The sequence below is a fragment of the Dama dama genome, chromosome 4 (assembly GCF_033118175.1).
Source record: "Dama dama isolate Ldn47 chromosome 4, ASM3311817v1, whole genome shotgun sequence".
Classification (NCBI taxonomy): Eukaryota; Metazoa; Chordata; class Mammalia; order Artiodactyla; family Cervidae; genus Dama; species Dama dama.
In genome coordinates, this window is record NC_083684.1 from 71176059 (window position 1) to 71396159 (window position 220101).

General features: G+C 46.1%; 7 protein-coding genes, 1 long non-coding RNA gene and 2 pseudogenes across 11 annotated transcripts; 7 read left to right on the forward strand and 3 right to left on the reverse strand.

Annotated features, from left to right (window-relative positions):
• Window positions 1–19628: 19628 nt before the first annotated feature.
• Window positions 19629–27204, forward strand: USP29 (ubiquitin specific peptidase 29). Its single transcript, XM_061140663.1, is given in 13 exon segments — window positions 19629–19895; window positions 19897–19969; window positions 20205–20303; window positions 20418–20521; window positions 20523–20853; window positions 20856–21623; window positions 21626–21695; window positions 23164–23243; window positions 23246–23470; window positions 23473–23705; window positions 25686–25740; window positions 26776–27130; window positions 27132–27204. Coding segments are annotated over 13 exon segments (2733 nt in total).
• Window positions 21747–22804, forward strand: LOC133054954 (heterogeneous nuclear ribonucleoprotein A1-like; annotated as a pseudogene).
• Window positions 27205–32764: 5560 nt separating the features above from the next.
• Window positions 32765–54213, reverse strand: ZIM3 (zinc finger imprinted 3). The gene is made up of 5 exons (XM_061140664.1): window positions 54202–54213; window positions 38351–38407; window positions 36246–36390; window positions 35576–35680; window positions 32765–34014 (listed from the first exon to the last, which is right to left on the reverse strand). Exons 1-5 carry the CDS (start codon window positions 54211–54213, stop codon window positions 32765–32767), a joined length of 1569 nt encoding a protein of 522 aa, XP_060996647.1.
• Window positions 54214–54561: 348 nt separating this feature from the next.
• DUXA (double homeobox A) lies at window positions 54562–72052 on the reverse strand. Its single transcript, XM_061140665.1, has 5 exons — window positions 71923–72052; window positions 58999–59156; window positions 56267–56376; window positions 55547–55685; window positions 54562–54660 (listed from the first exon to the last, which is right to left on the reverse strand). Exons 1-5 carry the CDS (start codon window positions 72050–72052, stop codon window positions 54562–54564), a joined length of 636 nt encoding a protein of 211 aa, XP_060996648.1.
• LOC133054941 (zinc finger protein 264-like) lies at window positions 71717–94875 on the forward strand. Of its 4 annotated transcripts, none has more exons than XM_061140379.1 (6): window positions 71717–71816; window positions 73321–73466; window positions 73782–73908; window positions 80855–80950; window positions 85860–85997; window positions 86663–94875. In XM_061140379.1, exons 2-6 carry the CDS (start codon window positions 73431–73433, stop codon window positions 88288–88290), a joined length of 2025 nt encoding a protein of 674 aa, XP_060996362.1. In that variant the 5' UTR covers window positions 71717–71816; window positions 73321–73430; the 3' UTR covers window positions 88291–94875. The 4 variants fall into 4 exon arrangements, with proteins under 4 accessions (XP_060996362.1, XP_060996363.1, XP_060996361.1 ...); XM_061140378.1 differs by having other exon boundaries at window positions 71741–71816; window positions 73280–73466; XM_061140380.1 differs by lacking the exon at window positions 73321–73466 and having other exon boundaries at window positions 71728–72077.
• A 9731-nt stretch (window positions 94876–104606) lies between these two features.
• Window positions 104607–108211, forward strand: AURKC (aurora kinase C). Its single transcript, XM_061140407.1, has 7 exons — window positions 104607–104715; window positions 104836–104875; window positions 105130–105321; window positions 105715–105853; window positions 106433–106581; window positions 107688–107862; window positions 108033–108211. The coding sequence occupies exons 1-7, from the start codon at window positions 104667–104669 to the stop codon at window positions 108201–108203; spliced, it is 915 nt and encodes a 304-aa protein (XP_060996390.1). The 5' UTR covers window positions 104607–104666; the 3' UTR covers window positions 108204–108211.
• A 2597-nt stretch (window positions 108212–110808) lies between these two features.
• Window positions 110809–150964, forward strand: LOC133055250 (zinc finger protein 805-like). The gene is given in 10 exon segments (XM_061140666.1): window positions 110809–111085; window positions 113894–114020; window positions 118164–118259; window positions 124782–126408; window positions 135476–135600; window positions 135683–135784; window positions 137291–137442; window positions 137915–138041; window positions 143567–143662; window positions 146530–150964. Coding segments are annotated over 10 exon segments (3747 nt in total). The 5' UTR covers window positions 110809–111052; the 3' UTR covers window positions 147792–150964.
• A 4517-nt stretch (window positions 150965–155481) lies between these two features.
• LOC133054964 (uncharacterized) lies at window positions 155482–161288 on the forward strand. Its single transcript, XR_009692548.1, has 4 exons — window positions 155482–155931; window positions 156721–156847; window positions 157687–157808; window positions 158426–161288. It is a non-coding gene; the product is annotated as an uncharacterized LOC133054964 (long non-coding RNA).
• Window positions 161289–163918: 2630 nt separating this feature from the next.
• Window positions 163919–171686, forward strand: ZNF304 (zinc finger protein 304). Its single transcript, XM_061140408.1, has 3 exons — window positions 163919–165052; window positions 166860–166986; window positions 168807–171686. Exons 1-3 carry the CDS (start codon window positions 164264–164266, stop codon window positions 170633–170635), a joined length of 2745 nt encoding a protein of 914 aa, XP_060996391.1. The 5' UTR covers window positions 163919–164263; the 3' UTR covers window positions 170636–171686.
• Window positions 171687–180176: 8490 nt separating this feature from the next.
• On the reverse strand, window positions 180177–182809 carry LOC133052278 (zinc finger protein 548-like; annotated as a pseudogene).
• Between the last annotated feature and the right edge of the window lie 37292 nt (window positions 182810–220101).

Genomic DNA, 220101 nt, shown 5'->3' on the forward strand with positions numbered 1-220101 from the left:
ACATTCAGAAAACTAAGATCATGGCATCTGGTCCCATCACCTCATGGGAAATAGATGGGGAAACAGTGGGAACATTGTCAGACTTTATTTGGGGGGCTCCAAAATCACTGCAGATGGTGACTGCAGCCATGAAATTAAAAGATGCTTACTCCTTGGAAGGAAAGTTATGACCAACCTAGATAGCATATTAAAAAGCAGAGACATTACTTTGCCAACAAAGGTCCATCTAATCAAGGCTATGGTTTTTCCAGTGGTCATGTAGGGATGTGAGAGTTGGACTGTGAAGAAAGCTGAGCGCCAAAGAATTGATGCTTTTGAACTGTGGTGTTGGAGAAGACTCTTGAGAGTCCCTTGGACTGCAAGGAGATCCAACCAGTCCATCCTAAAGGAGATGAGTCCTGGGTGTTCATTGGAAGGACTGATGCTGAAGCTGAAACTCCAATACTTTGGCCACCTCATGCGAAGAGCTGACTCATTGGAAAAGACCCTGATGCTGGGAGGGATTGGGGGCAGGAGGAGAAGGGGACGACAGAGGATGAGATGGCTGGAAGGCATCACCGACTCGATGGGCATGAGTCTGAGTAAACTCCAGGAGTTGGTGATGGACAGGGGGGCCTGGCGTGCTGCGATTCATGGGGTCACAGAGAGTCGGACACGACTGAGCGACTGAACTGAACTGAAGCCTTTAATGTTCATGCAGTTTGTGAGAGGACAATAACTATATTTCTGAGCACACATAATGCCTCCTTGGATTATTTGTTGTATTTGAATTTATTAGTTTGTCTTTATGCGTGTGATTTTGTCCGCGAATTCCTGTGGCAGTTGCTACATGTTACCACTAGGTGGTGATCGACGACAAGAAATAAGGCCTTTTGCGGCGTCTCCAGCGAAACCGCTGTTCTCTATTTGACCACGAGGTGGTGCTGGACGGTAGGAAATAAAGCCCTTAGGTTTGTCTTCAAGAAGCTTTCTCTCTCCTTCAGGTGTCTGTTGTCAGGGTTAAATTAAGAAGCCCCACAAGCGAGACACTTCAGCGTCACCATCACACTTCTCCATATTATCCGACTCTTCACAGTTTTTCTTGAAATAGGCACACTTTGTTCATGTTCTCATTTTATTTTAATTATAGTTGATTTGTTACAACCTTGTGTTAATTTCTGCTATATAGCAAAGTGATTGAGATACACACATATACATTCTTTTTAAAAGTGTTCATTTCCATTGTGGTTTATCACAGGGTTTTGAACAAAATCTGTGCTTTCCAGTAGGATCCTATTAATCCATTCTAGATGTAAAAGCTTACACCTGCTGACCCCAAACTCCCTCTCATTTCTCCCCCAACCCCTTCCCCCTTGGCAACCACAAGCCTGTGTTCTATGTCCGTGATTCCGTTTGGTAGATAGGTTCGTTTGTGTCATATTTTATTTATTTTTTTAAATTTTTATTAGTTGGAGGCTAATTACTTTACAACATTGTAATGGTTTTTGCCATACATTGACATGAATCAGCCATGGATTGACTGTGTCATATTTTAGATTCCACATGTAAGTGATCTTACATGGTGTTTGTCCTCTTTCTGACTTACCTGGTACGATCACCTCTAGTTGCCTTAAAAACAAATTTTGAAAAGTACATCCATTTCAATAGAAAACTGCAGCAGCTGTGATAAAGACAAGATGATAGCAAGAGAGGAAAAAGAGAGAGAGGGAAAAGTGTGGGGGAGGAGTCTCTAGTTAGAACACTAACCCTATCAGAGCGCCACCCTTGTCATCTCCCTCACGCTTAATTCCCTCCATCAAAGCCTCAGCTCCAAAGACAATCACCTGGCAGCTAGAGTTTCAACATTTAGGAGGAGTGGAAAATGACGCAGTTGAGTCCCCAGCCTTTACCGACATCTGTGACTCTTGATTTGTTTATTTATCTCTAATTGGAGGATGGTTGTTTACCGTGTTGCATCAGTGTGCGCGGTCCAACGAGGTGAACCAGTGACACGTGTACAAACAGCCCCTAGCCCTCAGCCGCCCCGCCAGGGCATCAGGAGCACCGGGTTGAGCCCCCCGGGCTGTGTAACCACTTCCCACTGGCATCTGTTCCTCACGTGGTAACGTGCATGTTCATGCTACTCTCTCGACTCTCCCCTGCTGCCTCAGACGGTAGAGAATCTGCCTGCAATGCGGGACACCCAGGTTCGACCCCTGGGTCAGGATAGATCCCCGGGAGAAGGGAAGGACAACCCACCCCAGTGTTCTTGCCTGGAGAGTCCCATGGACAGAGGAGCCTGGCTGCTACTCACAAAGAATCAAAGACAACAGAGTAACTATCTTTCTCTCAATTCATGTGACTACTGATTTTTGTTATTCTTAAAGATTTCTCTCTCTCTCTTTTTTTTTCCAGAAAAGAACCCTAGATACTCCAATGGAAGACTTGACAATGAATATAAACAGAGTTCTCAGAAGAACTACAAAAGGGAGGGGCGGGGATTCTCCAGCGGTTCAGAGGTCAAGACTCTGCTCTCCCAGCACAAGGATGAATCCCATCCCTGGTCAGGGAACTGAGATCCCACAAGCTGCAAAGCGTGACCCAAGAAAGGAAAAGAGAAAAAAAAGCTGTGGAGACAGAGAGAGTGATAGGACAAAGATGCGGGTGAAGAGAAAATGAAGAACGCATCAACTTTGGAAGTTCTGTTGACATTCATGTGTAAACATGACAGGTGAAAATCTTGTGGATAATTCACTGAGCCTGAACATTAATTTTACATGTAAACACTAGGCACTGTTGCTTGTTGCCTGTTTTAATTTATGCTGAAACTCCTAAGCAGCTGATGACCAGGATGTAACGGAATATTGTTTTAGCTCAGATTTTGCCAAGTGGGGAACATCAGCGCCAAAATCACAGTACCCCCAAGCAACGCCATTCAGGCCATCTGAGTGTCAGTAGATATAGCAAGTGGGTTGTGTGTTAAGATGAACCAACGGGTGTGCAGATAATTTGACTACTTCTGTTTTATTGTTGTTCAGTCGCTAAGTCATGTCCAACCCTTTGCGACCCCGTGGACTGCAGCACGCGAGGTGTCTCTGTTCTCCACTATCTCCCTCGTTTCTTCAGATTCATGTCCACTGAGTCGGTGATGCCATCCAACCGTCTCACCCTCTGTCGCCTCCTTCTCCTTCTGCCCTCAAACTTTCCCAGCATCAGGGTCTCTTCCGATGCATCGGCTCTTCCCATCAGGTGGCCAAAGTATTGGAGCTTGTGTTGGACAAGCTCTCCAAATCAGAGATCCTGGCTTAGAAGGTCTAGGAGCATTACCTTGAGAAGTTCCTGCTCTAAACCGTCTAAATTTCTGCTTCTTCATTAAGAGAAACTTATTTCTGTCCCTTTCACTGATTGTCTCCTTTTGTGCTGAGTCACTCAGTCCTGTCCGAAGCTTTCTGACCCCAGGGCGCCTCTGTCCGTGGAATTTTCCAGGCAAGAATGCATGAATGGATGGCCATGCATTCCTCCAAAGGATCTTCCCAAACCCAGGGATGGATCCAGGTCTCCCACATTACAGGCGGATTTTTTTTTAATCATCCGAGCCACTGGGAAGCCCAGGAATAAGGGGTGGGAGGCCTAGCCCTTCTCCAGGGGAACTTCCTGACACAGGAATCGAACGTGGGGTCTCTGGCATCGCAGGCGGATTCTTTACCAGCTGAGCCAGCAGGGAAGCTTCATTGTCCACGGAAGTATTTAAATCATGAAAACATGTAGTCAGTCAAGAGGGGGACGATGTGGGGGGAAAGAAAGAATGGGACATTTGCATATTGCTAAGCCTTTAATAAACTGTGGAAAATTCTGAAAGAGATGGGAATACCAGACCACCTGACCTGCCTCTTGAGAAAGCTGTATGCAGGTCAGGAAGCAACAGTTAGAACTGGACATGGAGCAACAGACTGGTTCCAAATAGGAAAAGGAGTACATCAAGGCTGTATATTGTCACCCTGCTTATTTAACTTATATGCAGAGTACATCATGAGAAACGCTGGGCTGGAGGAAGCACAAGCTGGAATCAAGATTGCTGGGAGAAATATCAATAACCTCAGATATGCAGATGACACCACCCTTATGGCAGAAAGTGAAGAGGAACTAAAAAGCCTCTTGATATAAGTGAAAGAGGAGAGTGAGAAAGTTGGCTTAAAGCTCAACATTCAGAAAACTAAGATCATGGCATCTGGTCCCATCACCTCATGGGAACTAGATGGGGAGACAGTGGAAACAGTGTCAGACTTTATTTGTGGGGGCTCCAAAATCACTGCAGATGGTGATTGCAACCATGAAATTAAAAGGCGCTTACTCCTTGGAAGGAAAGTTATGACCAACCTAGACAGCATATTAAAAAGCAGAGACATTACTTTGCCAACAAAGGTCCGTCTGGTCAAGGCTCTGGTTTTTCCAGTGGTCATGTAGGGATGTGAGAGTTGGACTGTGAAGAAAGCTGAGCACTGAAGAATTGATGCTTTTGAACTGTGGTGTTGGAGAAGACTCTTGAGAGTCCCTTGGACTGCAAGGAGATCCAACCAGTCCATCCTAAAGCAGATCAGTCCTGGGTGTTCATTGGAAGGACTGATGCTGAAGCTGAAACTCCAATACTTTGGCCACCTCATGCAAAGAGCTGACTCATTGGAAAAGACCCTGATGCTGGGAGGGATTGGGGGCAGGAGGAGAAGGGGACGACAGAGGATGAGATGGCTGGAAGGCATCACCGACTCGATGGGCATGAGTCTGAGTAAACTCCGGGAGTTGGTGATGGACAGGGGGGCCTGGCGTGCTGCGATTCATGGGGTCACAGAGAGTCGGACACGACTGAGCGACTGAACTGAACTGAAGCCTTTAATGTTCATGCAGTTTGTGAGAGGACAATAACTATATTTCTGAGCACACATAATGCCTCCTTGGATTATTTGTTGTATTTGAATTTATTAGTTTGTCTTTATGCGTGTGATTTTGTCCGCGAATTCCTGTGGCAGTTGCTACATGTTACCACTAGGTGGTGATCGACGACAAGAAATAAGGCCTTTTGCGGCGTCTCCAGCGAAACCGCTGTTCTCTATTTGACCACGAGGTGGTGCTGGACGGTAGGAAATAAAGCCCTTAGGTTTGTCTTCAAGAAGCTTTCTCTCTCCTTCAGGTGTCTGTTGTCAGGGTTAAATTAAGAAGCCCCACAAGCGAGACACTTCAGCGTCACCATCACACTTCTCCATATTATCCGACTCTTCACAGTTTTTCTCGAAATAGGCACACTTTGTTCATGTTCTCATTTTATTTTAATTATAGTTGATTTGTTACAACCTTGTGTTAATTTCTGCTATATAGCAAAGTGATTGAGATACACACATATACATTCTTTTTAAAAGTGTTCATTTCCATTGTGGTTTATCACAGGGTTTTGAACAAAATCTGTGCTTTCCAGTAGGATCCTATTAATCCATTCTAGATGTAAAAGCTTACACCTGCTGACCCCAAACTCCCTCTCATTTCTCCCCCAACCCCTTCCCCCTTGGCAACCACAAGCCTGTGTTCTATGTCCGTGATTCCGTTTGGTAGATAGGTTCGTTTGTGTCATATTTTATTTATTTTTTTTAATTTTCATTAGTTGGAGGCTAATTACTTTACAACATTGTAATGGTTTTTGCCATACATTGACATGAATCAGCCATGGATTGACTGTGTCATATTTTAGATTCCACATGTAAGTGATCTTACATGGTGTTTGTCCTCTTTCTGACTTACCTGGTACGATCACCTCTAGTTGCCTTAAAAACAAATTTTGAAAAGTACATCCATTTCAATAGAAAACTGCAGCAGCTGTGATAAAGACAAGATGATAGCAAGAGAGGAAAAAGAGAGAGAGGGAAAAGTGTGGGGGAGGAGTCTCTAGTTAGAACACTAACCCTATCAGAGCGCCACCCTTGTCATCTCCCTCACGCTTAATTCCCTCCATCAAAGCCTCAGCTCCAAAGACAATCACCTGGCAGCTAGAGTTTCAACATTTAGGAGGAGTGGAAAATGACGCAGTTGAGTCCCCAGCCTTTACCGACATCTGTGACTCTTGATTTGTTTATTTATCTCTAATTGGAGGATGGTTGTTTACCGTGTTGCATCAGTGTGCGCGGTCCAACGAGGTGAACCAGTGACACGTGTACAAACAGCCCCTAGCCCTCAGCCGCCCCGCCAGGGCATCATGAGCACGGGGTTGAGCCCCCCGGGCTGTGTAACCACTTCCCACTGGCATCTGTTCCTCACGTGGTAACGTGCATGTTCATGCTACTCTCTCGACTCTCCCCTGCTGCCTCAGACGGTAGAGAATCTGCCTGCAATGCGGGACACCCAGGTTCGACCCCTGGGTCAGGATAGATCCCCGGGAGAAGGGAAGGACAACCCACCCCAGTGTTCTTGCCTGGAGAGTCCTATGGACAGAGGAGCCTGGCTGCTACTCACAAAGAATCAAAGACAACAGAGTAACTATCTTTCTCTCAATTCATGTGACTACTGATTTTTGTTATTCTTAAAGATTTCTCTCTCTCTCTCTTTTTTTTTTTCCAGAAAAGAATACTCCAATGGAAGACTTGACAATGAATATAAACAGAGTTCTCAGAAGAACTACAAAAGGGAGGGGCGGGGATTCTCCAGCGGTTCAGAGGTCAAGACTCTGCTCTCCCAGCACAAGGATGAATCCCATCCCTGGTCAGGGAACTGAGATCCCACAAGCTGCAAAGCATGACCCAGGGAAGGAAAAGAGAAAAAAATGCTGTGGAGACAGAGAGAGTGATGGGATAAAGATGTGGGTGAAGAGAAAATGAAGAACACATCAACTTTGGAAGTTCTGTTGGACATTGATGTAGGCAAACATGACAGGTGAAAATCTTGTGGATAATTCACTGAGCCTGAACATTAATTTTACATGTAAACACTAGGCACTGTTGCTTGTTGCCTGTTTTAATTTATGCTGAAACTCCTAAGCAGCGTGATGACCAGGATGTAAGGGAATGTTGTTTTAGCTCAGATTTTGCCAAGTGGGGAACATCAGCGCCAAAATCACAGTACCCCCAAGCAATGCCATTCAGGCCATCTGAGTGTCAGTAGATATAGCAAGTGGGTTGTGTGTTAAGATGAACCAACGGGTGTGCAGATAATTTGGCTACTTGTGTTTTATTGTTGTTCAGTCGCTAAGTCGTGTCCAACCCTTTGCGACCCCATGAGCTGCAGCACGCGAGGTGTCTCTGTTCTCCACTATCTCCCTCGTTTCTTCAGATTCATGTCCACTGAGTCGGTGATGCCATCCAACCGTCTCACCCTCTGTCGCCTCCTTCTCCTTCTGCCCTCAAACTTTCCCAGCATCAGGGTCTCTTCCGATGCATCGGCTCTTCCCATCAGGTGGCCAAAGTATTGGAGCTTGTGTTGGACAAGCTCTCCAAATCAGAGATCCTGGCTTAGAAGGTCTAGGAGCATTACCTTGAGAAGTTCCTGCTCTAAACCGTCTAAATTTCTGCTTCTTCATTAAGAGAAACTTATTTCTGTCCCTTTCACTGATTGTCTCCTTTTGTGCTGAGTCACTCAGTCCTGTCCGAAGCTTTCTGACCCCAGGGCGCCTCTGTCCGTGGAATTTTCCAGGCAAGAATGCATGAATGGATGGCCATGCATTCCTCCAAAGGATCTTCCCAAACCCAGGGATGGATCCAGGTCTCCCACATTACAGGCGGATTTTTTTTTTTAACCATCCGAGCCACCGGGGAAGCCCAGGAATACTGGGGTGGGAGGCCTAGCCCTTCTCCAGGGGAACTTCCTGACTCAGGAATCGAACCCGGGGTCTCTTGCATCGCAGGCGGATTTTTTACCAGCTGAGCCAGCAGGGAAGCTTCATTGTCCACGGAAGTATTTAAATCATGAAAACATGTAGTCAGTCAAGAGGGGGACATTTGGGGGGGAAGAAAGAATGGGACATTTGCATATTGCTAAGCCTTTAATAAACTGTGGAAAATTCTGAAAGAGATGGGAATACCAGACCACCTGACCTGCCTCTTGAGAAAGCTGTATGCAAGTCAGGAAGCGTTAGAACTGGACATGGAACAACAGACTGGTTCCAAACAGGAAAAGGAGTGCATCAAGGCTGTATATTGTCACCCTGCTTATTTAACTTATATGTAGAGTACATCATGAGAAACGCTGGGCTGGAGGAAGCACAAGCTGGAATCAAGATTGCTGGGAGAAATATCAATAACCTCAGATATGCAGATGACACCACTCTTATGGCAGAAAGTGAAGAGTAACTAAAAATCCTCTTGATGAAAGGGAAAGAGGAGAGTGAAAAAGTTGGCTTAAAGCTCAACATTCAGAAAACTAAGATCATGGCATCTGGGCCCATCACCTCATGAGAACTAGATGGGGAGACAGTGGAAACAGTGTCAGACTTTATTTGTGGGGGCTCCAAAATCACTGCAGATGGTGATTGCAACCATGAAATTAAAAGGCGCTTACTCCTTGGAAGGAAAGTTATGACCAACCTAGACAGCATATTAAAAAGCAGAGACATTACTTTGCCAACAAAGGTCCGTCTGGTCAAGGCTCTGGTTTTTCCAGTGGTCATGTAGGGATGTGAGAGTTGGACTGTGAAGAAAGCTGAGCACTGAAGAATTGATGCTTTTGAACTGTGGTGTTGGAGAAGACTCTTGAGAGTCCCTTGGACTGCAAGGAGATCCAACCAGTCCATCCTAAAGCAGATCAGTCCTGGGTGTTCATTGGAAGGACTGATGCTGAAGCTGAAACTCCAGTGCTTTGGCCACCTCATGCAAAGAGCTGACTCATTGGAAAAGACCCTGATGCTGGGAGGGATTGGGGGCAGGAGGAGAAGGGGACGACAGAGGATGAGATGGCTGGAAGGCATCACCGACTCGATGGGCATGAGTCTGAGTAAACTCCGGGAGTTGGTGATGGACAGGGAGGCTTGGTGTGCTGTGATTCATGGGGTCACAGAGAGTCGGACACGACTGAGCGACTGAACTGAACTGAAGCCTTTAATGTTCATGCAGTTTGTGAGAGGACAATAACTATATTTCTGAGCACACATAATGCCTCCTTGGATTATTTGTTGTATTTGAATTTATTAGTTTGTCTTTATGCGTGTGATTTTGTCCGCGAATTCCTGTGGCAGTTGCTACATGTTACCACTAGGTGGTGATCGACGACAAGAAATAAGGCCTTTTGCGGCGTCTCCAGCGAAACCGCTGTTCTCTATTTGACCACGAGGTGGTGCTGGACGGTAGGAAATAAAGCCCTTAGGTTTGTCTTCAAGAAGCTGTCTCTCTCCTTCAGGTGTCTGTTGTCAGGGTTAAATTAAGAAGCCCCACAAGCGAGACACTTCAGCGTCACCATCACACTTCTCCATATTATCCCACTCTTCACAGTTTTTCTCGAAATAGGCACACTTTGTTCATGTTCTCATTTTATTTTAATTATAGTTGATTTGTTACAACCTTGTGTTAATTTCTGCTATATAGCAAAGTGATTGAGATACACACATATACATTCTTTTTAAAAGTGTTCCTTTCCATTGTGGTTTATCACAGGGTTTTGAACAAAATCTGTGCTTTCCAGTAGGATCCTGTTAATCCATTCTAGATGTAAAAGCTTACACCTGCTGACCCCAAACTCCCTCTCATTTCTCCCCCAACTCCCTTCCCCTTGGCAACCACAAGCCTGTGTTCTATGTCCGTGATTCCGTTTGGTAGATAGGTTCGTTTGTGTCATATTTTATTTATTTTTTTAAATTTTTATTAGTTGGAGGCTAATTACTTTACAATATTGTAATGGTTTTTGCCATACATTGACATGAATCAGCCATGGATTGACTGTGTCATATTTTAGATTCCACATGTAAGTGATCTTACATGGTGTTTGTCCTCTTTCTGACTTACCTGGTACGATCACCTCTAGTTGCCTTAAAAACAAATTTTGAAAAGTACATCCATTTCAATAGAAAACTGCAGCAGCTGTGATAAAGACAAGATGATAGCAAGAGAGGAAAAAGAGAGAGAGGGAAAAGTGTGGGGGAGGAGTCTCTAGTTAGACCACTAACCCTATCAGAGCGCCACCCTTGTCATCTCCCTCACGCTTAATTCCCTCCATCAAAGCCTCAGCTCCAAAGACAATCACCTGGCAGCTAGAGTTTCAACATTTAGGAGGAGTGGAAAATGACGCAGTTGAGTCCCCAGCCTTTACCGACATCTGTGACTCTTGATTTGTTTATTTATCTCTAATTGGAGGATGGTTGTTTACCGTGTTGCATCAGTGTGCGCGGTCCAACGAGGTGAACCAGTGACACGTGTACAAACAGCCCCTCGCCCTCAGCCGCCCCGCCAGGGCATCATGAGCACGGGGTTGAGCCCCCCGGGCTGTGTAACCACTTCCCACTGGCATCTGTTCCTCACGTGGTAACGTGCATGTTCATGCTACTCTCTCGACTCTCCCCTGCTGCCTCAGACGGTAGAGAATCTGCCTGCAATGCGGGACACCCAGGTTCGACCCCTGGGTCAGGATAGATCCCCGGGAGAAGGGAAGGACAACCCACCCCAGTGTTCTTGCCTGGAGAGTCCTATGGACAGAGGAGCCTGGCTGCTACTCACAAAGAATCAAAGACAACAGAGTAACTATCTTTCTCTCAATTCATGTGACTACTGATTTTTGTTATTCTTAAAGATTTCTCTCTCTCTCTCTTTTTTTTTTTCCAGAAAAGAATACTCCAATGGAAGACTTGACAATGAATATAAACAGAGTTCTCAGAAGAACTACAAAAGGGAGGGGCGGGGATTCTCCAGCGGTTCAGAGGTCAAGACTCTGCTCTCCCAGCACAAGGATGAATCCCATCCCTGGTCAGGGAACTGAGATCCCACAAGCTGCAAAGCATGACCCAGGGAAGGAAAAGAGAAAAAAATGCTGTGGAGACAGAGAGAGTGATGGGATAAAGATGTGGGTGAAGAGAAAATGAAGAACACATCAACTTTGGAAGTTCTGTTGGACATTGATGTAGGCAAACATGACAGGTGAAAATCTTGTGGATAATTCACTGAGCCTGAACATTAATTTTACATGTAAACACTAGGCACTGTTGCTTGTTGCCTGTTTTAATTTATGCTGAAACTCCTAAGCAGCGTGATGACCAGGATGTAAGGGAATGTTGTTTTAGCTCAGATTTTGCCAAGTGGGGAACATCAGCGCCAAAATCACAGTACCCCCAAGCAATGCCATTCAGGCCATCTGAGTGTCAGTAGATATAGCAAGTGGGTTGTGTGTTAAGATGAACCAACGGGTGTGCAGATAATTTGGCTACTTGTGTTTTATTGTTGTTCAGTCGCTAAGTCGTGTCCAACCCTTTGCGACCCCATGGGCTGCAGCACGCGAGGTGTCTCTGTTCTCCACTATCTCCCTCGTTTCTTCAGATTCATGTCCACTGAGTCGGTGATGCCATCCAACCGTCTCACCCTCTGTCGCCTCCTTCTCCTTCTGCCCTCAAACTTTCCCAGCATCAGGGTCTCTTCCGATGCATCGGCTCTTCCCATCAGGTGGCCAAAGTATTGGAGCTTGTGTTGGACAAGCTCTCCAAATCAGAGATCCTGGCTTAGAAGGTCTAGGAGCATTACCTTGAGAAGTTCCTGCTCTAAACCGTCTAAATTTCTTCTTCTTCTTTAAGAAGAAATTTTTTCTGTCCCTTTCACTGATTGTCTCCTTTTGTGCTGAGTCACTCAGTCCTGTCCGAAGCTTTCTGACCCCAGGGCGCCTCTCTCAGGGGAATTTTCCAGGCAAGAATGCTGGAATGGATGGCCATGCATTCCTCCAAAGGATCTTCCCAAACCCAGGGATCAAACCCAGGTCTCCCACATTACAGGCGGATTTTTTTTTTTAACCATCCGAGCCACCGGGGAAGCCCAGGAATACTGGGGTGGGAGGCCTAGCCCTTCTCCAGGGGAACTTCCTGACTCAGGAATCGAACCCGGGGTCTCTTGCATCGCAGGCGGATTTTTTACCAGCTGAGCCAGCAGGGAAGCTTCATTGTCCACGGAAGTATTTAAATCATGAAAACATGTAGTCAGTCAAGAGGGGGACATTTGGGGGGGAAGAAAGAATGGGACATTTGCATATTGCTAAGCCTTTAATAAACTGTGGAAAATTCTGAAAGAGATGGGAATACCAGACCACCTGACCTGCCTCTTGAGAAAGCTGTGTGCAGGTCAGGAAGCAACAGTTAGAACTGGACATGGAACAACAGACTGGTTCCAAACAGGAAAAGGAGTGCATCAAGGCTGTATATTGTCACCCTGCTTATTTAACTTATATGCAGAGTACATCATGAGAAACGCTGGGCTGGAGGAAGCACAAGCTGGAATCAAGATTGCTGGGAGAAATATCAATAACCTCAGATATGCAGATGACACCACTCTTATGGCAGAAAGTGAAGAGTAACTAAAAATCCTCTTGATGAAAGGGAAAGAGGAGAGTGAAAAAGTTGGCTTAAAGCTCAACATTCAGAAAACTAAGATCATGGCATCTGGGCCCATCACCTCATGGGAACTAGATGGGGAAACAGTGGAAACAGTGTCAGACTTTATTTGTGGGGGGCTCCAAAATCACTGCAGATGGTGATTGCAACCATGAAATTAAAAGGCGCTTACTCCTTGGAAGGAAAGTTATGACCAACCTAGACAGCATATTAAAAAGCAGAGACATTACTTTGCCAACAAAGGTCCGTCTGGTCAAGGCTCTGGTTTTTCCAGTGGTCATGTAGAGATGTGAGAGTTGGACTGTGAAGAAAGCTGAGCACTGAAGAATTGATGCTTTTGAACTGTGGTGTTGGAGAAGACTCTTGAGAGTCCCTTGGACTGCAAGGAGATCCAACCAGTCCATCCTAAAGCAGATCAGTCCTGGGTGTTCATTGGAAGGACTGATGCTGAAGCTGAAACGCCAATACTTTGGCCACCTCATGCGAAGAGCTGACTTGATTGGAAAAGACCCTGATGCTAGGAAGGATTGGGGGCAGGAGGAGAAGGGGACGACAGAGGATGAGATGGCTGGAAGGCATCACCGACTCGATGGGCATGAGTCTGAGTAAACTCCAGGAGTTGGTGATGGACAGGGAGGCTTGGTGTGCTGTGATTCATGGGGTCACAGAGAGTCGGACACGACTGAGCGACTGAACTGAACTGAAGCCTTTAATGTTCATGCAGTTTGTGAGAGGACAATAACTATATTTCTGAGCACACATAATGCCTCCTTGGATTATTTGTTGTATTTGAATTTATTAGTTTGTCTTTATGCGTGTGATTTTGTCCGCGAATTCCTGTGGCAGTTGCTACATGTTACCACTAGGTGGTGATCGACGACAAGAAATAAGGCCTTTTGCGGCGTCTCCAGCGAAACCGCTGTTCTCTATTTGACCACGAGGTGGTGCTGGACGGTAGGAAATAAAGCCCTTAGGTTTGTCTTCAAGAAGCTGTCTCTCTCCTTCAGGTGTCTGTTGTCAGGGTTAAATTAAGAAGCCCCACAAGCGAGACACTTCAGCGTCACCATCACACTTCTCCATATTATCCCACTCTTCACAGTTTTTCTCGAAATAGGCACACTTTGTTCATGTTCTCATTTTATTTTAATTATAGTTGATTTGTTACAACCTTGTGTTAATTTCTGCTATATAGCAAAGTGATTGAGATACACACATATACATTCTTTTTAAAAGTATTCCTTTCCATTGTGGTTTATCACAGGGTTTTGAACAAAATCTGTGCTTTCCAGTAGGATCCTGTTAATCCATTCTAGATGTAAAAGCTTACACCTGCTGACCCCAAACTCCCTCTCATTTCTCCCCCAACCCCTTCCCCCTTGGCAACCACAAGCCTGTGTTCTATGTCCGTGATTCCGTTTGGTAGATAGGTTCGTTTGTGTCATATTTTATTTATTTTTTTTAATTTTCATTAGTTGGAGGCTAATTACTTTACAACATTGTAATGGTTTTTGCCATACATTGACATGAATCAGCCATGGATTGACTGTGTCATATTTTAGACTCCACATGTAAGTGATCTTACATGGTGTTTGTCCTCTTTCTGACTTACCTGGTACGATCACCTCTAGTTGCCTTAAAAACAAATTTTGAAAAGTACATCCATTTCAATAGAAAACTGCAGCAGCTGTGATAAAGACAAGATGATAGCAAGAGAGGAAAAAGAGAGAGAGGGAAAAGTGTGGGGGAGGAGTCTCTAGTTAGAACACTAACCCTATCAGAGCGCCACCCTTGTCATCTCCCTCACGCTTAATTCCCTCCATCAAAGCCTCAGCTCCAAAGACAATCACCTGGCAGCTAGAGTTTCAACATTTAGGAGGAGTGGAAAATGACGCAGTTGAGTCCCCAGCCTTTACCGACATCTGTGACTCTTGATTTGTTTATTTATCTCTAATTGGAGGATGGTTGTTTACCGTGTTGCATCAGTGTGCGCGGTCCAACGAGGTGAACCAGTGACACGTGTACAAACAGCCCCTCGCCCTCAGCCGCCCCGCCAGGGCAACAGGGAGCACGGGGTTGAGCGCCATGACCCTTGGCTTGTGGGATCTTAGCTTCCCAAGTGGGGACTGAGCTTGGGCCCCAGTTGAAAGTTTTGAGTCCTAACCACCAGACCAGCAGGGAATTCCCTAGCATTAGCTAGGAGTCTCATCTCAGTGTGGTTCACAGAGACGTGTAAAATAAAACACCTGTTATAAAAAGTGAGCCCTGGGTTTGATAAAGTCAAGAAGAACTTAGCCAGGAGAAAGAAAACTGTGACTTTCAAATGGACATTTTGGAAGATGCAGGGAGCTATGAGACTGAAGTCAGTGGTTAAGGAGGGAAAAGGAACTAATGAATTTGCAAGATATTATGATGAAGGGAAGGAGAAGAAAAGGAGGTGTCTAAGGAGAAGAATTCTTTCTCTTTTTTTTTAATTAATTTTATTGGTGTATAGCTGCTTTATGACGTTGTGTTAGTTTCTGTTGTTCGGTTGGTAAGTCATGACTCTTTGCAACCCCATGGACTACAACACTCCAGGCCTCCCTGTCCATCACCAACTCCCAGAGTTTGCTCAGACTCATGTGCATTGAGTCGGTGACGCCATCCAACCATCTCTCATTCTCTGTCGTCCCCTTCTCTTCTTGCCTTCAAGAAGAGATGCTTTCCCAGCTTCAGGGTCTTTTCCAGTGAGTCAGTTCTTCGAATCAGGTGGCCAAAGTATTGGACCTTCAGCTTCAGCATCACCCCTTCCAACGATTATTCAGAGTTGACTTTCTTTAGGATGGACTGGTTTGATCTCCTTGCAGTCCAAGGGACTCTCAAGAATCTTCTCTAGCACACTTCAAAAGCTTGTACACACCTCTTCTTACTGAACGTGAAATTGTGTGAAATGCTTAGTTTCCTGATTACTAGGCTATGATGTGCCTCTTTTACAAAATGTGACCTCCCCGGTTGGATTCCTGGGTTGGGAAGATCCTCTGCAGAAAGGATAGTCTACCCACTCCAGAATTCTTGGGCTTCCCTTGCGGCTCAGCTGATAAAGAATCCTCCTGAAATGCGGGAGTCCTGGGTTTGATCCCTGGTTGGGAAAATCCCCCGGAGAAGGGAAAGGCTACCCACTCCAGTATTCTGGCCTGGAGACAGTCCATGGGGTCACAAAGAGCCGGACACGACTGAGCGACTTTCGCCGAGGGAGAGGAGTTTGCTGTCTCATCCCCGAGGTATCTCCAGCACCTGGAACAGTGCGTGCTGCGTGGTGAGCAGCCAACAGCTGTTTTCCCAACGGAGGAATGAAAGTTTCTGGCTAAGACGGGTTGGGTGAAAGCCAGAGTTCATAGAAAATTTACAACTATACTTTAAAACTGTAAAGGTGATGGGATTACATGCAATGTATTTATGTACGTGTCTATTCATCTTAATTGTTTTTTTTTTTAATTTTTATAGCGTCAGGGCATTTGGGATCTTTGTCCCTGACCAGGGATTGAATTTGCATCCCCTGCATTGGCAGCACAGAGCCTTCACCACTGGACCACCAGGGAAGTCCCTTAAGTTTAATTTTTATAAATAACATTTATCACATACAACTTAAAAATCTCTAGTCAGAATAAGCTTTAAAAAAAAAAAACCAGAATAAGCATTTAAACCAGAGTTGCTATCCATTATCTTCTCTGACAGAATTCACATCTGTAAGGCCAAAATTATTTGAATAATAACACTAAGATATTTTATGCCCTTTCAACATTCATTCAACTAACCTAATCTGAGTGATTAGGGAGGGGTGCACTTGGAATGCTTTTGAGAGTGGATTAATTTACAGGATTGTCAAGGGAGGTGAGTTTAAAACCTGTTATCTTTTTCTCATAACAACCCTAAGTAATCATTGCCCAGGTGTGACGAGGACAGCTCTCCAGACTGACTCATGTTTCTTCAGGATGAAGCATGAATGGGCAAAGGCCAATTTTTATGTTGGTTTCATTGGAGTTCTGATGCTTGTTTTCTAAAATTGAAATATCAGAGGGGAGTCGCCATTCCTGACGGCCTGAAAAGAAATGAGCAAATGAGTGGGGAAAAGAAGGAAAATTAAGAGAGTTTTCTTTTTAAGTTTCTGAAATCTCTCTGTTTCTGTTTTAAGATGTATGTCTCTTCATGTCTCTATTTCTCTCTCTGAATTTTGATAATTGTCTGGTACAAGAGTTGACCATCTTACTCCATTCCCTTCCTCTGTATAGACATTTTAATTTATTTATTTGGCCTGCGCTGGGTCTCCATCGCTGCCTGGGCCTTCTCTAGTTGCAGCGAGCGGGGCTGCTCTCCCTTGCAGGGCAGGCGCTCCTCTGGTGCGGAGCCCGGCTCTGCACGTGGGCTCAGAAGTTGCAACACGCAGGCCCTAGAGCTCGGGCTCGGTAGTGGTGACGCACGGGGGTCGTTGCGCTGCCATATGGTGGAATCTTCCCCGACCGGGGATCGAACCGGGGCCCCTGTATTGCCAGGTGGATTCTTTAGCACTGAACCACCAGGGAAGCTTTCTCTCTTTCTGTTTTGAGATGTATGGCTCTCTGTCTCTCTCTCTCTCTCTCTCTCTCTCTCTCTCTCTCTCTCTGAATTTTGCTAATTATCTTGTACACCAGCTCATCACCTTGCCCATTCCCCTCCTCTGTGTATATTTGACATGGCCAGTTGCATGCCCAGAATTTATTCTTCTCCAAACCAATTCTTCCTAATGTGGCATTTATTGCTCAGTCATGTCTGACTCTTTGCAACCCCATGGACTATACAGTCCCTGGAATTCTCCAGGCCAGAATCCTGGAGTGGGCAGACTTTCCTGCTTCCAGGGTATCTTCCCAACCCAGGGATCAAACCCAAGTCACCCGCATTGTGGGCGGATTCTTTACCAGCTGAGCCACAAGGGAAGCCCCAAGAACACTGGAAGGGGTAGCCTGCCTCTTCTCCAGCGGATCTTCCCGACCCAGGAATTGAACCAGGGTCTCCCACATTGCAGAAGGATTCTTCACCAACTGAGCTATCAGGGAAGCCATTCTTCCTGATAAAATTGTCCCAATTTTCCTTGTAACAACCCTTCTGCCCTCCGGTCCTCCTATTACAATGAATGCTGATTTATCCCCAGTTGCAGGGTAATAATAATTGTTTTAGGATTGACCAGCCCTTGACACAGTGAAATATCAGGTAGTAACTGGTTAAATATCATATCACTGTATCTGTAACTGAAAGTGGGTTCTGGCTGCTCAAAACTCGAAGGCCAGTAAAGAGGCCAGGTTGATGGAAAGGAAAGTTTGCTTTATTTTGGATGCTGGCAACTGGCGGACGGGTTGAACTCCCTCTGCCCACCCCCACCCCACCCTCACTGACAATCAGGGGCCAAGAGCATTTATAGACAGAGGGAGAAACAGCAGAAACAGTCAGACTATGCAGAAACAGCACAGTCAGCTCTGACAGTCACCTTGAAACTGGTCATTGGTGGTCTGACCAGCATTGTCTTCATTGCTTTAGGTACAGTTCATCTTCAGTTCCATGGTTCGTTCCCATTTCTTTGAGGCCAGTTCTCAGAATTGTGGCAGCTTGTCGCAAAGAGTCGGACACAACTGAGTGACTGAACTGAACTGAACTGATGTTGTGGCTACAGTCTGGTCATCATGTAGTTAATTTCTTCCATTCAGTGGGGGTTCCAGTCTCTACAAGACAGCTCACAGGATATGGCTCAGAATATTGTCTATAGCCCTGGAGAAGGAACTAAAGGTCCTTGACTCTGCTTATTGACTAAACTATTACTATTTGATCTCCTTTGACTGTTTTCCTTTGCTTCTGCATTTTCTCACTTCTCTGATTAAACTTATTCTTTGGCTAAAATTTTTCCACAGCCTAAAGGCAGGCTGAGGACATGGGAGGCAAGAACCATAGGGTCCTCCTCCACTTCATATGAAGAATAAATAAAAACCCAAATGGGAGAACGCTGGTAAACCGATTTGCCCAATAATCAGTAATGCTTAGAACAAAGACATCACTAAGGTAAGAAAATGTTGGCATGTAAAAGAGAAAAGTCGGGGACAGGACTGTGAAGTCATTGAACGAAGAGGCTAGATTTTTATTCCAGTAAAGTACAGAACTGCCCCTTACAAATGGTGAGTTGTATAGATCCGCAAATAACCACTCTAAGGACATGTTTAGAGACCCGATCCTAAGCCTCCTCTTCTCCCTGGCTATAAAACTCAGGTTTAACTGGTTAGTTGACTTCATTCTGCATGACCATGATATGATAAATAAAATTAAATACCACAGAAAAAGAAACTCAGAACCAGATATAGAAATTCCCCTTGACTTACCTAAATTCAGCAGCATGACTGGGTAACATTAGTTATCCCCCTTTTAAGCCATCCTTCATCACCCACCCCTCCTAACAGTCCCCTAAAAGAGCTTATATTCTTTTCTTTTTAGCGTTCTTTTTTCTTTTTAAATTTCTTATTTGTTTATCTTTGCCTGCCCTGGGTCTTCATTGCCGTGTGCAGGCTTCTCATTGTGGTGGCTTCTAGAGCACGGACTCAGTTGCTCCACAGCACGTGAGATCTTCCAAGATGGGGGATCGAACCTGTGTCCCCTGCACTGGCAGGCAGATTCTTATCCACTGCACAGCCAGGAAAATCCAAGAGCTTGTATTCTGAATCTAGGTCTTCTGGAGAACTACCAGGCTTCCATGCCAACTTGCACAGTCACGTCCAACTCGCTGTGGCTCCTCTGTCCTTGGGATTTCCCAGGCAAGAATACTGGAGTGGGTTGCCATGTCCTCCAGGGGATCTTCCCGACCCAGGGACTGAACCCACATCTCCGGCATCTCCTGCACTTCAGGCGGGTTCTTAACCACTGAGCCATCAGGGAACTGCCATAGCTTTAGCAGGTAAGTAGCCCCCCAAAGTGTCTTTTACCTAAGCCTAAGGAGAACACAGAATGAATATTATTACATAGGGTTTTCCACTACCGATAATACATTCTAGATTAAAGTATATGTGTGTCCTTTTTTTCTTCAGGTTACATAAGTTTTCCTTGCAAAGATGGGATGAGTCCTCTAAAGATACATGGCTTTGTTCGCATTTGGAGCAAGACTGGGGTAACTAAAGAGGGAGAAGCTCTTGTGGAAACAGTGGAAGGAGAGAAGGAAATCAGCCTGGCAGTCATCTCCAACTCTGAAGGATTTATCTGGGTTCTTCAACTCAGCAACAGTATTACAAGTGTGGGCCTTACACATCGTGGAGAGAGACAAAGCTGTCTGCATGTAGCTCTGCAAGACAACAGCTGGTTGTTCACTGACCAATTGTCCTAACGGGGATGCTGAACAGTCGAAGGCCTTCCTGGACGTGGTCTGTCAAAGCAAACCCCAGCCACCCAGGAAACACAATCGTGATTGGGGTGTTTTTGGTGGGAGGAACACACAGAAGGAAACGGACAAAACTCCATCTCACCAAGTCCGTGACAAGCCCCGTGATGGACCCTTTAATGCAGAAAAAGCAAATGAAACTCTCTCCCCTCTGAAGATGACTGTTCAAGTCAGCAACACTTGCCAGAACAGGACTCTTAGAAAATCAAGGAACAAAGAGGGAAAAAATGCTATCACCTGCTCGAGAGATGAATGAAGGGTCCCTGAAAAAAAGTAACCCTTAACCTAACAAGAAATTGAAGACAGATTCCTTTGAGTATACAGAAAGTAACAAGGATGAACCGTTGCATTCAGAAGGTCAAGAAAAACTTAGAAATTCTACATGTGGCTCTACATGCAAGACCATCTCTACTGAAAATGCCAATCTAGCTCAGACTGTTGTTTCAATACAGGCTCTCTCTTGCAAAACAGGTTTGGAGTTTCCATCAGAAGAAATGTATAGCCATGACGACCTAAGATGGAACGACCTTGACACTCACCCAAAACAATTCTGGCAAGGGTTCCCCAACCTGGGGAACGAACACCTGTTACATGAATGCAATTTTACAGTCGCTGTTTGTGATTCCCTCATTTGCTGACGATTTACTCATGAAGGGCATATCGTGGAAGAAAATTTCCTTTGATGCTTTTATTAGGTGCCTGACCCAGCTACTTGCTTTAAAAGATATTTGTAACATGGAGGGCAAGAAAGAGCTACTTGTCAATATTAAAATTGCTATTTCAGCTGTTGCAGAGACCTTCTCCGGCGACGTGCAGAATGATGCTTAAGAGTTTTTAGGGTACTGTTTAGAGCAGCTGAAAAAAGACATAGAAAAATTAAACATTGCTTTGAAGACTGAGAGGGAAACCGGGATGGAAATTCATCTTCGCAGATGCATACGGATAACGCTGCCTGCCAGACATTTGTTTGTCCCATTGTGGCTAACTTTGAGTTTGAATTGCAGCACTCCATTATCTGTAAAGCCTGTGGACAGGTCATTCTCAAGACGGAGCCAAGTCATTATCTTTCTATCAACCCTCCCCAAGAAACAAAACTACAACCGTCCTCTATTCAGAATTCTTTTGATCTTTTCTTTAGGGCAGAAGACCTCGAGTACAACTGTAACGAATGCACCCACGAGACGTCTGTTGCAATGCACAAATTCAGTAAGCTTCCCAGACTGCTCATCATCCATCTGAAACACTATAGCTTTAACGATGCTTGGTTGCTGGTGAAGGATAACCAACCGGTTGCTATTCCTAAATTTTTAAGCTCATCTTCTCATTGCAGTGAGAGCACCAAGTTACCTTTTCCTACTGCCAGTCCCAGGGACTCCAAAATGCTAGAAGTCTCTCCAGAGATGGTTTCTGAGATCCTCGCCCCATCGTCACCTTCAGAGAAGTTGATCTCAGAATCCAGCGATTCCTTGGCAAAGAATGCTGAACCACTAACATTCCAGAAGATCGTTGAAGGGTCAAACCAAGAACAGCAGCAGAGAGACCTGGAAAACGGTCCTAAACAGAATATAACAGCTTCAGAAAAGGCAGAAAAGGAGCTGCCAGCAGCTGACTCAGGGATGGATCAAGAACACACATGTCTCATGATCTGTGAAGATGCAAGTGAACTTACCAGCAGCCCACATCAAGTCTTGGAGAGGCTCAGCTCCAAGAGGTGCCTGAAGATACGGACCTTAAGAAATCTGACTGCCCGTGGACACCGCTGAGAAAGCATCGTTTAAGACTTCCCTGCCTCCACTGCCGTCATGTCTAAATCAGAGTCTCCCAAAGAGCCCGAACAGCTGCGGAAGCTCTTCATCGGAGGATTGAGCTTTGAAACAACCGATGAGAGTCTGAGGAGCCATTCTGAGCGATGGGGAATGCTCCCAGACTGTGTGGTAATGAGGGATCCAAACACCAAGCGCTCCAGAGGCCTCGGGTTTGTCACACACGCCACGGCGGAGGAGGCGGATGCGGCCATGAATGCAAGGTGGACGGAAGAGTTGTGGAACCAAAGAGGGCCGTGTCAAGAGAAGATTCTCAAAGACCTGGTGCCCATTTAACGGTGAAAAAGATTTTTGTTGGTGGCATTAAAGAAAACACTGAAGAATATCACCTGAGAGATTATTTTGAACAGTATGGAAAAATTGAAGTAATTGAAATCATGACTGACCGAGGCAGTGGCAAAAAGAGAGGCTTTGCTTTTGTAACCTTTGATGACCATGACTCTGTAGACAAGATTGTCATCAGAAATACCACACTGTGAACGGCCACAACTGTGAAGTGAGAAAAGCCCTGTCTAAGCAAGAGGTGGCTAGAGCTTCACCCAGCCAGAGAGGTCAAAGTGGTTCTGGAAACTTTGGTGGCGGTCGTGGAGGTGGTTTTGGTGGGAATGACAACTTCGGTCGTGGAGGAAACTTCAGTGGTCGAGGTGGCTTTGGTGGCAGCCGTGATGGTGGCGGATACGGTGGCAGTGGGGATGGATAGAATGGATTTGGTGATGACGGAAGCAATTGTGGAGGTGGCGGAAGCTACAGTGATTTTGGCAATTACAGCAATCAGTCTTCAAATTCTGGACCCATGAAAGGAGGAAACTTCGGAGGCAGAAGTTCTGGCCCCCAGTCTACGGCCAAACCACCCTGAACGCGCCCGATCTCGTCTGATCTTGGAAGCTAAGCAGGGTCGGGCCTGGTTAGTACTTGGATGGGAGAAGTTCTGGCCCCTAGGGTGGTGAAGGCCAATACTTTGCCAAACCCCAAAACCAGGGTAGCTATGGTGGTTCCAGCAGCAGCAGTAGCTATGGCAGTGGCAGAAGGTTTTAATTACTGCCCGGAAACAAAGCTTAGCAGGAGGGGAGAGCCAGAGAAGCGACAGGGAAGCTACAGGTTACAACAGATTTGTGAACTCAGCCAAGCACAGTGGTGGCAGGGTCCAGCTGCTACAAAGAAGACATGTTTTAGACAATACTCATGTGTATGTGTACATCGAGGACTGCTCTTGTGACTAATTGTATAACAGGTTATTTTAGTTTCTGTTCTGTGGAAAGTGTAAAGCATTCCAACAAAGGGTTTTACTGTAGATTTTTTTTTTTTTGCACGCATGCTGTTGATTGCTAAATGTAATAGTCTGATCATGATGCTGAATAAATGTCTTTTTAAAAAAAAGAGAAATCTGAGACAAGCAACGCATTCTTAGAGCTAGATGTGGGCAGTGTCATGGAGTCCATTGAAGAGTTTTATAAGGCTCATGAAAACAGGATTCCAGATCTCAAGGCATGGCTGAACAACTGCAGCAGCATGATTGGAAAAGAATCATCGAGGAATTCTCCCAACAGGAATCACCTCCAGGCGTTAGGGAGCTGGGTGCCCAGGAATACACAGAAAAGGACTTCCAGGATTGTCAGAAAGATGATAACAGGGACTCCCTCACTGCTTTGGGTGATACGAACCCTGGAATTTTAGACAGGGAGGACACAGAAACTGAAGCCCAAGGGTGAAAGGAAACACCGAGCGGCTCATCCGTGTCATCAGCCATCCCAGGAGCCCCCCAGATTCAGGCCAGCACATCAGCGATGTTTATGACTTTCAGAAGCAGGCCTGGTTCACATACCATGACCTAGTAGTATCAGAAATCCAAGAGTCCGTGGTGCAGGAGGCCAGGCCTCACACTGGGTATATCTTCTTTTGTATGCACGATGAGGTCTTTCAGGCGCTGTTGAGAAAGGCAAGGACCTCTCACTTAGAGTGGAGATGGGGGAGATCCCTCAGGAGGAATAAGAAAAAGATGACTCTGGACTTCCCTGGTGTCTCAGTGCATAAGAATCTGCCTGCCAGTGCAGGGGACGCAAGTTTGATTCCTGGTCCAGAAGATCCCACGTGCTGCAGAGCATCCAAGCCCGTGGGTCACAACTGTTGAGCCTATGTTCTGGAGCCTGTGAGCCGCACCTGCTGACGCTCAAGCATCTAGTGGTCACGCTCCACAGCTGGAGAAGCCACTGCAATGAGATGGCTGCGCACCGCAGCTAGAGAGGAGCCCCTGCTCACTGCAACGAGAGAAAGCCTGCTCACAGCACCGAAGACCCAGAGCAACCAAAGAGTAAAAATAAACAAAAATTTTAAAAAGAAAGAAGGTTAAACTTTAAAAAAATAAGAAAGAAAGAGATGACTCTTACACAAATCTGCTTGCCTGCTTCACCCAGCCCCTCTTCCTCCTTGGAAGGAAGATTCTGAGCTCTATCCAGAGATGAGAAGACAAGGAGCTTGAGAGTAAAGTTCAAACAGAAACTCTTCTTATGGGAAATAACCATGCAAACTCTGCAGCAAACCCCAAAGCTCAAACTGAGATGGGTTGTCCTAGCCTGTGAGATTGGAAAATCGCTTTTCATGTTAATGGGGTCGTTTCCAAAATGTTGGTCCTGCAGTGGCAGCAGTAGCCGGAGGCTGGTTAGAAATGAACCATCCTTGCCGGGGGTCCAGCCTCGGCAGGATCCAGGGGGCACCCTCAGGATGAACGGCGTCGGCGAGAGAGAGAGAGAGAGAGAGAGAGAGAAGACACGTGAGACCAGCCTTGATAGGGCCAAGTCTGCGAGGGAGAGAGAGAGACAGAGAGAGAGAGAGAGAGAGAAATGACCAGACGGGGGTGCAGAGAGTCTGGCAGAGTCTGGCAATGCTTTATTTTTTACCATAGCTTTTATACCCTAAGTTAGTACATTTCTAAGGGGAAGATTTAACATTATGTCAGCTTGTCCTTCACGAAACCAGGGTGTTTTCTGCATACTTCTTTGTTTATGAGGGTCTTGTACATTATCTTCTGGCCTTGGGGCCTATTAACATTTTATGCAGGTCAGGTGAATGTAAACCTATTTTCCGTTTCTCTGGTGACCTTAACTGAAAGGTAGCAGTCTCATAGGGCAACAGTACAGAGTAGAAGTATAACCTTGTTAACACAAAAATTAATCCTTCTGCAGAAGTTGTCAGTTGCGTTTATCTAAGGAGTTTACCCCAGACTGACTCTGCGACTTTGGTGAGGCAGCTTCTGCCTAGCACTCTTGGCTGACAATTAACAACCATCTCATTGTTACCACACTAGGGCTAAGTTCTTATTTCTCTAGATCTTTAACTATATTAACAATGGTTTCTATAACACAACCTTAGCACATTAAAGGCAAAAATACAGCAAGCAAAAACACAGCAAGCAAATCACAACCCAATAACCACCTATAGAATAATTTTTCTTATGTTTTCTAATAGGACTCCTTTACCCCTTAAAAAGGCTCTATATCTATTAGGGCTTTTATATAATCAGGTTCTTTATGCTATTTTATGATTAGGATATTATAAGCAATCATGCATATTAGTACCAAGCGCATAAATGCATTTGGCTAACAAACTACCAGCAAAGGAGTTTAAACTAAAACACTCCTTTCACCCTGAATAATCTCATAAAATACCACCACCTGGGAAACTTATTGATTAAAGTTCTAAATTGATTCTTATTTGGGAAGAGATCGGGGAAGGCCTTCCTGCCTGTGTCACAGAAATTAGGGAGTAGTCTATTGACGCAGGCATCGGAAAGACAGATATCATCTTTAAGGTGAGAGCCGGGGGCAGCTTTTAGAAATCCCTGAAAACCTGATCTGCCTTGCCTGTCGGGTTTTCTCCTCGTGACCTTGTCATGGGTAGGGTCTCGTGTGTTGGCTCCCAGCACATCCTGGATCCCGTTTCAGACCAGCTGAATCAGAAACTGGGGGCGCGACTCGGTAATTGATGGAGATCTGGTGTTCCAGAAAATATAAGAGCCGCTGCTTTATTGTGAAGAGTATCATCGCATGTTTCACTAGTATATATATGAGTTGTTTGTTTTATGTAAAGGATTTTTTTTGTTTTATGTAAAGGATTTTAATTGTGTGTTTTCAAGTTCCTCACATGAATGCATACCTTTCCATTGTAAATGTGTTAAAACCCCAACCAATACATGTACCATTGACTGGGCTTCACAAAGTTTTGTGACTGATTATTGGTAAAATTTGCTATTTTACAATACAATCAACTTTATTTTTACATTCTTGCAGGAATTGCAGGGAAATAATTAATGGGAAATTGAGTATATTAAAAAATTATGAGTTTGATTTTGAAAATTCAAAAGCATCTTAAAATGCTGCTGAAGTTATTAATATGAATAAGACTATAAATATTCATACATGTATAATGTAATCTAGTAGCCAAGGCTTAAACAGTCTTACAGTACTGAGTGTCAGTAGGTCATAGGAGTAAGGGTGTGAAAGTAGAGAGGCTTTTGTGAGTACAAAGAGAGAAAGTTCTGGTGAGGAAAAAAATAACTTATCCTGGTGGGAAATTCCCTGGGGTTCCAGTGGTTAGGACCTGGGGCTTTAACTGCCAGGGGCCCAGGTTCAATCCCTGGTCGGGGAACTAAGACAAAAAAAAAAAAAAAAAAATGGGAAAAAAATCCTGGTGATGTATAAAATACGCGACAAGTTTATACAGTTAGCTGCAAGAAAGAGGAGGTGGGGGAAAGCAAACAGAACTATGCACAAGGTTTTTTTAAAGTATTATTTTTAGCATTTAAGGGGGAACGACAGAAAGTATTGTATAAAAAAGAAAAAAATTTTTAATTAAAAAAAAGAATTAGGTGGGCGGGGCAACTGGGCGGGAGAGGCGGGGCCAAGTGGGAGGGGCGGGGCGGGCCACCGCGGCCCGGCCTTAAAGGCGCCGCGGCCCGCGGGGCGGTGCTCGCACCCGGGATCGCCCTCGGCTGCCGCGTGGTCGCATCCTAGAGACCACGGTGGGCTCCCCGCGCTCCCCGCTGCTCCTGCTGGCCGCCCTGATCGTCGCCCTGGCCCTGGCCGTGAGCCCCGCGGCCGCGCAGGGCCCTGGAGAGCGTCGCCTGCTGGGCGGCCTGGCGGAGGCGGGCGTCAACGAGGAGGGCGTGCAGGGGGCGCTGTCCCTTGCGGTCAGCGAGCTCAACAAGCGGAGCAGCGACGCTTACCAGAGCCGCGCCGGCAAGCAGCTCGTGTCGGGGACGGACTACTTCTCGGACGTGGAGCTTGGCCGGACTACACGTACCAAGTCCCAGGCCAGCTTAGACAGCTGTCCCTTCCATGGCCAGCCGCACCTGAAGAGGGGGAAAGCTGTGCTCGTTCCAGGCTGACGTCGTCCCGTGGATGAACACCGTCAAGCTGCTGAAGTTTAGCTGCCAGGATTAATAGGGGGCTGCGTGTCAGACAGGCCGCTGACCGCCTCTCACTCACGCCCCTGCAGAGCGCCCACACCTGCGGTGGGTGACTGCCTCCTGGCCGTGCCTGCCCCTTGCCAAGACACGAAATCAGAGCCCCCCGGCAGATCAGACAAAGCCCAAGGAGCGCGGGCGGCAAGGGGCAGGCAAGTTTTGTGAATGGAAATGGAGGGCTCAAGTCACATTCTGCTTTCCAAATCGTAACAAGTACAGATGAGTTAAAAAGAAAAAATAAAGCAGTAACTCTAAAACCCATTGCATTTACAGATGCCACAAGAGGGAAGGCCATCAGTTCCAAGGTCAAAGTCTCCCTCACACCGGGATAGCACCACTGACCAGTGAAGCCAGAGGTGGAGTCACACACGCTGATTTACATAAACCAACCTTGACGGCAGTGAGTTTAAAGAAAACTCCTGGGCTTCGTGGATACCAGAGATCTGCAACATCCAATGATTCCCTGGATGCTTGATTTTCATTTAGCCCCTTTATATATATAATGTCATTTCCTCTCTCAGGTCCTCACCCATGACTTCACAAGGCCTCCTAGCTTCCCTCCCAGATCTTCCCTCCACACCCACATCCTCTGCTCCTTTGCCTCCAGTTATCTTTGCCTTCTTGTGCTTTTCTTGTCTTCTCCCCCAGGGCACTGTCAAATGTAAAGAAAGCTCAATATCCAAAAAAGAAAGTCGTGGTAAGCTATCATCTTTTATTTATTTTACGTGTTGATTTACAGTGTTGGGTTCATTTCTGCTCTAGAGCGAAGTGATTCACTTATACATATATGCAGTCTTTTTCATATTCTTCTCCATTATGGTTTATCCCAGGATGTTGAATATAGTTTCCTGGGCTCTGCAGTAGGACATTGTTGTTTGTCCATCCTATACACAGTCGTTCGCATCTGCTAATCTGAGGCTCCCCGTCTACCCCTCTCCCACCCCTCAGCCCCCATGGCAACCACAAGTCTGCTCTCTGTGCTGTGAGTCTGGTTTTGTTTCATAGATAGGTTCGTTTGTGTCATAAGTTTAGGTTACACAAGTAAGTGATACATGATATTTTCTTTCTCTGTCTGACTCATTTCACTTTGTGTGATAATCTCTATCCGGATCTCTGCAAATGGCATTATTTCACTCTTTTTTATGGCTGAGTAAACTCCGGGAGTTGGCAATGGACAGGGAAGCCTGGTGTGCTGCAGGCCTCTCTTTGCTGGGGTCGCAAAGAGTCGGACACGACTGAGCAACTGAACTGCACTGAACTGAATATTCCATAGTATAAATATGCCACATCTTTATCCATTTATCTGGTGATGCACACTTAGGTTGCTTCCATGTCTTGGCTATTGTAAATAGTGCTGTTGTGAACACAGGGGTGCATGTCTCTCTTCAAATTATCGTTTTGTCTGACTATGTGCCCAGGAGTGGGATTGCTGGATCATGTGGCAGCTCTATGTTTAATTTTTTGAGGAATCTCCATACTGTTTTCTATAGTGGCTGTGCCAATTTACATTCCCACGAACAGTGTAGGAGGGTTTCCTTTTCTCCACACTCTTTTCAGTGTTTGCTATTTGTAGATTTTTTTTTTGGATGGGGCAGGTGGGATATTAGTTCCCCAACCAGGGATCGAACTTGTGCCCCCTGCTGTGGAAGCTGGACCACCAGGGACGTCCCCACGGCAAGAACTGTAAATGCAGGTACAAAGCTTATTATTAGAGGCATAGCTCGGCAACACGTGGGAGGGCACAGAGAGACGTTCTGTGTAGCTGAGGCAGAACCAAGGCAGAGAGGCACACCCAGAGACAGGACGTGGTGTTCTGGACAGGAGGCGTGCAGTCAGAGGCGGTTAAGTCGTTTACATAGGACAGGTTTTCGGGTCTTTGTTTACCTTTAGCCGACGATCTGACTTTCCCACACTTGACCTACCCTGGGACCCTCCCCTGGGGCGCACACGCACCCCTCGGCTGAAACGAATCTCAAAGTGCAGGCTTCTGGGAGAAGCAAGACCCATTACTCAACATTGTGTGTGTTCAGCCACTAAGTCCTGAGTCTTTGTGACCTCATGGGCTGCGGCACGCCAGGCCTCCCTGTCCTTCACTATCTCCCAGAGTTTGCTCAAACCCATGTCCATCAAGTTGGTGATGCCATCCAACCATCTCACCCTCTGTCGTCCCCTTCTCCTCCTGCCCTCAATCTTTCCCAGCATCAGGGTCTTTTCTAGAGTTGGTTCTTCGCCCCAGGTGACCAAAGACTCATTATGGCCTGGCATCATCCTCTGATTTTTTGACCCCATGAAGGCTTTTGCACATGTGTGGTGCTGGAGAAGACTCGTGAGAGACCCTTAGACAACAAGGAGATCAAACCATTCAGTCCTAAAGAAAATCATTGGAAGGGCTGATGCTGAAGCTGAAGCTCCAATACTTTGACCACCTGATGTGAAGAGCCAACTTGTTAGAAAAGACCCTCATGCTGGGAAAGATTGAAGGCACAAGGAGAAGGGGGTGGCAGAGGATGAGATGGTTGGATGGCATCACCGATTCAATGGACATGAATTTGGGTAAACTCCGGGAGATAGTGAAGGACAGGGGAGCCTGGTATGCTGCAGCCCATGGGGTTAGAGAGTCAGATACAACTTAGCAACTGAACAACATTGTCTCCCTTGCCCCAAGGATGAGAGGTGAGTGATCTCTTAATGTTTTTACAGGGTTTACTCCAAGTCTTGTGGCCAAAAAAAATGCCTTGATGTCTGGTAATTTACCCTATTCCCACTGCTGGTTTTTATACTTGAGGTGGAGATCTCGAAAGGGAGACAGGAGAATGTAGTCCTGGAACCCTGCTGGCCTCTTGCTTCAGGAAATGTAAACAGGGGGCTGCTAATGAATGCAAGGCCCCAGGAGGTGTGAGCAGTTGTAAATGCCTAGCCTGGGGCCACCCCCTGCCTCAGAAGCACTCCAGTCACTGTCCATAACTGTTTCCCTTGATAATATTTTCTTACTCAATTTATTGTCTAATCCAAATTTCACCTTATTCTTATCTCTTCCCCCTACTGTGACATCTGTCATGTTCTGTTGGTATTTAAATGTTTGTTTCCAGGTTATAAGCTATAAAGACAAGATAGTAGCTGAACCTGAAATCATTTAGGGAGGAAAGGAATGACTCAGAAGACTGACTTCCCCAAGGGAGAGAGGGTGGGTGCGTTCCCATTTAGATGAGGGATGGTTGTGTTATGTGAAGCAGGAAGATGTTTCTGCTGTCCTGTGGAATTCAACTTCCTGAAGACCTCCATCTCCATGGGTGGACTGTCCATGACAGAGAGTGAATCTAACTAACACCCATTTTAATCCTCTTCTAGCTTACCTTCGGAGAAGGAAATGGCAACCCACTCCAGTATTCTTGCCTGGAGAATCCCATGGACAGAGGAGCCTGGCAGGCTATAGTCCATGGGGTCACAAAGAGTCAGACACGACTAGGCGACTAAACCACCACCACCAGCTTACCTTCCTGCGTTGCAAAGCCTGGTTAGCTAAAAATGTTATTTTCCAGGCTCCCTTGCTTTTGCTAAGCAGACACGTGTGAGACTTGGAGTAAGATACTGCATGGCAGTGAGCAGCAAAAATGCATGCGGACTTCCCTGGTGGTTTGGAGGCAAAGACTCCACACTCCCAATGCAGGGGGCCTGGGTTCGACCCCTGGACAGGGAACTAGATCCCACATGCCGCAACCAAACCACAAACAGAGAAATACTAAAAAAAAAAATACATGCAACCCATGGACAGACTGGTTCCAGGTATCGACTGAAAAAGATGTCCAAGTAAGAGCTATGAGTTGAGTTTTATTGGAGGCAAAATGAGGACTATGGCTCAGGAGATAGCACCTCAGATAGCTTTGAGAGACTGCTCCAAAGAGGCAGCGGGGGAAGGTCGATATGTGAGATTTTGGTGAAGGGGGGAGTTCAGCGCAATCAAGCACTTACTTTACAAAACATTTTCTGCTACTCAAGAGGAGCTGATGTCACCATGAAGGGATTTAGTGATTTTCTAGATACAAGGAGATGCAAGGACTGGGATCATGAAATCAGTTTCTGAAAATATCTATTTAAAGACCAGTGCCATCAATTTCTCAGACACACACAGTGTCTCCCTCTCCACCCTGACCTCCGTTCTCAAGCACATAATTCAGTCTCTGCAGAGACAGATGCCAAATGCCCTCGGGGAGAACCAGTTTGTAGTTGAGACAGGAAACTAGGTGCTCACAGTGGGTGGAGTCAGCCATTCTGGGGTTTTTCCTCCTGCTCACCAAGAGAGATGAATTATCTCCCCTTTCTCTTGGAAAACAAAGTGAAGTGGGGATGGGGAGGAGGTCAGAGATTTTCATGGTGTGAAACATCTATTTGTTCCTCTTTCTTTTCCAACTTTGAAGACTTACCAGGTACTTTCAGTATATTTCTCCTGGGTTGCTAAATGTATTGACTTAACAGATCATGTTCCCAAATAAAAAGCCCCAAATAAATAAATACTAGTATATACTAATACAAATAAATAAATACTAATACTAATATAATCCATCCAGGGCATTTTAGTGATGCAACTATGTTGTTCCATTTTATGTTTATTGTCCCCAATTAGTATTTATATCTTTTAAAAATACATGGGACTTCCCTGAAAGTCCAGTGGTTAAGACTTCACACTCCCAATATAGGGGGCATGAGTTCGCTCCCTGGTGGGGGAACTAAGATCCCACATGCCCCATAGGGCAGCCGAAATAAGTTCAATTAAAAATAAAATTTAAAAAAGACTTCACCTTCCAATGCAGGGTGCATGGGTTCGATCCCCAGTCAGGGAGCTAAGATTCCCCCATGCCTATTGGCCAAAAAAACAAAACATAAAATAGAGACAATACTGTAACAAATTCAATAAAGATTTTAAAAAACGGTCCATGATGAAAAATCTTTAGGGCTTCCCTGATGGTCCAGTGGTTAAGAATCCACCTTGCAATGCAAGGGACACCGGTTCGATCCCAGGTCTGGGAAGACCCTACATGCCTCAGGGCAGCTAAGCCTGTGTACCACAATGCTGATCCTTCACACCTAGAGCCTGTGCTCCAAAACCAGGGAAGCTGCTGCGATCAGGAGCCCCTGCTTACCGCAACTGGAGAAAGCCCAGGTGCAGCATCGAGACCCACCACAGCCAAAAGTAAATAAATACATCTTTTAAAAAATATTTTTTTAAAAAATAAAGAGATGTATTACAAATAATAATAAATAAATAAAATTTTAAAATGGATACCACAGATTGTATTCACTAGAACAAAACTCCATGAGCATTTTTGTCAATTTGGTTTATTGCTACATCGTCAATGTTTAAAAGAATCCCTGATATACAAAGGGTACTTAATATTTGCTGAACAAATAAACAAAATCAATCCTCAAAGGATACACTGCACCCCCAGGCTGCCCTCTGACAGAGTGTTCTTACTGATCATTCAGTGGGAACTCCTGGAGGACTATTCTAGGCTAGCCTCTAAGGGGAGCATTGCCCTATTTTAATGTGCAGGAGGTATGTATCTGTTGTGAATTCTTCTCTGGTGTTTGATAAGATATGACGTGTCAAGGAAGACTTTTCCACATTCAGAACACTCTTGAGGTTTCTGTCCAGTATGGATTTTTGTATGCAGGCGGAGGCCTAACTTCCGGCTAAAGAATTTTCCGCATTCCTGACATTGGTAGGGTGTCTCTTCGCTATGAATTCTCTGATGGCTGTGAAGATTTGACTTCTGGAAGAAAGCTTTCCCACATCTATCACATTCGTAGCATTTTTCTCCAGTATGGATCTTTCTGTGTTGAATAAGATTTTTCTGCTGGATGAAGGTATTACCACACAGCTCACAGGCGTAGGCTCTCTCCTTAGAGTGGATTTTCTCATGGTCAATGGCATTGGATTTCTGGGCAAAAGCCTTTCCACATACGTTGCATTTATAGGGCTTCTCTCCTGTGTGTGTTCTCTGGTGTTTGACGAGATCTGACTTGTAGATGAATGCTTTTGCACAGTTGTTGCAGCTGTAGGGCTTTTGTCCGGTGTGAATTTTTTTATGTTGAAGGAGGGTTGAGCCCTGTTTAAAGGACTTCCCACATTTATCACATTCATAGGCTTTCTCTTCATTGTGAATTTTCTTATGATTAATGCAGGCGGATTTCCAGGAAAAGCCTTTCCCACATGTTTGACACTCAAAGGGTTTCCCTTCAGTATGAGTTTTCTGGTGTTGGACAAGGTTGGGCTTTTGCTTGTAGACTTTCCCACATTCATCACATTCATAGGATTTTTCTCCTGTATTAGTGTTCTGATGTTCATCAGTCCTCCTCTTCTTGCTGAATGCCCGTCTACGTGTATTATGTCCAAAGGATTCCTTAACGGCTTGTGTCCTTAGGGGACTCTGGAGGTATGATTTTGAACTGAGTGACTTTCGATGGGCATTCCACAAAAATTGGTTTTCTTTCAGCTTAGATGGATCATTGCCAATTCTTCTTTTGTATATACTGTACGTATTATTTCTTACATAGCTTTTCCGTGTGTCTAAACTATGTTTCAAATGTTTTCCGCATGAGTCACCTTCACAGAGTCTGGCCCTTGAAGGAATACTGTCTGCGCCCAGCAGGCAGATTTCTTTAGGCTTGTCACATTCAAGGTCTTCGTGCTCAGTCAATGTCTCCTGGTTGACAGATGCAACTTCAGTCTTGAGGCTCCACTGTATGTCCTGGAATCTCCCACTCTGCTCTTCAATGGCCCAGTCTTTTTCTAAAACGGAATACAAAGAAATGGACTTCCCTGGTGGTACAGTGGGTAAGAATACTCCTGCCAATGCAGGGAGCTCGTGTTTGGTTCCTGGTCTGGGAAGATTCCACATGCCACAGGGCAACTAAGCCCGCGGGTGTGCCCAGCTACCGAAACCCGCCTGCTCTAGAGCCCAAGCTCTGCAACAAGAGAAGCCACCGAATCGAGAGGCCAGAGGACCGTGACTAGGGAGCAGCCCCTGCTGGTTGCAACCAGAGAAACGCCTGTGCAGCTACGAAGAACCAGCACAGCCAGAAATAAATAAATCACATAATTCAAAAAAAAAGAATACAAAGAAATGCTCTTTGTGAATCCCCCCACTCACATGATTGAATGAGATGTTGTAAATTCTCTATTGAAGAGATCATTCTGGTTTCAGGTGTAAAGTCTGTGGGAAGCTAACTTAATTGAAACTTTATGGAGGAACACTGAAGGAGTAGGTATAACCTCAGGTGATACTGATCAAGAATGATCAAAAACAGGACTTACTATGACAACTGACCACAACTGAATGCCTGCCGACTGCTTACAGAAGGTAAAGTGCTGTGTAACAACCGTATCTTTAGTTTCAGATAAACAGAGCTTAAGCTCCATGACAGACTTATACTCAAAGTTACCTGTAATACATGCATTCTGGTTAGTTTTTTCCTAAATAAACACGTGTGTGCTTAGCCGCTCAGTCATGTCTGACTCTGTGCAACCCCGTGGACCGTAGCCTGCCAGGCTTCTCTGTCCATGGGGATTCTCCAGCAAGAATACTGAAGTGGGTTCCCATACCCTTCTCCTGGGGATCTTCCCCACCAGGGATGGAACCCAGGTCTCCTGCATTGCAGGCAGATTCTTTACTGTCTGAGCCACCAGGAAGGTCCATCTGTATATATACAGATTTCTTATCTAGATTCTTTTCCTATGTAAGTCAAGCAGCTGAATTTTGGATCCAACTTTTTCAGTTCTTTTGCTGTGAAGCACATTATTGGGAAAATTCATGAAATTTGAATGACATTTATAGACGAATACTAGCAATACACTCAGTGCTGAGTACCCAGGGTCAACCCCTGTGATCACGCCTTTGTAAGAGAATGCCCTTGTGTCAAAGAAAACACTTGAGTGCAGGGAGCTTCACAGTTGAACCCACAGGGAGCAGAGGAGAGCCCAAAGAGGGGAGAAACAGAGTTTACTTGTAAAGGAAAATTCAGGTTAAAATTAAGGAACGTAGCTGTGTGGAGAGAAATACCTGGAGATTCTCTCATTCAAAAAAAAAAGTCAGTAGCTTCCCCATGACTTTGGTCCACTCAGGCTAAAGGACTTAGTGATTTTTCTAAAAGGTGGGGTGGGATGGGGTGGGGTGGAGTGGGGTGGGGTGGGGGGAATTCCCTGGCCATCCTGTGGTTAGGAATCGGTGCAGGGAGAACAGGTTCAGACTCTGAACAGGGAACTAAGATCCCACAAGGGGCGCGGTGCGGCCAAAATAAAAAGGATGACTTCCATCCATGTGCCCTTAGCCCTGCCTCTCCTGGTTAGGTACCTGCTGGACCACAGCTCCTCAGCAACACCTGCGTTTCCACCGTCCACGGCTCCTCACCGTTTTCCAACCGCAAGATCACTTCTGGTTTGGCGGCTTCCTCTCCTCCTGTTCAGGGAAAATGGAGTTTGATGTTGGTGAGTGTGTGTTTGTGGGAATGTGGTGTGCGTTTGCGTGTGTTTCCATGAGTGTGTTTGTGTGAATGCCGTGTGTCTGAGGGTGTTCCTACGTGTTGGAATGTGTATGTGTGAGTGTGTTGGTGTGAGTGTGGGTGTTGTGGTTCAAGCTTTGGTTGAGGCAATGATGGGGAAGATACAGCTAGGAGTGCCCAGGGGCTGTCAATCCAAATGAAATTTTTTAATGCTTTTTTTTTTTTCCTTTGGAAGATGAAGTTTTCCCAAAAATCAGGGCCAGAACTGGGGTGGAGGGAGAGGCCCCCACCCACAAAACTGAAAGAGGCCCTCACTCATCCTCATGGTACTTACACAACCTGAGATGGAGGGTTCCTTAAATTTAGCCCACATGCACCTCACATGCCCTAGTCTCTGTCCTGCCATGAACATATCCAAAGCGAATAGCATCTAACAGCCAAAACTGGTAAGCTACTCGGGTCGAGTGCCACGAGGTTCAGGCTTCAGGCGTTTAGTGACGCTCCCCAAGGAGCCATGCTCACCCATGGAGACCAGGTTCCTGAAGTTCTCCAAGGTCACATCCTTGTACAGGTCCCTCTGCTCAGGACTCAGTCGCTGCCACTCCTCCTGTGTGAAGGCCACGGCGACATCCTCAAAGGTCACGCCTCCCTGTAACACGCTCCTGACCTGCAGAAAGATACCCCCAGATCCACAGGAATTTATTCCCACTGAGCCAAGATGGAATTGTGCATGTTATTCGCTGAGTGTTACGTGTGCTCAGTCACTAAGCTGTGTCCGACTCTTCACAACCCCGTGGACTGTAGCCTGCCGGGTTCCTCTGTCCATAGGGTTTCCCAGGCAAGAATGCTGGAGTGCTGCAATGCAATTATCCCCTCAATAAAAAAACAGACTGAAAAAGAAAATGCTGGAGTGGGTTGCCATTTCTTTCTCCACAGGATCTTCTGAACCCAGGGATTGAACCCGTGGCTCCTATATTAATAGATGGATTCTTTAACACAGAGCCATGTGGGAAGCCTCTCTCTGACTGCTGTGTCTGGGAGAAAATTAACTGTACCTGAAATATCTTACCAACGAGCCATAACCTCAGGGTTACGATTCTACAAACCCTAATCCAGTTCCATCAATTTTACTTTCTAAACCTCTCTCAGATATTTGGTGGTCTCCATTTTCCCCACTGTTCACTGATCCACAATATCTTTTTTTTTTAAGATAATTATGATTTATTACATGTTAAGCTCTTTGCCTTTTTTTTGGCTGTGCCACAAGGCATATAGGATCTTAGTTCACCAATAAGAGATCGAACCTGTGCCCTCTGCAGTGGAAGCTCAGGGTCTTAACCACTGGGCCACCAGAGAAGTACCTATGATCTTTCCCCCCATTCCACCCCGCTAGGTTGTCACAGAGCACAGGGCAAATTCCCACCAGCGATCTATTTTCCATATGGTAAAATGGGTATATATTTCAATGCTACTCTCTCAGTTCATCCCACCCTCTCCTCTCCCGTCTGTATCCACAAGTCTCTTCTCTATGTCTGTGTCTCTATTCCTGCTCTGCAAATAGGTTCATCTGTACCGTCTTTCTAGATTCCATGTATGTGCATTTATATACAGAATTTGTTCTTCTCTTTCTGACTCACTTCACTCTGTGTAACAGGCTCTAGGCTCATCTGCCTCACTGGAACCAACTCAAATCCGTTCCTTTATTTAGAACATAGCACTGGCATCCTAACTCTAGGAGGAAAAGGGGATGACCGAGAATGAGACAGTTGGATGACATCACCGAGTCAATGAACATAAGTTTGAGCAAATTCCGGGAGACAGTGAAGAACAGGGAAGCCTGGCGTGCTGTAGTTCATGGGGCCCCAATGATTGGACATGATTTGATGACTAAAAAACAACACCCTTACTCTTTCACTTCTTCTAAACTCATGCCTTCCAATCTGTTTTTCACAGGGCGTGGAAATTGGATTGTGACACGCCCCAGCTTAGCGGCTTTCCTCGGTTTGGGAAAAGGGCAAAAAGTGAAAGTGAAAGTCGCTCAGTCCTGTCTGACTCTTTGTGACCCCATGGACTATAACAGTCCATGGAATTCTCTAGGCCAGAATACTGGAGTAGGTAGCCTTTCCCTTCTGCAGGGCATCTTCCAAACCCAGGGATCGAACCCAGGTGTGCTGTATTACAGGTGGATTCTTTACCAGCTGAGCCACCAGGAAAGCCCAAGAATAGTGGAGTGGGTAGTCTATCCCTTCTCTAGCGGATCTTCCCGACCCAGGGTCTCCTGCATTGCAGGTGGATTCTTTACCAACTGAGCTACTAGGGGGAAAGGGCACCCCTCCTTTAGACATGCGAGAAATAAGATACTGTCTCCCAGATCAGTAAGCGAAGGATGTCACAGTCATCAGCGATTAAGGGAAGTTGCTGAGACCCGAGGGAATTCAGGATGTGAAAACAGGATGCTGGCCCCAGATAACTGTGGAGCCTATCAAAGGAAGGGAGGGAGAGGGGATGGAGGAGGGAAGGAAAAACTGCCAAAGAGGTTAGCAGAGGTTAATTCTGAGGAATGGGAATATAGATGACATGTTTGCTTGCTTGCGATGATGATTTGGACTTAAAAAAAACAAACTCACCTGGATGTTGCTCATTTCCTGTTCTTTTTGAGCCATGACAGTCTCGGGAAGGAAGAGCTGAGGGAAAACAGAAGAGAGCCATGAAAAAGCAGAATGTCCGGAGCTGCCCAGTCCTCCAGCACAAGCAGCACTGCCTGGACCCTTCAGCAAAGCCCTCGCTTGTCCCCGGACGGTCCCTGTCGGGCAGGGGCCGACCCCACTGGGTGGCATAAACCCATAGAATTCCCTTGACCTCTCACAGTTTACACATCTCCTGGATCCTGTGATTCTACTAGTAATCCTTTGCCTTCAAGTAAATAACTATGGGGGCTTCCCCGGTCACTCAGCGGTAAAGAATCTGCCTGCAATGCAGGTCTCGCAGGAGATGCATTTTTGATCCCTGGGTCAGGAAGATCCCCTGGAGGGGGGCATGGCAACCCACTCCAGTATTCTTTTTTTTTTTTTTTTTTTTAGTGCAGTGCAGTTTATTACACCGGCGGGCCCAAGGCAGAGTCTCCTCTTAGCCAAGGGCCCCGACCAGCATTTGTGAAAATCTTTTATACCCCATGTGTACGTGTCCAAACCCACCACCCCAAATCCCTTGAGGCTTACAAAGGAAGGGTAAATACAATCACAATAACCCCATCATTCACGTGTTATGTGTTCAAACAGTTAATAATCAATAAGCCCGCGGTTACATTCCACCACTCCAGTATTCTTGCCTGAATAACCCCCTGAACAAAGGAGGCTGGCGTGCATGGGGTCGCAGAGCCGGATAGGACAGAAGAGACTTAATCTGGCACAAATAACTATGAGAGTGCACAAAAAGGATCAAGGAGAAGACGTCTCACCATCGGCTTATTTTTCTCATCAAACGAGTGGAAGCAACTTACAGGTGCGGTAATCAGAGCTTTCTCTCTTTCTTTATTAATTGTGTTGATTTATGTATTTTTGGCTGTGCCGGGTCTTCCTTGCTTTTCCTCTAGTTGCAGCGAGCGGGGGCTGCTCTCTAGCTGTGAGCCAGCTGCTCCTTGTGGAGGCTTCTCTTCTTGCGGAGCCGGGGCTCCAGGGCTCGAGGACTTCAGTGGTTGCGGCTCCCGGCCCTCCCGCACAGGCTCTGCAGTTGTGGTGCTCAGCTGGAGGGAGGGAGGTGTGGAGCTTCGTTGCTCCTGGCTTGGGGGATCTTCCCCCAAGCATCAGGGATCGAACCCTTGTCTCCCGCATTGGCGGACGGATTCTTGACCCCTAAGCCATCAGGCAAGCCCGGGTGCTGCAATCAAAGGTTTCTTACAGATCCGAGGGTGCAGGCTCTAGTGTGTACAGGGGGAGTCGTCAGGTCAGCCGCCTGCAGACCCTCCGGGAGCCCGCCTTCATGCCTCTTACCCATCAAGAGTTTTCAAAGGCACCGTTGTCTCTGAGTCCGTTCAGCCTGATTTGCAATGGCCCATAAACTTGCCAGGTGGGTCAGGGGTAAAGAACCCACCTGCCAATGCAGGAGACTTGGGTTCGATCCCTGGGTGGGGAAGATCCCCTGGAGGAGGAAATGGGAACCCACGCCAGTCTTCTTGCCGGAGAAATCCCACGGACAGAGGAGCCTGGCGGGCTACAGTCCATGGGGTCGCAAAGACTAGGACACGGCTAAGCGGCGGAGCACAAGAGTAAACTTGCCAAGTGGGTGTAGGAAGGACAGTCAGCTTTCTCAGAACCCAGCCTCAGATGCAAAACAGAACAAGCAAAGGTCCTGAGAGGGCGTCTTCCTGGATTTTCTGCCTCATCAGAGAAGGCAGGCTCCCCCTATTTCCTCCAACTGCTCTGGAGTCTTCCAAACCCGAAACAGGGTTCCCTCTCACAGGCAAGCAAGGCAGGAAACAGGCCATGTCACCCGGAAGAGGGTCCCTTCCCCAGGGGGGCAGAACCCAGGCAGGAGAAGCCTGGGGCGAGCAGTGGACGCCCTTTGTCCTTGGTCGTGTCAATTTCTGAAGACATCTGCTCTTTTCTCTTTCCAATAACAGCTACTTTTTCTTCCTCTCTTTTATTTGATGTTCTTTCTCAAGCTTTTATCAAGCATGGTAGAAAGGCTTTCATGTACATATACATAAATAGTATGTAAAATATAATATATATATTTTAGAAAACATAGGCATGTTTGCCTAGCTAAAATATTTAGGACATTTTGACTCCACTTGTTTGACTCAGTATGAATGGAATGCTAGAGTTCTAATTTTAAAAACATAGATACACAACAAGCAACAAAGGTGTCCTGTATACCACAGGGAATGATAGTCAATATCTTGTAATAAACTATAATGGAAAATAATCTGAAAGATACGTGTGCATATATAACTGAATCACCTTGATGTGCACCTGAAACATTGTAAGTCAACTATGCCTCAATAAAATAAACATATTAATTCTAAAAATAATAAATAACTGCTTTTTCTTCTATTTTTTTTTTTGCTGCCCCAGGTGGCTTGTGGGATCTTTGTTCCCCAACCCAGGATCCAACCTGTGCCCGCTGCAGTGGAAATGTGGAGTCCTAACCACTGAACCACCAGAGAAGTCCCTTCCACTGAATCACCAGAGAAGTCCCTTATTTGCACTTAATTGAAGTATGAAAGAAAGTGAAGTCGCTCAGTCGTGTCCAACTCTTTGAGACCCCGTGGACTGTAGCCTACCAGGCTCCTCTCTCCATGGGATTCTCCAGGCAAGAATACTGGAGTGGGTTGCCTTTTCCTTCTCCAGGGGATCTTCCCGACCCAGGGATCGAAGCCGGGTCTACCCACATTGCAGGCAGACGCTTTAACCTCTGAGCCACCAGGGAATAAGTTACAGGTGTATAATATGTATGTGCTAAGTTGCTTCAGTGGTGTCCGACTCTTTGCGACCCCGTGGACTGTAGCCCGCCAGGCTCCCCTGTCCCTGGGATTCTCCAGGCGAGAAGACTGGAGTGGGTAGCTGTGTCCTTCTCCAGGGGATCTTCCTGACCCAGGGATCGAACCCACGTCTCTTATGTCTCCTGCATTGGCATCAGTGCCGCCTGGGAAGCCACACTGGTGTACAATATAACGAGTCATGATTTTAAAGGTTATACTCTATGTGTAGTTATTACAAAATATTGGCTATGTTCTCCATGTTGTAAAGCCTATCCTTGCAGCTTATTTCACGCCTAGCAGTTCGTCCTCTTCATCTTGCCCCTCCTTGCTTCCCTCTCCCCACAGTTAATCACTAGTGTATTCTCTGTATCTATGAGTCTGCTTCTTTTTCATTACATTTACTAGTTTGTTGTATTTCTTAGATTCTGCATATAACTGATATTGTACAGTATTTGCCTTTCTTTGTGAAGACGTCTCAGTTTCATCTTTCATTTTTCTCTGCATTTTAAAAAGAAAGTATTCACTATGGAAAACAGTGTGGAGATTTCTTAAAAAACTGGAAATAGAACTGCCATATGACCCAGCAATCCCACTTCTGGGCATATACACTGAGGAAACCAGATCTGAAAGAGACACGTGCACCCCAATGTTCATCACAGCACTGTTTATAATAGCCAGGACATGGAAGCAACCTAGATGCCCATCAGCAGACGAATGGATAAGGAAGCTGTGGTACATATACACCATGGAATATTACTCAGCCGTTAAAAAGAATTCATTTGAGTCAGTTCTAATGAGATGGATGAAACTGAAGCCCATTATACAGTGTGAAGCCAGAAAGATAAAGACCATTACAGCATACTAACACATATATATGGAATTTAGAAAGATGGTAACGATAACCCTACATGCAAAACAGAAAAAGAGACACAGAAATACAGAACAGACTTTTGAACTCTGTGGGAGAAGGCGAGGGTGGGATGTTTCGAGAGAACAGCATGTGTATTATCTATAGTGAAACAGATCACCGGCCCAGGTGGGATGCATGAGACAAGTGCTCGGGCCTGGTGCACTGGGAAGACCCAGAGGAATCGGGTGGAGAGGGAGGTGGGAGGGGGGATCGGGATGGGGAATACGTGTAAATCTATTGCTGATTCATGTCAATGTGTGACAAAACCCACTGAAATGTTGTGAAGTAATTAGCCTCCAACTAATAAAAAATAAATAAATAAAAATAAAAATAAAAAAAATAAAAAATAAAATAAATAATAAAATAAAATGGAGATTACAACAGCTAAAAAATAAAATAAAATACATTGTAATACCACAAAAAAAAGAGAGAAAAAAATATATAAAAAGAAAGTGTTACATTACAGGGAATTTCCCAACTAGGGATTAAACCTGGGTCTGTGGCAGTGAAAGTGCAGCATCCTAACCATTGGACGACCAGGGAATTCCCTCCGGTTTATTTATTTTTAAAAATTTTTAATATCTCTAAAGTATGGTTCAAAGGCTTTTTTTGCAACTTCACTTTTTCTTACGAGTTACTGATTTACCCATCTTTTCTGAGTTGCTACCAGTGAACATTTCCCTACTTTCACAGATTATGGAGTCATTTGTTCAACTTCTGCTCAATGGATATTTTTTATCACAAGTAATAATTGCCTTCTGACATCTTTTTCAGTTTTTCTAACGCTTGTGTTTCCTTATTGCTCCCTTTTTAGGTAACTTCGCTCTCTTGAAGGACAATTAGTAGAAATAGTATATTGGTTATAAGGATTAGAGAAACAAGTAAGAGGAAAAGGATATTTTTTTTTGAAAAGGATATTTTTTAAGAATATAGTTTCTATACAATTTGTAGTTTCAAAATTAAACATTGACGTGTTCCTCTTTTTGAAACTAAAAAATGTATAAAATCCCTAGTGTATGTGCTTTTAAAAATTCTTTCATAGTGGGCAAAAGTCATACAAGATATTAAAAAAATTGCTAAAAGACTGTTCTAAAGTAGCTGTGAATATGTTATTTCAAAATGTATAAAGAAATAAAACCCTACATTCTCATTCATTCATTCTTTAAACAGAAACAAAAAAGGAGACAAATTCATAATTTGAGGATACAGAGAGTAGATGTTACCTATTCGTATAAACAAGGACTTCTCAACCTCAGCACCATTGTCATTTGGACCAGATGTTTACAGCAGTTTTATTCATAATTGAAAAACTTGGAAGCAACCAAGATGTCCTTCAGTAAATAAACTGATATATTCAGACAATGGCATATTATTCAGAGCAAAAAAGAAATAAGCCATCATCATAGAAAGACATGTGGAGGAAAATTAAATGCATATTCCTAAGTAAAGAAGCCAGTCTGAAAAAGCTACATACTGCGTGATTCCGACTATATGACATTCTGGAACAAGGGAAATTATGAGGACAGTAAGATTAGTTTCGGAACTTCCCTGGTGGCCCAGTGATTGGCACTCCCAGTGCTGGGGACCTGGGTTTAATCCCTGGTCAGAGAACTAAGATCCCATATGCTGCAACTAAGAGTTCTCCCGTGCCTTGATTAAAGATTCAGCGGAACCTGAGACCTGACTGAGCCAAATAAATAAAGATTCGTTGCCAGGGGGCCGGGGAAAGGGAGAGAGAAACAGGCAGAGCAGGAGAGCATGAAGGGTCTTTAGGGCAGTGAAAAATCCTCTGAATGATACGGTGTTAAGGGTTATTACATGTGTGTTCAAACCCGAAGAATGTTCAATACCAAGAGAGAACCCTTAAAAATAGGTAACAAGGGAGAAAAAACCCAAACAAACAAAAAGAGTGAACCCTTAGGAAAACCATGGACTGTTGATAATGATTGGTTAATATATGTTGAGGGGGGAGGGCCTATACAAGGGATAGGTAGGAAGCATATGGGAAATTTCTGTGCTTTCCTCTCAATTGTATCGTAAAACTAAAACTGCTCTAAAAAAATTAAATCATGGGGAATTCCCTGGCGGCCTCTGCGACGTCTGCAGGAGTGCAGGTTGGATCTCTGGTTGGAGGACCGTCTCCCCGGTGGCTCAGATGGTAAAGTGTCTCCCTGCAGTGTGGGAGACCTGGGTTCAATCCCTGGGTTGGGAAGATTCCCCTGGAGAAGGAAATGGCAACCCACTCCAGTACTCTTGCCTAGAGAATTCCTTGGATGGAGGAGCCTGGTGGGTTATAGTCCATGGGGTCGCAAAGAGTCGGACGCGACTTCACTTTCTTTGGCTTTGGAGGACTAAGATCCCACATGCCCCCTTGCCAAAAAAAAAAACAAACAAATTTATCTAAAAAAAAAAAAACATCAAGGACTTTCTTTGGCTTTGGAGGACTAAGATCCCACATGCCCCCTTGCCAAAAAAAAAAACAAACAAATTTATCTAAAAAAAAAAAAACATCAAGGACTTCCTGGCAGTTCAAAGGTTAAGACTCCATACTCCCAGTGCAGGGGTTGAGGATTCAGTCCGGTCAGGGAACTAAGATCCCACATGACGTGCATGGCGCAGCCAGACCAAAAAAAAAAAAAGAGAAACAAAAGACCCTCTACCCCCCAGAAATTTAAAAACAAAATTATCAAAAACAATCTTGGGGGCTTCGCTGGTGACTGAGTGGTAAAGAATCTGCCTGCCAATGCAGGAGACACAGGTTCGATCCCTGGGTTGGGAGGATCCCCTGGAGAAGGAAATGAAAACCCACTCCAGTGTTCTTGCTTAGAGAATCCCAGGGACAGAGGAGCCTGGCAGGCTACAGTCCAGAGGGTCAAAAAGAGACCCAACTGAGCGACTAAAGAAGATGAAGGTAATACGTACGATATGACATTGGCATATAAAACAGAGCTGAACTGGGGAAAAAAGGAACAGAAGCTCAGCTGCACTGTTGCAATGAGCCCGTGCCCAGACCGTGGGGCCAGGATGGGTTCTTGTGCTAGAGATGGGTTCTCCGCTAGAGAACAAGACACGCAAGCTGAGCACAGAAAACAGTGAAGTCAGAACCGAACCATGGCCGTGGTGCTGAGGATTCAAAGCCACTGAAAGTAGTGGGGACGTCCTGGGAGCACCATTTTCTAACACGAAAATTCAGAACTCCAACGTACAAATGTAAAACGCTTGACTTTCAAGGAAGGGGAAAGAACAGCCTACCTCCAGCGAAGTCTGGTATGAACTCTCCAGGTTGATTCCCAGCGCCTGTGCTCCTTTCTTCTCCTTGGGTGGACTGGAAATGAAAAGATGTGTGTATTTAAAAGCTAAATGAGCCATCAAATAAAAGTAATCAGCCCCACCCTTCTCGTCTCAAGATCCTAATCTAGTCAGGAAACAAAGACCATCTGGTCAGAAACAGCAAGCCCCACCTATTCTAATCCTATCAGACATCTTCAGCTACAATTTCCATAAAACCTCACAAATAAATGTTGTGAAAGGCAGTAGGGGCTGACAGAGGATGAGGTGGTTGGATGGCATCCCCCACTCAATGGACTTCAGTTTGAGCAAGCTCCGGGAGACGGTAAAGGACTGGGGAGGCTGGTGTGCTGCAGCCCATGGGGTCGCAAAGAGTCGGACATGACTTAGTGACTGAACAACAAAACTTCTTTTTAAAAAACAGGCCAGTGTATTTCCAATGGAAATTTTAAAAATCCCATGCAAGTGAAATCTTTCATCCTAAAGTGAAAAGATAAAAACATCAATATTTATCCACATGACTGAAATTCCCATGAAATAAATTAAACAAGAACATTTTACTTATTAGTTTATTCTTTGAGCTCCCCAACATTGGTTTTCAATGTTTAAAAAAAAAAGTTGAATATTTTTGGATTAAACTATCAGAAAGTTCGATATAAAAATAAAAGTTAATAATGCCTTTTTTATCTTCGTAAGTTTGTTTCTGGTTGCAAACAGCTAGCAAACTGAAAATGGTTTACTTCAATTGCTTTCATCAGCTGACTACACTGGCATGGAATCGGGCTCACAGGGGAAGAAGTCCCGCTGCCTTAAGGGGGTGCGCCAATGCCTGCATGCTCATTCTCATCTTCTGCGATCCCATGAGTGTGGCCTGCCAGGCTCCTCTGTCCGTGGGATTCTGCAGGCCAGAATACGGGCGTGGGTCATTTCCTCCCCCAGGGGACCTTCCCCGACTAGAGATCTAGAGATCGAGCTTGCCTCTCCGGCACTGGGCAGGGGGATTCTTCGCCCCTGAGCCGCCTGGGAAGCCCCATGTGCTCCGACATCAAGGGCTCTTCAGCCGTCCTGATACGGCCACAAGGAGACCACTGTGCCAGGCAGGGCCTAGCCTCAGCTGGGTCTTGAATTAAAATGCTTGTTTCATGATCCCCTGCCTAGACATGGCAACGTTCCAAAATGGATTGTTCAAATGAATTCTGAAAGATTACGGCAGACTCCATGAGGTAGGCTGCAAGAGACTTGGTTTTCTCCCACACATATCTGAAGATGGATATTTTTTAAAATATCTGCATGCTCCATCGTGTCCAACTCTTTGTGGCCCCATGGACTGTAGCCAGCCAGGCTCCTCTGACATTGGGATTTCCCAGGCAAGAATGCCATGCCCTCCTCCAGGAGATCTTCCCGATTCTTGGATTGAACCTGCCTCTCCTGTGTCTCCTATATTGGCAGGCAGGCTCTTTACCACTAACGCCACCTGGGAAACCGTCTTTTAAATGACCTGACTGGAAAGGGGAGGGATGAAAATGCAAAACACAAGGGATTTTCAGTACAATTGTATTCACAGCAAATGTGCTTCTCTGCTGGAGGATGTGGATAAGCGGGGAAGGGTGTTCGTGGGCTGGGGATGGGGGGTGGGGCAGGGGGCATATGAGAACTCAGTAACCTTCCTCTCAATTCTGCAGTGAACCTAAAACCTTTCTATAAAAAATATCTTTTTGAAAAATGATATCAAAATCAAAATCTTTTTGATTCTACCAGTCAGCCCCTAGTGGGGAGAGTGGTAAAATGAAAAGGATTTTGGGGAAATTCCCGGTGGTCCACACACTCGGTGATTTCACTGTGGGGGCTAGTTCAACCCCTGGTTGGGAAACTAAGGTCCTACAAGCCTCATAGTGAGGCCAAAAGTGACAGTGGTTCCACTGTGTCTGACTCTCTGCAACCCGTGGACTATGGCTGCCAGGGTCCTCTGTCCGTGGGATCCTCCAGGCAAGGATACTGGAGTGGGTTGCTATTCCCTTCTCCAGGGAATCTTCCCAACCCAGGAATCGAACCCAAGTCTCCTGCACTGCAGGCAGCTTCTTTCCCGTCTGAACCATCAGGGAAGCCCAAAACTCAAGAAAAAAATGAAAGGAATGTTTTACATCACTCTTTCCCCCCCCCCCCCCCAACAGTGGCAAAGGCCAGAATTTCTATGAGAAAGTTGCTTTATTATCCTTCAAAAGTGTTAGGACTCAGATTTATTGTCTGTGTTAATGGAGAGGGTTTCTTAAGATGGTTTTGACTCACAGTCTTAGAGAATGAACTTATGGTTGCTGGTTAGGTAAGGAAAGGTAGGAGCTAGAGATAGCGTGTCTAGGATGGACATGCACACACTGCTATATTCAACACGGATAACGAACAAGGACCTATGGTAGCACAGGGACCTCTGCTCAGGGTTCTGTGGCAGCCGGGATGGGAGGGGAGTCTGGGGGAGAGTGGGTGCATGTGTATGTATGACTGAGTCCCTTCACTCTTCACCTGAAACCATCACAATACTGTTAATTGGCTATACTTCAATACAATTTAAAAAAATTTTTAAGATGTTTTTGGAGAAGGAAATGGCAACTCACTCCAGTATTTCTTGCCTGGGAAGTCCCATGAACAAAGAAACCTGGCGGGCTACAGTCCATGAGGTTGCAAAGAGTCAGAGAGGATTGAGCACATGCTTGTCATGTCATGTCACTGTTACAAACACTGTTTTATTATTTTTTGACAACTTAATTTTTAATGACCTATAAGCTGAATATAATGGTGGGATATAATGGTTATATATATACATACACACACACACACATGCATATATTTAATTCCTTTCCCAAAGAAAGCTTGTTTAGTTCCCAACCCAGATCCTCAGATTCCTTGATGAACAGAAACGGATCAGAGGCGAGATGAGAAATTCAGGCAAGCCTTTTCTGGGACTCTCACTGCAGCACAATGGAGCAAGGACAAATGACAGGTGCCCTGGCTCCTTCTGGAGGACAGCGGGCTGGTTCCTTAAACGGGGGGGAGGGTGGGCGAGGATACAGAGGTCGTAGGCCACCAGAGAGGTAGCCCGGGCAGTCTGCACACCCTCTGGTATTGCCATGTGTTGGGATCGTGTGACGCACCCAGCTTTTGCTCCAGGCATCCCAGAATCAGCAGTTGGTTTGTGGCCTTTTTGTATCTTACTGCATAACCGTGTTGAGTACACACGAATGTTAGATCTTTTGAATCTCTTGCTGGAGGAGGCCTTTGTCCAGTTGCAGGCGCTCCAGTGGCTGGTCCCAGGTCTCAGCCTCTCAGATTCAAAGATAAATGGTGGTAGAGCCCATAGGGGTATTCCTGTCTGGAGTCTCGAAGTCTTATTTGACAATATCACTGTTAATCTCCAGAGAGTCACAACAAGAGTTTCAGAGTGGTGTAGATGGTCAAAAAGTTGATAGAATTGGGTTTATCCGCAGCACATGAGAACATCACAAGTTGGTTTATTGTCTCTATGGAAATTCACCTGAATCTTTCCCTACCTCCAGTCTATTCCCTGGAAGTTCCCTGGATGTCTAGTCATTAGAACCCCTGTTTGGGAAACTGAGAGCCCACAGGCCTCAATGTGACTGAGATTTTTTTTTTTTTTTGAAAAGTGAATATGAGGCTTTAAATGGTAGGTACTGTCCCCAGGCTCAGAACTGGAATCCAGTGACAAAAGCATCTTTCTTAAATAAATATAATTTGAAGGGGAATTCCCTGGTGGTTCAGTGATGAAGGATCCATGCTTCCACTGTAGGGGGAATGGATTCGATCCCTGGTGGGGGAACTGAGATCTCACATGCCTCTCGGTGCAGCCAAAAAAAAAAGTTTTTTAATTAAAAAAGTTGTTGATAAATAATTATAACCTAGCATGTAAGGAATATGATCCAGGAACCTTCCAATATTGTAATGCCTTACAATATTCTGCTATAGTTCACAACACATGGAAGCTTGTTGCTGTTGTTGTTCACCTGCTAAGTCGTGTCCGATTCTTTGGACCCCACGGACAGCAGCAGATCAGGCTTCCCTGTCCTTCACTATTTCCCCAAGTTTGCTCAGATTCATGTCCACTGAGTCAGTGATGCCATCCAACCAGCTCATCCTCTGTTGCTCCCTCCTCCTCCTGCCCTCAATCTTTCCCTGCATCGGGGTCTTTTCCAATGAGTCAGCTCTTCGCATCAGGTGGCCAAGGTATTGCAGCTTCAGTTTCAGCATCAGTCCTTCCAGTGAATATTCAGGACTGATTTCCTTTAGGATGGACTGGCTTGATCTTGTATTCCAAGGGACTTTCAAGAGTCTCCAGCACCACAGTTCGAGAGCATCAGTGGAAACTTCTGGCTCTCAAATTGATACTCCTCCAGCACTGACCCTCCTCTGAACTGAAGCCATGTCCTCTGCCAATCTCCCCACGCTGGGAGAGGCCGGGGAGTCAGTGGTTAACAAGGTACACTCCGGCTCCGCTTGTCACAGCAAAAGACTTCCTTACTCCAGACTTACTGCCTCATCTGTAACAACGCGATGAGGGTGGAGAGGCTGTGAGCATTAGATGATGTGATACACGTGAAGAACTCAGAAGGAGGCCCAGCACAAAGTTAATTGTTAGTGTTCATTATTATTAATATCTTTACCATGAGAGTTGCCATTCCTCAGACAGATTCAGGGGTTTCGAAGAAAACCATGAGGTCACAAGGAGTCAGATACCATTGAGCAACTGAACAACAACTGGCAAACCAGGTGGACGGGACATTTTACTTTCATCTTAACCCCATCTGATATTATGCTCTAACTCACAGCCGCAGCTTCTCCTCCACAGGCTCTCAACTCTTACTTGCCCTCTTTATTCTCCAAATGGATGCCCTTTTAAGCATAAGTTCAGTTCAGTTCAGCTCAGTCGCAGCACGCCAGGCCTCCCTGTCCATCGCCAACTCCCAGAGTTTACTCAAACTCATGTCCATTGAGTCGGTGATGCCATCAAACCATCTCATCCTCTGTCGTCCCCTTCTCCTCCCGTCTTCAATCTTTCCCATCTCTTTTCCAATGAGTCAGTTCTTTGCATCAGGCAGCCAGAGTATTGGAGTTTCAGTTTCAGCATCAGTCCTTCCAGTGAATGTTCAGGACTGATTTCCTTTAGGATGGACTGGTTGGATCTCCTTGCAGTCCCAGGGACTCTCAGGAGTCCTCTCCAACACCACAGTTCAAAAGCATCCATTCTTCGGTGCTCAGCTTTCTTTATAGTCCAACTCACATCCATACAGGACTACTGGAAAAACCATAGCTTTGACTAGACAGACACTTATGGGCAGAGTAATGTCTCTGCATTTTACTATGCTGTCTTGGTTGGTCATAACTTTTCTTCCGAGGAGCAAGCATCTTTTAATTTCATGGCTGCAGTCACCATCTGCAGTGATTTTGGAGCCCCCTGAAATAGAATCTGTCACTTGTTTCCCCATCTATTTGCCATGAAGTGATGGAACCAGATGCCATGATCTTAGTTTTCTGAATGTTGAGTTTTAAGCCAACTTTTTCTGTCTTCACTTTCACTTTCATCAAGAGGCTCTTTTGTTCCTCTTCACTCTCTGCCATAAGGGTGGTGTCATCTGCATATCTGAGGTTATTGATATTTCTCCCAGCAATCTTGATTCCAGCTTGTGCTTCATCCAGTCCAGCATTTCGCATGATGTACTCTGCATATAAGTTAAAGAAGCAGGGTGACAATATACAGCCTTGACATACTCCTTTCCTGATTTGGAACCAGTCTGTTGTTCCACGTCCAGTTCTAACTGTTGCTTCTTGACCTGCGTACAGGTTTCTGAGGAGGCAGGTCAGGTGGTCTGGTATTCCCATCTCTTTAAGAATTTTCCAGAGGTTTTGTGATCCACACAGTCAAAGGCTTTGGGATAGTCAATAAAGCAGCAGCAGATGCTTTTCTGGAACTAAAGCGGATTGTCAATCCTTGGACGGCTCAACGTCTTCCCTTTCTGTTAGATCTCAAGTTCCTACAAGGGGCTGCCTCTTTGGCCACCCCTTACGTAGAACTGACTTTCTCCCAAACATCAGATCAGACAGCATTTCTTCTGGTACATGGATATTTTGTTTCTTTCCTACCTGAGGAGTCATTAATATTCACATTAAGTGCTTAATTTTTTTTTTAAATTTTTGGTTATGCTGGGTGTTCGTTGCTGCCCGGGGGCTTTCTCTAGTTGAGGCAAGCAAGGGCCGCTCTTTGCCGCAGTGTGCGGGCTTCTCATCCTGTTGCAGAGCCTGGGCTCTAGGGTGTGCCGGCTTCCGTGACTGCAGCACACGGGCTCAGCAGATGCGGCTCCCAGACTCCAGAGCAGAGTCTCAATAGTTGTGGCTTGGCCTGTGGGATCCTCTGGACCGGGGGTTGAACCCGTGTTTCCTGCATTGGCAGGTGAGTTCTTCACCCCTGAGCTGGCAGGGAAGCCCCGTGTTAAGGGCTTTAGTGCAATCGTTTTTTAAGTTTTTTCTTTTGGGCCATGTGTGTATATTCTCTTGAAATATATCCTTATAGTTTTGGTTCTGTTGTGATTAAGATATAAATTTAAACTATACTTTCAAACAGTCCCAGTGTTTGAAATGCACATTTATTAAATCAGAAAGACAAATAAATGTTTTTTTGGGTCACACTTCACGGCATGCAGGATCTTGTTCCCTGACCGGTGATCAAACCCTGAGCTCCTTCCAGTGAAAGCATATAACTCTAACCACCGGACCACCAGGGAATCCCCTGTTCATGTACTGTTGAATGAAATAGTTATTCACTTCCTGTCACACTCATCATTTCTAGTACCCAGTGGTCCACTGTGACTTGTGGCTACTATATTGTTTTGGGGGTTTTTTTGGTGTGTGTGTGTGACTGCTATATTGTTTGGTGGTTTGTTTTTTGTATGTGTATCTGTGGCTACTATATTGGACATACATTTGGGTTCTGGACCCAATTCCAACCAACCAGTGCTAGGGACACTAGTGGATATCCTATGATTCAACCCAATTCTGACTCTATCAACTTGGACATAGTGTCGTATTTCACAGGTTAGGGCCTCAGCCCTAAGACTCTGTTACCAAACTCAGGTTCAACTGCTTATTGCTCAAGAATCCAATACGGAGAGACATGTGTTAGGTAAAAGCAAAGATAGCTTTATTGGGAAACCTGACAATCCTGGGGAGAAGCTGGACTCATGTTCCAAAGAACCAAATCCATTGCTGATCAGAGGGCAAGAGATTTTAAAGGGGAATTTCAAGAATACACAGGTGGAGAGGGGTGGCTACATGCAGAGGAATACAGTCATGTCTGACAGTCATCTTGAAATTGTTCATGGGTGTTCTGACCAGTGTCATCTTCTTTGTTTCAAGTACAGTTAATCTTCAGTTCCAGGGTCAATTTGTTCCTATTTCCTTGAGATGAACTCTCAGAATTGTGTAGGACAGAGCAGCTTAAGTCATGCCTATAGTCTGGTCATGATGTAATCAACTTCTTCCAACTGATGGGGGCTCCAGTATTAAAGGATATGGCTCAGAAAATGATCTATAGCCCTTGCGTGCTAAGTCACTTCAGTCATGTTGAACTCTTTTCGACCTCATGAACTGTAGCCTGCCAGGTTCCTCTGTCCAAGGGATTCTCCAGGCAAGAATATTGGAGTGGGTTTCCATGCCCTTCCCCAGGGATCAAACCCTCATCTCTTAAGGCTCCTGCATTCACAGGCAGTTTCTTTACCACTAGTGCCTCCTGGGAAGCCCAAGATAGCCCTTGTGAAGGAACTAAAGATCCTCGACTTTAATGGCTGAAGTATTTCATCTTTTTTTTTTTTTTTCAAAATTTAAGCTTTTTGTTTTGTATTGGAGTACAGCCAATTAACAGTGTAGTGGTAGTTTCAGGTGGACAGTGAAGGGACTTAGCTACACATGTACACGTATCCATTCTTCTCCAAATCCCAGTCCTGTCCAGGCTGCCACATAACACTGAGCAGACTTCCCTGTGCTTACAGCGGGTCCTTGTTGTTATCCATTTTAAATATAGCAGTGTGTACATGACCTTCCCACACAAAATTTCATCTTGTTTGACTGTTTTCCTTTGTTGCTGCATTTTTCTCATTTCTCTGATTAAATCTATCCTTTGACTATAAATGCCTCCAGCTAATCTCAAGTTCACATGGTTACCTGTACTTCTGACCAATAGGCTATAAATCAGAGGTTCCCAGGAACCCTTCTCCTTGGGTCTGATTAATTTGCTACAGTGCAAATTAATCACAGAACTCAGGAAAGTGACTAGATTACAGTCGTATTCTGATGACCAAAAAAAAATGACATCATTTATAATTATTTCATTGTCCTCAAGATCTGTTGAACTCTGAATCTGGATTTGGTCACTAGGGCAGCATGGTTCTTTGTATCATCTGTCTCTGCCTCCTGAAGTCCTCTTTACCATCTCCAGAAGCTGAAGCGGAAGGTATGTTTAGAGGGGTATGTTCCCAGGAAGATCATTAATGTGGAGTCCAGGCTGATGACATCAAATACACCAAGTCTGTCTCCGTGTTTACTTTGTTCTGGCTCCAGAGAAATAAAACAGTCACCATGGAATGCCATTCTGTATACCTAAAGCAGAAAGGGAAAAGAAAAATTGAAGAAACCAGTTTATACATACAAAAATGGAGGTCTATTCTTTCCAACTTTCCAGTCAAATATGGAACCTCCTACCCCTTGAGAAAGCCATGCATTAGCCAGCCCCTGGCAGAACACACCTGAGGATTCATTCTGCCGGTAACTCAGTCATACCTTCCACGAAATCTGATTGTTTACCATGTGCCAGGAACAGGGAAAACATTAGTGAACAAAGCTCACATACTAACAGGGTTTCTGGGTTCCAGTTCAGAGCTTGAAAAGTGGGCAGTGGAATTCCTCGGGAGGACCACAGACTCGGGAAGAGCCTTGGGGACTGTGACCACCCCCGGACCCCATGGAGGCACACTTGAGTGGAAACATCATCCACTGCCCCAGAGGAAGCTGGAGTTGACTCCACCGTGTGGAACAATTGGCACTTAGGAGACTCTGATTGTGAGTCACATTGGGAAAAACAGGCTAGTACCTTGAACTCTTCCATATCAGAGATCCTGTCCCTGGTTTTGTCTTTGGTCTGAAGCTTCTTCAAGGCCCCTTTTTCTCTGGATACGGAGTCTAGATCTTCGATTTTGGAACCAAATCTAAGTAGGTAAAACAAAGAGATTTACTAAAAAAAAATTGATGTCAGGCAAGTCTCACCATTTCTTATCTTATAAGGCAAAGGAGAGGAAGAGATGGTTTCTTTTAGGCATAATTCTCAAATCACTGACATTTCATATGACATCTGGGAAAGTCTATCACATCTCAAAGTTCAAAATTCTGAATTTTTTTTTTTTTTTTGGTTTTTGCTGTGTCTGTGTCTTACGGGGATCTTAGTTCCCCAACCAGGGATCAAACCCATGTCCCTGCAGTGGAAGCATGGAGTCCTAACTACTGGACCACCAGAGATGTCCCTCAAAATTCTGAATCTTGTACAAATACCTTTATGATCTACTGATAGGTCTCATATCCTGAAAGTCCTCACAATTCCCTCATTATAAGTATTAGTCTTTCCTAAAGAGTCATACCTGTATTTCAACTTTTCCCTCTGCCTGAAATTCTCTTCCCACTTCTCTCCTTCCTCTCAAAAATGCCCGATTTTACTCTATGATCCAGAATAGGGTAATGTCTTCTAGGAAGACATTGTTTTCCCATAGGTGCATGCATGCTTAGTCATATCCAACCCTTTGGGACCCCCATGGACTGTAGCCCACCAGGCTCCTCTGTCCATGGGATTCTCCAGGCAAGAATACTGAAGTGGGTTGCCATTTTCTCCTCCAGGGGATCCTCCCCACCCGGGATGGAACACGAGTCTCCAGTGTCTCCTGCATTGCAGGCAGATTCTTCACCTCCTGAGCCACTGGGGAAGTGCTAGTCAAGCCAGAAATCCCATTTTTCATCTGTCCTGCTTATCTTTTTTTCATTTACAACATATTATGCTATTGGTTTGTTTTTCTTAATAACAATATCAAGTCCCTTTTCGCTTACCTGGACTCTTGACTCTGGAACCCCAATTTCTTCAGCAAGTTGCTCTCTGGAGTCAATCCCAGGATAGGGGTTTTCTGTGAACGCGTTCTTGAGAGTTTGTAACTGAGAGGAACTGTAGCTGGTACGACACCGTCTGTCTCTTCCATCTGGAGTAGGTAGGAGTGAAGGTAGAGAAACATTTGGGATCAGCTTACATATTCGGATGAGGAACCCAAACATCTCACTGTCTAACTTGGAATCTGTTGCCACTCCTTGAGAAGGTTATTCAGGTGGAAGGTTCTAGAAGAGTGCGTGCTCAGTAGCATCCTACTCTTTGTGACCCACGGACTGTAGGGCGCCAGGCTCTTCTGTGCATGGGATTTCCCAGGTAAGAATACTGGAGTGGGTTTCCATTTCCTCCTCCAGGGGATTGTCCCAACCCAGGGATAGAACCCACGTCTCTTGTGAGAAGCAGTAGTATTTGGCTGAATTGCTAGACTCCAGTGCAAAAAAGCTAAGACTCAGAATGTCTGGACCTTGTGGGGAGAATTTCCAGGGGCCATGTTGAACCCTTTGCTCCTGGGATGCCCTGATCAGGAAACCCTGAAGGAGGAAACATTCATCTCCCACTCTCCTCTTATAAGGCGGAGAGAGGAAGAGATGGTTTCTTTCAGGTGGCGCCACTCTCAAGAGGCACTTGCATCCCAGGAGGCTCTGGTGGGGAGCAGGACTGGAGCAGGCTGTTTACCTTGCATCTTCTCTTTGGGGGAGGCATGGTCTTTGCTTGAGCCTAAGTTCTTCTTGGGTCTCTCCAGGAATCCATGCCTTGCTCTTCGATTCTGAAACCATATCTAAGAGAGGAAAAGAAAACGAGAGAATTAAACATGTTTATTTCATCTCGACCCCGTTGCTGCTCTTCTCCAAGGGGAATGATTCTGGGACTTCCCTGGCAGTCCCGTGGCTAGGACTCTGCTTCCACTGCAGGTGGCATGAGTTCAACCCCTGGACAGGGAACTAAAACCCTGCGTGCCACGACATGGCCCCCAAAAGAGGGGTAGGCAGTGATTCCTATGAACCCTAGATTCAGGATTATCACTGATCCTGGTCACATTCAACTAAGCCTTAGATCAAGGTTTGGCATTCAGCATCTTCATGACCTGGTCCCAACACAATTTGCTATAATAATCTCTTTTTTAAAAGATTTTTTATATAGACCATTTTTTAAGTCTTTATAGAATTTGTTACGATATTGCATCTGTTGTTTACCTTCTGGTTTTTTGGCCATGAGGCATGTGGGGTCCTAGGTCCTTGATGAGGGATTAAAACTACACCTCTTCATTGGAAGGCAATGTCTTAACCTCTGCACCACCAGGGAAGTCCCCTGTGGTAATCTTTTTAAGTTAATAAATGGATGCTGTAATTATTCTGCTTGTAAGATCTCTGTCAAGCATGAATCTGTGACTGCACATCCGGGCTTCCCAGGTGGTACAGTGATAAAGAATCTACCTGCCAATCCAGGAGACATGGGTTCCATCCCTAGGTTGGGAAGATCCGCTAGAGAAGGGAATGGCAACCCACTCCAGTATTCTTGCTTGAGAAATCCCATAGAGAGAGGAGCCTGGAGGGCTACAGCCCATGGGGGCTGCAAAGAGTCAGACACAACTGAACACAAAAACACCAGTCTGCGATTCCCTGGTCTGCTAGTATTCATTGACAGGAGAAGATTAACCATCACATCATCCATCATCCCTCTGGCATCTTACCGTGTCATCAGACACTTGCCTGTATCTGTGACCACATCACCTATGATGACACACCCTGGAATAGGTGTGTCTTCCAGCCACCACACCATTCCTCTTTTCTGAAGGTATATCTGCACATTTCTTGCCCAGTCCCGGGAGCTCCTTCACTCTTAGTGTCCACATTCCTGAACGGAGGTTATGAGCAACATTCTTGGGAGTTCATTCTGAGGGTCAAGCAAAGCGCTCCACTCAATGCCCTTATTGCACGGGCACATGATACGTGCTCAGTGAATGGTTCCCACTCCCCTTTCTTTTCGTATATTTTATTTTTTATTTACTTGACTGTGCCAGGTCTTAGCTGTGGTGCATGAGATCTTTAGTTGTGGCATGTGGAATCTAGTTCCCTGACCGGAGATCAAACCCAGGGCCCCTATCCACTGGATTCCTATCCACTGGACCACCAGGGAAGTCCCTCCTTATTGTTGAATAGAGGTTTCTCCCCAACAGCTCTCTATTAGAAGCACAAAAGGCCGAGACTTCCCTGGTGATCCAGTGGTTAAGACTTCTACACTTCCACTGCAGGGGGCCCAGGTCTGATCCCTGATTGAGGAACCAAGATCCCATGTGCCAGGCAGCAGGGCCAAAAACTTAATTGAAAAAGAAGACGCACAAAATGCTATGAATATTCTCACAATTACATTATTGCAAACATCCTAAGTTATCTTCCTGGCAAAAAAAAACACCAAAATCCTTAAAATGATATGCTGTCAAATGTCATGAACATTCAGGTTTAACACATATTGACAGATTGTCCTCCAGAAACATTGTACCAATTTCAGTTAATAACTTTTGCGATTACTAAAATTTGTGTGGGGAAAGATTTTCACTCTCCTTGAATTTCGAGGTGTGCATTCTCAAAAAATTATGCAAATGGAGTATCTCCTGCCATATCAGTAAACAAGGATGTCACATTCATCGCTGATTCCAGCCCTCCAGGGCACTCAGAAAGGAGAAAATACCTGGAATCTCACAGCCATCAGATGGCAGCCGATCCTTAGGATGAGCCCCAAGGGAGCTCAGGATGTGAAAAAACACAGGATACTGGTCACACAGCTGAGGTGCGAATGAAAAGGAAGATTTCAGTGAGCCCAGACTCTTGCGCCGTCTCATACATGGAAAAGCACTAACTTCCTTCACTTGGGATATCTGTTTTTTTTTAAATCACAAAAATCCTTTGGATGTTCAGACTACTCGCCCTTTGTTGCAACTTCTTTGTAACATGGGGCTTCCTAGGTGGTGCTACTGGTAACGAATCCGCCGGCCCATGCAGGAGACACAAGAGTTGTGGGTTCAATCCCTGGGTCGGGAAGATGCCCTGGAGAAGGAAATGGCAGCCCACTCCAGTATTCTCACAAACAGTTGGACGTGACTGAGCACACGTATAGCCCGGTTCCTCCCTCTTCCCCTATCGCCTCCTTGGAGCAGTTCTCTCAGGGTTACTTGAGATGCTGCCTTTCGGGCTTGAAGTCCTAAAAATTTCCACTGAGTAAAAACCTAACTCTCAACTTTTAGGTTGTGACTGTTTCTTAAGTCGACACAAACACCTGTAGCTATGTCTCACTACATCTAGCTCGGAGTCTTAGCTACTGGGCCACCGGATAAGTCCCCACCCCCCCATTCCCACCCCAAGTTTCTGCTGCTCGTCCTGGAGATGTGGAACTTGGAATGTACCTGGATCCTAGACTCCTCAGTGTTGATTTCCACGGCAAGTCTCTGTTTGGCAGTATAGCCGGGGTAAGGGTTTTGGCTGAACGCCTGGACGAGGATCTTCAACTGCTCTTCTGTGAACAAGGTCCGGCTGCGCCGACACTTTTTTGTCGCCACGGTCTCTGGGGAAAGAGAGACCAATAAATCGGAGGAGAGAAGCATTAAACTGACCATTGTATGTATTCACGCTTCAGCTTGGCGCTTGTCTCTCATTTCTTCCTTTCATTTTGAATCCACCAGAACCCAGAACCCAGAACCCTTAAGTGCACAAGGGTGGTGATTCTTGAAGCTTCCTTAGTTGACCTGAAGGCCATGACTAGGGACACAATGTCTTCTGTTTAAATTAAAAAAAAACATGAAAAAGTGATGTGTCCCGATCCTATGTGATCAAGAACAATGTAAGTCAGGAAGATGCGGGTGATGTCATGACAATGATGGACATTTGAACTCATAAAGAGCACCTGTTACAGGTATTGTTGAGCTCCTTTCAAGTTTTCATTGCCCTCAACAAATAGGGTCAGTTTCCAATTTTTTTTTCTGGCCTCACTGCATAGCATGCAGGATCTTAGTTCCCCAACCAGCGCTTGAACCTGTACGCCCTGCAGTGGAAGCACTGATTCTTACCTGCTGGACCACCAGGGAAATCCTCCTACAAATATTTTTTAAAACACTATGAAGCGAACACAATTCATACATTCAGTAGAGTCTTCAAATAGGGAATAAAATCATGTTGCATGATTTTAGATATGATACAACTCATTAAAATAGCCAAATCTGGAAAACTGGGCTTTTATTTTGGAACATGAATGAATTAGGCTTGGTAAACTAAATAAGATGAGAAGAAAAGTTACTGTGAATGCTACAGGTTCGTTTGGAACTGGACTCATACAAAGAGGAAACTTAAGAGATTCTGAGTTGCTTTGGTTGATACCTCACAGAAAAGAACATGCTGGATCATATGGTAGTTCTATTTTTGTTTTTTAAGGAGCCTCCACACTGGTCTCTCAGGTGGCGCTAGTGGTAAAGAACCCGCCTGCCAATGCAGGAGACACAAGAGACAAGGGCTTCATCCCAGGGTCAAGAAGATCCCGTGGAGAGGGAAATGGCAACCCGCTCCAGTATTTCTTGCCTGAAAAATCCCACAGACAGAGGAGCCTGGTGGACTACAAGTCATGGGGTCGCAGAAGGTCGGACACAATTGAGTGACTAAACAACAACAGTAGGTAGTTTTAACCCCAAATCCATTTCTTTGTAATGGATTACAAAGAATAATTTGCAATTCTAACCCCAAATGCATCTCCATGACATTTTTCAGAATGCTGTTGTGTAGTAATAGCTGAAGCAACTGAGCACCCATTGCTAGGAGAATGGATAAGTAAAACCTGGTATATTCCCGTAATGGAATTTTACACATAAGACAAAGTAACACATAAGACAAAGTAACACATAAGACAAAGTAACACATAAGACAAAGTAACACATAAGACAAAGTAACACATAAGACAAAGTAATGAGGGGAAAAAATGATGGAGAAATAAGCTAGGTAGAGCAGGAGGGTTGGAGAAGAGAAAATGAATCAGAAGCAGATGAGGTCTTAGACCTCCAAGTGGGCAGATTATATGGGACCTCTTCAGGCCATGTGCCTTTGACTCTTAGTATGGTGGGGCTTCCCAGGTAGACCCAGGTGCAATCCCTGGGTCAGGAAGATCCCGTAGAAAAAGGAATGGTAACCCACTCCAGTATTCTTGCCTGGGAAATCCCATGGACAGAGGAGGCTGGCAGGCTACAGTCATGGGGTCGCAGAGTGGGACACTCTTGGCTGGCCGATAGTGAGAAGAGTTGATCAGACAGTTTGACAAGATCACACAGGCTACAGAGTTGAGAACATATTGAATCAGGGCCAGGATGGGAGCAGAGAGGTCAGTTCTTGCCATAATCCAGCAACGATGGTTTATGTTTAAGTGTGTTGTTAAAGCCAACAGAATTCTCATCCTGGTTAGGTGTAGCTTATGAATTCCCCGGCAAGAACCCTGGAGTGGGTAGCCATCCCTTCCTCCAGGGGATCTTCCCTACCAGGGATCAAACCCAGGTCTCCTGCATTGCAGGCAGATTCCTTACCATCTGAGCCTCCAGGGAAGCCCTATGAGAGAAAGACAAGGTCAAGAATGCTTAGGTTTTGGGCACCAACAATGGATATTTGGTGAGCAAGGAGAACAGGAGGAGGAAGAATTTGGGTCTGAACATAAGGAGTTCCATTTGGGATATGTTGCTTTTGAGATACCTATTACAGACAAGCAGGCAGTTAGATGCTCAGAACTGAAGTTCAGGAGACCAAGTTCAGTCTAGAGAGAGAAATCCGAAAGCTACTTCGATTCCAAAAACTTTCTGGTCTCAGGACTTTTTGATGACCCCCATCGTTTCTTCGGGTTTCCCAGGTGGCGCTAATGGTAAAGAACCCGGCTGCCAAAAAGAGACACGGGTTCCGTCCCTGGGTGGGGGAGACCCCCTGGAGAAGGAAATGGCAACCCGCTCCAGTACTCTTGCCTGGAGAATCCCATGGACAGAGAAGCCTGGCGGGCTACAGCCCAGGTGGTTGCAAATAGTCGGACACGACTCAAGCGACTCGGCACAGCACATAGTTCCTCTTCCTTCTTCCCATCAGTTTTCCCCTCCCATCTCCCTTCTCAAAACAACACTTTGTATTGTTCAGTTGTTTTCAGCCTCCTCCTGGATTGTCTGGTTCTTGCGTGCCTCCATCTTTTTGAAATTCCCAATGCTCAGATGCAGAGAAAACAGCATGCTTTCATATTACATGAGGAATCCATTTTCTCTTCCCTAGCACAGTTATTTAAACGCTTGAAAAATGGGACTCCCATACCTTCTCACAAGCCCGTCTGTTTTCAGCCCAATTCCCCGCCCCTTCCCCACTAACCAAGGAAATGAGCACAGCGGGCTGAAGCGTGAGGAACTTACTGTCTGAAGGACTGTCTTGAGCCATCTGAAAGAGAGCTCTGAAGTCTGGTTCCAGCAGAAGGCAGGGAAGCAGCGCTGGCTAGGTTGGCTTTTATATGAGCAGTCTGTTCGGCCCCGCCCACTTACTTAAGTATAAACTCATCTAATCCAGCAGGGACTAGATAGGATCTTTTCTTCCTTTGAATGAATTATTTATTGACTTATTTTTATTTTGGGGCCGTGCCCCTTGGCATGTGGGATCTTAGTTGCCCAACCGGGAGTCAGACCCACGCCCCCTGCATTTGAAGCAAGGAGTTTTAACCACTGGACCACCAGGGAAGTCCCCCGAGACTGAATGATTTATACCAACATCCACACCTGAACGAGTGCACTTTTGAGTAGCATTGGACTTACGCATCTTTTTTCTCCCCAATGTTTGTTATGTACATATTATTCTTTTTGAAATTGCTTTTTCATATTCTTCACTTATCTTTTGAAGTGGTGGCCTTTTCTTATTTAATTAATAACTAGCAGCAGGATTGAAGTGAGGTGAAGTAGCTAAGTTGTGTCCGACTCTTTGTGACCCCATGGACTGTAACCTACCAGGCTCCTCTGTCCATGGGATTTTCCAGGCAAGAGTACTGGAGTCGGTTGCTATTTCCTTCTCCGAAGGATCTTCCCGACCCAGGGATGGAGCCCAGGTCTCTCTCCCAACATTGTAGGCAGACGCTTGGCCATCTGAGCCACAAGGGAAGTCTAGCAGCAGGATTAGGGTGAGGTGAATGAGGTTCTCATTTCTAGGGAGCAATATTTAAGGGGCGGATGCTGAAAGTTCTGTGATCAAGACAAATGATATTTGAATGCAGTACTTAAAAAATAAAAATTAATTGCAAAAAGTCCACGTTTTCAAAATGTAAGAATTGTAGATAGGGACTTCCCTGGAGGTCCAGTGGTTAAGACCTCACCTTGCAGTGCAGAGGGCATGGGTTCCAGCCCTGATCAGGGAACTAAGATCCCACATGCCACTGGGTGTGACCAAAAATAAAACAACTGTAAATAAAAGCAGGATCCTGTCCGGTCCTGTCAGGAGTTATGCATCTGAGGGCACGTGTGCTGTGACTATAAGGAGCTCTCCTTTGCAATTTCTTCTCAAGGTCATTGGTCAGTTCTGAGGGAAGCTGACAAGTTCTTTTAATTTTTTAAAGTTGTCATCCACAGTAGTGCAAAACAGAGAAATTTTTATTACTCATATATGTTTGTGTGACTCAGGAGGGGTCAGAGGGTCAGGTGACACCACTCAGGAGGAACAGTGCTCTAAATGGCACCTTGGGGAACCCTCCTACGCTGTTGGTGGGACTGTAAATTGTCACAGCCACTGTGGAAAACAGTTTGCAGGTTCCTTACAAAAACTAAAAATAGAGCTCCCGTTGTTGTTGCTCGGTCACTCAGTTGTGTCTGACTCTTTGTGACCCCATGGACTATAGCACACCAGGCCTCCCTGTCCATCACTGTCTCCCGGAGTTTGCTCACGCTCATATCCATTGAGTCAATGATGCCATCCAACTATTCTCGTCCTTTGTTGCCCCCCTTCTCCTCCTGCTCTCGATCTTTCCCAGCATCAGGGTCTTTTCCAGTGAGCGGCCACGGTATTGGAACTTCAGCTTTATCATCTGTACTTCCAATGAATATTCAGTTGATTTCCTTCAGGATTGACTGCATTGATCTCCTTTCAGTCCAAGGGATTCTCAAGAGTCTCCTCCGGCAACACAATTCGAAAGCATCAATTCTTTGGCACTCAGCCGTCTTTATGGTCTACCTCTCACATTCATGCATGACTACTGGAAAAACCGTAGCTTTGACTGTACAGACCTGTGTCAGCAAAGAGATGTCTTTGTTTTTGAAGACCCTGTCTAGGTTTGTCATAGCCTCTCTTCCAAAGTGCGAGAGTCTTTTAATTTCATGGCTGCAGTCACCCTGAAGTTAAGTTACCTTATGACCCATTCCTGGGCATATACACAGAGAAAGCCATAATTCAAAAAATACATGCACCAGAGCCCGGGCATGTAGATTTATTGACCTTCGTTACAGAAGCATGACTGACTGAGCCATTGAACATGGGACTCAGTGTCCAGCCTTCTTCCACTCTCCAGAGCGCCAGCTGATAACTCGTGATTCAGAACCCCAAGATTCTAATTACATGTGTGGTCTTTCCGCTGTGATCAGACGTAATGTTGTCTCTTTAGCATAATCTATCTAGGTTCCCATAATGAGCTATCTGTTCTCATAGAATATAAAGTACGTCCCTGACCAGGGATTTAACCGAGGCCTGGCAGTGAATGCACCGAGTCCTAACCACTGGACCTCCAGGGAATTCCCCTTTTCCTGGTGTTCTTACAACAGTTGGGGCGTACTTGCTTACAGAAACCGAAAGCGCACAGAGGTATTATTACTCTGTCCAGCCACGTCTGTAAAGTTGTGGTGGTGTGTCCATTCCATACCCTTTATCTCCTCAGTTCATAGCAGCACTGTTTACAATAGCCAGGAATTGTTTCCTGGTTCTCAGATCTCCCCTTATTGGCTGATGAACCTAAGTCATGTTGGGTGGTGCTAAAATCCTCTCTGGAGGAGTAGATTATCCTTGAAACTTAGTTTCAAGAAGAGGTAACTGGGTTACCCTAAACTGAAAGATTGGGAAGACTTGCTGGAAAGTCTCCCTAACCCAAAGTCTAATTCATTGCCTCATTAAAAAAAAAAAAAAAAACAAAACTAATTCTGTTTATTTATTTATTTTTGGCTGCACTGAGTCTTTGCTGCTGGGAGGGCTTTTCTCTAGTTGCCATGAGTGGGGGCCACTCTCCAGTTGTGGTGTTCAGGCTTCTCTTCTTAAGGGCACAGGCTCTAGGCATGCAGGCTTGTGGAGAGGCATGTGGACTCCAGAGCACAGGCTCAGTAGTTGTGGCTCACGGGCTTAGTAGCTCCGCAGCATATGGGGTCTTCCCAGATCAGGGATCGAACCTGTGTCTCCTGCATTGGCAGGTGAATTCTTTACCACTGAATCACCCACGAAGCCCTCATCGTCTCTTTAAACCTCTTCTAGGGTTTGTCAAGGATAGATACAGATCTTTAAAGTCTTTCCCACAAATAAGAAAGCTTTAGTCATCTGAGCAAGCAGATTTAACTTTTTCCAACTGTTCTTTATAAACTAGTGAGTTTACATTGTAATACCTGATTCACACCCAAGTGTCAAAGCCATGAGATCTCCTCTTTTGCCTGTTTATATGTCTGTGTACACATTATACCTTTGATAAAAGTCTCTACCTTTAGATAAGGTTATCAAAATTAAATTTAGAGAAGAGCTCTATTTAATTGACTTAAAAGGTCAATGCTTAAAATTAAATATTTTTTAAATGTGAAAGAAACTGGCTAGAATGAATTTCAGATTCATGTGTTCTAAGAGATGTCTGATTTTTTTCTTTCTTTCCAGTTTTTTTGGCTGTGTGGGCTCTTTGTTGCCTTGCAGGCTCCTCTAGCTGTGGCATGAGGTCTTAGCTGCCCTGCGGTATGTGGGCTCCTCGATCCCCCAGGAGTGACGGAACCCGCTTCCCCTGCATTGCAAGTCCCCTCGGCATAGGATTTAAAGCAAGTGTGAATCAAGCCAGCGCATGGAGCAGGAAACTGAGGTGGAAAAAAACAGAAAGCAGTAAAAGACTATGAGGACTTTTAAGACCATGGGGCCAATGTAGTCAGATTTTTTGTAGAGAAAGCATCCTCTTATGTTGTATATTACTTCCATTGTATATTACTTTTCTGTTTCTGTGTAAATGTTTTCATACATGTGTGGCTTAAAACAATGCAGTTAAAACAATCCACACTTTTAGTGGATCAGGAGTTTGGTCACATCTTAGCTGAGTTGTCTGCTTCAAGGTCTTACAAGATTGTGCTGAAGCTGCCAGTGAGGACCAAAGTCTCAATGGAGACTGGATTGAGAAACAAGACACTTCAAAACTCATTTGGGTTGTGGCTAGAATTTATTTTCTTGTGGTTGTAGGACTGAAGGCTTTAGCTTCTTGTTGTCTGTTGGTAAAGGTCACCCTCAGCTTCTACAAACTGCCTGGGTTTCTTATCTTGTGAGCCTGCCAACATGGTCACTTGCTTCATCAGGCCTGCAAAGGAGAGAGAGAATCCAGAAAGATAGGTCTAACCCTGTACACATAATTGCATATATTCCACCACCTTTGGTGTATTCTGTATGTCTAGAAGCAAGTTACAGTTGTGGCCCCAAATTGAGGAGAGAGGTTGTACAAAGGCTAGAACACCAAGAGGCAAGGTTATAGACATACATTGGTTATATACATACATATACCTATATAGATATAGATATATTTGTGTGTGTAATGATTTTAAAATTACAAGAAATTTTTTTAAATTATTTTATTTTATTTTTGAGCACACTGGGTCTTCCTTGCTGCGTGTGGCTTTCTCCTGTTGTGGGTAGCGGGGTCTAGCCTTCATTGCAGTACATGGGCTTCTCTTATTGTGGCGCACAGGCTCCAGAGCGCACAGGTTCAGTAGCCGTGGTGCACGGGCTTAGTTGACCCGCAGCACGTGGGATCTTCCCAGACAAGGGATTGAACCCGTGTCCCCAAGTTGGCAGGCAGATTCTTAGCCATTGAACTATCAGTGAAGTCCAGGCGATTTTTAAGAATAGCACAGAGAAAGGCTCCCTAGAGCCTTAACATAGATTTATCCACGAACATTCTGTCACATTGCTGTAGCATTCTCATTCTCTCTTTCCTTCCCATTATCCATCAATTTATATTTGCCTAAACCATTCCAGAACATTACAGTTACTGTCTCTTTCTTCTTAAATATTTGTTTGCATTTTTTGAGGGAGGAAAAAAAAAACATTATCTCACACAGCCAGAGGGAAATTTCCAATATCAGGGAATTTAACATTAAATCAATAGATTCATATGGCTCATGTTACGTGCATCATACATGATCCATCATATGCAGTGCTGCGGTTGTTGTTGCCGTTCAGTTGCTAAGTCGTGTCTGATTCTTTGTGACCCCATGGACTGCAGCACACCGGACTCCCCTGTCCCCCACTCCCTCCCAGAGTTTTCTCAAATTCATGTTCATTGAGTCAGCGATGCTATCTGTCCTATATGATATCATGTATCAAACAATGGATCAAGACCAGATTTGATCTGGTTAGGCAGAAGTTTGTTTTCTTTGGGGATTTAAATTTGGGGATTTAAGTATGGTCTTCGGTAATATGTGTGAGTGCCAAATTGAGAAGGGGGTGGGATATGATTGCTTGTTTTATGTGTAAACTGGACTGGGTTATGCTACTCAGTTATTGCATCCAATACTAATCTAGGTGTTGCTGGAAGGTATTTTGTTGATGTGCTCAGCATCTGCAATCAGTTATCCAATCTTTTAAGCAAAGGATTTTATTTTGATTGAGTCTTCCTTATCTAATCGGCTGTAAGGCCTAGAGAGGAAAAGTGCGGTTTCCCTGAGGAAAAAGTTCAGCTTCAAGCCTGCAGCGTTAGTTGCGACTACAGTTTCCAATCTGTTCTCTACCCAAGGGATTTTGGACTTGCCAGGCCCCACAACCGCATAACCCAATGCCTTGAAATAAATCTCTTATGTTGTTCAGTTGCTAAGTTGTGTTTGACTCTCTGCAATCCCTTGGACTGCAGCATGCCACGCCTCCCTGTCCTTCACTATCTCCCAGAGTTTGTTCAAACTCATGTCCATTGAGTCAGTGATGTTATCTAACCATTTCATTCTCTGCCACCCACTCCTCCTCTTGCCCTCAATCTTTCCCAGCATCACAATCTTTTCCATTGAGTCAGCTCTTTGTATCAAGTGGCCAAAGTATTGCAGCTGCAGCTTCAGCATCAGTCCTTCCAATGAATATTCAAGGTTGATTTCCTTTTGGATTGACTGGTTTGATCTCCTTGCTGTTCAAGAGACTCTCAAGACTCTTCTCCAGCACCACAATTCAAGAGCATCAACTATCTCATGCTCAGCTCTCTTTGTAGTCCAACTCTCACATCTGTTCATGACTACTGGAAAAACCACAGCTGTGACTATATGGACCTTTGTCGGCAAAGTGTTATCTCTATTTTTTAATGCACTGCCTGGGTTTGTCATCGCTTTCCTCCCAAGGAGCGAGTGTGTTTGAATTTCATGGCGGCAGTCACCATCTACAGTGATTCTGGAGCCCAAGAAAATAAAACCTGTCACTGCTTCCACTTCTCTCTTCTTAAAGAAAAAAAAAATTAAATCCTTCAGGGGCATTTTACGCACTCTCTAATTCCATTTCTCAATCTGTATGTACCCTCAAATCGTGAAAAATGCACTTTATTCTTTCAGCTCCACATTTATGGGAAGAAAATCAGCAATGGTGACTTCTCAGATTGCTTAATTTACCTCTTGGTGGACACTGGAAGCTCTGACATGAGCTTGTTAGTTTCCGGTCATCAATTGCTTAGGTCTAGTATTCACACTCTGATCATTTTCTTCTTCTGTCTTCACTCATTCCCTTGACAGTCTCATCTAACCATGACTTGAAATGATAATGTAAGGTAACAACTTTGAAATTTATATATGCAGGCTTGAACCCTCTCTTAATATTCAATCATAGGTGAAATGCCTAAGTGACACACACACTTTGTGGTCTCATCAAAGTTTCCAATTGATCATGTTAAAAACTGGAGTCTTCGTCTTCCCTGGTTACTCAGTGGTAAAGAATCCACCTGCCAATGCAGGAGACATGGGTTCAATCCCTGATCTGGGAAGATCCCATATGCTGCGAAGCAACTAAGCCCATGAGCCACAACAATTGAGCCTGCACTCTAGAGCCCGGGAGCTGCAGCTATTGAGTCCACGGGCTGCAGCGACTGAAGCCCGTGTGCCCTAGAGCCTGTGCTCCACAATAAGAGAAGCCACTGCAACGAGAAGCTCTCATACCATAAATAGAGAGTAGCCCCCACTCGGCAGAACTACAGAAAAACCCCGCACAGCACAACAAAGACCCAGGGAAGCAAAAAAAAAAAACAAACCCTGGAGTCTTCATTTTCTCTCCAGGTCTCTTCAACATGTGGCTTCCCCATTTCAGGGGATGGAAAACCCATTCTTCAGCTGATCTAGGTCAACCATACATGAAGGAGACTCAGGATGGAAGACTCAGGAAAGTGCAGTAGGGCGTGTGTGCTGTGCATCAAGATGGGACTTCTGGTTTCCTTGTCAGGGTAATTTTTAAGCTACTTAAAAAAAAAATCTGTTCCCCTAGAATGCTACTAAGCCAAACTCCGGTTCACTCACTCCATGCACAGCAAAGCCAACCTGACACTGGGTTGTGGCGAAAGCACAGCGTTTATCTCAGGGTGAAAATCAAGGAGAATGGGGAGCTCACACTCAAAAGACCTGAACACCTTGATGACTTCAGGCGAGGGTTTTTATTTTTAAGAAACACATTTACTTATAATTAATTAATTAGTATTTGGCTGCTCTGGGTCTTAGGGCACACAGGCTCTTCATTGCTATGCTCAGGCTTTCTCTAGTTGCAGAGACTGCAGGCTACTCTTGAGTTGTGGTGGCTTCTCTTGTTGCTGACCACAGGCTCTAAGCATGAGGGCTTCAATAGTTGTGGAGCATGGGCTTAGTTGCCCTGCAGCATGTGGACCTTAGTTCTCGGACCAGGGGATTGACCCCATGTCCACTGCACCGGCAGGCAGATTCCTAACCCCTGGACCACCAGGGAAGTCCCCAGGCAAGGGTTTTTAAAGACAGTGTTAGGGGAGAGGGCCCCAGGATGCATGATCAGCTCATGGAGAATTTTCTGGTTGTTTGGTGCTGAGGTAGCAGGGTGGTGTTCTGGAATCTCACCATCAATCTTCTGATTCCAAGCAGTCTGTGGTCTATGTGTCTGAGGTCAGCAGTTTCCACCTGGTGGGAAATTGGTTTCTCTAAAAAAAACAACTTAAAAAGTGTTTCAGACATTGTTAATTGTCTTCCTTGAGGAAAGCTAAGCTCTTATGACCCCGTCCTACAGATTGACCTATTGCTTAAGTTATTTTCTCCTTCTCTGTTTGACTGCCTCTTTGTTCAAATTGTTGCCTCTTAAAATGATTAACTGTTGGAGCCCACCGTTTGGAAATCAGGGAGGCCAAGTCAACTAAAGCTGTTGCCACAAACGAGAAGTAGGGACACAGAGAGGTGTCGTGGTGGAGGAGGCTCCACACGGTCCTGCTAGGTTTCGAGAAGAGGCTCTTGGGAATTCGCTGGTGGCCCAGTGGTTATGATTTTGGACACACACACTAGTAAGTGGCAGTGAACAGTAGCTGGAAGCAAGGTCTTAGTTTTCCGGACCAGGAGTCCTAACCACTGGACCACAGGGGCCAGCAGTTAGGGCTTGAGTCCCCAGTCCTTGCATGCCTAGTCAAGAATGAATTCAGGCAAGGAGGCAGAAAGTAAAGTGTAAAGTAAAAAGTTTATTGAAAAATATATGCAGAAAGGTGCATGGGCAAACTTAAGAGTCATGACTTTGGCAAGTTTAAATCCTTTACAAGGGGGCAGCTTTCTGGGTCTTTGTCTTCCCTCTGGCCAATCATCTCACTTTGTACCCCGCTCCTGGCTAAATTGTCTCAGGACCCTCCCCTGGGTGCACACACACACACCCCCCTCAGCCAAGATGGATCTTGAAGTGAAGGCTTCTGGAAGGAGACTCATTATGGCCTGGTGTTATCCCCTGACTTTTGACCCCAAGGAGCCTTTCTGCTCATGTGCAGTGTCTCCTTTGTCCCAAAAAAGGAGGATACTTTACCCAAACAGGGTTTTTACCCCTTTGTCTTTGCCATGACTATTATCTTAAGGCTTTTACAAGAGCTTCCCAGGTGGTAAAGAATCTGCCTGCAATGCTGGAGACGCCAGAGACAAGGGTTCACTCCTGCAACCCACTCCAGTATTCTTGTTTGGGAAAATCCCATGGACACACAAGCCTGCCGGGCTACAGTCCATGGGGTCGCAGAGTCGGACAGAACTGAACACAGTGTACAAGAAACAAAGACTCGCTATTTATCGTTTCTGTTACTTCCATTTTGAAGGGCAAACAGGGGGCTGATTTTAAATGCCTTGACTGGAGTCCACCTACATCTTGTCTCTGGAAATGCAAACAGGAGGCTAGTTGTAAACGTCTAACCTGAAGCCCATCTAGCTCCTACCTCAATTAGGACCCCGAGTTTCCACCGCAGGGATGCGGGTTCCATCTCCGGTCGGAAACTAAGAGCCCAGAAGCCTCGCTGAGTAACAAAAAAAAAAAAGAGAGAGAGAGAGAGAGAGGATCCAGGAAGGAGCAGCGGGGTAAGGAAAACCACTCGGCCAGCTGCAAGCCCAGGTCACAGCCCCATACGCTTTGCATTTGGCCCCACCGGGGGCTAATGTCCCAGCACTCCTAGCCTCAGTTTCCCTGGGTCACTGCACAGACCCTCTCGCCCCCGGCCCCTCGTCCACCCAACTTGAATCCAGTATGAAGAAGCACGTGTAGGCCGGCTTCAGCTTTTTGTGTGGAGGAATACTCCGCCGGTTACCCTGCTCCTCGCCTTCGCGGATCTAGCGGAGACTACCTTACCCAGAGGCTGTGCGCCTGAGGCTGGCGCTGGCCAATGACGTAAGGCGTTTCCTGAGGCGTGGGCGGGACTTCCGGTTTCTCCCTGCGGACGCCATTTGCCTACAGGGTTAGCTCCCGGCAGGATTCGACGGGCGGAGACCTGGGCCAGCGCGGCTCCCCAGGCCTTTCTTGGGGCCCGAGCAGAAGGGTGCGGATCCCCTTCGTGCCTTTGAACGGGTCGTGAGTCCCTAGGCGGTGGCGTGCCCTGGTCACCCTTTGCGGGCCTCAGCAGCGCCCCTGGTCTCTGCGTTCACGAGGGCGGCGCCGGGCTCTGGGTCGGCTTGTTCGCGGAGGGCGGCGGTCAGCCGCGGTCGCCCAGCCCAGGCGGGCGGAGGCGAGGGGCAGCGGGCCGCCCCGGGCGGCCTGGACCGCAGCTCCCGTCATGGCGGTGCCGACCCACCGGACCCAGGTGCGTGGACGCCAGTGACGGTACCGCTCATTTTCGAGCACTGAGGCGGTTCCGGCAGGCACGCCGGATGTGTCCCCGCGGCCGTCTGCTCTGGTTTGTGGAGCCGCTTTGTCACTTATGTATTCCCGGTCTTGAAAGCTGCTGGGCTCTGACAAGTGCCCAGAAGTTGTAGAGAAATGACTGCTGCCTCCTCCAGGTTGTTATTCAGTCGCTCATTCGTGTCCGACTCTTGTGACCCCATGGACTGTAGCCCGCCAGGCTCCCCTGTCCATGGGCGGCGGCTTCTTTTTCTTTACTTAATCGCTGAACCACCTGAGGAGCCCCCATCATATTTGGTAAACCCCTAACCCCACCGTGTACTGCGAGGATACACCCTGCCCCCCACCCCCTTTCCCCTGGTGTTACTCCACCTGGTGGCCTTGGGCGTTGGAGGGCGAGATGAGTGCGCCGACAAAGTCAAGTTAACAGAAAGCCCGCGAGGTTGCCATGGTTCCTCCCAGAGGCTGAGACGTGTCTCGAGTGGGCGAGATCCTGTGGGGCTTTGCCGAATGTTACACTCACTTTCAGCCAGGTCAGCCATGGTGGCCAATCTCATGGCCAAAGCGAGCGTTAGCCTTGGCCATTTGTGCTCCCCGGTCTGAAGTAGTCCTGGCACTGGGTGAGTTTTGGCAGGGCCCAGGAAGAAAGAGGCTAAACGGTTCATTGTGGAATCTCCCTGGGAGTTTCGGGACCCAGGAGGGGCTAGGGAATTGGTCCAGACCCTGCCATTACCCAGGTAGATCCACCCCTTCAGGCGTTTATCCTGGGAGGTCTGTGATGAAGGCTCTGCTCCTCTGTCCATGTTCACAGAAATATTTTCAGGCATGATGAAATGGATTTAACAGCAAACATTTCCTGTAAATGCCTCACAACGTCATCACTAGGTGTTCATTTTGGTGAAAGAATGTCAGGTTACACTGTTAGACCCTGAATTACACTGGCCTGCGTTAAAAATCTTGCCTTTGGTTTGTAGGACACACGATTGGGTGGATTGGTGGAGCTCCCTTAGCCTCAGGTCATTGACTGGCATGGAGGTAATGAGAGATTTACTCAGAGCCTGTGGGAGAATCAAGGAAAATGCCAAAGCCCGTGGAATGTTGAATACTTTTCTAAAACTCACGACAGTTATTGGTGAAGTGGAAACTGTTATTGTATTGATCCAGAAACGAGGCTCAGAGAGATGAAGTGAGTGATGTCTCCACAGTAACACAGCTGGCAAGTCTCGGGTTTCAAGAGTTTGGATGCAAACCACGGGAGACTGACAAAAGAACTGGGGACTTGTAATCGCTTTAACCAGGATGTGAAGCCCTCAGCATGGGTCAGGCAGTTAGCAGGACCAGGGAGGCGCAGGTACTGCTGTTGTTACCATTATTGATACTGTTACTACCATTATGTACTCATTCCTCTGATGTCCTAGAGACCTGTCTGCATTTCACAGCCCACACGTTACTTGCATTGTCTTGTGTGACTTTCCAGTGGCCCTGCATAGGAGGCATCTCTTACAGACTTCATAATACACGACTGTATTATGTCCATAACATTGTTCACCTCCCCTTCAGCCCAGCCTAGATCTAGCCCTCAGGCAGTGCTCCATGGTTAAGGTCTTGATCTCTCTGCACCTTTACCAGCCTTTTAGAAATGAGCTCTGCTACCTCTGCTTGACAGGTGTCTGTGACCTTTGATGATGTGGCCGTGACCTTCACCCAGGAGGAGTGGGGCCATCTGGACCCGGCTCAGAGGACCCTGTACCGGGAGGTGATGCTGGAGACGTGCGGGCTCCTGATGTCTCTGGGTAAGACCTCTCACTCAGCCCTGCAGGCATGCTCTAGCTCCATGCCTACCCGCCATACAGCTTCACTCATGTTTGAGATTCATCTCTTTCTGCCTGCTATCTTAGTGTCACTTTGGGCAAGAAAGACCCCTTTGGCTCTTAGAAAGTGGTGGAAGGAAATGAATGTTCTGCAGAACCCAAAGGCAGCATTTCCAGTCGGGCCACATGAGACTGAAATATGAGAACCAGGATTGTACCCTGGCTTCTGGGTCTCCTATCCTGGCTTCTTTCTCTGGCTTTGCTCACATCTCTGTCTTTTCAGAATGGCTTTTGCACCCCATCAGGTTTGACAGGAGTGACCGACCACCCCAGTCCCTGCTCTCCAAGGCTCCCAGATGCCTTGTTGCTCCGTATATTTATATTGTTGCTCTTTCTCTGCTGCAGGGCTCTGGGTGGGGGTGGGGGTGTCCGTGAGGTGGAAGTGACCGCCTGAGCCTCTCAGTCCAGGGCCCAGCACAGAACGGCCTCTGTCTGAGGTTCCTGTTTTCACATTCCAGAGAGGGAGCCGACCGAATGGGGCCGGTTCCCAAGCGTCCCCTACACCCGCGTGCACTGGATGTGGGTGACAAGCTGTTCTCCAGGAAGAGGGTGAGGCAGCCGGGGCCCCAGGAGGCCTTTGTCTTCAGTGCCAGCGGGTCCTGTCTAACCGCAGGGTCTCAGTCAGGGGGCTTCTCTGTCCTCCTGCGCCTTCACGGGTGTCTCGTGTTCGCTCAGTCTCGGCCGGGATCATCTGCTGGTCCGAGAAGGAGAAGCTGGGAGAGGAGCACTTCTCAGCATGTGGCGGTTTTGTGCCCAGGAGACATCGGGCAGCATCTGCAGCCACATCTGCCCGTCAGTCGTGGGGGTGGGAGGTCCCGGGGTCTGGTGATGAGTCCAGAGATGCCCCTCAGCACCAGAGGGTGGACACGACCGCCCTGCTCAGCTGAGGATGACCCAGTCCACATGGGCCGGAGAGCCACGGTGGAGAAACAGCAGCTTGGGGATGGTCCCCTCAGGCCGCTCAGTTTGAGGGAAGGGAGGGCTGTAAACCCAGGGCTTCAGTGAGACAGGCCTGTTCTTAGAGACCTGGGATTGTGTTCTGTGTTAGTGAGAGGAAGTTAAAATCAGGAAACGCTTGATGTATTTAGATATTTCATAACAAAATTAAACAAATAAAAACGCCCACCATCGAGCCCCGATCCCTCCACCCGCCTCCCCAGGCTCTCCCCACACTCACTGCTCCAGTCTCACTGGCGTCTTGCTGTTTCCGCACATACTTGACATATTTGCCTCAGGCCTCTGAGGTGCTGTTCTGTTTTCCTGGTGGGTATTCTTGGGCATTTCGGCTTTTCTTGTGGCCCTCTTCTCCACACCTTCTGGTGGAAAGCTGGAGTGGGTAGTGGGGAGGCACATTTGGGAAGCGGGTGCCGCTCTCTTCAGAGGGTTAGAAGATTGATTATAGGAAACAAGTGTCTTGTGAGGGAAGCCATACTCTCCGTTTGTTTCTAAAATGTCACAGATAGTGGCATTCTCTACCAGGTCTCACGTTTGGCAGGTCAAGGAATGTACCAGGATTGTAGACAGCAGCTCAGGAACACGATCGTGTATGATAGAATCCCTAAAAGAAAGCCAAAAGCTGCAGATCTGATTTCTGTCCTAGGAGGCAGTTCATAGATGTCCACTAGAGAGAGAGTTTTAGTGTCCCCGGGTGAAGTCCACTTCACTGATGGGGTGTGGGACAAGGTAACCTTTGCAAGTGGGTACACACTCGACTTGATGGCGACCTCAGCATTTGCTGGTTTGTTTGACACAGTGGCTTACTGGGAGGGTTCAGGCCTCTGAGTTAGAAACCGTTGAAGGTACCCAGACCAGTATCAGAACAGCAGTTCTCAGAGTGGCATAGGGCTCTTCTTCAAGGTTTGGTCTGTCTGTTTGGTTTTGGAGCTCAGGCCAGGTGGATCCCACATCAGATGAGCAGCTGCCTAGGCTCCGGGACAGTTCCTGGTCACTGTGTCCCCGGGGCGTGTGCCCCCTCGGTCTCGCCTCCAGCCTGGTGGGATGATGGCAGGCTCCGTGCATGACCACGGGGAGGGCAGTGTGCGTGGCCTGCTGCAGAGCCAGTCTTGGCGTGCACAGCGGGGAGCCACGTGCCCCTTCAGCGTAGCAAAGGGCAGTGGGGCGTTTCTGAAGTTGGTGTGTGGTGTAAGTAGGCCAGGGAACCTTGAATTAAGGCTACGGGGCGAGACAGAGGTTTATTTGGGGATTTGTCAGACTAGAATTTGAAAAGGAGTTGTTGAAGGAAATTGTTCTCTAGTTAAACCAGCTGTTTGGGGCCTACTGGGGCCGTGGAGCTCAATTGATTGCCTCTCACCAGAGTGCAGCATTGTGTAGTTTGTGAGGTGAAATGTGTATCTTGGTCACTGTCAGTAATGCCTGTCATCCGAGAGGGACTCGGGAGCATCCTGGCAAGGCTTGTGTGGTCACCTTTATAAATGTAGGGACGTGTGACTTTGACTTATTCTTGTGGTACCTGTGGGACAAGAGGTTCTTTAGCCTGAAGGAGGCAGTTTTGAAGCGATGGCCCAGCAGTTGATAATGAATGTGAAGCCGTTTGCTGATTAGGGCCTCTGGTACTAAGATGGCCCCCTGAGTAGGCCACACAGTGTTCCTTAGGTCACACTTTTCACTGGGTCATGCTGGCCACAGGGCAGAAAGCAGCAGCATTCTACGGAGCGGCATCACGTGTGATGGACAGCAGTCAGGGACCCCACAGCGGTTCACTCACTCAGTCCCGAGGAGCTCCCCGGGTAGCCTGGGAGGGTGACCCCCCCCAGCACCACGGCATTTGGCAAGGAGCTGAGGACAGGAGAAGCCACCGCCTCCTCCGAGTAGAGTGTGTCGGATGGCCTAGGGTCTGTGCCATCCTGTCCTGAGTCCCCGATAGCTGTGCTGAGCTTGGTCTGTGCTGTTTTCATGACCCAGAACATGATTGGCAGCTGGATGTGGAGGTCAGAGGCTCCAGGTTTGAGAGGGCCTTTGTTGTCAGGAGAGCCTTGTGTGTGGCTCGTGGTGGCCTGGACAGCATGCCGCAGCAGGCTGAGGGCACAGTCTGGGCATCTCATGGCCCTGGTCCATGCTTCGGGAACTCCAGGAGGTGTGCGAAGAGGTCGGCAAAGCCTTTTTAGTGAAGGAGTCTCTGAGGCCTCTAGTGGGACTGGCTTTCCAGCAGTATTGGGAGCAGATTTTAGAGCCTTTGTTGGAGGGAGCCCCGTTCAGGGTGGGCTGATTTATAAGTATCTGCATCAGGGAGTTGAAGTAAAATCTATCAACGAATACATGGCCACCAAAGTCATACTAAATGGGAGTGCTATCTAAAACTAGCCCCAGAGGTTTAACAGATGTTGGTCTACTGTCTGTCCTGTGTCAGATAGCATCTCCTTAGAAAGGCTGTGGTCAAAAAAAAAGAAGAAAGAAAAAAGAAAGGCTGTGGTCGATGTAATGTCTCCTGCGCTTCTGCAGAGAAGGGGCGCAGCTGAGGTCTCAGCTGCCGAGGGTGTGGATGTTGGCAGCCTGGGAGATGGGAGGGGAGTCCTGTTTCCCTTCAGAGTGAAGGCAGACCAAGGCTGTGAGCCTGTCAAAACTGACACCAAACAGAACACCTCAGCCCAGTCTGTCAGGGCAGGTATTACTGGCTTCTAATAATGTTGGGTTTGGGGTGTGTGGATCTTGTTCGTCAGCTCAGACTGCCTCTACTGTGTGGTTAAACAGCTTTATTTTCACAGTTCCTGGACGTTGGATGTCCCAGTTCAGTTCCTGATAAGGATCTCTTGCTGACCGCCTGCTTGGGAGTCCTTACCTGACCTTTGCTCTGGCTTGGAGGGACTTTCTCTTCCTCTTCAAAGGGTACCAGTCCTACCAGATCAGGGCCCTACCCCGTGACCTCTTTTCATCTTCATTACCTCCTTAAAGGCCCTAAGTCCAAGTCGGATCACATTGGGGATTAGGGGGTAACACATTCAGCTTAGGGGAACACAATTCAATCCATGATAAGGACGCTGAAACTGGGTGGGACTGCAGAATGAAGGTTTCAGTAACCCACAGTGAGGGTCCCTGGGTCTTTTCAGGTTTAGGAACAGGCACAGTTGGGCTGTCAAATGGAGTAACAGTGGGGATCATCACCCCTTGATGAATTAGGTCTTACACATAAGGTTTGCTCCCCGAAATTTACTTTTCAACTTAACATTGGGCTGAATAATTATTTTCACTTGGGTGTGTGGGGTCCCATTTCATCAAGTCAATTAATTTATAAGTGCCAGAAATTCATTTTAATTATGTATTATGTCAGAGCATCAATGACCAATGCAGGGTACTTTTAAGAACAGTGGATATTGGCCTATAGGAAGTTCAGGCAAAGTTATAGAGTTAAAGTGAGACATGCCCGTTTTTCCTCTTTAGGATTTAGTTACTTTTTAGGATGGCAGAGTGCAGTGTTTCAGTTTAGGGGGATTCCCGGTTATAACTATGATTTGAGCCACAGTATTAAGTTCATGAGGTTTTGTCTGTTGGTACATTTTAGCAAATTCTGAAGGTAATTCAAAAACTTGTGTTGTAGGGTCAGACAAACCAATCTGTGCCTTGTTATGTTTCAGTAATACAAACTTTTTAAATATGTTTTGTTATGTTACTTATATATAATAATTTACTATGTAAATTTTAGTATAAAAATTTTAGATTTCCAGTTGGGTCCAACTATAAACTGTGTTCTAATTTAGTTATGTATTGTATATTATTTTGTTAAATGTTTTACTCTCTCCTTGTTATCTAGGGCTTTTGCTTTGGTTTTTGTTGTTACTATGTTTGAATCAGTACCAGTCTAGAACCAGTATTGTGTCTGCTAGACCTGGCATTTGCTTGGTATGTAAGGTTTAAAGTGTGTGCCACCATTCCCTCCCTTTTTCTCTTTTGGGCTTTTATTCTTTTAAAGCCCTGGTTTTAAAAAAATAAAATAAAATAAAATAAAGCCCTGGTTTTTAGTTTTAGTCTATCTCCTATTGGGGAGGGGCTTGGGCCTCTAAGCTCAGCCTCTCCCTGGCATGGCCCTGGTGCATGGCATAATAATTAATCCCGTCCTCTTCCTCCCCACTCCTTTTTTACCTTCCAAACAAAAATAATTTTTTTTGGCCACCTTTCTATCCCCGACCATTTTTCTTTTACTTGGGTGTTTTCCTGGTAGGCTCCTAGCAGTCCCAAGTGGTGAGTCTGTGAGCAGCGGCCTCCCTTTCTAGGGAGGGGCTGGGGCTCGTGCCTCTAGACAGCAGTGGTGTGACCTTTGGGCGTCTGTTCCACAGGAGCGCCCAGACCCACGGCAGGGCCTGTACAGTCTGGAGTAAGCTGGGTTGAGTGCCTCTCCCACCTGCCCCCAGACTTCAGTGATGTTGGCTCAGTTGATGCAGTTGCATCTTTGAGGGGACCTGGGCCTGGTGCAGTACCAGTTACCTGGTTGCCCCTGGGTCACCAACCTAGAAACTTGGTATGTTGACCACAGAGAGACCAACTAATAAGATTAGTCTCTTCTCAGATCAGGTGGCAGCTAGGGACTCACAGCCCTTGCAGACTTGGCCAGTCACAGCTTCAGACTTCAGAACTTTGCTTGGGATCTAAAAAAGACATATCAATGAGGTCATCAAAGCTTATTTTGACTGAAGAGTCGATGTTTCAAATATGTGAGTTCTTTCAATTATTCGATCAGTTTATTGCCATTTAAAATAATGTAATGCATTTAAATTGCTTGGCACAATCCCTGTGATATGGTTATACCCTGTACAAGTTAATTTTCACTTATAATTAAGATTAAAGGTTGATAGTGACATGGTGGGCTGGTTAAGCACCTGGACCCAGCCAGGGCTCAGCAGAGTCTTCTCAGGGGGCAACATTTGAGCAGAGACCCGGGGAGGAGGGTCAGCATGTGCAAAGGCCCTGAGGTTGGCGGGAGGGTGACTCCTGGTGGCTGAGCCCTGTGCTGGCATTGGAGCAGACAGGAGAGAACAGTTGCTTAGTGATGAGTGATGAACCCTGGATCTGCCAGAGGAGATCATCTGCAAGTCCTGGTGCCTCTGCCACCCACTTCCTGTGGAACCCACGTGTCTTGCCCCTGCATCTGTGTGTGGCTGCATGTGGCAGACCAGCTCAGTCTTCACTCTGGAGGAAGTTTTTTATTAACTCACCAGTCAGAAGCGCAGGGCTGGAACTGGCTCCCGGGTTGGTGGCTTGCAACCCAATTGTCTGCTTCTTTGCCTCTTCCTGGTCTAGGGTCCCGGGCAGCTTTCCTGACAGGCAGGCGACCCGATGGGCGACCCAGGCTGCTGCAGGGCGTGGCACCAGCGAGTCCCCTCAGTCAGCCATCCTGGACCGGGGCGCTCTCCTCCAGAGGGCCTGGTGTGGGTCACCTGCCAGTTGGTGGAGATCTGAGTTTTCGGCCCTTCTTGAGGCCAGCGTCTGGGGTGGTTTTAATCTATTGCTGCCCAGGCCCTGTCTGCAGAGATTAGCTTTCAGTTGGATATGAACCAGACATCCCGGAAGGTTTTGATGCTCACGTGACTGAGACTCACTTGGAATAATTAGGAAACAGCCTCTGGAAGGAGGGGGTTGTATTCTCTGGGTCTCTTGGCTACAACTGAACAAGTCTCTTGGAGCTCTGCGTGAAGGAGGTCAAAGGGAACAGGAGCTGTCTACACAACTCTCACTGCTGTCTGAAGTCTGGGTCCCAGCAGTGCTGCTTCTGACCTTGCTTTCCAGGTCACAGGTCTGGATTTCTGTGTATGGGAGCAGCTCCATTCTGAGGTCCACATCCTGAAGTCCCACACGAGACTGAGCGGTCTTCCCAGTTTTCACAGAAGCCCCCGTGTCTTCCTCCTTTCTCCATGCCCAGGGTGTCCTGTCCCCAGACCTGAGCTGATCTACCAGCTGGAGCACGGGCAGGAGCTGTGGACGGTGAAGAGAGACCTCTCCGGAAGCACCTGTCCAGGTAGGAGCCACGCTGTGGGCAGAGACCCACAGAGGCCGCTGGCCCTGGTTCCCCGGGAAGCGTCTTGTTCGCGCCTCTGGTGGTCTGGAAGCCACAGAGCCCTTTGACCCTAGGTCCCTCTGTCCTTCCCGAGGACAGCAGTGTACACGCTCAGATGTGTCCTGGGCTTCAGGCCTGGGTGCCTACCACCAACTCTGTGATCCCGGTGAAGTTCGGGATCTCCTTGTGTCTGCACGTAAGTGCGGCTGAGTTACAGCCTGGCTGCAGTGTCAGGGGGACTCTGGCCTCTCCTCTCGGTGCTCAAGCAGTGGAGCCGCTGTTTGTGACTCATGCCCTGTCCCTGTGGGTCACGGGGGGCTCTGCAGCTCACGGCTGTTCGGGGCCCCGGGTTCGTTCTGTCGTCAGTATGTGACTTCAGGTGGTCCTGACCCCCTGCAGCTAGCAGAGAAGTGGGGGGTGACGCCCCTCTAATTCCCACAAACACCAGCCCTCTGATCCCTCCACTGGAAGGCACTGGGCACTTGGCCGCACTGGGGCGGTGGGCGGGGAGCTGTGCCTGAGCCCTCCGTCCCAGGAGAGGAGCAGGAGGTTGGCGAGGGGGGCTGCTCCTGAAGGCGCCAGTCTCGATAGTCACTGTGTCCTGGGGTTGCTGGGGGTGTGATCACAGGACGCTGAAAGCGTAACTGCTGAGCGTAACTGCTCAGCACAGGGTCTGCGCCGTAGTCGTCGTCTTGGGGGAAGCGAGCTGCTGGTACCGCCGTGTCCCGTTGGTCATGGTGAACAGTGTGGCTCTGTCTTCCCCTCCCAGCGCCTCTCCAGCCCTCCTCTGCTTCCCCTTCTCGCCCTGTTCTTCAGACACTCAGGAGCCCCCCCTCCCGTGTCCCCTGTCACCCGCCCCCTCCTGCTGGGTCCTGTGTGTCCACGTCTGGGCGGCTGAGGGTGCTGCAGCCGTTGTGCGTGGTGCTGGGGCTGCTGCAGAGGCGCGCTCTCCCCACTCCTAGTCACTCAGTGGCCCAGCCGGCCTTTGAGCGCCTGTGTGTGGCCGTCGGCGGCCCCTTAGAGGGGCCTCCCAGCCTCTGCCCCCTGCTCTCCACACACCTCCACCTGAGGATCTCAGGTGAGCAGGCCTGGCAGAGAACCCATCCCGGTGCTCACTCCCATGCTCAAGCACATGGTCCTGCCGTCCACGCAGGTTGGAGACGGGATGCCGCCCCAGACCCTCGCCCCCACCTCCAGCCGCCCTGCATCCGGCCATCCCGACATTGACTGCCTCCCCAGCGCAGATGTATCAGCATATGACCCTGGGGTATCAGCAAGCCTCCACAGTAAATTCTTGCGTGGTCCTCAGCCCTTCCACACTCAGGTTCCCAGGCTGTACTTTTCCTTTGACCTGGTGTAAGAGATCTTGGCACACTTCACGGCCAGTTCTTGAACCAGAGTCTAGGTTACACCTTTTAGGGAAATGTTTCTTATTCACTGCTTGTTTAGTAACTTTGAAAGTGAAGTCACTCAGTTGTGTCCGACTCTTTTCGACCCCATGGACTGTAGCCCGCCAGGCTCTTCTGTCCATGGGATTTTCCAGGCAAGAATACTGGAGTGGGTAGCCATTTCCTTCTCCAGGGAATCTTCCTGACCCGGGGATCGAACCCAGGTCTCCCACATTGCAGGCAGATGCTTTACCTTCTGAGCCACCAGGGAAGCCCCTTAGTAACTTTATCCTTTGTCTACTCAACATAAAAATGTGCTCAAGTTTCTTCCACTTGAAGCAAATAAATAAAAAATAGTCCTGTTTCATATTCATCCACTCTCTAGGGCATTTAATTTTTCACATTTTGTCACTCTCACAAACGGTGCTACCTTGAATATCCGTATGTATTGGTCATCTTGCACACGATTAGGCCTGTCTTATTTCTAGGAGTAAAATTGTTGGATTATAGCCTGTGCAAACTTTCAAGTTTAGGTGACAATTGCGGTGGTTTTCTCAAAGAGATCTGCCTATCTATAATTCTCTAGATTCCACTATGTCCTGTTCTGTCCTTGATGCTCTTAGGCACATTGATTTTTGCTTGACAAATTGACAAAATTGTGTCTTAGGTGAGCTTCCCTTGCATTTCCGTAATTGTTCACAAGCTTTAGCTTCTTATCATGTAATTATCGGCCCGTTTGTACAATTGTCCTCCTCATCTGCAGGTTCTGACTGCAGATTCATCAAGCACAGATTGAAGACACTACGGGAAAAGAAAATCCCTGAAAGCTCGAAAAAGCAAAACTTGAGGTTGCCTTTTGCTGGCTACTATGTACATAGCATTTACATTGTACTAGATATTACAGGCACTCTAGAGATGATGTAAAGTACACAGGAGGATGTGTGTAGGTTATGTGCAGAAACGGGCATTTTATGTAAAGGACTTGAGCATCTTTGGATTTGGGTATTGAGCAGGAAGTGTCTGATACCAGTTATTCCCCTGTGGATACTGAAGAACAGCTGTATTTTCTTCTTTGAAATGTCAGTTCATCGAAAATGCCAGGTGTTCTATTAACTTGTTTGACTTTTGTTTTTAGGGATTTTTTTTTACATTACTGATACTTCTGTCAGTTATAGGTGCTGCTCGGTCCCTAATATCAAAAAGATGTTCTCGTTATAAGATGTTCTAAGCTTGGTGCCTGGCATTTAACTCTTTCTGGTGTGAGGTAGAATTTGAGGATAGTGTGAGACAGGAATACAGTGTTCTCATTCCCAGCGTGTCACGCATTTTTCTAGCTCCATTTACTTTATATTCTTTGCTTTTACTGTGAGCTGGTCTCCCTTCTCTTCCATTCCCCAGAGCTCCATGTGTGTGTGTTTCCTGTGCTCTCTGTTCTTTTTCCATTGCCTGTTTGTCTTCTCTCTGTGCCAGGACCACAGTGTCTTACAGTCTAGAATCCTATTACCTGCTAAGGTAGATATCTTTTTCTTAATTCTCATTATTCTTGCATCTTTGATTTTTCATGCAAATCCCATGGTAAAACTACTGAGTTGCACAATAACCCAATTGGTATTTTATTGGAAATTGTATTGAATATACAAATTCATTGGGATAGAATTGTAAGCTTCATATGATTCATTTTTTTCCCAGTTTTATTGAGAAACGATTGATATACATCACTGTATAAGTTTTAAGGCATAGAGCATGCTGGTTTGATTTACGTATATTATGAAGTGATTACCAGTTGGTTAAGCTAACATGCATCTTCCTGTATCAGATCAGTTCAGTCGCTCAGTCAAGTCCGACTTTGCGACCCCATGGACTGCAGCACCCCTGGCCTCCCTGTCCACCACCAACTCCCAGAGCTTGCTCAGACTCATGTCTATCAAGTCGGTGATACCATCCAACCATCTCATCCTCTGTCGTCCCCTTCTCCTCCTGCCTTCAATCTTTCCCAACATCAGGGTCTTTTCCAATGAGTCAGTTCTTCATATCAGGTGGCCAACGTATTGGAGTTTCAGCTTAAGCATCAGTCCTTCCAATATATATTCAGGACTGATTTCCTTTAGGACTGACTGGTTTGATCTCCTTGAAGTCCAAGGGACTCTCAAGAGTCTTCTCCAACATCACAGTTCAAAAGCATCCGATCTTCGGTGCTCAGCTTTCTTTATAGTCCAACTCTCATATCCATACATGACTGCTGGAGAAACCATAGCTTTAACTAGTCGGGCCTTTGTCAGTAATGTCATGTCTCTGCTTAATATGTTATCTAGGTTGTTCATAGCTTTTCTTCCAAGGAGCAAGCGTCTTTTAATTGCATGGCTGCACTCACCGTCTGCAGTGATTTTGGAGCCCAGGAAAATAAAGTCTGTCACTGTTTCCATCATTTCCCCATCTATCTGCTGTGCAGTGATGGGACCCGATACCATGATCTTTGTTTTTTGTTTTTCTTTTTTTGTATTTTCAGTGATCTTTGTTTTTTGAATGTTGAGTTTTATGTCAGCTTTTTCAGTCTCCTCTTTCTCCTTCATCAAAAGACTCTTCAGTTCCTCTTCGCTTTCCGCCATAAGGGTGGTGTCATCTACGTATCTGAGGCTATTGATATTTCTCCCAGCAGTCTTGAATCCAGCTTGTGCTTCATCCAGCCTGGCGTTTCGCATGATGTACTCTGAATATAAGCATGGTGACAATACATTGAAAAGATATTAAATACATTGAAAAGATAAAAGGGAAGAAGTTTCCTCATTGTGATGAGGACTCTAAGGAATATTCTCTTAACAATGCTTTATATCACACAGCAGTGCCAACTACAGTCATCGAGTTGTACATTACATCCCTCGGTTACTTAATCATAAAACGGGACGTTTGCACCTTTTGACCGTCTCTTTCCAATTTCACCATCTCCCACATTAAATTCTTCATTGGTTTAGCTCCTCTTTAATGTCTTCAAGTAAAGTATTGACATTTTCTTTATCTAGATCGTGTGTATGTTGCTAGTCTTCTCACCGTACTGTTGAGACATTACAGACCCAGTGTGTCTGTTCCGTCCTGCCTCCCATCCTGCCTTGTGAGCTGTGTCCTGGGTGTTTTCACAGTAACCCAGGTCGGCCCCCCTGCGTTCTCATCAGCAGCACCCTCGTGGCCGGGGGGCTTTTGTACGTTGTCTCCGTGGGCTGTCGCCTCCCTCCCACTGTCTCCGTGGCAGTGCCTGGGTGTCTGGAGTTGGTGCGGGGCTCCTGCGGTGTGCAACTCCCCTGGCCTCCTCCTGCACACAGTTAGCCAAACCCCGGATCATAGAATTCCAGCACTGCCGGGCCTGCCGTGGTCTTCTGAACCAACTAAAAGTCGAGAGACTTCCCAGTCCACCCTTGGGTTCATTGATTTGCTAGACTCAGAGAAACTCCCCTTGAACCTGTTATGCTCACAGAGTATGTTTGGTACAGGATACAGATCAGAAGAAGGGCTGGAGGTATTCCAATCACGAAGCTTCCGTGTCTTCAGCGACTCTCTACCTCCAGGAATTGATGTTTGGCAGTATGTGCACAGAGCGTTGGCAGCCCATGAACCTCACCAGGGCCCGGGTATGTAGATTTATTGACCTTCGTTACAGAAGCATGACTGACTGAGTCGTTGAACATGGGACTCGGTATCCAGCCTTCTTTCCCTTTCCAGAGCGCCCGCTGATAACTTGTGGTTCAAAACCCCAAGATTCTGATTACACATGTGGTCTTTCTGCTGTGGTCAGACGTCATGTTATCTCTTTAGCATAGTCTATCTAGTTTCCCATAATGAGCTATCCCATCTACGAGCTACAGATAGCTCATAGAATATAAAGTACGTCCCTGACCAGGGATTTAACCGAGGCCTGGCAGTGAATGCACCGAGTCCTAACCACTGGACATCCAGGGAATTCCCCTCTTCCTGGTGTTCTTACAACAGTTGGGGCGTACTTGCTTACAGAAACCGAAAGCGCACAGAGGTGTTACTACTCTGTCCAGCCACGTCTGTAAAGTTGTGGTGGTGTGTCCACTCCATACCCTTTGTCTCCTCACATAAACTCTCTCTGAAGGAGTCAGCAGTCTAATGACCGAGGAAGAAGGAAATGAACAATCCTGAGAGTCAGTGGTAGCAAAGCATAACAGACTCAGAACACTCCTTTCATCTTTATTTTTTTCTCACTGAAATGCTGATTTCATTTCTTCTGTGTTGGGTTACTAACAGGCCCTGTTTATTGTATTTCTTTCAGTTGACAAAGGAAAACCCAAGACCGCAGAACCTACCAGTTGTGAACCAACGCTGTTTGAGGGAGCCTCTCTCCAGGAACTGACACAAGGAGGCCCAGGGGACTCCCAGTTGGGACAAACGAAGGATCGGGATGGGCCGCTGGAAATGCAGGAAGACCACTTTGTACCAGGGATCAACCCTCAGAGGGAGAAGCTTCATGAAAAAATAAGTCCTGAACAGGGCAGCTTAGGGACAGCTGGTGGTGTGTGTTCAAGGGTCGAAGAGGAGCCAGGCCCTGTCGGGGGTGCTGTCCATGACCGTGACTCCTGTGGATCAAGTAGAGATCCCATGATTCAGGAGGAGGAAAGTCTCTTCAAGTGCAATGAATGTGGGAAAGTTTTTAACAAGAAACACCTTCTTGCAGGACATGAAAAGATTCACTCTGGAGTGAAGCCCTATGAATGTACTGAGTGTGGGAAAACCTTCATTAAGAGCACACACCTCCTGCAGCACCACATGATCCACACCGGGGAGAGGCCCTACGAGTGCATGGAGTGCGGCAAGGCCTTCAACCGCAAGTCCTACCTGACCCAGCACCAGCGGATTCACAGTGGGGAGAAGCCCTACAAGTGCAGTGAGTGTGGAAAGGCCTTCACTCACCGCTCCAATTTTGTCTTACATAAGAGGAGACACACTGGGGAAAAATCCTTCGTGTGCAAAGAATGTGGACAGGTCTTCCGACACAGGCCAGGATTCCTTCGACATCACATCATCCACAGTGGTGAGAATCCATATGAGTGCTTCGAGTGTGGCAAGGTCTTTAAACACAAGTCCTACCTCATGTGGCACCAGCAGACCCACACGGGGGAGAAGCCCTACGAGTGCAGCGAATGTGGGAAAGCCTTCTGTGAGAGCGCAGCCCTCATTCACCACTATGTCATCCACACCGGGGAGAAGCCCTTCGAGTGCCTCGAGTGTGGCAAGGCCTTCAACCACAGGTCATACCTCAAGAGGCACCAGCGGATCCACACTGGGGAGAAGCCTTTTGTGTGCGCTGAGTGTGGAAGGGCCTTCACCCACTGCTCCACTTTCATCTTGCATAAAAGAGCCCACACTGGCGAGAAACCTTTTGAGTGCAAAGAATGTGGGAAAGCCTTTAGCACTAGGAAAGACCTCATTCGGCACTTTAGCATCCACACTGGAGAGAAGCCGTATGAGTGCACGGAGTGTGGGAAGGCCTTCAACCGCAGATCTGGCCTCACCAGACACCAGCGGATTCACAGTGGAGAGAAGCCCTATGAATGCATGGAGTGCGGGAAGTCCTTCTGCTGGAGCACAAACCTCATTCGACATGCCATCATCCACACTGGAGAGAAGCCCTATAAGTGCAGTGAGTGTGGAAAGGCCTTCAGTCGCAGTTCCTCCCTCACTCAGCATCAAAGGATCCATACTGGGAGAAAGTCTGTCAGTGTGACAAATGTGGGAAGACCCTTCACAAGTGGGCAAACCTCTGTCACCCTCCGAGAACTCCTATTGGGGAAAGACTTTTTGAATGTAAACACAGAGGAAAATCTTTTGCAAGAGAAAGTATCTACCGTGACATCTGATCGTACATACCAAAGAGAAACTCCTCAAGTATCTTCGCTTTGAGAAAACCTGTCAGATCATCCATCATTGTGTAAAAGACCTATTTTAGAAATTGACCCAGCGTGGAGCCTTATTTTGCATCTGAGAATTCATCCGTAAGGGAGAGACTAGTGTTTATTGTGCACTAAGGAAAACTAGCTATGTTTTTCTCCTTAGTTTACACTGTAGTGTTACCTCAGGAATTTTTGTAAAAAGAAGATGGAAACTTAGATAAGCAAATGAAATGCAAACACAGTTCCTTTGAGACTTCTCTGTCAAGCTTATGGCACTTTGAGATGGGTTCCTTAGTTTACTTGGGGTGAGCGGAACATTATTTCCCTGGCAAAGGGCCTTGACTCTTCGTGGGTCTTTGTATACACACTCACTGTTATCCAGTGTCGGGAGAGTTAGATAGTTGAGGGCAGGTATTTAAGTAGATAAAGATACATGGTGTACAGGCACATTTTATTGCATCAGTTAAGACCTTTGGTCTTTAGTTTTTTTTAAAAACAAACTCTTCTTTTGGTGGTTTTAAACAGCAAACATTCAGACTTTTTTATTGATTCAGTCTGTTTACTTAATTTTAGCTCTGCCATAAATCTTAAAATTGGATAAATGAATCGTCTCTATTATTATTTAAATTGACTTAGCTTTCCTAGTTCCTTGGACTTCCCATATAAATCTTAGCATGCAAAAAAATCTTGCTTCAGCATTTATAGAGATTGATTCAAACCTATAGAGCAGTTTGTTCAGAAGTGACACTATGAACACACTGCATGATATGACATGTCATTAAGCATTCTTGGTATTTCATTACCATTTGTAATCTTCAATAATTCAGGCCCTGTAAACTCTTAAAAGTGATTTATAAATGCATTGATTTTTTTTTCCTTGTGTGTTGTAGGATATTAGTTCCCCAACCAGGGATCAAATCCAGGCCAGCTGAGAGTCCTAACCACTGGGTCGGTGGACTGCCAGGGTATTCTCTGTTGACACTGATTCTTAAACTTTCATTTCGTCATTTCCTTTAGTAGTATGTAGAAAGATAATTGTTCTGGGGGTGGTATTTTGGTGTCTTGTAGCCTTGGCTGAACTCAGTTATTACTTCTAGTCGTTTCTTTAGATAGAGTCCTTGGTATTTTGTGCCTAGAAATGTCAACTGCAAATACTTTTCTTTCTTCCTATCTGTGTTCTTTTTATTTCCTTTTCTTAATGCACTTGCTAGGACTTCCAGTATGATATTGAGTAGGAGTAGGAAGAGAGGACATCCTTGGCTGGTTTCTGACATTAGGGGGAACACGTTCAGTTTTCTCATCAAGTACAGTGTTACAAGCTTGTTTTTTTCCATAGACTTTTCCTGTCACGTCTAGAAAGTTTCCCTCAGTTCTTAATCTGGTGAGATTTTTGTTAGGCTTGAGTGTTGGGTTTTGTTGGATGCTTTTCCTCCCATCACTTGATGTGATCATCTGATTTTTCTTTGATAGCCAATTGATATGATGTATTACATTGAGTTTTGCATATTGAACCAGCCTTGCATCCTTGGAATAAACCCCACTTGGTTATGGAGTGTACGTTTTGAAATATAAAAGCGTTCAATTTGATTGTATTTTTTTGAAGAAGTTTTCCTCTAATCTCTCGATTGATGGTGCATAGTTGCCATTCTTTGTTTTTAGCTACTGTCATTGTCTGATTTTGGTGTCAAGGTGATAATGGCCTCTCAAGTTCTGTTTTTTAGGAAGACAGTGTGTAATTGTCTTTAATTGTTGTTGTAATGTTTTATAATAGTCCAGTGAACCATTTGGGCCTGGAGATTTTCTGGATACTAGTTGATAAATATGGAACTATTCAGAGTGTCTTTTCATATTGGATAAATTGGATAGCTGGTCCTCTTCAAAGAAGTGTTTCATTTCATCTCAATTTTAGACTAGTTGGAAGTATTCCCTCATTACTTTTTTAAACAGCAGCAAGGTATGGACTTCTGTCCCATTTTATTCCTGATTTTGGAAATGATCAACTCCTTTTCATCATCGTCAGTCGTCTTAGACATTTACCAATCTTACTGATCGTTTTGAAGAACCAGCACCTTACTGACTTTTTTTTTCTGTTCCTTTCTGTTTTTACTTCCACTGATTTCTGTTCCAGTCATTATTATAGCCTATCTTCTGCTTTGCTCTGGTTGCATTTTGCACTTTTTAATTTTTGAGGGATGCTGAGATTATTGATTGGACACTTTTTATTTTCTTATGAAACATTAAGTATTATAAAGTTCTACCACAGCACTGTTCAAGTTTTTATTACAGTTTATTCAGTTCTGAATACCCCTTGATTGCTTTAGAAACTTCTTCTGTCACCTGTGGATTATTTAGAAGTTTTTTAGTTCATTTTCTACTGTTTGAACCATTTTCTGGTATCATTTTGTTGTTGATTTCTTGTTTGTTTCACATTTGGTTTGACTGTTTAAATTTGTTGAAGTTTGTTTAATTGCCCTTGGGTTTGTCTTGTTGAATGTTCTTTCTGTAAGACTTTTTGAAAAGAATGTGTGTTCTGCTGTCATTGGCTGGAGTTTCTATAAATGTCTGCACAATTTTCTTTGTTGGGGATGTTTTGCAGATTTTCTATATCCTTGCTGACTTTCTGTGTAGTAGTTCTTGTCAATTGCACAGAGAGGAATGATGAAGTCTTGAAGTACAATTAAGAAATTGTAGTGTTTGCAGTTTGTATTTTTTAAGTTTCTTGTAACAGCAGTAGTTGGGATCATATTTTTTAATCCATTTTGCCACTTTTAATTTGTAAATTTAAAATAGTTAATGATACATTAGAACATAAATGTACCATTTTTAACTGTTTTTTTGTTGTATTCCCTTTATAGTGTTACTCTTGTTTTCTAGCTCTTGTTATTTAGCTTTCCCGTCCTTCCTATGGGTTACTTTAATATTTTTTGGAATTCCACTTGATATATCTGTAATGCTTTTGAGTATATATCTTAATTTTTTTTTTTTTTACTGTATATAGTGTATTACATATACATAACTTAATCACAGACTGTTATCAGTATTTCAGCACTTTTACGTATTGAAACCTTGATTTCATTAGGGTTCTTTTACATTCCCTGTTCTTAATATAGTTGTTCTAAATAGTTTCTCATTGTATACTGAGCACCATATTGGATATTGTAATTTTTGCCTCAACTGTCTTAAGATTTTTTTTTTTTAAACAAAGTTCATGAGAAATGAAGTCTGTGTATCTCTAATTTTACCATTTCATTGTTCTTTCTACATTCTTGAAGTCCCAAGTCTTCTATTAACATTTCCCTTCTGTTTGGCAAGTTTCCTATATCTGTTCTTTCTAAAGTATGTCTGCTGTTAATGTTTTTTTCTTCTTCATTTAAAAATGTCTTTTCCCCTTCATTCTTGAAAGATATTTTTGTGGGACATAGGATGTGGGATCCACAGTTCTTTTAGGACAAAAGAAAAGATGTCTGTTTTTCTACGTTCCATCTTCTGTGCACCATGGTTTCATATGCGAAACCTGCCTGTCACCGTGTTACTTCTCTATCTTTGTGTGTAGAATTTCCGGTTTCTCTAAGGCTTGTTACAGCCGCAAAGGAGGACGGCCACTCCCCCTCTAGGGTCACTCGTCCTCCTCGTGACTGAACGCATTCCCCCCTCCACCCCCCAGCTTGTTCAGGATCTCTGTCTGTGCGCTGTACGTCCTTCTACTTCGTGGTCTTTACCTTCTCCCTCTTAATGCCCTTCTAGCCTCATAATCTGTGCAGCGAGCGCCGTATTGGATGTGGTTGTCATTTTTGCCTCAGCTGTCAAATGTGTTCAGTCTCTATCTTTAATGTGTTACTTCTCTATCTTTAAGGCATCTGTAATATGGTGTTTGCTCAGCTTTTTTAATCATGTGGTGTATGCCCTTTGCCAAATTTGGACATTCTAAATTATTCACTCTTCAAATACTTTTTCAACCTCACATTTTTTCCTCTTTTAAGGACTCCAGTAACATAAGTGATAATTTTCATGTTTTGTTCCCTAGGGCCCTCAGTTCCCATCTTTTTGTTTCCCCCAGTTTGAATCTCTCTCTCGCTCATATTGATTAATTTTGATTGATTGCTTTGAGCTCACTGATGCCCTTCTCTCATATAGTCTACTGTTGAGCTCACCCAGTGAGTTTTCATTTTGTTTTTTGTTTTTTTTTTTTTATTTTTCAGTTGTTTGATTTCCATTTCGTTATTTTATATATATCTTCTATATTTTTGCCTAGTTTATAATGCCAAAGAAGGACTCTGAGAAAACAGACAAACCTGTGTAGTGCAAAGTCATGATTCTGTGGTGGTTTATCTTTGTATTGGGATAGAAATCCTAAATTAACTAGAGGAATGAAAGGCCTTATATCATATCCATAGGTATCTCTGAGAACAGATTTTACAACTAAGGGTGACCTGCAGGTTGTTCAGAGTTGTGTTCCCCAGGGAAGGCGTGTGTGTAGAATTTCCTGGTTCTCTAAAGCTTGTTACAGCCGCAAAGGAGGACGGTCACTCCCCCTCCAGGGTCACTCATCCTCCTCGTGACTGAATGCATTCCCCCCTCCACCCCCCAGCTTGTTCAGGATCTCTGTCTGTGTGCTGTACGTCCTTCTACTTCGTGGTCTTTACCTTCTCCCTCTTAATGCCCTGCTAGCCTCATAATCTGTACAGCGAGCGCCGTATTGGATGTTGTCATTTTTGTCTCAACTGTCAGATGTGTTCAGTCTCTAGTCTCACACCGGGCACTTTCTGCCCCACATGCCCACTGAGCTCCGCCCTTCTCCCTTCTCTCACAGACACACCCAGTGGGACCGTTCTGTCCACTGTCTGTCCTCACCTCCTTGTGGCATGCTCCATGGCAACTAAAGAGTGACCTCCACCACGTCACCTGGCTTGCGCAGTCCTCACAGAGTTCCCATTTGTACCCCTCATTATTGGACCTTTGTGCTGCCCACCCTCTTTCTCAAGAGTCCTTGGCTGGCTTCTGAGCCTTTCTGCCCTTCTCCTTCATAGGGTCTGTGTTTTTCCATCTATTAAATAGTTCCACTTCCCAGGATCCACGTGTGGCCTTTGTTTTCTCACTTGTGATGTGTTCCATAAGTGAGTTAATTCCCTCTCAAGACATTTTATCCACAATGATCTACAGAGTTCCCCCAGTCTGTGTCTTCAGGTTGAATGTTCTCACTGACCATCCTTCTACACCCACTGTTCATATATACTGTGTGCATGTGTCATGTGACCATGGCCTGGAGATAAACCTATCGTTAGAACAGCGAGCAAACATTGTTTTGTATGTATCAACTCTTTTAACCTTTGCAGTGACTATATAGTGGGTAGTGTTATACCCATTTTACAGATGGGAAAGTAAAGACATAGACAAGTTGAGGAATTTGTCCAGGGTTTGGTGATTAGAAAGTGTAGGAATTGGGATTGGAGTTAGCTGACTGCAGAATCCATGCCCTTGACATTTAACCTGTGTTGTCTTTCATAGGATGGGTGAACGCACCACTTCAGAGTAGACCAAACCTTGATCATTTGTCTGCAAATTACTTTTCTTATTTGACATTAATGTTGACCATCCCTTTAGGATGAGTGAGATACACCAAACTCCCTCTTTAATGGCTGCATAGTCCGTTTTAACTGCAGAAGATATAGTTGATCTGTGGTGGCAGGAAGATAGAAAAGGGCTGAGGTTGTCAGTGCCCGGATTCCCTGTGAATCCCACTGCCATCTGCCTTGTTGCCCAGGCCAGATGGACACCTTGCAGCCATTTTTTCATCATCCCCGCATCCAACATCCAACCACAACCACAGTCCAACCACCCCCATTCTGTTTTGGTTTTTCCCCCAGTAGACGCCCAGTAGATGTGTGTTTTAGTGAATGGCTGCACGCAGCAGGGATGTTTGTCATGATGCTGGGCTCCCTCACAGTGTTTACACAAAGCTGTGTGTATGATTGCCGCCACAGAGAACATATACTGACCTTGAAGGAAAGCTCCACAAGCTTTTATGGCCAGATGGAAATCGGGATGAATGATTGTATCATGTGATCAAGACCACACTTAGTTCAGCAATTTGCTAGGAAGACCCAGAACTCATGTGTTGTTAACACTCAACAGCCATGCTTATTCCACCAAAACGATCAAAGCAAACTCAGCCAAGAGAAAAAGCACAGGGACCAGGGGCAATCTGCAACTGTCCTGGCTCAGGGGAGTCAGAGGGGATGTGCTCAATTTAAGCTCTGTCAAGGAGGGACAGCCATCGAGTGAAACTTCTACTGAGGAAGCTAGCTAGAGACTCAGGGTTTCTTGGGAACTCTAACATATATACCAAATTCTAGACCTGCAGAAGGACAACAGATCTTTGGCATAAACCACACCGGTACACAGAAAGCTTGAGCACACGGAGCCACTCATTTGTGGGAATAGTGGGAAATCCTCCAAAATCTGTCTCAAACCACAGCACGGAGTAAACCTGCTAGCTCAAGAGAATAGCGGTCTTGGGCCTGATCTGTTATGTCTTTATAGCAACTTAAATGGAACTAAGATGCCGATTAATAAATTCAGACTTCTGTAATGTTAAGCACAGTTTCCTAAAAGAGTCATAATTTTGAGGCGAAATCATAAACAAAAAAGTTTTAAATATCACTAAGCCAAAGTAGAACTGAACAAACTAGCCAGGATTTAATTTAGTGATGACAGCGTACAGAGGAAGTCCGGTGACAAGGACCTTGCCTCTTCCTGATAACTGATGTATGTGTGTATGTGTATACACCACTTGAGGCCATATATATGTACATAAATGTGTAGATAACCTAGTACATACGTAATGTATCTTTATAGATGAATGGCTTCAAGTGGCCTGACTTGGAAATATACCAGCTGTTTACCTTTATAAAGATGGAAATGCCAGATCAGTGCTGGGTTTCTGAGGCACGTAAGTCAACAGTTGCTCATCTCTCCGTTGCCGCTGTTGACACTCTGTGCCTCTGTCTTCAGCAAAGAGAAATAAGGAATGTTTGCATCATCCAGCACACCTCACTTGAAATCAAAGACCACCTTGTGTCAGGCTTGGTCACCTTCACCATCTGTGGGGGAGCCGGTGGTTCCTGCAGGGACCGCTTCGCCAAAGACACAGTGCTGGAGGCCGGCAGGAACCTGGTCTCCGGGAGCACCTCCGCTCCCTGGGCGCTCAGGCTCTGACCCACAGACCCCCTTTCCTTCTCGGTCCTGGGATGCCTGGCAGCCTCTGGGATGCTCGGTGGTGGTGTGCATGAGGTTTGAGGGTTTAAGACTTGTCACCTCTGCTCACAGATGTGTTACGCAGCTCACTTTTTTAACAGCCTGAAGTAAGCGGGCAACCTACCGGGCCTCCCTCAGAGCCGTGTGGGCTCTCCTGTCATACTTGTGACCTCTGGCTTACCTGCTGGAAGACTTGAAAACCTTCCTGGCCACTCCCTTCCTCCCCCTTATTTTGGATATTACGTTGAAGCATGTGTTATTCTGAAATTGTAACATTTGGGACCCCACTGACCCTGTGGAGACGGCTCCTTCTAGAGCTAGCTAGTCTCCAGATGACTTTCCCCATGGAGTGTGCCCTCCGTAGACAAACCAGCCGTTCCGGAGCCAGAGCCCGCAACTGCTGCCTTTATCAGGGTCCCATGCTTCAAGACCCTTTCCCAGATAACCAGGCACTTGAGGGCAGCCCTTGCCCCCTGAGCTGTGCTGGCATGAACCAAACGAGCAAATCCTGAACCTGCTTGGCCTGCCTGCGTCACCAGGCCCACTTCTCCCAGTGAAGATCACTGTATCTGCAGTCTACCCTTCCCCTCCATCTCTTTGCCTCTGACTGTCCTCGGGGGCTGCCCGACGTGGCCCCATGGAGCACAGCAGGCCCTCGTCTTAACTGGAGCCATAAGTGACTCTTCAAAGGCCTCGTATCAGGATGGCAAATCCTACACTTTAAAACAATGCCCAAAAGTAGTAATGAGATGATGAATACCAAGAATTTAACAAGGCAGACCCGCCACTTCGAGAAGTGAGGGTGCCCGTGCGCCCAGCCGCGTGCGATCTTTGAGTTGGACGGATGTGGAGAGCCACAGGCAAGGACAGCCAACCAGGGGCTGTCCAGGTGACCAAGGAGAAAGCAGGTATCCAAGGGGCCAAGATGTTCCATAGTAAGACCACACTCAGTCTCCTCTGGTGTTTGTATTCCAGGAAGATGGTTTCAGATGCCCACACAGCCCCACACATCAGACAATGACGAAGCGAGACTACCTGGGGGCCACAAACTCATTAATGACAACTTCGTCTCCGAGTATCATTTCTCCAAGTTTCTGGGATGTGAAGGAAGAAACGCCTGCTGTGTGCCGAGTGCCAGGTCCTGCTACATCATTTGCTCTCTTGACCACTTTCCAGCGGACGGGCACCCTCATCACTCCCCTCCCTCCTCCCTTACGGCCTCTGTAGTTCCATCATCTTTCAGCATCTCTCACTATTGCTCGTTCGAGTGTCATTTCACGTGCTTGCTCTCAGGGATAAATCTTCACACACATTTGAAGTGCTTTCATTGCACTTGGGCAGTCATCACCGTTTTCCCCACCGCAGAGTGCGCCCAATGTTTGTCTTGCCTGTGACCTCACCTGCCTAAAGCCTGTTTTTCATCTGCTCTGTCCCTTCACCCTTTTCTGACTTGTCCTCATCCATTGCTCTGAGCATCAGGCACCACCGTCTTCGCCACATTTCACACACTGACATCTTTATTCCTCCCTCTCCCTTTAACTGAGGAGTGCCCTTGGGATTCTCTTCCTTTCCTTGTGATAGCTGCACTTCACCATTACCTCATCCTTTCTTTTTCCTCCATTTCCCAAACCTCCCTGCCTTGTGAACCTCCTTCCTAGAGTCCTGCTGTCTTCATCACCCTGGCCAAGATCAGCAGTGACTCCCATGTTTATATAACGTAAGCCCTGGTCTTGAGACTGAAATTCATCCCACTGACCACTTCATTCTTGAAATACACTCTTTTTCTTTAGTTCTGTGCCATCAGTCTCCTGGTTTTCTCCCTCCTCTCTTGTTTTTCTTTTTTCTTCCTTGCTGACTCATCCACTTCTAGCCACCCATGCAGTTTTGAAATTCCCAAATACTTTGCAGTCCCTTTCTTTCTTTATGGTCTCTCCCTGTGCTTCATCTGCACCTTGGCCTCACTTATCTTCGTTATTTAGTCACTCAGTCGTGTCTGACTCATTGCGACCCCATGGACCGCAGCACACCAGGCTTCCCTGTCCTTCACCATCTTTCGGAGCCTGCTTAAACTCATGTCCGTTGAGTCAGTGATGCCATCCAACCATCTCATCCTCTCATCTCCTTATCCTTCTGCCTTCAATCTTTCCCAGCATCAGGGTCTTTTCCAGTGAGTCAGTTCTTCACATCAGGTGGCCAAAGTATTGGAGCTTCAGCGTCAGTCCTTCCAATGAATATTCAAAGTTGATTTCCTTCAGAATTGACTGGTTGGATCTCCTTGCAGTCCATGGGATTCTCAAGAGTCTTCTCCAACACCACAGCTCGAAAGCATCAATTCTTTGGTGCTCAGCCTTCTTTATAGTCCAACTCTCATATCCGTACATGACTATTGGAAAAACCATATCTTTGACTATACAGACTTTTGTTACCAAATTGTAATTTATTTTCCCAGTCCTGACTTCTTGGGGCTCTAGACCTGACTTCCTGACTGTCTTACTGTCCCCACTTGAGTGTTTCAAAGATGTCAGTCTCCACTTGACTTTTTAGAGGTTCTGAAACGGCTCCCACTTCTCCCTGATTCCAGTCCTCTTTTAGTTTTGCCTCTGGGTTTCCCTGGTAGCTCAGACGGTAAAGCATCTGCCTACAGTGTGGGAGACCTGGGTTTGATCCCTGGGTCGGGAAGATCCCCTGGAGAAGGAAATGGCAACCCACTCCAGTACTCTTGCCTGGAAAGTCCCATGGACTGAGGATCCTGGTAGGCTACAGTCCATGGGGTCGCAAAGAGTCGGACACGACTGAGTGACTTCACTTTCTGTGCTACATGGCACTGTTTAGTGACGGAGGACGGAGGATAGAAACCCCTGACTCAACCTTGTAACCTCTGTTTCCTTACACTCCACATGCCAAGTTGCCAGTTTCACGTCTTAAATGCCTCTCAGGTTTGTCTTCTGTAATCCACCACTTCCTTCCTAGACCATAACACCATCCTCTATCACTTCTGCTTCAGCTTAGTAGCTAGATCTTTTTTCACCCATATTTCCTATCCAGTCCATTCTCCACACTGAACCCAGAGACGCAGCTCAGGTTAGACTGCCACCTGCCCAACACACACGCCCTTAAGTTGCTCCACAACTTCCTTGAACTCTGGGGATAAAAGCCGAAGCCTTCACGTAGCCCATCCATGGGGCCTTACCTGGTGTGGGACGTGCCTAAGTTGCTGCCTTTTCTCTTGCATGATCCCATTGCTCTGCTGTTCACTTCTGTTTCCTTTTGTTTCCCCACCTGTTGCTAGGCTCTTCCCTACACTTTGGCTGGAGAATGAATGCTTACCTTTCATGTCTCACATCAAATAGCACTTCCTCAGGGAAGCCTTTACCGGGATTCCCATCTAGGTCATTATTTTCCTTTTTCAAGGAGAGTTTCATGTCTGCCCAAGACCATCTTCAGGCTTGGTGGCACCACAGAAAGACAGAGACCACGATCCCCAAAGGGAAAAGGCACCTAGAATAAAGTGCAAGAGGAACCGAGCACTGCGCCCAGGTGACCCCCTCACCCCCGTGCAGTTCCGCAGAGCTGTGTGACAGTGTGCTCATCAGCGCCAAGGGAAGGTCCCCCCAGCTTCCTGGTCCACAGATGCCCTTATCGAGGCTCACAGCGCCCACCGGACTGACCACGGAGACACAGGATCCGCGGAAGGCAAAGCGTAATGTAGTCGCAGGCAGACACAAGCCACCCGTCATCGTGAGTCTCACTGTTGGCATAAACCTTCTGGTCTTACTGATACAGTGGGACCCACAGACAGAAGCAGAGAAATCACTCTTGCCAGGCAAGACCGTCTAAGGACGCAGAGGTGATCTTGCAGCTGGTGAAGATCAAGTCTTTTTTTTTTGGCCATGCCACTTGGGATATTGTTTCCCTGGCCAGGGATGGAACCCAGACCCCAACCGTGAAAGCATCGTCCTAACCACTGGACCGCTAGGGAGTTCCCCACCAGGTACATTTTAGAATATGTTCAGGAGCATAAGAGAACCTCCATACAATGGCTGACAAGCTTCTACACAGTTTGTCTCCAGTTTTCCCTGCAAGTTTATCTCGTACCACTCTAATCCCTGCAAATTAAGGCTAAGCCACACTAGCCTTGCTTCTACTCAAACACCCCAATACTCTCCCAACCCAGGAATGTCTTTCTCAAAGACCTAGGGGTCCAATTCTATGAAATGAAATCATCAAAGAAGATAGCATCTTTCTGTCACAGTGGCTCAGATGATGAATCTGCCTGCAATGCAGGAGACCCGGGTTTGATCCCTGGGTCAGAAAGATCCCCCTGGAGAAGGGAATGGCAACTCCAGTATTCTTGCTTGGAGGGTTCCATGGAAGAGGAACCTGGCAGGCTAAGATCCATGGGGTCGCAAAGAGTCAGACACGACTAAGCGACTGTCACTCAGACATTCCAGTTTCTGGCGGGGCAGGGGTGAGGGCAAGAGCCCAATTTGCTCCAAGTAGCAAAACTACCTCCCGTCATATGTGAACTTAGTTTTCCCCTATAGAAAGCCAGTGTAACAGCAAGCAATCACCCCCATTACTGGGTTAGTGTAGCATGAACTATGTGTTACAAATGGTGCTGTCCTTACTTTATAGGGCTAATTGTTTATTTGAAAACGTATGTAATGGGTTGTATCTGTTTGGCTCTATGAAGGGGTGAGTTTTCTTCTTTGAAGTCTCTTAACAGCTATCTGTCATGCGCATCACATTCTGGTCTAATGCTTATACAACATTAAACTATTTTATTTCTTTACGTCTTTGCAGTGAGGCTTTTCTGAATGGGGAGGGGACTTTTTTTCAAAATTATATTTCCCCAACAATTTACCCAATTTCCTGTCTAAAAGAGATCAGTTGCAGTTGTTTTTAAATTTCTGTATATGTCAAACAAATATGTGGGTTGATTTTATTATTTGAGACCCAAAGTGCAAACCAATTACTGAGTCCAACAAAGAGAGTTGACCCTTGAACAACAGGGGTTTGAACTGCTTAGGGCCACTTATATGCAGATTTTTCTTCCAATATACTATAGTACTACACCATCCCGGGTTGGTAGAGTCCTTCCCTGGCTGCAGAAGCAAGGATACAGAGGAATGGCAAATGCTGATAAGACAGGATAGGACCCTTGCTGCAGTACTTTCAGCTGGACAAAACATCTCCAGCAACAAAATACAAAGAAACTATCAAGGACTAAAAATAATTGCTCTTATGTGCAGATTATGAGCAATAAGATACAAAAAGGACCAAAAACTCAACTGCCATTTCTGAGGAGCTGGGAACAAAAGGAGGGTACTGGGAGCAAAAACAGTATACTGGCATGCTCGCTGCACACAGCACCCCCCCAGGGGGTGGTAGACAACCTAAGCCACGTCTCCATCCCCACCCCTGGGCCCACCCCTACCCTCATCTGGTTTAAGAGACCAACTCGCCCCTCACCCTTCAGGGAGTGAGTCAGGGAACCTGTTAACTTGTTTTCTCCCTCCTGCAGCAGTCTTGCCTATGAAGTCTTGCCTGAATTTCTCCTCAGGCCTCTTTGTTATCACCAAGGTCATGACTTTGTCTGCCCACCAATGCTAGATGAAAAATATGGAGACAGAGTTTAGAGGATATAGAAAGATGGCTTTAATTCTCTGCCCGGTGAGGGGAGAATACAGCCGGCCCGTCTTCTCTAGCCTATTCACTGTTCCCTTTTCTGTTCTTAGAGGAGGAAAAACTTCATTTCTGTTTTTTGCACTTCACTCATCCATTTCTATTGATTAAGGAGTCCAATAACCCTGGTGGTAAGACCAATGGCTAACCGTAAGTTATATGTGGATTTCCCCCCCCCCCTTTTTTTTTTTTTGTCGAACCACACCACATGCCACCAACAAGGGGTCTTTCCTGTGGCCCCTGCAGTGGAAGCAAGGAATCTTAACCACTGGCCCACCAAGGAAGTCCTGTGTGTGGATTTTTGACAGTGCTGAATGTCAACCCCACCCCAGCCCTCGTTTAAGGGTCAGCTGTACTGTAGTAAGTACATGAGAGGGGAGCAGTAAGTGCAGCTGTGGGTCCTCGCCCCCAAGCCAAATGGCCTGGGCAGTCCTGGGCTGCAGGAGGCAGGTGTATCGAGGGAGGGCACACATAGGATGTCTGAGGACAGAAGCAGATGTCAGGGAGCTCCACCATGGTGACCCTCGTGCATGTGAGTGGTTGAGGAGGACCCTGTGGAGTGGCCTAAATAGGACAGAACCCTCAAGCTGGGGCAGCTTGAGTTGCACGTGGTCCTGGTGTGTGCCAACAGCATAACACGTCCCTGTTACCAAGTCTAAGCTCCCTCTGCTCACCACACGACAGGCCAATAAAATCAGAGACAGGTGTTGAGGCAAGGAATACAACTTTATTTAGAAAGCTGGCTGACAGAGAAGATGGCAGACTAATGTCTCAAAATAATCATCTTATCTTGGTCTGGATGCCAGGTTCTTCTCTAAAACAGAGAGGGAGAGGTGAGGAAGTCAAGTAAAACGGCCCTTTATCTTGCAAAATAGTACCGGATGTGTTAATTTCTTCTTTAGTGCAACCATTCACAGGTGGGCTGGGTCAGATTATCTCTCTGTGAGCTGAATAAAGGTACTTCAGTTTAACAGTCAGGCTGAGGGACGGGTTCCCTGAGGCAGGCTATTATGTATGGTTATAATAACAAAAGCAAACAAGCCACAATAACTAAAAGCAAAGGTTAAAGTCAAAGAAACAGATCCAACATGGAGCCAGAACTGGCTTTTCTGTGCAGCACCCTGGCAGCTTCCTGCAGTTGATTTATAGTCAGTCACACCGGCCGTTTGGCTTCCCAGGTGGCACTAGTGGTAAAGAGCCAGCCTGCCATTGCAGGAGATGCAAGGGATGCAGGTTTGATCCCTGGGTTAGGGATGATCCCCTGGAGAAGGGAATGGTTACACACTTCAGTATTCTTGCCTGGAGAGTCCTATGGACAGAGGAGCCTGGTGGGCTGCAATCCACGGGGTTGCAAAGAGTCGGACACGACTGAAAGGACTTACCATACACACCTGCCTTATGTCACTGACTTTCACTCACTCAGTCAGAGATTTATATACATGTTCAATCATTCAGGTACTATACAGTCCTTGAAATTCTCCAGGCCAGAATACTGGAGTGGGTAGTCTTTCCCTTCTCCAGGGGATCTTCCTAACCCAGGGATCGAACCCAGGTCTCCCACATTGGAGGCGGAGTCTTTACCAGCTGAGCCACAAGGGAAGCCAAAATCAGATATGATGCAGTCCATGGAATATTCTTAAATTCTTTAAAGAGATGGGAATACAAGACCACCTGACCTGCCTCCTGAGAAATCTGTATGCTGGTCAAGAAGTAACAGTTAGAAATGGACATGGAACAATGGACTGGTTCCAGATTGGGAAAGGAGTATGTCAAGGCTGTATATTGTCACCCTGCTTATTTAACTTATATGTAGAGTACATTATGCAACATGCCAGGCTAGATGAAGCACAAGCTGGAATCAAGATTGCTGGGAGAAATATCAATAACCTCAGATATGCAGATGACACCACTCTTATGGCAGAAGGCAAAGAAGAACTAAAGAGCCTCTTGATGAAAGTGAAAGAGGAGAGTGAAAAGGTTGGCTTAAAACTCACATTCATAAAGCTAAGATCATGGCATCTGGTCCCATCACTTCATGGCTAATAGATGGGGAAACAAAGGAAACAGTGAGAGACTATTTTTTGGGCTTCAAAATCACTGCAGACAGTGACTGCAGCCAAAAAAAAAAAAAAAAAAACCTACAAAGAAATATCTTAGGAATAGGATGAAAAAAACCCTTCACAAAATATTAGCAAAACAAATTCAATAGCATATCAAAAGGATCATATACCATGACCAAATGCAGTTTACTCCTGTAATGGAAGGACAACAGAATGAAAGATAAAAGCCCACATGATCATCTTAATTGATATCATAAAAGCCTTTGACAGAATTCATGATTTAAAAAAAAATCCACAAACTAGGAATAGAAAGTACCTGAACATATGACAGAATTTATTTTCTAGAGGTCCAAAATCACTGCAGATGGTGAGCACGGTCATGAAATTAAAAGACACTTTCTCCTTGGAAGAAAAGCTGTGACCAACCTAGACAGTATATTAAAAATCAGAGACATTACTTTGCCAACAAGGGTCCATCTAGTCTAAGCTATGGTTTTTCCCATAGTCATGTATGGATGTGAGAGTTGGACTATAAAGAAAGCTGAGCGCTGAAGAATTGATGCTTTTGAACTGTGGTGTTGGAGAAGACTCTTGAGAGTCGCTTGGACTACAAGGAGATCCAACCAGTCAATCTTAAAGGAAATCAGTCCTGAATATTCATTGGAAAGACTGATGTTGAAGCTGAAGCTCCAATACTTAGGCCACCTGATGAGAAGAGCTGACTTATTTGAAAAGACCCTGATGCTGGGAAAAACTGAGGGCCGGAGGAGAAGGGGACGACAGAGGATGAGATGGTTGGATAGCATCACTGACTCAATGGACATGAGTTTGAGCAAGCCTCGGGAGTTGGTGATGGACAGGGAGGCCTGGCGTGCTGCAGTCCGTGGGGTCGCAAAGAGTCGGACACGACTAAGACTGAACTGAACTGAACAGCACAGACTGCACACCGGTCGCTGCTTGCTCCCTTTCCCTCCACTTGGGTCTTTCTGGGGCGTTTCCCGCCTTCTTGTCTCTATGCCCGGCCCTCTCATTGGCCCAATCCCGCCCTAAGTCCCGCCCCCAATCACCGGACCGGAAACTCTCATTCTTGCCTCTTCCATTGAGCACTCTGCCTAAGCGTCAGAAATTTCAACCAATGGGAGTCAACCAGGAACTACCTGCTCAGCCAATGGGGCCAGAGCACTTAGTATAAAGAGCCTAGCCCGTGTCACTAAAAGGCGGTCCTGATTTAGTCCCTGGGAGGTGATTCTTAGAGTAGGTTGCTGCGCAGCTGCTTCCCCGAGTCTGTAAGGGAGCAAGTGGCGACTACAGGAGCCTCAACCCGAGTGTTACCTCCTGCCTGGACACCCAGCTCCGCGGGGCGTTCTCCTCCACACCATCTCTGGTCATGAGCCGTCCAGGAACTGTGAGGAAGGCGGGCGGGATGCAGCCCGCAGGTGAAAGGATTGCGTACCAGGAACAGAGAAAGAGGGTGTTTAGAAGACAGGCCTAGTGTCGGCTGTTGGGGGTGAGGGGTTGCACAGAACAGAGTATGGACATCTCTTTTCTTTTTTCAGTGGCTGCAGCAGGTCAAACGGTACCCAGAGCCCCAACCGCGTGAGCGCCTTTGTTTTTGTTGTTGTTTTTAATCAGGAATTGGAAGGGAATTGGGACCGAGGGTTGAAGAGCAAGCCTCACGTGTGAAGTGTTGCCTTAGGGGACCGACAGTTATGGACCCAACACCCTGGCTGAGCCCTTAAGAAGGAAAGGGGCCCAGAGAGGGAAACAATAAAAGCGGAAGGCAAGCACGAGGGACCCCTGACTCTCCACCCACCTCCGAAACTGAGGCTCTCTGCTTTCTTTCCTGTCAGGCGGCGTTTCACAATTGATGATTTTGAAATCGGGCGTCCTCTCGGCAAGGGAAAATTTGGGAATGTGTACCTGGCTCGCCTGAAGAAAAACCATTTCATCGTGGCCCTGAAAGTCCTGTTCAAGTCCCAGATAGAGAAGGAAGGCCTGGAACATCAGCTGCGCAGGGAAGTTGAAATCCAGGCGCATCTCCAGTAAGGATAGTCTCTATGAGTTTCCTTTGCCGATTCTTATTTTTCTCTTGTTCCTGTTTTGCTGTTCCATTTCTGACATCTGAACTCAGCGTCTCCCCCAGTACTACCTCCAAATGAGCCCTTTGCTTTCATCTTAAAGATTTTTTTTTCCCCTCTGCGATTCATTCCAGTTATATACCATGTAAAGCTCCCTGCATCAGACACTCGAATCCTGACACCTGCTTCGTTTTCCCCTCACAAATTTACAGACGAGCGGTTCCTAGACTGGTCCCAGCACAATTTGCCCCTCTGTGTGACCAGTCACTTATAATAACATCATGAGTTGGGCCTCAGGGAGCTGTGTTTTTGTTTTTTTAGGGAGCAGTCTTGACACTTACTCCTTCTGTCCTCCAGACACCCCAATATCCTGCGCCTGTACAACTACTTCCATGATGCCCGCCGGGTGTACCTGATTTTAGAATATGCCCCAAAGGGCGAGCTCTACAAGGCGCTGCAAAGGAGCCACACGTTTGATGATCAGCGTACAGCCACGGTGAGGCGGGAGGGCTCAGGTTCACGAGTTTACTATGGGACGGTGTGGGGGTCATTGCTTGAGGCTTTCACGAATGTCCACGTGGCTTCTTTCTTTATTTCATTCTATAAATTATATATAGTGACTCTTTATATACAGTGACACTAAATTATATATAGTGACTCTTACATGCTACAACTTCATATTTGGATACCCTAATGCTCAGTCGTGTCCGGTTCTTTGCGACCCCATGGACTGTAGCCCCCACCAGACTCCTCTGTCCAAGGGATTTCCCCAGCAAGAATCCTGGAGTGAGTTGCCATTTCCTCCTCTAGGTGGATACCCTAATAATTACCCCCATAATATTAATAAGTACTGTGTATAAATTTGGATTCTTTGGTTGTAAGCAACAGAATCTAACTGCACTACCTTATGGAAAGAAACATGAAATGCTCTGAGGGAGTTCACTGAATAAATGAGTGGAACTTAGAAATAGGAAGCAAGAGATTTTGGGAGGGCTCCAGATGGGGAATCAAGCAGGAATCATCATCTTTTTGTGGCCAGCTTCAGTTCCAGACTACTTTTTCATTGCTCACACAGATAATAGAGGAGTTGGCAGATGCTCTGATCTACTGCCATGAAAAGAAGGTGATTCACAGGGATATTAAGCCAGAGAACCTGCTGCTGGGGCTTATGGGTGAAGTGAAGATTGCAGACTTTGGCTGGTCTGTGCACACCCCTTCTCTGAGGTAGGTCCGGTGGGTGCCAGTTGAGAATGATCTAGTTTAAATCATCTCACATGTAAGACCCAGATACAAACTGGGTTTGCATTTAAATACTGCCTTTTGAAATGCATATTCTAATATATATTTGTTGACTGAAAGAATGCGGTTCAACTATACCTTTTGTTTTAAATCCTCTTAACATATAAGTCTATCAATAAGTTTCCATGTAAATACATCAAGAACTATTGTGCCATAATGCCACAAATTTTACTCTATCAACAAAGCATAATTGTACATGTATATAGGGCTTCACAGGTGGCGCTAGCGGTAAAGAACCTGCCCACCAATGCAAGAGATGTGGGTTTCATCCCTGGGTTGTGAAGATCCTCTGGAGGAGGGCATGGCCACCCACTCCAGTATTCTTGCCTGGAGAATCCCATGGACAGAGGAGCCTGTCAGGCTACAGTCCATGGAATTGCAAAGAGCTGGACATGACTGAAGTGACTTAACACACACACACGCACATACATACGTGTATACATATGGTTGAGTCCCTTCGATATTCACCTGAAACTACCACAACATTGTTAATCAGCTGTATGAGTGAAAATCACTCAGCTGTGTCTGACTCTTTGCAACCCCATGGACTGTAGCCCACCAGGCTCCTTTGTCCATGGAATTCTCCAGGCAAGAATACTGAAGTGAAGGTTGGTATTTCTTTCTCCAGGGGATCTTCCCGCCCCAGTAAGTGAACCCAGGTCTCCTGCATTGCAGGCAGATTCTTTAATTGGCTATACCCCAATACAAAATAAAAAGTTTAAAATTTGAAAAAAAAATAAAGCATAACTAATTTACTTGGTCTCTCTTGTTGCACCATCAGTTTGTTCCAAATCTTCCTTGTGAAAGCTTCCTGGATCATGAGCTAAATATAAATAATTGTAGAAAGAATCTTAGAATATGGAATTGATGGGTCCCAGTACTGGTGTTCTCAGAACCTTGATGCATATTAAAACTCAGTGTTTCCCGATTCCTGTGTTTGGGAGGGGACTGCCTGGGCCTGGAAGCTGGGGACGGACAGCTTCTCTTGTACTGAGCTTCTGCTTGGTGCCCCTTTCTCCACAACCCTCTAGGAGAAGGACCACGTGTGGGACGCTGGACTACTTGCCCCCAGAAATGATCGAGGGGAGAACATACGATGAGAAGGTGGATCTGTGGTGCATTGGGGTGCTCTGCTACGAGCTGCTGGTAGGAAATCCACCCTTTGAGAGTGCCTCCACTAGTGAGACCTACAGACGCATCCTCAAGGTGGGATGGCCACACGCTGGGCATTCGTGCGGGAACCGGTTGGCGGGGGGTGGGGAGATGGGTGGGCCTGCGGAGTCTGGGCGCACACAGTGGTGGTCGTCTAAGATCTAGGACGGAGACTTGAATGGACCAAGGAAATTAACATGCTTCTCCTTCTCTGGCCTCATCAGGTAGATTTAAGGTTTCCTCCATCAATGTCTTTGGGGGCTCGCGACCTGATCTCCAAGCTTCTCAGATTCCAACCCTTGGAGAGGCTGCCCTTGGTCCAGGTCTTGGAGCACCCATGGATCCGGGCCCACTCTCAGAGGGTGCTGCCCCCATCTGTTCATATGGCTTCCTGAGCCCTGTCCACCCCTATCCCTTTGGGATTGCCCATGGAGCACCGTTGGCTCTGGTATCTCACTTGTCTTTTGTTTCTTCTCTTTTAAGATGCATCATTTTATTATCATACTTAATAAAAGTTGAATCATTTTGTACCAGGTCTGTTTTTACAACATCTGATTGGCTGCGTCGGGTCTTAGTTGCAGGATCTTTGTTGCATCTTTCATTGCAGCATATAGACTAGCTTTGGCTGGTGGGCTCCGTTGCTCTGCTGCTTGTGGGATCTTAGTTCCCCGATCAGGGATGGAAACTGCGTCCCCTGCACTGCAAGGTGGATTCTTAACCACTGGGCCACCAGGGAAGTTCCACACAGGTCTTTGCATGTGCTGGTGTGTGACTGGGTAGAATCTATTTCTCGTAGAAACTGTTTCCCACGAGAGCAGCCCTAACTGATGCCCTTCCTGGGTCACAGGAAGGTATTGTGACTTAACCACTATTCCTGAAAACTAGTTATTACTTTATGCAGATAACCACCCTGATGGTGCATTCAGTTCAGATCAGTCACTCAGTCATGTCCAACTCTTTGCGACCCCATGAACCGCAGCACGCCAGGCCTCCCTGTCCATCACCAGCTCCCGGAGTCCACCCAAACCCATGTCCATTGTGTCGGCCATCCAACCACCTCATCCTCTGTTGTCCCCTTCTCCTCCTACCCTCAATCTTTCCCAGCATCAGGGTCTTTTCAAATGAGTCAGCTCTTTGCAACAGGTGGCCAAAGTATTGGAGTTTCAGCTTCAACATTAGTCCTTCCAATGAACACCCAGGACTGATCTCCTTTGGGATGGACTGGTTGGATCTCCTTGCAGCCCAAGGAGATTGCATTACCTACCCCCATCAAAGGGGCCCCTAGACTCACTTTATTCTTCCCCAGGTTTTCAGGAGAATGTCCTTTGTAAAACAGGACTAATTAACCCAGTGATCACATACTCCATTCTCTTTATGCTGACATCCAACATGCTGCCATCTTTAAGATAAAATGTGTTGCTGCAGCCAATTCTCAAATGAATTCACTAGCACTTGCATAGTGATGTCATATTCTGATTGTGTCAGGAAAAACCAATCTCCAAACTCTTTTGAAATCTAACCTCTGCTTGCAGCAATTGCAGAAGTGCTCTTCCAGCCTCCCCGCCACATCCTTCTGGTGACAACTCCTCCCTTTATCTCCCATAAACTGACTGTTGTTCAGTTGCTAAGTCATGTCTGACTCTTTGTGACTCCATGGACTGCAGCACACCAGGCCTCCCTGTCCTCCACCATCTCCCAGGGTTTGCTCAGATTCATGTCCATTGAGTCAGGGATGCCATCCAACCATCTCATCCTCTGTCACCCCCTTCTCCTCCTGCCTTCTCAATCTTTCCCAGCATTCAGGTCTTTTTCAGTGAGTTAGCTCTTCACATCAGATGGCCAAAGTATTGGAGCTTCAGCATCAGTCCTTCCGATGAATATTTACAGTTGATTTTCTTTGATTGACTGGTTTGATCTTGCAGTCCAGGGGACTCTCAAGAGTCCTCTTCAGCACAATTCGAAAGCAAGAGTAAATATCCAGACAACCCAGTGGGGAGCTCAAACATGTTCTTTGCTCACTGCAGGTACTTTTTTTTTTTTTCTCTCTCTAAATAATTATTTATTTGGCTGTGCCGGGTCTTAGTTAGGGCACTCGGGATCTCTGATCTCCTCCTTTGGGCATGCAACCATTTAGTTACAGCATGTGGGATCTAGTTCCCTGACCAGGGATGGAAATCCAGGTCCCCTGCATTGGGATCGCCAAGTCTAAGCTACTGGACCACCAGGGAAGTCCTCCACCGTTGCAGGCATCTTTTTCACCTCTGTGTCTTCTGACTAAAAAACACTCCATGTAGAGTTTGCCCTCTTATTCCCACCACCATATTCAATATTCTTCTCAATGTGAAATGTCCAGCAGATGCAGGACCACATCTCTATATGACTAGAACCACTAAGGAAATACAAACAATTCAACCACTCCTCTCTCGGATGAACAGTCCAATCACTGCAGATATATCATTTAAATGCTCCAAGGGAATTCCTTAGCGGTCCAGTAGTTAGGACTCTGAACCCTGTGCCCAACCAAAAAATAAAAAATGCTCGGATACGTTGATTCATGTTTTTTCACCTCACCGTTACTGCTCCCTCGCTCCCCCCGAGCTGTGCCCGCTGTGAAGCGGGTCTGATTCGGGGCTTCGGGTCTCCTAAACACTTTACATCGAGGTAGAGCGGCTCTTTTTGCCTTTTCATACTGTTCATGGGGTTCGCCGACTCGATGGACATAAGTCTGAGCAAGCTCTGGGAGTTGGTGATGGAGAGGGAAGCCTGGCATGCTGCAGTCTATGGGATCGCAAAGAGTGGGACACGACCGAGCAACTGAACTAAACTGGGAGCAGCTCTGGAACACGCTCCACTGCCGGTTGTCTGCACAGAAAAAAACTACATTACCCAGAAAGCGGTACACCACGCGCCTGCAGCAGGCGCCGCAGTCGGGGACCGCAGGAGGGGACATTTCCTGCGGAGAGGTGGGACTTCCGGGCCCACCGGTGCAGACGTCGTTTGCGTGCGACGGTTCGGTCCACGCCAGCTGTCGGGAGCGTTAAAGCTATTCTGTGGCCTCTTCCAGTGCCGTCTTTGCAAATGAGTAGAAAGGTGGCTTGGGTTCCCTTCCGCGCGTTCGAGCTGGCTGTGAGCCTCCCAGTGATCGGCCATCTCGCCCAGAGCAAGGAACGAGCGGCGGTCGGCTGAACCCGCGGGACTCGCCTCTGTCGCCGCCTCTCCGGGTCCCGCTATCTCCTCAGGGGCCATGATGGCGGCGGCGTGGATGGACCCGGCGCGGGTGAGTGGACGGTGTTTCTGGCATTGCTGATTCGGAGAGAGCTCCTGAGCTGGGTGGAACTGAGGAGAGGCATTGAGTTTCTCTGCAGTTGTGTTTGTGTGAGACCTGTGGAGCTGGCTCGTCACTCACTTTATCTCTAGTCCTAGAACACGCAAGCCTGAATATACAAATGGAAAATAGATGTCGTATAAAATTGAAACTTTGGCAGATAACCTGCCTAGGAACCCAGCCCGTCATCTACAATCAATAACCCAGAAGTCCTGCCCAGTCTAAGTCAGACTTGTCTAAAGTCAAATTCCTATCGCTAGAGAGAGCTTCCAGGAAGAGAAACAGTGACATTTGTATCATCGGCCGCAAATGGCTAGGACTTGATTAATAATTAACCCTTTCCCTAATTCTTTTCCCCACTTGATTAATAATTAACCCTTTCCCTAATTCTTTTCCCCACTTCTAACTTAGACCAACCAGAGAAAGCCCATCCATAGGTGCACGCTTAAACAGTCATGGAGGATGCTGTTGGATTATATGTCAGAGAGTTTTGAGTTATTTTTTTTCATTTGGGTACACCAGCATGTGGGATCTAGTTCCCTAACCAGGTATGGAACTCAAATTGGGAGCACTGAGTCTTAGCCACTGGACCAGCAGGGAAGTCCCCTGTCCCCTTCCTTAGAGAGTTTTAATTAATTAAACATATGATTTGGTAGTCATTGTTGAGGGCCCAGTTGATTTTTTTTCTCTTTAACTACCTGCCGCAAATGTCCCTAGTGATAAGAGTTTATCCAACACCAGAAATGAATAATATTGCAGGATTCCTATGTATGAACCAGTCAATTTATTAGGAATTTCCACATCTTTGAAGTATTAACTCAAGAAAACTAATGGAATTCCCTAGTGGTCCAGTGGTTAGGATTCTGCGCTCTCATTGCCAAGGGCCTGGGTTTGATCCCTGGTTGGGGAGCTAGGGTCCCACAAGCTGAGCAGCGCTGCCAAAAAAAAAAAAGCATTTGATATACAAAGATGTGAGCACTGAATGTGTAAGTGAATGTGTAAGGTGAAAAAATTATGAGCCAATGTCTTGGAGCATTTCAATGAGGGGTCTGCAGTAGTAGGGCTGTTCATCTGAGTAGGGTGGCTGGATTGTTTATGTTTACTTAGTGGTTCTGATCACACAGGGATGGTCCTGCATCTGCTGGACATTTCAGGAGAATGTACAGAATATGTCCAGTATGTGGTGGTGAGAGTAAGATTAACAAGGCAGACTCTGTGGGGTGTTTTTAGTCAGGGGTCACTGGTGAAAATGATGACTTGAGAGCTAGGGACTTAGTTGCCTTTTTTTTTTTTTTTTTTTTTAATGCTTATTTGTTTGGCTATGCAGGTTCTTAGCTGTGGCACTTGAACTCTTAGTTGTGGCATGTGGGATCTCGTTCCTTGACCAGGGATTGATCCTGGGACCCCTGCATTGGGAGTGTGGAATATTAGCCACTGGACAACTAGGGAAGTCCTTTTAGTTGCTTTTAGACATGACACAATGCTCTCAGCATGGGGCAGGCAACTAGCAGGACCAGTGAAACTCAGGTTGTTGTTCCGTTGCTTAGTCCTGTCTCACACTTCGTGACCCCATGGAACTGCAGCCTGCCAGGCTCCTCTGTCCATGGGATTTCCCACCAAAGGTACTGGAGTGGGTTGCCTTTTCCTTCTCCAGGGATCTTCCTGACCCATGGATCGAACCCAAGTCTCCTGCATTGGCAGGTGGGTTCTTTAACACTGAGCCACCTGGGTAGCCCCTACTGCTGTCCTTAACATTATTTGTATTATTATTATTATCACTATATACTCACTCCTCTGACATTGTAGCATCCTTTCTGTCTGCATCTCTCAGTTCTAGTGTTGTTTTCATTGACTTTTGTAATTTTCCAAGGGCTCTGCATAGGACGCTTCTCTTTTACACCGTGATCGCAGTTTTCTTTACTGTGCTTTGTAGATTCTGTGCTTTTGTTTGTTTGTTTGTATTGCAGATTGAAGGTTTGTGGCCACCTTGCATCCAGCAAGTTTTTCACCGTTTGCTTTCCTAGTGTCTTTGTGTCACATCTTGGTAGTTCTTACAGTAGTGGAGATGTTCCACCCACAACAAGGTTACAGCTCAAGATGATGGTTAGCATTTTTTAGCAATAAAGTACTTTGTAATTAAGGTATTCAAATTATTGTCTTAGACATAGTGCTGTTGCACCCTTAGTAGATCACAGGATGGTGTAAACACTGTAAAACTTTTTTTATGTTTGGTTGTGCTGGGTCTTTGTTGCTGTACAGGCTTTCTCTCGTTGCAGCGAGCAGGGCAGCTACTCTCTTGTTGTGCATGGACTTACTGTGGTGGCTTCTCTTGTTGCAGAGCAGGGGCTCTAGGGCTCACGGGCTTCAGTAGTTGTGGCACACGGGTCTGCTTGCCCTGAAGCATGTGACATCTTCCTGGACCAGGGATTAAACCCGTGTCCCCTGCATTGGTAGGTGGATTCTTAACCACTGGACACCAGGGAAGTCCTAAATGTAACTTTTATTTGCAGTGGGAAGCCAAAAACATCGTGTGACTTGCTTTTTTGGAGTGCTCGGGAACCACACTCCCAGTATCTCTGAAGTAGGGCTGTATTGTGTTACGTCCACAGCATTGCCCACCTCCCCTTCAGCCCAGTGCAGAGCAGGTGCCTGGTGATGAGGGCCTCCACCTTGCTGCACCTTTACCAGCGATGCAGAGACAAGCTCTGATCACACCCAGTCATCCCAAAGCTGATGCTGCTATCTGTATTTGACTTCCAGCTGTCTGTGACGTTCGATGACGTGGCTGTGACCTTCACCCAGGAGGAGTGGGGACATCTGGACCCGGCCCAGAGGACCCTGTACCAGGAGGTGATGCTGGAGAACTGCGGCCTCCTGGTGTCTCTGGGTAAGGCCTCCCACTCTGCTGCACAGGCACCGGCCACCGCCTTCATCCCAGACCCTGGCTCTGTCTTGGCTTCTCAGGAAGAACTCAGGAATCCTCCCTCCCTCCTGCTTCCTCATAGCAGCACTCATTTTTGAGATTCATCTCCTCTTGCCTGCTGTCTCTGTGTCTCTTTGAATAAAGTTCCCCTTTGGCTCTTAGAAAGTGGTGGAAGGAGATGAATGTTCTGCAGAACCCAAAGGCAGCATTTCCATTTGGGCCACATGGGACTGAAATACGAGAACCAGGATTATACCCTGGCTTCTGGGTCTCCTGTCCTGGCTTCTTTCTCTGGCTTTGCTCACATCTCTGTCTTTTCAGAATGGCTTTTGCACCCCATCAGGTTTGACAGGAGTGACCGACCACCCCAGTCCCTGCTCTCCAAGGCTCCCAGATGCCTTGTTGCTCCGTATGTTTATATTGTTGCTCTTTCTCTGCTGCAGGGCTCTGGGTGGGGGTGGGGATGTCCGTGAGGTGGAAGTGACCGCCTGAGCCTCAGTCCAGGGCCCAGCACAGAACGGCCTCTGTCTGAGGTTCCTGTTTTCACATTCCAGAGAGGGAGCCGACCGAATGGGACCGGTTCCCAAGCGTCCCCTACACCCGCATGCACTGGATGTGGGTGACAAGCTGTTCTCCAGGAAGAGGGTGAGGCAGCCGGGGCCCCAGGAGGCCTTTGTCTTCAGTGCCAGCGGGTCCTGTCTAACCGCAGGGTCTCAGTCAGGGGGCTTCTCTGTCCTCCTGCGCCTTCACGGGTGTCTCGTGTTCGCTCAGTCTCGGCCGGGATCATCTGCTGGTCCGAGAAGGAGAAGCTGGGAGAGGAGCACTTCTCAGCATGTGGCGGTTTTGTGCCCAGGAGACATCGGGCAGCATCTGCAGCCACATCTGCCCGTCAGTCGTGGGGGTGGGAGGTCCCGGGGTCTGGTGATGAGTCCAGAGATGCCCCTCAGCACCAGAGGGTGGACACGACAGCCCCGCTCAGCCGAGGATGACCCAGTCCACATGGGCCGGAGAGCCATGGTGGAGAAACAGCAGCTTGGGGATGGTCCCCTCAGGCCGCTCAGTTTGAGGGAAGGGAGGGCTGTAAGCCCAGGGCTTCAGTGAGAAAGGTCTGTTCTTAGAGACCTGGGATTGTGTTCTGTGTTAGTGAGCGGAAGTTAAAGAAAATCAGGAAATGCTTGACATATTTAGATATTTCATAACAAAATTAAACAAATAAAAATGCCCACCATCGAGCCCCGATCCCTCCACCTGCGTCCCCAGGCTCTCCCCACACTCACTGCTCCAGTCTCACTGGCGTCTTGCTGTTTCCGTGCATACCTGACATACTTGACATGCTTGCCCCAGGCCTCTGCAGGTGCTGTTCTCTCTGCCGGATGGGTGTTCTTAGGCATTTCGGCTTTTCACTCGGCCACCTCTTCTCTGCACATGGCCACCTGGCCTCTTCACCAACTGTTTCCTGACCACAGACTGTCTTAGTGGCCCCTCCCCATCACACTAGCTCTCCCGCATCACCTGATTTATATCCTCTAAATCAGCGGTTCTCATTCCCCAGGGGACACTTGACCCCATCTGGAAATATGGGTTGTCACCACTGGGATGGAGCTGGTACAGGCAACTACTGAGTGAAGACGCGGAGCTCCTCCCACATCCTTACACTGCACAGGAGAGACACAGTCCCTCCCCTTCTCCTCAGCAAAGAACTTTCTGAATCTGAATGTCAGTTGTCCAGAGGTTGAGAAGCCTGGTTTCTGAAGGCTCGTGGACACTTCATCAGGGGCCCTGGGAACTACCCCGAGGAAGTCCATCCTTTGTTCTTTCTCCTGCCTCCTGATTTTTTAGGGAAAATCTGGTTCAGTACTAAACCTGTATTCCCCCCAACCGTTGCTAATTTACTCTCTTCAATAGGGGGACCGTCCCTGAGCTGCGGCGCAAGCTCGCTGGCCCTTAACCTTCACCGTTCCATCCCGTGGCTGCATTTTCGGGTTGACTTGTCCTCAACTTGTCAGCCTCTGGGTTACTGTTTGCCATTCACCAGGGCTGTACAGGAATCCCTTTTTGAAGGGATGTGAGAAACAGAAAGTGCGTCACCTGTAGCCCCGGTGTTGCTGTGAATCCTAGTCACAGCTCACCCTGGTCACTGGCTGACCGCACAGCAGGCCCGATCCGGGCACTGTTCTGCTCCTCCCGTGTGACCCTCGGGCTCGCCTGGCCCACAGCAGAGTCAGGGGAACTCAGCTTCTGTGGCGAGCCTGCTACAGTGGAACTTCACAGTAAGGAACATATACCTTCACTTCATGAAGCTGTCCTCTGTGGCGTTCCTTTGAAGTAAAAATCCTGGGACTTCCCTGGTCCAGTGGCTAAGACTCTGTGCTGCCAATGGAGAGGGCACGGGTTCGATCCCTGGTCAAGGAACTAGATCCCACATGCTGCAACTAAGACCCGGTGCAGCCAAATAAATAATGAAAAAAAAAAAAAAAAGTCTTCTGCCTTCTGCTCCCTGTCCCACAGGGAGGCTCCAGGGAGAGGAATCTGACCTAAAAAAGAAAAAAATGAAGTAAAAATCCTTTTTTAGTGAAATATTGGTGGCAGTAGATGTCACCATATCACTGCAAAGGAGTCTCAGTTTTACTGTTTTCTCACAGTTCATGAAATGCCGAAGTCTACTAAGTCTGCCCCTCCCCAGCCCTGCTCCCAGTGGGTGCATCTCGGTGTTCACATCCCTCCCTCACAGCTGCCCTGCACTTGGTCTCAGGGTGCTGGCCCTGCTCAGGGTGTCTGCTGTTTCCTCAGTGAGGTGTTGGGGAGACCAGGGTCAGAGCCAGACTCTGGTGTTCAGTCCCCACTCTTCGCCTTAAAAACTGTGTGGTCCTGGGCAATTACAGACCCTGTCTGGGCCTCAGGGTGCTCCTTGGTAAACTGGAGTAAGGTGGAGTCTGCTTCCCAGGGCTGCAACAGGGTTTAAGTGGGTAACTTTCTGGAAAGGGTCAGAACAGTGCCTCGAGTGACCAGGTTTTGTGCAGGTGACCATTGTGAACCTCACTGCTCCTATCGTTACCCATCAGGATCGGCGTCATCTCAGACCTGGACTCAGCACCTTTGGGAGCAGGATTGTGTAGCTTTGTGGTGGAACAGCACACAGAGCCGAGATGGTTAGCCCTGGACTTCGTGTCGGCCCAGCCGTTCACCAGTTGTGGGCTCTTTGACAGATCACATTATCTGCCTGATTGTTGGTTTCTGTATGGTTTTTATCTATAAAATGGTGCTATTCACAGACTCAGAAAACAAACTTATGGTTACGAAAGAGGAAAGCAGGTGTGGTGATGGATACATTAAGAGTTTGGGATCAACAGATACACACCTCTGTATATAATAAACAACAAGGTTCTAATACGGCACAGGGAACTATTTTCAATATCTTATAATAACCTATAATGGAAAAGAATCTGAAAAGCAATGTGGGTATTTGTGTATGTGAATCACTTGCTGGACACCCGAAACAAACATGACATTGTAAATGAACTTTAATTTTTTGAAAAATGGTGGTCCAGTGATTAAGTCTCTGCCCTCCCAATTCAGAGGGTGATGGTTTGATCCCAGGTCAGTGAATTAGGATCCTGCATGGCTAAAAAAAAAGTGCTGATCATAATGCGTACTTGCTGGGAATGCTGTGAGTAACCCTGGGATAGACTCATCTGTGGTCTGTAGTAAGAACAATACAAAACTTTGCTTGTGTTCTAAAAACAGAACTAATCAATGAAGACACATAACCTTGTTTTGAATGAAAAGAGTCAATATTTTAAATATGTCAGTTGTTTAAATGACATCATAAATCTATTTCAATTTTGAAGTGGTGTAGTGCATTTAAGTTGTTTGAACACAGTCCTTTGACTGTGACTGTCAACTGTGTATTAGCTTCTGATTTAGTATTAGGGATAAAAGCTCCATGGCAGTGTGGCATGTCTTTGGTTTCTGGGTCACAGTGCCACATTTTGTATGCGTGGGAGCAGCTCCATTCTGAGGTCCACACCCTGAAGTCCCACACGAGACTGAGCGGTCTTCCCAGTTTTCACAGAAGCCCTCGTGTCTTCCTCCTTTCTCCATGCCCAGGGTGTCCTATCCCCAGACCTGAGCTGATCTACCAGCTGGAGCACGGGCAGGAGCTGTGGACGGTGAAGAGAGACCTCTCCGGAAGCACCTGTCCAGGTAGGAGCCACGCTGTGGGCAGAGACCCACAGAGGCCGCTGGCCCTGGTTCCCCGGGAAGCGTCTTGTTCGCGCCTCTGGTGGTCTGGAAGCCACAGAGCCCTTTGACCCTAGGTCCCTCTGTCCTTCCCGAGGACAGCAGTGTACACGCTCAGATGTGTCCTGGGCTTCAGGCCTGGGTGCCAACCACCAACTCCGTGACCCTGGTGAAGTTCGGGATCTCCTTGTGTCTGCACAAGTGTGGCTGAGTTACAGCCTGGCTGCAGTGTCAGGGGGACTCTGGCCTCTCCTCTCGGTGCTCAAGCAGTGGAGCCGCTGTTTCTGACTCACGCCCGGTCCCTGTGGGTCACAGGGGGCTCTGCAGCTCACGGCTGTTCGGGGTCCCGGGTTCGTTCTGTCGTCAGTATGTGACTTCAGGTGGTCCTGACCCCCTGCAGCTAGCAGAGAAGTGGGGGGTGACGCCCCTCTAATTCCCACAAACACCAGCCCTCTGATCCCTCCACTGGAAGGCACTGGGCACTTGGCCGCACTGGGGCGGTGGGCGGGGAGCTGTGCCTGAGCCCTCCGTCCCAGGAGAGGAGCAGGAGGTTGGCGAGGGGGGCTGCTCCTGAAGGCGCCAGTCTCGATAGTCGCTGTGTCCTGGGGTTGCTGGGGGTGTGATCACAGGACGCTGAAAGCGTAAAACTGCTCAGCACAGGGTCTGCGCCGTAGTCGTCGTCTTGGGGGAAGTGAGCTGCTGGTCCTGCCATGTCCATTGGTCATGATGAACAGTGTGGTTTCTGTCTTCCTCTCCTAGCTCCTTCCCAGCCCTCCTCGGCCTCCTCTTTCACACCTCTCCTTGCCCCCACCCCTTCCTGCTGTGTGAAGCCTCTCAGTGATGTTTGTCCTGCGTGCCCATGTCTGTGCTGCCGAGGCCACCGGGGCTTCAGTTGTTAGTGCTGTCCTTTCCCCCCGTGAACGGTTTTGCCACCCCTGTCAGAAATCATTTCCTGGTATATGTGAGGGTTTATTTCTGAACTCAGGATTCTATCCCTTGGTCTGTTTGTTGGGTTTTATGCCCATACCACACTGTATTGGTCGTTTTAATTCTGTGCTGTTTTGAGATCAGGGGTTTTGTGTTCTCCAACTTCGTTCTTCTTTTTCAAGACTGTTTTGGCTATTCAAAATGCCTTCAGGTTCATTATGGATTTTAGGGTGGATTTTTTTATTTCTGCATAAAACATTGTTGGTGAAGATACAGCACAGCCAAAAGAGGAAAAGTTGGGGTTTTGATAGGAGTGGCATTGAATCAGTAGGTTCCTTAGGGTAATATTGATATCTTAACAATATCACACTGCCAATCTGGAAACATGATGCGTGTTCCCATTTATTCACATCATCTTTAACTCTTTAAGCAAGGTTTTATAGTTTTCATTGTACAAGTATTTCACCTTGTTGATTAATTCCTAAGTATTTTATTCTTTTCCATGCTATTGTAAATGGAACTGTTTTGTACATTCATTTTCAGATTGTTCATTATTCATATATGTAAATGCAGCTGACTTCTCATGTATTGACTTTGTGTCCTGCTACTTTGCTGAACTCATTCATTCTAAGTTATTTTGTGGCATCTTTGTGGCTTTTACAGGTAATAAACTATCATCTACAGGCAAAGATAATTTTACCTCTTCTTTTCCAAGTTGTATCCTTTCAATTTCTCTTTCTTGCCAATTTCTCTGTCTAGAAATTCCAGTATTATGTTGAATAGAAGTGTTGAAACTGGAGGTCTTTACCTTGTTCCTGATCTTAGAAGAAAAACTTTTAGACTTTCATTATTGAGCATGATGTTTGCTCTGGTTTATCATGTATGGCTTTTATTATGTTCAGGTTCAGTTCAGTTCAGTCTCTCAGTAGTGTCTGACTCTGCGATCCCATGGACTTCGCACACCAGGCCTCCCTGTCCATCACCAACTCCCAGAGCTTGCTCAAACTCATGTCCATGAAGTCGGTGATGCCATCCAACCATCTCATCCTCCGTTGTCCCCTTCTCCTCCTGCCTTCAATCTTTCCCAGCATCAGGGTCTTTTCCAATGAGTCAGTTCTTCGCATCAGGTGGCCAAAGTACTGGAGTTTCAGCTTTGACATCAGTCCTTCCAGTGACTATTTAGGACTGATTTCCTTTATGATTGACTGGTTTGGTCTCCTTGCAGTCCAAGGGACTCTCAAGAGTCTTCACCAACACCAAAGTTCAAAAGCATCAATTCTTCAGCACTCAGCTTTCTCTGTTGTCCAACTCTCACATCCATACATGACTACTGGAAAAACCATAGCTCTGACTAGACAGACCTTTGTTGGCAAAGTAATATCTCTGCTTTTTAATATGCTGTCTAGGTTGGTCACAGCTCTTCTTCCAAGGAGCAAGCATCTTTTAATTTCATGGCTGCACTAACCATCTGCAGTGATTTGGGAGCTCAAGAAAATAAAGTCTGTCATATGATCAGGTACTTTCTTCCTATTCCTAGTTTGTGGATTTTTTTATTTTAATCATTAATTCTGTCAAAGGCTTTTACGGTATCACTTGAGATGATCAGCAGGGCTTTTTATCTTCCTTTCTGTTTTCCGTCCATTACTGGAGTAAACTGCAATGGGTCATGGTATATGATCCTTTTGATACGCTACTGAATTTGTTTTGCTGCTATTTTGTTCAGGATTTTTGCATCCTGTTCCTAAGGGATATTTCTTTCTTTCTTTCTTCTAATATTTAATTATTTATTTGGTGTGTCAGGTCTTAGGGATGAGGGGTCTTCTTGAGTCATGTGGGATCTTTTGTTGAGACCCAGCCTTGTGGCATGTGGGCTTAGTTGCTCTGTGGCATGTGGGGTCTTAGTTTCTTGACCAGGGAGCCCACAACCCCTGCACTGCATGGCAGGTTCTTAACCACTGGACCACCAGGGAAGTCCCTGCTTTGTAGTTTTCTTATAGCGTACTTCTCTTTGGTATTACGGTAACACTAGTCTCAGAATGAGTTTAAAAGTGTTTTCTTCCTCTAGTTTTTTTTTTGGAAAACTTTGAGAATTGGTCTTAATACTTCTTAAAAAAAATGTTCGGTTAGACTGACCAGTGAAGCCATCAAGTCTCCCAAGATTTTTCTTTGCTGGGAGATTTTGATTACTAATTCAGTCTCTTTCTACTTATAGACCTATTCAAATTTTCTCTTTCTCCGTGATTTAGTCTTGACAGGTTTCGTGTTTCTAGAAATATGTTCAGTTCATCTAGATATTCCAATTTGTTGGTATATAGTTCTTCACAGTATTCACTTATATTCTTTTTCATTTCTGTAGGATCAACAATATATGTCCCCATTTTGATTTCAGATTTTAGTATTTTGAGGTTTTTTTTTTTCTTTTCCTTTTTCCTTAGTTCATCTAGCTAAAGGTTTGTCAATTTTGTTGATCTTTTCCAGAATAACTTTGTTTCATTGATATTTTCCTATTTTTAATTCTGTGTACTATTTATCTTTAATCTTTCATTCACCCTTCCTTTTGCTAGGTTTGGGTTTATTTGTCTTTCTTTTCCTGCTAAAGTTGTTAAGTTAGACTGTTGACTTGAGATCTTTTTGTTTTTCACTGAAAGTGTTTATAGCTACAAACCTCCCTGTTAACGACCACATTCACTGCATCCTGTAAGTTTTGGTATGTTTTTTCATTTTCATTAGAAACAAATCATACTTTGTTTGATATCTTGTTAAAGCTATTGAGATAAGAATTTGTGATTTAACTGTGGTCTCTTCTGGAAAATATCCCATGTATACTTGAGAAGAATGTGTATGTTATTGTTGTTGGGTAGAATGTTCTGTATGTAACTGTTAGATCTAGTTGGTTGATTATGTTAAGTCCTCTGTTTCTTTACTTATCCTTTGTCTGGTTTTTCTCTCCATTATTCAGAGTGGGATGTTAAAGTCTCCATCTTTTTTTGTAGTGTCATCTCTTACTCTCTTCCATTCTTTGATTCTTTGTTTCTTGTGTTTTGATCTTTCATTATGTAGTTGTTTACAATTATAATGTCTTCTTGCTGTATTATACCTTTTACTTATATAGTATCTTTCATTGTTGCTTGTAATCTTTTTTGATTTAAAGTCTGTCTTGTCTGATTTTAATGTAGCCACCTCTGCTCTCTTTTTGTTAGTATTTGCACAGAATCTTTTTCACCTTTTGACTTTCAGTCTGTGTCTTTGTATCTAAAGTGAGTCTCTGGTGGAAGGCATATTGTTGGATCATGTGTTATCAATCCTGCTAATCTCTGCCTTTTACTTGAAGAGTTTAATGATTTACGTTTCAAGTGATTGCTGATATGGAGAGACTTCTGTCATTTTGATATTTAATTTCTACGTGTATTATAGTTTTCTGTTTCTCATTCTTGCTTTATAGTCTGTTGTTTAGTTGATATTTTGTAGTGAAACATTTAAATTCCTTTCTCATTTCCTTCTGCATATGTTCTCTAGCTATTTGTGGTTATCATGGGATTATATTTGATGAATGTATTAAAGTTTTAATGTTCACATGATTTTATACCAGCCTAACTTCAGTAATGACAAAAATCCTGTACTGCTCTGTCATTACCTCTTTTAAGTGTTTGTGTCACAAAATGACATCTTTATATGTTGTATGCCTAGAAACTTAAACTGCTAATTCTTTTAAATGCATTAGTGTCTTAGATTTCTAGGAAACTACACATGGACTTATAAACTAAAGTTATAATGATACAAGCCTTTAGGTTAACCAGTTTAAAAAACAATCTTCTAAATCATGTAAATACACAATGTGGAGTTACAAAATAATACTATTTTTTATAACTGCCCATGTATTTACTATTATAAACTCTTTATTTCTTCATATGGCTTTGAATTACTGTCTGGTGTTCTTACGTTTCACCTGGAAGCCTCCCTGAAGAATTTCTTACAGAGCAGATCCAGTGGTAACAAACTCCTTCAACTTTTGTATATTGGGATGTCTTAATTTCTTCCTCGCTCTCTTGAAGGACAGTTTTGCCAGATATAGGATTCTTACTTGACACTTTTTGTTTGTTTGTTTTACACTTGAATATATTGAGCCGCTGCTTTCTGGCCTCCCAAGTTTCTGATGAGAAATCTGATAATCTTATTGAGAACTGCTTGTATATAACAAGTTGCTTCGTACTTGCTATACTTTCTCTTTGGCTTACAAAAGTTTGATTACAGTTTCCTCAGTGTGTGTTTGAGTTTATTTTTCTTGGAATTCATTGAGCTTCTTGGATGTTTCATCCATTTTGGGATGTTTTCAGCTCTTCAGATAGTCTCTTTGATCCTATCTCTCATGTCTTTCTGGGAATGTCTCAGTGAGTATGTTCCTTCATTAAGTATATCACAGGTCCCTTAGGCTCTACTCACTATTTTTCAATCTTTTCTTTTTTCTGTTTGTTAGACTCAATACTTATAGAATAATGTTTTCTATCTTCAAATTGGCAGATTATTTCTTCTTCTTCTTTTTTTTATTTTTTTATTTCTTCTTCTTATGCAGATTTTTATTTGAATCATTCTAGTGAGGTTTTCACTTCAGTTAATGAAAGTTTTGCTCCTGAATTTCTTTCTCATTTCTTTCATTCTCTTGCTCTCTCTCTCTCTCTCTTTTTTTTTTTTTTGACTGCAGTGTGTGGCTTGCGAGATCTTAATTCCCTGACCAGGGATTGAACCTGGGTCCCTGACAGAGCTTGGCGTCTTAACTACTGAACGTCCAGGGAATTCCCTCTTTTTCATTTCTTTTTAGGTTTTCTTTCTCTGTATTGATAGTTCCATTTTGTTTTTACCTAGTTTTCTTGACTATCTCTGTATCTTTCTTTAGCTCCTTGAGCTTTTATAAGTTAGTTGTTGCAAAGTCTTTGTCCAGTCAGTTTGCAATAGATTTTTTTTTTTTTTTTTTTTTTTTTGCAATAGATTTTTTTTAACAGATTTCAGAGGGCTTCCAAACATTAGCTACCACATTGTCAGACTCATTAGCCTCTTGGCATTGATGTGTGGCAATATATGCATGGAGTATTTTAAACATAAGAATTCCACTGACTCTCATTACATAAATACAGCTGATTGAATCAGTGCTTGGGTGGCTTGGTGTCCTGCCTTGCCTCTATCTGTTTCCTAGTTGTTATCTTATGGTTCAAACCTCAGCCTTCTGATCACATAATTTGTCTTTTAGGCCTTGAACTGAGTCATCTCTTCAGCATAAACTATCTGGACCCACATGAGTTATTTATTTGCATAACTATCCAGTCTGTAATTGACTGTGTCTTTTTCCAGCACCCCATCCCCTCACACAGTCACTCCTCTGGCTCTCTCTTTCAAGGTTTTAACAATCCAAGATCAGGAAAGAAATACATTGTTATCCTGGGATTCAGAGGTAGGGAAACATGGCAGACACAGAGGCACTATGTTCATCTTCATTTTTTACACTGAAATAGTGATCTTCCATGCTGGCATTATTAACAGGTTTTTTGTATATTGAATTTCTTTCAGGTGACAAAGGAAAACCCAAGACCAGAGAATCTACCACTTCTGAGCCATCCCTGTTTGAGGGAGCCTCAGTCCAGGAACAGCTAACACAAAGAGTTTCAGAGGAGTCCCAGTTGGGCCAAATCAACGATCCAGAAGAGCCATTGGAAAGGCATGAAGGACGCTTGAGACCAGAGATAGAAGCCCAGAAGGGGAAGCTCCCTGGGAAACCAAGCTGTGAACATGGCAGCTTAGGGAGAGCTGGTGGTATGTGTTCAGGGATCACAGAGGAGCCAGTCCCCCCAGGGGGTGCTGTCCATGACCGTGACGCCTGTGGATCAGATAAAGATCCCCTGACTCAGGACGAGGAAAGTCTCTTCAAATGCAGCGAGTGCGGGAAAGTTTTTAATAAGAAACGCCTCCTTGCGCGACATGAGAGGATTCACTCAGGAGTGAAGCCCTATGAATGCACAGAGTGTGGGAAAACGTTTAGTAAGAGCACTTATCTCCTTCAACACCACATGGTCCACACTGGGGAGAAGCCCTATAAGTGCATGGAGTGCGGCAAGGCCTTCAACCGTAAGTCACACCTGACGCAACACCAGCGGATTCACAGTGGGGAGAAGCCTTATAAATGCAGTGAGTGTGGAAAGGCCTTCACCCACCGCTCCACTTTTGTTTTGCATAACAGGAGCCACACTGGAGAAAAACCGTTTGTGTGCAAAGAATGCGGAAAAGCCTTCCGAGATAGGCCGGGTTTCATTCGCCACTACATCATCCACAGTGGTGAGAATCCATATGAGTGCTTCGAGTGTGGCAAGGTGTTCAAACACAGGTCATACCTCATGTGGCACCAGCAGACCCACACTGGGGAGAAGCCGTACGAGTGCAGCGAATGTGGGAAAGCCTTCTGTGAGAGCGCAGCCCTCATTCACCACTATGTCATCCACACCGGGGAGAAGCCCTTCGAGTGCCTCGAGTGTGGCAAGGCCTTCAACCACAGGTCGTACCTCAAGAGGCACCAGCGGATCCACACTGGGGAGAAGCCCTATGTGTGCACCGAGTGTGGAAAGGCCTTCACCCACTGTTCTACTTTTATCTTACATAAAAGAGCCCACACTGGCGAGAAACCTTTTGAGTGCAAAGAATGTGGGAAAGCCTTTAGCAATCGGGCAGACCTCATTCGGCACTTTAGCATCCACACTGGAGAGAAGCCGTATGAGTGCACGGAGTGTGGGAAGGCCTTCAACCGCAGGTCTGGCCTCACCAGACACCAGCGGATTCACAGTGGAGAGAAGCCCTATGAATGCATGGAGTGTGGGAAAACCTTCTGCTGGAGCACAAACCTCATTCGACACTCCATCATCCACACTGGAGAGAAGCCCTATGAGTGCAGTGAGTGTGGAAAGGCCTTCAGTCGCAGCTCGTCCCTCACTCAGCACCAGCGGGTTCATAGTGGCAGAAACCCCGTCAGTGTGACAGAAGTGGGAAGACCCTTTACAAGTGGGCAAACCTCAGTCAACCTTCAAGAACTCCTACTGGGGAAAGACTTTTTGAATGTAACCACTGAGGAAAATCTTTTGCCAGAAGAAACAACTTTCTCAGAATCTGATCATTCATACCAAAGAGAAACCCCACAGTTTTCTTCCCTGTGAGAAAAACTATTGCAGGATATAAATTGTCATCTAAAGAGTTATATTGGAAATTGCCCCAACCTAGAGCCTTATTCTGCACCTGAGAATTCATCAAGGAGAGACACCCAGTGGTTATTATGCACTTCGGGATAACTTCAGCTCCATCTTTCTTCTTAGTTTACATTTCAGTATTATCTCAGGAATGTTTTTAAAAACCAGAAGGGAGAGACTTAGAAAATGAACTGCAAAAAAGTTTCTTTCAGACTTCCTTGCCAAACTGTGGCACTTTGTCATAGATTCCTTAGTTAACTTGTAGGAAGCGCGTTTTGTTTCCGTGGTAAAGAACCTAAACTATGTGTCTTGTGTATACATTCATTGCTATCCAGTGTAAGGTGAGTTAGACAGGTCTGGAACGGTTCATCGAACATCTTTGTTCTAAAGCATTGTCTCTGTTCTTAAGGAGCTTAAATTTTGGTTTGAGCCACTAAATACCTTTGTATTTAAGGAGGTAAGAATTCACATATGAACGGTCATGTTCTTTTGCACCGTTTAAGACTATTTAGGCTTTGATTTTTTAAAGACAAATCTGTTTTTCATATGGTTTTAACGACCTAACACTCAGATGTTTTCTGCTTCTGTACTAATCCTGGTTTACTGATTTCTTTAATTATATGGTAAGTCTTTTAATTGGGTAAAGTGATTCCTCTTTACCCAGTTCAGTCTTCTTACTTAAAACTTCAGTCTTATTTAAAACTGATTTAGCATCCTCATTATTTTGGATTTCCATGTAAAGTTTTGTGTAAGTTTTTACTAGAAAAATTACTGACTTTTGAAAGAAATTGAGTTAAATTGGCAGATTAAGATGTTTAGAGTCAGCATCTTTGCTGTTTTGGGTGTTCCAGTTTATGAATGTATTATCTCTGTATATTTATTTCCTATCTCTTGATTTATTTCATTATTATTTAATAAGTCTCAATAATAGGTTCTCTACAATTTTTATAAGATTTATATATAGACGTAGGTTTTTTGTTTGTTTGTTGTTAGTAATTATAGATTGCATTGATTTTTGAATTTTCAGCTTCCATAGAGTCTTTATTAGTATACAGAAATATATATATTTTTCATATCCTACAATCTTGCTCTTTCTTTTGATAGAATGCTTGGGATTTTCTACATAGAAATATCCTCTGCAAATAGAGAACTTTTATTTCTTTCTTCCCATCTATATACCTGTCATTTCCTTTTCTCATCTTGTTGCACTAGCTAGAACTTCCAATATGATTTTGAATACTAGTAGTGAGAAAACATGTCCTTGGCTGGTTCCTGATAGTAGGGGGAAAACATCCAGATTTTCATCATAAACTGTGGTGTTAGTTGTAGGGTTTTCTTCATAGAGCTTTCTTTATCAAGTTTAGAAAGTTTCCCATATTCCTGATTGGCTGAGAATTTTTTGTTGCTGTGAATGAGTGTTGAATTTGTCAAATGTTTTTTTTTAATCAACTGATAGAATCTTGTGTTTTTTTCTTTTGTAGCCTGTTGTTATATATTACGTTTATTTGAGTTTTGAATGTTGAGCCAGGCTTGTATCCTTGGAATAAGCCCTACTTGGTCATGGAGTACAGTTATTTTTATATATATTACTGTATTTAATATGCTGGTATTTTGTTGAAAAAGTTTTCCTTTCATTTCATGAGTGACAGTGGTACGTATTAAATAGTTTTTTTTTTTCCCTTTCTTTGTCCATTGTCAATGTCTGATTTTGGGGTCTAGGTGATTCTGGCCTCCTAACATGCATTAAGAGGTGTTCTATTATTCAGAAGACAGTGTATAGTATAGAATCGGTTTGGTGTGTTCTTTTAATGATTGATAGCATTCTCCAGTGAACCATTTAGTCTTGAAGAGTTCTCTTTTGAATGCTTCTTACTTACTTATTTATTTTATTTAATATGTATAGAACTCTTCAGTTTCTATTTTATATCAGATAAGTTTTTACAGTTTATCTTTTTCTAGAAATTGTCCCATTTCATCTAAATGTTCTTATTTGTTTAAAGTGTTCCTTTATTATCATTCTGATGGCAGTAGACTCTGTATTTATAACCCATATTTTATTCCTGATGTTAGAAATGTGTTAATTCTCTTTTATGTCAGTCTTCTTAAGACATTTATCAGTTTTTAAAATCAATTTAAAAAACCAGCACTTTATATCATTTTTCCCTTCTGTCTTTTCCAAATTTCACTGATTTTTTTCCTCTCTGATCCTTATTACATCATTTCTTCTATTTGCTTTGGTACTGTTTTCCTCTGCAGTTGCTTGAGGTGGGTGCTTATGTTATTGATTTGAGGATTTTTTTTTTTTCACTTTTTTAATATAAGCATTAAATTCTATAAATTTCCCTCACGGTACTGTTGTAGTTTATTATGTTCTAATTACGTTTCATTCAGTTCTAATTATTTCTTTATTCAACACTGTCTGTGTGACCCATCGATTATTTAGAAGTATGTTGCTTAATTTTGCAGTGTTTGGAGTATTTTGTGCTTTCTTCTTATTTTTTATTTCATTTGTTTTATATTTGATTTGGCTATTTAAATTTGTTGTGGTTTGTTTTATGATCCAAGATATAGTCTATCTTGAATGTTCAGTAAGGCTGCTTGAAAAGAATGTGTATCCTACTGTCATTGGGTGGAGCTTGTATATCTGTGTGCCAGATCCTCTTCATTGATAGTGTTTCTCCGATTTTCTTTGTCTGTTGTTTTCCTGCCTTGAATTTCTATCAATAACTGAGAATGGGGGTGTTGTCCTGCAGTTTAATTCTAGAATTGTCTCTTCCTCCTTTAAGTTCTATCAGCTTTCACTTCATGTATTTCAAAGCTGTGTTACTTGGTACGGACGCATTTAGGATTGCTATGTTATCTTGGTGTATTGATCCTTTTATCTTTATTCTCTGTTTTCTTTTTGCTCGTGTGAAATTTTTTTGCTTTGAAGTATACTTTATCTGATATTAATGTACTCACTGTTGAGTTTTTTGGTTAATGTTTGCATGGTTATATTTTTCCATAATAATTACATTTTCAACCTTATCTATATTCTTACATTTCAAGTAATGTAATATGTGAATATTGTGAATAGCATATACTTGCCTCATTTTTTTGGAGAAGGCAATGGCACCCCACTCCAGTACTCCTGCCTGGAAAATCCCATGGACAGAGGAGCCTGGTAGGCTGCAGTCCGTGGGGTCGCTAAGAGTCAGACACGACTGACTGACTTCACTTTCACTTTGGACTTTCATGCACTGGAGAAGGAAATGGCAACCCACTCCACTGTTCTTGCCTGGAGAATCCCAGGGATGGGGGAGCCTGGTGGGCTACTGTCTATGGGGTCTCACAGAGTCAGACACGACTGAAGCGACTTAGCAGCAGCAGCAGCAGCCTCATTTTTTAATGTCCATTTTACTGATTTCTTTTTAAAACTTGGTATGTTTAGGTCATTTAAGTTTAAAATAATTATTGATATTTTTAGGGCTTACAATTACCATTTTATGATGTTTTTGTTACCTGGTTTTTTTGCCCTGTTTGGTTTTGGGGGCTACTTTTTGTTTGTTTTGCCTTCTTTTGAGTTACTTTAATGTTAGGAATTCCACTTGATATATCTGTGACGTTTTTGAGTATATGTCATGTTTTTTAGTGGTTACTTTTGGTATTGTATTGTACATACATAACTTATCAGAGTGTACAGTATCAACATTTTAGCACTTTGACGTGTAGACACTTACTTCCATTGGGTACGTTTACATTCCCCATTCTTTAACATGACTGTCTTCAGTATTTCCTTTATGTATGTTGAGCACCATATCGGATGCTGTTTTTTTTTTGCTTCAGCTGTCAAACCACTTTTGCAAAACTTGTGCAAAACTCATCAGAAGCACAGTCTGTTTACTTTTACTCATTACATTGTTCTTTCTTCCTTCTTAAAATCGGAGGGGTCTTCCATTAACAGTTTCTTAAAATTTTTTACCCCAGGAACACCTATAGCCTGTCTTTTGTGGTAGGTTTTCTGGTAACAAATGTTTTTGTTTTCCTTCTTCTAAGAATGTCTTCATGTCTCCTTCATTCCCAAAGGATGTTTTTGTGGGGTGTGGGATTCAGGGTCAGCAGTTCTTTTCGTTCAGCACTTGGAAGGCAAGGCGTTTCCTGTCTCCCGTGGTCTCAGACGAGGGATCTGCTGCCGTCTGGCTGATTGTTTCTGTCTGTGCTGCACCTGCTTCGTCAAGTGCTCTCAGTGCTGTTTCTCTGTATAGAGAGTTGGGAAGTTTGATCAGGATGCAACCTGCCATAGCACTTGGGGGCTTCTCCTGTCTGGTGTTTGCTTCACTTTAAAAATTTTGTGGTATATGCCCTTTGGAAAATCTGCGTAATTTTTAGTTACGCTTCCAATAGTTTTTCCAGCCCCTCTCTTTCAGGGGCTCCAGTAACAAGAGTGGTGGTCTCCTGTTCTTGTTCCATAGGACCCTCTGACTTGTACCTTTTTGTTTCCCCAGGGTGTTTTTCTCTGTTGCTCATATTGGTTAATTCCCTTTGAGCTCTCTTTGAGCTCACTGACTCCTTCCCTCTCATGTATAATCTACTGTGGAGCTCACCCAGTGAATTTTCATTTCGGTTTTTGAATTTTTCAATTGTTTGATTTTCTGTTTTGTTCTTTTATACATCTTCTATTTCTTTGCCTAGTTTATGATGCCAAAAAGGACTCAGAACACAGCAAAACTTGTAGTCCAAAGTCATTGGTCTCTGGTACTTTATCTTAATTATTGGAATAGAAATCCTAAAATACCTGGAGGAATGGAAGACCTGCAGTCTTTGTTGTTATCCATACATAGTTCTCAGGAAATTAAAACTGGGCGACCTTCAGCTTGTTCAGAGTTCTGTTCCCCAGAGAAGATTTGTGTGTAAGATTTCGTTGCTCAGTAAGACTTGTTACAACCTGAAGAGTACGGGCTACTCCTCTTCCACAGTCACTGTTCCTCTTTGTGGCTGAACACACTCCCCCATATTTTCCAGCGTGGGTAGGACCTCTGTGTTTCTTTTATGTCTCTGTTTTTGGTCTTTAACTTCTCCCTCTTAATTCCCTTCTGTGTTCATAATCTGTGCCCTGCTCCTCACCCCTAGGCACTTTATGCCTCACTTCTCCATTGAGCTGTGCCATCCTCCGTTCTCTCACAGACACGCTGTGTGACTGTTCAGTCCACTGCCTGTCCTCGCCCCCTCATGTCCCTTTCACTGCAGTGACAACTACAGGATGATCTCTGTCATGGTCACCTGGCTTAAGCAGGTCTTAGAGTTTCCTTTTGTCCTCTTCCCCCTACCTCGCAGCCCCATTTGGACTGCTGCCCACCTCTCTAACTTAAATGTCCTTCCCTGCTTTCTCAGGTCTTGCCCTTCTTCAGAGACTCTGTCTTCAGCCCATGTATTAGTATTAAACAGTGTGCTTCCTGGGGTCCATCCAAGGCCACTGTTTTCTTACTTTGATATGTTCCATGAGTGAGATAATTCCCATTGAAGGCATTTTACACTCAGTGAGCTACAGAGTTCTCCCAAATCTGTGTCTCCAGGGTGAATGTCTCTCATGTCTGTTACCCTTGTTGATAATTCCAGACATTCTGTGTATTCATACACACTGAGTTTATGCATGTGTCACATGGCCAGAATCATCACCATGAGGATGCACCCATAGAAGTTGTAAGAGCAAGCAAACACATGGTATTACTGTACATCCACCACTGTCTTGAATGTTTAAACATGTCAACTCCTAACCTTTCTAGCAAGTTGATGTGGTAGGTAATATTACCCTCATTTTACAAATCAGAAAACTGAGGAATAGAAAGATTAAGGAATTTGCCCAAAGTTGTACCGTTGTCCAAAGTATGAGGTTAGGGATTAGAGGCATTTAGGCTGGCTTACAGAGTCCATGCCCGTATCACTTTCCCAGATTGCTCCATATAGTGTGAATCCTTGGTTTCCTTGTCACTATTCATTTTTACTGAAATGGATCAAGTAATATGCATTGTTCTCTGACCCCCATTTCTCATTTTGCAGTACATTTTGGCCACCCTTTCAGTTTGAGTGTGAAACCACATTCAGTCTTCAGTGCTGGCATCATCTCATAACTTTGTCAAAGATATAGATAATCTCTTGAGTTTGAAGTAGCAGGGAGATCGAAGAAGGACAAGGTTGATTTGGTTTTGGACACTGTGTTTGAGGTGCCTGAAAAACATCTCAGTGAATCCCAGTGTCTTGTGTCTGGGTGACCAAGCCATCTTACAGCCATTTTTCTTTCATCATCCTCACCTCCAGCCACCGTCCAATTCTGTTCCTTTAACCTTTTTGTTTCCCTCATTAGACACATTAAATTTATTGTTTCCCTCAGTATGTGTGTGTGTTGGTGAAAGCCCACACACTGCAGTGTATTTTTACTCCCTCCCTCACAGAGTGTTTACACAAAGCTGTGTATATAATGGGGACCGTGTATGACATGTTGACCACAAAGAGAAACTACATGTGCTTATATGAACAGACTGGTCAGACTTTAAATAAGAGTCATGATGAATGACTATTTTGAAAGTCCTCAAGATTATCCAGGTTATGATTTACTAGGAAAACATCAAAGAACTCTGTGTATTATCATGCTTACCATCTGTGTTTTGTCACAGCGAAAGATTACAAAGCGATCTCAGATAAGGGGAAAGGTACAAGGATTGGAGTCCAGAGGAAGCCAGGGACAAGCCTTAGGAGTTCTAGAGAAGTTGCTCTGTCCTGTCCAACTCTGTGATCCCATGGATTGCAGCCTACCAGGCTCCTCCACCCATGGAATTTTCCAGGCAAGAGTACTGAATGGGTTGCCATTTCGTCCTCCAGGACATCCTCCCGACCCAGGGATTGAACCCAGGTCTCCCACATTGCAGGCAGATACTTTAGCGTCTGAGCCATCAGGGAAGCCTTAGGAGTTCTGAGCGCTTAGTTTAAATTCCGTCAGTGAATTTCAACAGCATCTGTGAAATGGCTCCTAGGGGAGCTCATTAGAACCTCAGAGCCCAGTATTTTTATTGGGCACTCTGCTTGGAACATAAGATTTTTGACCTTCAGAAGCATAGCAGGTCAGTAACACAATACACAGACAGTACCTACACTGAGCCATTCATCCTTTCTGGGCATGATACAGTTTCCTATGACAAAAATAAGTCACAGCTTTGAGGTGAAGGTTTAAATACACATAAATCATTGTAACAAGTTACGTCACAGCAGAAATTCTTACAGGTGTTCAGGATTTAATGAAGACAAAATATAGAGAATATCTGACGAGAAAGAATCATGCCTCTCAATAAATCTTGTATCTATTTAGATATATTGCCAAGTGATTTGACTTGCAAATATTTCCTGTATTTGCCTCTATTTCTACAGATTTGTTAACAACCAGGTTAACGCCGTGTATTTGCAGTGCACATATGTCAACAGTTTCTCCTTTACTGTTTGTTCCTACTGTTGAAACTTGTAGCCTTTGACTTCAAGAAAGAAGATTAACGAATATGGTGTCATAATTCCTGCATTATTAAGTGTGCATAACTGGAGATTAAAGAGTGTGTTGTTGCAGGCTTAGTCAAGTTCATGGACCTGTCTGTGAGTTTTACTGAGATGATATGGGAGTGTTTGGTCCCTCTAGAGAGACGTGATACTGGAGACCCATTCAAGTCTGGTCTCTGGTTGTACATACCGCTCCCCTTGGTACTCAGGCTCTGACCCATAGACCACCTTTCCTATCTCAGTTGTGGGGTGCCTGCAGCCTCTGGAATGGTCAGTGACATCCTCCTTGAGATTTGAGGGTTAAAGATCTGTAATCTGTTCACAGGTATGTTACATACCTGACAATTGAATGGTCTAAACTAAGTTATAAATGGGTAACATCCTTTGCCTGCCTTGAAGCAGTGTCGAGCATAAGCCTCTAGTGAGACCACCTCATTATACTTCTGTCCTTGTAACCAGATAGATGGCTTGAAGGAAATTTCTGTCTACTGTGATTTTTTAATTTGGCGATCCATGTTTTAAGCATGTATTTGTTGTTTTTGTTTCCCCTCTGCCTATTTTTTTTGGTCTCTACCTCTCGATTGATTGATTGACTGCTGGGCCCCTGCAGCTTGCTGGATGTTAGTTCGCTGACCAGGGATCAAACCTGGACCCTCTGCAGTGAGAGCACAGAGCCCTAACCATTAAACCACCAGAGGATCCCAAGACTGCTCCTTTCAGGGCTAGCCACTTCTTAGAGGTAACAGACTGCTCTTAGGGGCTATTCCTTTCACCTGTAGATTAAACAAGCCAAAGCCCCTAATAGAAACCCCTTTTCTTTCTGACTTACACTTCAGTAGACTATGCTTCCCATCCTGTACCGACCTGTGACAGGCAAATAAGGACGGCCTCCATGCTCCAAGGCCTGACAGGATTCAGACTAGCCAATACCAAGCCATTTATCCCGCCTTGCCTCCCCTCTCCTGTCGAAAACAAAAGCTCTGGACCGCGCACTGTTTGCTTCTGTCCCCTGACCCGTCCCGATCGTCCCCGCTGGGCCCTTTGCGACGTTCCCCATCTCAAGTTTCTACGGATCTGTGGAACATAAATTTGGCCCTTCGTATCAGTCATTGCCATTTCTGTGTATCTTAACTGTGGTAGATTAAACAGTTCCTGGGTGTATTTCTAGAACACGCACAAAACATATTACAACTTCCTCTAAGGGCCTAGAAGGCTCTACACAGGGAGCTTGAAAGGGATCCTGGGGGTGAACAGAAAGCAGCAGACGACAGAATTCCAGGGTCAGGACCCGATTGTCACCTTCCTTTCTGGTTTGCGCGGGTAAAAAACTACGTTACCCAGAAATCTGAGCGGCGCGAGTTTCCGCTGAAGCTGGACCAATGACAGCCGCGGACCGGGCCGGGACTTCCGGGCGCTTTTATGACTGTGCGTCATCAGTCGGTGTCCAGTGCGTGCCTGGGGCTGTAGGGACTGAAAAGCCGGCGCGGCCGCTTGTCCCCGGCCGGAGCTGGAAAGGCTGGTGAGGAAGCTGTTCTTCTCACCTCTGCGTCGGTCAGTGTGCGAGCCTGACATCCGCCCCGGGTCCTCCGTCACGGGGGTGGCTCCTGAGCGCCCGCCGGGGCTCCGATCCATCCCCGCAGGTCTGATGCGATAGCCTGGGCCTCTACGCCTGGGCTACTGAGGCTCGGAGAGCGACGGTCCGCCGAGGTCTCCCCGCCCTAGGCAGCCTCCGGGCGGCGGGCGGTGAATCCTGGAGCCGCCGCTGCGGCCCCACGCTCTCCACAAGGCCCCGCTATGGCGGCGGCCTGGATGGACCCCATGCGGGTGAGACAACCATTTCGCCTTTTTGCATTTGTTTTTCTTGGGGATGGTCTTGATCACTGCCTCCTGTACAGTGTCGCAAAACTCCTTCCATCATTCTTCAGGCACTCTGTTTATCAGATCTAATCCGTTGAGTCTGTTTGTCACTTCCACTTTATAATCGTAAGGGATTTGAATTAGGTCATACCTGGATGGTCTAGTCGTTTTCCCTACTTCTTTCAATTTAAGTCTGAGTTTGGCAAGAAGGAGTTAAAGATCTGAGCCGCAGTCAGCTCCAGGTCTTGTTTTTGTTGACTGTATAGAGCTTCTCTATCTTGGGCTGCAAAGAGTATGATCCGTATGATTTCTGTATTGACCATCTGGTGATGTCCATCTGTAGAGTCTCTTCCTGTGTGTTGTTGGAAGAAGGTGTTTGCTGTGACCAGTGCATTCTCTGGGCAACACTCTATTAGCCTTTGCCCTGCTCCATTCTGTACTCCAAGGCCAAACTTGCCTGTTACTCAAGGTATGTCTTGACTCCCTACCTTTGCATTCCAGTCCCTGTGATGAAAAGGGCATCTTTTTTTGGTGTTAGTTCTAGAAGGTCTTGTAGGGCTTCATAGAACCGTTCAACTTCAGCTTCTTCAGCATTAGTGGTTGGGGCATAGACTTGCATTACTGTGATATTGAATGGTTTTCCTTGGAAACAAACAGAGATGATGATGATTTTGTTGTCTTTGAGATGCACCCAAGTACTGAATTTCGGACTCCTATTGACTATGAAGGCTACTCCATTTCTTGTAAAGGGGTTGTTTCCTAGAGTAGTAGATCTAATGGTAATCTGAATTAAATTCGCCCATTCCAGTCCATTTTAGTTCTTTGATTCTTAAAATGTCGATGTTCACTCTTGCCATCTCCTGTTTGACCACTTTCAGTTTGTTGAACAGAAAGGTATATAACCGGCTTATAAGATTTCTAAAATGGCAGCTAGTTGCCAGCCCTTTGTTCTTTTCACTTCCTGATTCTCCTTCCTCACGAGGATGTTTTAGCGGGCTAATTTCAAGGGCTTTATCCTGGACATTAGTAAAGAACTAAAGGGGTGAGTTAAACAGTTACTATAAATCATCCAATCAAAAATTTAGGTGGCCTCCAGGAAGATTATAACTGTGTGACTCTCAGCCTGTGAGCAGCTGGAGGAGGGAACCCTCGTTTTAGGAATAAAAACAGTGGATTTCCCACTCTGTGTGCTTGCTCCCAGACCGTTGTAGTGCGCCCTTCTGCAGAAGTAAAGACCGCCTTACGGAGCCATCTTCGATTGTTTGTCTTACTTCCCCCACCCTTTGAGAGCATTTGCAGCAGGCGTGTCCGGGAGGGCCAGCTCATTTGCTGGAGGCTCCATCCTGCTCAGCCAGGACAGACAGACAGCCCATCTGAGGCCTGACTACAGCCTGCGCCGTCCTCAGCAATTCCTGCTCCCTGGTCCTGAGGCATTTGCTCCGGGACACATGCTGACAGGTCTCAGATAGAGATGAGCAGGGGTGGTTCCTGTGGATTCTCCCTGGGAGTCTCCAGGATTCAGAAAGCAGCGGAGCCCGTACAGGCCTGTCCACTTCCATGCAGCTATCACCGCTTCGGGTGATGCTCCTGTGAGGTGTGCGATGATGTGCGAAGTTGTTCCACAGGCAAGTGTTGATTGAGGACTTTGGATTCCGACCTCAGGAATGGGGCTTCAGGCTGGGGACTTTCAGTCACTTTAACAAAACATGCAACGCGCTCAGCCCGAGGCAGGCACGCAGTGGGGACCAGTGGGTGCGGGGTGCTGTCGCTGTGATTATTATTGGTGTTGGGATGTCAGTCATATTTTCACCCTTTTTCTTTCTCATTTTTCTGAGATCGTCGCGCCCTTACCCTTCTGTGCCCCACCGCCCCTGCAGACGGTGCTGACCTCGTGTCGCTCTCCGTTGGCTCCCACACGGGAAGCTTCCGTCTCTCCGTGGCTGTGGTCACCCCCGGGTGGGGGCCGCCTCCTTGTGGCCCGCCCCGAGCTCAGCCCGCGGGAGGTGTCAGGTCTCTGCGTCTTCGCCACGGAAAGGAATGGGCTCCGATCGCACCAAGAGCCCCAAGACCAACCCCGCTGCCTCTGTTACTTTCCAGGTGCCTGTTACTTACGAGGACGTGGCCGTGACCTTCACCCAGGAGGAGTGGGGGCATCTGGGCCCCGTCCAGAGGACGCTGTACTGGGAGGTGATGCTGGAGACCTGCAGGCTCCTGGTGTCTCTGGGTGAGGCCCCCACTCTGCTGTCTTCCCCTTCTGGCTCCAGGCCCGGCGGGCTGAGAAGGCCTCTGCGGCCCGCCAGCCTCCTCCCCCAGAGCTTCGGCTGTTTTCTGTTCTCACCTCTTCCTGCCTGGGCCCTGTAGGTCTCACTGAGGGAGGGTTGAACCGGAAGACTAGTTTGCTTTTGGTCTCAGCCAAAGGAGAAGGGTGTGTTGGGACGGAACGGGGGCATCTCACAGAACCCGGAGGCCAGAATTCCCGCTGGGCTCCCCGAGGGACCGACGCAGTGACTTAGAGAAGCGTGTTCTGCCCTGGCTTCTGGGGCTCCCGTCTGCCTCTCTGTGGGTCTGCCGTGTGGCTTTCTTCTCACAGCGCTTTTGCTGCTGCAGCTATTCTGCAGAAGGAAGTAGTCTCCAAGTGCTTTCTCTCTGTCGCCCGCATCCCCCTCACCTCTGTTTCCTTCCGGATGTCTGTCTTGTGTGTCTGCTCATGCTCGCCTCATGTCATTCTCCCACACACTGTCCTCAGAAGGTAAGGAAAGTAGGGCTGTTGGCATGAGTGACTCAGAAAGCTTGTCCACTCTAAAGGCACATCTTGATCATGAAAAGCTCTCCTTTGCATTCTTTTGTGAAATCTTGACAGGAGTAAGTGATACTTGATGTTTGTACAAAGGTCTCTATTTGATCCAATCACAGTGTGGGATTCCCACCCCAAGGTTTTATTTTTAGTGGTTCGTGAAATACTAAATTCTGGCGTCCCCAGGTCTGCCCCTCCCTCCGGTCCCCGCTCGAGCCGCCCTCTCCCCACCACAGCCACTTGTCTGAGGCTGCTGGCCTCACACCCGCTGTGTGCCGTCTCCCTCTGACGGGAGCACTTGGGAGACCGGGTCTGGTGCTCGGCCCCTGGCGGCTGATCCCACTCTGCTGCCCTGCCCGTGAGCGCCGTGTCCCCGGGCCAGTGACTGAAGCCTGCTGTGTGTCCATCATCGCATAGGCGGTGTCCTGAAGTCATGCAGCGTCCTCCTCACATGGCCGGCGGTCGTGAGGGTGAGTGAGAGCAGGTTTAGCCTTTGTGGACCCCTGCTGCTGTCGCTGCCGTTAATGACGAAATCATCCTCCTTGTCATGGTCATCGCCTACACGTGGACTCAGCGTTCTCAGAAACAGTGTTGGGTAGCTTTGTACGTAAATAGGCCAGGTGCCAGAGGTGAGCAGACCTTGGTTTTCATAGCCATTCACCGAGTCCTGGCTGCAGCAGATCATTTCATCTGCTTCAGCCCCCGTTTCATTATCTGTAAAATGCTGCTTATTGCACTACGTACTTCATGTGGGTGCTGTAAGGAGATCCTGCAATAGAATTTTTCATGCAAGGTCCACAAGGACAGTCAAAATAGTCCTTTGCTTAGGACCTAAAAAGACTCAGATCCGTGCAGACATTTACCTTGTTCTTGAATGAACAGGCTCAATATTTTAGATACGTATGTTGTTTCTTTTCTAAATTAGTACATAAGCTTAATTCAGTTCTTTTTTAAATACATTTAAATTAAATTGCTTGGCATAGTCCCTGGAATATGGTCATACCTGTAAAAAATGTCTTTTTAAGACTATTTTTTTTAAAAGTCAGTTTTAGGTTCACAAAACTGAGAGGAAGTACAGAGATTTCCCACAATCTGCTCCCTGCACAGGCGCATTGGGTGGTGTTTAGTCATTCAGTCGTGTCCAACTCTTGTGACCCCATGGACTGTAGCCCGTCAAGCTCCTCTGTCCATGGGATTCTCCAGGAAGAATACTGGAGCGGGTTGCCATTTCCTCCTCCAAGGGATCATAGCCTCTTTCATTATCTGTGTTCTCCCTACATGGTACATTCGTTACAGCTGATGTATTTACATGAACACATGATAACATAAAGTCCATGGTGTGCGTTAGGTTTTACTCTGGGTATTGTACATTCCATGAGTTTGGACAGATGACATGTATCCATCATAGTATCATCCAGATTACTTTTGTGGCCCTAAAAGTCCTATCTGTTCACCCCCAACCCTCACCAGCCACTGATGTTTTTTGACTCTCTCCATTTGTGTTTTCCAGAATGTCATATAGCTGTCATCTGATAGTACTTAGCCTTTTCAGATTGGCTTCTTTGACTCAGTAATGGGCATCTGTTTCTTCACGTCCTTTCATGGCTTTTTGGTGCTGAATGATATTGTCTGGATGTGCCATAGTTCATCCACTTACCCACTGAAGAAATCTGAAGTGAAAGTCGCTCAGTCCTGTCCGACTCTTTCTGACCCCATGGACTGTCCATGGAACTCTCCAGGCCAGAGTACTGGAGTGGGTAGCCATTCCCTTCTCCAGGGGATCTTCCCAACCCAGCGATCGAACCCAGGTCTCCCACATTGCAGGCGGATTCCTTACCAGCTGAGCCACAAGGGAAGCTCATCTAGGTTGCTTCCAAATGTAGGCAGTTATGAGAAAAGCTGCTGTGAATGTCCATGTGCAGGCATGCAGGTTTTTACACAGGTGTGAGTTTTCAGGACCTTTGGGTGAAGAGTGAGGACTGTGATTGGTGGGTCCTGTGGTGAGGGCATGTGTAGTTTTTTGAGAACCCACCAGACTTCAGAATGGTGGCATCATTTACATTCCCACCAGAGTGGAAGGAGGGTTCCTGGAGCGGAGCATCCTCCCCAGCATTTGGTGTTGTCAGTGTTCCTGTTTTACCCCTTCTCATAGGTGTGCACTGGTGTCTAGGTTTGCATTTCCCTGATGACAGTCTAATGGAAATCAGTCCTGAATATTCTTTGGAAGGACTGACACTGTAGCTGAAGCTCCAATACTTTGGTCACCGGATGTGAAGTACTAACTCATTGGAAAAGACCCTGATGCAGGGAGAGATTGAAGGCAGAAGTAGAAAGAGACCACAGAGGATGAGATGGTTGGATGGCATCACTGACTTGATGCACATGAGTTTTACCAAACTGTGGGAGTTGGTGATGGACAGGGAGGCCTGGCGTTTTGCAGTCCCTGGGGTTGCAAAGAGTCAGACACGATGGAGCCAGTTAACTGAACTGATGACAGGCTGTGGAGCATGTTTTCATATGCTTGTTTTCCATCTGTATATTGTCTTTGGTGAGATATCTTAAGGTCTTTGCTCTTGCTTTTGGGGAGGTGTCTGTTAATGTATTTGGTTCATTTTAAAATGGGGTTGTTTTCTTACTGTCTAATTTTAAGAAATATTTGTATTTTTGGACAACTGTCCTTTATCAGATATGTCTTTTGCAAATATTTTCTCCTGTCTGTGTGTGGCTTGTCCTCTCCTATCTTTTGGCAGAGCACAAGTTTATAATTTTTATGAAGTCCAGCTTATCAGTCATTTCCTTCCTGGGTTATGCCTTTGGTATTATATCTAGGGAGGTATCACGTACCTGTAGTCGCCTTGGTTTTGTCCTGTAATATCTTCTAGGAGTTCTTTGGGCTTTTATTCCATTTACATCTGTGGTTCACTCTGAGTGAATTTTGTGAAGGGTGTAAGGCCTCTGTCTCAATGGCATTTGTGACGTGTTGATGTCCTGTTGCTCCGCCGTTTGTGGCGGAGACGAGCTTTGCTCTGTCGTGTTGCGTTTGCACCTTGTCAGCAATCCGTTGAGTGTCTTATGTGAGTCTGTTCCTGTGCTTTTAATTCTGTTCCATTTATCTTTCACCAGTATCACACTGTCTTCAGTACCGTAATTTTATTCTAAGTCTTGAGGTTGGGGGGCATCGGTTCTCACATCCAGTCTACTAATGAGTTCATCAAAGGCATTCATCAGTGGTGTTTGATCTATGACATTTCTTTTTGCTTCTTAATTAGAGTTTCCTTCTATCTGCTTCCATTGCCCGTCTGTTTTTGGGTGCTGTCTACTTTGTTCATTCAGGCCCTTAGCATATTCATCAATGCCATTTAAAATTCCTGATCTGATGATTCCAGCATCCCTGGCCTGTCAGGTTCTGATGCTTGCTCTAGCTCTTCAAATTATGTCCTTTGACTTGTAGCATGACTCACGGCAGTTTTTCCCGACAGCTGAACGTGACGTGGAGAGAGATCCCACGACACTGTGAGGGCCTGCCTACTACTGAGTCCCACTTGACTTCTTTTAATCTCAGAGTTGTCCGCTCTGAACCTGCCGCAGCTCTTTAATTATCGTTCAGGTCTCCTCACCTGGCGCTGGTTCCCGTGGCAGCTCTGCTCACTGGTCTCTGCTCCCGTGACTCACTGTATTCCCTGTGTCTCCAGTCTTGGGGACAGCAGCTTACCCTGTCCCCTAAGCTCTGTTATTGACCCAAGACGACTCGATTTTTCTGTCTGTTCAGCTTTCCACTTGTTGTTCAGATGGAGTGGGGACTCGGAAGCTCCTTACAGGCAGAACTGGAAACAGGAAGTCCACTAAATATGAGCTTTGACTTAACATTAGGGTTAAGAAAATGCCATGGCAACATGGCAGACTGATGAAGCTCCTAGACTCAGAAGCCGCAGTTTAGTGAAATCTTCTCAGGAGGTGACATTTGAGGTGAGAACCAAAGAAGGACGAGCAAGCTAGTCAGAGGAGAGTGGGCAGAGCAGCCTCCCAGCTGGACAGGGCAGCACAGGCAAAGTCCCCGGGGTCACGGGGGGCGTGACTCCTGACAGCAGAGGGCAGGCTCCTTAATTTGCATCGCCCCGTCCCCGAGCACATAAGCGATGGGGTGAAGTCTGCCTAGTGATGACTGGTGAGTCCTGGGCCGTGGGTTAGGATCTGCGCTGCAGGTGCACTTTCTGTGTGGGTCCTGGTACCTCCGGCAGCGACTTATCTGCGTCCCTGACCCCCTCCTTTGTTGATGTGTGTTTGGAGCAGTCTGTGCCGGAAAGGAAATGTGTCATGTTGTCTAAGAAGAAGCTCAGAGGTGATGCTGGCTCCCAGGTGGGGGTGCCAACTCAGGTGTCTGTTTCTCCACATCCTTGGTCCTGGTGCTGAGGCCAGTCCCCTCACAGACATCGCAAGCTGCTTCCCGAGGGCAGGAGCAGGTGATGTGGGACACCTGTGGACCTTAGCTGCTGTCTGTGTGACGATGGAGACCAGGGTCCATAGCCTGCCAGTTTGGTCACCAGCACCCGGGAAGCATTTAAGGCCGCGGGTACTTGGACTTCTCCCCACAGACTTTGTCTGACCTGTTCTGTGCTGGTAACAGGACACCCTGCGTGTTGTTGGTGTTCAGGGAGGCAGGTGGAGGCCCCCGACTCCACTGAATTAGGTAAAGTCCTCAGGAAATAGTCTGAGCGGCGCGGGGATCTGGGGATGGAGATCGGGGAGGGGTCCTGTCTGTGCAGCCGGCGGTCACATCTGCCGTCTTTGGGGACCGAGGGTGGTGTTCTCACATGTTTCCCAGGTGCAGGGTTCTGTTTGCCTGGAGGGGAGCAGCCACATGTTGGGTTCTCTTCCAAACCCTGCAGTCCTGGTCTCGGTTGAGAGGCTTCTTCTTCCCACACATCCCCACATTCTCTTTTTTTCTCTCTGAACAGGATGTCCTTTGCCTGAGCCAGAGCTGATCTCCCCAGCGGAGCCTGGCCCTGAGTCACAGACGTCGAAGAGAGGGCCCACCCCTGGCTCCTGCTCGTGTGAGTACCCACAGCTGGCCAGGGTGGTCAGGGCAACATGCACGCCTCATGGAGGCCACGGCCCGTCCGCTCTGTGAGAATGTTCTTGTCATGGGCGTGGGGGATCCCTGCAGCCTTTGGACCCATGCTTGCCCTGCCCTGTGATGCTGCTGGGAGGTGTGGGGTGTGTCAGGTCAGTTCAGGCTCTCAGCTCCATGAGCGTGAGCTTAAAGACTAGGTGTGACACAGCACACAGCCTTGTGGCCCAAGGATGTTCCGCGATCTTTGTCTGTGCGTTTGGCCAAGGTAAATCTAGCTGCTCGAACAGGTGTATTCCAGAATCTCTGTGGCACAGTGTACGGAAAAGTGTTCTTCTTGAGCCAAGGACCGCGTGGATCTGTGGGGAGCTGTGAGCAGGCAGTTTTTTGGGACCGGGGTGCCTCCTGTCATTCGTGTGGGCCCTCCAGGGTTCCTGGCATCCTCCAGCTGGCAGAGGGGAGACAGAGAAGGAGAAGTGTCACAGCAGCTCCCAACACGGTGTTTCCCTCATGTTCCACTGACTTGCGACTTGACCTTGTCATCTGGTGCCCAGGGCTGGGAAGAGAGGCTGAGTGTGTCCACGGAGAGGAAAGAAATGATTTGGTGAGCGTGGTTTGTTACACTCTGTTCAGTCCTGGAAATTTACAGTCCTCATGGTTTCTGCCTCATTGGGTGGTTAGAGGATGTAATAGATTGTGTGTGAAGTTGCTCCTCACTGGACCTGACTGTAGAGAGCGGCTCAGCAGACGTGAGCTGTTGGCATCACAGGACTAGTGCTTGAGAGTCAGGGCAGGGTCTCACGTTTCCTTCTGGACAGCTGGAGCCCGTTTCCACCTTCTCTGCCACTGACATTCCCAGCATCGAGCAGACAGGTGCACCCTCTTTCTCTTGTCTTCTGTCCTCTTTGCCTAAACCTCAAGGCACCTCACACCCAACACCCCCGAGAGAGAGCTCAGACCTTGCCCATTCCTCCCGCCTTGTGAGCAGGTCAGGAGGCGGGCACACCTCAGACAGCTCCTCGGCACTCCCGTCTCCACCAGCGCCTCCATCCAGGCGGCACCAAACCCTGTCCGTTCCGTGCGCACGTCTCGAGTCCGTCACCTCCGCCAGCTATGCGAGACCCGTCCCCATGCTCCCAGTCCAGGCTTTCGGCTTCTGCCTGGGCGATGCCAGCACGCTCCTGGCTGGTCTCCCTGCCTCTGCTCTGTGCCCCTTGGTCTGTCTGTCCTGTCTCCCACACTGACCCTCGCAGCCACTCCCCAGCCCCCGAGGTCTCAGCACATCTTCATGTCAACAGTAGAGCCTGGTCCTTGTGCTGCTTCGTCCTTAAAGCCTCGCCTGTCACCTGAGTGTCCCTTGTGTAGCTTCCATCCTTGCCTCCCACTGCCTGGCTGTCTTCCACACGGTGATGTCTGTGTTCGGATACTGCTCTCCCACCCTCTCCTCCGCCACTGTGTCCACACGTCTGTTCTCTGCCTGAGTCTCCACTGTGGCCCTGCAGAGGGGTTCATCCTTCTATTCTTAAAAAACTCTCCAAGGTTAACCCACACATTCTTGTTCTCACGCCGTCAGTTTACCTGCTTCCTGGTCAGGTCCCTGGTGCACATATTGGACTGATCCGTAATAAAAGGTTAAATCTGATTGATTGATTTTTTTTTGCCCTGTGTCTGGCCCTCTACTACGCATGGCATAGGTGGTGTGTCACTTCATCTTCACAGCAGTCCTACAAGACAGGTTCTCGTTTTAGCTTTAATTTTCAAAAGAGGAACATGAAGGCCTGTGACATTTGAGTGCCTTGCCAGATGCCGTAAAGCTCACGTTGAGTTCTGGAATTCAGGCCTGGGTTTTTGTGGTCAGAGACCATAATACTCACACGACCCTAACTTCTGTTCGGTGGAGCTCAGGTGCAGGTTTCACTTCACAGCTCTGTGGGCTCATTGTCATCACTGATTCATGAATGACCTTGACTAGTTGATGTAGGAATGGAATTATTTCTCTGCTTACTCGTTTCTTTTTGAACATAATGCACTTAACATCCCCAGACTCCAGCCTGAGCACCTTGCTCATGCCCTCCTGTCTCAGCGTGGGCTGTTACAACGAGAAAGCCACAGCCCAGGTAGCTCAAGCAGCAGACTTTGTTCTGTCAGTTCAGGAATCTGGGAAGACCTGGATCAAGGTGCTGGCAGATCCCGGCTGCGGAGGGCCCGCTCCTCTGTGTTCAGATGGCAGCTTTCTCCTTCTGTCCTCATGTGGCAGCGAAAAGGAGCAAGCTGTCTCCTCTCTCTTCTCGTAAGGACACTAATCCCATCTCAGAGCCCTCCTCTTTCCAACCTTGTGCCCTCATACAGGGCAGCTCCCTGCTTCTGGAAGACCGTGTGCCTTTGTTCGTTCTCTTTCCTAAGGCTGAGAGAACCTCGTCATCTTCTGTGTGCTGCAGCTTCTGCCACACCCGGAGGTCTGCCCTCACCAGGAAGCCTCCACAGCCCATTCCTGCCGCCCACCTGGGAGCACTCGGTACCTCTTTGCTGGCTCCCCTGTGCGGAGCACCGTGAGGTGTTGTGGTTTGCAGCAGACTCACCACACGCAGTGTCACCATTCCTGTCTGCCCTCCTTGTCTCCAGACATTCTGTCCCCTGTCCATACTCTCCCCCCTGGGCTTTCCCTTGAAAATTTTCAAGAATTCAAACAGGAGAAAGAAAGAAATTGCAAAGTTGGGTTTCAGAGGCCTGAAAAGACAGCAGGCTGAAAAGATGGCCCCTGTCTTCATCTTATTCCCACTGACATGGTGATTTAGTTTCTTCTACTCTGCCATCACTTACGAGCCTTTTTGTGTATTGTCTTCCCTCCAGGTGACAACAAAAACCCTGAGGCCCCACAGCCTGCCCCTTCCCACCCAGCCTCATCTGACGAAGTCTCTCCCCAGAAACAACTGACTCAGTGGGACTCAGAACACTCCCAGCTGGTGCAAACCAAGGATGGGGATGGGCCGTTGGAGATGCAGGAAGGTCCCCTGAGACCAGGCGTAGGCCATCAGGGGAAGGAACTCCCTAGGAAAGTGAACCCTGATCACCATGGTTTAGGGACAGATGACCGTCTGCCCTCGAGGACTGCACAGCAGCGAGTCCCTCCAAGAGACATGCTCTGTGAACGGGAGTCACGCGGGCTGGTGACAGGACCCCTGACTCATGAAGAAAACTTTCCCTGTGAGTGTGGGGACTGTGGAAAAGCTTTCAGCACACATGGCTTCCTTGTTCAACACGAGCAGCTTCACTCTGGCGTGAAGCCCCGTGGATGCACAGAGTATGGGAGAGCCTTCAGCCAGAGCACACACCTCCTACAGCACCTCCTGATGCACACCGGGGAGAGGCCCTACGAGTGCAGCGAGTGTGGGAAGGCCTTCCGCCGCAGGTCACAGCTCACAGCACACCAGCGGATCCACACCGGGGAGAAGCCCTATGAGTGCCGTGAGTGCGGGCGGGGCTTCTCTAACAGCACTAGACTCATCCAGCACTCCATCATCCACACCGGAGAGAAGCCCTACAGGTGCCTCGAGTGCGGGAAGGCCTTCCACCGCGGGGCACAGCTCACGACGCACCAGCGGATCCACACCGGGGAGAAGCCCTATGTGTGCACTGAGTGTGGAAAGGCCTTCATCTACTGCTCCACCTTCATCTTCCATAAAAGGGCCCACACTGGAGAGAAACCGTACGAGTGCAAGGAATGTGGGAAGGCCTTCAGCAGTCGGTCAGGCCTCAGCCGGCACTTCGCCACCCACAGCGAAGAGAAGCCCTACAAGTGCACGGAGTGTGGGAAAGCCTTCAGCCGCAGATCATACTTCAACAGCCACCAGCAGATTCACAGTGGAGAGAAGCCCTACAAATGCATGGAGTGTGGGAAGGCCTTCTGGTGGAGCACAAGCCTCGTTCGACACTCCATCATCCACAGTGGAGAGAAGCCATGTGAGTGAAGTGAGTGTGGAACGGCCTTCAGTTGCAGCTCATCCCTTACTCAGCCCCAGAGGGTTCATACTGGGCGAAACTCTGCCAGTGTGACAGATGTGGGACGACTCTGCACACTTATGTCATTCCACACTTTAGAGTCGAACCTCTAAGAATTCTTTCTGGGGAAAGACTTCTGCACGTAGCCCCTGAGGAAAATCTTTTGCCATTGAAACATCTTACTCAGAATCTGATCATTCATACCAAAAAGAAATCCCCTCATTTTTCTTCCCTGTGAGAAAACCTATTTGCAAGATATCCATTGTCATCTAAAGAATCATGTTAGAAACGGAGTCAGCCTGGAAACTTATTCTGTATCTGAAAATTCATGCAGGAGAGTGAGCCAATCTTTATTTTGCACTTAGCAAAACCTTCAGGCACATCTTCCTCCTCAGTTTACACTGCAAAATTATCTCAGGGATATTTAAACAAAAGAGGAAGAGACAGGGAAGAGAAGAAGAAATGCAAACACAGCTTTCAGATATCCATGAGGAGCCTGAGGCATTTTGTCATCCCTTAGTTTATCTGAGTTAAGAGGAGTGTTGTTGCAGAGATCAGAGGACCTCGTTCCTTTTATTTATCTTGGATACACATGCACTGCTGTCCATTGTCAGGAGAGTTAAACAGCTGAGAGTGTGTCTGAAAAGATTTACTAATAGCCACCTTTGCTTGCCTAGTAGCTCAGACAGTAAAGCATCCGCCTGCAATGCAGGAGACCCGGGTCGATCCCTGGGTCGGGAAGATCCTCTGGAGCAGGAACTGGCAACCCACTCCAGTGTTCTCGCCTGGAGAATTTCATGGACAGAGGAGCCTGGCGGGCTACAGTCCATGGGGTCTCAAAGAGGCGGACACGACTGAGCAGCTAGCACACACACCTTTGTTCTACAGCATTGTCTCTACCCTTGAGCAGCCTGTGTCTATGAGGAATATGAAGGCTTGCCTTACACTTTCATATTTAAGGAGATAAAGATGTATGTGTGAATGAACCCATTTTACTGAAATGATTTTTTTTTTTTCCGGCAGGTGAGTTGTTACACACTCCTTAGCGGATTCCGACTTCCATGCCACCGTCCTGCTTGACTGATATTTTTGAAACATAATGTGTCATGTGTCTTTAACCAGCTGACACTCATACTTAATCTCTTTATCGTTTTATTTGTCTGTAGGGTGAGTAGGACAGTGTAACTGTGCATCCTTCCCACATGTCCCGGTTCTTCCCTCTGATTCCTCCTTAGAGAGGCTTCACGAACACTTCAGTGAGTTTCTAGAGGTTGAATTGCAGCCAAAACAGAACAAAACACACAGCTAATTTAAGCTAAATGATAGCAATACATTCAGAGAAGGAATCTCATTTTTAATCTTACAAAAGTTTGTGTGAAGATTCACTGTCAAGTAAAGTGACTGGAAATTTTCCGATTGAAATGAGCTTGTGTCAGTACAGGTACAGGTGAGTTCCACAGTTGTCGCCTTTGGCTTAGTCCCAGCATAAGGTCTAATGACTAATATCATTTGTCAGGGTATTTTGAGATTCCTTCCTTTTATTTTTTTAAGCAACATGTGATAGTATTACCTCACGTTAAGAAATATACTATACAGAAAGACATAAAAATAATCATGTATTCACTGTGAACCCTTCTCAGGGCTTTTCAAATGACTCCATGTCGAGTTTTGTATGGCCATTGTAGGCCATGTAATTTCTGTTGTGTTACTCTATGGCATTATTGTGAAGGCCACTCTTCATGCTTTTCATGTCTTGTCTAAGAAGTCTTCAGCAAGCTCTAGGTTCTTAAATCTCTGATACAAGTTGAGTTCCTTTTTGTATTAACCGTTTGCAGTTTAGGTTGTGGTTTTTCTTGCCTAAGGATGTTCAGTTGTTCTTGGCACCACTTGAATAGTTGAAAAGACTATCCTGCCTCTATTGAAATGAAATTAGTAACAAAAAAAAAAAAAATCTGTTGGGTATGTTAATTTTTTGGACTGTTTCTGAGTTCTTTATGTGATCCTACTGATCTGTGTATTTAAACCTCTGCTAATATGTTATGTTGAATACTGTAGCTATTAAGTCTTAAAATTGGATAAAGTACTTCCATCTTCTTTATTGTTTTTTTCTTTATAGTTTTTAAAATCGATTTAGCTTCCCATGTCAATTTTTCCTTTGGTTTTCTGTATAAGTTTTAACATGTACTTGTCTATATATTAAAAACATCTTGTGGGATTTTTATAGAAATTCCATTAATCTATAGATCATTTTTGTGAAATTTGGCATCTTCATTATGTTGAGTCTTCCACTCCATGAACATGGTATGTTTCTGCATTTATTTGGATTTCTGATTTAGTTCATAAGTGTTCTATAATTTTCAGCTTACAGATCCTGAGCATATTTTGTTAGGTTTTTATTGAGTTTTTAACTTCAGTTTTATCATTGTCATTACTGTTATTGAGAAATATATTAAATTTTTATATGTTGACTTTGTATCCTGTGCCCCTTGCTGGACTCATTTATTAGTTCTAGCAAGTTTCTTTGTTTGCAGATTCCTCAGGATTTTCTTCATAAGCAATAAGTTACCTATCTGCAGCTCAGCTCAGACGGTAAAGAATTTGCCTGCAATGTAGGGGGCCCAGGTTCAATCCCTGGGTTGGGAAGATCCCTGGAGCATGAAAGTGGCAACCCACTCCAGTATTCTTACCTGGGAAATCCATGGAGAGAGGAACCTGGTGGGCTACAGTCCCTGAGGTCACAAGGAGTTGAACACAACTGAGCAAATAACACTTAACCTGGGAATAGTGAACATCTTATTTCTTCTTCCTTAGGTGTATCCTTTTTATTTCCTTTTCCTTTCTTTATTCTGCTAGCTAGAATTTCCAGTACAATGTTGAATAGAAATGATGAAAGAGGACGCCCATGTCTTGTTTTTAATGTTAACGGGAAAGTACTCAGTGTTGCTTGACCATTAAATAAGATGACAGTATGGGTTTTTATATAGATGTTTTAAAATCAAGCTTGGTAGGTTTCCCTCCTGATTTGCAAAGAGCTTTCATTATGAATTGGTGTTGAATTTTGTCAAATACCTTTTCTCTTTCAGCTGATAGGATCATACGACTCTTCCTCTATAGCCTGTTTATATGATGGATTGTCTGACTGAATTTGAATATTGACCAAGCCTTGCATTTCTGCAGTAAACCCTGTAGTTATAGAATATGGAACACACAGACATACATACATTCCTTTTGCCAGTATTTTTTCAAGAAATTTTATGTGTAAAATCATGAGCATATTGGCCTATACATAGTTTATTTTTTTGACACTGCTGTCTGAATAATACTGGCCTCCCAAAATGAACTTTGAGTGTTTCTCCCCGCCACACCCCCCCCCCCCCCCCCCCCCCCCCCCGCCCACCCAGCCTGGTTGAGATTTTGAGAGTTGGTTTTCTTTCTTCTCTAAATATTTGGTAGAATTCTCTGGTGAAACCATTTTGGCCTGGAGATTCCATTTAATGGAATTCATTAACTACACTTCATGAGAATATGTAGGGTTGTCATTAGCTTTGATACATTGTACACTCAAGTTTCAAGTTGCATACCTTATAATGATTTAAAATCAGCAAAATTATGCTTTGAATAATAGGACTTGAGCACTTTAAAGGACCATAGAGACCCTCTTCAACTTAATGATTAGAAAACTGAGGTGCAGAGAAGGCAGGTGGCTAGTGCAAGCCCATATTCTCAAGGTAAAGCCACATCATGTCTGTTTGTCCTAGCCGTTGGAATTCTGCCCTTTATACCACTTAATAAAAGCCCTATCCAGTTGGCATTGAGGATGTGATTATTTTCAAAAAGCACATTTTGATGATCTTTACTTCCTTCAGGCATAGGTTATTTTGTAACAATTTCAAGCACATCTTTAGATGTTTTCATTCACATCTTCTGTTACTAATCTGTGTCCTGTTTTATTTCATTCTGTTTTATTTCATCCTATGCAAATTAGAGATTTTTTTTATAGTCCTGTTTATTGTCTGTTTTATATATATATTTATTTTGTGCTAAAAAGCAAACATCCTCTATTTAGCATATGCAGTTCTATATGTATCTATCAGGACAGATTTATTCATCTTGGTGTATGAATCTGGTAGAAACTTGACCAATGTTATTCCTGCCTTATAAAAATTACTGAGATAGCATTAAGATGTTTCAATTTATTTATAGATGTAACTTTTTATTCTTAGAGTAAAATTATTTTACATAAGTTGATGTTTAAGATTGTATACAAATTTTAAAATATGTCTTCCTGCTATTTTCTTTCTTAAATCTATTTTTCAGATGCAAATGCACACTTTTGTATTTTGTTGTTTTTAAATAACTCTAATATATTTATTTTCCAAAATTTTACTTGCTTTATCTCTGTAACATATCTTCAAAACTGTGACTTATAAACTGAATATTGCTGGATAGTTTTCAGCCTACTAAAAACTACTGACATCTAATTCAAACATTTATTCAATATACATTTCATATGATAGCTGGCATATTTACTTTAAAATGCATCTTCCTATTGTGGTTATCTTTGCTTCAGTTCTGTGTCTACACATTCTTTTAAAAATTTCTGTAGATTATTTACATTCTAAACGTCACTGTTAGTTGGTGATGTATATACTTCTGTTTTATTAGTGTTTAAGCTTAAAAATTATAATACATGTCTTTAACAAAGCAAAGTATAAGTTAATATCAGCCTTTTGCATGATATGATGGATATTGTTGAGGATCACGTGGTAATTCCATTGTTCTCCTCAACGAGATATTGTTCATGTTTTACACAGATAATTAACTGCCTTTATTCACAGGTGCCCTTTTCTTGGATCTTTGGTCCTTCTGTCACTGCAGACCTTTCACCTGGGATCATTTTCCTGTGGCCTTAAGTGTAGTTCTAGGGTCTATTTTGTGTGGGTTACTTTTTGTTTTTTTAAATTGGAGTATAGTTGCTTTACAGTGTTGTCATGTGTGGGTTAGTTATCTACTATTTCATTCTCTTTTTGACAAACATTTTCAGTATATCCATCCACTATGTCCTGGACCCACTATACGTTGTATGTGACTGGAGGTGATTTATTTTGTAACAGTTTCCTGGTATTAAGGAACAGTATTTGAACATGCTACAAGAACAACACATCCTAGAAATTCTAATAGGCTCAGTAATTAGATAGGGTTTTGAGTTGTTGGAATAATAAAAGGATGACTGTGTAGAATGCATTGGAGAAATAATATGTCTGGTAACCAAACTGATGGATTGTGACATAAACCGACTAACAAACTCCATTGTCTCTTTCTGGATGCCTGGAAGGTCAGCATGTCCCAGCTTTCCTTAGTAGTTAACTCTGGGACCGTGTGAATAAGTTGTGGCCAGATGAATACAGGCAGAAGTGGTTGTGGATGCGTGTCTTAATTGTTCTTGCATTTGTGCACCGTTCTGGGAATCTCCTCAGTGGTGCTCAATCTCAAACCTCCCCAGGACTTAGTGCTCCCTTGGGTGCTGTAGGTTCAGGAGGTGGGTTGATGGTAATGATGTCTTGATGAGGACAGATCCTGATGACCTGAAAAGCCTCTGAGCTTCCAGCTGGGCCATCTCATCATCACATATTTGTACCCAAGTCTGCCAGTCCTTAGGGTCAGAAGAAGAGGACAGGAGGGCAAGAAGGAGGCCCCAGTTACTGGGAGCTCGATATGTCATCACGTCATAAATGTGAAACTATCAACTCCACTCCACTTGGACCTGAGGGCATTTAGTCCTGATGTTCCCAAGATCAGACTCTTACTTGTAATATTGCAACTCTTTGGGCATCGTGCCTACCTGTAGTTTAAGAAGTCTACCTGCTCTTTAAGAGATAACTAAATATGAATAGAAAAAAAACTATGCAAAGTAGTACATACAAATGTATGGTTTTTATGTAAAGCATTTAATCAGTACCTGAGAGGCTACTTGCCAACTCAAGGAATCGTGTTTTCATAGATAACGCCAACCTTCTTGCAAAGAGGTATCCACGACTTAGCCTTTCACAGCCTTGTACATTAAAGCATTGTGTCTGCAATCCCATAGATTGCAGCCGGCCAGGTGCCTCTGTCCATGGAACTCTCCAGGCAAGTATACTGGAGTGGGGTTGCCATTCCCTTCTCCAGGGGATCTTTCTGACCCAGGGGTTGAACCTGTGTCTCAGACCCTCATTGCAGGCAGATTCATTACCATCTGAGCTACCAGGGAAGCCCCCTTCTCCAGGAGATCTTCCCAATCCAGGGATTGAACCTAGGTCTTCTGCATTGCAAGTAGATTCTTTACCGTCCTAGCCACCAGGCAAGCCCCATGTTAATACTAATGACAGTAGTAATGTTCAATCAGTCGTGTCCAACTCTGTGACCCCATGGTCTGGAGCACCCCAGGCTTCCCTGTCATTCACCATCTCCTGGAGCTTACTCAAACTCATGTCCATCAAGTTGGTGATGCCACCCAACCATCTCATCCTCTGTCGTGCCCTTCTCTCGCATTCAGTCTTTCACAGCATCAGGGTCTTTTCTAATGAGTTGACTCTTCGCTCCAGATGGCCAGAGTATTGAAACTTCAGCCTCAGCATCAGTCCCTCCAATGAATATTCAGCATTGATTTCCTTTAGGATTCACTGGTTTGTTCCCCTTGCAGTCCAAGGGATTCTCAAGAGTCCTCCAACACCACAGCTCAAAAGCATCAATTCTTCAGTGCTCAGCCTTCTTTATGGTCCAACTCTCACATCCATACATGACTGGATAAACCATAGCCTTGACTATATGGACCTTTGTTGGCAAAGTAATGTCTCTGCTTTTTAATACTTGTCTAAGTTGGTCATGGTTTTTTGTTGTTTTGTTTGTTTGTTTTAACCCCAAGGAGCAAATGTCTTAATTTCATGACTGCAGTCACCATCTGCAGTGCTTTTGGAGTCCAAAAAAATAAAGTCTGACATTGTTTCCATCGTTTCCTCAGCTATTTGCCATGAGGTGATGGGAAGGGTGCCATGATCTTCGTTTTCTGAATGTTGAGTTTCAAGCCAGCTTTTTCACTCTCCTCTTTCACTTTAATCAAAATGCTCTTCAGTTCCTCTTGGCTTTCTGCCATAAGATGGTGGTGTCTGTCTGTCTGAGGTTATTGATAATTTCTCCCAGCAATCTTGATTCCAGGTTGTTCTTCATCAGCCTGTTATTTCGCATGACGTGCTCTGCATATGAGCTAAATAAGCAAGGTGACAATATACAGCCTTGACATACTCCTTTCCCAACTTTGAACCAGTCTGTTGGTCCGTGTCCATTCTCTGTAGCTTCTTGACCTGCACACAGGTTTTGCAGCAGGCAGGTATGGTGGTCTGGCATTCGCATCGCTTTAAGAATTATCCATAGCTTGTGAGCTCAGCCTCAGCCCGAGTTCCTCGCGCCCTGCGTCTGGAAGGGGCCCTAAGTCCTGCGTTGATCAGAGAAGGCGGGGCATTGCCCCCAGGCCTATGGCAATTTGGGCAGTCTCCTTTAAGAGGAAGCCCCGCCCTGTATTAGGAAAAGTGAAGCTAAGTTATCTCCCAGTCTCTTGGCGCCGAGGGGCTGTCGACAAGGAGAAGGGAAATAGCGCACGCGCGTGGGCACAGGCTGGGCGTTAACTATGGTGCACAGAAGCGGATGCCACGGCACTTCCGCCCCCACCCCTAGGCCAATCACAGTCCGGGAAGGGGCGTTTCCGGCGCCTTCGGGGCGGGACTTCCTGGCTCGTTGCTGTAGAGCCTCCTTCCGGGAGCGGTTGACGGTTGAAAGGTGATCACGTGGACCGGAGCACAGCTCCGGGACCGTGTCTCTAGGGCCTGGCGGGTAAGGCCAGCGAGGTAGCGGGCCAATCTCCGCACCTCATCGGAGCCGTGACGCCCCAGCCCCGGCTCCTTCGCCGTGACACTGTGTCTCCGTCTATGGGACAGGAGACTTCGCGCCTCGCGTTTGCCAGTCTCCGTCGAGACTGCACGTTTCTGCAGGCCTCCACCCGCGCTCCGTCGCCAAGGGCCCCGGGGACGGCGGCCTGGGCCTTTCGGGCATTTGACGTCATTTTGTTGTTGTTGTTTGACATCATTTTATAGCGAGGTTCGGAGTTTGAGGCGCAGCCCGAGGGGACCCTGCCCTGGTCTCCCGCCTCACGGGGCCCCATCCCTCCCACTGTGTCCAGTGGCAGTGGCGGGGGCGGCAGCACTGATGAACCCAGCGCAGGTGAGTGGAGGGTCACCCGGGGCCACGCCGTGCGTCCGCGCCCCTGGCGATAGCTGCTGGTGTTTGTCCTGGGGCTCTGCCTTCCCTTCTCTCTGTTCTTGGTCGCGGGTCTCTGGAGGGAGTCACTTCTGGGGTAGGGTACCGAATTCAGGCATATGAATAGATTCCTAAACTGACAACCTCGGGAGTAAATGTCGGCGCCATGCGCCGACTCTCAGGGGTGAGCCTGAGCTGGGAGTGATCAGGCTCTACGTTGTGTCCTAGGGGAACAGAGAGCACCCTGGCTGAGGTCAGGCCTGGAATGACAGCCAGAGGAGCTAGACCTCCCTTCTGAAAGTCTGGGGATAAGGTGGAGGTGATTTAACACGTTTCGTTACATAGGTTTCCTCTGGCTGCCCAGAGGAGGCTGTGGAAGTGAGGGAAGAGGCAGGGAGCCCCGGGAGGACTGTGAACCGATAGCTTTAAGACCCAAGTCCTGGGGACTGGTGGGAGAAGGTGAGCGCGAGCGTGATTGTGCCTGGGAGATCCAGTTTGGATGACACCAGGACAACAAGCTGGCAGGAGAGAGTTCGAGGCCCGTCATACTGTACTTTGGAAGTATCTTTTTCTGCCCACCTGCCTGGTTTTGCTCTGGGCTGCACACAGTAATCAGAGGGAAAAGAGGAGAGAGCAACTACCAGTGTGGTGCAAAGTCAGGCGTCTCCTCTGAGTTGGGACACTGGGGAGAAGAGGGACCTGGGATGCTCTGGGGAGAGATGCCTGCCAGCTTATCTGTCCCCATCGTGGCAGGGCGGTGTGACCTTCGAGGATGTGTTCGTGTACTTCTCCCGGGAGGAGTGGGAGCTGCTAGAGGAAGCTCAGAGACTCCTGTACCGTGATGTGATGCTGGAGAACTTTGCACTTGTGTCATCGCTGGGTAAGTCCCTCTTTTAGTTATCCGTTGCTACCTGGCAAATTACGCCAAAGCTTAGTGCATTGAATAGACAAACACTTATCTCACAGTTGCTTTGGGTAAAGAATCAGGCATATTCTACTTAGGTACCCCTAGCTTAGGATCCTTCATGACCTTGCTGGCAAGCTGCCCAGGGTTTCCATTTGATCTGAAAGCTCAGCTGGTGGTGAATCTCCTTTCAAGGTCATGCACGTGATCAGGAGGCTGTTGGACAAAGCCCTCCATCAGTTTCTCCCATGTTGGGTTCCCCTTAGGCAGGTCACAACAAGGCAGCTGATTTCTGAGATGACAGGCAAGAGACAGCATCCAGGAGCGAAACTGATATTTTTACAACCTGCCTTCGGAAGTGCCATCCCACAGTGTTACATTATTTTCTAACGAACAAAATTATATTCTGTTCATTATAAAATAGAGTTTAAACCCAGCCAGCACTCAGCTGGAAGGCGTTAAAAGGGACATGATTCTCAGTTTCCTGAGCTGGATGTTGTTTCTTCTCATGGGCAGTTCTCGATGTCTCACAGTTCTGTCATGGCGCAGCTTCTTTCCTTGTTCCCTGGAGTAAAAGTGTGAGTCCCAGGGCTGGGTGAGGGACACCTTCCTCCTTTCCCAAAGCCGCCGCAACCTCTGCTGCCGGGAACTTTGAGATGAAGTACTTGGGGGTGAGAAGTCTTGCAGTCTACCCCCGACATGCCAGATCCCTGGCCTCTCTGTGCCCCAGGTTCTGCCCCCTTCCACCATCTTCTCTGTGAAGGGGGTCTGCCGGGGTCACTACTGGCCCCTCATCAGCTGTTCTTTCCCATTAGGACTTGCAGTTTCCAGGTCTCATGGGGCTACCGAGCTGCAGCCGGAGGGGAGCCTGGGGTGCCTGAGGAGGTAGACGCTCCTCCGGTCAGAGCAGAGAAGACCTGGAGGAGGCCCAGGCCTGGTGAGTGGAGGGCACGGGCATCAGGGCTGGCTTCACTTTATAGCAGCAATTTGCACTGCGTCTATAGTGTCTCCTTCCCCACCGTTGATGCTTTGCTCATTCGTCACTTCTACTCTGCCCTTAGGTACCTGTTCATCCCACCCCCCTTTCTAGTCGCACATCTTATCTGACTTCTTGCTCCTCCATGCAGCGCTCCACGGCATTGGGTTTCTTTTAACGTGTCACGAGATGTGCACATATCCTTAGTTTTCCTTGAACACTATCAGGCCAGATAGTCTGTTCTGGGCCAGGTTAGATATTCTGTCAGGCCAGGTTTTTCTGGCCCTGGCTAGACCCTTTTTCACAGCACTCAATCGGCACAAGGAACCAAGAGCCTTGCTTGGAGACCATCTGCATGGTGTGGTTCAGAGAGCCCCTGGTCACACTGTGCCCCATCGTGGTATCCCCTCCTCCAAGGTTCCCTTCCTCTGTAAGTGTCAGAGGCCCCTCCTCCTCCTGATTCTGGGCCCCCTGTGAGGCCCGCAGTCCCACAGACCTGTTGCCAGTTATCAGACACACATTTGTTACCGGAGGCCACCAGCTGCACGTGCACTTCAGCCGCATCTGTCTTCCCTCAGGTCGTTGGCCCGGAGTGGCGGGTGTGGCCGCACCTTCTGAGCAGGGGGCTCCTGTGAGCCGGCTGCAGATGAGAACTGCCCAGGCCGAGCCCTCCACCCACGCGGCTCACCCCTGCGACATGTGTGGCCCAGTCTTGAAAGACAGTTTGGCCCCTGGATGAGCCGCCGGGAACTCCCAGCAGGTGAATCACGGGGAGAGATTTCGGGTGTAGTGTAAACCTCGACCAGATGCAGAAGTGGTAGAATGGAGTCTTCAGAAGAGAAAACGCAGGCTTCATTTGTAAAGTACTACGGATCCTATACATCAGAGACAGCCTTCACTTGCAGGGAGGGTGGAGAGAACTTCCGGCCAGCACCCAGCCCCTCGCCGTGGGGAGAAGCCAAGCGGGCGTGTCAGGAGCTTATTCTCTGCTGTCATCGCCATGGGGTCCTTTGGGTATTGGATTCCCGTTGGGCCGGAAAGCACAACTGAGGCCATAAAGCTTTCTGCCTCTCAGTGGCCCTTGTTGGAGGGAACGTTGCTCCAGGGGACACTTGACTCTGGGACTCTGGGTTAGAGCAAACTAGAAATCAGAAATGCAAGAAGGGCTGTGGAGCCCAGGGACAGTTTCCCACAAGGAGAGTCTTCAGGAGGATGAGCTGTGAACACAGCGGTGTGAGAACAGGTGACAGTCTCTGCTCCAGCAATTACTGGAACAATTACTCCTGTAGATGCTTTTCATAAACAGAACTCACATGCACCAGGGAAAGCTTCCATGATCTATGCAGGCAAGAATCTCTGCAAGTGGAAGAAATGTGGGATGGCTTTAACAAACTGATGTGCCTTTCTCCCGAGGGTGGGCCCGAGTCAGCACGTGAGGATTTGTGCTCAGCAGAACCACAGGAGTGGTCAGGCTCATGCAGCAACAGCACATTGACACTGAGAAGCCTTATGAATGCAGAGAATGTGGGAAAGTGTCTTGTGTCTGCTCTGCTTTTGTTCCAAGTAACATTTCCCACTCCAAAGACAGTCATACTTTGAGTGCAAAGTATGTGGGTACACCTTCTGTGACAACTTTTTTACTCAGCGTGTGAGGGTTCTCACAAGAGAGGATCCCAGAGTACAGTGAATGTGGAAAGGCCTTCGTTCACCCTTATTTGTCTGGCCTAGTAGGATCCATGCTGGAGAAAAACCATTTGAGTATAAGAATATCAGAGAGCCTTTCGTTATAGCTCCTCCCTGATTCCATATGGGAAGGCTCACATGAGGGAGAAATGCTGTGAATCCAGTGAATGTGGACAGTCCCTCTGCCTTCATTTATTCCTTACCAAGCCTCAGAGTGTTCACACTGGGGAGAAACCCTGTGAGCGTAAGAAATGGGCCAAAGCCTTTTACATGTGAACTTGTCTCAGGCATTATCAGAGAACTCATACTGGGAAAAGACCTTTTGAATGTAACTCCTGGGGAAAATCTTCTGAACAGAGGAAGCATCATACTCTGAGGAATTATACCAAAGAGAAATAACTGTTCGTATGCTGTGAGAAAATCTTCTGAAATCAGTCATCACTTATTGTCATTGGAAGAGTCATATAGGAAATGGATCCATCCTAGGACATTGCATCTGAGAATTTATAAAGGAGAGAGAACCAGTGGCTACTGTGCAGTTTCAAAAATCTTCAACCATAGCTCTGCCCTTACTATGCACTGAAAAAGCAACCACAGGAATATTTAAAAAACAAAAACAAAGGAGAAAGAAAAATATAAGTAGATATAACAGGCCAAGAAATGTATTTATGACTTTTCTGGTTTTCCTGAGAAACCAATGACAGTTTATTGTCTGTTTTTTGTTGTTGTTGTTGTTTTTGAGTGGCAAAACAAACTCTCAATTTGTTTGAGAGATTAAACACCTGAATTAATATGCACTGTGTGCCATGCCACACCAGGAAAGCTGGAAGCTTGAGAACATCTCTGCAAATGTTACTTGTTACGAAACATCATCTTAGGTGATGCCTTGATTTATGAAGGCTTTAAAACTTAAATTAGGATACAAAAATGTTGTCTAAAATTATAATCTAAAGACATAAGGACACACTTATGAATGGATCCATTTTACTTAACTACTTAAAACTGTTTAAGGCTTCATTTTTATTTATTTATCCATTAATTATTGAGATATAATTGACCTATAACTATGTATGTTTAAGATGTACAGCATATTTATCAGATACATTTACACTGTAGTATGATTGCCATCATAGCATCAGTTAGCCTCCGTTGTGCCACAGAATTATCATCTCTTTTAGTGGTGGGAACAAATAAGATATCTCTTGGCAAGTTTAATGTTTATGATATAGTTTTATTGTCTGTAATCCCAGTACTTTATGTTAGAGCTCTCGGAATTATTTGTCTACGAGTTGTAAGTGTATACCCCTGAACATCATCTCTCCCATCCCCTCACCCCACCCCCGGCCTTTGGTAACCATCACTGTAATGTTTTCCAGCTCAGTTTTTGGTTTTGTTTTGCTTTTTCCATGCATAAGGGATATTATACAATATTTGCTGTATATCACTTAGCATGACGTTCTCAAGGTCCATCTGTATTGTTGAAAATGGCAGGATTTCCTTTTTTCTCAAGGCTGAGTATATGTGTTTTTATTCCTTTATTGTCGGGGTCCTTTAATGGACCGGAGCCTGGTGGTCCAGAGTTGACAATAAGAAAGTCAAAGAGAAAAAGAGGCTGATGTTCCCTGGTTTACGCAGAGAACCAAAAGCCCTTGACACAGGTCATGGATTGCTCACGAAGGCACAGGGCGCCCTCTCGAGGGGGACTTGGAAGCCTGGGCAGGAAAGTGAGCATGACGGGTTTCTACATTCCAGAGAATTAGCCAGGGGGCGGGCGGGGGGGCGACAAAAAAGACACCTAAGCTCTGATGGAGCAAAGGTGCTTTAATAGTCTTTCTGTGAGTATATGTAGGGTGTTGTACAAGACATGATAAAGATCAGAAAACCAAATGTACAGCAACTGTTACCAAGGGATTAATAGTGATCACAAGGTCAGATGACAATCCATATCTCAAGAAAGAGGATCGAGCCTAAGCAGTTTTATCGTAAAGAGAATGTTTACTGAAGGAGACTCAAGCCTGCCTCACATAATGACCTCAGTCCTGGGAGTGGCTTGCTGTTCCACTGAAAAGGAACAGAGGATTTATGAGAAGCAGCACATAGGAATCCTCCTGTTAAACATTCCCTGACAATTTATCCGTTGATGGACATTCTGGTTGTTTCCACATCTTCGCTGTTGTGAACTATAATAAACATGGAAGTGCTTCTGTCTCTTTAATAACCTGTTTTTATTTCCTCTGGAGCTTGAGGATGAGATTGATGGGGATTGCAGCTTGTCTGCACCATGCCCATCCCCGAGCACATGGCCTTGGTCATGTCACTTAGGCTTGGGGTTGAGTGTTTGTGTGTGTAAAATAGAAACCTTGGTTAAATAGAGTCAGGAGACCAGGAGGAGGGAGTTCCCACACCCTGCCACTGACAGCAGAGCCCAACAGGAAGGAGAAATGTTCCTCTTCTTCCAGGGAAAGAGGCAGTCAAGGAAAAGCCCTGCACTCCCTCCTGATTCACTTTTGCCCCCTCTGTAAAAGTGTTCTCTTGCTGTGCAGGTCCTTGCTTGGTGGCGCACCATTGTTGCAGGCTCCAAATCACTTGTAAGTTGATCCTGTGTAAGCCCCTGTTTGCTGGAGAAATAGCTGGCAGTCATTGTTTTAGGGGAACAGTGTTCAACAGGAAGAACCGAGAGTTCAGAGGTGAGTGTCAGACCAGCTGCCTGTTCCCCAGGGCCCCCTGAACCCTGCTGTCCCCCTTCCAATCACAGCCCTTCCGTGGCATGTGATTTACCTGAGATACAGATAGAAATCAGCCCACATGCCAAATTCTAGGCAGAGGGAACCTCCTGCACAGTGATGGGGAGCAGGGCACGCGGTGATCCTGAGGCATGTGAGAAATTGAAAGAGTGACGAAGCTAGTGCAGAGCAGGAGACGTGGGTCCAGCATGGACGCCTTGTCATGGGCACCCAGAGGCAGGCACATGCAGGGCACACTCAGAGAGGTCATGGAATTTACAGAGACTAGCAGGAGACTACAACACCATCACACATAGGGCTCCACAAAAATGAATCTGCAGACGTGCAACTTGGACACATGCGGGACACAAAATCCTATGCAGATGTACACACAGATACCCACCAGGGCACAGAATAGAGAGGATATATTTATATTGACCGAAGACACACACACTCATGAAAACAGACACAGGACACCCAGATACGTGTGCTCACAAGTCCCATACATACCATGAACAGTGCTCACAGGGACGTGCATGGACAACACGCAGACGCATCCACCGGCAGCAAGATATGTACATGCAGACACGGGCACTGGTGTGCAGGAGTGTGGAGACATCCAGAGAAAAACTGGACGTACACATAGGCCACACAAGGACAGCAGGAACGGATACACTGAGAGAGGGGCACATGGAGAGAAGCAAAGGTAGACACCTTTGTACAGCCACGTTGACAGATGTAGATGTACAAATGGTTGTACATGAATAGGTGGAACCATCCAGAGACACACACAACAGCTCACTCGCTCACATACACACACATTTACATGGGCATTTCCAAATGCAGATAATCATATGTATACACATAGAGTGTGATGATAAACATTTAACTCTGCTCTTAAGAAAAAAGCGCATATAGATTATGTAAGTTGATTACAAATTTTATTGATATAAAGGGTGTGACGTGCTTCCCAGGTGCCGCACTGGTAAAAATCCACCTGCCAGGGCAGGAAATGCAAGAGACGTGGATTTGATCCCTGAGTGGGGAAGATTCCTAAGAGCAGGAAGTGGCCCCCCCACTCCAGTATTCTTGCCTAGAGAATTCCTTGGACAGAGGAGCCTGGAGGGCTACAGTCCGTGGGGTCACAAAGAGTCCCAGCATGTCCTAGTCATGCTCAGACACACTGAGCAGCCGCTCACAATGCAGTTTACAAATGGTGATGGTACATTCAATGGTTTTTGTTGCAAATTCCACAAGCCAATTAATTAATTCTGCCAAGAGGAGCCTCCGACATCTTCCTCTAGCTGTATGTGTAAGAAATTGTGGTCATGATGAATAGTACCAGTGACAGCTTGTGTGTGTTCAGCACCAGGTCTTGTGCTAAGCACTTTTCATCTCACTTCCCATTTGGAAGGTATTTTCCCATTTCAGTTGCTGTAGTTGGGGCAGGGAGGTGGTCACGACTTCCAGTTCCCACCCCCGGGGTTTCTGTGTCAGAAAGTGTAGGTTGGATCCCGGAATGTGCGTTTTGAGCAAGTTCAGAAGGGATGCTGAGCCCGTTTTGGATATCAACGAATAGCAGGAATATTTATGTTACTACATGAAGACTGCACAAGAGAGGGATATTGATCTTCAATTTTCCTTTTTTTTTTTTTTTTCTTTTGGCTGCGCTAGTAGCTTGGGGTTCGTAGTTCCCAACTAGGGATCAAACCCGGGTCCCTGTTGGGAAAGGGTAGAGTCCTAACCCACTGGGCCACCAGAGAATTCCTTTCCATCATTCAATTTAAATCTCAGTCCCCAAAACTCCCAAGAGGTGAAGCAGCTCTCCCAGGATGAAAGAATGCTCCACCTGCTGGAGACGTCGGAAGACGCTGCTTTCCTACAAGTCATCACAGAAATCTGGGCGCGTCGCCTTTATGAGGAGGTCTGGCACTTCCTGGATGGCTCAGATGGCAATGCAGGAGACTCGGGTTCAATCCCTGGGTCAGGAAGATTCCCTAGAGGACGGGAATGTCAACCCACTCCAGTATTCTTGCCTGGAGAATTCCATGGACAGAGGAGCCTGGAGGAGCTACAAGCCATGGGTCAGAGTTGGACACGACTGAGCAACTAACACCTTCTGGTACTTCAGGACGTCATTTTTCTCGGACCTTTCTCTCTCCACCTGCTTCCTCGGAGCTGTCGGGACAACCTGAAATCGGCCCTTTCCCTGCTTGGATGTCGGCCACAGACTCCTTTACCCAGAAGTCTGTTCTGCGGTGCATCCGCTCTGCGCCAATGGCAGCCCAGAATATGCGCGTTTCCGTTGGCCCTTTCAGACAGAGGCGGGACTTCCGGTCACACGGTCGTGACGTATTTTGCTGGCGCCGGTACTGTCAAGAGGGGCTGCGGGGCCTCCGAGTCGGCGTAGGTTCCGCTTTCCGTGCGACTCTTGGGAAGCGAGTGGGAAAGGACGGTAATAAGGTCGGGGCCTCAGTCCGCGTCGTTATTACGATCCATGGTCGCCGCCGTGGGACGGGCTGCCTAGCGCGGAACAGTGGACTGGGGCCGCACTCCTTCCCAGGCCTTCGCCTTCGCTCTCCGTCCTCGTTCGCTTCCGGAGGCGGCACCCGGAGCCCGTACGCCGTTTTGACCGGGAGGAAACCAAGGCTCGGAGCTCGACCATCGTCCAGGGCCCACCGCACCCAGGGGGTGTGCGGGTCCCGCTGCTCCCGCGGAGCAGCTCCAACCGCCAGTTTCTCGACCAGGTTCTGCTCACAGGACCCCATGGCGGCTGCGGCGCTTATGGACCGGGCTCAGGTGAGTGGAGGGTCCCTCAAGCCCTCGCCGACTCAGGTGTGGGGGATGTTGTGTTCTCAGGCTTTCCGAACTTGGCCTTCGTCGCTCCCTTCTCTTGAGTAAGAAGGCGGTGAAGGGCGGTCATTGACGGTGAATACGTGGGGAGGATCCCGTTCCCAGTGTTGAGATGAGGTGCGAAATGGTTTCCAGGGCTTAGGAGTCCCAGGTACCAACACTTGGAGGTGAAGAGGAATTAAGCACGTTCTGGAAACGGCAGGTGTCTGCGGTTATGTGTGCTGAGAACAGAGAGCAAGCAGTCAGGAGTCGGACTGGAATGGCAGCCTGGGGAGCTGGACCTCTGTACTGACAGTGATGGGCACCACGGAAGGTTTCTAACAGAGAAGGGAGGTGATCTGACGTCGATGTTGACAGGCTTCTTCTGGTAGTACAATGGAAAGACTGGGGGAGCCTGAGGGTGGGACGTGAGACCAGGAGGGAGTCGACTGCAGTAGTCCAAGTGTGTTGATTGTGGGTGACTAGAGTGGTGGCTGTGGACCTTAGAGAAGTTTTTAAAGTGGGGGCAGTGGAGGTTTTCTGATGAGACGTATTGATCTTCTGTGACTCTTCACCTGTCCCTCCCTCTGCGCTTGAGTCTAGGGGCCTTAAAGGAGGGGTCCTTTCTAGCCCAGCACCCTGAATCTAAGCCAAGAGTTATATGAAGAGGTTCCTGCTTTGGGCAGCCAGTAGGAGGAAGACTGGACAGGTGTATTAGACTCAGGAACATCTTATGCAAATGCTTAGAGGTAAGATTGAGTTGGGAGTCCTTAAGGAGCCATGGGTCTTAGTTCTGTCTGTTGAGAAAAGGGTCAGGAGTTGGGCAAATGGCAGGCTGAGGAGCTGGGCTTCTGTTTTGAAGGTGATGAAAGACATGGGCTTCCCGGATACTTCAGTGGTAAAGAGTCCGCCTGCAGTGTAGAAGATGCAGGAGACACGGGTTTAATCCCTGGGTCAGGAAGAGCCCCTGGAGGAGGCAATGGCAACCCATTCCCGTAGTCTTGCCTGGGAAATCCCATAGACAGAGGAACCAGGCGGGCTGCAGTCTTTAGGGTCCCAAAGAAACAGACTCGACTAAGTGACTGAACATGTAGCATGCACAAAAGACATGGAAGATTTGGAGCAGAAGAGAAATGCACTGAACCAGAACTTAACAGGCTCCTTCTGGCTGCTGTCTGGTTGAGAATTGAGTGTGTGCATGAGGGAGGAGGCTACTGCAGTGATCTACAGAAGTGTTGATGGTGGCAAAGAAAGTCCCAACTGGGCACTGAGGACTGGGTGTCTTGCTCAGGCACTGGGGTGGCAGTGGAGCCTGTCAGACACAAAGGTGTTCTTCCTGGATTCTGTGTGCAGAGTGACTTGGGTGGGATGTGCCTTGGAAGTGTGGACTGAAAAGTTTTCAGTCTTAATGGGGGGGGAGGACCCCAGATATGAGGAAGGTGTGGTTCAGAGTGATGTACATGGGGAAGAACATGGGCTGATGCCTTAAAGTTGTGTCTGGGAGGCATGGTCAGAAGGATGCCAGCGGGAAAGATTTGGTGCCCTTCCTGCTGGACCCGTGGCTTACATAGTCTCTGTCTGCCCACCTGCCTGATTTTGCTCTGGACTGCACGCAGTGGTCAGAGGGACAGGAGAGGGCACCCAGAAGTGGTGTCACGGCTGAGTATCACCTCCAAGTTGGGAGACTGGGGAGCAGTGGAACCAGGGGGTGGGAGGTGAGTGGACGCCTGGGGAGTCCTGTTGTCTGTGGGCTCAGCTGTCCCCATCGTGGCAGGGCGGTGTGACCTTTGAGGATGTGTTCGTGTACTTCTCCCGGGAGGAGTGGGAGCTGCTGGAGGAACCTCAGAGACTCCTGTACCGCAGTGTGATGCTGGAGAACTTTGCACATGTGGCCGCCTTGGGTAAGTCCCTGTTTCAGTTATCTAGTGGTACATGTCAAACTACTCCAAAAGTGAGTGACATGAAATAATAAAAAGGCATTATGTAAGTTTCAGCATGTTAGGAACTCGTCACAGCTTACCTGGTGCTTTTGGCTCAGGGTCTGTCATAAGGCTTCAGTCAGGCTCCCAGCCAAACTGTTCTCATCTGAAGGCCATTCTTGGGAGGATCTCATTCACAAACTCACTCATGTTTTGTGTTTCCAAAAGGTCATTTCTTGTGACTTGTTAGACTGTAAGCTTTAGTTCCTCGCTGGCTGTTGGTCAGACGCCCCCTGGCTTCCTTGTCACCGTAGCCTTTCTGTAGCGCATCTCACAGCAGGGAAGGAACCTTCTCTCTGAGGGGAGAATGTCCAGGACAGTAGCTGGTCTTTTTCTAACCTGACCTGGAAACAGTGATCCCATCATTTTTTCCTGTTCTGTTCTTAGAAACAGGTCAGTCAGTGTAGCCTCCATCAAGGGAAGTGGCTCATGCAAGGGCAAGAACACCAGGTGATAGGTCTTCCTGGGCCATCGGAGAGGCTGCCTGCCACAGGCTCACACGCCTGCTGCAGTGTCCTTAGGTTTGGTTTTTCCCTGGTGCCCTGGGGGCAGCTCTTCCTGTCCTGTCAAATCAGGGGCTCTTCTCCCTCCCATCTTGGTCCCTAGGGTAGGGGCGGTAGATGCCCAGGGCTGTGGTGGTGTCCCCTCCCTGAGCAATCTGACACCTGCTGCCCAAAGCCTTTTTGGATCAGGTTAGGAGTTCAGGGCTCTGGCTGACAGTTCTTGGGGACGGACTGTGCCAGGAGTTATAGGTACTGACATAGTCCCTGCTTGTGGAGGGCATAGGGGTGTTCTGGTGAGTCCTCCTTTGGGTTTGTTTTTGTTTTTTAACATCTTCTCTTTTTCTCTGTGGGATGGTCTATCTGGACCTTTCATTTGCCCTGCCCTTTTTTTTTTTTTTAATTGGAGTAGGGCTAATCCAGAATGTTGTTATTTTCTGCCCTTCCTCCCCCCCCCCCCCCCCCACTTTTTTTTCTTTCCCCACAACTTCCACCTTCCAGATCCCATATAGTTGCCCAGTGGCAGAGAGGCAGAAAGCGCTGGGTGCCTGTGGGTGGACCTGACTCCAGCCACACTGAGAGGCCAGAGAGAGCCTAGCACTGCCCCATAGGAACTGAGAGAACCATCTGGGAGCAGGGTTCACTTTGTACTGTCAGCCTGTTCACCAGTGTTTTCTTGCCAAGGCCCTTAGCAGTACCTTACTTCTCCCTTTCCTCACCATTCATTGTACTTGGCGTTTCTCCTCTATCTTCCTTTCCTTGGCTGTTTTCCCACCTCTCTGGCCTCTGTCACTCATTCTCCTCAGCTTACTCCGAAATGCTCTGTAACATTGGCTGCTTTAACATGTCATAAGTTGTGCACATACCTGTACGTAGTCCAGAAGAGCCAGCTACTTACTTGCAATCAGATTTTCCTGGGCGTGGACACAGCCTTCTGCACCAGGCTCACCTGACACCAAAAGCCAAGACCCTGCTGAAACCCTTTGTAGAGGAGTGAGTTGGAGACCTCGCCTCCACTTCCAGTACTGTCCACTATCATTGTGTCTTTACCCATCATTAGAAGTCCTCCATACCTTCCAAGGTGCAGGACTGACAATGGGCCCCTCCTTACCCTGATCCTGGCCCCCTCATCCTGCAAAAGCCCAAGGACTCACTCATTGGTGTGTCACACACTCAGAGTTGATGGACTTGCTGCTTCCCACCAAAGTCAACATGTCCCTCACTAGCATTCTTTGCTTTCAGGTTGTTGGTGTGAAGCAGACAACGAGGAGGCCCCTTCCGAGCAGAGCGTTTGTGTAGAAGAAGTGTCAGAGGTCAGGACTCCTGGGTCCTGTCCACTTATCCAGAAAGTCCATCCGTATGAGAGAAGTGACCCGCTCTTGAAAGACATTTTCCACCTGGCTGAACACCAGGGTTCATGCCCTGCACAGAACCTGGACACACGTGACCCCTGTGGGCGAGGATTCCTGTTGAGTGAGAACTTTCATCAGCACCAGAAACCACATGGTGGGAAGAATCCCATCCAAGGGGATGGTGATGAGGCCTCATGTGTGAAGAGCTGTGCCACCTATGAGTTAGGGAGACCTCTTACTTGCAGGGGGAAAGGGATGGACGTGCTGGATAGCTCTAGCCTTTTCCAGCATCAGAGCACTCACAGTGGACTGAGTCCATGCAGAAGAGCTGAGTTTGTGGAATCATTTGCACACAAGTCCAGTCTAAGGCGACACCAGGGAGACAGTGATGAACTGATGTTTTTCAATTGCACTGATGATGAGCAAGCCGTCATGAACGCCTTCACTCTCCTCGACAACCAGATAACTCAGGCGGTTGAAGTGCGATCCTTTAGGTTCCTACCTTGTGGAAATCTGTCCAAGGAGAAATCCACTCTTATTCATCACAGAAAACTTCATGATGGGGAAACATCACATGTGTGTACGGAGTGTGGCAAGGCCTTCATTCACTTGTCTCACCTAAAAACTCACCAGAAATTTCACACTGGCAAAAGACAATACGCATGCAGTGAATGTGGAAAGGCCTTCAGCCGCAAAGACACACTTGTGCAGCACCAGAGAGTTCACACTGGAGAAAGATCTTATGACTGCACTGAATGTGGAAAAGCCTACAGCAGAAGTTCTCACCTCATTCAGCACCAGAGAATTCACACCGGAGAAAGGCCTTATAAGTGCAGTGAATGTGGGAAGGCCTTCAGTCGTAAAGACACACTTGTGCAGCACCAGAGATTTCACACAGGGGAGAGGCCTTATGAGTGCAGTGAATGTGGAAAATTCTTTAGCCAAAGCTCTCACCTTATTGAGCACTGGAGAATTCACACCGGGGCGAGGCCTTATGAGTGCATTGAATGTGGAAAATTCTTTAGCCATAACTCCAGCCTCATTAAACATAGGAGAGTCCACACAGGAGCAAAGTCTTATGTGTGCGGCAAATGCGGGAAGGCTTTTGGCTGCAAAGACACACTTGTTCAGCACCAGATAATTCACACTGGTGCACGGCCTTATGAGTGCAGTGAGTGTGGAAAGGCCTTTAGCCGTAAAGATACGCTTGTGCAGCACCGGAAAATCCACACTGGAGAAAGGCCTTATGAGTGCAATGACTGTGGAAAATTCTTTAGCCATAGCTCCAACCTGATTGTGCACCAGAGAATTCACACTGGAGCGAAGCCTTATGAATGCAGTGAATGTGGGAAATGCTTTAGCCACAATTCCAGCCTCATTCTACACCAGAGAGTTCACAGTGGAGCAAGGCCTTATGTGTGTAGTGAATGTGGAAAAGCTTACATTAGTAGCTCCCACCTTGTTCAACACCAGAAAGTTCACACTGGAGCGAGACCTTATGAGTGCAGTGAATGTGGGAAATTCTTTAGCCGCAACTCTAGCCTCATTCTACACCAGAGAGTTCACACTGGAGAAAAGCCTTACGTGTGCAGTGAATGTGGGAAGGCCTATAGCAGAAGCTCCCATCTTGTTCGGCACCAGAAAGCTCACCCCGGAGAAGGACGTCATGAATGCAACAGTTTTGGTGACCCTTTAGCTGCGTCTCTTAAACTTGTTTAACACCCAGAAACTTCACACTGGAGAAAGGCCTTATGAATGCAGTCAACGTGCTGTGTCCCTTTGCAAGATTATAGGACTCACACCAGGAAAGGTGGGAATCATCGTTGGTACAGAGACACTGAGATAATGGAGTGGGGATGACTGAGGCTCGTGAGAGGATGGGTGTCTGTTCTTAAGGCGGCGTCTCTATATGTCCCTGCGATTTTGGCTGTATGGCATGAAAGTATACAGAAATTCTCAGGACCTTCACACCTCTAAGTCTCCTGTGGCTGACACACTGTCTCAGTAAATGAAGGTCTGTGGATTCCTGTATCTCCCTGGGCTGTTGATGTTCTGGCCATCACTGCACAGGCAGGAACCCCAGCAGTGACAGAAGAAAGATTCAGGGCTTGGGCTTCTCTGACCAGTCAGCATTCCTAGTGAGTAAGGTGGACGTGGACTTCATTGCTCTGCAGTTTTTGCTGATCCTGAGGCAGGGCTTATGCTCCTAAATTGTGTGGAGAGGGATATGGTAGAACCAAAACAGTTGGCAGATGGGACTGTCCAAGAAGAATGGTAAATACAGATATTTATGGGTATTATTTAGATCTTAACATCTTTGTTGAGGTATGATGACATGAAATAAATGGCATGTATGTAAAGTGTAAAGCGTTTTATGATTCAGCATGTGTATATACTGACGAGACCACACATCAAGATAATGGAGATATCCAACACAGCCAAGAGATTCCTTGGGTCCCTTTATAATCCTTTCCTCCTCGTCCTTTCTAACCCCCCTTTCCCACAATTCACAAGTAGTAGCAAGTATATTCTAGAATTTCATATAAACAGAATTATATACTTTCTGGAGAGTGGGGACTCTGGCACTTTTCACCAAACATAACTTTTTTGACATTAAGCCATATTATTGCATGTATCAGTTACTCATTTGTCTTGTTGAATACTATTCCATTGTATGGATATACCACAATTGTTCTTTTATCCATTCACCTGTTAGTGGATGTTTGGGTTGTTTCTGGTTTGGCTGTTACAAATAAAGCAGCTGTGAAGATCTGTGTATTAGTTATCATTGAATTATATTACATTGTATGGATGTACCAAAGTTTGCTTATCCAGTCACTGAAGAACATCTTGATTGCTTCCAAGTTTTGGCATTTATGAATAAACGCATCATGCATTGTGTGTAAGTGGATGTAAGTATTCAGTTCGTTTGGGTTCAAGCCAAGGAGTATGATTTGCTGGGCAGTAGTAAGAATATGTTTTCTTTTTTTAACTTTTTCATGTTTTTGGCTGTGCTGTGTCTTCATTGTCATGCACAGGCTTTCTCTACTTGTGGCAAGTAGAGGCTACTCTTTTTGTTGTGTGCAGTTTCACACTTCGGAGGCTTCTCCTGTTGCAGAGCATGGGCCCTAGGCTTGCGGGCTTCAGTAGTTGCAGCACACAGGCTCAGTAGTTGTGGTGCACGGGCTTAGGTGTTCAGTGGCATGTGGGATTCTTCCCAGACCAAGTACTGAACCCGTGCCCGCCACACTGGCATGCAAATTCTTAACCACTAGCCCACCAGGGAAGTCCAGTAAGAGTAAGACGCTGTCTTCCAGAATGGCTGCAAAAAATCCTTTTGCATTCCCAGTAGCAATAGATAAGAATTCTAACTCCACGTCTTTGTCAGCATTTGGTGGTGTCAGTGTTTTGGATTTTTGCCAAATAGTTGTGTAGTAATAGCATGTTGTTGTTGCTCTAACTGCACTTTTGTAATGACTTATGACAAGTATCTTTTCATATTCTTTTAACAGTGTCTTCTGCTTTCAGAGCAGAAATTTTAAATTTTAGTCAAGTCCAAGATACTCAGTTTTTCTTTAATGGATTGCGTTTTTGGTGTTGTAGCTAAAAACTCCTCGCCATACCCTAAGGTCTTCATTATCTCCTGTGTTATCTTCTAGATGTTCTGTAGTTTTGTTTTTAGGTTTATTATCCATTTTCCAAAAATATTGTTGAAAAGTGGAAGATTTGTGTCTGGATCATTTTTTTAAAACCCCATTTGTTTAAAAGACTATCCTTTCTCTATTCCTTAGCCTTTGCTCACTTTTTAAAGCCCACTTGACTATATTAGTGTGAATGTATTTCTAGACTGACTGTTCCAGTCCTTTCCATTTATTGTGATAATCATCATATGGCCGTGGGGGCTTTTTTTCTTGTGTCTTATTTATATGGTATATTTCATTAATTGATATTCAAATGTTAAACCAACCTTGTATTTCCTGGGACATATCCCACTGGATCATGTTGTGTATCAGCAAAAACTACTTAGTATAGTTCTATATAAATTCTTTGTGTCAGAATTAATAATTCGTATCTTTCTAGGAATTTGTCCATTTTAACTAAATTGTCTCATTTGAGAGGATTAGGATTGTTTATAATATTCTCTTATGAGACTTTTAATTTCTGTAGGGTCAGTAATGTCTTCACTCCTGATTTTGTTAATTTGTTATCTTCTTTTTTTGTCCACCAACCTAGAGTTTTGCCCCACAACAAATCCTTAATTTGCGACTGCAAACAGTATCGATCTGACTTTTGCTTACCAGTAGGGAGTCAGCAAGAAAAAGAGCAAGGGGAGAGGGGCTAAGAAGAGAGATCAGAAGGGGCAGTACAGAGAGCTGAATGTGGGAGGGGAGAGCCCGGGGTGTGGGAGGAGAGAGAGCTGAGTGTGGGAGGCAGCTGGAGGTCATGCAGATGGCGGGTTTACAGGGCATTGAGTCTCCCTTGTTTCTGCTGAAGCTTGTCTGCTTGCTCAGTAGGTTTGGCCAAGGAATCTTTAGCGATGTAACTTATTTCAGAATTGAATTTGGAGGCCTCTGCATACTAATAAAAAAGGCTATCCATTGGGCCTGAGAATTCTAATTATTTAAAGAATGCCTTCATTTTCAAAGGGGTCTCTCAAATGAACCTTTTTGTTCAAATCAGGCGTTCCCCTGAGTGGCCATTGAGGGCTTAAGTCATCCTTTGTACAGTTATCTTATTCAGCACGGCAGGCACAGAATTAGGATTGTAACAGGAATAGGAAATACAGGGATTTTTCAGGGGAGAGAAGATTCAGGCTTAGACAACCCCAAGGCCAGGCAGTGGTCACTAGGAATGTAATTCTTGTGGACCTTAGTTTCCTAACCTGATGTTTGGCCTCCTCACCCCACAGACCCACAATGATTCCCCTGGCACGTGGATACTGGTGAGAATGTTCTCTATAATACTGCCCAGCTCACACTACTATACAACAATTTCGAGATGGAAGGAGTCCTCATTTGGTTTATTGGTGACCCACAGGGCAGTTTGTCATGTAGCCTCCAGTACTATGAGAACTGCAAGCCCATTGGTCTGTGAAGCTGGTCTGAACAGGTTTATAGGGCAGTACTTCTGTTCCCGCCATGATTCAACTCACAACAAAACTACACTTTTCGACAGCACAGAAAACAACAACTAGTATCTAAAAGGACAATAAAAAAGGTTTGAAAAGGAATGGCCTGATCCTCCAAGTATCTCAAACAACTAGGAACTAATAACAAATTCCAGGTGTCAGACTGACAATGAAAAGCCAAGAAACTCAACACAAAGCAGAGTGTAGACCCACTGCTGATGTACCACGTCGTCAAGGACTCAAGTTGTCCTTGAGAAGCAAGGCACAGGGGGTGTCTGTGGGACTGCACCTGTGGCAGGCTGGGGTCTGCGGTGGCAGCTGCGGCAGACCAGATCTTGGTGGGGCTTCCACAGTGAACATAATAGGCGTCCCACCGCTTCTACAGTGGATGCATCCAGTTTATGTTCCCTTCCCCACTGACTGTTGACAATGAGATACAGGCTCAACAGCAGTGCGAGTTGGAGGACTGATGACGATAATCAGTGTGGAAGCTCCTTACAACTTCTCCTATTTATTTTTTAGCCTTGTTAATCTGAATTTTTCTTACCAATTACTTTTTCACTTGCTTTAATACTAGTTGAAGAAATCATACAGCTCTCATGTTTAACTATAATGTTGTCCATTTTCAATATTGAATGAATAGTTGCATATCATTCAAAGACCTTGAAGAGGACTTTTACCACATTTAAGAAATATCCACTCTTCACGAAATCTATCACACAAAAAATGTATACTTGCATTTTTATATTGTTTATACAAAAAATAGATAATAGCAAGGTGAGCAATAATAGAAAATTGGTTTTTTCAATCTCCCATGTGCATCAGTTTGTCACAAGTCCAAACTCATAACTGAGTTAAAAGGTTGAGCCTTTGAAATGTTTGCAAAGTTGTGAACTAACAGTGACTTGAACTTATCTAATACAGAGAAAGAGGGGCAGAACTACCTGTTTTCCTGCCTGCAAGGAAGAGCTCTAGTTGTCAGGCAGTCACCTCAAAATGGGAAGTCTGGCATTCAGGAGTTGGCACTTTCAAAAATGGGCATATTTAAGGACTGATGAATTTCCAGGAGTATTACTGGGCTCAGTACAGTTGACTTGGGAACTTTTGGAAGTGGGGTTGCTATAGTGAGGCATTTACTGATTGGTTGTTACCTAGGGGCCTGAACACTGTTGGCTGAATTCTAGAAGGTTGGCACTGTCAATTATTTGCTAATTTCTGGAAGCTTGAGTTTACTGGCGTGAGGCTGTTGCTGACTAGTTTTCACAGATTATCTGAAGTTATCTCTAATGTGTTTTCTTGCTCAAGATTTTGGAATTTGGCTAAAGGAAGTCTTTGTCTCCCACATGTGAAAAACCAACACATTAATTCTCAGTCCCCTCTTTCGTTCTTCCTTAGCCAGACTCTCAGAAGAGACCACAAGGCGTTATGAGAAGCTTGTTTATGAGCTAATGTTGCCCCTAAACTATTTAATTCGCAATTACAGTGAGAGAAAAATAGCTCTAACTGCTAACTTTTTGTAATGTTAAAAAAAAAAAAAAAGCTGAAGTCAGAATATTTAGGGTGTTCTGACAGAATCAGTACCGGACACAGAACACGTGCTCTCTACACAGAAGAGCTGGCAGTCTTGTTTCCAACATATGTCATGCAGCTACTCTTGTACCTGAATCCTTTTTAGTACTAACTGAACATTTATAGGTTAGTAAGTACAAACAGCACAATTTCTTTATTCATTTTTACCTATCGGCAACTCTTTTTAAATATTGTCTTTACCTTTCCCTCCAAACTGTTAATGCATCATGTTTTCAAATATGAAAATAATCACATTTTTTAACCAAAGTCTGAGTGTGTCTAAGGTTTCAGCAAGCCTTGAGGTCTCGGCTTCATTTTCTGACTTCTCAGACTCAGTGACTCTTACTCACACTTGATCTTAGCCAAAAGGCTGAGAAGCGATCAGTGACTCTTACTCAAACTTCATTGATTTCTTTTTTTTTTTTTAATTTTTTTTTCATTGATTTCTTTTCACCCACTGTCACAAATAAATTTCTCTAGAACCATTTCTGCCACTTCCCTTGAAAAACTATAAAATTATTATTAATAACATTTAATAACATCCATTTAACAAATATTTTTCCAAAGACAAACCTCAACTCCCTGTGTATATACTGTTGTGATAATTTACAAGCAAAATGATAAACCATTTCCCAGCAAGGAGAAGAGATTATGGAATCACAAACCTTTATATCAGGGATAAGCTGGCCCCTTTGCACACATGGTCAGATTCTGAGGGGCATATACTGTCCTGGCAGAAGATGGCACAAGATAAGTTCTGCTTCTGTTAGAGAGGTTTCACATTCTTAATCACTGACTATTCAGGCAGGAAAGACGTTTTCTCTGGGAACCAGGGGCACCTCATAACCCTTTTAAGCTACTTTGGTGACTACAAACATCCCTTTTCCACATCTCCCATCCTAAGCCCTGTCTGGGGGCTTTTCATATCGTGTTTGAGTGAACCTACTGAAACTTATGGAAAGCAGAGTGTTCATGTTTTTGACAACCAACAAGATAGCTGACAACTATGAGACGATGCTGAGTAACATTACAGCATGGTGGACCCCTTTCTATGTGCAGCCGTTGGAAGTTTGCTACAATTCATGAAGTCTGAAATAATAGGTCTCTAAACATTTCTATGACATGCCCTAGATTACATTCCAAGGAACTCTGGGTATAAGCCCTTTAAGAGGCAGCAAAACCCCGCTGGGTTTACAGCTTCAGAATCTCATTTCCCAGAGCCCTTCCCATCCTCCCTTAGCCTTTAGCCACAATCTGGAACTACCAAATTTGAGAAAGCACAGGTAACCAAGGTAGTGGAAACTACTCTACCTACAAGGCTGTGCAGCTACGGCCATGCACCAGGGAGACTTCTGGGTAATGCAGCTTCCTCTGCCGACACTACCTACCGACTCTTGGAGAGTAAGTCACTTCCTACCGGACCTGCAAAAGCCGAGAAGCACCCTCAGGGACACCAGGAAAAGGAGTTCCCTGCTCCAGCCATGGGAGGGCCTTCACTTACTCTTAAATGGGATGCTCCTAAATTTGTAGAGGAGTCTTGAAAAAGCCCACAAAGCTTAGGGACCTGTAATTTGAGATAGTAATATATTTGTAATAGTGGTAAAGAACCCGCCAGTCAATGCAGGAGACAGAAGCAGGTTCGATCCTTGGGTCAGGAAGGTCCCCTGGAGGAGGGCACAGCAACCCACTCCAATGTTCTTGCCTGAAGAATCCCATGGACAGAAGAGCCTGGCAGGCTACAGTCCGTAGGGTCGCCAGGAGTCGGACATGACTGAAGCGACTTGGCATGCACACACTAACCACATCTAGTTCTAATCTACACACCGAAATGGACACATCATATGACACTCTATGTCCATTCATAGCTGTCACCTATCTTTTTGCCTGTAAAATACATGTAGACCAAAGCTTTAGAGACTGTTTCATGACCTTCAACATGCAAAAGACCCCAGACAGGGCATGAGGGAGAGTTGGAGAGGTGGTATCTTTCCTGCCTTGATCATGAGTGATTGTGGTCCAACCTAGCAAACAACACTTTTATTGAAATGTTTATTAGTCTGAGTTTCTTTCAAAAGCTGAAGCCCAGCTCTAAAGGAGAGCAAATTATCATATGCCATTTCCTGCCAGGATCCATCACTAAACAAAGATGATAGACGACAAATTTTATGTACATTTTACCACACCAAAATGATTAATGATAAATGGATAAGAACTTTTATGACACAAACACACAGCTGAAAGACACTACAAGAAAAAAGCCAAATAAGAAAAATATAGAAAGATATGCCAATGGAAGCTTGGTTCAAAATTTAAGATATTAATTTCCTATGAAACAATTCAAATTTCCTTAAACTTAATCTACCCACTTTATTTTTTTTTTTCACTTACCCACTTTAAACAACTTTTTCTCAGAGTGATTGTCAGAAAATGCAGCTCTAGTATATTACAGGGCCTTGCTTATTCCTATATGATGCCATGCTTTTGCACACACAAAATAATAGTAAATATAATACTAGAAATACATTTTAGATATATACAAAAAATAAATGCATTTAATGAAAGCAGCCATCCATGAATAACAATAAAGTTCCAGGAAATACGAACTGTATTGGGAATCCCCTGGCAGTCCAATGGTTAGGACTCTGCAGTTTTAACTCCTGAGGTCCTGGGTTCAGTCCCTGGTAGGGGAACTAAGATCCTGCAAACTGCATGGTGTGGTTAAAAAAAAAAAAAAAATCACACTGTAATAGCTCCCTGGAGATGGCAAGTTGGCTAGGGCTGAGAGAGAGAATACAAAGGGGTCAGTGGAAATTCTATAAGTAATGGACATGTTCATTATTATGATGTTGGTGATGGTTCCCTTATGCACTCGTGTGAAAATACATTTTACACTTCCAGTGAATGGTTTAATATGTGTCAGTACCTCAGTAAATATGTCAATAAAATTTGGATTTCTTCGTCTACAAATATCTGGCATAATATTAGTAGTACTGACTCCATCAGCACCCTTCCCTATGTCTTAGGTGGGTCAATTCTGATTCCTTCTCAAAGCAGAAGGAAGTACTAACAAATGCTTCAACATGGGGATATTATGCTAAACTAAATAAGCCAGTTGCAAAGGGATGAAAAATGTATGATTATAATTGTATAAAGTATCCAGAGTAATCAAATTCATAGAGACATATCTGGTAGGGAAGGAGTAGGAAGAGATGTTGTTTAATGGGTGTAGAGTTTTATTTTTGCCAGATGACAAGAATTCTGGAGATGAGTTGTGCAATAAGTGAATTTTTACACATACTAAACTGTACAATTTAAAAGGCAGAGGGTTAACTTTGTTACATATATTTTACCACAGTCAAAATTAGAGCAGATATTTTGCTGAAGTCTTTCCCCATTTGCAAAACTCTGCTGTGAACTTTTTGATGCTGAATGAGGTGGAAGTTTTGGCTGAACTTAATTTAAATTGTTGCACAAATAATGTCTTTCTCTGTTGTGAAATCTCTGATGTGCAACAGGGCTGTTTCACCTAAAGACTTATCCACATTCATTGCTCTCAGAAGGCCTTCCTTTGCTGTGAACTCTTGATATCTGAGAGATGTACCCCAAAATTTCCCATGTTTCCTGTACTCCAAATGTCCACTCCAAATCAACTCAGGGTGCTTCTCCAGTGTACGGAGTTTGGCGTTCTTGTGTGCTAAGTTGCTTCAGTTGTGTCCAAATCTGTGCAGCCCTATGGACTGTAGCCTTCCAGGCTCTTTTGTCCATGGGATTCTCCAGGCAAGAATACCGGAATGGGTTGCCATGCCCTCCTGCAGGGGATTTTCCACACCCAGGGATCAAACCAGCATCTTTTGTGTCTCCTACATTGGCAGGCAAGTTCTTTACCACTAGGAGTTTGGAGTAATACCTAAAGAATTTGCCATATTCTCTGAATTCATAGGGTTTTTACCACTGTGAATTCTTTCTCAACGAGGTGGTTCAGTTCAGTTCAATCGCTCAGTTATGTCCGACTCTTTGTGACCCCATGGACTGCAGCATGTCAGGCCTCCCTGTCCATCACCAACTCCGAGTTTACTCAAACTGATGTCCATTGAGTTAGCGATGCCATCCAACCATCTCATCCTCTGTCATCCCATTCTCCTCCTGCCTTCAATCTTTCCCAGCATCAGTGCCTTTTCAAATGAGTTACTTCTTCACATCAGGTGGCCTAAGTATTGGAGTTTCAGCTTCAACATCAGTCCTTCCAATGAATATTCAGGACTGATTTCCTTTAGGATGGACTGCCTGGCTCTCCTTGCAGTCCAAAGGATTCTCAAGAGTCTTCTCCAACACCACAGTTCAAAAGCATCAATTCTTTGGTGCTCAGCTTTCTTTATAGTCCACCTCTCTTTATAGTCCAACATCCATACATTACTACTGGAAAAACCATAGCTTTGACTAGATGGACCTTTGTTGGCAAAGTAATATCTCTGGTTTTTAATACGCTGTCTAGGTTGATCATAACTTTTCTTCCAAGGAGCAAGCATCTTTTAATTTCATGGCTGAAGTCACCATCTGCAGTGATTTTGAAGCACCCCCAAAATAAAGTCAGCCACTGTTTCCCCATCTATTTGCCATGAAGTGATGGGACCAGATGCCATGATCTTAGTTTTCTGAATGTTGAGCTTTAAGCCAACATTTTCACTCTCCTCTTTCACTTTCATCAAGAGGCTCTTTAGTTCTTCGCTTTCTGCCATAAGGGTGGTGTCATCTGCATATCTGAGGTTATTGATACTTCACCCGGTAATCTTGATTCCAGCCTGTGCTTCATCCAGTCCAGCACTTCTTATGATGTACTCTGCATATAAGTTAAGCAAGCAGGGTGACAACATACAGCCTTGACATACTCCTTTCCCTATTTGGAACCAGTCTGTTGTTCCATGTCCAGTTCTAACTGTTGCTTCCTGACCTGAATATAGATTTCTCAAGAGATACCAAGGGAATTAGAGATATTAATTAGAGGCTAATATTAATTAAATTAGTTATTAATTTAATTAATTAAATTAGAGATACCAAGGGAACATTTCATGCAAAGGTGGGCTCAATAAAGGACAGAAATGGTATGGACCTAACAGAAGCAGAAGATATTAAGAAGAGGTGGCAAGAATACACAGAAAACCTATACAAAAGATCTTCACAACCCAGATAATCACATAGATATGATCACTCACCTAGAGCCAGACATCCTCGCATGTGAAGTCAAGTGGGCCTCAGGAAGTGTCACTATGAACAGTTAGTGGAGGTGATGGAATTCCAGTTGAGCTATTTCAAATCCTAAAAGATGATGCTGTGAAAGTGCTGCACTCAACATGCCAGCAAATTTGGAAAACTCAGCGGTGGCCACAGGACTGGAAAAGGTCAGTTTTCATTCCAACCCCAAAGAAAGGCAATGCCAAAGAATGCTCAAACTACCACACAATTGCACTCAGCTCACCTGCTACTAAAGTAATGCTCAAAATTCTCCAAGCCAGGCTTCAACAGTATGTGAACCATGAATGTCCAGATGTTTAAGCTGGTTTTAGAAAAGGCAGAGGAACCAGAGATCAAATTGCCAACATCCGTTGGATCATTGAAAAAGCAAGAGAGTTGCAGAAAAACATCTATTTCTGCTTTATTGACTATGCCAAAGCCTTTGACTGTGGGGATCACAACGAAGTTGGGGTTGTTCCTAAAGAATTCTCCACGTTAAGGGCGCTCCTATTGTCCTCACTGTGGACTTTCTGGTGATGTAGGAGGTGGGACTTCCTAATGAAGGCCTTTTGACATTTTCTGCATGCATAAGGCCTTTCTGCAGTATGGGTTTTCTGATGCTGAAAAAGTACATTCTTGTGGCTAAACACTTTCCCACAGGTTTTCTGATGCTAAAAAAGTACATTCTTGTGGCTGAAGACTTTCCCACACTCTCTACACTCATAAGGCCTCTCTTCCATGTGATTTCTCCAATGTTTAATGAAACTGGAGTTGTACTGAAAGAATTCACCACATTTGCTACATTCATAAGGTCTTTCTCCAATGTGATTTTGCCAATGTTTAATAAGCTTGGACTTGTACTTAAAGAATTCCTCACATTCACAGACTGGCTTATAAAGAACAGAACAGAAAGTTCATAAGGCTTTTCTACAGTATGAGTTCTTTGATATCTAGTGAGTGTGGAGATATACCAAAAGAATTTCCCACATTTCCTGCACTCATAAAGCCTTTCTGTGCTGTGAACACTGATGTTTAGTGAGGACGGATGTGTCCCTAAATAAATTTCCACATTCACTGCACTTGGGCTTTCTCCAGTATGAATTCTCTCATGTTTAATGAGTGTTGACTTAAAGAATTTCCCACATTAACCACATTTATAAGGCCTTCTTACATTGTGACCTCTCTGATGTCTGGTGAATGTAGACCTGTACATGAAAGGTTTCCCACATTTGCTGAACTCATAAGGCCTTTCTCTGGTGTGAAGTCTCTCATGTCTCACAGTCTGTAGTTGCATCTAAAGCATTTCCCATATTATCTGCACTCATAAGGGCTTTCTCCATTGTGAATTCTCTGATACTTTATAAAGTAGGCTTTGTACTTGAAGCATTTCCCGCATTTGCTGTGCTCATAAAGCTGTATTCCAGTGTGGATTTTCTGGTGCTCAACAAGTATCTGTTTTCGGCTGAAGGTTTTCCCACACCGAGCGCACCTGTAACCACTCTGTTCACGACCAAAGGCCTCCCGGCACTCAGTGTCCCCATGTGGCTGCCCCTCACCATGAGGGCCCAGCTGCTGCAGAAGGCCTGTGCTGCCGGGAAGGGCTTCTCATCTCTGCTGCAGGTCAAGGTCCTCTCTCCTGTGTGAACACTGCTGTTGGTCAGAAATGAAGGCTGCCTCTCAGCCCTTCTGCAAAGTTTGTCTCTAATCTCCTCCTGGTGCTGGAAAAGGTCTACTCCACAAATTTACAGTCCTTCATCAGGGTACGTTCCGTCATGCTCAGGCAGAGGCAAAAGGTCTCTGGAGAGTGGGCCACACATGTCACTGGACTGGGCCTTCCTGGAGGATGGATCTGGCTTTGCAGTCCTGACCTCTGACATCCCTATAGAAACACCTTGCTCAGAAGAGGCCTCCTCACCCTGGGCTCCATGCCAACAACCTGTAACCAGATAGATGCTGGTAAAGTGCATGTTGATTTTGATGGAAAGGAGAGCCCCATCAGAAATATGTGTGTCACACACACCCAAGACCAAAGCCAGAGAGAGGAAGGTCTGCTGTGCAGAGATGGACCTGGGGAGCTTACATGATGAGAGAGCCCTGACCACGGCTAAGGACTGAAGGAAGAGTCACTGTTTCCATTGATTTGAGATGCTATGATAAAATATCACAGGCTGGCTGGCTTATAAGGAAGAGAAATTTATTTCTCACACTTGTAGAAGATGGAATCTGGAGATCAGTGTGCATTTTTCTAGGGTGCAGACTTCTCTTTGTCCTCACATGGTGGAAGGAGCTTTTATGACAGCATGAATCTCATTCACAAGGGCTCTGCCTGCATGAACTGGTCACCCTAAAGTCCCTATCTCCCAATATTGTCACCTTGGGCACAAGGTTTTCAACATATGGATTTGGGGGCAAAACTAACATTCAGACCATAGCAGGGAGGAAAGGCAGGCCTCCAAGTAAACACAGGCATGGCTACTAGTGGCAGTGGGCACTGTGGCAAAGGTTGTTTCCGGACCTAGAAATACCTGACAACAAAAGTGATGCTACATTCCAAGAACTATATGAATATGTGCAGACCTCAAGACATCTCATGTATAGGTCAAATGTAGAACACTGCAAAGGGTTCAATGAAATGGAACATGTGACAAATGAAGGCCCCCGTAGGTGTGCTTAGACTGTGGCAACAGAAAGCAAAATGCAGAAGAAAAGGAAGAAGCAAGGTATGGCCAGTGGTCGCAGCATCAGTCAATGGTGAACATAGAACAGGTTCCCAGCTCTGACATGACACCCTTTCCCAGGATGTCGCACCAAGCCCGGGTACTTTTAAGTGTCTCCTGCCATTGATGCAGTAATGTCCACACTATCAGGTACCCAGGGTTCTCTCTGCTGCTCCAGGTGAAAGACAGAAAAAGGAAGGCCCAGCACATGTACAGAGAGATTCAACACAGGTCATCTGATGTGCTAAAACTGGAAAATCCTGCCAAAATTTGAAGAGTGTGGTTTATGAACCACCACCAACCTCATGCTATCAGTCAAGGCCTGATACCTGTGCACCCCAGCTCCAGCACCCCATTCCCACCAGATATGACAAAACCAACAGTTCCCTGCACATCCCACCTCAGTATCACCTGCAGCTGTCTGGACATTTTGCAACCTGTGGCCAGGACTCCCTGCCACACCTTCCCCCATCAGTTGTCAGAAATGAAACCATTCCATATAACTAAACATAGGGTTCTGGACCTGGTGAGAGCACATGGTCTACAGAAACAAGACAGAAAAAAGGGACAGAAATCTTGGGACACTGACATTCCCTGAGGGTGTATATATCAGGATGATAAAACCAGCCAGGTGATAATTAGGACGGGTAAGAGGTGGAACCCCTCCACTCACCTGTACAGGGCCCATGAGCACCTCCTCCACCACCCAATCCTTCCTGGCCCAGTCCACACCCTCCACTCCTTTGATATCTCCAGCCCCACCTCCTCCCTCTGCTTCGACATTATGTTCACCTCCATATATGCCATCTCCATTTGGTGACATCTCCATCTTGACATGTGTCAGGATCAACATGTCCAAATAGAACAATGATCTTCCCCCTGGAACCTGCTCTCTCGCTGACTTCCCCATCTACATATTTTCAGGCAAAAAAAAAAAAAAAAATCCCTGAGTTGGCCCTTCACTCCCTGCTTCTGCTCACAGTCACACATGGCACATCAGAAAATCCTGTACTCTCTACTGACGAAACCTACCCAGAGTCTCACCCCATCTCCCGCTACCTCTCTAGTCCAGCCTCTCCCATAATTCTACCGGAGTCTATCGCGGTGGCCTCCTCAGCAGTCTCCCTGCCTCCATTCGCATCCTTTTCTCCCAATTTTTATCTTCTAACTCTAGACAAGGTTCCCCAATCCCCATTCCCTGCACAATCTTCCACGGCTCCCACCTGCTCAGGCTGCCATTTCGGGTGAGACACCTCGTTTCCTTCTGTCCCAGAAAAAGTGACCCCAGGTTTCCCCAAGGCTGCCAACTCGGTAGCATCTGCAAGCCGTGCACCGTCGCCCCCGAGGGAACTCTCTCCCTCACCCCGGCTCAGTGGCTGAAAGGCGACCGCTCACAAGGCCGGCCTCAGTTCTGGACTCCATGGCTGACCGTCAGGGACCTGAGCGGGCGTCCCTCGGTCCGGATCTCAGACTCGGAAGTGGGAGTCGGACCAGGTGGGGGCCCGGGAGACGGAGAACCCACCTGAGCCGACCTCATCCCTGAGCCTCTCCTCCCGCTTTTTTGCCCCATCACTTAGGTGCCCGACGAGGGAAATTTAATCCCGCACTGGAGCCTGTCAGGCTCTTCTGTCCATGGAATTCTCCAGGCCAGAATACCGGGGAGAGAATACAGGCAAGAACTCCGGAAGTTCCGCCCCCGAGGATGCGCACGCAGCCACTCGTCCCACCTCTAACCTCTCATTGGTCCAGCCGCCGCCTATCACCGAGTCAATAGGGCTCAGCAGGCTTAAGATTTCGTCCGCGTGCATTTAGGAGCTGGACTTCTGGCTTCTGTGAGCTGGTCGGTTTTCGTGCTCTTTTCACCGTTCTTAGGGCGTTGAGTTCTGAGTGGGGACCGAAGTGAATGGATCGCACGAGGAGAGATGTTAGCCCGCTGCCCAGAGCCGACTGTGAGCCCCACCCCCCCACCCCCGGAGCCCACAGTCGACCACGCTGCGCTCATTGCCGCCCCCATTGCCTAGGTCACTGGCCGTGGGGAAAGCCGGGTGGGGAGAGGCGGCTAGGTAGGTGGCTAGTGCATTGATACAGAAAATCACTTAATTGCAGCTCCACACTCATTAGACATTGGAGGGGTCCCACTGGAAAAAGGCCTTTTTAGTCCCGTTAATGTGGGAACGTTTTGTAGTTAAAACTCCAGACTCCATAAAAACTAGCGAATTCACGTTGATATGAGGCCTTTTGAGAACAGCAGATGTGGGAACATCATTGCACGCGACTCCGGTCTCCTTAAACATGGTTGAATTTACCCTGGAGAAATGCCTTCTGAGTGCAATGAATGTTGGAAAGTCTATATACCAAAACTAGCCAAACTTCATTCGGCTCCAAAAAAATTCACACCAGAAGAAGATCTTAGGAAGGAAGCAAACGGGGAAAGAAGTTCAGCCAAAAGTCAGCTCTGATTGGCGATGTGAAGTACGTATTATGTACTTTGGGGTTTGTTTTCTTTCTTGTGTTAAAACACACATACATAAAACTTGCCATCTTAAGAATTTTAGTGTGCAGTTAAGTGTTGTCAAGTACATTCTTACTGTCATGCAACTAATGTCCAGAGCTTTTCTTCCTCTTGCAAAAGTACAACTCTGTACCCATTAAATAACAACTGCTCCTCTCCTCCTCCATCCCCTGGCAACCACTATTCTACTCTGTGTCCTTTAATTTGACTGCCCTAACTGCCTCATGTAAGAGAAATCATACAGGTTGTGTATTTCTGAACACTTCACTTAGCATAATTTCACATTTCATCTGTCACTTCATATTTCAGAAGTCCCTTCTTTTTTAAGGCTGAATAATACTCAATAGTATGCGTATACCACGTTAGCGCATTTATCCATTGATGGACACTTGTTTTTTTCCCATTATTTTGGCTGCTGTAAAAAGTGCAATTTTGGCTGTTGTGAAGACTGCAGCTGTGAGAATGGCTGCATAGATATCACCTTGTGATACTGCTTTCAATTCTTTTGGGTGTACAGCCAGAATTGGAATCGCTTGTTCATTCTGTTCTTGTTCTATGTTCATTCTGTTTTTGATATTTTGAACTGTTTCCTCTATTGGATGTACCATTTTATGTTTCCATCAAAGGTTCACAGAGTTCCAGTATCTCCACAACCACTTCAACATAATTTTATTTTCCATTTCATGTTTCATAGTGGGTGTCCTAATGGATGTGAAGTAGTGTCTGATTGTGGTTTTGTTTGCGATCACATACTTCTTGGCCATTTGTGTGTATTCATTTTTAAAATGTATTTGGACTTTCCTGGTGGTTCAGTGGTTAAGAATTTGCCTGGCAATGCAAGGGACATGGATTAAATTCCTGGTCCGAGAAGATTCCATGTGCCACAGGGCAACAAAGTGTGTTATCTGCAATCACTGAAGCCTGCATGCCTAGAGCCTCTGTTTTGCAACAGGAGAAGCCACTACAATGAGAAGCCTGTACACATGAAGAGTAACCCCCACTCACTGCAACTAGGAAAAGACTGAGCACAGCAACAAAGACTCAGTACAGCTATAAATTTAAAAAGTGTCTATGTTTACCACTTTTAAGTGTTTTGTTTTTTTTACGTTATTTTTCTCATTCTTGAGTTGTAGCAGTTCTAGATACTTATCAAGTATACAATTTGTAAATGATTTTCTTCCATTCGGTGGGTTGCCTTTTCACTGTTAGTTGTGTCTTTGCACAGAATTTTGTATCTTTATTTTTCCTTCTGTTTCCTATGCTTTTCATGTCAACACCAAAAAAAAAAAAAAATTCAAATCCAATATCATGAAGCTTTCCCCCTATGTATTTTCCCCTAAGTGTTTTATGAGTTTAATCTTACTGTTAGCTTATTGATCATTTTGAACTCATTTTTGGCCATGGTGTAAGAGTCCAGCCTCATTCATGTAAATGCAGATATCCACTTTCCTACAATTTGTTGGAGAGACTGTCCTCCCGTTGAAATGTCTTGGCACTCTTGTCGATTATATCTTCAGATATATTGGCTTCCAGCTCTGGGCACTCTCTTCTGCTTCCATGGTCTGAAAGTTTGCTTCTATGACGGTACCGCAGTGTTTTATTACTTCTGAATTGTTATCACGGTCTTGTTGATTTACAACATCGTGTCTCAGGAAAGTGAGTCAGCTGTGCGTGGACACACATCCACTCTTTTAAAGATTCTGTTTACAGAGTGCTGAGTAGAGTTCCCTGTGTGACACAACAGGTCATTACTAGTTACCTTGAAATGTAATTTTATGAAAACACTATCTTCATTCACTTTAACTCCCTGGCTTGATGCTGGTCATTTCCTCTTTTGAAGCAGCTGGTTAAGTCCACACCCAATCACTGTCTGTATCAGGCATTCACACTCTGGACTGCTATACACCATCCCTTATGTCCCAGGGCCAAAATACCAGGCAACTGAAGACAGCCCTTTGTACCCTTGCTCCTTGAAGTTATTCCAACAAGGTCATCCATGGGAAGCCTGGGAATCCTAGCTAGCCACACACCACTTGCTATATACAGGGTGCTCCCTACAGTGCAGCTTGCTTACCATGTCTCTGTACAGCCTGTTGGGTGCCCCGCCTGATGCCCTTATCACATTCTTAGCCTTAAGGAACAGAGTGCTGCCTTTTATCTAGCCAAGTGTCATCAAAAACATTTAAATCTTATAAAACAACTGAACACTCAGAAGGGTATTAGGAATGCAGTGAACACTGAAAGTAATTCAGCCTAAACAGTTATTAGCCTAAACTGAAACAGCACTCAGTTCAATTACTCAGTCATGTCCCACTCTGTGACTAAATGGACAGCAGCACGCCAGGCTTCCCTGTCCATCACCAATTGCCGGAGCTTGCTCAAACTCATGTCCATCAAGTTGGTGATGCCACCCAACCATCTCATCCTCTGTCGTCACCTTCTCCTTGCTGCTTTCAATATTTCCCAACATCAGAGTTGTTTCCAATGAGTCAGTTATTTGCATCAGGTGGCCAAGTATCAGAGTTTCAGCTTCAGCATCAGTCCTTCCAATAAATATTCAGGACGGATTTCCTTTAGAACTGGCTGGTTTGATCTCCTTGCAGTCCAAGGAACTCTCAACAGTCTTCTCACAACACCACAGTTCCAAAGCATCAATTCTTCAGCGCTCAACTTTATAGTCCAACTCTCACATCCATACATGACTGGAAAAGCCATAGCTTTGGCTACACGGACCTTTGTTGGCAAAGTAATGTCTCTGCTTTTTAATATGCTGTCTAGGGTGGTCATAACTTTTCTTCCAAGGAGCAAGCATCTTTTATTTTCATGGCTGCAGTCACCATCTGCAGTGATTTTGGAGCCCAAAAAAATAGTCTCTCACTGTTTCCATTGTTTCCCCATCTATTTGCCATGAAGTGATGGGACCAGATGCCATGATCTTAGTTTTTCGAATGTTGAATTTCAAGCCAGCTTTTTCACTCTCCTCTTTCACTTTCATCAAGAGGCTCTTTAGTTCCTCTTCATTTTCTGCCATAAGGATGATGTCATCTTCGTATCTAAGGTTGATATTTCTCCTAGCAATCTTGATTCCAGCTTCTGCTGCATCCAGCCTGGCATTTTGCATGATGTATTCTGCATATAAATTAAATAAGCAGGGTGACAATATACAGCCTTGACATGCTCCTTTCCCAATTTGGAACCAGTCTGTTGTTCCATGTCGTGTTCTAACTGTTGCTTCTTGACCTGAATACAGGTCTCTCAAGAGGTAGGTCAGGTGGTCTGGTATTCCCATCTCTTTAAGAATTTTCCACAGTTTGTTGTGATCCACACAGTCAAAGGCTTTGGTGTAGTCAATAAAGCAGAAGTAGATGTTTTTCTGGAACTCACTTTCTTTTTTGAGATCCAATGGATGTTGGCAATTTGGTTCCTCTGCCTTTTTAAATCCAGCTTGAACATCTGGAAGTTCACAGTTCATGTACTGTTGAAGCCCCGCTTGGAGAATTTTGAGCATTACTTTACTAGGATGTGAGATGAGTGCAATTGTGCATTTGTGTGTAGTTTGAGTATTCCTTGGCATTGCCTTTCTTTGGGACTGGAATGAAAACTGACCTTTTAAAGTCCTGTGGCCACTGCTGAGTTTTCCAAATTTGCTCTCAAATTTAGTACAGCACTTTCACAGCATCATCTTTTAGGGTTTGAAATAGCGCAACTGGAATTCTATCACCTCCACTAGCTTTGTAGTGACACTTCCTGAGGCCCACTTGACTTCACATTCCAGGAGGTCTGGCTCTAGGTGAGTGATCACACCATCCTGGTTATCTGTGGCATGAAGATCTTTTTTGTATAATTCTTCTGTGTATTCTTGCCACCTCTTTTTAATATCTTCTGCTTCTGTTAGGTCCATAACGTGTCTGTCCTTTATTGTGCCCATCTTTGCATGAAATGTTCCCTTGGTATCTCTTAATTTTTTTGAAGAGATCTCTAGTGTTTCCCATTCTATTGTTTTCCTCTTTCCTATTTCTTTGCATTGATCACTGAGGAAGGCTTTCTTATCCATCTCCATCTCTCCTTGCTATTCTTTGAAACTCTGCATTCAGATGGGTATATCTTTCCTTTTCTCCTTTACCTTTTCTTCTCTTCTTTTCTCAGCTATTTGTAAGAACTCCTCAGAGGTCTTACAACCATTTTGCCTTTTTGCATTTGTTTTTTGGGGATGGTCTTGATCACTGCCTCCTGTACAATGTCAGGAACCTCCATCCATAGTTCTTCAGGCATGCGGTCTGTCAGATCTAGTCCCTGGAATCTATTTGTCACTTCCACTGTATAATCATTAGGGATTTGATTTAGGTCATACATGAATGGTCCAGTGGCTTTCCCTGCTTTCTTCAATTTAAGCTGGAATTTTGTAATAAGGAGTTCATGATCTGAGCCACAGTCAGCTCCAGGTCTTGTTTTTGCTGACTGTATAGAGCTTCTCCATCTTTGGCTGCAGAGAATATAATCAATCTGATTTCGGTATTGACCATCTGGTGATGTCCATGTGTAGAGTTTTCTCTTGTGTTGTTGGAAGAGGGTGTTTACTATGAGCAGTGCGTCCTCTCGACAAAACTGTTAGCCTTTGTTCTGCTTCATTCTGTACTCCAAGGCCGAACTTGCCTGTTACTCCAGGTATCTCTTGACTTCTAACTTTTGCATTCCAGTCCCCTATGATGAAAAGGACATCTTTTTTGGGTGTCTGTTCTAGAAGGTCTTGTAGGTTTTCACAGAACCGGCCAACTTCAGCTTCTTCAGTATTACTGGTTGGGGTATAGACTTGGATTATTGTGATGTTGAATGGTTTGCCCTGGAAAGGAACAGAGATCATTCTGTCATTTTTGAGATTCCACCCAAGTACTGCATTTCAGACTCTTTTGACTATGATGGTTACTCCATTTCTTCTAAGGGATTCTTGCCCACAGTAGTAGATATAATGGTCATCTGAATTAAATTTGCCTATTTCACTCCATTTTAGCTCACGGATTCCTAAAATGTCTATGTCCACTCTTGCCATCTCCTGTTTGACCACTTCCAATTTGTATTGATTCATGGACCTAACATTCCAGGTTCCTATGCAATATTGTTCATTAGAGCATCAGACTTTACTTCCATCACCAGTCACATCCACAACTGGGTATTGTTTTCACCTTGGCTGATGTCTCTTCATTCTTTCTAGAGTTATTTCTCCCTTATTCTCCAGTAGCATATTGGGCACCTGCCGACCTGGGGAATTAATCTTTCAGTATCAGAAAGATGTCAGAACCCCCAGGGAATTTGACTTTGGAGGGCAGTGGGATTTGATTACAGAACTTACACGGGTTGGGAAAACAGACTCTTGGAGGGCACAAACAAAACGTTGTGTGCACCAGGGGCCAAGAGAAAGGAGCAGTGACCCCTCAAGAGACTGACCCAGACTTGTCTGTGAGTGTCTGGGAGTCTCCGGCAGAGGCGTGGGTCAGTGGTGGCCTGCTGCAGGGTCGGGGGACTGAGTGCAGCAGTGCATGCATGGGCCCTTTTGAAGGAAGTTGCCATTATCTTCATTACCTCCACCATAGTTTGGTCTCAGGTCAAACAACAGGGAGGGCACACAGCCCCACCCATCAACAGAAAACAGTTTAAAGATTTACTGAGCATGGCCCTGCCCATCAGAACAAGACCCAGTTTCCCCCATAGTCAGTGTCTCCCACCAGGAAGTTTCCATAAGCCTCTAATCCTTCACCATCAGAGGACAGACTAAAAGCCACAATCACAGAAAACTAACCAACCTGATCACATGGACCACAGCCTTGTCTAACTCAAACTATGAGCCATGCCGTGTAGGGTCACCCAAGATGGACAGGTCACAGTGGAGAGTTCTGACAAAACGTGGTCCACTGCAGAAGGGAATGGCAAACCACTTCAGTATTCTTGCCTTGAGAACCCCATGAACAGTGTGAAACAGCACTAGTAAATTTAAATCAGGGAAACATCTTAGGTATGTGGGCAATGTACTTCTTTCCTTGTCCTACATAATCACACAGCAAAGTTCTGGAGGTTAGTCTTTGTGAAGGAGGAATCAGCCAGGAATTGAACTGCAAGCATCCAGACATCCTAGGGAACTTCTCTTAAGTCCCAAGTCCACTGGAGACTTTCACGGTAACCTTGTCCTTTGGGACCTGCCTGGAATCCTTGCCAGTATCTGTTATGGAGCCTTCCCTCCTCCACTACATGGCATGGACGCAGTGCATGTGAGTCACTGTACATGTAGAAAGTGACACTTTCACCCTTCATCTGGAGGGCTCAGCAGCCTCCTGACTTTGGGATGTCTCCCTCCGCCCACCCAAGACAGTTTTGGGTGAGGTGATATACAGCTCTGGACCAGATGACTCTAGCTGCTTCTGCAGGCAGCTCGTGGAGACATCCCTTCTTGGTGAGTATATTTGATTGCCTTGTAGTTGTTGGGTTGATTTTTCCACCCTCAAAGTCACCCAGGCCTGGGTTATCATTAGAGCTCAGAAGGGTCTGAAACTCCTCTCTCTCCCGCATCAAAGCTCTCTAGACACAGGGACCACCACCCTACTCACCTGTCTGACAACGTCAAGATTCCCCCATTCTCTCGCTCATGAGCTCTATCTTGGTAACAGAGATGTTCCATTGCTCGTATCTGCTCTCACGTATGTGTACCATTCTTAATGATGCCCCTCTTCCCTGTTCATGTCTCTGTGGTCCATGTCATCCCACCCCTCAGAGCTCGGTGCTTGCTGTGTGGAGCATCCAGACCACTGGTGGCCCCCCTCTGAGTGACCACAGCCATGAAGATGATGCAGAGAAAACTGGATGATAGAATGAACCCTAGTGGGCCCTTCGCCCACTGAGATACAGCTCATTCCTAATTCTGGCTCTGGGGGGTGGGGGGCCCAGTCTCTTTACAGGCCCCCTTGTCCCAAAGCACTCCCAGGAATGGAAAGAACAACTCTCTGCTTCGAACCAAGGATCATTTCCTGAGAGTGAATTCTCCACCATCTCTAACTCATGGATCCCAGGACTCAGATTCAGGTACAGCTACAACCCTGCTACAATCTTGCGAGCTAAAAGGAGCTAAAAGAGTGTACATCTTCAAAATGCTACTTTCTCAGAGAATATAGAAACCACAAGCTATTCTTCAGACATTGCACATTTAGCAGGGAAAAATGATTATTTTCTCACTGAGAGCTGTGTGTGTCCTAACAACATAGGATAGAACACCACAGGAGGGTTTGTGCCCTTGGCAACACAGAGTGTGCATTTGATTATATAAAAGGCGCCAAGGAGGGCTCAGAGTGAGGACTTGTTATATTTATATCTTTGTGGACAGTACTTTTTTAAAAAAACCAAAGGTCACATTGATTATTTAATCCAGTTTTGAAATTAGCCCCAAAGATTTTTCCAGCCATAGGAGGGAAAACATCCTGACTGATAAGAGCGTCCTGGGGGCATCAGACTACAGGCATGACTGTGGGACTCACACATGCTACGGGCTCACCCTGGTTTGCCTGGTAAAGTTCTAGGCTCTTTATAACACTTCACAGAAACTTTTTTCTTTTTTTCAGCAAAAAGCATTGTGGTTTCCCTTTGATTGTTTCAGCGTGAGGCCGAACCTTCGGAAGAGAAACTCGCCCAGCCCAGCCTGGGGGCCAGCCGGCCTGCGGAGGTTGGTCAGGTGGGCAACCATCATCATCTGAGTTTCACCTGCCTGTGCAGGACGTGGCTCCAGGAAGTCAGGGAGGTGGAGTCGGCATGGGGAAAACCTGGGGCCTGGGGGCCCACGAAGGCCTGGCTCAGGTTCTTCTCCGTGAGCAGGGTGGCCCCATGGCGTCCGGGGTCTGACCCCCTCATCCCCACGTCCTGGAAGAGGGCGCAGCCACAGTGCTGGATCTGCATTTTCAAGAGGCTCGGGGACCTCCTCCTTCTCCTTCGTCAATCTGAGGAACTGTGGCCCACCCCCTCCAGAGCCACCTCCTCATCGGGGGTGGAAAGAGAAGCCCTCAGAGGTAGGGTCGGAGGCCCGCAGATGCACATTGACCAGGCAGGTGACGCCGCCTCCATCTGGGTGGAGAAATTATACCGAATCTGGAAGCTCACAGCTGGCCGGCAATAAGCAGCTCAGCTCAGAAAATGGTGTTGGCTGGTCCCAGAGTCCAAGGATGTTGAGTGGGTGATCCTGGAGGTTACGACTGAATAAAGGGTTGGAGGGGGATCGGAGGCTGAAGGAAGGGGCATCCTGGGTCTGTTCCGACCAAACACTGTGGAAGCTAGAGACAGACCTGTGGGATCGCCCAGAAGCTTTCATAATATTAAGCTGTGAGATTTCTTCTCCGTGTTTGTTTTTCTGAATTTAACAGGAATTTACCTTGCATGCGTGGTTAGTCGCTTGTCACACACCCTTTGCGATCCTGTGGACTGTAGATCTCCAGGCTCCACTGTCCATGAGATTCTCCAGACAAGAGTACTGGAGTGGATTGCCATGCCCTCCTCCAGGGGATCTTCCCAACCCAAGGATCGAACCTGTGTCTCTTATATGTCCTGCACTGGCCCATGTGATTTTTTTTTTTTTTTTTTGTTGTTGTTGTTGTTGTTTTTTTACCACTAATGCCACCTGGGAAACCTGGAATTTTTTTTTTCTGGAATTTAATTTAGTTATGTATTTTACTGGGATTTGTGTAGCTGTAATTCAATACATAGCAAACTTCTCAGGTAGTCTTAGAAATGCTTGTCCCCTCGAGAGGAAAGACTTGAAGAAACACCAGGAAGAAGAATTAGGACTCACCCAAGACGGTCACACAGCTTGGTGATCATCTGTGCCCCTCTGGGTAAAACAAACCATCCAAACAATGGCTAACACTCCAGATAAATAGTTCTTCCCTTCCCCAAGCCGTTCTTAATCCACTGTCACTGAAACTCACTCGGTGCACACTGACCATCTCCTCCCCCAGCCCCGTCACCAGCTCTGTGCCCTTCAGACTGGGCCCTCACAGCAGGCATTTCCCATAAGGTTTGCTTCTCCCCGCATGTGGGTCCATTGCTCCTGTGTGCAACTGGTCTACAAACGTGAGTCTGCCGGGGATGCAAGGTGAGCACCGGCTCCTGTTCCGAGCGCCATCAGTGTAGAACCCTAGGCAGAGGTGACTGGGCAGAATCAGCCCATCTCCATGGCAACCACTGTCATGGGCCATCTTGTTTGTCATGACCCATCCTGTCCCTAATCAGCCAGTTCCCACCTCCATATTAGGCCAAGTGGGCACCAAAAGAGCCCGGACCAATGACTTAGTGCCATCCTTGTCCATAAGAATTTTCTTTATCCCAAGCCTATAAAAATTGGTCAAAACCCCACAAAAGCGTCGGCTCTCCCTGTCTGTCAGGAAGTCGGCCTGCTGTCTTCTCAGCGCCCCTGACTACCTCTTCCTTTTGCTCTCAATAAACTCTCTTCTAAAATACTGCATCTGGAAACTCTTTTCCAACCCACGCTCAGACTGCCCCAACCACCAGCACACCATCAAACCTGCAGGGGTGGTGCTAGGATGGGGAAGGACGGGCCTGTCTCCCAGCCAGGTAGAGGCTGCCTGGTCACACTTATCCATGTGCGTGATTGTGGTCCTGTGTGTGACCCACACACCAGGCTCTGGGGCCTCCCTCTCCCGTGCCTGCTCCCTGGAGCCTGTGTGCACTTGTGTCCTCACACTCCCATCCATTCCCACGAGCCTCTGATGTGTGTCGCATACCCTGGTCGTGTTCTCGTGTCTCACAACTCTCCTACGCCTCTTCTGTCGTGGACGTGGAGGAATGTGTATGTGTGCGCAGGCTTGCAGAGGGGTGTCAGCCTGCAGACCCCACCACAGTGCCCCTAGGATGTCTGTGCACGACCTCCAAGTTGTGCTGAGTGCATCTTCATGTTACCAAGTTCAGTGGTTCCTTCCCTTGGCGTGCATAGCCAGGGAACACACCAATAACTTTCGGGTAATTCAGAGGCATTTATTCCTTGTGACAAAGAGACAGGAAGCTAGCTCGCCAAGCCCTGCACTAGGGAAGAAGTTGTACTCCTGGGGGCATGCATAAATGCATATTCATGAAAGGCTGGGCCTGGGAAAGGTCACTCGAGTTTGCCACTATCTGGGAGTCAGTAGGGCCCAGGCTGTTTGCTCACACTGTGTAATCTTTTCTCTTGGGATTCACTGTAAGCTTCTCGGAACAGCTGGGTATTTGCAAATTCCTGCAGTGGACCTCCTGCACTCTCTTAGAGCATTTCCCTTAGCAAACCCCTGGTGGTGAATTCTTTCTCTGTCCCTTTGAGATACACGGTAAAGCTTTTGAAGTATTTCCCTAGTGGCTCAGCGGTAAAAAAAAAAAATCTGCCTGCCAATGCCAGATACACAAGAGACGTGGGTTCGATCCCTGGGTGGGGAAGATCCCCCTGGAGAAGGAAATGGCAAACCTACTCCAGTATTCTCACCCAGTCCATCGACCAGCTGCTGCAGGGAGTGGGAGAGGGTCTCCCAAGACTGGCCCGACCCAGCCTGCCTGTGGGCAAACCAAGAAACCCCGAGGCCAGGCTCTGCCTCCTCTACCCTCAGACCCTGGGGTCTGGGACAGCGGGAGGGCCTGGGGGCCTGGACCCCGATGCACGGGCAGAAGCAGGGGCGGTTTGATCTCAGTGCGGTGGTTTTCTTCGCAGGAAACTAGCGAGGCACCCCGGCCCACTGGTGGCTCAGTGGTAAAGAACCCACATATGACGCAGTAGATGTGGGTTGTAGTCTTGGGTTGGGAAGACCTCCTGGAGGAGGAAATGTCAATGCACTCCAGTATTCTTGCCTGTAGGGTTAGAGTCCATGGGGTCACAAAGAGTTCTCACAGCCAAGGGTCCCCCCCCCCCCCCAATATATGGAGCCACCTCTTTAGAAAGGGGAACCATCGAGGAAGATGGGGCCTCCATATCCCAGGCTCCTGGCATGTAACAGAGGCGTCATGCTCCGGGATGAGAAGTTCTAGGATTCCTCCAGATACAGGCAAGTGGCTCCTCTAGTATCATCTGAATTTCCAGGCACATTCAGGATAAACTAACAAATGGAGTTTTGTCAAGCTTCCTCTCCCTTGAAGACAAATGAGCATTCATCTTGAGTTCCTGAGTATAATGGGCCTCTAACTGATAATGGGCCTCTAACTAGTAGGGAAAACCACTAGACCATTCAGGTATGACCTAAATCAAATCCCTTATGATTATACAGTGGAAGTGACAAATAGATTCAAGGGATTAGATCTGATAAGTGTTATGCCTGATGTCCAAATCCCCGAGCGGGAAGAGAGAAGGCCTCCAAGACAATGCAACTCGCAAAAAGGGAAGTTTATTGCTGACTCAAGTCAGGGCTCCTGCCGCATCCAACGCAGTGGTGTGGGATCAGAGAGCCCCGAGCCCAAGCTGTTACACAAATTTATAGGGTGAGCATAAGCCATTGGTAGCTGGCTTAAGCAGATTGGTTACATGGTTGCAAAGCAATTTTATTGGTCCAAACTTTGGCAGGCTTTTTTCAAACTTGGGCGTTTGCGGGCTTTTCAGCTCTTCCCCTGATAGGTTCCCTTTTTCTTACTGGGCACATGTTGATTGGCTGGTTCCAGGTGGCCTGATGGGGGTAGGGAATCTTACCATTTCGGGGAACTGAGACTTAGGCCTACTCCTAGTCCGGGCCGCCTGTCATGGCGTTAGTCCTGGCAGCCTCACATTCCCCCCCCCCCCCCCCCGTCTTGTTGTTTCTGTAGAGGAATCTTTCTCTTCATCCTGGGCTACCATCTGATATTGCTGCCTCAATACCATAATCTGAATGGTGTTTAGACGTTCTTTAATAAATGACACTAGCCGATTTAAAATACAAGGGCCAAATGTGAGTGTTAATAATAGCACTATAAGCGGGCCCAGGAGGGTGGAAACTAAGGTGGTGAGCCAGGGGGAGCGCTGAAACCAGGACTCAAACCATCCCTGCTGGGCCTCCCGTTCCCCCTTTCGTTGCGCCAGTCCTTCTCTCACTTTTGCCATAGATTCTCTGACCACTCCTGTATGGTCTGCATAGAAACAACATTCTTCTCCCAGGGCTGCGCAAACCCCACCCTGTTGAAGAAAAGCCAAGTCTAATCCTCTCCTATTTTGCGAGACCACCTCAGATAAGGAAGTCAGAGACTTTTCCAAGTGGCTGATTGATTTTTCTATGCGAGTTATATCTTCATCTATAGCAACTCGCAAGGAAGAGAACCCTTGGCCTTGCAGAGAAAGTGAAGCTATTCCTGTCCCCGCTCCTGCCAGCCCAAGACTGAACAAGGTTGCCATGGTGATCGCACTGATTGGCTCTCTCTTTTGTCTTAGCATTTCCCGTTCCCAATGTGAGTACATAACCTCTTCAGAGTGGTATAAGATTTTTGGCATTATAGCAATCAGGACACAGAATTCTTGACTCTGGTTAAAAACCTTCACATTTAAACATGGGGTTAGCCTAGTGTGTGAACAAATCCACCAACCCTCAACCTCTGGCACAATCCAGTTTGTGCCATGTAAGCTTAGGTTACCAACAGTCTGGGCACAAAGGGGAGCGTTGTCAGGTGGCACTGTGCCCAAACAGAGTCCCTGTCCCCAAACCTCACTCATTGTGAGGCCAACCTTACGCTCTTCCCATCGGCATTGGGGTGGGTTCTGGCCTGAAGACAGGTTGTAAGAGACATTGAGGCCTATGGCCTCGTAGAGGGGGGTGGGGGTGGGGTGAAGATTATAACAAAGCCAGCAGGATCGGGTTGCATTAGGGTTGGTATAGTTTAAAGCTGTAAAGGCTGCATTTACTAAAGCCCACAGGGGGTCCTGACTCGTTGAGCTAGTGGTAATAGCCAGGGGGCCTGGGGTTACCGCTGGGTTCCCCCCAGGGCTCGAAGTAGGGGAGTTGCTAAATGTCTCCGGCGAGCTTGGTCTAGGGGTGGTTGGCCTGGGGATCGCCTGACGCCCCTGTGATGTCTTGACCAGATTGGGACCTACACTATGTACCTGCACTGGTTCAATAACCTGTCTAATGATTAAAAGCTCACCTGGGTAAGGGCCGGGCCAATTTACGTGAAGCTGAAAACCCCAAGTCAGTCCCGATGTCCAGCGGTTTTCCTCTTTTGCCCGTTCCTGGTTAAACTGTACTCGTACCTGAGGCCCCAGGTGTCTGGGGTCATTGAAGGTGAACTTAACTAGATCTCTGTTTCCGACATCCCACCGCTGGGGCCCATCACAAGAGGTCACACAGCTCCAGCTCCTGCAATAACAGCTTTCTATGCCACCACAGGTTTTCCAGTTATTTCTTATGTCACCCGGGCAAGCATAGAACCCTAGACCCCCCGATTTTATCCCCTCTCTATAGTACTTATCCCAAAGCGTATCTTCCCCATAGAGTCCGGTGAGGTCAAAATATAGATCGGGCCACCAGGTGTTTGGAGGGTGGATTCCTGAGGTCTCGTTGAGCAGCTCATGAGTCTGCCCGTCGCTGAGTCTCCAGGTGATCTTAGCAGGTTGATGAGGGTTGCGACTGGTCGCTCCTGGGTCGATGAGAGCTGCCATCAGCAGGAGAATTAGGAGGCCTCCCGGCGGGCGAGTTTCAGTTTCAAAGGATTTGACGGGTGAGGACTCGCCTTCCATTCTGCTCGCGCTTTTTCTGGTTCTTCTGGTGTGGCTTGCCGCACGTGATTGCAGTGAACCCAGGGTCCAATCCCGTCGACCTTGACAGTGGTAGGAGTGGTAAGGAGAACAACATAAGGGCCTTTCCATCTAGGTTCTAATACTTTAGATTGGTGTCGTTTTACCCAAACCCAATCACCTGGGTCAATATTATGTGAGGGGAGGGCCCTCTTATTTTGGCCCTCGTGTATCTCTCGAATCAATTTCCAAACATGGTTATGCACCTTACTTAATGCCATCAGAGTTTGCTGGAATTGTCCCAAAGTAGGGGGTGGCAGGCATTTTCCTTCGAAAATAGGACATACAGGAGGGGGTCTTCCATACAGAATCTCAAAAGGGGTAAGATTCAGCTTATAAGGGATGTTACACGCCCGAAAGAGTGTGAAGGGAAGGAGGGTCACCCAGTCCCCGCCAGTCTCTATTGCCAACTTTGTCAAAGTTTCTATTAGGGTCCGATTCATTCTCTCAACCTGTCCTGAGCTCTGGGGATTATATTCACAATGTAACTTCCATTTCGTCCCCAGAGCTTGGGCCAGCCCTTGTACAATCTGGCTCACAAAGGCAGGTCCGTTATCAGAGCCCATAGTCACTGGCAGCCCGTACCTAGGCACTATCTCCTCTAAGATCTTTTTAGCAACCACTGTTGCTGTCTCTCCCTTAGTGGGGAAGGCCTCCACTCACCCCGAGAAGGTATCTACCAGAACCAACAGATAGCGATACACGTACTTGCCTGGCCTTACCTCAGTGAAATCTATCTCCCAGTGTTGCCCTGGCTCTTCCCCTCGGTACCTCGTTCCAGTGTGCTTTTTCCCTGTCCTCATCAGCTGGCACGCTTTGCAAGCCTGGATTATCTCTCGTACAGTTGCATTTTGTCGAGGGAACCTCAGGCAGGCCGTCTGGAGAAGTGTTAAGGTCATTTTCTCTCCCAAGTGTGTAGTTGTGTGCAGGTGTTCACATAGGTGACGACCCAGGAGGGCAGGCAATATCAGGTTGTTGTTTTGATCTCGGTACCGTCCATCTTTGTCATCCTTCTGGAGAGTGGTATCCTCGTTGATCCAGGCGAGATCAGGGAGGGAATATTCGGGGACTGGCAGCAGAGTCCCCATACCAGGAGGTGGAAGTCCCACGGCTAATATGGGGACGGTGTAGTCCCAGCTAGCCGCTTCTCGAGCGGCTGCATCAGTGGCACGATTGTCCCGTGCCTTAGGGTCTTCTCCTTTCTGGTGACCGGGGACATGTACTATTGCTACTGCCCGGGGCAGTTGGACAGCTTCCAGAAGCCTGCGAATCTCGGGCAAATTTTTGACCTCCTTTCCCTCAGCTGTCCGAAATCCCCTTTCTTGGTATATTGGACCTTGAATACAGGCAGTGCCGAAGGCATATCGGCTGTCAGTAAAAATGGTGACTCTCTTCCCTTTGGCTCACTCCAGAGCCTGTATTAGGGCAATCAATTCTGCTTTTTGCGCAGAAGTGTTTGGGGGAAGTGTCTCTGCCCATATCGTCTGTCCTGAATCATCAACTATGGCGGCTCCCGCCTTCCTTTGCCCATCTTTTATATAGCTGCTCCCATCGGTGAACCATACTAGCTCACTGTTGTTTAGCGGCACATCAGTTAAGTCTTTTCATGCCGCCAGGGCCTCAGCCAGTATCTCACTGCAATCATGGAGAGGGCGGTCTTTCTCTGGGTTAGGTAGGAGCGTGGCCGGATTCAGGAAGCAAGGGGTCTGAAAACACACCCGTGGGGCATCGAGCAGCAAGGCCTGGTAATGTGTCAAGCGGGCAATGGAGATCCACTTACCTGGCGGCTGCTTTAAAACCCCTTCGATGGCGTGGAAGGTGTAAACCAAGAGCTGCTGTCCATACGTCAACTTGTCAGCGTCACAGACGAGGGCAGTGGCTGCAATGATGCGAAGGCAAGGGGGCCACCCAGCGGCCACCGGGTCCAATCGCTTCGAGAGGTACGCTACCGGCTGCTTCCACGGCCTCCATTGTTGCGTCAAGAACCCCTTTCCTGTTCCTTGATTTTCATCTACAAACAGCTGGAATGGCTATTTGGGTTAGGCAGGGCAAGGGCTGGGGCTTCTAGTAGGGCCCGTCTGAGTGTCTGGAAAGCCTGTTTCATTGACTCAGTCCAAGTCCAGTTTGGGGTCTCTTTACTTCCCTCATACAAGGGCCGGGCCTTCTCAGCAAACCCCATGATCCACAGTCTGCAATATCCAACAGTCCCCAGAAACTCTCTCACCTGGCGGGGGGTCTTGGGCTCTGGTATCTGCAATATTGTTTCTTTCATGGCCTGGGTTAGCCATCTTTGCCCGTTTGATCTTGTACCCCAAGTAGGTGACCTCTTGCCGGGCTATTTGCGCCTTCTTTGCACTAGCGCGATACCCCAAGGTGCCTAGGGTCTGTAAGAGGTCCCCGGTGGCACGTATGCATGCCTCCTCTGTGGTTCCAGCCAATATAAGGTCATCTACATATTGTAGCAGAATGACCTCTGGGTGGCTGAGTCCGATATTCATAGAGGTCCTCACTCAGGGCCTCATTAAACAGGGTAGGGGAGTTCTTGAACCCCTGTGGGAGGTGGGTCCAAGTTAATTGTACTACCAGTTGGCCTTCCCACTCAGTCCACTCAAAGGCAAATATCTCCTGGCTCTGGGCCACGAGGGGTAGGCTGAAAAAGGCGTCTTTCAAGTCCAACATGGTGTACCAAGTGTACTCAGGCAGTTAACTGCTCAGGAGGGTATACGGGTTAGGGACAGTAGGGTGTATGTCACTCACCCATTTGTTGACTTCTCACAGGTCTTGGACAGGTCTGTAATCTGTCCCCGCTGGCTTCTTCACCGGCAGTAAGGGGGTGTTCCAAGGGGATTGGCACCGCTTGAGAATTCCGGCCTCCATGAGCCGTCGAATATGGGGAGTGATCCCCCACCGAGCTTCCTGGCTCATAGGGTACTGTTTCACCCTCAGAGGAATCGCCTCGGCCTTTAGCTCAATGACGACCGGGTGTCTCTGTTTGGCCAGTCCCATTCCTGCTGTTTCTGCCCAGGCCAATGGGTATTTATGGACCCACGGTTGTACATCTGGTGCTATGACCTCTGAGGGCTTAGGCGCAAAAAGTCTGTATTCATCTCTTAAAGCTAGGGATAAGACATGTATCGGCTGTCCAAGTCCATCCGTGACTGGCATTCCCCCAGGGTCAAAATGGATCTGAGCATTAACTTTAGTCAACAGGTCTCTTCCAAGTAGAGGGGCTGGGCATTCTGGTATCACCAAAAACGAATGGGACACCTGGTGGGTCCCCAGATTCACTTTTCGTTCTGTAGTCCAACAATATCTTTTTGTCCCCATGGCTCCTTGCACCAAGCTGGTTTTCTTAGACATTGATCCCAGTTTTTTACTTAAAACAGAGTGTTGGGCGCCAGTATCTACCATGAAGCCAACGGGTTTCCCCTCCACATGTATGGTTACCCAGGACTCGGGGAGGGGTGCCGAGTCTTGACTCCCCTAATCACTGTCTTCCCCCGCATATAGACCTCGAGTTCCAGGGGGGATTTTCTCTCTCTGGGTCATTCTTCTCCTCGAGTCCCTCTTAGGGCACTCGTTTTTCCAGTGCCCCTGTTCTGTGCAGTAGGCTCAGTGATCCTTCTTTAGGGCCTGCCTTTTTGGTTTCTCTTTTTCTCCCGTGCGGGGGTCTCGAGGTTCCCTCAATTCTGTTCCGGCCTTTATCCCCGCAAAAAGAATCTGGGCTAGCTCACTCTGGTTCTCCCTTGCCCTATGTTCCCTATCTTCCTTCCTGATCTTCTCAGCTAATTCCCTTTCCTCCCGTCGAATTCGCTCTTCCCTTTCTTCTGGGGTCTCTCTACTATTAAATACCTTTTCAGCTGCTTTCAGTAAATCTTGTATTGTCTGTTCTCCCAATCCCTCTATCTTTTGTACTTTCTTCCTAATATCTGGGGCTGCCTGATTTACAAACGCTAACAGAACTGCAGCGCGTGACTCCTCAGCCTGGGGGTCCATAGGTGTATATTGCCTGAAAGCTTCCATCAGCCTCTCTAGGAAGGCTGCCGGGTTCTCAGTGGGCTCTTGCCTTACTAAATTTACCTTTGCCAAATTTGTCGGCTTTCTAGCTGCGACCCGCAGGCCAGCCATTAGAGTCTGGCGGTACACTCGGAGACGCTCCCTACCTTCCACCCGCTCAAAATCCCAGTTAGGCCGCAACAGAGGAAACCCCTCGTCCACGAGATGAGGCTGGGCGGTTGGCCTCCCGTCGACCCCTGGTACCCGTTTCCGCGCCTCTGCCAGAATTCACTCCCGTTCTTCTGTGGTGAAGAGCACCTGCAACAGCTGCTGACAACCGTCCCAGGTGGGGTTGTGAGTGAACAAAATGGAATCTAAGAGGTCAATGAGGCCTTGGGGTTTCTCTGAGAAAGGAGGGTTTTGGGTCTTCCAATTGTACAGGTCACTCGTGGAAAAGGGCCAGTACTGATAGGTTCGCTCTCCGTCCGGGTTAGTTGGTCCCACTTGGACGGGGAGCGCCTGAACAGTGGATGAAGGTAACTCTGGGTCCCCAGGGTCTTGCCCACCCCTATCTCCCCTAGTTCTCCCCCGGGTCCCCAATGCTGGTCCCCCCTCATGGTCGGTTCCCGTTGGCCCTCCTGGTCCTCTTGGTTCACCCGTGGGAGCTTCTCTCCTCAGAGGGAATTGCAAGGGGGGCACATATGGCAGAGGCCTCATCTCCATTTCTAGATCTATCAGGTTTGGATAAGATGATTCCTGAAAGACTAGTTTTGGGTCCTCTTTCTTTTTGGTTTCCTCCGGGGGGGTCTCCATCACCAGGACCTGTGAATTGGAAGAACTAGGAGGTTTGTGAACGAAAGGTTTTAACCACTTGGGCGGATTTTCCACTAGATCCTGCCAGACCATGACATAGGGGACCTGACCCGGATGGCCCCAGGGATCAGGAGCCATAATCTTCTCCTTCACAGCCTGTTTGATGGACGGTTGAAAGATGCCTTCCGGAGGCCATCCAACCCGGAAGGCGGGCCACTCTGCAGAGCAAAAGGTTATTAATTTACTTTTCTTGACTAGTAAAGACAAGTTATGGGCCCTGGCCCTGACATCCGAAAAATGGTCAGTCATGAGAGAAAGTGGGGTAGATTCCCCCTGACCCATGGTCAAAGAATAAAAGGTAGGGAAGAGAGAGAGAGAAGTCACTGAGAACGACCACCAAAAAATCCTACCGGGAGTGGTGGTGGCCAAGAGGTTGGGCTTGTGGTATGCTTTTGGAACTGTTTATGTGCCTGCGTCATTGCACGGAAGTTTTCTTGCTGGGGGCGGGCACCCTAGGGGTTTCTAGCCCCTTCCGTGACCCCCTTATCCTCTCATGGGTGCCTTCAAGTGGCAGGCGCCCTAATGGCCTTTAAGTGCCTGACCCGTGCCCACACAAAGAATTTTAGGCCACGTCCTCAGTTAAGGATGTTAAAGGAGAGTTTCATCCGGTCGGGCTCTAGTTACTGAGGCTCACTTATTGTAGGGCCTTCAGAGTCCGCCAGGGTGTAGCTCTGGCCGGCACTCATCAATTGCCCCCACAACCATTCGCCTGTTCACTGAAACCCCTGAAAAGAGTAGGAGTTGAGGGCAGATCAGAGAAGAAGGGGAGGAGAATAAGTCAGAAGAGAGAGAAAGGAATGATGCACCAGAAGAGAACGAGACCAGAGACAATGCCGGCACACACACAAACACGGAGGGTCGTAGACAAACACACGGATAAACAAATGTTGGCCGACAACACAGCGCTGGGTTTTCGGGCCCCCTGAGTTTTCTTGCCTCCCGGTACTAGGTTCACCTTACCGAATGGTGTCCACTGCTCACCAGACTCGGGCTCAGGAGAGGAACTCTCCTTCCCGCAGAGCCGGTTGCCTTCCAGCACGCTCGCTGGCCTCGGTCTTGCGCCGGCTGGAACGTCCAATCCGTTCCCCCACCCGACCTAATGTCAGGGTGAGTTCCTAACCCCCTATAGAAAGCTTTCTCCTGTGCCAGATACCTTCCTGCCTCACAGCAGGGCCTCGGATTTACACTGGACTTCCTGTCCTGCCTGAGCACCAGTGCTATTATCTATTCTTCCCCTCTGTCCTGGAAGTGTTCTCTTTCCCGGGTCAAGGGATCCCAGATGAGCCCTCAAATGTTATGCCCGATGTCCAAATCTCCAAGTGGGAAGAGAGAAGGCCTCCAAGACAATGCAACTCGCAAAAAGGAAAGTTTATTGCTGACTCGAGTCAGGGCTCCTGCCGCATCCCAACGCAGTGGTGCGGGATCAGAGAGCCCCGAGCCCAAGCTGTTACACAAATTTATAGGGTGAGCATAAGCCATTGGTAGCTGGCTTAAGCAGATTGGTTACCTGGTTGCAAAGCAATTTTATTGGTCCAAACTTTGGCAGGCTTTTTTCAAACTTGGGCGTTCGTGGGCTTTTCAGGGGGCTTTTCAGCTCTTCCCCTGATAGGTTCCCTTTTTCTTACTGGGCGCATGTTGATTGGCTGGTTCCAGGTGGCCTGATGGGGGTAGGGAATCTCACCATTTCGGGGAACTGAGACTTAGGCCTACTCCTAGTCTGGGCCGCCTGTCATGGCGTTAGTCCTGGCAGCCTCATGATAAGCAGGGCCTGAAGAAGTATGGATGGAGGTTTGAGACACTGTACAGGAGGCAGGGATCGAAACGATCCGCCCCCCGCCCCCAAAAAAATCCCCAAGAAAAAGAAATGTAAAAAGACAAAATGAATTTTTAAAAAAGAAAAAAAAAAAAAAAGATTGACTGAGGAGGTCCTACAAATAGCTGAGAAAAGAGGAGAAGCTAAAGCCAAAGGAGAAAAGGAAAGATATACCCATTTGAATGCAGAGTTCCAAAGAATAGCAATAAGAGAGGAGAAAACCTTCCTCAGAGATCAGTGCAAAATAGAGGAAAACAACAGAATGGGAAACACTAGAGATCTCTTCAAGAAAATTAAGAGATACCAAGAGAATATTTCATGCAAAGATGGGCACAATAAACTATAGAAATGGTATGGACCTAACAGAAACAGAAGATTTTAAGAAGAGGTGGCAAGAATACACAGAAAGAAAGTGAAGTCGTTCAGTCGTGTCTGACTCTTTGCGACCCTAAGGACTGTAGCCTGCCAGGCTTCACCTTCCATGGAATTTTCCAGGCAAAGATACTGGAATGGGTTGCCATTTTCTTCTCCAGGGGACCTTCCCGACTCAGGGATCGAACCCAGGTCTCCCGCATTGCAGGAAGACTCTTTACCATCTGAGCCACCAGGGAAGCATAAAAAAGATCCTAATGACCCAGATAATCATGGTGGTGTGATCACTCACCTAGAGCCAGACATCCTGGAATTCAAAGTCAAGCAGGCCTTAAGAAGCATCACTACAAACAAAGCTAGTGGAGGTGATGGAATTCTAGTTGAGCTATTTCAAATCCTAAAAGATGATGCTATTAAAGTGCTGCACTCAATATGCCAACAAATTGGGAAACTGCAGCAGTGGCCACAGGACTGGAAAAGGTCACTTTTCATTTCAATCCCAAAGAAGGGCATTGCCAAAGAATTTTCAAACTACCATAGAATTGCACTCATTTCACATGCTAGCAAAGTAATGCTCAAAATTTTCCAAGCCAGGCTTCAAGAGTATGTGAACTGCGAACTTTCAGATGTTTAAGCTGGATTTAGAAAAGGCAGAGGAACCAGAGAACAAATTGCCAACGTCTGTAGGATCATCGAGAAAGCAAGAGGGTTTCAAAAAAAATCTACTTCTGCTTCATTGACTATGACAAAGCCTTTGACTGTGTAGATCAGAACAAACTGTGGAAAATTCTTCAAAAGATGGGAATATCAGACCACCTGATCTGCCTCCTGAGAAATCTGTATGCAGGTCAAGAAGCAACAGTTAGAACTGGACATGGACCAATACAGTGGTTCCAAATCGAGAAAGGACTATGTCAAGGCTGTATACTGTCACCCTGCTTATTTAACTTATATGCAGAGTGTAAGGTATAATTTGGGCCGAGGCAAAAAAGGAAAGATGACCTCAACAGAAGTATGTTACCTTTATTCAGGCAAGGAGGGGCGACAGTCGGCCTAATGACCAGGCTGAGCACCGAGAGGGATCAGGGAGGCTTAATATTTATAGGGAGGTTTGTGGAAGTGATAAGGGAAACGTTAATCAGGTGGGATATTTTGAGTATTCTTTAGTTGAGATGACATTTGTAGTTGGGCAGGGGGTGATAAGTCTCCTGGGCAGGTTTTGGGGGTGGAAGGTTTCTGGACAGGCGGTGATAAGTCCCAGATAGATGCAACCGGCATGGAGCATCAAGGCGGAACTAAATTTCTGTTTTGTTTTCTCTGAAGTTAGATGATTCAGCAAGGGCCTTTGAGACTGTTGTTTTCTTTTCTAGGCCCAAAAGACTCCTTCACAGAGTACATCATGAAAAATGCCAGGCTGGATGCACCACAAGCTGGAATCAAGATTTCTGAGAGAAATATCAATAACCTCAGATATGCAGATAATACCACTCTTAGGGCAGAAAGTAAAGAGGAACTAAAGAGCGTCTTGATGAAAGTGAAAGAGAATGAAAAAGCTGGCTTAAAACTCAACATTCAAAAAAGATCATGACATCTGGTCCCATCACTTCATGGCAAATAGAAGGGGAAACAATGGAAACAGTGACAGACTTTATTTTTGGGGCTCCAAAATCACTGCAGATGGTGACTGCAACCATGAAATTAAAAGACACTTGCTTCTTGGAAGAAAAGCTATGACCAATCTGGACAGCATATTAAGAAGCAGAGACATTACTTTGCCAACAGACGTCCAGTCTAGTCAAAGGTATGGTGTTTCCAATAGTCATGTGTGGATGTGAGAGTTGGACTATAAAGAAAGCTGAGTGCTGAAGAACTGATGCTTTTGAACTGTGGTGTTGGAGAAGACTCTTGAGAGTCTCTTGGACTGCAAGGATATCCAACCAGTCCATCCTAAAGGAAATCAGTCCCGAATATTCATTGGTAGGACTGATGTTGAAGCTGAAACTGCAATACTTTGGCCACCTGATTCGAAGAACTGACTTGCTGGGAATGACCCTAATGCTGGGAAAGACTGAAGGCAGGAGGAGAAGGGGATGACAGAGAATGAGATGACTGGATGGCATCACCGACTTGACGGACACGAGACAGAGCAATCTCCGGGCACTGGTGATGGACAGGGAGGCCTGGCGTTGTTGCAGTCCATGGGATCACAAAGAGTTAGACACGACTGAGTGACTGAACTGATACAGTGGACTATTAGCTATAAAAAGGAACAAAGTAATACCATTTGTAGCAACAAGGATGGACCTAGAGATTGTCATGCAGAGTGAAGTAAGTCAAAGAGCAAAAGACAAATACCACATGATATCCCTTATATGTCAAATGTGAAAAAAGAAGGAAAAAAAACCCAAATGAACTTGTTTACAAAGCAGACATAGACCCACATATGTGAAAAGCAAACTTGTTACCAGTGGGGAAAACAGGGATGAAGGGGACGGAGAAGGAGAAAAATTGGGATATATAAAAAAATATGTATATTTAAATATATTTATAAATATTAAATATAAATATATAAACACATATAAATATCCCTATATATAAATCAGGGATCACAGCCTTGTCACGGTGAAATGAAGTGAAAGCCATTCATTCATGTCCGAGTTTTTGCAACCCCATGGAAAAAGCAGTCCATGGAATTCTCCAGGCCAGAATACTGGAGTGGGTAGCTGTTCCCTTCTCCAAGGAATTTTCCCAACCCAGTGATTGAACCCAGGTCTCCCGCATTGCAGGCGGATTCTTTAGGAGCTGAGCCACAAGGGAAGCCCACGAATACTGGAGTGGGTAGCCTATCCCTTCTCCAGGGGATCTTCCCAAATCAGGAATCGAACCAGTGTCTCCTGCATTGCAGGTAGATTCTTTACCAGCTAAATACCAGGGAATGTGTGTGTGTGTGTGTGTGTATTCATGGTGAAGGGGTTGTATAACTTCGTTGTATAACTCAACAAAACTATGAGTCGTACCATGCAGGGCCACCCAAGACAGACGGGTCAGAGGGGAGAGTTCTGACAGAACACTGTCCACTGGATGACAGAACAGCAAACCATTACAGTATTCTTGCCACAAGAGCCCCATGAACAGTATGAAAAGGCCAAAAAAGATACGACACTGGAAGATGGGCCCCCCAGATCGGAAGGTGTCCAACGTGCTACTGGGGAAGAGGAGAGGGCAATGACCAACAGCTCCAGAAAGAATGGAGTGGCTGCGCCAAAGTAGAAACAACACCCAGTTGTGGCTGTGTCTGGTGATGAAAGTAAAGTCCAATGCTGTAAAGAACACTATTGCATAGGAACCTGGAATGTTAGGTCTGTGAATCAAGGTAAACTGGATGTGGTCAAGCATGAGACGCAACAGTGAACATCAACATCTTAGGAATTAGTGAACTAAAATGGACAGGAATTTATTTAATTCAGATGACCACTGTATCTACTACTGTGGGTAAGAACCCCTTAAAAGAAATGGAATAGCCCTCAGAGTCAACAATAAGAGTCTGAAATGCAGTACTTGGGTACAATCCCAAAACTGACAGAATGATCTCAGTTCTTCTCCAAGGCAAACCATTCAACATCACAGTAATCCAACTGTGGATTACCACAGTAGTAATTCCAACTACTGCTGAACGAGCTGAAGATGAGCAGTTCTATGAAGACCTACAAGACCTTCTAGAACTAACACCAAAAATAGGTCATGTTCCTCGTAAGAAATTGGAATGTAAAAGTAGGAAGTCAAGAGATACCTGGAGTAACAGGAAAGTATGGCCTTAGAGTACAAAATGAAGCAGGGCAAAGGCTAATAGAGTTTTGCCAAGAGAACGTACTGGTCATAGTAAACCCTCTTCCAACAACACAAGAGAGGACTCTACACATGAACATCACCAAATGGTCAATACTGAAATCAGACTGATTATATTCTTTGCAGCCAAAGATGGAGAAGCTCTATGTAATCAGCAAAAACAAGACCTGGAGCTGACTGTGGCTCAGATCATGAACTCCTCATTGCGAAATTCAGACTTAAATTGAAGAACATAGGGAAAACCATAGGCCATTCAGGTATGACCTAAATCAAATCCCTTACGATTATACAGTGGAAGTGACAAACAGATTCAAGGAATTAGATCTGACAGACAGAATGCCTGAACAACAATGGACAGAGGTTCGTAACACTGTACAAGTCAATGACCAAATCCACCTCAAAGAAAAAGAAATTCAAGAATGCAGAGTGGTTGTCCAAGGAGGCTTTACACAGAGCTGAAGAAAGAAGAGAAGCAAAAAGCAATGCAGCAAGAGAAAGATATACCCAACTGAATGCAGAGTTCCAAAGAATAGCAAGGAGAGATAAGAAAGCCTTCCTAAGTGAACAACACAAAGAAATAGAGGAAAACAATAGAATGGGAAAGACTAGAGATCTCTTCAAGGAAATTAGAGATACCAAGTGAGCAGTTCATGCAAAGACAGGCTCAATAAAGGACAGAAATGTATGGACCTAACAGAAGCAGAAGAAAATAAGAATAGGTGACAAGAATACACAGAAGAACTATACAAAAAAGATCTTAATGACCCAGGTAATCACGATGGTGTGACCACTCACCTACAGCCAGACATCTTGGAGTAAGAAGTCAAATGGGCCTTAGGAAGCATTCCTACAAACAAAGCTAGTGGAAGTGAAGGAATTCCAGCTGAGCTATTTAAAACCCCAAAAGATGAATCTGTTAAAGTGCTGCATTAATATGTCAGCAAATTTGGAAAAGTCAGAAATGGCCACAGGACTGGAAAAGACCAGTTTTCATTCCAAACCCAAAGACAAGGCAGTGCCAAAGAATGTACAAGCTACCATGATTCCACTCATTTCACATGCTAGTAAGGTCATGCTCAAAAATCCTTCAAGCAAGGGTTCAGCAGCACATGAACCAAGAACTTCCATATGCATAAGCTGGGTTTTGAAAAGGCAGAGGAACCAGAGATCAAATTGCTAACATCCACTGGATCATAGAGAAAGCAGGAGAATTCCAGAGAAACATCTACTTTTACTTCCTAGGCCACGATAAAGCCTTTGGCTGGGTGGATTACAACAAACTGTGGAAAATTCTTAAAAGAGATGGGACTACCAGACCACCTTACCTGCCTCCTCAGAAAACCTGTATGCAGGTCAAGAAGCAACAGTTGCAACTGGACATGGAACAAAGAACTGGCTCAAAACTGGGAAAGGATTACAAGGATGTATATTGTCACTCTGTTTGAAAGTCAAAGTATTAGTCACTCAGTCGTGCCCAACTTTGTGACTCCATGGTCTTTAGCAAGTCAGGCTCCTCTGTCTATGGAATTCTCCAGGCAAGAATACTGGAGTGGGTTGCCATTCCCTTCTCTAGGGGAGGTTCCTGACCCAGGGATAGAACCTGGGTCTCCTGCATTACAGGAAGATTCTTAATCGTTTGAGCCACCAGGGAAGCTGTTTATTTAGGTCACTCTGTTTGTTTAACTTATATGCAGAGTACATCATGCAAAATGCCAGACTAGATGAAGCTCAAGCTGGAATCAAGATTTCCAGGAGAAATATTAACAACTTCAAATGGCAGAAAGTGAGTGAACAGGAACTAAAAAGCCTCTTGATGAGGGTCAAAGAGGAGAGTAAAAAAGCTGGCTTAAAAACTCTCATTCAAAAAACTAAGATCATGGCACCCAGTCCTATCACTTCACGGCAAATAGATGGGGAAACAATGCAAACAGTGACACACTTTATTTTGGGAGGCTCCAAAATCACTGCAGATGGTGACTGCAACCATGAAATTAAGACACTTGCTCCTTGGAAGAAAAGTTGTGACCAACCTAGACAGCGTATGAAAATGCAGACATTATTTTGCTGACAAAGGTTCATCTAGTCAAAGCTATGGTTTTTCCAGTAGTCACGTACGGAATGGCGAGTTGAACCATAAAGAAGGATTAGCCCCGAAGAACTGGTGCTTTTGAACTGTGGTGCTGAGAGGACTCTTGAGAGTCCCTTGGACTGCAAGGAGATCCAACCAGTCAATTCTAAAGGAAATCAGTCCTGAATATTCATTGGAAGGACTGATGCTGAAACTGAAACTCCAACACTTTGGCCACTTGATGTGAAGAACTGACTTACTGGGAAAGACCCTGATGCTGGGAAAGATGGAAGGCAAGAGAAGAGGGTGGCAGAGGATGAGAGGGTTAGATAGCATCACCAACCCAATGGATATGAATCTGAGCAAACTCAAGAAGACAATGAAGGACAGGGAAACCTGGTGTGCTGCAGTCCATGGGGTTGCAAACAGCTGGACACAACTTAGCGACTGAACTTGTTGCTATATATAAAATAGCTAACTGATAAGAACTTAACAGTATATAGCAAAGGAATTCTACTCAATACTGATGAATCACACGGGAAAAGAATCTACAAAAGAGTGGATATATGTATTTGTATATATGATTTACTTCCAGTACACTTGAAACTAACACAACATTGTAAATCAACTATACTCTAATAAAAATTATTTGTAAAAAAATTAATAAAAATTATTTGTAAAAAAAAAAACCCTCTAAACATGTGTATGTGTAAAGCTGTAAGTTTATGTACTGTATAATAAGTGTTTCAAAATCTACAAATGGAATAGATAAAACATGTATAATATATAATAATTTTATGCATAGAACTAAGTGAACACTAGTAAGAGAGAGCAAAACAAAATTAAAAAGTGGAAATGTACATTTAAATACAATAATTTTAACACATACATTAGAAAATGCATGCTGTATATACCCCAGAACACATGGCAGGTATGGCTACAGCAGTAATGTTTATAAATATAGGAAACAGGGCAAAAAGAAAAATAAAGAAAAAACAATCCATAAACAAAGAAGAGCTTTCCACAGGAGTACTTACAAAGACATTTTACTCATATATTCACACCTACAGAATAAAGCACAAGAAAGGAAAAACCATGTGTTAGGGAACTGTTGACTGAAACTGCCTGCCTTGGCCAAGCACAATGACAACCACTTGCTGGGGATGCCTACCAACAGAAGGTCCTGAGAAAGACCGAGGTGCTGTCTCTGAAAACTAACTGGGAGATTTCACGAGGGTCTGAGAGGAGGGAAGAAATGGTATGTCCTGCCGACCTCCCAGAATCCCTCACACTGGAATCCATCTTGGCAGGGAGATGTGTGTGCCTCCAGGAAGGACCCTGAGTCAGAAAGGTGGGCCAGAGACAACCCGCAAACTAACCCCATTATCATAAAACTGGAGCCACGTGGTGGGGCTGTTCTCCTGGGTTCCCTGACCCTGCTGCCCCCACCCGGGTGCCCCTTTCCAATAAAGCCTCTTGCTCTGTCAGCACCTGTGTCCCTTGTAACAATTCATTTCTGAGTGTTAGACAAAAGCCCACTCTCAGGCCCAGGAAGGGGTGCCTCTGAGACCCTGCAACCCACATACCAGGACTTGAACTGGCCAGAACCCACATGGGGACTTTTAATTGAGATCGCACATCTGGTCTCAGATCTTAATGAAGTGCAGGTTCTTGATGTCTCCTCACAAAAAGAATTCATTGAGAGATAGGTAAGAACTGGATTTACTGAGAGAGAAACACTCCACAGAGTGTGGGCCATCTCAAAAGCGAGAGGCCTCAAAATATGATGAGGTTGCTTCTTACGCCCTGGGTAATTTCACAGGCTAATGTGTAGGAGAATTATTCCAACCATTATGGGGGAAGTGGCACAGATGTTCAGGAATTGGGCCACCACCCACTTTTTGGCCTTTCATGATTAGCCTTAGAACTGTCATGGCACTGGTGGTGATATTTAGATGCTAATGTATTCCACTGAGACTATAACGAGGTTCAAAAGGTCCACAGGAAGTCAAATCCTACGCCATCTTGGACTTACTTGGTTCTAACCAGTTTTAGTCACCTCCTATGGACATGTCGTTCTTTTAAAGGCTGTGACCTCTCCCCTTACCTCTTCACCCCTTCCTGCAACAAATTCATAGCCATGAAAAACATGGGTAAAGTCACACCATATTGTGCAAAAGAAAAAAGTCATAAAACATTCATCTTCATAAAGTTTTAAAACAAATTAATGAAACTAAACAAAAGTAATCAGATGTTTTCCACATAGTTGGCACAAAAAGCAAGAAAGGAAAGGAGGGACTTCCCTGGTGATCCAGTGGTTAAGAATCTGTCTGCCAGTGCAGGGGACATGGGTTCGATCCCTGATCCGAGAAGATTCCACATGCCTCAACTACTGAGGCCTGCTTGACCTACAGTCCATGCTCTGCAACAACAGAAGCTTGCCTACCGCAACGAAGAGCAGCCCCTGCTCACAACAACTAGACAAAGCCCTTGGGCAGTAAAGAAGACCCAATGCAGTAAAAATAAATCAATTAAAAAAAAATAAAATAAAGGAAATGTTTACTTAAAACATCAACCAATACATTAACTTTCTGAGTACGGGCAGAGCTGTTTTGAAAGAACCCCACAGGCAGCTTCTGAGGTCCAATGTACATACCACTTTTGACATGAGCAGTGAATAGATATTAATTTTACAGCTTATTCAACTGCACATTGAAGTTCTTGGCACTCCCACCCACCGCACAGGTCATATTTCAAAATTAAGAGAGCCAAGGTTTTGGGGGACAAAGGAAAATAACTATAATTTCCCTGGTGGCTCAGTGGTAAAGAAGGGGCCTGCCAATGCGGGAGACATCAGTTTGATCCCTGGATTGGGAAGATAGTCCCTGGAGAAGGCAATGACAACTCACTCCGGTATTCTGGCCAAGAAAATCCCAAGGACAGAGGAGCCTGTGGGGTACAGTACACAGGCCCTAGACTTTTAGAAACCACATAACTTATGCATGTACATGCTTGAGCTTGTTCAGTCATGTCCAACTCCTTGCCCTCTTCCAGGGGATCTTCCTGACCCAGGCATCAAACCCACACCTCCTCCTGCGTCTCCTGCATTGGCAGGGGAATTCTTTATCGCTGAGCCACCTGGGATGCCCCCATGTAATTTAACAAACTAACAAAAAGTATTTCTCTCTGAGAATCCTTGGCCTTCTAAAGCATCTTAAAGTTAGCTGGAGGTTGAAAGAAATTTTAGAATCTGTGAGATATTTAACCAAAGTAAAAAGACTTCAACAGCAAACACAGATCACTTAAAGGCAAAGGAACGCACCAGCTGTCATCAAAAGCAGTATTCCAAGAAAACTCTGAAGGGAGAAACAGACTCCGGTTTTGTTTTAGCCCCTTCCCAACAAAATCCATTTACCCAACTAGATTTAATCCAATCTAAGAAAACCCTGCTGGTACCCAACTCTAAAAACATGTACTTTCTTATGGAAACTAGCTCAGGGTTGCACCAAGCACCTTTAGTTTCCTAAATAAAATACCTTTTATCTCTCTCTGTCAAGGGAAGCCAATATTATCTAATTAATGTTTCAGTATCTTATTTTCTCTGGGCTTCCCAGGTGGCTCAGAGATTAAAGCATCTGCCTGCAATGTGGGAGACCCAGGTTCGATCCCTGGATCGGGAAGATCCTCTGGAGAAGGAAATGGCAACCCACTCCAGTATTCTCGCCTGGAGAATCCCATGGATGGAGGAGCCTGGTAGGCTACAGTCCACGGGGTCGCTAAGAGTCAGACACGACTGAGCGACTTCACTCACTTCCCAGGTGGCTCAGTGGATAAGAATCCGCCTGTCAATGCAGGAGACGCCGGTTCCATCCCTGGGTGGGGAAGATCCCCTGGAGAAGGGAAAAGCAATCCACTTCAGTATTCTTGCACGGAGAATTCCGTGGACGGAGGAGGCTGGTGGGCTACGGTCCACGCGGTGACGAAGAGTTGGACACGACTGAACGACTAGACAACAGCAGACCACAGATAAAGAACAAAAGCGCTGCTGAATGAGAAGGGTTGGGGGAGGAAGACGCGGCATTTACCTGAATGGGATACACCTACGCCCAGCCGGGGGGCAGCGACATTTGTTGGCGAAGACGCGGCCGAGCACAAAAGCACCTCCCGGCCCGAGACAGAGTCAGGCCGAATGGCGCCCTCGCCAATCCTCAAATCAAAATGAGCAGTGGGCACAGCGCTTCCCAACTCCCCGACCTCGGCCGGCCAGCGCTCAGAGGTTCCCCACGAGCACGCAGCAGCGCGGGAACAACTCGCCGGTAGATACCGGAAGGCCCGCCCACACACCGTCCGCTAGAACGGAAGTGCCTCTGTCCTGAGCCGTCATTGGTCCAGAGGCGCCGAGGAAAGCGTGCCTGATTTTCGCGTCCTGTGGACTTGGCAAGGGGCGAAGCTCCCCACCTGTGGGAAGCGTCCCTCCTCAGCACCAGGCTGGCTGAGTAAGACAGTCTTGAGGCTCTGAGGACGGGGGTGGGGTTTCACGCTTTCTAAAGAGGATGAACTAAAATTTTCATGGAACGTGGTCTTAGCTGATCAGAGAGGTGGCCAGACGTAATATTTCAGGTGCTTCCAAACCAACAAAACCAAGTGGGTACATGATACCAGCTTGTCACTCAGATATAAAGTGCATCCACTTATGTTATTGTTCAGTCGCTAAGTCGCGTTCAACTTTTTGTGACCGCATGGATTGCAGCATGCCAGGCTCCTCTGTTCTCCACTATCTCCCAGAGTTGCCCAAATTCATGTCCACTGAGCAGGTGATGCTTTCTATCTCATCCATGCATATCTGGGATCTGATAGACATTGTTTTATTGCTCTTCCAATGGATGTAGGCTAAAGTTTTAGACTCAATTTATGAGTTGTGTCTGTCAGGTCAGAGTCAAGAGAAAAGACTCCAGACACAGTCATGGTGAACAAGACAGAATAGGGGTGTGGGGCGACAAGAAACCGGTGGACGATGCGTTGTTTCTCTGGTTCCCTCTGAAAACAGCAGAGCCAGTGATGGTGGTTTTTTTTTTTTTTTGTATCTGTGAAGAAGCATGTAATGCACACACCAATTTTTTTGTATCTGTGAAGAAGCATGTAATGCACACACCAATTACCTCAGCTTTTCGCTGACTGATCGCCTGTCCCCACACCTAAGACCACGCTCTCTCTTTGTCCCCTAAATATCACAAGCACCTGGCCTTCAGGAAGATAGATATGAGACTGTCTCCTGGCTTGGCTGCATTGTGAATGAACTTCCTCCCCTGCAACCCTTGGCATGTCAGCATTTGGTTCTTTGCACCTCTGTTGAGGTAAAAACTTAATATTCATAGCATGTTATTGCCCACAATTGGAGTACTCATATCAGGGAAATTGGCAAACACAACCATCAAAAGTGGCGTGGGTATATTTTTTATGTGTCTAGACATAAAGTAATGGAAACTGTGTTAATAATGAGGAAGGACTATACTTCGTGAATAATATTGTGAGCACAAATACTTATTCCATCCAGCAAAGTCACTGAAAAAAAGTTCCAGCAGAGTTTTGCTTTCTCAGTTACTAATAAAAGACTCACATTTTATCATAGACACACACCTGGCAAATGAATATAAGAATGAATCATTCAGGAACTTCGATCAGCATAGTGAGACACAGCTAAAATTTATTTTTGGCTTCACTGGGTCTTCACTGCTACAGTCTTTCTCTAGTTTCAGAGAGGAGGGGCCACTCTTTGATTGAGCTGCAAGAGCTTTTCATGTTGCAGAGGATGGGCTCTAGGGCACCTAGGGCTCTAGGTGCGTGGGCTTAAATAGTTGCAGCAAACATGCTCAGTAGTTGCATCACGTGGGCCCTAGAGCATGCAAGTTCAGTAGCAGTGGTGCGCCAGATTAGTTGCCCCACATGAATAATCTTCCAAGGCGAGGGATCAAACTCATGTTCCCTACACTGGTAGGCTGACTCAACCATTAGACCACCAGGGAAGTCTACCACTACACTTTTTAATGAGGTAGTACTTAAAATACTGGCCATATCAACCAACTACTAGTGAAGAATACAAGAAAACTGGAATGCCCCAATATCGATGGGATGGCAATAGGGTATCATCATTGACTTTTGAGTATGAAACCACATGGTCATATAATTTTATGTCTATCTTCATATTATCTGTAATAAGTAAAATCACACCCTTTTAAAGATTAATGGAGGGACTTCCCTGGTGTCCAGTAGCTAAGACTCCACACTCCCAGTTCAGGGAGCCCAAGATCAATCCCTGGTCAGGGAACTAGACTCCAAGTGATGCATCTAAAAGGTCCCATGGTACAACTAAATATACTGTGTACCTCATCTAACACCAGGCACAACAAAATACATAAAAAAAAAAAAAAAAGACAGGTAAACAGTCAATGGGTGGTATATCCAAATAGTGTATTTTTCAGAAAAAAAGAATTACTCATAACAGCAAATCATTCTCCAAGTAATTATGCATCATGAAAAAATATATAAAAGTAAACATTAAGACCCCAATGATATTGTCTAGAAATTACAAAGAAAAATTACATAGGAAAAAAGTAAATCAATACTAGTTGCCTGGGACTTCTAAAATGGATGTTAGGTGCATATGGGAGTGATGGATGTAATGATGATGATGGTTCTGTGGATCTACACGTATTAAAACTTACCAAGGTGTACATTGTAGGGCTTTTCGTTTCAATGCATACCAACTAAACAGCACAATTAAATTTTAATAGAAATTGACACCACATAAAAATGTGAATTTTTTTTTTTCCACAGCTGGGTGGCTTGCAGATCTTAGTTCTCTGTCCAGGGATCAAACTCAGGCTCCTGGAGGTGAGAGACCAGATTCCAGACCGCTAGGGAAATCCCCTGAAACTGATTCTGAAACTCCTTTTCAGTAGCACCCTGGCAACCACACATTAACACCATCACATCTCTTTGTCTCATGTGAGGGATTTTGCTGCAGTAGTAGTGAAGATTGCTGAGCAATGAAAGGTGTTTCCATTTGTGTTATCCAGGAACACTGCCTGGGTCCTAAAAAAAAAATCACATGACTGGACTACAGGATTTTCACTCGTTTTCCCCAGTATCTTAAATGTGCAGAAATGGCTCTGAGTTAACAAGGCTTTCCTTGTGGCTCAGCTGGTGAAGATTCTGCCTGCAATGCAGGAGACCTGGGTTCAACCCCTGGGTTGGGAAGATCTTCTGGAGAAGGGAACAACTACCCACTATAGTATTCTAGCCTGGAGAA

Bases quoted from the DNA above. Each gene is read 5' to 3' on its own strand.
- ZIM3 (XM_061140664.1), bottom strand. The intron at 36,391-38,350 runs GTGAGTTTGTTT...ATCTTTCTGCAG, and splicing joins AGGAAATGAGCAACATCCAG to GTCAGGAGCGTGTTACAGGG. The intron at 35,681-36,245 runs GTGAGCATGGCT...TTCCCTGAACAG, and splicing joins CAGGAACCTGGTCTCCATGG to GAGGAGAGGAAGCCGCCAAA.
- DUXA (XM_061140665.1), bottom strand. From the start codon at position 72,052: ATGACGGGAGCTGCGGTCCAGGCCGCCCGGGGCGGCCCGCTGCCCCTC. The intron at 59,157-71,922 runs GTGAACGCAGAG...CTCTTTCCCCAG, and splicing joins CAGAGCCCGGCGCCGCCCTC to AGACCGTGGCGACAAAAAAG. The intron at 56,377-58,998 runs GTACATTCCAAG...TTCCTCTCTTAG, and splicing joins CTGAGGAGTCTAGGATCCAG to ATATGGTTTCAGAATCGAAG.
- LOC133054941 (XM_061140379.1), top strand. From the start codon at position 73,431: ATGGGTCAGGCAGTTAGCAGGACCAGGGAGGCGCAG. The intron at 73,467-73,781 runs GTACTGCTGTTG...TCTGCTTGACAG, and splicing joins GCAGGACCAGGGAGGCGCAG to GTGTCTGTGACCTTTGATGA. The intron at 80,951-85,859 runs GTAGGAGCCACG...TGTTTGGTACAG, and splicing joins CTCCGGAAGCACCTGTCCAG to GATACAGATCAGAAGAAGGG.
- AURKC (XM_061140407.1), top strand. From the start codon at position 104,667: ATGAGCCGTCCAGGAACTGTGAGGAAGGCGGGCGGGATGCAGCCCGCA. The intron at 104,716-104,835 runs GTGAAAGGATTG...TTCTTTTTTCAG, and splicing joins GGGCGGGATGCAGCCCGCAG to TGGCTGCAGCAGGTCAAACG. The intron at 104,876-105,129 runs GTGAGCGCCTTT...CTTTCCTGTCAG, and splicing joins GTACCCAGAGCCCCAACCGC to GCGGCGTTTCACAATTGATG.
- ZNF304 (XM_061140408.1), top strand. From the start codon at position 164,264: ATGTCAACCCACTCCAGTATTCTTGCCTGGAGAATTCCATGGACAGAG. The intron at 165,053-166,859 runs GTGAGTGGAGGG...CCATCGTGGCAG, and splicing joins CGCTTATGGACCGGGCTCAG to GGCGGTGTGACCTTTGAGGA. The intron at 166,987-168,806 runs GTAAGTCCCTGT...CTTTGCTTTCAG, and splicing joins TGCACATGTGGCCGCCTTGG to GTTGTTGGTGTGAAGCAGAC.